This window comes from Chelmon rostratus, chromosome 8 (assembly GCF_017976325.1).
Source record: "Chelmon rostratus isolate fCheRos1 chromosome 8, fCheRos1.pri, whole genome shotgun sequence".
NCBI classification, from domain to species: domain Eukaryota; kingdom Metazoa; phylum Chordata; class Actinopteri; order Chaetodontiformes; family Chaetodontidae; genus Chelmon; species Chelmon rostratus.
In genome coordinates this window covers 18,101,838-18,390,195 of record NC_055665.1, presented here as the reverse complement: position 1 = coordinate 18,390,195, position 288,358 = coordinate 18,101,838, and the positions used below count along the sequence as shown (strand labels likewise).

At 43.6% G+C, this 288,358-nt stretch overlaps 4 protein-coding genes across 6 annotated transcripts; 3 read left to right on the top strand and 1 right to left on the bottom strand.

The window, feature by feature from the left end:
* The first annotated feature begins 76,475 nt into the window (after positions 1-76,475).
* On the top strand, positions 76,476-141,297 carry LOC121609859 (plectin-like). 2 transcript variants are annotated; one of them, XM_041941575.1, is made up of 35 exons: positions 76,476-79,852; positions 102,065-102,126; positions 105,541-105,555; positions 106,679-106,768; positions 108,210-108,287; positions 108,405-108,509; positions 109,782-109,948; positions 113,334-113,449; positions 113,605-113,708; positions 114,447-114,566; positions 115,280-115,375; positions 115,476-115,603; positions 116,944-117,037; positions 117,488-117,642; positions 117,741-118,050; positions 118,151-118,228; positions 118,368-118,529; positions 118,654-118,758; positions 118,867-118,962; positions 119,069-119,194; positions 119,372-119,524; positions 119,644-119,798; positions 120,088-120,214; positions 120,549-120,732; positions 121,484-121,641; positions 122,601-122,779; positions 122,888-123,026; positions 123,250-123,606; positions 123,700-123,783; positions 123,908-124,012; positions 124,138-124,236; positions 126,208-129,561; positions 132,904-139,982; positions 140,182-140,298; positions 140,470-141,297. In XM_041941575.1, exons 1-33 carry the CDS (start codon positions 76,495-76,497, stop codon positions 139,069-139,071), a joined length of 16,827 nt encoding a protein of 5,608 aa, XP_041797509.1. In that variant the 5' UTR covers positions 76,476-76,494; the 3' UTR covers positions 139,072-139,982; positions 140,182-140,298; positions 140,470-141,297. The 2 variants fall into 2 exon arrangements, with proteins under 2 accessions (XP_041797509.1, XP_041797510.1); XM_041941576.1 differs by lacking the exon at positions 126,208-129,561 and having other exon boundaries at positions 76,480-79,852.
* A 13,717-nt stretch (positions 141,298-155,014) lies between these two features.
* On the top strand, positions 155,015-169,628 carry macf1b (microtubule actin crosslinking factor 1b). Its single transcript, XM_041942369.1, is given in 38 exon segments — positions 155,015-155,632; positions 156,071-156,241; positions 156,854-157,020; positions 157,135-157,294; positions 157,403-157,487; positions 157,847-158,034; positions 158,547-158,666; positions 158,801-158,908; positions 159,010-159,228; positions 159,602-159,805; positions 159,907-160,117; positions 160,194-160,459; positions 160,557-160,679; positions 160,766-160,867; positions 161,361-161,462; positions 161,651-161,815; positions 161,995-162,150; positions 162,564-162,761; positions 163,188-163,316; positions 163,432-163,602; positions 163,694-163,849; positions 163,942-164,148; positions 164,230-164,349; positions 164,435-164,604; positions 164,695-164,854; positions 165,131-165,325; positions 165,433-165,558; positions 165,934-166,077; positions 166,292-166,480; positions 166,709-166,823; positions 166,984-167,150; positions 167,268-167,430; positions 167,571-167,725; positions 167,859-167,933; positions 168,059-168,076; positions 168,124-168,241; positions 168,708-168,853; positions 169,587-169,628. Coding segments are annotated over 38 exon segments (6,129 nt in total).
* Positions 169,629-176,515: 6,887 nt separating this feature from the next.
* Positions 176,516-181,687, top strand: LOC121610717 (riboflavin transporter 2-like). Its single transcript, XM_041942957.1, has 4 exons — positions 176,516-176,640; positions 178,105-179,182; positions 179,381-179,504; positions 180,504-181,687. Exons 2-4 carry the CDS (start codon positions 178,146-178,148, stop codon positions 180,714-180,716), a joined length of 1,374 nt encoding a protein of 457 aa, XP_041798891.1. The 5' UTR covers positions 176,516-176,640; positions 178,105-178,145; the 3' UTR covers positions 180,717-181,687.
* A 9,169-nt stretch (positions 181,688-190,856) lies between these two features.
* LOC121610298 (nuclear factor of activated T-cells, cytoplasmic 1-like) lies at positions 190,857-246,806 on the bottom strand. 2 transcript variants are annotated; one of them, XM_041942331.1, is made up of 10 exons: positions 246,534-246,806; positions 242,172-243,270; positions 240,107-240,266; positions 230,964-231,166; positions 227,801-227,973; positions 226,651-226,791; positions 218,046-218,101; positions 215,972-216,104; positions 208,995-209,639; positions 190,857-191,002 (listed from the first exon to the last, which is right to left on the bottom strand). In XM_041942331.1, the coding sequence occupies exons 1-10, from the start codon at positions 246,646-246,648 to the stop codon at positions 190,947-190,949; spliced, it is 2,781 nt and encodes a 926-aa protein (XP_041798265.1). In that variant the 5' UTR covers positions 246,649-246,806; the 3' UTR covers positions 190,857-190,946. The 2 variants fall into 2 exon arrangements, with proteins under 2 accessions (XP_041798265.1, XP_041798266.1); XM_041942332.1 differs by lacking the exon at positions 246,534-246,806 and adding an exon at positions 244,491-244,628.
* Positions 246,807-288,358: the final 41,552 nt, after the last annotated feature.

Here is a 288,358-nt window from a genome sequence, read left to right as displayed (position 1 = left end):
TTTAACAGACCAGCTCAACATATACGACGGTCTAATTGCTACCAAACCCACCACATAAAATTTCCCGTCTGCTATACTCGCACCCCACACACCACAGGTAGATTGATGCTCTGCATCTTTACATCGTCCCTCAGAACCAGGCCATGGCTGAAAGAGAGGCAGTGTTGGTACTTCATCTGCATTTTTCTGTGACAACAAAGATAAAATTTGATTATGGCCTCTGACCATAAATGGTACACAACAGCCGCAGCGTTGTCCGAATGTGATGTCACTTTAATGTGGCGTTCAGGTCATCGGTTTGCTGCTTTTTAAAATTTTGTTAACACCCGCAACTTTTCCCCTCTCAGAAAAGACACTCAGAGAATCTACTGTTCATAGTTTGTTCCTACGGTGCTTTTCCCTCCCTCCTCGGCTCTCCATGCGTGGCAGTTAGTGCCACAGTCATGAGTAGTGAGACGTTTTGACACAATACTGGGAACTTTGCCAAAGCATGTGTAACACAGGAAGAAAATCCAATGGGAGACCGTTGTAATTAGTCCAATAAATGTTTTCACTTGGATGTATTCGAAACAAAGCGGGGCTTATTACGCCGTGCATGGGTTTTATTGTGAGAGCTTGTCAGCGGATGATGTCTTCTGCACAAAGTCAAAGGCCACTGCTTTTCTGTGGCAATGAAACAATTTAACAGGAGCCCTTGCACTATCAAAATGTGTGGATGCAAAAAAAAAAAGCTAAACTGCTACTCTATTTCCTAATATGAGGATGTAATAAATGCTTTAATTTAAGTTTTTTTTTATCCTTTTCCACTAATGCTGATTAAAGGTAGAACAGATAACATGGATGCTTATGACTTTTTATCCAATAGAGACATAGCACTGATGCGCGGTAAGGCTGTTTAAACAGGATTATTGAGCTTCTGAGACTTTCACATGTGTTAAATACTGTAGAGTAAACTGCCATGCTCATTACAGAGCAGGCTAGCTGGGTCACATTCATGCCCAGAACAGCATTTTGTAACTTGACATATCTCCGATTAGAAGATGCAGACACACACAATCCCGACAGGCCTGCTTTAATGGGCTGGGGCTGCCAGTAAGGGCCCTGAAGGCTCCTGTGATAGATGTGGCTCTCCAGTGGGTGTCTTGGGGGGGGGGCTTGAGGGGGCAGAAAGGGGGTCAGGCACATTCACCACTGGGTGTTGGCTGGCCCAAATTGCTGCCAGATGAATGGACTTGTGATTAAGGAAATAAAGCGACAGAGGTGTAGAGGATGGTTTCTAAGTAATCCGGATAGGTAGGAGTGTTAAGTTAAATAGCAAACAGAGAGTAAACATGGGTATGTGGAGCGGGGTGACTCGGTGTACAGTATGGCATTGATGAGTGATAAGAGAGGCCATTTGCACTGTGGTCGCCATGTGGTAAAGCCTACAAAGCATCCAGTCAAAGATCTTCCACTGGCCTATAATTTGCTGTGACTGTGTCCTGTGTTAGTTAATTAAGCCACAAGATAGCCGGTCAGACTCGACAGTTTCTTTTTTGTTTTGCTTCCTGGGAGGCGGTATATTTAGCCGTCTCGTGTGGCCCTGCGGGGTGGTTGTTTTGAGGTGACAGAGCTGTCTGTTGCGGCCTGCTCGGTCGCAGCCTGTCACGCCTGTAAAAATGTTTGTGAAGTGAAAAACCCAGAAAGCTGTGGTCTCGTGCCAAAAAAGGGTCTTCGCTCACTCTCGGCGTGTAATGACAGAGCAACACATAGGCTGCATTCGGCGACAGTGTGTGTGTGTGTGACGGTCTACCGTGAAGTCACTCAGTTTTTGCCTCTGAGCAGTAAACAAGCTTCTTTTTGTTCTTTTATCAAGCATTAGTGCAGAGAGTAAACATGTTGGGGAAGGAACTTATTTGTGGAATACCCATCCTCTGTCTCGATCTCATTAAACATACCTAGACTACAATTAGCATGGAATCTTAATTTCCCTGGAAAGTTAATTAATCCATATAACTTTCAAGGCAGGCTCGTAAAGACTTACACTCATATGGCTGTAGTACGTTATTGGAGACGTTTGCAATGGAAATGCTTAGTCTTCCAGCCACCCAGGAGTATTTAGTAAGCAAAATGGCCTTTTCAACACCGCATCTCGTCCCCTTTTCAAATTCTTAACACCCACCACTTATTCCGAGCAGGCGGTCAAAATGAGGCACACTAGAAATCACTCCTGTTTTATCCATGTCGCTTTACACCCAGCTTTTATAACGTAACGTGGCAAGCATTACACGATGAGGGACTAATGATATATTTTCTCAGCTGGAACGTGGGAATTGTACCGCGGACCCAAAACAGTGTAGAGTCTCAGTAAATTAGTGCGTGCCGTTAAGTGAAAAGTGAACAGCTTGCCCAGAGCTCTGCTGGCTGGGGAATCATAGGGAACCCGCTATACCGCACAGTGGGAGGGGGAGCCACAGGAGATATTGAACCTATGGGGAAAGGAAGCCCACTGTCAGCGAGAAGTCAGCGAGAGTCTCTGAAAACCCAGACTTCACCCTCTGACAGCTCGGAAATATCCATTTTAATAAGGGGGAAAAGTGGATTTGGCCAGACATCTTCGTTCCTCCCATGGAAACTCATCCGTCCTGGTGTGAGGCGACACCCTCAGTGACTTTTAACTAAAGGGTTGAGCATAGCAGATTTCTGCAGACCAGCAGGCCCCACAGAATGTATCCGCAATTTGGCCCTCTGGTTTCTGTGCAAATGAATTCACCTCAGATCCACTTTGTATGATCTCCTCTGACTACTACAGGTTGGTTAAGTATGTCAGCTTTGTCAGTGGAGTGTATTTTGTGTTTCTCGTGTTCTTACTGACTCTATTGGGTTTGTTTTCACCGTTCTCCAAGGAGGTTCTGCTAGGTCAAAGTCCTGCTGATTCACATGTAAGTTGCTCTGAATAAGACCACCAGCCTGCAATGTAAACACCTTTGAGAAGTGGGAAGAGGAAAGTGACGGGAAGTATGCTTAGAGTGGGTTTGTTGGACATGACAACCTACCACACACACATTCTCAGCGGGCTGCACCTGGTTGTATCAGTCTATATGCTTTGTAAACTCTTTCTCACAGTCTTGCATAAGACAGGCCTTTCCCTCGATCGTCTGGTCAAAAGGGCGCACAGAACATGTTTGGAAAAATAGCACCAGCGACTGCATGTACTCTATCTTTGAATACCTTCAACAGAGCAATATATTTGTTACAAATAATGACTTCTTTGATGCTCGCTTAATCTGTTTCTTCCAAAGATTCATTCAATTAGGGACTACAAAAACGCTCACAAAGGCTTGAACTCGACATTGGTTAGCTTAAATTTAAATGTTTAAGAGGGCCACATTACCTTTTTTATGATTTTGATTATAATGGGGTCTTATTTAAAACACATGGATGTAGTAATATTCAGCAGCTGCGCAGCTCTGCCTCTGGGGCATTCTTTGTTCAGCTAGGAGGAAGGGGAAAAAAAGGGAAAAGGAAAAGAAAAACTTCCACATGCTAACATTTACACAGTGATTTCTTTTAATTGCACTCTACTTTTTAATTTGCCCAGGACTAATGCTTTTAAAAGCAGGACTGGAGGTATTTTATTGAAGTCATGCCTAGTGCCGGACAAAGTTTTCCTGATTGCTGTGGCCTCGCAGCCTGGCTCTTTCCTACCTGACAACCTGCGTTATTCCTTTCATTCGCTACGTCAAACATGCCACACAGCATTTGGACTTGGAAAGGCGAAGGGAACACACTGACTGGGCGAGCTTCCTCCAGGTCCCCTTTTCAAAGGATTACGATAAATTAACGTTTCTTGTACTGGGTGAGCGGCAAAGTCAAAAAGAATCACGTTTAAAAGTGGAGCTGAACTGGAAACGCAGATGGTCTAATAGATATATGTTGCTTTTTAAAGGGAAAGAAAAGAATGTTAAACAGATCTTAATCTAAGCAGCCAGAGGGCAGGCGTAATATTTAGTTAAAGACTTCCAGTCATAATAAAGCATCTGTCAAACCAGAGAAAATACATCCAGAGCTGCTGAACTGCTTATAATTTCTGGGCTTTGTGACATTTTAGGTGCTGTGATATTGCGGAGGGAGGACACATCTCATTAAACCATGTCAGACACCTGACACTTGATCCAAACATCTCCCAGGTTAACGTCCTAATAGAACAACCTGTGACTTTTTCTTCGCTGATGAAAAACACCCTCACCCTGATGAGAATTTCCCCCCCTTATATTTACGGTTATGAGCTGCCAGTTAGTTTGACCTTATATCTCTTCTGTCTGACACGCTGCATTACAGCAGTCACTGCCAGAGAGAGCCTGGCAGGCAGAGCCCAGATCAGCAGTAAAACAAGCCTGTGTCTGGACCGCGTGACAGCTCTGTCCTCCAGTGTTATGTACCTTCATAAAGACATGACGAGGGGCGACCAAACAGAGTTACATTTGCAAGGTTAATTGCAGACAAATAGATGAAAAATTACTGTTAAGCTAAGAATGAGGTCTGAGCCTTTCTGGCCCCTTTAGCTTTAGTTTTAGGGACGCTGCACTTTCTGCACTGCTGTGAATGTGTTTTGTGTGTGTGTAGATATACTCTTTTTTTCTTTCTGTCAAGGGGTTTCAAAGGTGGCCGTAAAACCTGCGATTAAAACCAACTTCATCCTGCCAAAAAGAATTATGCTTAATGCTTTCCTGTGATTAAATGTACGTTTCTATTGCCAGTTCCTACAACAGTGATTCAACAATTTACCAATTTTTTATTTTATTTTATTTTTTTTTTGCGGTTGTACCGAGCATTGCTCTATGCTGATAGGGCTCTCCTGAGAGAAAATAGTTATATCTTTCAAGTTTATTTGGAATAAACAGAGGAAGAACTCGGGTAAACAGTGATTCTCGTCATGGTTGAACAGATGGCCAAAAGAGCACCACACAGCTATCACTGAGGACAGTGAGGTCAGTTACACATCTTATTCATTTTATGTAGAGATTCCAATATTTAGACATTTATGAGGCTGAAAAGCAGATGACAACATCAGATCTGTGCAGAGTGATATGGGGACATGACCTTCCTCAAAGAAATATGTGAAACCAACATGTTTTCTACTTGGTTTTCATTCTTTTGAGGTTTGACTGCTGACCCCTTCTTCTGCACTGGTTTAACGGCACCCGACAGGAGAAATAGCTCCACCGCTTGAGTTTCTCAATATGATCAAAGTTGTAGTAGTGAATGCATTAATTCATTTTCTTTTTCCGATTTTCTGGGAATGCATTTGCAGTTTGTGCTAAATTTGGACGGGCATTTGGCTTGTATTACTGCTTCAGCAGCAGCAGCACAATAATATTGGTATAATCTCAACCCTTGAAAGCCAGTGCACCTATTGTAAGTGTGTTTACGCTGCATCCTGTACACTCTGTATTTGTTGACATCCTTCATCAAGGCGACGCCATAATATAAGCAGATCTGAAGTGGGTTAAACAGTCAGACGAGCTCGGAGTGGATGCTGCCATTCTGATGAGCCGGCTGCTCAGAATAAACAGGAACGCTTCATTAGAGGGGTAAATGGAAAAGTGAGTGTTTATGATCCCAATTACCACCTTTGCTTTAGTGCCTACTTTAATCATAGCCATATCCTTTTCTCTCACTCAACACTACAAAGCCTCCCACTACAGCACCACACACAGGCACACGTTCACACACAAATAAAACTGAGCTCAACTTAAGCAGCTCATTTGTTTCCAACTGCCATGCGATGTGGACAAGAAAACAGCTTTGTTACGCTTTTACAGATTTTGCGTCTTTGAGTTCTGGCCATTTGTTGGGTAAATGTGACTCAAGTTTATTTGCTGACTGTAAATCCTCTTGCTGCTAGAATGTCGCTCCACGCGCGATGGTCTTCACAAACGGTAACAGTTTTTAAGGGCTTCCCTTTTTAGGCCTACTCGACGCAGACCAGCTCACGCAGTCAAATAACCTGTGGCACAAAACCTTTCACCATGATGATCATCATTATAGTTAATCACCATTCATTTCCAGTTTCACAAGAGCCCACAAGATCAAACATGGAGTATTTTGAGCATTTTCCTATGGCATGGTCTGGAACAACAGTTTGGAGTAATTGAAACAATATGCAGCATATCAACACTCGCAGTAACTGAACCATCACCACAGTTTGCAGATATCGTGAAAATGATGTGAGCTTGTTTTCTCTTTGTTGCTGCCACAATAACTGGCGCTGCACCTCCGTCAGTTATACGGCACATCAGCGACACCATCTTGTGGACATGGCGGGTAAACTCACCCGCCAGCAACTAGAAAGCAAACAGGGTCAATCCCAGCGCTGTGGAACCTGTGGCAAACAACAGTGTTTCCCTGAAACCCTCAGAAATAAATCAACGAGCAACTACAGTCTGCACTAACACGTTGGCTGCAGTCTAGTTCTGAGGTTGCTTCAAACCTGACATGAAGACAACTGTGGCAGGGAACTCAAAAACACTTGCCTGGGCACAACATGAACAGGGCTGCCCCAGTCACTTGAAACCTCCACAATGCTCTACCCAACGACGTTTCCCTCCGTTATGGCCAAAATTTGATTTGTGGTCTTTGTCTCGGAGACAGCATTTCCTGGATTTGATACATCTTCAGCATGAACATGTTTCTTATTTCACTGCCTCTTCCTTTTCATGTAGTGCACGCCAGCAATGAGGGCTGGTCGGCTGTATGGTGAGATGCGACAGTTCAAACACACTGTGGTTCATTAAAGACATCCTGTTGGCTTCGAGAGGGAAAAAGATCCCGAACCAGCCTACTGTTGCTCCGGTCTGCCCTCTAAACCCGCACTGGCCAGACCACATCAGCGCTGAAGCTGGAAATCACAGGACGGCCGTGGTCAACCATACACACAATACCATTTCCATTTGTCATTTCTTTCCTGCGCAGTGTTCAATAGCTGGTACGGTATGGAGTGTTGCTCCAGGATGCCGGTAAGCTGCGCAGATGGCGTCCTGTGATGTTTAATGTCACGTTTTGTAGTGGCAGGACTGTCACAGCGGCCTCGGCTTCTGACAAATTAAACCCTGACTTGACTGTACTTCACACAATGCTGAATTTTCATTTAATGAGACAGATTGTGCTCCAAGTGAACGTAATAAGAGGGAACAACCACTGGCTGTAACTAATGGCATTCAGACAGAGGAAACATGCATTTCAGGCATTAGAGGGAGAGCTTTGGTTTCAATAAGTCATGTTGTAATGAGCTGAAGGAGTCGCCACCTCAGCTGACTCATAGGAAGAAAGTTGATAGTTGAGGTTGGATCGGCAATTGCTGGGTTCAGGGAGGAAACACAAAGAAAGAAAGAGAATCCGGAACGATCAACAGCATCCACTGCCCTCATTGTGGACGGTTAACTTGACGTCTATTTAGGGAACCGTGGTCACAGTTGTGTGAGAAAACAAAACGTCTAAAGATGTTCATTTCACATCCCTTTTTGTTTTGCGTACCGTCATTCTCTACATGTTACGTTCAAAAGTGGCATTTCAACATACACACCTGCTGTCTAACACCACTTATAACAACTGCAATACTAGGTTTAGGCTCAACCAGCTCCTGGAGGAATTATCTGACTTTTTAGCTGCTAAATGCTCCATGTTCACCAGCTAGTCCCTGACCTTGCCTGCTGTTTGGCTTTTTTTGGGCGGTTTGTTTCAGAGATTTTGGCTGAAAACTGCTGCCTGCTGCTGGATGCCAGGCCGATGAGAGCGATGAGAGTGAACCAAAATGAGCTGAAAGTTGCTAAAACTCTCCACAGATCTGAGGGGAAGTACAGAGTGATAACTCCCCCTTTCACATTACACACAGTCAGTTTGGCCAATTGTTAATATGAAAATATTGATAAGAGCAGCTTTAATACTCGTTCTTCGGCCTGTGAACCACAGACATTAGCAGACACTTCCCTGGTGGGGGTCTACCACGCCTGTGGTGCAGCAGTCTTTACTTTTTGCCTCTTCTGGGGGCTTCCATCAACAAATGAAACACATCAGACAGTGGGGTGACTGGCTCGGCCATTCAAGAGCGTTCCACATTTTGGCCTCTTTGGTTTCCTGGAATCGTTCCTACAGTGTTGAATATGGATGTGAACACATTCAAAGTCAGCACTTTAACCTCATAGTTATTCTTTCATTTCTTCGGTTCTGTTCTTAAAGTGGGCTTATGTAGGTAGAGAGCTAAAACAATGTCCCCGTGCAAACATTTACAGACTGCACGGCATTTACTATTTAAAGTTGCTCTGTGGAGCAATTTAACATCAGTAAATTTGGAGTCATTTGTGGTAACTGCTTTTGAATTTCAAAGATGATCTCACGTCTACAGTCATCAAACAGATCACTAATAACATATTACCTGTAAATACTGCGTGAGTAAATACTAGACGCAGTATAGGCATGGGCGCAGTTTAATAACTTGAATAAATGAGTTTGTGTTCATGCATACGTGTGTGTGTGTGTGTGTGTGGGTTGCAATACAGTAGCTGTGTACCCGGGGCTCTCTTCCAAACAGCTGGTACCCATCTGTTTCTTCTTCTACTCCTGCGGCCTGCGGCTCAGGGAGCGAGGTGCACTGGCATGCGGTGTCTGGGTCTGGACCAATAGTGGGGAGGTATGCACTGCAGGAGTGTGCGTGTGTGTATGAATGTGGTTTATGGCCAGTGAGTGCTCCTGTGTGTATATGTGGTTTCGCACTCGACCCGTGTATGTCTGCGTGTGTGTGTGTCTGTGTGTGTGTGTGTGTGTGTGGACTCATGGATGTACAGCCGTGTCTGTGGATTACGCATGTTTGTGTGTACATCTGGCCGGCGTAGCATCCTGCATGCCTGCGCGGTGTGACTGTGTGTGTGCCAGTGTGTTTGGTGGTTAGTAATAATCACACTATATTTCCTCTTTAATATTGTTGATACACGGTCACATGTTACAGCAAACATATCTCAAAGCGCTCTGCTGCCCTCTTATTGCCTGCACAAACTCTCCCATGATACAGTCTGCTCCAAAAATGACTCATTGCGGAGAAGCGTTCAGTCTTTCCATTTATTGTTTATGTAAATCATATATGCTGAACATAACGTTTGGTTTAGCATTCCAGGTTTCCATCATTACTTTATGGCTTTATTGGCACGATCGCTCTCTGAAAATACGCACCTTCCATCACACGAACAGATAAAAAACTAGGCCTCATGATGCCTTAAACAGAAAAAGGCTCACGGTGGCGAAGGTGGTATTTCCGTTGGGTAAGGCAGTAGATGCCTGGAGAATGTTAAGTGCTTGAGGAGTAGGATGAGCTTTACTGATGTGGTGTGTGTGGTGAATGTTATGTCTGAGGCTTTGTGGATAAAACAAAGTTTCTTCCAATTGGTTTAATAAGACTGTTCTCATGAGGAATTGGTCAAATAATCCATGACCTGCCTTGAACTCAATCCCACTTTTAATAGCATTTCAGGAGCTATATTTTTCTAACTACACTGGAGGGCAGTGTTGGACTTGGAATCATTCCTGGCTGCTGCAGCTGACCATGTTTCTAGGTGTGTGTACGTGTCAGTGGACGCACAGACAATATCACCATAACTGAAGTCGACTGATGCAGACTCTTTTGTTCCCCCCAGTATGCACCCATATTTAAGTAAGTCTTCCAAATCTGCCACAGCGAGCAACAAAAAGTAGATCTGTGCATTCATAGGGGGGTCAAGCATGTTTGAATGGGGTGGTGGGAGGTCAGGCCGGACCAATCAGCTGTTTTGGGGTTAGTTAGCTGGAGCACAGCTGCGGGGTGAGGTGCGTATGTCCAGACTAGTGTTGTAGATCAACACATCTGGCCAGTTTTAGACTGGAAAATTTGCATCTTTGGAGGATTAAATATTTTGAGTCCATAAATAAACACGTGGCAATAAAATGAACCAAAACAAAGTAAGTAACAAAACTGCTGATGCATCACAGCCCTCAAATAATATTTAAAGTGAAAGATAATAAACTGTAAAACCGACCAAACAAACAAAAAATGTTGTGTATATGTTAGCCGAAGCTTTAGTCTGTGGATGTCGGCCTTTAAATGCTTTTGTTGGCCAACGTCAGTCCACACAGGCACAGAACAGTAAATACAGGACTAATTAATGCAGAGACACAAACAGTAAACTAGTAGAAGGCAAAACATTTGGTTCTGTTGTTGCTTTGGCAAGACCTGAAAGCTGCAGACCAAATGAAGACTGGACAGAGGGAGCAAGGAGATCTAAAAGGTAGCTAGGAGACCCCGAAACAGGGGAGGGAGAAATGTTAATGGATCACAGAGACATAGAGACATTCCTAACAGAGGACATTACTGAAGGTTAGAGCTGCAACTAATGATTATTTTCATTGTCAATTAATCTGTCATTTATTTTCTTGACTAATTGATGAGTATAAAACGTCATTATATGTGAAACATGACTATCAGTGTCTCCCAAAGCCCAAGATGACCTCCTCAAATGTCTGGTTTTGTCCACAATCCACAAGATATTCAGTTTACTGTCATGGAAGAGTAAAGAAAAGAACATTCCTATTTAAGAAGCTGGAATCTGGAAATTTTGACTCGTTTTTTCTTTTAAAATGACTCAAACTGATGAATTGATTACAAACAATTGATGATTAATTTAAAAGCTAACAACTAATTACCGTTGCAGCTCCACTAAAGTTTTTAATAACTGGTGTTACAAATGTCCAAAATGTATTCAGTCTTAAGATATATTGCAGCTCATTACATTATCTATGAAAATTCATTCATTCATTTAAAAAAAAAGTTCCAAAAAGTTTCTTTTTAATGTGGTCAGCTGTGACGTGTGAGTTAACAAGACATGCAGCCTTGATGCTGCCAGCTGTGAGTTTACACAGGATGTTGGCTTGCTACATTCATACTAACACAGCCAGACAGCAGACAATGTTAAGCGCAGATACTGCATTGGAAAGTAGGCCATCATTTCATTCATAAGCACTGTGAGACTGGCACCACACCAAGTTCAGCTTGTCAGGCAAGCCTCAGCCTCTGTCTAACAATGGAAACGTCTCAGGTGTGTTTATCTCTGCCGTCTTTGAGATGAAAACTATAGCAGGTTTTTATTGAGCACGTCTGCTGTGAGCAAGTCAAGGTCATCTTTTGAGAAAGACAGGAAACTTCTTTCCATCACTAAAGTGCACTTTGTGTTTAATGTCTACCCTTATCTTCTCATTATTGTCATAATCTATTTTCTTTTTCCAGATCTGTATCGCTTCTGTCTCCAGAATTAAAACCTCTCATTTATACCTATAATGTAAATGTGCATGGCCTCAATGAACCTGGACTGTTAGTCACATTGAAGATGTCAAATGAAGACACCTTGTTGAAATGTCCCGTAATTTAGTACAGGCATGTTAGTGTCAAGTATCTAGATAGTTAACACTAATATAGTTTATCCCATTCATTGCACTGTGTCACACAAAGGGACCTACGCCCGTTCCAGGTCACTGAATGTGCCACACTATGCTGTGCACATGTGGATGTGAGGGAATAGTGAGACATTCATCACTGACGAGATAACTGAGTTCTCCTTGACAAGCAGGGATGAACATGCACACCAACAATGTGTCTCGAGAGCAGCAGGGGTAGAAGAAGTACTCGGATCCAGTACCAGTTAAAAGTGTAAAAATACTCCATTACTACAAAATTATTATCGTCAAATATACTTAAAAGTATCAGAAGTAAATGTACTATACTGCAAAAGAATGGCCCCTGTGGCTGATTATTATTATACTGATATCTTTTACTGATGCATTTATGTGAAAGCAGTATTTACTGCTGGAGCTGGTTGTAGTCCAGTGGTTCCCAACTACGACTCGCCTGCCTCAAAGGCTCACACATTTTTCTTCTCAAAATTGTGTTCTTTGGCCTGAATCTTTACCGTTTTTGTGAAATATTGGAAATTTTTTACCTCTCTGGGCCTAAAACATATATTTAAATGAAACCATGTGAGAGGTTTAGAGAGGAAATGTCTCTTTGGTGGAACTACTAACACTTGAAATGTGGTAAGAGGCCCAAACCAGACACTGCACTGCTTTTTGTAAAGGGTCACAAGCCAAAGAGGTTTGGTATCACTGGTTTAATCTTTAACAATGGAATTTATCAGCTTGTCACAAGTGTTTTATGTAAAAATGTAACTTGAAAAGTAACTACTAACAACAGCTAAAACTCTCTGATGCCCTAGGTCACAGATACTGAATTACTGAATCACTATTAAATCAGTGATTCAGTAATTCTACATACTTGAGTAATTTTCTACCACATCAGCCAAATGGATGAAGCAAAGTTAAAAGTACAATATATTTCCTCTGAAATAGGGAAGTGAGGCAGTGACATCCCACCGAGCATTTTTGGAATAAAAGACGTCTAATAGACGTCTACTGATCCTTAGATGTCTGGGCTAAAATCGGTCTGCCAGTGGTCTAAAAATGAAATTTTTTTAGTCATCTTAGCTTAGACTTGCCGTCCAATAGACGTCTAAAAGACAACTACGTCTATATGCCTCGTCTAATCTTAGACATTTAAATAGCCGCTAATATATGTCTATTTCTAGACGTCTAAAGTTAGACTTTTTCCAGATGTTTATTTTTATACCAAATGTATACGCCTTGTCTAATCTTAGACGCTTAAATGTTATTTTAATAAATCCAGCCAATAGAATCTATTAAATTATTCAAAACAAACCTATATTAAAGGAAATTAAAGTTGTCAAAACTGAATGTCCAAGGCAAGCCTGAGCCAGCCCTAAATGTAAGCTTTATCAAAAAGGAAAGTTTTGAGCCTGCTCTTAGTGTAGAGAGGGTGTCTGCCTCCTGGACAATAGCTGGAAGATGGCTCCATAGGAGAGGAGCTTGATAACTAAAGGCTCTGGCTCCCATTCTGGTTTTAGAGACTTTAGGAACCACTAGTAAGCCTGCATTCTGGCATCGCAATGCTCTACTGGAGTAATAGGGTACTATACTTCTTTAAGATAAGATGGTGCCTGACCATTTAATGCTCTGTTGGGAAGGAGAAGGATTTTAAATTCTATGCGAGATTTTACAGGCAGCCAGTGCAGCGCGGCTAATATCTGAGAAATATGGTCTCTTTTCCTGGTTTTTGTCAGAACATGTGCCGCAGCATTCTTGATTAGTTGGAGAGTATTTAGCAGAGAGATCCAAAGCCAAAAGCATCAAAAACTTCAGATGTCAATGTATGCCAGAAATGAGGAGTTGCAGGAACAGTGTCAGACCCGACAACCTGCTGATCCACAAAAGACAGGCAGGTCAACAAGAAAGGCGAAGCTGGTAGAATAAGGAAGACAACAGCAAGATAGAAGGCAGTGAAGACCTGAACCCCTCCTGAACTTCTCTCCCAGCTAACCACACCAGCCAGCAGTGGACAGAGAGGAGAAGACTTGGCTGTTCAAAGATTTAAATGAAGGTGGACTCTGCTTGGAAACATCTTCAAGAGTGAACAAAGTGGTAAGTCATCCTTTACAACCAATCTAAAAGTATTTCTGGTGGAGTAGCCCCTTCTAAATACCACAGTACGGAACAATAAAGCCATGAATTGGTAATTTGTGAGAGTGAATGAACCCAATGAAGACATATAAGCTGTAATGCAATCCAGGAACCAGGCAACATCAAAGGCGAAAACAAAGGTAACAAAGAAAAAGCAGAGGAGTCCCAATGTGACCAGGAGACAGTATACATTGTGAGAGAGGAAATGAAACAACATGAACATACATATATTTGGGATATCATTATGAGAATTTCTATATGGATCAATAGTTCTTCTTTTGACCTCATTTTGATGAAATTGTTAACTGTTTTTGCACCTTATCTGTCATTTGTCCTTCAGAAAAGGGGAATCCAGACAAGACGCACACCTGTGCTGCAGTGTTCTCCTGTACCAGAGCTGCAGCTGTCTCTAGTTCCTGTGCTGCAGCGATCCCCTGAGCCAGGGTTCCAGCCAACTCCTCAGCCAGAGCTGCAGCCAGCTCTGGCTCTGGATATGGCTGCAGCTCTGGCTTCGGAGATGGCTGCAGTTTTGGTTTAAGAGATGGCTACAGCTCTGGCTCAGGAGGTGCCAGACGTTTACTTTTTTTATACCAAATGTATCAACCTTGTCTAGTCTTGTCATATAGACATCTATTAAACATATAATTATATGAATATTCTAATAAATCCAGCCATTAGAATCTATTAAATTATTCACAACAAACCCATATTTAAGGGAATTAAAGTTGTCAAAATTGAATATTAAATCAGGTTTTCTAAAAAAAAAGGGACCAAATTTAACCTGTGATCCTTACCTTGATGTATTTCCAGGATGTTGTAATAATTTATTTACATTACATGTTTTTTTGGATCCTTTGAATAGGTTTCAGTAACACTAATGTCATGCTTATTTTACCACTGGATACAAGTACATCTCTTGATGTAAAAGAGAAAAACAAACAAAAAAAAAAAAACCAGAAACTCTACCTGCCTGGGATGCATCAACCAAAACGCCAATAAATAAATAAATAAATAAATAAATAAAAACACCAATAGTGTCCTGGGCCTCTTATAGCCCCCTCCACCACTTGGAGCTGGGGCCTGTTTAAAAAGTACGGCCATAGCTGAGCTGATCATGTCATCCATAGCCTCTTTGAACAGCAAACAAAGCAATAGAATAAATGAAGAAAATTGTAAGTGTGGTTGCCTATTGTTATAGGTGATGTCACCGAGATATTATCCAATAAGAAAAGGTACATGGTTTCAAAGGACTTGACTCAATGGACATTGGGCACCACCTATTTGAATCTTTGGGGTTCCTCTGTAAAGAATAATGAATAAATAAAGTATGACTATAACTGTAGTACTCTTGCTGAGCTGACACTACACCATGAAACTACACCAATTAAGTTTCATAGTTGTCAATATTACAGAGATTACCTTGTACAGTCCAGACAAATTGTTGTTTGTTCATGTATGTCATGTCAGTCACACATTTCTAACATGAAGAAGAAATCGCCAAAGAACTAGCAGACAGTTTTTCTATACCAGTGATAACAGAGAAGGGAGTCTTCCTGAAGGCCCTCTTTCCATGTGGCCCACCACCTTGCATATTGAATTTTCGCATTACGTAATGTGTGAAGAGTCTGCAACAGATGAAAAATGAAGACAATTGTCAACTGTAAACTTATATAACTTGTATTACACTAGCACAGTGTAACCACCCACTGTTATGCCGTCTCTTCTACAGTATACATATTAAACTTCTATGTGTAATCATACCTGTCCATGGTCTTGGTGCACGTCTTCACATCCTTCCCCCCGACATGAGAGAGCTTTGCAATCTGTATGATATTACAAATTATCAACAGTGTCAAAAGCGTGGAATTACTTAAGGAAGCGCTTTTCAAAGTTGAAAAAAAGTTGTTCCTTTAGGTACGGCGAAAGTGACCCTTACAAGTCTGTAACTCTGATAATATATAAATGAAACCAAATAGGCCCTACCGGTTCCATGTGGTTCCATTTGTAAGCTGTCAGAGTAATGAGGAAACCCTAACATCCAAAATTTTGAGAAACACTGACTTAAAGCTTCATCATTCTGATTTACCATTGACTGTCGTATGTCCTGTTTCTCTTCAGTTTCCCTGGATATCATGTCAAAAGTCTCCAGAGTTTTTATGGGCAACTGTCCACTCTCAGCTTCGATTTCTCCCCTAGAGTTGAGGCTCTTCCAGGATGGCCATTAGGGTCTCCACAGCTACCTTCTAAAACTCTGAGAAAAACAGAAATAAAAACAACATCACTTTCTTTAATTACTACAGATATGACCATTTCTATTAAATTATACGTCTAATAATACTTCCTTCCTTACTTTTCTCCTTAATGGGATAGTTGTATACCCACTTCTTAGCTGTTAAATTAAAGAATGAACCAATAAATGTTAGCTGAAAGTTTTAAATGAACTATTTTCCAATTACAATCAACTTTGTCTTGTTTGAAAAAGTATGTGGCACTCTGCCTGTGCTTTGGGATATGTTATACTTTAATTTTGTTGTTGTACATATCAATAAATAACATTGCTTTTGTAAAGTTTAAAATAGTTCTGTATATAAATGAAATTACATGTTCTACAAGTCGTCCTCAAAATGATGAAAATGTACCTGGAATACTTGGGTTTTTTGGCTTTTGACTTCCCCCCAGTTTCCTGAGACTGAAAGGCAAGGCAATTACATGTCATAAATGCAACATCACTACTGGAGATTGCAAATACAATATAGGTATTTCACACATGCTCTTAATTGACAGGGGCTTAAATTAAGCAAACACAAGTAAATTCAAACAATCAATAAAATATCAATGTGAAAGATAACACAAGGTAGTTGTGATTACCTCTATAATCTCTTCTTTTACTCTGAGGGGTAGGAGTCTCTGTTGGGGGAGGGGGAAAAGAACATACTCATCTCACTTAACAAGTCACCTGTTATCACTGTTAAATTCATTACACAATACATGATTAACTTGTGAAGTGCTTTGCCTTCAAGTTCGATGCCCTGTTGGGCAAATCTCTGACAGTGGACAAATCTATATACATGGTATACATCATCACATTTCTTGACCAATAAACATTCATGGCTGGCTAAATTGCACTTATTTTGTGACAGGGCACCTTTCCTGCTGCAGGGCCTATGATATATCAGCTGGGTGACATGTTACCTCGTAGTAGACCCCGGCATGAGATCACAGTGCTTGAGTCTGTGTTTACAGCATATGTGTCACGTGATATCTGTTCACACGTGAATGTTTAATTAGGATAGCCTCATGCAAAGATCGCCACAGCCAAAACGCTTAATTTTCTTTAACTCCTCTCACTCGGAGCTCTGTTGTCTGCAATAACCCGCAGACACAACAATGCTCATCCCGGGACGACCAGGCTAACTAATCGAACAGTGAGTCAATCAGCCTTTCGCCGCAGCGCAGCACCGCGCTGCTGGAGAAACGCCGCTAATTGCTGTGGATCGCTGGAGTGGCACCACGGCAGGTCCGTCCCAGCAAGGACGCCTGCTTCCTCCTCTCTCCGCAATTATGAAGGTCAGAAGCAGCGTTTGGCAGCTTTCGGGTGTCAGCAAACGAACGCATGACTGATGTCCGACCTTTAAATTCCGAGGTGTCGCCGGGGAGGGACGTTGGGTGAGAGACAAAAGCGAGCCGAGGCGAGAGAAGACATCACAGATGACTGCGGATTCCGCAGCGCGGCTCGTCTCTCCAGCCTCCCCCAGCCCTGCCTCCTGTGAAAGGAGTGGCTATCTGAACATTACCGGGACACACATGCCACCGCGCTGCCGCGCACACACGGGCTGTCAGGGACTTCACTTGTTTTGGGAGGCGATAACCTGCAGGACGCAGACTGAGGCGGCGGCGCATGCATTCATGGCAGTTTGACAGGTTTTTACGCACTGATCCGGCACAGCAGCAAGGTAAGACAACACATTGTCCCGCTGCTGATGTGTGTGTGCAGCTGTGCGTGGGTAAACAGCTCAGGTAAAACTGTTAAGCTGTAGTTGTGACAGGAGAGTAGTCGGCTGTTAACTTGCCTTACTGAGTCATCCCGGTCTTCACATTGGGCTGCGCTGGGATCAGTTGGTTGCAGGTGCATCAGGCCGGTATTTAGGAATTTCAGGTTCATGGAGGTGCCCGGCAAAATCCTGCATAGTTTAATTGCACCACAGCCCTAAATAAATTCCCCTCATTAGATAATACCATAGCTGACAGGCGCATCACAAGACATGTATTTGGGACTGAATCTTATCAATGGAGGGCTTGGTTTGGGCCTACAGGGCTGTTAATAATGAGATCTCAGACTCTACAATTCGAAAATTTATGAGCTAGTTAGTAGACTGGCTTTTACTGTAATCCGGCCAAACTGGCCATTAATTTCTGTATGTCTTGACTGTGTGGTCTATGATGCAGTGAGGAGAGTAGGGAAAGTGTTGCACACTCTGCCTCCACATGTATTTCTCTTTTATTCTGATGAGGCAGGATCTTGATCACTTCCTTCATTTTCTCACGTTTGCTTCCAGTGATTGGCACCTCACCACAGCCCAAAAGTAAGGACACACACATCACAGGTGAGCTTTGAAGTAGGCCAAAAACACACATTCCTGGGATGATATCACAAACATGTGCAGTGACATCACTGTAAGCTGACTGTTACTTATCACTGACAAGTCTCTCTAGAAATATTGTGCATCTTTTCCAGTAAGGAGCATATTGTGCACTCCCTTATGGCATTTCACAATTATTATTTTCATTATATTTATTTTATACGAGCCTGTTTCGTGTTGCCTGGCCCAGTGCTGGCTGGACTGCCAGGACATTTACATGAACAGTGTGATAACTTCACAAAGGAGTGGACGCTGAACTCAGCCTCAGCTGTGACAACATTAAGGCAGGTTACAATAGTCAATCACCCACTGTAACAGTGCAGGTCCTTGAACACTGGGTTATCTCTCACAGCGGGTGTGCCACTGTCATCATCATTTTCAAGTCAGTGTTGTTATAGTTTAAATTAAAGCATACCTCCAAAGCTCCCTTGGAATATTAATGCCGACAGAAAGTTAAACGATCGTGTCGTGATGTGACAGAAAGTGGCAGGAGGTGTCACATCAGAGAGCCTCTCAGGAAACACAGCTTCAGTCTTTGGCACGTACAGTATACTTGCCTTGATATCAGCCACTGTTGGGTTTTCACTGCAAAGAAGAACAATTTTATGGGAGATTCATTTCCCCTTGGCAGTACACACGATGTACTGAGCAAAACATTAATGTGGAATAAGATGAGTGTGATGTCATGCATGCCATAGGGAGTTATGATATTTCACAGTGACACAGATATTCGCTCTGCTCTGTCACTATTTATGACTGATGCTGCACATTACTGGTAAATAGTTAACCTAAAGGCAAAGGTCAGAGACTGAGCAAATACTCTAAAGAAAACCCAGAGTGAGTGATTGTCAGTCAAGTCGAGTGGTTTAACAATGACATCCAGTGATGCATACTTCACTTCCTGCCATTTTACTTTTGGCTAATCACAAATTCATTAGATTGCTTGTTAAATTACATATTGCCTTTTCTTATGTTTCTAAATTCTAGAGTCAGTGAACAGTCTGCAATATGCAGTGTCGACTTAAAGGGGAACTTAAAGGGGAAAGTTTTCAGCCGTTAAGGAGTAGTGCTGCATACAGTATGTGGAAGATGTTGTAAAGAGCCTGTGTGGCTCCAGAGAGAGCTGCGCAAAGTCTGATGAATTGCCTTAAGTGATGTCATTCTTCATCTCTGCTTGAGGCTAGCTGCTCAAGGCTACATAAGCCCCTATAGGCTTTCCTGAATCTCTAAACTGTTGGTGGTTGAGTTGCATTGTGGGTATTGTAGGTACCATGCTTTGACACGAATGTCTGATATCTCTGCTTCTGCTGCATCCATTTGATCATTTTAAAAGGAAAAACAGTTCTTTCATCTAACCCTTAGCAATTTTCTAAGGAGTACGATGCTAAATCACTGGAGAAATCCTTCAATAAAGTCCACATGAGAAGAGCAAAATAAGCCACGGAGCTGCAATGTGACATCAGTTTTGCATGGGACAAGTTGAAGGTCCATATATGCTGTTATCATGGTCATGGAGCCTCACCCTCTAGACATCTCCACATGCCTCTGCTCATATTTCACAAAGTACATTCTGTGTCTCACCCTGCATTTTGCATTTTATTGCACTCTAACATTAAGTGTTTTGAGTTTTATCTTGTAATGCATTTCAATGGTAGTTAAACATTAGAGGGGGTGTGGTCACAGCATGCAGGAGAAAGCCTGACACAGCAGTCACTGCTTTACTGAAGCTTGAGTGTCTCTGTTTTACCACTTGGCTCCAGCTATTACATTAACGAGTCAGTGGTTTAATGATTAGCCTGATACATGGTGAGAGATTTTGGCTAGAAGTTGTTGAGTGTTTACTTTTAGAGGCCTTGGACACCTAATGGTCAGTGTTTGCTGGGCTTAAAATACTGTACCTGGTGATAATCAGTAAAATAAGCCTGCTGCATCTTCCTTGTATCATGCATGTTTTAACTTTTAATAGACAAAGCATAAAAATGTAGCCAACCAGTCTGACGTGTCCAAGTAACCGTCAAATCAGTAATCGTTGTTTATATACATTTGTATCATATACTGCAAGAGTCAAGTCTGAGGTGCTTTTGTGTTGGCAATCTGAAAATGCTCAATATAGTTTGTGCCTGTAGGGTATGGAAGCCCACAGGAGACTTTATTAAAAGTTCTTTTAATCTCTCCAGAAGGTAAGAGATGGCATCGCGTAAAGACAGACGCAGAGATCGAGTCCCCCTGGAGGAAAGCTATGGAGAGAAGAGCAGTGTCCCCTGTCCTGGAGACACCCTGCCCTGGAACCTGTCCAAACACCAGAGGGTCAAACGCTCTAAGTCGGCCTCCGGGGAGGTCCTGGATCCAGCAGAGAGGGCTGTGATCCGCATCGCAGGTACGATGACCACAGCTACCGCATGGTATATAGTGTGTATTTCCGTGTCACCACGCCTCTAAGAGCACAAGTTCAACTGAATGTGGCAACACGTGCACCAGCCTTGAGACATTAAACCTAAAGAAGTCAGTGAAACAAGGATTTGAATCGCAGCATAAAGGTGGGAAATGTGAGCACGTGTCTTTTGAAGAAAAAAGGGAAATGTGTGACTTTACAAGAATGTATTGTGTATTTTAAGACTCGTCTCACACATGCAGCAGTGGGTGTTGTGTCGCCCACCTGTAGTGGAAACCGGACTGTTCACCCCTTTGAAAATCAACAAAGATGAACAAAGAATAAAGGACATTATTCAGAATGTTGACTCTTCTACTTATGAAAAGCAATTGAAAGCTCACATATTAATTACGTCAGGGCCATTGTTGGCTGTGGGAATGTCCATGTTTGCATTCTGGGTTGAACTTGTCAGACAACATGACATCAATTTGTGGAGAGCTAATAATGAGATACTGACCGCTGAATTCTAGAGGTCACAAATTCATACTGGCATGTGTTCATTTTTTGGTGTAAATGTGTTTAAAGGTGTTTTGAAATAGCAGCAAGGCACCTGGACTTTGTGGACTTGGGATGTTGATAATTTACTGAGTCCTAAACGTATTTGTCATTTTGTCTGGTAGTGGCAGGAGCTGAGAACAGGATCATTCTCTGTTAGTGGTATGGCAGGATGCTTCCCTCTGTTGTAGCCCTACAATGGATTTTAAGCTGCTTTGACCTGCCCACTGCAACTTAAAATGTCAGGTCGCTAAGGAGCAGTTAGCATTGTACAGTATGTGACACTGTAAGCAAAGCGGAAACCTCACAGGACTTTATACATGCACACAGTATGTCTGGTATGTATTTCCCCTGCAGACTGATGATGGGTTTTGCAAGATGAACAGGATATCACTTTATACTTTTGAGGTGAGGAAGCCAGAGAGGGACACTAGTTTTCCAAGTGTGAGGTGTGGCTCTTTTTTTGCTCAAATAATAGGCTGGGATCCTGTCCAGTTCAACTGTCAGGATGTTGGAAACACATTATTTATTTACGCTGCGGGTTAGCAGTGCCATTGCTGTGCCGTGCTGATTGCCTGAGGCCAAGTGTTAGATGCATTTTCACAGCTCATGGTCAGTGAAGGCATCATGTAAAACTGGCTGCAGCAATTAATCAAAGACGTGGTTTCATAAGAAAGACAGGTAGTAGTCATTCCTCATTACATGTATTTAACAGTACACCTCGAGAATATGACATGACTGATATTAATAATATAACAATCCAGATGTAATTTCATATCGAATTCACCGCTGAGTGATAAAACTGTTATGACTTGGTAAATTAAAACACCTCATCACATTGCAATGCAGTGCCTAAGGCAGAGCTCAATGTAGCACGATAATGCTATCAGACACTTGGGTTTTCATAGATATATAGCATCAGTGTTGGCAGATATGCGAAGAGAAAATGTGTGAGACTGTTGAGTCAGTAATGGCAACACCATTTGCGAATTACCTCACTGTAGACAGGCAGGATAACCCTACACCTGCACTGAGCTGATGAAGAGATGACTGGAAAATTCTGATGGCCATAATGGACATTATCAGTCGCTGAGACAAACAGTATGGCAGGTGTATTTGTTCGACTTCTTCACCGCTGCAGTGCAGACACGAGATGGTCAGTACTCCCCGTCCGCCTTGTAATTTTAGCACAATAAGCTTTGATCGTGTTTGTTTTGGAGTGCTGTGCTCCTGCCGAGCTAAGTTTGGGGAAGGGGAAGTTTGGATAACTTCAGCGCCTACAATAGGCCTGCGTCCTGTACTGCTCTTCTCCTATGCATCAGAAGGCCAGGTCAAGCTGTGTCAGCACCCATGGGTGAGGCTGAATCTTTGTTGTGGGCTCTGCTGACTGACTGGCTAACTAACTGGCTGCTGCGGAATCACTGACTGTATACAGATGAGCATATGCTAGAAGGGCATCAGAAGTGGACTATGTGCAGTTCTTGTCATCATGCTTTTAACACCATGAAACAATTCCTAGACTAATGGCTGGAGATTTGACAGCAACAGAGAGAAGATTGATACTACTTTCATATCCACATATTCAATATTATTTTAAAGCCTTCAGCCAGTTATCTTAGCTTAGCATAAAGTCTAGGAATAGGGATAAACAACTGGCCTGGCTCCATCTGAACAGAGGTAACAAAAACTCATCTGCACCACCTCAGTAACAGATTATATCTATTTTGTTTAATCTGTGCAAAAAAGAAACATAAAAAGGACGGTTATGTCGGGGCTATGTGCTGGACCGTTTCCTTCCTTCCTGAAGTCTTGTTGGAGCTTGCTAGGCAAGACAGATTCCACACAGCCAAGAAATAGTACCATAAATAGTCGTTTTACACCTTGGTTTTTGTGCTCTCGGCGAGAAAGTGAATAAGCATTTTCCCAAAACGTCAAACAGTTCCTTTAAGACCAAATAACATTATTCTATGTAACCAAACCAGTCACTGCAGCAAAGCTTTGTTTGGCAGATTGTGTTTGGAAAAACTCAAGGTGTGCATTAGTAGTATAATAGTAGCAAATACTTTCCCAAGATGCACCCGCCACTCAGAATAGTGGAAGTCATTGGTTGCTGCAAGTCAAAAGTGATGAGACATATCACATGTGGGAATGGGCCTTGAAAATTGAGATCGAGAGTAGGTGTTAAGTGAGGGCCTCAATGAAATAAATACCATCAGATCTTCTTACCAAGCCGTGACATTAGGAAGTTGTAATGGGAATTAGGAGACTCCATTGGGGTTGACATGAGGACCTGATGTGACCATCCTGTCAAGAGATGTAGCCATTATTGAAGTCTGTTTCATGAACACTGCTCCATAGAAATTCATGCCTTCTTTCTTTAGAGAGTAGATGATGTAAATCTGGTCTGTTGCATTTTGTTTTAGCAACCTGGCTCCTGTATTTTTAATGACTGTTGTAGATTGTGTTTTTTTATCCTGCATCCTTGTACTGTTTGTTGACCCTCAGTGCTCACTCATTCACAAATCACTGATTGATTGAGTTGAAAGTTCTCCAGCCAGTCAGCTGTCAGACCAGTCACAGGGAGGATTTACTGTCCAAAGTGTGGCTCTGGGAGGACAGAGAGAGAGAGGTCAGAGGTCATCCCTAATGCTGGCAGGAGAATGTGTAGAATCCTCAATGCATGCATGAGAACTGCGCTCAAAGCCGTCGAAATGTCGATGTCTGACCTTCACTTGAGAGGCACATTACAAGGAATGGGACAAGTCATTGGTGGGCTGTTCACCCATTTTAGAACCCCCCCCAAGCATATGGAATAGAATAAAAAGAACATTCACATCACGCTCCCAGTGATAACCAGGCTATGTAGTATGTAGGGAATGTATGGGAGGTTCCATCATCAGTCACAGTTTGTAAGTGCGACAAGCATCAAACAGCAGCATATCAATCAATCTCAATCTCAATTATGACTTATATTGATATTAATACAAACGACATCACTCATGAAATGCAAGACAAACAAAGCAGCTGTGGTGGCTATGGTTACAGTCATAGACTCAAATGATTTTAGATGTTAGTAGGGATTGTGGAATTGTTAGCGTACAATAATATAAAGCAACTGCAGCCCCAGATTAATCATTCATGCCATTAATGTAACATACTGAGATTTAGGTGTAATGTTGCCTCATCATTATGGTTAATTACATTTTTTTTTAAGAAGGCTACTCTGTGGATATAGCACCCATAACACTGTCGGACTGAAAACAGACAGTTTAACACAGCCGAATAATAGATGCAACAGAAGCAGAAATTGTCCCTTCTTCCTTGTCAAAACCTGTAATGCAACTCAAAGGCTGACACGTCATTCCAAGTAGGTCTATCTGCAGACACATAGTAGCTACAGGAAACACTTACTCCATGATACACGCTCGAATGGTCAGGTTTAGGTGCCATGACTACCTGGTTAGGTTTAGGAAAAGATCTCAGGGGGTGTCTTGTGTAGTCTTAAAGACTGCAGCTATACCCGTCTCTCTCTCTAAAGAATTGGTGTTTTATGCTACAAGCATGGAGCCGCTAGCCTCCAGCAGACAGCGGGCCAGAGGGGTCCTGTAAGTCCACTTGTTTGTTACTCAACACCCCCAGATTGTTTTTCATTTTCACACTTGCAGTCTTCAGCCTTTCTCACATATGCAGTAAACAGACTTTTGATTTGAAAAACTTATATTTGTTGGATGGTGTCCCTGGAGTTCTAATGGACTCTGCATAATGAATATATGCACACTTTACAATCTACAATAAATAATATGAAACATGTCACAGGTTGTTGTTCTGTAATCATCATGGTGATCGTCAGGCTTTAGCCATAGCAGTTATAGAGGCAGTTGTGTAAAATCTCATACTGTGTGCTTTTTGGGTAAATTGTTGCAATAATTTGAATAGAACAAGTGTGTTTACACTAATTGAACTTTATTTGCTGAATGCAGACTACCCTCACCGTCATAGTGTGTGTGTTCCAGTGTCGGCCTTGAGAGTCCAAGCTGTACTTAAAACAGCAAACATCCCTGCAGAGTGCTCCTCAATTATTTATATTGGGGAGGCTATGATCTGATACTGAGATGATGCCACACAGACTCTCTCTCTCTCTCTCTCTCTCTCTCTCTTTGTAACACACACACACACACACACACACACACACTTAGCGGTAGAGATTTACTGTGGAAATGATCAGTGTAAATGAACAGAGCCCTAAGTATCTACATAGCTTGTATATTACAAGCTGTATGGGGAATTCTGTGAGTCATCCACTGTCTGCTCCTCATGGTATCAGTTTGTACCAAGACAGGACCAGAGAAAAGACGCCCCTGCAGACGTGTAAATCTACACAAACCCAGTGATGCTAACACCGGCATTCACTGCACAGACATAGACTCTTACCTCAGACAGCTTTTATAATAGAGCAATAAAAGAAATTCAATGGAAGCATTAGAGCTGAATACAAGGGCATTTTATGCATATTATGCAGTCGTTCTGATTCACCTATGAAAGCTGCTTTGTATTTCTAATCATATTCCTCAACGTCTTGTGTAAACTAACTTTTGGGATTGTGACTACGAATGCTGGGCTCTGCCTCTTCCTCTGCACTTTAAGAGGCATGACAACAGCTTCTTAAATGCCACCTTATCAAGCTCAGCGTTGGTAAGTGACACAGCCACTGGTCCTCCTTCACACAGCAATAAGCTATTTGCCCACTAGGTGGCACTTTCTATCAAAGGGGCTGGTAGCCTGGAAGCGTTCATCCTGGAGAGTCATCGCTGCTTCTGGAAAATGTGTCTCATCTCCCACACCCGTCTCAAATAGCATTGACTACAGTACATAGTGTATTCCTTGTGGCCCTGCTGCTACAGAGCTTCCCCTTATTTCAGCAGACAACAAGTTTTATGCTCATTGCAGGAACCTATCGGACAGAACAGCTTTATTCCTGCCCTTTTTTATTACAGGTTTGACCTTTATGCCTTTTCCCATTTCATGCTGCATCAGGGAAGGAATGCTGGACCTCGCCATCAGTTTGAAACTCCCTAAATGAGCCGTGACGAAATGGACGGCTCCAGGCAAGACAGGGGAAAAAAAACAGACAGTAACTTCTCACTACTGTGCATTAGAGGGTTTCAGTTAGACACTGATATCCAGAAGAGGGAGCCAGGCCTGTCTCTGTAATCGCCTTTCTGTTAGTTTACTGTCATTACAGCAGCATTGCAGCATCATTGCACTATGCTATCCAGTCTGCCCCCAGCCCTGGCTAATTGACAGAGAAATGTGTCCAGCTCTGGATTGGTGATGATCAGCTGATACACTGACAAAGGTAGTGTTAGACAGAAGAGAGAAGGGTGAGGAGATACCTTAGATTAGGCCCTTTTAGTGCTGAGACACTCGCTGGAACGTCACAAGCAACATTCATATGTCTTGCTTTTGCTTTTGAGGAGAGGTTTCCGGACTTTCGGCACAACTGCTATTAATCATAGTCTATTGTCTGTTTCCGATAATGACATAGATTACATTTTGGCCCAAATACATCTAATTCAGAGAAAGGAGAGGGTTAGCTGAAAAAAACAAAGAAGGAAAGAATTACAGAGCTATCACTTTGACTTTCAAACAACGTCTCCACTGCCAAAAGAATTTCCATTCAATCAAAATCCAGCAGAGGATAAGTCCTATTTTAGTTCGAGCCGGCCATAAATTCTCCCATAAAAACAGCCGTCACACTGTTGTTGAGAGGTTTGTCATCTTCCAAAGCCAGACTATCAGTCTAGCTGTTGGCCAGTATTAAACTCCTGCCTGTGTGTGTGTGTCTGTGTGTCTACACACAGTTTTGTTTGTTTCCCCAATGGCTTTTTCCATCAGCGGTGAGCTGTGCCTCACTAATCCCCTTGACGCTTGAGTATAAAAGATGTGCTGTGATTTGTTGAAGACTGGCATCTGATTCTCAGGACAGGCTGGTGTGAAAAAAGCATTAATAATATTAACAGCGCAGCTTCACTTGTCCTGTGAGTCAGCCCCACTGGAATATATAAAATATATAACAGAAGGAAACTTACCAGGGAGAAACAGAGGCAGGCCAGCTGTATGCTGTAGCTTCTTTCACCACTGGAGAATGCAATAAATGGTGTGAATGTTTCAAAATGTTCCTGTTTATAGATGCAAATTGTAATGATATCTTCTGATAGTGCATATTAGCCAGAGAAATTGTGTTTCATATTTTACAACCTTGAAAAGACAAGTAAACTCGACAAGAAAGACTTTATGACAACGTTATTACGACGTTAGCCTGCCAGCAGCAGGGGAAGCTCGGACAAACAACCCTATTTTCACCCGTGTGACGATGCATTTTACAGCTAATCCATCAGGGTTTTTAAATGTTTTATATAGCTTTAGAAGTAGGACAGTTGTATCAGCCTATGAAGGAACACTTAATCCTTCAGTTTATCAGAAAAATTCTGAATGACTAAATTTGGAGATACATGGTTTCCTTTGGACAGGGAGGGAATGAAAAATTGTAATCTGTGAAATCACTCGTAACTAAAGCTGTCAGACAAATGTGGCAGAGTTAAAAATACAATTCTTGCCTCCGAGTACGAGAATTGAGAGTGAAGTTGCAAGTAAAGTACAAATACCTTTGTATTTGTAATTAAGTACAGTACTGTAGTAGATGTACTTAGTTACATTCCACCACTGCCTGTTAAAGTATAAAGAGGAAGCAGAGGAAGTCTTTAATTTCACAGCGTTCTTTGTTGTGTTTCATTCATCCCCTGGCACCAGTCACAGGCAAAGTATCACATGCAGTACAAATGTACACACACATACTACTGTATACATACAGTACATAAACAAGTGTGCACACACACATGGGCTCACACATAGGAACATGCACCCACACATTCAGATCCTCTAATGTGGAAAGCTTGCGAGTCAGCTGAAGAATATGTGCAAGAGTGTGGAGCCCCTGCATGCACCTGTTGAGTATTGTTGAATGCGATCTGGGAAACAAACCCTCAGCTCCACACGCACCCACGCACAAACACACACACACACACGCACACGCACGCTCACACACGCGCACACACTCTCACATACTCATTCGGGTCATGGGATCGTGAGCCTTTTAAAGTCGCAGCTTAACTAAATAAACAGATGTCCTGAAGCCAGATTTGGTCGTCCAGCCCTCTGGGCGTAGACACCCAGTGCCCTGCCAGAGGCTGAAGCATCTCTTCAGTGTCACCACTATGTGTGTGTAAGAAAATGACGTCGTAAGATCCAGTGTCAGCGAGCGTTAATAGTGGGTGAGGTGCTAAACGTGTAGTGTTAGACACCTCCTTGTAGCTTCCGCTTAGTTCCCATACGTCAGGCAGCAGTTTGATGCTGACTGTCACTGGCTTCCCCTCACAGTTCTGTGCAGTTTTATCTGTCAGAAGCCAGAGTCAACATGCTGACGTCATGCTTCTGTCGTGCCGCTCCCTATTTCTAGGCGTACGTAAGCATTTAGCTGGTAATGCTGCCTCAGGAGGAGGTTGTGTTGACTGCGTATGAATCCGTCCGTGTGTTCTGGGAAATTGTGTCACCACTGCTTGTTAAATTGCATATATAATATAATACATCCTAAGGTACCATGTGTCTGTAAAATCTGCAGTAAAATGGATAGCTGCCATATGATTGTGATCAAGAAAAGATAAGAAAACATGCTGATTCAGTGTGTACCTAACTGTGTCTCTGCTACTTAAACTTCCTGTTGAAGTGAGTGTAAAGATATATACACACACACACACTCACTCCCTTCTGCAGCAGCAGCAACAACAGGGAGTTTGGAGCGGACTTATCGTGTTTCCTCTCAGGAAAGTGTCCTGGCTGATGTCATTTCGGCCTTGGCCAGAGAAATGTCTGATAGTCAGGCTGAGCTGCAGGGATTTTCCTTTTCCTGTATCAGATCTCCACTGTTGTGCTTCAGCGGACTCCTATGCAAAAAGGCAGGGAGACAGTGCAGGGAGATATCGTCTTTACTCTGCTCATCGTTTTTATGAGCTGGGCCGTCCTAAAGCTCCTCATCAAAACGTAGTTTTTAGACTCCAGGACGGAGTAGCTGGCTGGATCCATTATACACAGCCTGTCTCTGTTAGTTGACAGGAACACATCTTTGTTTGGCAGCATCATTGTTATAAATCATTCTTAATGCTCCAGCTTGCACTGATATTAGTCAAAGCACCTTGTGAATTTATCACGTATTGGCACAACAATCAAGCAGCTAAATTTAATCGAAATGACCGGTGACGGCTGAACACGTGAAGCCGACTCATAGCCGTTTTTTAATCCATCGTTTATTTTGGTCTGGACTGTCATCAGCCCGGCCTGTCCAGTCACCTGTTGAATATTCAGTGGCTGCCCCAACAGTTGATGTTCCTGCTGGAGATCAAGGGCATATGTGCGCTGCAGCTGCCTTTGAATGTATTCATTGCGCTGCAGGCACCGACTTTCTCAGCGGCCAGCCGGAACGTAAGAGCTTATAGCTGAAGTGTGTTACTGCGGCACAAACAGGGCGGACATCTCCTTTGTTATGAGATTATGTCCTGTAGCGACTGGCTGCTTCCTTCTCAGATGTGATAAAATGAAGGAATTACAAAATAATGTCGAAGGAATAATAAGGAATGACTGAGTGCTCGCCCTGATCTCATCGTAGGAGACTTATGAAAGTTGTGCAGCTAGTTTGGTGATATTTATTTATTTACCAGAAACAATGTGGTAGTTTTCAATGAATGTTGATGAAGAAACAGACAAGCAATTGGACAAGGATGGTAAAAAAAAGATCTCATACAATGTCACGGTAGCATATATATCTTCACTTTTTAGAAACAAAGCAACCTGTTGAGAGGTATTTGTATGCGGCCCTCTGGTCATATGGAGTGCCAGTGAGAAATGGAAGCTAGCATTGATGATGATAACCCAGACTTCACAAAGTCTTCACGACAGGAAGGGAGGCATTAACTGTTTCTCTGTCCCAAACCTTTGATGGGCGGCAAGCCTAAGAAGCGCAGAACTACGGCGACGTTGGCACATGTGAAACTCCGGCTGTTTGCCATCATAATCTGTCAGACACCAGATATACCACTCTATGCTGTTACCTTAGTGCTAAATATAAAAATAGATGACTGCCCCAAATTGCTGCAATACACGATTGTATCATTTATTAGCCACACAGGATCAGGACTCTGCTCACGTGTTCAGATGTAGTCAAACTGATCAGCAAAGCACCGATTAAAGAGCCTGATTCATGTCTGCAATATACTTTCCTTAATCGAGGCACTTCTTCCTCCTCCTGGTGCCAAACTGTTCATGCCCTTATTAAATGGTTGGATGGAAATGTAAGAGCAACAGCAACAATGACGATGATACACGTTTGGAAATAACTGAATACCGAGCTGCTGTCATTTCACCTGACTCTCATGTTTTTATGCAGATCTGTGATCAGAGGTTGAAATAACAAACACAGTGAGCAAAAGATTTCAGTCTGGAGTATTTAATGGGGTTACACACAAGAATTGAATTTGTTACCATTTGTCTGACAGTGAGAGAAGTGTATCTGCGCTTCGGTGGTCTCCAGCAATCTGTTTGCCATCCATCACCGTCTAATTCAGTTGAAGTGTTGCAGGAGAGCGTTACGCTGCCGCTCGGCTCTCCTTGCTGCTGTGCTCGTGCTTGGCTGCGAGTGTGTGTGTGTGCCTGCTCATCCAGTCTGTGTTTCTTTAAGAGGAGGGGCCTGACATTTATATTAGTGTCTCTGAGCCAGGCTATGGGAGGGTATGGAAGAGATGAGGAGGAGGGGTGGGATTTGGGGGGGGGGGGGGGGGTTTGGGCTGTGGAATGAAGTTGGGAGCTGTGGAGGGTTCACACACAGCTGAGAGAGCAGACAGAGGACAGCACAGGCTGCCTGACACACATCCCGAACGCACAGAGACAGAGAGGAAGAAGCTGACCTAAAAGGGGAGAGGAAGAAGAGAAGAGAGGAGGAGGAGGAGGAGAAGAAGAAGAGGGTGAGAGCGCCGGCATGGCCATGTACGAGCCCGCCTACCTGCCTCCGAACGCCGAGGAGCAGGACTTCATCCAGGCTTATGAAAACGTCAGGGAGAAGTATAAAGGTTGGTGCCTGCACTCACATTACAGCGGTGACAGCTACATGACTCCATGATGATGGAAGAGATGTCTGCATGTGTGTTTGTAGAGAGGAGGGTCGTATTCATTTGTCTGTTGCTGGTATTTCTGACTCTGCACAGGTGCAAACACGTGACTGTTTGCATACGCACCTTGGTGGGCCTTTGATCATGCCGGCTGCTGCTGCTGTGTGTTTGCGTATGTGTGTGTGTGTGTGTATGTGTGTGTATGTGGAGCAGAGCGGCAGGCAATGCACTCTGCATCTCTTGACTGCTGAGTGTTTTATTGATTGGCGCACATGTTGGCTGTCACTCCTCCACGCTGCCTCTCTTACTGTGTGCCGCGAGAGTCCTTTGGATTTACAGCAGTGCCTCACTTTGATATGTGACCGCGGCAGCAAGCCCACTCCGCTGACCCCTGACCTCGATGAGACTGAGAGAGGGGTTCGGTTGAAGTCGGAGCGCTCTGCTGATTGTTCTCCTGTGTCCTGTCACAACAGAGGACATTAACAGGTGCTGCTGAGCCAAAAGTGAAATTAATTAATCCACAGCAGGGAGCTAATGCTTTTCCTCTCAAAGTCTTCATCTCATTTTATCCCTTTATCTCCTCAAGCGTGCCTTCGCCGGATTGTCTTACATAGTTTCCTTTTTTTGGAAATCTTCATGCGCTGCAGGAATGCATCAGAGAAGGATGGCGGTGTGAGGGATGACGTCGAGCTAGTCTCGACAGGTGAAAGCAAAACCACATCCACAGCAGAGCCGCTCTGTCGTGATGCGTCTCCGTACCCGCTTTTCACTTTCCCCCTGTCAGGGATGGTCAGCAGCATCCTCCAGGTGCTTTCATTTCAAAGTTTTGTTTGGGCTTCATTCCTGCTCATGTCTCATGCCCTAATATTCCTTCACTTTTCCTCCTGCTGGATGTTTTTCCCCTTGCATGTATCATCTGTTCCGTTCCAACAGATCACCAGGAAGTGGGAGAGCTCCTCTATAAATATTGTCCCAGTTTTTTTTTTTTTTTTTTTTTGGTAATCTCTCTCTGGTTGTGAGAAGCTGGGGACTGGGCTTGTGCTGAATCACTGTCGCTTAGTTTTTGTGCATCAGCGTGTTTGCACATTTTTTTTTTGTCAGTGGGTCTATTTGTGTGGACGTCTCATACCTTTCTTTAAAAAATGCTGCGCTGCGTTAAATTTTTAGCATCTGTGAACCGTGAGTGCCTCGATTTTAGACGTCTGTTTAATTACTGTAAACAAACAGCACCATTGCCAAATAGCTGGCCTCCTCTGGCTCCTCCATTGTGTGCTGTTGGGTTGGATTTGGTTAGAAATTAAAGGACAAAGGGTAGATTGTGACACAAGAGAGACGGCGCCGATATCAAGTGCAAATAGAGCCAGAGTTTTAAAGGTTTTTAGCAACAGCACTGTGAAAAGAGTGGAGTGGACTGATAGAACAGGGAACTTTTAATGTGTATGAAGAAGTATAGAACATTGGGAAAGGGCAACAACTGGTCTTATCAACAATGTTATCAAATTTAATTTATTAGAAACAACGTCAGAATGCATTCAGAATTATGCACTGTACTGTTTGCCAGTGTGTGTGTGTGTGTGTCAGATCTTGCTGTTGTCTGTCTGTGCTGTCTCTCTAACTGGAGCTAAAGGGAAGCAGGAGCTCTGTGGCAGGTGTTTATGTTCCAGGCGTTCCTCTGTTTTCCCTCTTCGACAGCGCCTGTGCTCCACCGAGGACCTGCTCTCCTTATTAAGGCACACTGATGACACAGCCAATCAGGGAGTTTGTTACATTCCCTCTCTCTTCCTTAAAAATATGTTTCTGGATGTTTTTGCTTCATACTGCAGAAGCCCACCAAAGTATGATGCGTATAGTAGTAGCAGGGTCAAAACCCTACAGGAAGACTTGTAAACCTTTGAACCTTGTTCTTACTGCTGGTACTCTGAAGGTCTCAGTATACATCATAATAGGCTACATGCAGGGTGGTTGTATAGATTTGTGTGTACATAAACCTACTGATGCTTGGCAATGGAAAGTATTTGGTTCGTAAACATTCTCAAGGTACCCAGCAGTACGAATGTGTCATCTGCACAGTATAAGCACACCGTCCTCCATACCTGACCTTCTTCATATTCTCCATATACTGCCCTGCCCCAAGATATATGTCATCCAAGACCTACATACTGCATCACGATATGTTAGGGCGGATATTTGTAATAGTGCAAAGACTGAAGTAGTCCACTTTATAATGAACACTATTGTTAAATGTTAGGTTGGCTACACCTCTAGACGGCTACAACCACAAGTTGATATTATGTAAAACCTTTACTGGACGACAGAAAGCTGCTTCATGCTATCTTCAACATGCTGCCATGTAAGGAAATAATTTGCCTGTGTAATCACTGATGCCTTCTAGATCTAGATCTTCTAGAATGTGGCTTCCAGGTGTGGGTGTTTGCCTATCAGGGAGCTGTCAGCCTATTCTAACTTGCAGGGAGAGGTACTGTCACCTCATTGGCATAATTGGTGTTTCCATGCTTCCTTTAAATGCTATTGTTGAACAGCAGCAAAGAGGATGTTCGTATTTGTTCATCCTCACACTCGGTGGTGTCACTGTATGTGTGCTTGTCTCTTTTTGTGCACTGAAACGAACAATTTTAAATTGATATGAATAACCGGATAATTTTCTAACCCTTTTTGACGTATACTGAATTGGAAACAGTACAAAGACAATATATTTAATGTTTGACCTCAACAGCTACATTGATTTTTGTAAATATCTGCTTATTCTAAATTTGATGGCAGCAACATGTTTCAAACAAGTTGGGACAGGAGCAAAAACAGACTGGGAAAGTTGTGGAACGCTCCAAAAACACCTGTTTGGATCATTCCACAGGTAAACAGGTTGATTGGTAACAGGTGATAGTATAGATTGTCACTGTGGTCGTGTTAGCATGCTGACATTACCATTTAGCTCAAAGTGTCATGTGCCAAAGCAATTTTAAGACTTAAAAACAGCCGAAACTAGAACATATATGTCGAGTTGGATTTGCTATCAAGAATATTTTCCAAGTGGAACAAAATACAATTAAAATCAATCAGTCTGTCTGCCGTTTCTAATGTTACTCACTGCTGTCTCACTGCCTCCTCTAAATTGTAGCCGGCTGGGCGGTAAATGCCTGGCTGTCTTCCCACTGTCCTCTAATGCAATTTGTGCTAGCAGCTGATGCCGATGTTACTGGGCGGCCTGAGCGGGGGATTGCCCTGTTCATGTCGGGTGGACTGCTGAGGGTGCACAGACACGGCTGGAATCCATATTTTGCCCCAGTGTGTGTCCTGCAAAGCCCCGTCCTATGCCCCGCAGGGCTTAAAATAACCCCTAAATTTAGCCGCGGCCATGTTCAGCTGGCCAATTAAACGGTTATTTTTGGCGAGCTTGATTGTCTGCTAAGGGTAATTTGAATTCCAGTTTCTTCTTGGCTGGAAAAAAAATTCAACATTTGTGAATTATTAAGCTAAGCCCGGCTTTGATGTTCATGAAAGAAACTGCAGTGCCTGACAAGAATAGAACTATAATGATCAAGCTTTGTTTTCCCTCTATAGTAATAAGCGTTTTAATGATTTTGAGAGCGTCTATCATGACCATACCTTTTAGCCTAATATAGACATACAGCGCAGCTATCTTTATGAATGACTGCAGTGGATTGTGTTTACAGTATGTGTCCTTGTGTGAGGTAAGAAGTGGTGTGTGGAGTGATTTGTCAAACAGATTTGTGAATGAATGAACCCTTTAGGAAGGCGGGAGGCAAGTGAGCATGTATGTGTGCTGGCATGCTTAAGTAACGTATATTTTAAAACCCACTGGTGGTGGTGTGTCTCTTTAAAGCTGCTGAGCGCAGGCTGGGTTTCCCCATCACACAGACTTTTCCTGTCCCGTCATGCCGTGAAAAAGTGACATCAATTAGAGACCTTACGTTCGCTTCCTAAGCAGTGACAGATGTCTTAGAATTGGGGATGACATGTTTTCGTCTTTTCTCATGCGAGTCTTATGTTGGCCACAGGTTGACGAGAGTTAAAAAAGAGGTCAGCAAGAACAACTGCTGAGTGGCTTTGAGAAAAGCACCTATGTGGCTCGTGTGGCTGTGTTGCCTCCACCTGCAGAGTGGGGTTATCTCTGCCTCTTCTATGGTGGATTTGCATCTCCACTAACTGTCAGGTAATGTCCATGCTAGAATTACTTCTGTTTGAGCAGCACAGGCTAATGGGAATGCAATCGGTTCTGAAGGTATTTGGTCATATACGCTTCATGAAAAGTTAAGGGATCACCAGAGTTGTTTCAATCCAACTCCGTAAAGTTACTGAGATGATTTGGTCCGACTGACCGACTTGCTGCCAGCTTAGCTAAAAGGTAATGTGCCATCTAATGCACATGACACAACCTTAAGAAACTTGAGTAAATATGATGACGGTTAGACATGGTCTCATGTGCCAGTAAAATCAATAAATGTGTGCAGTTTATTTTCCTTCCTCCACCGCAGTAAAGCTGCTCTTTTGCTGGATCCCGCTTTGGCCACCGCTACTCCAAACACAGTGCTGAATTCACATTGAGGTCAGCCACGCACAGACGTCATTGCCAGGTGAAACGCTCATGGAAAGTAGGCCGTTGGTAGAAACTCTGTGGATTTGGTGTGCACGTCTATGTACTGTCGCGTGACATTTTAGGACATTTCCCCTGCAGCCAATCGCTGCCCTTTTTAAAGCTAAATCTGCCAGTTGCTCACTATGCAAACCAAACAGGAAAATCCCAGTAATGGAACTTTTCTGCTTTGTTTCTGTTAAAACTGAAATGAGGCGCTACATTAAACTCATGCAGGGTGTGTCCCTGTGTGTGTGTGTGTGTGTGTGTGTGAGGATCAGAAAGTGCTTAGCTGTGTGCCCTTCAGCCATGCTGCTTTGCTGAAAGTCAGTTTTCTGCAGCCAAAAAGACGGTGGGTTGTTCCTTTTTTTTTTCCTTGTCATTTTGTTTCTTTCACGTGTGTCAGCATCCTGCTGCCTGGGACAGATCAGCGCGACACACAGCTCGAGTCAAAGGTTACCCTGGGGCAGAGCTTGATAAGCGCGACTATGCTGGGATTCCTATCGAGCCTTATATGGGAGAGAGAAAAGCTCCGGAGGGATGCTCACGATTCTGTCGGCCTTCCTGTCAAGCACTCGGCAGTTTCGGAGAACAGAAGCTCGCTGTTCTCTTATGCCTGAATCTCTGGTGTTTTATGGCTGTTAGTGTGTTAGTGAGGGAATGTGAGGGAGAGAGAGGAGGTGAACAAAAGGAAGGCATAAAGAATTTTTACAAGAGACAGGAAGTCAGGCTGGATGCTGAGGTGTACTGAGATGCATAAAACAGTACAACCAGAGGCGCCACATCACTCAACCTGGTTTTTATTCCATTTGAGTTCATGTTAATGCCTCTCAATGGGATATTTGGTTCTTCGCGAATTGGTGACTGTGTTTCCAGTGATTGGAAGTGAATAATCAATTAAAGAGTAATCCCTCTTTCAAACAGCTTCGGCAGTGTTTTTGTAGTCCCCCCTGTGGGTAATATTCACATTCCACACTCCAAGTTAATTGCTGAAGTCTGGGAATGCAGGCAAATCGCTCCAAAAAGAAATCAGATGGGGCAGAAACATGAGCAGTAAGACGACCATTCAGGCTTTAAACAAACTGCTTGGTTAGCCCAAATTTCTCCTCTGAGGAGAAAAGAAAGACGTATTCCCTAAACTGTCTCCTCTGTAGCTTACACACCTACAGTATGGCCTGGGTCAACTGGGACTTCCTGTGCTTTTCCTGTGCAACATTTTGGGTCTGTTCATTTTTGGTTTATGTAATTTGGCTGAACTATTGGTTTGTTTTCAACCTGTCTGATCATCTGACCACTTTTCTTCTAAAAGGGAAAAGAAGGACTAGTTGAAGCCTGAGAAATAGCTTGAAGGTTAAACCGTTGCATCAATTCTGCATTTTGGGAGCTTGGAAATTTTAGTTCACTGACCTCCTTTCTTTTTCCTGTGTGTGCTGTCTTTTGTCCTGCACCTGTATCCAGCTGAGGTTAAATGTGCAAACTAGCCACTATCTTTCCCTTTGTTTCCTGCTCCATACAAGGTATTTATAACAGCAGGAAATAATGAAGCTAGAAAATAAAAGCCCAACTTTGTTATAAGATGACATTTTGAATCAGCATTTCCCTGATTACAATATGTTACAGGATTTCTTGGCATTGACGTTGAAACTGTTTGCAGACTGGTTTCAGACCAGAATCTTTCCCTCCTAACTAGAAACACTGTCGTGTCTCACACAGCCTCGAGGACATGATCTGATGAACAGTATGAGGTCTGCTAAATGTATGCTTCTTCACCTCTTTAGGGTGTTACAACTCTAAAAGTTAACCTTCACAAGATAATATGATGCTAATATATACAGACGTCACAAACATACAGTTAAACCCATTTAAACTCCGAATCCACTCGTCAAAGTCAAGCTCCCGCCTGAATGTATGACATTGCTGAGTCAGACAGATGGGTATCTGCTGTCTCACTGTGTAGTGCTGCACAGCGGCCCTGTAGACGATGATGTCTGCCCCCGACTCTACTGATGATCCTATTTAATCTGACATCTTGTTTGCATTCAAACTGCAAAAGAACTGCTTAACCAGCAGATTGAGTGGCAGCTGTCGGTTCGTTGTACCTCCATGCATCACGCTGGAACACCAGACCTTTCGGATTGCAGCTTGCCGGGGTTGGACTTGTGCCTCGAGCCTCACCGCTGCTCTCTTCACACGAGCCGGGAGCCCCGTCGTATTAAAGCGTTTAGAGTTTCTCCCTGAATTTTTACAAGGGCTGAAACACATGGCTTTGTGGTTTAAGAGGAAAAAAAGAGTGTGGAAAACACATTTGTGTGGAAAATACTGAGCTTCTAACACCTGGGTTGTGCCTGACACAAAGGCTTTCTGTGTCTCCACTGCTTTGTACTGCAGGGCAGGGCTTTGATGCTCTATTAAGATGAATGTTAGTCTGGCATTGTAGCTTCCAGGCTCTGATGAGCTATGAAAAAGTTAACAAGGAAAACAAAAACATACACACACACACACTCACATGCACACCACTGCTGCATCATACTACTGTAGATGGAAAGGCTTTTTAAAAAGCACCACCTCCGAAGCTCGGAGAACATTCCCTCCCCCTCATTTCCCAACCCTCCCCTCTCAATTGATCCTTAAAACTGGAGTGAGCTGCCTGAGTGTGTCGAATGAATGAAATGAAACTGTGTGTGCGTGTGAGAGAAACGGAGGTAGATGAGGGGATGAGGCCACATGTATATTATGTGTCAACCAAAAAGGGCAAACAAATGCATTTGTTTGTCAAAAAATGTGCAACTTTTCCTTTAAGAGAAAGTCCATGCAGTCCTTGCTATGATGCACACAGAGTTAATCTTTACATCATTTACATTTAGCTGATGAGTTTAAACACGTCTTTCTTCTCTCTAAAGCATCATTTTTTTTCTAAATTTAAGCATCGGAATGTCTTAAACCTCCTCACTGCAGGTGTGATATTCACTGCACAGTGACAGGTGATCAGCATTTTCCTGAGACTTGGTGTTCGGGACTGAAAAGGCATGTTTGACCTTAAACAAAAGCTGTTTAGCTTTTTTCTTCATTCAAAAGCGTTCACACTGACCTTGAATTTGGTTCCGTCCAGTATCCTTATTTTGGAAATGGTGACACAGTGTAGGGCATGGTGGGAGACGGTGAATCCGTCTTCCCACTGTAAACACAGATCGATTTCCATAGGCAGCGTGAAAGAAAGCAGACAACTGAGGACAGAATTCTGTGAAAGCTGACAGCGTACGAGCTGTTTGACATGCTTTGTCAGTAATTGAAGTACCATCTGTTCCACTGTGGCTTGAATTAATAGAAATCTCTGTGTGCACTGTGAAGGACCACTCTGTTGAGGGAAGACAACAACTTTTTGATAGCGGGGGTAATTTTATTCACGTTGAGTACTTTTCAGATTCTGGAAGCCAGAGCAAGTGGAAACATTTCCGCTTCATCGCCAACGGGATTTAATTAGACTTTGGGCTTGCTACATTGTGGGCTAATAATGGAAATACCTCTTCGCACACGATCTGAGGCGCGGTAATGTGTATTACCAGGTACTGATGAGAGTGTCAGCCTATTTCTTAGTCAGCCGTGTCATTTCCTGACACTGAAAAGCAATGAGTTTATTGCTGGTCACTGGTATTTAGGGCAACTGGTGCCGGCCGGTGTGACAGTCACCACGCGGGCCAAGAATGTCACAGCAGGTCACCCCACACAGCTGACAACATGGGGGGATGTGCACACACACACACACACACACACACACACACACACACACACACACACACAGACTGACATTCTACATGAAGTTTCTCACTACTCTTTCCACACACACACACACACCCTTGGGGACTACAAACATGCCACAAGGAATAACTTGTTACATTCTCCTCCGTTAGCAGATCACTTAATCTCTTTTGGTCTGAGGTACCAAAGATGGAGGAGTAAATCTCGTTAGCTGCTCCACATACCTTCCACAGACACATTCTCTTCAGCTTTGACAGAAGATGCAGTTAGTTAAAAACTGCCCTAAATGGTGTGGCTGGCTCCACCGTTTCACCAAAAAGGGTTACACAAGCCGGCGTTACATAAAAGGCATGATTTGGTTTGCAGATAAACCGGCTTCTGAGATGATAGGCTGCTGTAAAACTAAACAGGCACTCTCGTGCGACCGTGTGTCCATCTCTGAGGGGTGCGCCCGCTCCCCCCCCGGCAACAACCCTGGAAAAAACTGCCTGTTGTTTGTTTTCTTATCGCAAAGTTCAAATCACTGCTAATTCTGGCCTTCCTGTGCTACTGTCGCTGCACTTTGACACAGTTGAACTCCGTTGTGTCGGGAAATACAGCGTGGCCGGGCTCCAGTCGCTCTCCAGCAACCTTTCATCTGCTCTGCTGTTTGAAATGTTTGAGTGGTGCATTTGTGTGGAATGAACCAGCTCGTAATATTTTACCTGTCTCTCACGAAGTTATTACAGCTGTTATCACGGTTGAGGCTGGACACACATGCACTTGATGTGGAGCAGAACCGCGGAGGCTTACGTGGGGGGTTGGAAAGTCACGACCTCCGGTATACATCCCTCATCTTTGGCCTTTACTTTCATGCCATGAATTCACAGCTGAAGGGCAGGAGTGATGATCATGAATATGATATGTGCATTTATTAACTCAGTTGATGTGTGTTCTTTGAGCCAAGGACAATGCTGCACTGCAGAACTGCTACAACAGCTGTACCGTATATCACATTTAGGCAGATTAGAGCTTCTTATAATCTAGAGTTTACTGTTTTACACAACTCCTTCAAGGTCAAACAAATTCAAACTGCCTCAGAGTTTGTTCAAATTTCTTCGAGCACATACGTAATCTTCGATTATGTTGTAGAAGCCCGTCCTCATCAGGAAAACAGCCTCTAGTGCCCCGAGTGGCCGTAATTTTGACAGGAGCAAAGTGAGGTGACGTAGTTTAAAGAGCAAGAAAGTCCGCACATGGAGGAAAATGGGGTGGATGGATGGGTCAAACAAACGCAGGACTTTTCCCCAGGAGATTGCGCTACATGTCCTGTGTGACACCTAAAGACAGTCAACAGTTTTATATTGAACCATGGCCTTTTTCCTAAACTTGACCAAGTCGTTTTCATGCCAACACCCAATCAAGCTGCAGCCATTCCACTTTCTGCTTATTGCTAGTACACTCCAACTGTAATATATGTTCTTTTGGGAGTGATTTGCAATTGATCCATTTAGCTACGAGGACGTGTTGGGTGTAGAAATAGCGCCCTTTCATTTTCATCTCTCTCCTCGCTGACAGCTCCACCTTTATCCATGTTTTCTTTCCATCTATGGTGTCGAATCCGAACCACTTCCACAAATCGCTTCTCAGATGGTTTGATGTCACGATTATCTGTTCAGCATGGATGGCTTGATTCTTTTTCCTAAATTGCTTTAGCCAAGAGATTAGCAGGGTTAGGAAACAGCACATGCAATAAGAGAGAGCATGCATGTGTTAAAGAGAACTGGCTGCTGACTGCGTTCAAAGATGGCGTCCTATCATCCTTGCCAAAGTTGCTCAATCAGAGCATCTGCCCAAAAAAAAGCTTCCGCAGATTTGCTCATGTTGTCGTAATTTGGGGCTCATAGAGCACACGCACTGGAGCTTTACTCCAGCAGAGCTAGTTGAGAGCGTGCATGTCTGAGATTTCCTCTCCAGCTAGCTGACTTGTAAAGGTCATTGGACTGAATGGATCAAATTCTGACATTTTGGGTTGTTTGTGATTGTTGAAAATAATGACTCACCATCATACAGACACTGCTTTTCCAACAACTGTAATGGGAAATTGCTCGTCATGCGACAGAAGTTGCAGCACCGAGCGTGACCAATCAATTTTGGGAAATCTGAAAGCTCTCGATCGATGTAAATCTGTCTGTCATGTAGGACAAGTCCCAGCACCCATCCTGGGAGCGGAGCCTAACGGCCAGTAGCCGGTGTGGCGTCATGGAGCGGAAACTCCCTGTCCTGCATAGTAGAGACAGAAAAAGATGATGAGGCACTCAGAGGGTGAGGGAGAGAAGACAGGAAGGGGAAAGATAGAGGGCTGAAATGAAACAAGTAAGAGATTACAAGCAGGAATGAAAGAGGAAGAAAAGGCAGAGCATGGAGGAGAAAGGCGGGGTTCAGTGTTTCATTTAGCGTTGATCGGATATGTGGTTGAGTTCGATGGGTTGCGATGGGTGAAAAACTGTCCACGCCAATTCAGTGACATGAATCCTGAAGGACGCAGTGCAGAGTGAATCATGCTCATACTATTACAAACACATAGAGGTTATAAAACGTACATATTAGAGCTGAAACAATTAGTCAATTAAGAGTCAGAAAATTAATATTAACTATACTTACCATTAATCAGTCATTTAAGTAATTTTCTGATTCAGAAACTTCCCAAACAGCTTCTGAAATGGAAAAATTTTCTTTTTTTCTTAGCCCTCTTTGCTAGTAAAGTGAGTCAAAGCTACAAATAACACTTTGTCATTATCTGCCATTTTCTCGATTAGAATGAAATGCCAAAAAGTACTGAAAGATGCTCATCACGAGTCCAGTGACTCCTTCGAATTGCTTGTTGTCTGACCAACAGTCCAAAACCCAAAGTCTTCTTCTGCTTGTCCTTTATTCAACTATTCCATTAATCAGCTGATTGAGCTGAATTTCTTTGAGTTTTGAAGTAGTGGTCGGACTCGTCATGGCCACTGAACTAGCATTCTGTAGACCAAACAATAGATCAGCTGTTTAAGAAAGTAGATTTATTGATAATGATAATAATCAGTAGTTGCAGCTGAAATATTTGTTGGTTAAACTCACATATTATTACTTTGTCAATATAATAACTGAAGATTTTGATGTAAGAGTATGCGATAAGTATCTAAGTTCCTCATGTGTGTCATTTGACTGACCTTTACTTTGGCCAAAGTTGTCATTCAGATGGAAGATTAAATGAAGGATGGAACACAGTCACACTCTGTTTTATTTATGCTCATGACGCACTTCTCGTTTGGTTCTCCTCCCAGAAACAGTATGACACGTTTCAGTGTCTTCTCCTCAGCTAATTGTGACATCTTCCCTGTTGTCCCTACAAAGGCGCGCCCCGCCAGTAAAATCTGACTGGTTTGAGTGGTGATGAGAGCCCACAGCAGTGCCACGCTTTTCCATTCGGCTGTTGGGTTAGCTTTACACACACACACACACACACTCACACTCACTGCCAGCTCCACGTACGTTCCCTTAAGGCCCACGGGAGGCTTTGCTTGGCAAAGACAGTGTTTCCAGCGTTATGTGAGCATCCAGCTCGCAGTCCCCTGGAGGTTTCTGCGTCTCCCTGCAGAAGCACAGTGATGCTTAGTGAGTATGAACGGAAATGCGCTCCATTTATTAAGTATGCATATTACTAAGTGTACTATCCATAATTGATGAATTTTCCTCCGTCGGTGTTCAGCCACACTTATCGGTGCTTTGAGAGTGCAGCGATTTGAATAAGGCATTATTAAGCATTCAGTTTTCATATATTGTTAATGATCTTTTTTCACTGTATGTTGCAGCACAGCACGGATCATAATGTTTAGTTTGCTGTCAACTCCTCTGTCTTCTCCTCATGCTGGTTGGGCTTATTTTGGCCTCACAGGGTAAGCACAGCCCCTAGTGGATCATTGTCCTCATAACAACAGACCTTCCAGTCAAAAAAAGCGGAGGAATGGACTTAAAAGGAAAATCTTAGGGGATAAAAAGCTTTGAACTGATTTCCAGGGCATCAAGAATGGTAGCAGAGAGAAACGACTCTTACAGCGCATTCCATAGCAGGTCTGTTTTAGGGCAGTTTGGGGATGCTAAGATCATCTTTAAGTCAGAGCGGGGATCAGCCTGCCCGCTTTCAGTAGCTGATGGTCAAGTCTAAATAAAGCTTAAATGACAGCATCTCTCCAGTGATGGTCCATCTGAATCTGAGTCAAAGCCGGTGAGTCAGAGCGTGGGTTGGGGGACCTTGGGGGCCCCAGACCACTCCTTGTCAACTAAAGAGAACTTGAACTGCTCTTCTTCTTCAAATAGGATGTGACTTAGAGCAGAACCTTCCCGTGCCCACCCCTCTGCTGTAATTTATCCAAATCTCAGAACAGGGGGCTCTTTATAGAGAGCGACCTCACACGGCTTGAAGGCCCCCACGGGACCAGGTCTTAAAGGGTGGAGCATGGGAGGAAACCTGCAGGGGTCATTTGCTCCATGCCTTCTTTCCCCTCTGTCCTGATTCCCAGAATTCCTCACCAGTCGTGCGTATATCAGTGTGGTCGGAAATCAGCTCCCTCTTGAGGTTTTAACAGCTGCACGATGTTTGCCTGCCAACACGGACGCATTCTCTTTCAGCTTTGTATACATATGGAAATCCAAGCGAGACATGGATCATTTGATAAACTATGAGAGACAATGAGATATTGCTCAAGCTGTGAATTCCCTGACTCGTGTAGAAAACCTTCCAAAATCGCACTATTATGACTTCCCCTCACAGTGCACCACACACCTGACTGACAGGCTCTGATCTGCTGCATTCAGTCCTTCGGCTCAACTATTTTATCGTAGGCTAACACAGAGGCTGTGTCTCTCGTCGGGGAGGCTGGTCTCCCGCTGACTGCTGCCCAGGGCTCTAAGCCGGTACATTGGGCCGGAGATTTGAGTGGCTGGGTGACCTCAGACAGAAGGAATGTTTTGTCTGGATGTCCACAGCAGGGCTACCAGCCTGATGTGGACAGAGCAGAGGGGCCGTGAGCCAACGGGACTATGAAACACCCCTCAGTGAAAAGTATCAAACAGAAGAGTTAATATGGGAGTTTTGTGCGGAACAACGCTGAAAGAAAACGGACATAATTGGAAATGTTGCATTTCTGGTTCCAAACCCTTCATCACCCTTGTTTTTGCCAGTTTACATCCTTTCACACAGGGTCCCTCCCACCTCTGTTGCCAAGAAACACAAGGCATGCAATCATTTGTTTACACTGATCAGCTGTGAATTTTCAACAGCAATCGCAAACAAGGCCAAATACTGTGATGACTGCTTATATTTTATGTTTTAGGCACGTACCAACGTGCTTTATAAAAAGTGTTTCCCTCCATGTCTAAGTTTTTAACACACTTAACAGCCGGCTTAATTTCTAAGAGTGAAAGGGAGGCGTGAGGCAAAGATTTGAGTGAGACGGAGAAGTACGAATTTTCCCGCTAAAAAACACAACATGAGTCGTGTCCCGCTGGCTGTAGTTTTTCAATGCTTTATAGGCAGCTTTTAACAGCGGTATGAAAGTTTTATATATTTTATATGTGAATCTGATACCTTTTTCTGTTCGCAACTGTGCAAAGTGTCATGGTCTTCATCAGCCGTTGGAGTTTTTGCTGGCATCTGCATTCACTGTTTCCAACCAAAGCTGTTTGTCAGATAGCTAAGCTGCTGAAGTTTGTGTGTTTGATGAGCAGAGTCGAAGCTGTAGGCCGGTGGTGGAGGGACGGGTGGAGATACTTAAGTATGTAGCTTTTCTTGATAAATATAGCACCTAATTTCAAATAACTGCTCAAAAAGTTAATGAAGTGAGGGACAGGACTCTGGCAGAAGACGTAATCTAGCGGTTTTTGGCTGTCAGTAAGAGGTTGAGGAAAGATTCCCGTAGCAAGCCTTCACAAATAAACCTCAGCAATTTACAGGCTGTCTGGCTGCTAATAAAGCCCTTGTGTAGATTGGCAGGATCCAGCTATAAGTCTGCACTGTACTTGCAAACTGCACAGAAGCAAATAGCTCCAGTTTAGCCCAGGCTAACATGACAAAAGCCCTGCTCCTCATAACTCGCATTCCCCCCAAGACCCAGTTACGAAACGCCGCTAGTGGCTGAGAGATCGGCGCCCGTAACCTCGAGCAGCTGACGAGTCGGTGTTTGACACTGTAAGCTGTGTTTGTTGCAGCACGTAACCGCATGAGCATCTGCAGGCCTATGGTTTGTTTTACTTTGCTGTAAAACATTTGAAAAGGAAAGCAGAGGACACAATCCAAATGTCAAGGGCAGGGTCAGAGTGAAAGACAAGTATATACTGTTGTTATACACTGAGCCATGTGCTGCCATGTTGGGTTTAGATTAGTGTTAGCCAAAATCAAGTATTCTTTTAGACAATGACATTATTTCTCAACATCTTCTTCATACTTTTCACACATTATGTAATAAAACTTCAAAAAATGCAGACAATCTGGAAAAATGTGTTCAAATCTCCTACCAGAGCTCCTTCTGGTTCTACATCACACACAGCTCACTGACGGCTTTTTATTGCATCCAGCAATTAACTCCCGCTATTAGATTTCCATTCCTCCCTCTGACCGAGCAATTTACTCCCACATTAGAGGCGTTATGTGTGATTGGTTATCCAGCTGCGGGCAATGTATTAATGCGTAGGCCTTCGGTGTTAACAAATCTGCACAACAAAATCAGTTTAATTGCCAAACAAATAAACGTGAGTCATGTCTGCAAGTGAAGCCCGCAAACACACATCGCTCATTTCCTGGCGCGATCGGAGAGCAGGTTTCTCCTGTCAGATGATTTAATGTTTGCTGAGATTTTCAGTATATTTGGGCTGAAGCACACAGAAGGTGGTGATGATTGTCTCACACTTGTACTTTATATTTCAGTCATTTCATTTGCGTTTGCTCTTGTTTGATGATAGTCAACAAAAACGAAGTTCCATTGTGTTTTCATCAGAGTAAATTCATGCACTTTCAATTGTTATGTCATTTAGGCCTTCGTCATTTTATTGTTATGAGAGTTGTTCTTGTCTCAGACCAGGTTAATGGCAGCCATGTCTCTCTTGCTCCCCTCGTCTCTGACATTATCATTCCCAAACTGGCTGTTCAGCCTAACTTGCTGTAATGAGCAGAAGCTGCATTTACTCACATGTTCATTAAGATAACCGTTCGCTGTCTGAATGTTGTTTAATGTCAGATGACATTAATGCAGAACTTTCCATTAGCGAACATTTGGATCTCACCCAAGGACACTTTGACTTGCGGACTGGAGGAGCAGAGGATCGAACCACCGATTGGTGGTGATTGGTGGACGACCCCTGAGCTATAGCTGCTTAATGTCCAGTAACACGGGCTAACAATCGCTGAATATCAGTGTGCTGCCCCGCCTGTTTTTGTCATTTGCCCCAGCTGTTTTGTCGCCTGTCTTATTTCATTTTTAGTGAGTATTTTTATTAGTCAGGAGCAGAAACTCTGTGATTCTGCAGACATGTGCAGGTTGTTGACTGATTAAAACTGTAATTGTTCATATTTCTGTTTGTCTTTGACATTATCATTTAGTTTTTATTTATTGATCAGAATTGTAAGAATATGTCATGTCAGATGTAGTTTTCATAGTTTTCCTTAAGTGTTGTATTCATTGTTGAAATAAACATTGTTTCTACATGTAACAATGCATGATTTAGTCATTACTGCTTACCTGAGAAACACGACTCCCTAATTTACAATCATCAGTCTAAATAAAGGCACTTGTACTGTCTCTTGGTAACTAATTATGTATAAACTTCCTTGGTTGCGTTGTCTTGTCATCTTTAATGGAACATGTCACAGAGACAAGAGCTGGGCATGGAAAGAGAGAGACGGGCACAGGTCCAGAGGGCTGATGTCAGCCAAAGCAAGCAGTCAAACACTTAAACACACACAAAGCACACAGCTGGGTCCATCTGTAAGTTTGCATGCTTGTGTGTGTGTGTGTGTGTGTGTGTGTGTGTGTGTGTGCGCGTGTGTCATTCTGTTGTATAAGTCTGGTATAAAAACAATTTCTCAAAGAAGCACTCGGCTGCCACAACCGCTTCCACAGGCCGTACACTTCAAAACACATGCACGCCTGCGCACACACACACACACACACACAAACACACACACACACACGCACACACACGATTAAATTCTCCTCGACTGTGCAGAACAGCTAGACTTCCATTTCCCCCCGCTGCCAAAAATGTGTCAGTCATTTCCTCCAGACGGCCTTTTTTTTTTTTATGTACAAGAGGCCGTGCAGGAGCTGAATCAAATAATGGCTCTGCGACAAGACCGCCTGTTGTCTGAGCCGAGGCGGAGGCTAACCAATTATTAGAGGATGGATAGATCTGGATCATTTATTTTGTTTCATTTGGTGCGTTCTAGTCCACTTCCTGTGGCTTTGACCACAGCCTCTGCCGCTGGGTACAAGCGGGGCTTACTTGGTGATGATGAGGCCTGATGAGCGGTGGCCGTTAATGCCTCACATGTAAGCCAGCCGGCCTGTCAGTACAAAGGAAGGCGCTTTGGATTGGCTCGCACCGGGCCCAGATTGTTTGTTGACAGAGCCAAGTCTCTCATTGGAGTATCATGCTCGCATCAAAAGCTTTTCAGCAGATTTGAGGGAATAATTATTGCTTTCAGTACATCACATCAGGGACGTAGTAACCTCAGTAGATTTGTGATTTGGCCAACAAGCCACATATGAAGATGATTCTGATCCAGGATTTTTAGTCATCTGGTGCAGTTCTACATTTTCTCACTGAGTGCATTTAATTGGCGAGAAATGACAGCAGGTATCAAGGATGTCGCCTTTCTTTCAAGGTGTACATGAAGTTGATGACGCACTGCATTCTTTGATACATTGTTAGCATGCCTGCAGATATGAGACTGTGAAGCCAGGTATCACCCACCTTCTTATATGGGTATGATACTTTAAGATATGCACTAGCTCGTTATTAAAGCAGCATATCTGAAATGCCTTCTCCCAGTCATGCGTGGTTCCACTCAGAGACTTATTTTCAAGTAAACGCATACTTTTTTGCATTATAGGTGCTATTAAACATTTACCTTCATGCCATAACAATCCTTGATTTGCATTGTATTGCACTTTAATGAGCATTTTAATACATGATTTCACCCAAGACTGTGAGCTTTCACTCATTCACTGTTTAATATCAGTTTCACAGTGCTATCGCTGAATTGATTTGTCCTCGGATCGGTTACTGTTTCAGAAAAACCCTTGTTGCTTGGTGTAATGTGGTGAGATGCTAACAACTGCTAAATGTGTAATTAGCGCTAAGATAGTTTGGTCAGGGATTAGAGGGAGAGTTGTTATATCCCCCCGTATGTTTGTGGTCGGTCTGTGTAAGCAGCAGGCTCATCCTGGGAATTACTGCAGGGATCTGGGTGTGGCGCTGGGATTCTGTTTCTCTGCATGAACACACACACACACACACACACACAGACATACTACATTATCTTTTTGTGTCTTTTGTTCAACACATTAACAGACCTTGCTTTGACCCTCTGCCTCATATTTATCCACTTCCTCTACAGACTCCCTCCTAATGTAATCATCATAGTGTAGAGGGATTAATAGGTCATCTACCCTATAACCTGATTGGCTGGTTTGTGGAAAGGCAGGTAGCTGTTGGACTTCGTGACTGGCTGGGTTTGTGATGCACCGACTGACTGAAAAAGCCTGTTTTAAGTGAAAGAGAAGGAAGAGGAGGGGACAAGGGAGGAGCTTTGCATTGTGCAGATTCCTGTACACACACAATTGTTTGTGTGTGAGACACACAATTGTTTGTGTGTGTGTGTGTGTGTGTGTGAGAGAGAGACTGTAAGTGAGTGTGTGTGTGTGCACATGGTGAACCAAAACAGAGCAGCGTCCCGGTCAGCAGACCTGCAGTGGCAGAGAGAGGAAAGTGACCCAAAGAGAGACAGAAAAGACTAAGACTTCGGACACAGGAGTCACTCCAGCTAGGCAGGAAGGAGGCAACACTGTTGAAGCTTCAGCATCAACATTTACATTCATTCTTCACAAGGAGGCCAGAAAGTGACCATGGACAACCCCAGGTCTATCCAAAATGAGATCACTTCTCTCAAAGGTATTTCCATATTCTGATTTTGATTCTCAGAATCAAAGATTTGGGTATGTGACTGCGTAATGTGGGATTAAGAATGAGGCAGACTTTTTATTGTGTTACTGTGTCTTTATAGGAAGGCAGGCAGGGAGGGGTGTCCGACACAAGCATTGTTTGAGAAGCAGCGGAAGTGCCGAGTATCCCCTCGCTCAGACACTTTTAACTTTCGCAATTACAATATTTGAAACTCAAAAACTGAATTCAGGTGGACAGCGGCCGAGGATAAAATTGAGAGTGAGCTGCTCTTGCCCTGTGCGCTTGATTTCTGGCTGTTAGCTTTGTACCGTTGACACAGAGTGTCACTGTATCTCAGCCTGTGTAAACAGACACACACTGAAAGAATAAAGCGTGCTGGCATTTGAGTGACATACGCTCCGACCTTGCATTTGCCATGCAAACCGCCATGCAAAGCTGAGCATCATCTCGTCTCGCCTAGAATTAGCAGAGAAAATGTGTTCAGTGATTAGGCAGCTCTACAGCCGCTCATCTGTTTCTCTGTGTCAGTGTGTGTGTTAACGGCAGTGCACAAGATTTTAAGTTATCACATAGAACAGGCAATGGGAGGAATTACTGACTGAAAGATGCTTGAACTTTTTGTTTTTGCATCAGTTGTCCCCATTTGTTTTGTTTTCTGTTCCCATCACTCTGCACGTTTTGTCTTGTCAACATGTCACCTGTCAGGTTTTACCTCTCAGGACAAGTTATGCGCACGTGTTGCTCCAGTTTCTCCTCTACCTGGAGAATGCTAGATTGCTGCTAGAAACTGCGAATGGCCTTTTGCGTTGTTACACTGATACTAAAGATGTAGAGGAAGATGATGACCAAAATGATAAGATGGAGTTGATAATAAAGCCAGTAGTTGAGTGTCATGGGTGTAACCTGCGTGAACTGGTGCATTGCAGCCTTTAAACGAGCAGTCATATGTGCATACATGTGTGGATTATACAGACGAGCGGCAGACAAATGGGTAGAGCAAGTCAAGTCATGTGTATTTGTGCAGAACAGTTAAACCCCCCTATGAAGACATGAACACGTTTTTCAAAAGCGTGTAATGTAAAAGAAAAACAGAAAAGCTCAGTAGGTCCAAAGCAAGAAGAAATGTGATCTGATGATGCCATGATGCCACTCCCCAGCTCTAAGGGCTGTGGTGGTGGAGGTGGTAGCCGTCAGGGTGAAATAATGGTGGAGGATGGAGGTGGTCGTATTGATTTCCTGTTGATAAATGAATGTCATGCTGACACACAGTCCCCAGACATCACCCACCATCTTGTTTTTCCAAGGATGTGTGTTCAAGCCCCGATTTTGATATTGAGTCGCGGAATCAATTCGTTACCTGACACCAGGAGGACCCAGACAGGATCTCTGATGAAATCCCCCAGACTGCATTGAGCAAGCTTCAGGTTCATCAGTGGCCCAGAATAAATCTTCTATAGCTACAGTGTGTCACTGTCTGACACTTGGGTTCTTTCTATAGACGGTGTGTGTGAGTCTTCACACAGTCACACTAATAGGAAACTATTTATTGGATCTCACCATGGTGCAAAAGTTAAACCAGGGCCTGATGTGTGTGACTTATGTAGCAAAGCACGTCAGCGTCTGATGCTCATTCATCAGATCTTTTCATCTGCAGCGTCACGACAGTGCGAGTATGGCGTGATATCGCTCCAGAAAACAGGCCTGTTCATGTGGAGCGTCGGTAGTTAATGCAGTGCAAAAAGAGGGTATGATTCCAGGAAGCTGTCACATGCACAGTGTGTGTAATTAATGTGACCTCTCCCGCAGTCTCTCTCTCTGTCTGTGCCTCATCCTTGGATCGATTTCAGCCTCAGTTGCACTTCCTGAGTGGAGACATGCAGCCATATAAAATCCCCGTGGCCTTTCTCTGTTCTACCTTACGACACATGTTCACAGACAGCTACTGTACGCATTAGGATGAGAGCTATAGCACCCTGCTGTCACCCTGCTGCACCTGATCTATGGCAGATAGAGCCTGACTTGCATATGTAGAAGGGAGGAAATAGTCTTTCTGTATTCATTTCTGCTCTTTCTGTTCTGTCATGGGCATGGAGTTGATGTATTATTTCTTTCCGAAAGGGTCAGCTCTTGCAAGCATGTGGATGTAACCTCTACAATTTGAGGTAAACTGTCTTTCAGGATTAAATTCATTGATAAACAAAAATTAATTTTCTTTTGGATGTACTGTAACTAGGTATGTGCCTACCTGTCTGTTCTGCTACATCACAAATGCTTACCTGCTTCAAGTATACATCCACCTTCACCAGTCATTAATGCTGCTGCAAGAACACCCTCTCTTTTTCAGAGTACCAGACACCAGGTACTAAGTTAGCAAATGTAAAAACATATAAAAAAGTGTGTATAATGATAATGATAATAGATATGAATGCCAAAAGTTTATTTGTACAGTATGATTCATACATAACGATGCAATACAGTGTGCTTCTCAAAAGAAAGATGCAAGAAATAGGCTGTATCACCATTTTATTTTAGCGGAAGACAGAAAAATGTGACAAAAATAATAATCAGTGTGACAAACCGCAACATACACTTCAGTGGTGCATGATAGGCATCATGAGCGACCTGAAGCTAAGTCACTGTTTAGAATCTAAATTCAGTTTATAAACGGCCTTTGAGAATTGGCCTTTTCAAATGTGCAGCATTGTGACATGAGGAAGAGGATGAGGCACTGACGCCACCCTGTGTCTCTACTATTGTCTGAAAGAAATCACTTTTATTATGCAGGAAATGTTGTTAGCGTTGTGAAGGCATCTGTGTTGCAGTCTCTGGGGAAAAAAAATGACAGTGAGACTTTTATTTGATCATTTGCACACCAGCCTGCCAAAACACTGTATGTGCAATAAATTCACTACATTTGCTCTGAGATGAAATATTTATTTTATTGTGCTCCTGATAAGAAAACATGATTAAAAAAGGAGTAATAATGATAATATTAATAAGATTTACCCATTAACCACACAGTAAAAAAGTAAAAGCTTGCAGAAAATCTGTGTATTTAGTCATTCAGCATGGCTTAAACTGTACACACACTAATCAGAGTCAGAGGGAATTCCCTGACCTGTTTGTAGGTATTCATGGAGTCACTTCTCGTACAGAACCCTGACTTCCCGTCTCCTTTTCCCTGTTTCTGTGCCACGGCCAAAGAATTCCAGCTGCTGACCCGCCCGACAGACAGAATCCCCTTTTCAGACCTGTAGCGCACACTCACGTAGACTTTGTTTCCTTCTGTCATACTTCACTGCACCTCTGTTTCCTCACTAGAACAATCTGTGGCAAAGGTGGCATTCTGTGCTGTTTGTCATGTCTGATGTGAGGTAAGGCGAACAGGGGGTGGGTGCAGCTACTGGACGTCCCGTTTTCCAGCTTTCCTCTGGTTGTTTACTGCAAACCTCTGAAAGATAACTTTTGGATTTGTCACATCACCCTGAAATTGCTGCCGGTGTTTCTCAAAAGAAGATGTGTGAGGGAACACAAGGTGTTATCATTGGTCTTTTGGGATGTGATTTTCCCATAATCACATGTTGTCGTGTCAGCGTTTACAGGTCTGCGTGAGCACTCTTTTGAAGCGTGTCTCCGTGCTGCCGCCACGGTGCGTTCATGTGAAGGGTGAGCAGCGCCACTAACAAACTGGCCGGTCACATTATCGCCAGTTTGCTGATTACAGACAACACTGTTTGTATTCAGGCTAGTTTCAGGCCCGTGTTTGCTGCCAGACGTGAGGAGGCGCCACAGCCGCGGATAGTGATGAGCGCATACTCATCTGACAACAGGGTGAGATGCATCAGTCGACTGTGTGTGTTTACCTCGCACTTTTGGCACTTCGTGATGGCGTGACCGGTGTGTGAGAGAGACGTGAACAACGTTTCTGCCAAAGTCTGATGTGAACATGTGCATGTTAGTCATGCGAACGGTGAGAATATACCATTTTCCATCCTTGCAGTGGTATTTTCCGTCGACTCATCACAAAGGCATGGTCCTGGTTCTGAGCAGCATCAAGGATCCTGCTGGTGGAACAACACTAAGTGGCCTCTCCGTACACCTGCACGAATATGACTTGGACATCACTAATCAGCCGGTGGCCAAGCAGCTGGTGGAGCATGAATGAGGCAGCTGATGCTAATCAGTTTATGCATGCATCACTTCGGTGTTTTTCCGGAGTAACACAACATCCCATATCATTAACTGTCATTTAGCTTAATGCGTGTTGGCAGGACAGTTCCCTCTTCCTGTTTTGTGCTGGACAGCAAGCTACCAGAATGAATCTGGAGCACTGGAAATGCTGCCAGTTTACAGTGTTTGTATGTTTCTGAATGAATGCAGCAGTAATTAAATGATGGTGCTGCAAATTACAAAGCTTGTTAGATTTGTTGATCTGTTGCTATTTTGGATCCATGTCTCATGTATTGGATCTTGCTGGTAGGACTAAAGAAACAGAAAGCACAAAGAGAGGAAGGAAAAGTAGCAAGAGGCTTTTGAAGACTCTGGAAGTTGTAGCTGTGTTAATATGATAAGAAAACGTGCTCCACACCCTGTCACTGACGTGCTGCTGTACAGCCGTGCTGCTTTGCAGAAGTACTCAGTGAGAGTACATAAAAGTAGCAATAGTACAGTGTAGAAATACTCTGTCAGAAGTCAAAGTCCTGCATTCATTATTGTTTTAGCTGCTACAAGTGGGCCTAACTTGAGGTACTTCATATACTGCCGGGTAGTTCAAAGACGTAGACATAGTAGCCATATAAAAGTCAATGTGATCCTGGTTGGCTGCAGTTCTAAAGTTCAACATGATATTACCGCTGGTCATAAACAGCACGACAGCCAACTGCCAAAAATGCCAGAAACAAGCTGCTGGACAAAAGCTGTGTGTGTCAGAGGAATAGAATGAGACTGAGGTTAATTAAAGCCTTGGTTAGATGACGAGATAAGAGTTTTTGGAGGACAGTTTAGGATTCGCTCCAGTTTTGATCGCCAGTACACACCTAGACCCTAAAGTGTGAAGGTAAGTCGTTACACAGCTCGGTTGTGTGCTTCTCCCCAATCTGCATCCAATCCAGTGTTTGATTTTCCCACGGCTGACTGATAGCAGAGACGGAGGACGAAACGGCAGCTTCTGAAACTAGATATTAGTCCAGACAGGAAATGACTCACTGACCGACCTCCAATAGTTACTGCCTGACTGTGTTTATTCATTTGAATTTATTTACCAAGAAACACGCCTGATCAGCGAGTGATTCAAAGTATGGTAACCCACATTTCTGTCCACAAGCAAGTCACTGAAGACTGCACATTGATTGGCAGCTTCAATTTAATTCGCAGTTTATTAAAACAAATTTGGCTGGAACTTGCTCCTCTTTGGCGAGGCGTCTGATGGTGGTGATGATGATGATGATGATGTTGATTTGGGTCAGTCCATCTTGAGCAGAACTTTGAGTCTTTGCTGAGTCAGTTTTGAGGAGAGCTGCTCTCAGTAGCAGGTCGTCTCAAACAGAGATGCAAACGTCAGCGCCTGTCTCATCGGAGAGTCCTCAGGAATGACCTGCAGCGTACAGGACGGGAGCTTCGCAGCTCAGTGGTTTCGTGTTGAACGCTGTTGGAACATCAGCTGCTTTAAACGGTGCAACAAATATGTTCGCTTCCCTTTGTTGACTTTTCATTTCCCGAAACCTCTCACCGGGTGCCTGAAGGAGTTTACAGACTCGGCAGCATATTCAGATGTCGCAGGAGGCTTTTGTTCTTGCAGAGTAGGAAAATGCTCAGTGTTTCCTCTTTCCAGTTGCACACGGCTCCACAGCTTTCATTTCACTTCAAATGACTTCACATTTGAAAATAGACCTGGGACCTTGGAGCTCCGGGAGATTCCACAGCAGGGTTTCCCTTCATCTCCGTGAATTCCTTGAAACAAACTGACACTTTGGAACGATTTTACTCCGTCTGCTGCTGGCAGCTCCTCAGCAGCAACAAGGCTCTCCTTCACAAAGTCTCCTTCTGAATGAGGTTTCAGCTTCTCAGCTGTTAGCTCGCTCAGCACAAAAACCTGCCTGCAGAACACTGTCTCTGTCAGAACGTGGTCTTGTGAAAGCTGCTTGCTGGCCACCTCTCTCATTGAAGTCCTCACATGATACATTTTATTATAGACATAGTCACTGTAGTCACTTTAACAAAACAAAACAGAAACACACATCGACTTCACAAAGTCGAGTTTCCTTCCTTGTAGTAGTGGCATCATATTTACCCAAAATGAGACTCCTGAATTGGGTATAACTTGTAAGAAATCCTCTTACACAAAAAGTGATCATCTGAAGTTGGGGGCGTTATAAAGATGGAAACCCCAGCAAACACTAAAAACAAGCTGCAGTGATGCAGATGAGCAGAGGGACGGCGGATTTAAGTTGACAGATAAGGAATTCATCTTCATTCCACTGTCCTCTCAGAGCTTCACAGAAGGTCTGACCTTCCAGACATTTACAAGTCTTTAGTGAGAGTGCGAGTTCAGATCAGGCAGGGGAGGAAAGTCCGATCGTTATCAAACAGTGTAGGTCACTTGGCTTCTGTGTGGTCTGCTCTGTGTGGTCTATTTTAGAAGATAGCACAGGACAATGGATTGTGTGACTCTTGTTACTGTTGACTTTTGGAATAGCTCTTCCATCCTTTCCTCCTATTTTTCCTTGTAATCAGCCACATGGGAATCACATCAAATTCCTCGGTTGTTTGTTGTGTGTCTGACTTTCTCTAGCATGTTGCAGCTGTGGTGCAACAGCGCTGTGTCCTGGATCTCTCCTACCAAGCGGCACACAGCACATTCTCACATATTTGAACCACAGAATTTACACATTGTTATTGTCACTTATGTAACCTGGCACATAAACAAGGCACTCTACGCATCTGGTTTCACACCCTTGTCCCTCAAGCAATTTGTACACAATTCAGGACATTCCTCTGACATAGTTATCCCTGCATCCCCTCTAGGAAATGCATCATGGGTAGTTTCCCCTCTCTGTTCTTGAGCTATTTTTGGTGACCTGGGGAAAAGACCTTACAGCGTAGCTGGGCTAATACTCATCTCCGCTGCTGCAATCTCCCTCATCATCGTCAGCACCGGTCACTTCCTCACATTTATGGCTTTTACTCAGGAGTTGAAAGCTGTGTGTGTGTGTGTGTGTGTGTGTGTGTGTGTCTGTGTCAGTGTGGGAGGTTGTAGCTTTGGGTCCTGAGTGGGTGATGCCGTTAGAGTGGGTGGTGTGCATAATTATTTTTATGATTTATGGTTTCAAGCACAGAATCAGTTCATGAAGTCCTAGCTAAGGAAGCGCAAAGCTGTGTCGTTTTATTGGTGTCAAAAATCGTTATTTTTTTATTATTGTTTTTTTTTCAACCTGTAATCGTTAATTGATTTGTTTGGCCACTTGGGGACAGCACAACAAGCTGTAAACAACAACATTTAAATATTATTAGCAAACACTTGCCTATTTCTGCATCCAGCAGACACACCAATAGTTTCATTTCTGGCCACCTGGCATGTAATTCCAATTTTCTTTCTCCTTTTCTTTGCACATCAGTGTGTATTACTACCTAATTTTTTAAGGCCTGAAGTAATATTAGTAGTTTTTGATGTTTGTTAGGCGTCTACATCTGCACCAAGCAGCTCAGCAGGCACAACCATTAGAGTTAATGAACCATCAGTCCACATGGGGGCGACATAGAGCTAATTTCCATGACCCTAACCCTAACCCTAACCCTAACCCATGTACATTTTCAATACTTTTTCACTGATGATAAACAGTAAAGACGTGACAAAGTGTCATAGATTTGGCTATGCATGTGGTTCTCCTCCATGATGTGGACCATGTTGAGCTTTGTCAAACTGGTCGGCCATGGTTCTTCTGAGCAGAAGTGAACGGCAGCGGTCCACTTTCTCTCATCATCTCACGCTATTGTGCCCCGACCCACAATACTCAGCCTCCCCTCATTTAAAGCGGGTGTCTTGGGCCGTCCAGCAGACACAGGTTATTTGACCTTTGGGACTCCAATTTCGTGAATGGATACAACAGTTAGGAAATGTACTCAATGACTTCACCACATAGCGCCATATTTTATGAAAAAATAGAACATCCCTGAAGTTTCTTAACATCTGAAGGAACATTCACACAGTCGATTCTGGCACTTGGATTTTTAGCTCCAGTGTCTTTTGAGCACCATCAGGGCTGCTAAGAAGGACTTCTGAAAATATGTGATTACTGGGATTATTATTAGTATTAGTTGAACAAGTCCAGCAATATCAACACATATAAGATACAGATACAATGAAGTAGTAACAAGAAACATCTACTTAACACTATATACTAACACTTGATATATAAAATACTATGTAAACACAACTGGCTGTTAAAGGAAATACATTAGAGATAATGGCATTTTCTTTTATGCAGTAGGTTGCTGCACTGTTTGACTCTACTCAAAGAACAAGAACAACAAATGAACCTCTGGCTTAGAGAGGAGGATTAGTGGGCTGTTCACAGAGGACTTACACTACAAAGAAAGGCTTCATCATCTTAAAACTAAACTCCCATGTCCAGTTGACATAGCACTACTCCTTAAATAGCTACCTGCCATTGACCATCTTTGATAAAGTGGTTATTATGTTAGTCACACTTCTCTCCCCTGGGTCCACTTGATATCTCGAGGTTGGGTTAATGTGTGTGGTGCTATGCTGTAATTTAAGAATAAGTGTTAATCATTGACCGTTTCCACAGAACACAGTCAGGTAAACACTTGCTTGACTGGAGCGCCTTTACACCACCCCACCATATACTGTAGCTACAGTTATTTACACTGCATGCAGGGTTTAGAATTTATTGCACCCACCTGCCTCAACTTTAACATTGCAAGCCTGATGCATTTTAATAGACCGAGTTACATGGATGCATTCACTCTGTATAACTTTGACACTCTTTTAACTCGCTGACATACACGCCCTCTTTTTCCAGTGTATCACACAATGCATGTACGCTCGCTCCTCTTTGGCTTCAGAAGTGCTGGCTCAGAGCCGTGTCACTGAGACTATAGTATGTGGCACTGGTCCAGTGCATTTAAATGCTGCAGCCCCCTGCTTCTGCGTAGTCTGTCTCCTTAATCAGAGAAGTCTTCTGTCTCTGACTGTCTTTTTTTCTGCATGTCTGCAGAGCAAGAGCCCTCTGACACGCTATCACGATGCATTATGGTGAAAACGTCTTTTGTCCCTCACAGCGCTGCATGGAAACCTCACATTTAGCACCATGAATAACCTAATGTGACTGCAATTATTGAATCAAGCATCTCATCTGTCTAGCAGGAACACAGAGTGCTTATACCAGATTTAATTTGATCCTTTCACTCACGCTCTTTGTTGCCTTTCAACTTTACGCCCTTGTTTGCCTTTGTTGCTGCTCTGAAATTTTAGCTCTTTCTCAAACACTTTGGCGCTATACACACACACACACACACACACACACACACACACACTCGTGCTAACACATACACACGAACAGAGGTATTATTATGGAGGGCGGCTCTGACCTGTGAAGGAGGCGGGGGGTGGGGGGGGACTCCCATTCTGTTGATCTACACAGTGTGACGTGTTTGAAAGAGAGAGCGGAGAAAGAACGTAGATAGAAAGAGGAAAGTCAAAGATCCGGCGTGATACACTGAGATCAAACAGGAGAGAGGGAGCTAAGAGGGAGCTAAGAGGGAGAGCTGTCGGGGAAAAGCCGCTGCAGCGACTCTTGAAGTTCCAAAGTCCTAAATGTTCAGCATGGAGTCCTTCTCCTCGACTAAAGGTGAGTCACGCTGTTGTGTGCAGTGTGAGTGAGCGGCTGAAAGGAGAGAAAGGAGACAGGTAATGAAGCCAGGAGGTAAAGTGATACAGGTGGGGAGCAAATGGAGAGAGAATTTCTGGGCTGTGGGTGGGACTGCACATGGGTCAGACTATAAAGCAGCGGCAAACGCACAACAGGTGTCTGTTTGAATTTATGAGTAGACTTGGGTAATATAACACTGACATGCAGGACACCCTGAGATGACGGACATTTATCGGTTGTCAGATTTCACCATACTGTTGAAGGGTAGCTGTCCCTCATGAGTCTGGTTGTGTTGAACCAGGTAGTGTCGTGAATCAGTGAGCACTTGATGAAAAGGATTTTTGCATCAGTGTGCCGCACTAACTGAATTTGTCAGGTGTTTATATTACTGACTCACACTTACACTTAATGGATATCGTGACATAAAATTTTACATACTTCCTTTTTATAAAGACACAAACATAAGAATACAATGCATACAGTGCATGCAATTGAGAATTTCTGAGAAGCCACTTGTTCTGTCCAATGGGGATTCATATGGTTGCAAATGTAACTTGGTCAGCGCATTAATAAGTTGGCATACATTAGATAATCGATCATTGAGAATATGTGGAATTTGATCATTCCAGTAGATCATCCAGCAGCTTTGACATGCAATTATGCAACAATGAAATCATTATGATGCTGCTGGCCATGTGTATAGCCAGAGGGGCTGCATGTTGTGAGTGTGCTGCTGTTCTGTCAGATCTTGATTGATTGATTCCTTTATTTCGAACATGTAATGAAAAAAAAACAAAGAAAAACAAAGCAAACAGACAAAAAGTGATCTCAGATGTAAGGGAGCACGAAGAAGTGTTAACTTATTAAACCCTATCCCTTAAGTACTATTACATTTTTATCAAAAAAACTCATGACTGAAACATCCTGATTCATCCTCAACCTATAGATTTTAGAATAATTAGAATAAATAGAATAATTAGAGTTAAAAAAAAATATTATCAATAATTTATCAAGGCAAAAAGCCAACGTATTTCCTAGTTCGAGCTCCTTAAATGCGAGGATTTTATATATCATTCATGTACCGTTTAAATATCATATATCATCATATGTATTCATATATTATTAGAAATGACAAACAAGTACTTTGACAATGTTATCTTGCACTCTGAGAGCAAGTTATGGTCATTTTCCAAAACTTTTACGACAAATTAATCAGCAAATATTAGTCAACAAAATAATAATCTACAGATTAACTGATAATGTAAAATATATCGCTGTGGCTCTAAATATATGGGAATTCACCAAGATTGTTGCACCATGTTTGCATGAGTAGTGAGGTCCCAGCCAATCAAAAGCAGCTAATGCACTTCTGCTAAACTGAACTGAAACATCAAAGCGTGTAGCCCATTGTGGCCTATTTGCTTTTCCTGTCTGTGCTTGTAGGGAACACAGGACGACATGCTTTAAAGCTGGTAATGATTGTGTGTACCATAGTATAGGAAACTGTAGTTTATTTTCCTCACAGCGAACCTCAAAACACCTTATTTTCCTAACATTGTCCAGGGTTTGTTTTATTCCTCTGGAGTAGAGGTGACATTCACCACAAACTTTAATGGACAGAACATACAGCTATAACTTTATGTTTTGTTTCAAATGGTTTATTATGCTATCACATATTAAGATAGATAGACCGCACAGCTTTGATAAAAACAATAATCAAATCCAATGTGAGTGTGCAATTCTGGGATGCACGGCTATGAATAAATTGCAACAGTCTCAGTAGAGCAAATGAATAGTCATATTACTGCACTGGCTGCTTGGCTGATAAGCTATCTTCTGTAAGTGCAGCGCTCAAACAGCACAGACATAACCACTTGTAAATGACACACTACCACTTTACTGGCAGGAACGGTTCAGCATTAACCTCTGATCTCATAATGCTGCATCAAAGATGGATTAAACCTCTTGAGGTGTGACTGGGAACGGATGCTGACTATGGCCATCTAGCCCTACAGAAATTTACTGTCTTGTCTTCACTTGCGGCTCCCTAATTTGCCAGTTTTTGCCCCTGTTTCAGCAGCCCGAGCCGTTTGTTACCCCCTGAATGCTGAGTGCAATGTGTCCGTGCTGCTGACTCTCCAGAGCCCACAGAGGGGGGATTTTTCTCTCGCTCAAGGGCCTTTTGCTGTCACACTCCCTGGGATTACCGAGGAAAAAGTTCCCACTGAGCTCCCATCAGGCTGCAGCATGATTCAAAGACCTCCCACGGAGCGAGAAGAAGTGGTGCTCTGTGTGTTTTGCTCTGAGCGTTTGGCTGGTGGAGGTTTGTCTGTCTGGCAGTGACCAGCGTTCCCGTCACGGCAGCAGAACAGAGAGGAAAAGACGGGGCCACATTTCTGAGGCCGTATTCACTGGTGGAAATGTGTGTGAGGTTGTTGTTTTTATTGGACAGGGGTAGCCTGCAGTCTCCACCCCCTAATGGGCTACCAGCGAATCTTGCAACAGTACCAAAACTGCTGCTGTGGACCCATTAGGATCCACATCACTGCTTAATCCCTCGCCAATCATATTTTAATACACCACAATGATTCACTCTCATCTGACAGACCCTCTGAAAAGTGAAAAGTTGCCTTAAAATAAATAAAATATCTTGATTTCATCTTCCTTTTGATACTGGCTGGATGACATTCCATGACAAATACGGCTGGGAAACAGTCTCTTCATAAAATATTGCCTCCTCTGCAATTTTTAATGTGTCACTATCCGGCATCAGGCTGTCCATCCAGGAAATGTGACTATGGGATGTTCCAGAGGAGAGTCTGACTGCTCTTCAGGATGCTTCCTCTCGCATCCTGTTGTCCTGTGTTGGATACATGTTTGATGAGTTCACACGCTGAAAACATGACATGCGATTCTGTCAGCAGTCGTTGTCACATGTCAGTTTTCTGCAGAGCGACACACGCCAGCTTTGTCCTTTGCCTCACCAAGTGGCAGGTGAGCATTCAAGCGATCTGTTATCAAGTAAGTTAACAGGTAATCTGAAGACGTCACCTCAGGCTCTGCGATGGACAATTTCCCCATCTTTTGACATCTAGACCAATGAATCAATGAATCGATAAACTAATCCTCTACTTAATTGATATTCATATATTATGTCTGCAATAAGTTGGATGTTAGTTGGATTCGTGTTTTTTGGGGTGTAAAGTCCGGAAAAGAAGATGTAACCATTAAACTCGAGCTGCAGATTGTGAAGCATGTCAGTGTGGGACAAAAATAATGTCAATCCATAAAAGCTTAAAACCTGCCCGCTGAAGGTTATTAAACTGGCCATAACCTAATAATTCACAAGGTGAAGAGTATTTACCGTAAATATTCACCATAAACACTTAGGCAGGGACAGTCAGCTGTTGAAAACCATACCAAAAGTTAGACAGGTCCTTTTTTAGAGCGGGATATTTCCCGGATCGCAGATGTCATAAGGCGATGATTTAACACAGTGTAGGTTACACATGAGGAACACTAGCAGGGCTGATGGTTGGTGGCTGGTAGACATTTGTAACTGACATGCACAGGAAACGTACAGTACGTGGGGTATGTCCTACACAGTAGCAGAGCGATGTGGGTGGCAAGTGTTGGGGGCAGCGTGGACTGACCCTGGTTGTAAAATTTGAGCCTTTCAACTGAAATAGTCGCCTCAGTGAGGAGGTTTTGGAGCAGCAGCCCATTTTTCTGTCTTGTTTACTGTGAGGAACTTCTAGTTATTTCCTTATTGAGTGTTGTTAATGTTAAAGATATGAACTTCTAATTTATTAGGCCATTGCCTCATTTTGTCCATATAAATTATTGCATATACCATAAATTAGTGTGGAAGATGTGGTGGCAAGTTCTACACTATAAATAGTGTAGAACATGGTGACTGATACTGCTTCTGGTCCTTAGCAGTTTGCTGTTTTGCTTAGAAACACCAAACCTGCTTTTACTCCTTCTGTCCAGTAGATGGTGATATTAGCCAGTTCACATGAGTTTGCCTCCTGGACGTGTTATTCATATGCAGTTATTTGTCTTGCTTAATCCTCTGTGCAACGGGATTTACAAGATCAAGATCTCTTCTTTCTTCAGTGCGAAACTCACTCGAGTGGCTATAAACCTAACCTGAGGGTTTGAGCACAATAATGAAAGTATTTAATAAAGTCTAATAAAGCAAGTGTCAGAGGCCCTCTTCATTCTTCAGAGCTGTGCCCTTTTCATGCAGCACACTTGGAAAGACCAGTTTATCCTGCTGATTACAGTTTAACCGATGTGTTTATAAGAGATATAACAGAGAATATACGTTAATGTTATCACTGTTAAGTGATGTCTAATATAATGCTTCTTATTTGTATGTACGTACAGCTCTAATTATGCTTATACTTTGTCTTCCTGTCTCTTTTTCAGGTGAGTGCTCCTTCTTCTGTGCTTTCACTGTTGCTGGAGGATGACCCCGAACATCTGAACCAATAAGTACTCTGATTTCTTCATCGCGAGCCACAGAAAAACGTGTGATGTTTGGTCCTTGGCTGACTTAGTGAGGCAGTTTTCTACGGATGCATGAATGAAAGCCTTTGTGTCTCATGGGGTTAGATGGACTTTGATTTCACAACTGTGCAGATTTAGTTCATGATGCACTCAGTGTTTGAGCTTGAAGGCAAACCCACTTTTGTCTCAATGACACGGTGCATTAAGGTGCAAAGATATTGCAGATATTGTGCTCACTTCGGGGCCAGTCTTACGCCGTCTTGAAACAGTCCTAGTTCTCATGATTCAGAAGGGTTGGGTCAAGACCTGCCCTTACAGGCCATCAGGTTCCTCTGAAGTACATCTGGAATGTTTTTCTTCCAGCATGATAAACCAGTGGAGGGGGTGTAACACCTGGGTGTGGCCTGGCCCCTGTTAAGAGAGCAGGTCACTTCACTGCTTTGCTTCAAGGTGTGTCTTGGAAAGGAGGACCAGCAGCTGTCCCATTCTATTCTGTCCTCTTACAGCGACTCACTGACGCTCTGTTGGTGGGCTGCTAATGATAATATCTGCCGGACAGTAAATGCAGAGTGAAAGCGGTTGATGAGAGATACCATCGAATGTTGCTGAAATAAGTGTGTGGGTGTGTGAACGAGTGCTGCGGTTGGGACAAACAATGCTAGTTCAGTTACTTTGAACTTTACTCATAAAGCAAAAATGCCAAGAACGTGTGTGTGTGTGTGTGTGTGTGCATCAACACCGTAGCAATCTGGTGTTTCCACACATCACAACTTCTTAGTGAAGGTGTTTGAACAAGGGGCGACCATGTGATAGTACACATCTCTCTGCCTAGCCTTTGCGTGAGCTCTGGTGCACACTGCTTCACATTTCATCACCTCGGGGTGAGTAATTACTCTTGCTTAGACCTGGTCACACCTCACATGGGCAATCTGGCAGCTTCATAAAGCGAGATGGATCCGTAAAAGCGATCCAACCGGGTTGCTTTTCCCTTCAAAGGACATGCCGCCGACAAATTCTTTTGATGCTCCTTTGTGTCTAATCCCCCTGCAGTACGTGTGTTTCTAGGGAAGCAGCATTCACTGGCAAGGTTCAGGTTTGCCACAAGAGTGTACTGTTCATGCAATTTTCTGCTGTGCGACTGGCCCCACACCTTTTATCAGTACATTCACTCATGGATTCATTACTGTAAACTCTTTAAAAGCTCATAGTGTGGTTCTGTCTCTAATATTGCACCATGAGAGGAGGAATACAGTTCTCAAAGTTGTCAGGCAAGTAACCTGATAGGTTGCTGGCTGCAGATACTCTGCTGTTTTGTCCCCACAGGGGCCACACGCCCTGTTGGACAAACTGTTAATATACTCTGACCGTTTTGGGCTTTCATTCGAGAGCTCTTCTCGGCTGTTTTCGTGCCAGTGGTGGTAAATGACTCCACTGTATTGTTCAGTGTTGGGGTAGCGCCCGCTCGCTGCAGTTTATTGCAGTTTGGAAGGGGAAGCTGCCCATTGTTCGGGCTGTTATTCTTTCTTTAAGGTAGGAGTTTGTAGTTGTAGGTGTCACGGTGGAAAACAGGATGTGGAGCCAATCCAGCCATGTTGATAAGAACGAGCAGAGAGGAAAGTAAAATGCCATCTCCTGCAGCAGTGAGGACGGTTTAATTATGGGTGGGGTTGTGACCTGGCCCAAAAACAGCCTGTTACATAAGATTAGCTGCATAGGATAAATTTATGAAGAGCTAAGTACAAAGGTGTGTATAATTGCTTGCAGTGTATTGTACTTTGAATGTGTACCTCAACAGTTAAAACCTGATATTTTATTAATCTAGCAGCAGTGTAGCTCTGGGTGTGGTGTATTATTTCCCCAGCATGTCCAGGACTGTGTGGAAAAAAAAACAGCAACCCTATGGGCATAATTAGAACTTAATATAAGGGAGTAATTCTAGGTGATCATTTCTTACTCCACCCATTGGATGAGGTTCTTTACCTGGATAATACATGATCTCTTGTTATTGTGGTTTAGTCCCAAGCACAGACGTACACGCAGAACTTATTTCTGTGACATGGTTGCTTGGCTGTCAATTGCATATTTTCGTCACTGCGTAGCATGAAAGGACACGTTGGGTACATTTTGTAGTGTTTTTTTATTCTCCAGTAATTATACTCTACCGCAGAGGGGCCGTGATTCCTACAATCAGAGCATTCCTGGAGTTCATGGAGTACGTAGCAGTAAGAGAGAGAGTGAAAAACAGAACCTGTAAAGGGAATGTATTGAGCGCTTCATGAAGTGTTATTTCTGCAGATAGTTTGTTCATTTCTGTCTCTGAGATTTAAGAGAAAAAAAAACATAAATACACTGAAATGATGTCATGCGCTTACAAAGCTAATTAACATACAATAGAAATATGCAGGAAATCTCTTTACTTGTAGTCTTTGTTAATTTGGGTCAACTTTTTCAGCACAACAAGCACGAGGAGGCATTGATGCATGCAGTGTGTGTGTGTGTGTGTGTGCAAATATCTCCCATCTTATAATAATCAAAACAAACTAAAACTGAAGCAGATGAAAATGAAACAAAAACTCAACATTTTTTAACAATAAGAATGAATGTGAGTAAACTCGCTCTGGAACCAAAACTAAAAATAAAAGCTCATAAAAAGTACAGCACTGTAATAACTCTGGGTCAGGTTGACGTCATACCTGTCTGTTATGCTGCTGGGGCGGCGCTCTGCCCTCGCCTCCCAGCGCTGGAATGACAGGATTTCAGGCAGCGAGGTGATCAGACAAAACACCTTTCAGACTCGACAAGGGCGCTTTGAGGCCAAGTCTTGAAACTCTTTCTGCAAATAGGACATCTTTCAGAACTTACGCTCGAAAGAGCAGCAGCCTGAGTTTGGAAAATGTCACATTGTTCCTACAGGATGCAGCTACAGGAGCCCTCTTGTGGGTCGTTCGGCTCAGTGAAGGCCAGTTTATGAAAGTTACAGAGATTATAATGATGGTGAGTCACTGCTGTCTGAAACTGTCTGGCTGTGAAGCTGTGGGAGAATAGGCCTTTTCTTTCCCCAGCCACAAACACACTGAGCACATTTACTGCGAGTCTTTCTTTTGTGAAAGCAGCAGCTCCTGCAGTCATTTTTTTTCTCTCTGTGCTCTGAGGAGAGGAAGAATGCAACTGATTCATTCTCTCCAGATGGAGGGTTTTATGGCAGCGAGGACAATAAATCACCTTTCTGTGTGCATTTGTAGCTGCGTGTGTGTGTGCATGCATGAGGAGGCACCTGCATTGTGTTTGTCTATATTTTATTAGAGGCTGATCGTCAGGGTGCCTGTCTATAAATAAAGCTCGGCCTCTTCAGGTTACAATGCAAATGTGCACATTGTGGCAGCCAGTCAGGAAGGCCAGAGTCCGGCTCCTGTGTCAGGCTTTGCTGTTTGGTAGCCGGTCGCTCGTGGCAGCGGCAGCAGACCCACGTTCCTCAGGACCTCAGCCGTGGACGACACATGGTATTTGCCTAACCTGTGGGCTGTGTTGCTATGGCGACAAAACTCAGCACGACCACACCCATGTGCGGTTTGCAGACGCTGACTCATCCTGCAAATATTCAGATTTCTTTTTTTTTCTTCTTTTTATTCCTTAAAATGCGACTGTTTCCATATTCATTCAGATATTTCCTCTGTTGCTCATTCATCGCATTAGTCCATGTCTACGTGTGGCCCGAACAGGCTGTTCCCTGCTGGCACTGCCTGACCTGGTGCTCCACACAGCCATTTTATGCCCTCCTCACCAAACAGACCAGCTCCATTTTGTGAGGGTCAACTTCCATTTAAACATGATTCCAAATCACTCGTACTGAAAGGGAAGCTTCACTAGTTTTCATTTCAGACACTCACATGTCTGTATGTACATTCAAATATTTTTTTCTTTTCGTCTCTGCATAATTCCTAGCATGAAAAAAAAAATCCTTCAAAGCGCAATTTCAATGTAAGACGTGTGCTACAAAATCCACAGTCCTCATTCTGCACAAAGAGACAGTTTTAAATCTGAGTCCGAGTTAGCCAACTTTAGTAGATATCCAAAGTTTCAGCCTTTTTGTACAAAATTTCTCTTTCAGTTTTCTGGACAGTGTTTCATTGCTGAGTCTCCTGGAGAGACAAAGACAACGAAGCAAGATCATTTTGGGAGCTATCTGGTCACGCAGGTATCGCATTAGGAATTAGACTTGGAAAAATGTGGACCTGTCGTGTTAGACACAAGCGGGTGTGAACTCATGCCCCAACGGTGAAAACCCTGATCCTCTTATCATGCGTGACAGGACTCCTTTAGTCAAGGATCGAGGAAGGAGCCACAGAGTAATTTTGACACTCAAAAAGTATTGAAAGGAGGATTGTGTTTTGATTGGTTCGCAGATTGGCCTGAACAATGTGCTGCAGTCTGAACCTTATCTCTGTGTTTCACCCTTCAGGGCCAACCGCACTCATTGGAAACGAGCCAGGACTGATAGGGACTCAGTAGTAATAGCTGCTGCCTGTTGTTCACAGCTCTTGAAATATGGTTCCATTAGTTTCACATTGAAAGGACATTTGCATTGGAGCTCTGCATGGTGGGCCCGCTGTCTCTTGGTTCGCTAATGCTTGTCTCCAGTTCTAAGATTAACTTGCAACTTACAAAAAGCTTAATTGCTCCCCATAAACCAAGGAATGAGTACGCAAGAGAAAAAGCCAGAGTTGTTGTGGGGTTTGGTTTGGATGCCTTGGTGGTGCCTTTTACAGACTGGCTCTTGGTTCCTTGTTTTCTCTACAGTGTCTAGTTCTCCTGTCCTCCCTTTTTCCCTGTGTCCACCCTTCTTAATCTCTTGGGCAGTAATTTGCGAGGTTTCTAGAACAAGGCGCCCAGTGTGTATCTCCCAGTTAGCTGCTGCTGCTGGAACAAAGCGTGGACGCCCTCAGATGTATGGGGCATGGGGCAGCGTATCCGGGGCAGCGGAGAGGACGTGTCCAGCCTGGCCAGGCCCTCAGATTTATGGTGTAGATGTTCCTCTGCATTTATGTGCCAGAGATGAAAAGATTCCCTTGTTCTTTTCACACAAACACCCTCCCCACCCTGAATGTTCCCCTCCGCTCCCGTTCCATCTCTCATTTAGACCCATCTTGCTTGCCATGTTGTTCCGCGGGACGGGCATCGGGTCTCACAGGGGTGAAAAGAAGGAGTAGCAGAGTGGTTGTGACCGGGCGGTTAGAGCAGCAAGAAGGTGTTGCGCGTTGTTGGAGCCACTGAGGCCTTTGTATGATATGTCAGATCAAAGCAGCATGGACAGAGGAGATCCCCTTGGGGATCGGTTCTGGCTCAGCCCAAAGAAAGGTAAGTGGCGAGCCTGGAATGATTATAAAACTATACTGGAAGAGGAGGCAGGGAGCAGCGAGTGAATGGTTGTCAGCATTGGTCCGATGAAAGTTTTTGTCATGAAGAGGTGTGGCCACACGCAGACGGCAGCTCGTTTTTCACATTATGGAATCTGGACAGTTGAATAGGGAGCCGAGCACATCGTGGGTTCGTCTTATGCAACATTACTTAAGCCTTTTCCCGCTCCTAAGTGCTGTAATACATCTCCCGCATGCTGATTCTGATCCCTGGCTGCTGCTCAGTTGAGCTGGCAGACAGCTCTCGCAGGAGAAAGAACAAGAGAGTCGAGGACTGGTTCAAATTTTCTGTCCCGATCTCACTGCTGGAACTTGTTTGCAGCACAAAGCGTTTTTTGTAGTCTCTGGATGTTTGCAGAATTTACCACCAAGAGCTGATTTTTATTACTCTAGTCAGAATGGCAGGAGACATATTCTGGTTTTTGGACTGCAGGAGGAATATATATACCCCTTTCCCACAGTGCTACACAACACCGTAGATGTAAAATGTTGGAGTGAAGCATACTTTGGCATCCTCTGCATCAATCATAGGGAATATTATCCACTATTATTCTTGGCCAAAGCTGTCATACACATGGCAAACCTGTCTGCTCCTGCTTTCAGTGCGCTCTCCTTTACCCCAGAATGGGTGGGCCCCCGTCCAAGTCTGAGAGGCTGTAGGGGACGTTCTAAGGTTGGACACACAGGGACCCCACCGCCAACCCATGACAGACAGCCTGTTGGAGAGAGCGAGTAAGAATGAAAAGGACTCGTCAGTCTTTTTGGGTGCTCCTGCTTATTTTTGGACAGCAAGGAGGGTGAAGGGAGCCATAATCTGTGACTTCATTTCTTTCCACTCTGGAAAAGGAGAAGTCAGAGTGATCCGTGACTGGTGGAGTTAAGAACATAAGCAAGGCCATTTTTACCTCATGCACACATCAGTTTATGGACTTTCCATGTGCATTTATGTGTATATTGGTGAGACAAAAGCCAAGAGTTGGCTCTTTTCCTCCGCTCACACAGTAGGTTCTTCTACTAGTGACGCCAGTGCAGTTTTATATTACTTAGCATAAGCTGTCCCACAAAAATTAGCCTTTGCTGAAATCTCCTTTCACTTTTACACACACTTTATTTTGGAAAACAAAGACGTCTTACTCCACAGTTGCTTTTAACAAGCCTTATGCAACTCCAGAGATATTTATGGGGCAAGAAAAGTTGAGGTTGGCAAAGCAACAAGAACAGTTCCTATAGTTACTCGACTGATTTCAGAACATTTGTCTATTGTTCCTCCCCTTCAGCTCTGAGCAGAGTAAAGCATTTCTTTCCGTATACTGTAATTTGCCATTTGTTTTAACCTCTGTTGTCCAAGAACAGTTAATTATTTATTTTTGCAGCAGGGTGAGGAATGCCAAAGACACCTCTCAGTCTCCTTCCATGCACACACACTGCCCCTTTGTCTGCCTCCAATCTGTGGTTTAACACACTTCTGTGGGTTTGTGTTTGGTGGGAATGTATATAGGCCTACAGCATTTTTCTGCTGGCAACCCCTCAAATCTGCAGTCTCTTTGGCTATGCAGGTGACACACAGTTCCCTTCAAGTCATGTCTGTCTTTAACCCCTCTGTATCATCCCACTTACACCCAGAGTGGACCAGTCAGTGCCGGGGGTTAATCCTTGCAGCTTCGCCCTTCTTGCATTTCAAAGGCCACTTTCTCTGCCTGTGCAAGCACTAATTGACACGTTGTTCACGCTGCCGCATACAAATATCAGTCAAGGTTGTCTTACCTCATACACCCCGTATGAGGTTAGGATTAAGGCTGCACATGTTGACTGTTGACAGTCAGTCAACATGTTACAATTGTGAAGTCAACAACTCAAGTTTATATTTAGTCCAAAATTGCAAACTTTAAGGGGCTTTACAAACTGTACAATATACCATACTATATCTTTAGGACGTGGACAACTATAAGTTTGAAACTACTACAGGAAGATAATGTTAAAACATGAAATAATATGACAAATCTTGTGCACTCACATGTGTTAGCACCTTTCTACACACATGTGCTGGCTAGGCTTGACTGAGTTTGACTTGGCACATCAGCCCAACATGGCGTTTATTACAGCAGGGCTACCTGCTCGAAAGTGATGACACCAAGCTGACAAGCTTATGATGTGCTTTTTTTGACTTGACATTTAAAAGAAGCGTCCTCTTTAGCGCTGTTTATTGTTTGTATTGCGCCATGCGATAGTTGTTGGTAGCCAGCTCATGGATTTTGGGCAATTGAGAGTGATAAAGTATTTTGCTATGTAGGCAATAGCAGCGGAGGCTGTTTAAACATATTGCTGAAACGACCCATTATGATGATGAAGCCCATGATTCTGGGTCACTCTTTGACCCGACTCCAGAGGTGGTACCTCTTGTCATGTTTAAACTGGTGATAGAATTGCAAAATCAAAGCAGCATGGTTTGACTTGGAGCAAAAGTTGAGCAAGAGTGCCAATGGAAAACCCCTATAAGAGGCTACAATTTCACACTATCCTATTGATCAACAGGTGGCACATGTCAAGATATGCTGCAATGGCCAACAAAGGCAGACAAGAAAAAGACTGCAAGCTCACAAACAAGTCTGGATTTGAAAAACGTACAAAATCAACTCACTGCTGTCCGGTCTTACACACAGTCTCACAGGCCACAGTCCGTGTTTTACCTGTTGTCTTTACTCCTCCAGACCAGAACCTACAAATCTGTGTCAGTAAAACTTGATTTATGTTTTTTATTACTTTATAATTTGTTAAAGCATCATCTCATGAATCAAATAAAATTGCCAACTTGGAAAGCCTGTGACAACCCTTGCCTCCATTTAAAGCTGCTTACAACAATCTCTAACTTTAGCAGGTTCCTGGGTCAGAGGTGTTTGTGCTCTAAACATGCGGCAGCTCTGTCAGGGGGCACAGCTGTCCCCGACTGAGGGGTCACTCACCTAACTATACCCAGCCAAGGTCCTAGAATGAAAGTGGGCTTGTAGTCCAGATAAAAAAAGGAGCCTTCATGCATTGCAGTATGATTCGTCATAGCTGCAAAACTGCATGTCATGACTCAGAGCCTCTCCATTAAAATCCCTCTCTGTGTCTGTTTTATCCACTGCACGTGCTTTCACAATAGCTGCCTTACTTTTTCAAGGCAGCATTGTTGCAAACTAAGAATATTAGTTCCAGTTACTACTGCTGAGCTAGACAGCTACAGTACTCGCTGGTCAGTAGCTGACAGATTGCAGAATAATTTTATTTATCCCTTCTTTAAAACCTGCTGCTAAATTCAACTTCTCTGTAAATCTTTGTAGCTTGATAATCAGGTGTCAAGCTAGCCGGTACATTAGAATTACGCATGTCATTAGGAGAGCCCATCATTCCGCCATTTGTTCTTTAATCTCAGCATCACACTTGACTCCTTGTAATGCAAGCACATGCGATAGTGGGTAAGAAAGGCTCTGCTGACCTTTGCTTTCCCTGGAAGTGGCTGGAGTGGCTTGGATCTGATATCAGAATGGAGAGCACGTGTGCAGGACCAACAAACCAGAGCAGGCGGTCTTTACAGCGGGCCAATCGCCAGCCACCACGAATTGGCGATGACAAGTCTATTCTGGGACTTGTGGAGGTCTGAAACATCGAAGCTGAAGTGGACTCCTAACCAGGAAACTATTCAGACACCCTTCATAGAAGTCTTATTACTCCTTTATCTGCTTCAATCAATCACATCATGCCTCTACTTGCTGCTGTCTGCTGCTGCTGTTTGTAGGATTGAATAAAATTAGAGGCCAGTTCTATAGTCAACCTAAGTCCTAATCCCTTTTTAAGAGGCTATTTCTAACCATTTATTAAGTTGCTAATACCACCTCAAACCTGCGCACAGCTATTGCGGGCACCAAAGCACTGTGAAGCATGTTCACTGCCAGCGTCTGTCAGGCGTGGCGATACAGTTTTTCTGTTGAAGCGGGCATATTTGATATTTGGATGGCTGAAGGGACCGGGCCTCAAGCCAGAACAAGGGTCACTGTGGGAAGTTTGAAGTTCACTGAGCACTTTGTGCATAAACAGTGCATGAAATCACACTGATATGCGGCCTGGAGAGCAGGGCGCCATGCATGGTGATGCAGATCACCCCAAATGAGATAGCTGTAGGCTCCAATTTTAACATAGAGTGTGCTGCCCTGTTGTTGGAGCTGATGTGTGTTGTTTTGCAATGTGCGTGTTTTTTTTTTTTTTTCTCTTTGGATAAGTTCCTTATATGTTGTCTTACATGACATCTTAACTGCCAACTAGAGTTTCAGCAGTGGACCACAAAATACCAAACGGGTTGAGCAATAAAATGCTTCAGAACCAGCTTCGTGCGACTTAAACAGCCGGACTTAAGCCCAAGCTCGCAGATTCACACACACACTTCCATATCCAGCTTTTACCATCATCAACGCTTCTGCTTCAATGCCAGGCAAACCGCAGCATGTCACTGATACACACATTTCTTTCGTAATACAGAGGAATGCCTTTCTTGTACAACGAACTTGAGGATCCTTTGCCACTCCACTGAAAGCCCCTCCCAGCCTTCAGTCTGAATCATTAACTTTACTTGCACCACAAAGGAAGATGTAACATCACAAGAGATGACTCAGAGCTTATCTAGTAGAGGTGGAGTACAAACATGGCCCGAGGCACCATCACCTGGTCTGACTAGATAGATGTCAATGAACTGTTGAGGGGCAGAAATTGCTTTTATGACGGCTTTATTCTCTCCAAAAACTCTCCCTGCTATCACTGGGAGACTTATTTTCTTTAATATTACTGCTTTATTTTTTAATGTGTTCGTATTTAATGTTTGTCTGTGGTTTTACGCACATGCTGTATGTAAGACTATGATTTTGCCCTCAGATTAATTTCTTGATTGCTGATGAAAACTTGACAATGTGCTAATGGTTTGTCTCAGATCACATCAGTGTCTTTGCAAATAGCGGTCTGATAAATGACCATGTAGTCCAGCTGTCCAGGACAGCAGATTTATGGCCTTCTGCTCCACTGCAGCCCTGAAAGCGGATATACGGCTTACTCAGAACTGGCTCACTTCATTTGACTGTTGCCATGGCAAATGAAATGAAAACAGTTCTCCGCCAGTGTTTGGATGCGTAATAGTGTGTGTGGTTTCAAACTGCAGGGTAAATGCATCATTTCATAGCCGCTGTAATTTGGCGACTGGATCGCTGTGTTCCAGCGCAGAGCCGTCTCCTTACTCTACTCTTTAGTGTATCCGTTTTCTTTTCAATGGGGCGAGCGGACACGCTCTATCCAACAATGGTCAGCTTTCCTTCCAGTCTGGTTTTCACTGGACGCTGGCCATGACAGGACACTCACACTGACACAGAGAGACGAACGGGAGACAGATGTACAGAAGAGAGCAGTGATCTAGGGAAAGAAATCTGATATCATGTTCCTGGGAGTGCTGAAAAGGTTAGCTATAATGCGCAGTTCTTTATATAGCTGTGAAAGGCAGATCCTTGGTTCCCTGCTAAATGGAGGCATGAAGCCCTAATGTTAGCTGCCTGATGCACCAACACAACTTTAGGGTGCTTTGCTGCCTGTTGCATCACTTTAATGAACTGCAATGGGAAATACTGATTGGTCTATGTGGTTTCCTGCACTTTGTGACTTGGTAACCCTCCAAACAAACGCAGATATGAATAGAATTGAACTTAATGTGAGTTAGTTAGGTCTCTTATCAATCGGTCTGTAAAATATTTGCAAAATGTCAGCAGCCTTTACTTTACACATCCAAAGACTGTGACGTGAGAAAACCACACCTTGTGTGTGTGGAGTAAAAGCTTCTCAGTGACACTCGATCAGGAAACGTGTAAAACTAGACACCCTGTACTTGATAACCTACATGGGCGCCCAGCAGCTCTCTCCAGGGCAGGACAGATGTATACCAACAGGTTGACTCTCTTTCGTCTAAACTAATCCCTGTTGAGAACAGCCCATTCATTGGCCCGATGTGTGTGTGTGTGTCGCGCCAAAGGGTGTGTTTTTAGAGGTGTGTGTCTGAGAGAGCGTGTACATTAAATAGGAGGCGTGTGCTTTCGTGTCTGGGTGGGTGTCTCTGTAAAAGTCACAGAGCTACAGAACATGTGCTCAGACACACTTCATAGGTGTGTTGCTCCATTCATTTGACTTTGCTCTTCCTTTATTTCGAATCGACTCATTGCAGACTTTCTTTTTTCTTTGCTTCTGTACTTCCAGCTGCACTATTTACTTTAGTGAGAATTTTTTTCCATGCCAGTTTTTTCCTAAGGAATAGAGAAGGTGGGAGGAGCCGGACTGAGAAGTGTGCCTCACTCTCTCTCTCTCACACACACGCTGCCTCTCTTCCATTCTGTCATTGCCATCTCGGCAGAACGGAGACTGTTCATTCCCAGCCACGCTGAAAGTAGGGGAACAGCACACTTTTGACTTTGTTTAAGTCTGATTTCACAGAGGAATTATCTTTTTTCTTCACAATATCCAAAGGATCAGCAAGACCAAGAGGGAAACAAAGTAAGAAAAAAGATCACATGGATTTCCTCGTTCGTTTTTTCTAATTGAATTGAGAAGCACGTGACAGCTGGTTTTGCCACTGGATTCTTTCACACAACAAGACGTGAGATTGTCTTTTTTGTCTTTCTTTTATGTTGCTATTTTCAGTTTTACTGTAAGAGAGTTTAGTGACACAAAGCACAATGGTTGCTGGAATGCTGATGCCCCTGCGGGACCTGAGGGCCATCTATGAGGTCCTGTTTCGAGATGGTGTCATGGTGGCCAAGAAGGACAAGAGGCCACAGACGAAGCACCCTGAGATAGAAGGTGTGAGTAACCTACAAGTAATCCGTGCCATGGGGTCTCTTAAGTCTCGGGGCTTTGTGAAGGAGACATTTGCCTGGAGACATTTCTACTGGTACCTGACCAACGAAGGCATTGTTTACCTGCGTGACTACCTCCGCCTGCCACCTGAAATTGTCCCTGCCTCCCTGCAGAGGGTTAGGAAACCTGCTGCCACCTTGGCCGTTGCCCACCGGGCTGCACGGGTCCAATCTGTGGAAGGTCCTACATCTTATGTTCCTAAGCCAGGACGCAGGGGTGAAGCAGAGAGCCAAGAGGCTTTGGCCGAGCGTCAAGGCTACCGCCATAAGATGATGGGTCCCGGAGAAAGAGAGAGCTTCTCTGATAGGACCCCCAGGTTTAGGGGTCGTCCGCTGGCTACAGAACCAGTCAGGCCAAAAGCATCATGGGAAGTGGAGGACCAGTCTCAGTCTCTGTTTAGGCAGGGGAAGAGCTTCAGAAGTGAAGCAGCTGTGATGGAGGAGAACAGGGGAAAAAGAGCTTCTCATCAGCAGCGTGATGTTAGCAGCGAGAAGCCAGTAACAACGTCACAGGAGAGAAAAGTGCCTGAAGTCCAAAAGGAGAGCGCTCCAGTTTCTGTCCAGGTTCAGAGCGCAGCTCTGAAACAGGATGTGTCACAGACTCTGACATCAGTGTCCTCCAAAACAGCCCTACCATTAACTGTGGCTGCTGTCGCTGAGGCTGCAGGTGCTGCAACATCAAAGATTCCAGCTGAACCCTCTACTGCTAAAACAAATAAAGAGAAGCTTAAGCTTACTGATGAAACAGCATCCACAAAGTCTCAGAAAATGGTAACAAGCAATTCAACTATCACAACACCTCCTTATACAGAGGTGCAAGAGGAGAGGATGAAAAAGGTAACTGTGGATCCAGTTAAATCTGCAGAGGTCAAGGCTACACCTGAAATGGCAACTAAAGCGAAGGCTCAGGAGACCTCCAAACGCCTTAATAACACTGCCACACCAGTCATCTCAAAACCTGTCAATAAAGATGTCAAGGAAGAGAAGCCTGAGAGAGCAAAGGTTAATGAGGAATTAGTTAAACCTGCAGAAGTGAAGACCCCAGTTGAATCAAAAATACAACATGAGAGGGCCAAGAAAACTGCCAAAGTCCCTACCACTCAGGAGACCACCAAACCCACACCTGATTGTACCACCAGCAAGCCAGTATTGCCCACTGCTGCAGTAAAGGAGATCTCTAAAGTTACAGTGACTCAGGAGCCAATTGATGCTAAAGTGACCTCAGTAAATCTCTCAGTAAGTAAAGTGCCGCAGAAAACTACTGTGGTGGCTGAGTCCTCAATACTTGAAGTTAAAACTACAACGACTCGCTCAGCACCTGTGGCCAGTGCTGCAGACGCAAAACCGGCCAAGGGGGATGCTACAGTGACAGAGATGATTACAAAACAGGAGAAAACTGACATAAAGGTGATGCCCCATGTCAAGAAAGATGAAAAAACAGTGCCAGACGAGGCCTTTAAAGTCTCAGTTCAAGGCCCTGCATCAGCACTAAAAGAATCCTCTTCACCTGAGCGCAGTCAAAATGCTGCCAACACAGAGGAGCTTGTGGAAACCAGACAAGTGGTCGAGGGAAGCTCTAAATCAAAAAGGAAGAAAAAGAAATCTCCAGGTGAGATATCCAAGAGTATCAAAGCTGAGGAGCTGCCTGACGAGAAGGAAAAAACCTCTACTGACAAGCCCCCTGAGGAGGTGGGTGAAAATACCCTCCAACCCACACCAGTGATTACCTCAGAGCCACTGTCTGTGTATACCGGCATAAAGACTGTGGAGGAAAATAAGACTCAGGTTGAAATAGGTATTCATGGAGGGAAAATACAGAAAGTCCTTCAACAAACTGATGGGAAGCCAAAAATGGAAGTCCCTAAACAAACTGTGGACCAGAGTATTTCAAAAGTAGCATCACTACCATTAGATCAGACCCCTCCACTGCCCCCGGTGGAGCTTCCAGGTGATGCACAAGTAAAAGAGAAGGTTGAGGGAAGCAGTGCCAGCGAAATAGCACAGGGAGCGCTATGCTCCAAAGACAAGTTAAACTCTAAATTGCCCCACATGGAACCGGTGAAACCTGAGGAAATCACTAAAGTGGAAACAGTGACTGTGCAGAAAACAACTGAAGTGGAGCTTATAGAAGGAAGCCCTAAACCTGAAGAGAAAAGCCCTGCACCGCCGCCAGAATCTCAGAAAGCCACGGTTGAGAGTAAATCCCTAATAAGCACAGAGAGAGGTGCAGAGGAATCTTCAAAGGGCAGGAAGAAAGGAAAAGGGAAAAAGCAGGTTCAGGCACCAGTATCAGACACCATAAACACAAAGCCTGTCTGTTCGCCTGAAGCCGAAGCATTGCTGTCCACTAACATTACATCATTGCCCAAGGCCGCTGTTAAAGACAGCCCTGTCACGGCCTCTGAACTGACAGAAGTGAGTGCTCCTCCAAAGATGACTCCTGAAAGAATGTGCAGTGAGGAAACAAGGCAGGCAGCAGCTGTGCTCTCTGAGGCCCCGGCAGACAAAGGGGAGGTGGAGCCAGCACTGCCCTTTGCAGAAAAAATCAAGCGGGAGGTTCCGAAACCAAAAACATCCTCCACTGCGAGGGAAGCACACGCAGCCGGAGAATTAGCGTCAGCAGCACCAGCGGTAACAGCAGAGGCAGCTGCAGCTCAGGCACAGGCCAGCCCCCTCGCCGAGCAAGAGGAGCCTCCCAAAGTTGCACAACGTTCAGCCAGTCAGGCAGCAGAGCGCAGCACAGAGAAAAGGCTCCCTGTCTCCGAGGCCTCGAGAAAGGAGGGAGAGAAGAAGAGGGACTTGGAGGACACACCCTCTGCCACTGCCACACCCGCAGCTGCCCGGCCCGACAAGCCTCACCTGGGGGACACCTGTGAATCCGCTAGCCCTGACACAGACGAGGCCGCCATGAAGAGGAAAATTGTAGTGGTCGAAGAGATAGTTGAGGTGAAGCAGATTGTCAGTCCTCAGGCGACTGGCGAGCAGTCACCTCCTCCACCTGTGCAAACTGAGGTGGAAGGAGAAGAACTGGACCTGGATGTTCTGGAAGCAATTGCCATAGAGCGGGCACTTTTGTCAGGGGCGGCGGGGGCCAGGGTGCAAGGGGCCTCACCTGAGGAAGAGTGGGACCACTCGCTGGGGGAGCCGGAGGAGAAGACGTGGCCCAACTTCATTGAAGGTTTGTTTCAGTGTGTGCCTGCGTCCTGCCTTGCCCTGCTCTCTCTGTGCATGTGATGTAGCTGCTCTTGCTCGTAGACTTCCACCTTGCTTTGAAGTGTGGGAGGTCTTAGGTAGGATATTTGATGATGGCTCTATTGTTGGTCTTGCACATTGTCATGTACTTGAAGTATTTCATTCATCGCCGTAGAACATCCCCATACTGTAATTGTCTGTCTCTAACTTCTCTTCCAAAGTATTACTTGGGGTGATTTGATTACAGTTTATGGCTTAAAGTTACATATTACAGAGCCCAGCCTTTGCTTTGTGATGTGGACTAGGAGGCAGTCTCTCTTTAGGAATAGTTTCAGTGAGCTGGTGAGAATAGTCCAGTGAGATGTTGCTGTGAGTTAATTATGTGTGTGTTAAAATAGATCAAGTATCAGTAACACTGTTATATCTGAGACACTGTCAGATTTCACACAGACACTAGGGCATGGGTTCCTCCTCCACATATAATCACAGGCGAAGGTTACACATGAAAACTATATATAAAACTTTAGCATGCAGTGTCAGTTAAATCTTACCTGTAATTTACCACTCTGTTCACATGCAGAGCATGTGGCAGTGGCAATTATCAGTCTATCAATTCCAAAAAATAACACTTTTTTAGGTGGGGAATTCCAATTTTCTTTGGTCATAAACTGAGCTCTGCACATGTTTCAGTGGATACAGTAATCTCTGGAGCCATCTCTGAGTGTTTGCCAAATGAGATTATGCAGACCTGCTCTCATTCCAACAAGGTGGGGCTGTTTGCAAAGATTCAGCCTCGCCTGTTCCCTGCAGAGATAGTTGCGCGTGAGTTAAAGCCAGACTGACTGAGAGAAGGAGGTGTGGTGCTTTTGGGTGCATTTCTCCTCCTTGCTCCAGTGAGACTATGTTCTTGGCACTGTTTTATGTTCTGTGGTTGTTTTCTTGGTTCTCTTTTCAGCCTGTGTTGTGTAGGAGATAAGCATGCCCCTTGCATTCCATTATGCAATGCTATGCGTAGGATATGGGAGTTATGTAGGCAGTGTGATAACTGTGGCATATCCTGGCCTCCTTTGCTGGATTTGGAAAATAGCAGTTGTAGAAAGTCCAGAAAAAGGTGCCAGTTGATGCTGTGGTTGGTGCTGCTGAAGTGAAACTTGAAAAGCTCGTCTTAACTCATGATGCCAAGCATATTCACGTGACTACAGAATGTGCCCAGAATGTCTGATATTTCACAACTTTCAAAATGAAAATATGTTATTTTCACTAATGTGTGCATTTTGGTGGCCCTAAGAGGAGCACAGACTTCACATGGGCGTTGTCTGTTGTGGGTGTGATCAACGGACAAAGAGCCAGGAAGTTGGAACAGCTTGCTCACGGCTCTAAGGGTGTGTTTGTTTGGTTCCACACGTGACAGCCGATCTGGATTCAATTAGCAGCCTAGTTCCTTTAGTCAATCTGTGGTACTAATCAGGAAAATAAGTCCCTTTTGCAGTTGGATAAAACTATATTTATGACTCACATATACAGTAAACAGCATATGGAACTCATCATAAACTTGATTAATTGCAGTGCACTTCATCATCTTAAACATCCTTGAACTCTGCTTAGCACTGATCATTGTAATTGTGAACTTTTTAAGATTTGATTTTCATTCTTAATTGTGGGCTTCTGTCTGATGTGCACCATGATCTGATATGGTCCCAGCAGTTCCAGCCTATCAGCTGACCACAGTGTTTGCTGACCCACTGCTGACATCTGCTGTCCATTAATAACCATTGTCATCCGTTTCACAGACCAAATGCTTCAACTGTAGTCAGAGGTGCATTGCTAAAACACACATAAATAACCCGTATTTCTCACTAAATAATGGACAAACCTTGTTTTGTTTTTGCTTATCAAGCTTAGCGTTCCCCAGATTGTGGATTTGATGAGTAGTGCTAGATTGGGCAGTGCTTTAGGGACATGCAGGCTTTAGTGTTGGGATCCTACCGAGTGCGGTATCCTTGGTATGTCAGCTAATGCAATAGCTGTCAGCAGACTCAGTTACACCCCAGGAGATAGCTGCAGTGAGGTATTATGACATTTGTCCTGCCACTGTTTCTATTTCTCTTTCATTGCATCAGTGATGTGGAAACCAGGAAGAAGGAAGGTATTGGAGAAACTGAGTGCTGCCACAAAAATGTCGCTCTCAAAACAAGGTCTCCTTGCGCTGGTTTAGAATTCTTAGGAACACATTGCGTGAGGCACTTTTGATTTCTGTTGAATGGAGGGTGGTGTGTGTGCTGAAACAAAAGCTGTGCAGTGAGCGCTTTTGTATGAAAAGACCATGCCGGAGAGGCTGTTTAAAGTCTGCCCACACATGGCACCAGGGGCAATTAGGCTAAGTCATATCCCAGACATGTCACTGAGGTCCTCCATGTTTTCATCTCTGAAATCATGCCCAGTGCATACTTGTGTGATTGGTTAAGTGAATCGCTGCAGTGTGCTGCGGCTCTGCGCCTTTCATTATGGTGGCACATCATTTTGATGTTATGACTCACCCAGCCCATTCTCAAATCTGAGCGCTCGAATTATGAGCCTGACCTTTTTGAGGAGAAAAAGAAGAAAAAAAAAGTCGGGGGATGTGATGAATGTTCAATCTCCTGCCGTCTATCAGTATCCAGTGTTGTGAGTTGGCAGCTTAAGTAGAAGCCGCTGCTTCTGTTTCTGCTGTTGGCCGCCAGTAATGTTTTGCTCAAAACAAAGTAAATGACCTTAGCTGCAGCGCCCTATCGTTTACAGCTGTCTCCACCTGTGAAAACACATCTTATATTTTACTGGACCGGTCACGCGTGTCAGAACATATCGGCCGGCCTTTCATAAATTGAGACACAAGCGCAGCAGCAAACATTTTGACGAGGAAGAGATGTTGATACAACAGTCTGTGCCAGTGCTGTAAATACTGAGTCAGAATGAAACTTGAGAAGACGAATAAAGCTGCTGTTATATCTGAACGATTATGATTTAGATATCAACCAAGAGTCAGTAACCATGCTTAAAACTGTGAAATATTATAGGCAGGAAGAAGCAAATAATGCAAAGTGTGTGAAAATGATTGCACAGTGTAATCAGCAACCAAAACATAATCCTCTCCCACGTCCCAGTTGTGTGCGAATGTCCAGCACAGGAGTTTAAGTTGCCGGTTTGAAGTACCGCGTTGGCGAGCACAAAGTGTTTGATATCGAATTTAATAGCAGTCTGCTGCAACATAACGACTAGATGCTGGACAGCGATGCAGAGCCATTAATCTGCTGTAGCAATGCAACAGTTAACTCACCGTAGGCCAGCTCCTGGAAACAGAGAGATCGATGACATGTGGGATACATCGAGGGTTTGGCCTGGATGGTTATGCCGTTAGTCATTTCCCAGGGTACATGTTCAGCTTTATTGCAGGAGCTGACTGACTCAGCTTCACTTTTGTGACTGAGTTGGAGGAATAGTTAAAGTTTGTACATGTTCAGTATTCTGTAGGGTTTTTACAGCCTTTACAGTTAAATTTCACCCAAGGCTTTGACCTTTATGTTTTAAATCTTACACTAAGCAGTATTTTCTCACCACCTGCTTAGTCAACATTAATTGTCCATCAGGGGAGAACAGTGTTTACAAAATGGAGCGTCTGCACTATATAAGTGTAGATTGAGACAAGAGGCATTTCCCTCTGGACACGAGCTTAGAATACCTGTCAGCTATGTGTCCTGACATGAATAATATGTTCTTGGGGCTCGGGCGCCTGTGAAGTTCAGGAGTTCACGAAAGCTCGTGAGGATGTTCATGGAGGAATTCCCTGTGGTCCTCGGTGAAGCCCCTACTTGGTTTCTCAGTATAGCTGCCTTCATTTTACACAGGACCTCCATCTACAGTGTCCGTGTGTCATGAGAGGAGACAATCCCGGCTCCACTCCCCAGACACTGGGTGGGATGGCTTTTAGCATTATGGCGAAATGAGGCCAGTTGTCAGCGCTAGAACTGACAAAGCCATATGCATATATTAGAAGCTGCTATATTTAGAGAATGTTGTGCATTGCTGTGATCCCAAAAGCAAATAGGGGATGAACACTGAGAGCTCTGGTTATGCTAAACTCTCTGAAAATCTGCCCATCACTAAACTCTACGTGATCCTGTTTGGTAAATATATCATCAGTCTTAGCTCTCAGTTTTCATATTTACTGACTTTGTTGCCTTTTTTGTCTGTTTAATGTAACTGACAGGGCTTTTTCCCACAATGACACTGAGCATTTTAGAGCATTTTGAGCAGTTTAGCCCCCTCAATCACAGCTTCAGACTTTGAGTAAACACTCTTATTGTGAGTGATGCATCATAAGAGGAACAGTAAAGTTGAAATTTCTAGATCACCAAAAATTATAAGTATGATATTATCCTTGAATGGACTGTATGGAATCAACACTTTTTGTGGTATAATCGTGATGGGTCTACTTTTCTATGTGCTGACAATATTATGTTCAAATGATGACTCTAGCATATGTTAATTATGTTTTACCCCGGGGGGCCCACACATGAGATCTTTTTTCTGGCCGACTTAATATCACAGAATAAATCTGCCACCATCGTCATCAAAGAGAGCAATGGGAAGGGCGGTTGGGTCGGGGGGGGTATGCTTATGTTTGCGGGGGGTGTCTCTAGGGGGTGAGCGTAGCCAAGTGTCCCGCCAGAGCTCTTCCATCAGTTTCTAACTGTGACACTGTGTGATCACCCAGCTCTGGTGGATATTTATAACACTCAGTCAGCTCCAGCCCTCTCTCCCTGGCCACCTACCCCCCCACCCCCCCTCAGCCCTCTAAGCCCCTCGCCCCTGCCCCCTTCCCTGAGCTTGGCGTGTCGTCCCTCCTCTCTTGGCCACGGGAGAGCAGGCTGACAGATCCCAGCAGCAGGCACAGCCTGTCAAAATTCAACACAAGGGAGAAACAAGCCAGTTCAGAGCAAACAAACAGGAGCCTCTCCTGTCCTCTTCACTCCCCCTCTGTCCAGCTCCGCTTTTCTTCGCCCTCGTCCTCCTCTTCCTCTCTGTACTGTAGATGAAGATCATACCTGGTAGGTCCGCAGAGTGGGGTTGCTTTGGCGTGTCTGTCTGTGTCTAACTGCGTCTGTCTGTCTGGCTGCTGACCGTCGGTGAGTTTTTGGCAAGCGCGCAGTGTAAAGTCTTGTTGTGTTCCTGATTCTCACGACACGGACGCAAACGTTCACATCTAACAAAGAGCTGCCTTCAGCGACCGCTGCGCAGATTGTGTTCCATATTTAAACCTGTCCACAGCTGAATTATGACTGAGGTTGGCTGCCTTCCGTTTTTTCCTTTATTTCATGGTATGTGGATAGAAGTGGGTGAGGGCAGGGGTTGAGGCAGGCAATGACCCCCACCCCCCGACCCCCCTCCCTTTAGGATGTGTTTTTCCTGTCAGTGCGACATCTGAGGGACGTCAACAAGCAGGGGGGGCACTTATACAGACTGTATTTTATTCAAAACTTTTTTAGTTTTGCGTGTGTGAGAGAGACGGCCGTGTGTGTCTGTCGGGCCACAACCACCTGTTATCGTATCCCAGCGCTTCTGCCGAAGCACTTTGTTATTGTTGTGTCAAAAATAAATATAAATATAGGACTTTTCGAAATTTGTAGATTTTATAACCTTATCGCTATGTCACCTATACAGTTTATTAGTTTTTGTGTTTTAATACAGACCATCTGAACACAGTAATAATTCACTTTAGATAGACTGTATCAAAGAAAAACAAGCTGGGCTGGCTTGAGGATATTAAAGCTTGCCATTGCTTCCTTTGATTTGACCCTGTTCTCCTGAATCAGCTAAGCATGCAGATAGCGAGGCCATCCTGCGTGATAACATGGAGGAGTTGTTCCAATAAGATGGAGCGACTAGCAGAGGTGCATCAGATAAGGAATAAAAACACAATACAGTTATTTTTTCCTCCTGTAGCAGCTGATACAGAAAGATGCCAAATGGAATAGAGATATGTATAACACAGTTTAACATCTGTGCTTGGGTAAAGTACTAAAGAAATAAATACTGACACTGCACTTTTAGCACTGAAAAAGAGGCCACGTATTTTAAAATGCTCCTCTTCAATGGGTAGAACTTGCTGTGTGGAATGCATCTGTTCGACCGGTGTCTGAAAACAGCTGAACAATCAGGAGAGGCAGACCAGAAGAAGACTTTCAGCTATAGCCTCGGGGTGGGGAAAACAGCAGGGATTCCTGCTCGGGATGTCCTATTTTTTAAAATGTCCCTGCCACACCCACATCGCCCTGCTCCCCCTCTTAGCGAGGACCCACCTGTCACCACAGCCCAGGCCTGTCCCCCTCATCCCCTCCGTCGTCTCTCTATCCGGCCCCACAAATGCCTCCATGCCCCCCAGGACCCACTCTCCCCGCCCTGGTGGTTTTGGGGCACTTAGTCACCCTGATTGTATTCTGGCGCTTGAGAAAACACAAGAGGCAAGGTAAGGCAGCTGCATGTTGCAGGATATTGACACAGTGGTTTGCTGCAGGTTAAAAAAAGCAATGAGAGTAACATCAAAGTCTCAACGTAGCTGGATGCTAGAGGAGTGTTAGCTTTATCTCTTCCTAACTGCCTAAATGCTGGTTTTGGTGCTAGGACTGTGTAAGCACTTCTAGTTATGGAGGGTATTTTTGCATATTTTTCACTTTCGTAGGTCTTATTTATTCTGTTTGCGCCTGTGTTTATTATTCTTGACACTTTGATTCACACAGCTCGTATTACAAACCCTGCGCGCTGCTTCACGTGCGGTATGTTTACCCTGTGCATTAGTCACGTTCATGTGTAACCTTGAAACCTGTCAGCCGTTGTCCGCTGCCATCAGTCAAAGGTGCCACCAGGCCTCTCTGTGCCAGTTTCATAAAGTGTCTGGTCTTAGTTGCAGCTGCAAAGGGATTAGCCCTCATTACGCTCAGACGGCGTGGGAGGCCTTCTATTTGGCTCGTGTTGCAGCGGCCGGTCCGAGATGACACAGTTGCATAGATGCAAACGAGTCCAGGTTCCACCGAGCCGAACTTATCTGATTTTCTTTTGTTGTGCTGCAGGACGACTGATGAGTGCTGTGAACCAGGAACGCCTTACTAGGTCTCACCCAAACCTGTCTAGTCAAGTTTGGTTATGGATCAAAGGCCTGTGTGTGAGCGCATGGATGTTCTGGGGTCTCTTTACTTAGAATGGCTTTTTCTTAGCACTGGTTTGGTCCCCAGTCCCCACCCGACTGCCCGCCTTTTAACCGGCAAACAGTATTACAAATAGTGTTACCTGTCGCAACGCTTTGATGACTTTATCATGGAAAAATACAATTTGTATGCACAGAGCTCCCTCCAGACCATGCTCTCTGATCCTGAAGATCAACAATAAGCTGTTTGATCCTATGACTGCACATGAGTCTTTGTTTGTCACAGGCTTTGGTGTATTATTCTCAAGGTTCACAGTTGCTCGCTGTGAGTTTTTTAGCCATGCCAGTGGCATGATACTGTCACGCCACTGGCCACTCATTGTTGAGAGGGAGGTGACTGTAGTATTGGACTAAGTGTGGAGAAACTGTGCAGTTAATGAGTAATTCAGCTTCCATCGTGTGTTGGAATGTGACAGCAACAGAAGCAAAACTATGTGTGATGAGTAAACAGACATTTAGCCGTCTGTGTGTTACAGTGAAGACGATAATATGACTAGTATTGACTGAGGAAAGAAAGATATTACTGTAGGTGCATTTTGATCCAGCGGAAAATACGAAAGGCCACTTTTCAATCAAGAATATACGTCATAATAAGATCAACTGTTAATATCTGCAATTAATTTACTGTTGTTTACCTAACCCTGACGTTCGAATTCTGCATCTGTGAATGTGAGATACTGAGGTTAAATGCAGCTGCTGTCCCTGCTGATCTGTGCTCCTCAGTCCAAGCCTGTCATGGGGCTTTCTGGTCTTAGCTGTCCCCTTTTCACTGGCGTCCACTCTGCACGATGACAGCTCTGCACTCGATCCACTCACTAGCCCCTCAGCCCGAGCTATCACTTACTACAGCAGCGAGCTGCCTCGGCTTCCAGTCAGATGCGCGACACCGTGCTGTGCGTGCAGAGGTGGGAACACGGATATTAACATGCTCCAGCGACCATGTTGGAATGAGGTCAGCTGAAAGGTCGGGAGGGAGGGGGGCGTGGCCGAGCTGGACTCTAAATACTTTGCGTCAAACACAAGGTGCATCACTCGGCATTCTCTCGCCGAACTTTCACCTCTCATCTGTGTTTGTTTTCCCTTTCTCAGACTGCTAAAACTGGCCAGTCAACCCCGGGGGCCCAGGAGGATATGCCACAGCTTAAACTCACGCTTTGACTTCAGATTTTACAGCGACATCACATCTGACTTAAGATTCATACAGTATTGAGTGAGGGATTTTTTAGAACACAGGCTGTTAATGGGACATTACGTTGCTTTGCATAATACTTTGGTAAAGGATGTTTTCATCCATAACAGGTCGAACAGGTGGCTCTTTAACCTCACACTCCCTCTTACACAGGAGTTGAGAATGTGTCAAGTCATTTTTTTACAATGCCAGTAAAGTATAACATCCTGTTTGACATGCTAAGAGCCCAAGTGGCATTCAGTCGCACGCGCTGCCAAACAAACGCTCTTTTAGAGATGAATGTCAGGCGCACACGAAGCTGTGTGGGCCGCTGTGGCTGAGCCCTGGCTCTGGCTTTGGCCTGGTTTGTGGAAAAGCCAGCATTCTTCCTGGAAGCAGCCGCAACTCCTACTCTGGAGCAATCCAGCTACCACTTACTGTATACCAGTGTGTGCACTTTTTCCAGGGGCTCATGCCTAGATGGCTCATACCACTGTGACTGCTGCTGGTGAACCAGTGGGCATGAGTCATAACATAAACAGTGAACTTATGTCTCAGGGGCTCAAAGAAACCCAAAAGGGGCTTTGGATACAGTTTTCATGTCCTGTGGGAATAGCAAAGGAACCCTGATGAGACAGAAAGACACTTGGAGCACATACATTCATTCATTTAGAGCTGAGTTTATTTATGAGCACCACTGGGACCATGGAACCACATCCGGTCCTGTACTGAGAGTTTATTTATACCCCTTGTGACCTCTATTCAGGCTTTCTCTGCACTACCTATAGTGTACAGTGACATCAGCAGTTTCCCTAAAGAAACGTATGTTATGCAAGACTGTGGTCTTTGTATGCATTTAGTCATACTGCAGAAAACATCAGTTCTAAGTCAAACAAACCTAATGTGATTTCAGTGACTTGTTTAAAGTTTCTCATTATTCATGACAGGCTGTTCTTCAGTCAGGTTTTCCTTTCTCTAGAGCACTAATCTGTCAGTTCTGTCCAGTTAGTGCTGCCATAAAACCAAAACTCTGACTTCATTATAGCTTTATAAAAAAAAATATATATATATATATATATATATATATATATATATAAAAACTTTAACACATGCATCTGCATTTTAAGCAGTATCGTTGGTCAGAGTTAGAGATTAGTAGAAGACTGATTGTCACTCTCGTATCTGCCCATTCATGATGAAGCTACGGCCAGTTAGCTTATCTTAGCATAAGGACTGGAAACAGGGTGAAACAGCTAGTGTGGCTGTCTAAAGGACACCAGGCACGGTGATTTACCGTCACCATGAGGCTGCAACCAGCAGAGACTCTGCTGAGGGAGTCACAGCACAGCCAAGAAATAGTCTGGCACATGACCCCCTGTAAAACCACCAATTGCCAATTGTGGACTTTTTTCTAAGGATTAAACAAACTAGATGTAAAGGTTTAATTAGTGAGGCCTGCTGTTTTCTCCTGTCTTTACACTAATCTAAGCTTCATATTGAATGGGCAAATACAGGAGTGGTATCAGTATATAAATGTACGTTAACTTGGGGTGACTGAAAGCAGGTCACCCAGAAACGTTGCTCTGTGAGTGATCGTACTCAGTGCAACATATGAGGAAATCAGAGCACACCCCCTACAGTCCTGGGTTAGAGGTCAGTGTCCTATAAGAAGAGAGCACGGCATATTTAGATCACTCTCCCTTTTAAATGGGACATAGGAACAGTTCAGCTGTGCCCCGTCATAAATTGTCACATCCTAAAGTTGACTGGCGACAGTAGGTGCGTGTCAGCCAGAGTAGACCGCTCCTTTGACCAGACATGAAATCACGACTCAGTGATCTTAACGCAGTCAGGCTCTAGAGTTTGTGGCTTTATTGCATTCAAACATACCATTCCTCATGCAAGTTGTAGATGTTCAGCTTGGCTCTTGAAAGCCCAGAGGACATTGAAAAACTGGTAATTATAATATTATAGGAAACATACCTCTGTTGAAACGCAGTCACATGCCCCTGCAAAGCCCGAGGCTCTCAAACACATACCCTTCATACCACTTGTGTTCACAAAAGCTGAAACACAAACACTGATGGGGCAACAGTCAGATACAGGTACAGTAGACTGATGAAGAGATTAATTAGGGAAGCACCTTTTAAATATCATTATAATGTTGAATTAACTGTTATCTTCCATTTTGCCCATCGGTGAGGGGGGCAGGGCCAACTGTCCGCCTTTCATCTGTTAGAAAGCGGTTCCTCACACCAGCTGGCACAGTGTGTCTGGGACACAGAGGGCCACAGGGGGATCTCACTTCAGGCTCGTAATGGCTGCACCCTGGAACCTTAAAGGAGGGAGTTATCTGAATGAGATGAGTTCATACGGAGAAAGAAGCAGATATTTGTACAGTAAGATGTGTTGCGCAGGTGAGTGCAGAAACCTGTGGATGGGCGAGGAGGAGGTAGTTCATTGGCCTGTAGTGTTTTCAGCATGGTGAAACCACATGTTTGTCACTGCCAGAGCCATTCACAGAGAGACTGGACAGAAGTTTCAGACTTTATTATATTCTAGTATTTTTGCTATTTCTAATATTTTCTGGTATTTCAGAATGTCCCATATACACATTTTATATATGATGATGATGATAAGGGTGATATTTGTTATAGTAATAAGCATTATTTCAATAACAACAGCAATAGTAATAATTATAGTTTAATAATAATAATTTGAAACATTTGAACTTGGCTTGTTTTATGAGGAAGGAAAAGCTCTAATCACGCTTTGGTAAGAATCTGTGAATGTAAACATAACTTGTTCATTTACTTTAATTTGAGTTTTTGACAATACCTTACATCAACACCAAGTCAAAATTTGAGTGTTTTTAGACTGCACAAAGACTACTCTGAGTATATTTTTTGTCACTTTCCTACTGTGAGCACAAGCTCAGAATATGCCACAAATTGGAGTGTACTCTGTTTTAGACACCTCAAAGGTTAGAGCAGGCTGTAAGTAGCCTGAGACGTGAAATCCAGGGTAAAGAAAGTCCACAGTACAGTCACTGCTGCTCAACAAGCACACTGCTGTGAGCAAGTTAAATAGACAAATATCTGAAATATTAAAGCTAATTATATGAATGTGTAATCTGGTATACTTCACAATTGATAAATTTATGATATCCTCAACTTGGTGAATTAATTAGCTACCTGAGTAAAATCAGCATAATTTCACTTTGAGTAAACATGCAGTGAATCATGAGAAACGCAAAACACAGAAATTTAAACAATTGTATTAAACCTGAACTGAAACTGAACACCCAGCCCATGGCACTCTAGTGCTGGCTAAAGGGTGGCCCTGAGAACTCCATTCCCGCCTCACATCCAGGTAACTTCCTGCTCCAGGTAGCCTGGATGAGGGGCTGGACCTCAGCTCTCCATTGCATTCACAAAGCATCTGGAGGAAAACCTGAGAAAGTTGCCAGAGGACTGTTTTCCTGAGGAGCAAATTGTTACCTTGAAGGTGAAGAGACATTTAACAGACTTTTGCACACAAACACACGCACACGTAAACTCACATGGAGAGAGATGCCACTTGTTTTGTGCTTTGCATTTTGTAGTATAAAGAGATGCACAGAGATTTGCCTCTGGCTGCTGCTGCTGCAACAAATCCCACAATGAAATCATACATTGCACCTCTTACAACCATCAACAAGCACTTTGGCACCCCTGCGTTATGATCGGGGGGAGGTGGCGTACCTCTGGGAAGTCAAGCTTTGAGGTGTGGTCACATGTGTTTGAAGATCATAAAAAAAGCAGGTGTAACTTCAAATAAAAGCAAAACAGTGCTTTAGATTGGCTGAGGTTGCAGTCTTTGTAGGTTAAAGCCAGTCATGGCTGTATAAAAATACAGCCATGACTCACTACAGTAGATATGAAGGGGTTGTTATGGTCCACTCTGGCCACCATTATCTTTACTAACTGGTTCAAAGGCAGCATGTCCTCCCTGATAACGCCAGGTCTTATCTCAGAAAAGATAGGGTAAGATATACATTAGAACAATGACTTGCATCAATTCATCTACTACATAACCTACAATCTGATCATGATAACCTATGCATTATTGATCTTTTTTACAATCTATTTCCTAATTCTATGCTATTACTATAGAGAGTGATAAGACATGAATGTGTTAATAATGGCTTCCTCTTTTTTTTAAACTATGATAGTAGTTTGAATAGTTTCACAGTTTCATAGGAGGAAGTTGGGTGTGGTTGTGCTCTGGTGCCATCTAGTGGCGATAACAATTTATTGCCTTCTTGCCGGGAGGCAGAGCCCGGCCTACTGGGTGGAGGATGGTGTTTTCCTTTCCTCATCAGATCGGTTACGGGACACTCCTCTGTCTCTGTGTATAAAAATACAGCCGTGTGTAAGAGTCAGTCACCCTCGCCACTGCACATGGTGCTGTGTGTTTACAGCCGTTGTCATGGAAACGCCACTCCAGTTCCCCTTTTTTCCACATACTTTGGCGGTTGGAAACCACCAAAGGTACGACAGCGTATGGAAATACCACATGTCATGAGAATGGATTAATAGAACACAAGAGAAAAGGGGAACCTACAATATCTGCTTTCAGTTTAGAAATTAGGCAGTTTGTCTGTTAACAAGGTTAAAAGCAACCAATGACTCACTCCTGTGACAGAAGTACTTCAAGTCTTTTTTTCTCCTTTTTAAATCAGTGTTTAAATTTTAATCCACAATATTTTCATGGAGAAAAGAACATTTTGATGCACTTTGTCACTGATTAATTGATTCACTCTATTCAGATTGTAGCCAAAACTCTTAGCTGATTCATTGATAAGTCAGTTTACAAAAAAATTGCAGCTATTTTGCTGAATGAGTGAGGTGAATTGAATATCTTTTGGTTCTGAACTGTTGGTCAGACAAACACAAACTGATGGTCTGAATGGCTGAACAGCGGTATGGAAACTGCACAGCAATGAGCAGAGAAGAATCACAAAGTCAGCATGAATGTTTTCTGTCTTTATTGAGGCGCGATGCAGGGTTTCACGATGGAGTGGAGAAAACTAGGCAGGCAAACGCTGGTGGTTATAATCACATCCCAAACCTCAGTCACAGCCTTTTCAGATTTACAGCTCTGAAAACGTCATTTTGAGTATGATAATTAAAGACACAGTGATCTGGTCACAAGACACCACTAATATAGCTCTAAATATGTGCTTACTGAGACTATATTTAGGGACTTACATTTGGCAAAGATGTCATTTTAAGTCTCCACTGTTAGGTGGTGAGGTAACACATTTCGTTGCTCTCACCTGCAGAGGGAGGCACATGCTATTTTAAATCTTCTGTCAATACCTCAGCTATTTCACCAGCTGCCCTGTTGCATTTCAGTTCGCCAGTTTTGAAACATTAGCGACTGACACAGTCCAAGATGTGGGGGCTTTCCACACAGGCTTCTTAAACTCAGCGCCGGGCTATTTTAAAACTCAGCTGCCACAGCTAATCCCGAGTCTCGTTCAGTCTGAGTTAAACTGAGGCCACGGCTTCATCATTAGATCAGACCCTGACAACATTATCTAAAGTCTGCTGACAGGTCGGAGATCCTAACCGGACAATGCATGGTGGCACAGTTATGAAGTTGGACTCTTCTATCAGCTCAGCCCCGTCTCCTTGGAAAAGTCGTCTATAGAAAACTAATTTGCATTGATAATGGAGTTGTGCTGGCAAACATAATTGCTGCCTGGCCGTTTCTTTGGGTGAATGAGACATGCGTTTGTGTACCGCGCTGGAGTTGCAGGAAGGTGGTCGGGGTGGATGGTGGGTGTACAAAGTGCAGCACTGTGACACCGGATTCCAGGGCTCGCATCCAGGCTGTGGTTGGGTTTAGGCAGCAGAAGCACTTTGGTTAGAGTTATGGAAAAATCCTGATTTCAGTTAAATGTTAATAAAAAAAACCTTATGTTCCAAGTCTCTGCTGACTTTTTCTCCATTAAAACAGACCATAATCTGTCCTGCCAGTGCCTAAACACAGCCATAAAAAAATAACAGTAACAAATTAAATACACTGTCAATAAAACGTGCGCTCATTATCGACATTGTTGAGACTTGCCGGGTACTTTAATTAACAACATTATCAACAACATGATGTTATTAGAAAATGGAATTTGGATTAATTTGCATTACGTTTCCCTTCACAGGACAGGATTAGCATCCAGCACATCTCACCTGATGTATTAAACACAGTTAATGGCTAATTTAAAACAATTGTATTTAATACTGTAGCCTCATTGCTCTCATTAGCTTTGCTTGACTGAAAGACGGGCTGCCTTTGGCAGTGTATTTCCAGGCAGTCTGTGTTTTGTTTTAGTTTCTAAGTGGATTTTCAGACGAATCATTCATCCAGGTCGCATTAAAAAAAGGCTTAAATGTTTTTCATTTGGCGTGCTCCGTGCCAGATAGTGTGCGTCATGTACTGCTCATCACAGCAGATCCTTACCTTCAGACGGACAGTTGCATTACCAAGCATCTCTCTCTACATGGCGTGGGGTTGTTTTATTGCTCAACTGGATTTGTACGCTAAGCACAGTAGAAATATGATCCAGCGTGCGCCGTGATTCAGGTTGCTGCTGCCCTGCCTCCTCTTCCCCTCCTTACTCCCCCTGCTCCTTCATCCCCTCCTCCTCTTTACAGAATAACAGAGGTGAGGATCCAGGGTGTGTTTAGGCTGCTCCTAGTTTTATCAGCATTCCCTTGAGGGGTGTGGCAGCCAGATATTGCAGTAGAAGCTTACGCTTTCACCTGAATTGACCATCAGAGACGAGGGTTTAAAGGGAGGGAGGGCAAATCCTTTCTGCAGCTTTTTCAGGCTCTCCATTGAAAGGTGTTATCCAGCCTCCCTCTGTCTAAACCTCTGAATTTGTCTGCACTTCAGCTCTTTCAAAAACCATAATGGCACATTGTGAGAATTCTTTTCTCCTCTAATGTGTTTGCTTTGTTTGGGAATAGAGCCCCAAGTGCTTAAATACAGGTTGTTCTAGCCCAGAATGGTTGCAAGCTCCACCATGTGTTTGTCAGTTTCCATTAGAAGCATAGCTCATCTAGTTTATGAGCAGATGTACGACACCTGCTCAGCTTTATGCAGATGCAGTTTTATTTAAACAGATTGATGTTAAAGCTATAGCTTATATTACTGCCAGGTCCATATTCTCTTCCAATGAAAGAACAGCTTCATGTGTTCTGTAATGTTACATAGTCGCTGGAAATCATGTCACAGGCAGGAATGAGTGATTAGAAATGCAGTTTTCATGGATAGTGCCACTTTTTAGCTCGAGAGATTTATTCTTGATTTCTTTTTGGCATGAAACAAACAAAAAAAAAGTGAGGACAGCAAAATGGTTTATGGGAAATGCGGTTTTCAGAACCACAAGCATTGGTGTGGGATAGAACCAACCCATGACGTCGGTGGTCAGATCTGTTTATGGTAATTATAGCAAACAATTTTCACAATGATACACTGTGTTCTTTGATAGCAAGAGTCTGCAGCCACGCTAGCAGCTCCGTAAGGCTGTGTTTACGCTTCCATACTCACAAAGGCTATGCTAATATGCTAATCTGCAGATGTTTAGCAGGTATCATGTTTACCATGTTACGGTGTGCAGCTGCGGCTGATTTGTGGCTGGAATGTCTTTAGTTTTAATGAAAATCACCCAAACCCAACTTTCCCTGAATGTACCCAGCAAGCATTCAGCATGTACATATACAGTGATGCACATTGCATCAGTTAATGCAGTCCATTGTGAAAGAAAACTCAGAATTTTAGTGTGGGAAGAGGACGACGGATTTCTCTGTCACCCCCATCACAAAAAAGTGATCAAGCCTCAGACTTGTCATTTAGAAAGAAACCGCTTTCTCCTCTTATTTTCACTAAGCGCTCTCCGCTCATATAAAAAGCCCAAGTGGTCCATCTGGTTTTGATGAAGCCAGATGAGCGAGCAGTGTAATGAGCATGTTGAGACCTTAATGATATGTCTCCTTTTTGGTGAGAAGATCTCATGACTAAGATGTTCCACACTTTCTGCATCCTCGCCTCCTCGCATCTGGGTCCCCTGCTTGTGTTTCCCATGAGGTTTAGAAACCCGGTAGGTGTCGGTGCATGCTCCGCTGCCAGATCGCCACCAAGCTCTCAGTTACTGTCTACTGTAGCTTCTGCATCCCAGATAACCTGGAGCATCCCACTCTGTTCTACACTTTACATCTTTAATGAAGACTCTTTATAGACATGTTGCTGTTCTCATTCTTTAAAGCTCAACATGTTCCAACTATTTGAATCAAATTACTGCATGCATTGTTTCAGGCAGTGTGGATTAAAGCACTTTACAGTGAAATCCTGTCAGTCCTTCAAAGTAAATTCTGTATTTGGTATGGTTCCTTTCCTTTTTCTCATTTAATCACCTGCCCACATGCCACTCCTTAATTCCTCAGCTTGCCTAGACATTGTATGGAACTACAAAGGTGTGTCTTCAGATTTGCTAACGTGGCTCGAAATGAGTCAAGGCGCGGACACACACACACACGCACACACACTCTCTTACAAACACACACAGACACACTTACACTGACACATTAAGTACCTTCATGTTCATACAGGTCACGCTGAGAACACAACGCTGTTAAAGAATAAGTGGTTTTAGACACCTGATGAAGTGATGTCAGCCAGGGTGGGATATATACCCACCTTAAGGCTAGTGAGGCAGGATTTAGCAGAGGTAGGACACACCCTGCCCTCCAGTTCAGCTGTCAGCACATATGAGCCATATAGGGGACCATTATTAGACTGTGTGTAAATAAGCCCCAAACTCTTTTGACAAACTCTGAGTAAATACTTTTTAGAACTCCAGAACTTGAGAAGAAACTTGAAAGCAAGACTATACAACTTTTAAATTGAGAACTAACACAATTTTCCTTTTGCAAAAGAAAAGTTAAATTCATAAGCGATGACATGCACCATTGCTCAACTCAATACACTCAGTCATGTCGATGCTACAGCTTCTCTTGGTCTGGTATGACCAGTAGCTTACAGTGATTAATTTGAGCTAATATTAGCAAAACATGACATAGATATTGCTGCTTACCTGACAATACTGTGTCACTTATCTGACTGTATGGCTCCTTTTTACTTGTGTTGCTTTCATGCTGCATTAAAGCATTAATCATTTTCCAGTCCTTGTAACTTGTTGCTGCAGGTGCCACTGTTAAGCAGAAGGTATATGGGATTGATTTAGCAGAAATCTGGCTGATGAAACTGCCAGAAATTCCTACTCGTCGTATTGGATTTAATGACTGACTGAACAGTGCAAAGTTCATTTTTGGTTTTTTGTTTCCGTGGATAAACCTGTGACGGAAAATGCCTTAATATCCAGGGTGCGATCCTAGAAATATTATAGAGTTTCCATAAAGAAAACAGTGTTTAAGTAATGCCCATTTTATTACATTTGCTGTTAAAAACACCGTCTGCCTGCACCTCCTTGCCAAAATCCTCTGGTTAACAGGAAATGGTGCATTTGATGTTCTGTGATTTGTTTGGACTAGATACAAATGAGCCCAAAATGCATTGTTCTGGCTACGCTAAGATAAACTTCATCAAGTGAAAGGCAGGAGATCTTACAGAACTGGACATGCGCTTTCATTAAGAAGTGAGAGAGGCATTGCAGCGCTGACCATTCAGACACTCGAAACATGTGAGTGTATTTTCCAGCTGAGTCTTGATGCTTTGACACTCTTTAAACTCACATTCATGCTCAAACTCCGAGTTATAAGCTGCCGTGTATCTCAGTAAATCAGAGATGTTCAGGGTGTGGTCATTCATCACTGCCTGGAATCCACAGCAGCCCTTCCCAAACTATCTCATCCCCCCATCTCTTCTCCTTTGTCGTCACAGTGAGTAACTGCTGATGTGAAATGTCGGAGGAATGCTGTGAGCAAGTAATGATTGACCAAGAGGTCTGTGTTTGTGTGCATGTGTGTGTGAGTGACTGGGAAGACTGAAACTTTTTACCTTTTCAGGCTCTTGGTGGATATCTGTGTTACGGTTGTATATGGGTCATTAGAGGTCTATTCAGTGCAATATAAAGTGTAAAAAATTATCAGCGCAGCCTTTTACAACCTTTTATTATTCCTAGTAACTCAGTTTGTGTGTGTATTGTCTTGCGCAAACGAAGCCATTATATTATAGCACATGCAGGTTGCCACACCTCGTCCTTCCCCGCCTCGCCTTCTTCTTCCTCGCCTCAGCGAAACACGGCGCCCTGCAAGAGGAAGGGGTGTGTTTAGAGCCCCACCCACCACGTCCTGCACACACTAGTGCCACTAAATGCGCACTCACACATCACACAAGGACAGGCCCAGACTTCATAGCCCACAGGCACCGTTTTCCTATGCGAGGAATAAAGTGAGCCGGAGAAAAAGGAAAAGAGAGAGAAAAAAAAAAAAACAGGGAAGAAGGGCAGAGCCGAACTCAGTGAGGGAGTGAGAGGGTTGAGAGGCAAGAAGGGGAGAGACATTATAGGTTTGTGAAGTGCTGGGTGGATTGTCGCCACCAGACTGCACACTCTGGGACGATCCGGGGGCCAGAGGGACAGATAGAAGCAAGAAAAGCAGAAGTTGCCATCAAGGGGAAACCTGTCAAGGATACTTCATCATTAGGATTATTATTCTGCGCGCTGACAATCGGTGACAATGACCTCTCAGCAGCAGAGGTACAGGAATGTCTCCTCTGACAGCATGGGCAGAGAGAGGATGCCCTCAGACGAAGGCTATTACCAGCGGATGCTGAAGGCTACGGACGGCAGGAAAGGTACCAGTATGGTGGCAGTTAATGGAAAATAGCTTAATTGCGAGTCTTGATCTTGATCCAGTATGTGTTCCATATGTGTGAGACGCCACTGGGCAAGAGTTAAGTGTTTTTGCAGTTAGAGGTGACACAAGAGTATTTAATGGAATTACAGATTTGGACGGCATTCAAATTGGGGGCTTTTCAGCCTGTGAGAGCTTCAAGAGGTTAATGGGCTGAGGCTTGATTGGTTAGAGTGTTGTATAACGCGCAATTCTGTTCATCAGTAAGCTCTTCTGCCGCACTCGAAGGAGGATGGATGCATCTGATCTGCAGCAACGTTCTTTTAAAATGACAGACATGCAGTTTTTCTGATTGGACTGTACCGTCCAGTGGTTGTCCACACTAGGACTTAAAGGAGGATACTCCCCTTTTCTAATGCATCAGCAGCTTCCTCACTTCGTATTGGTCAGCAAAGCCCATTCACAGTTTGTTGTGCGGCATGCATGTGTCTGGGTGAATGAGTCACTGTAGCTGCAGTCTGTTTACCTTCGATGAATGGTGTTATATTGTCTCCCTTTTTTCAGTTAGTTCATTCTTCCCTTAAAAGTCTGTGAACTCAGGGCATTGCCACAGGTCTAACATGCGCATTACATGAATTGATTTTGGTGTCATCATGCGGTGATATACACGAGTGGACTTCAACATCAACACTTTGACTCTGCCGTTTGTGCGTTTGTTTTTCTCTCATGTCACATACCAGTGGCACCAGCCTGAAAAACTAAAGAATAGCGGTGGACAAAGTCTTCTTTTATTCTAATTAATCTTAATCTTTCTTAAGTGAAGGTAGCAGTTAAACAATGTAAAATTACTACAAGTAAAAATTCTGCATTCAAAATTTCACTCATAAGTATTAAATTTTCTTTGAAATATTAAAAGTCAAAGCACTCATCGTGCAGGAAAAACGATCAGCCTGTTATGTTATTCATGACATTATTAGACTAGTATTGCTTGTGCAAGTGCCTGATTAAGGTGGAGCTTATTTGAATTAGACTGTTTGACCCTTTCATCTGTAACTCTGGATCATATTTTATAAGGGAATCATATGTTTTACGTGTACAATCTTAATCCTCAAAGTAATCAGCAACCATACCTGTCAGTTAAATGCAGTGGAATAAAGTATAAAGTAGATTGAAATGGGAATACTCAAATGAAGTACAAACACCTTAAAACTACTTGAGTACTTAGTTACAGTACTTGTACTACTGCTGTCGACTTTGTTTTGGGCTATAAACCGCACACTTCACTGAATTTTGTTTGTGTCTGGTGACATTTGAAACCTGGAAGCTGACGCAGCCCATATCCACTCTCTTACCCTTCACTTATAAAGAGCAATAGAGTCGTGGTTGCTGAAACAGGATTAGGTAACACAGTGTGAACAGACCCAACAGGTCAAGGTGCGTCTCCTCTGGGAAACTGCTTTGTCTCCAGCAGCCTCTGTTTGTGTGTGTGTGTGTGTGTGTGTGTGTGTGTGTGTGTGTGTGTGTGTGTGTGTGTGTGAGTCACCCATCATCACCCGCTTCCACTCCAGGTGACATTTTGCCCTCTTGGCAGTGAGCAAAACCACGGAGGTCGCATGCTAAAGCTTAGTCCCCCATTGGTTCGAATGATAAATGAGGAGGTTAAAGGTTTATAGTGTCTATATGAGGTTTCCATGGAAACGTAGCTCCACAACACACTTGTAGATGCCGTCGCTGACGCCCTCCAGAGAAAACAAATGTAGCCTGCGGGCAGCTATTTTGAATCACAGCCCTTTTGCTTTTCATTGCTGGGTGTGTCACTACGCAGTAGACAGTCGGATCACTCCCTTAAAACTGATAACACAGAGGACTTTGGGTTGTCCGGCGTTCATTCTGGCACAATGTGAATGGAACTAATTGCTGCGTGAGTCACGGCATAAAAACATGAAGTGGCAGTAAAGAAATTCCTAAACCTGCCCGATAGATCAAGTGGGCTCTCACTAGATGCACGCTGGGAGTGAGGTAGCTTTATCTGTCTGACCATGGATGCGAGGGCACTGGTTTCTTTAGACTAATTTTACCTGGCTTGAAGCGAGTAACTAGCTGGAGCTGACTGGTGAGGGATGGTGGCGAGACATCGTGGTGGCATTTGTTGACAGGAACTCCCTGTAGCATGTCCTTTACCATGGCTACACATACGAAAGATCTACTACCCACAACACCCGATTAACTACGTCACTCCCACACAGGTTAAAAACCTTAGAAATTAATGACTCTTCAAGAAGTCCAAACTCATGACCCATCCCTAAAACAGACCGATCGATCCGCTGTGTCCAGAACAAATGCTGCAGTGACACACCTTGTGGTTTTTGCCACAACTCAACAGGAACATGGGTGGGTGCATGCAGGTCTGTTGTCTTAGTGGGTGTGTTCCTTGTTAAGATCTTGCTGTTTCTTGTTGGAAGATTGCGCTCTCTAATCTCCAGTTATGCCGTGTCTTGTTGGAATCATGCGGAGTGCCCTCACACTTCAAGAGCCTTTGGCCTTTGTGATGGAATCCTTTTTCTGAATGCTTCTGTCCAAGAGCACAGCTGGCAGCGGTGTCATTGGGCAACACGCAGCATTTCTTAGACAATAGGAGCACATCTGCCGACTATGAATGCGCTCTGATGCAGTCTGACTCAGATGCAGGCAGGCACAGTCAAGAGGCCTTTTTCCACCTAGTGATAAGTCTGTTTGTTCTACAGAAATCAAACAAGTCTGGTATCTTGGTGATTTCCTCTTTTGTTTACCGCTTTGATGTAAAATGAATGAATGAGTAAAAGAACTACTATATACACATCAGTTATTTTTAAATGTTTGCATTTGCAGGAATTGTTTTAAAATTTTCCTCTTCATACGTGCCTGATATCTAACTGGGGTTTCTCTATTTTGCAGATGAACGAGATCGAGTACAGAAAAAGACCTTCACAAAATGGGTCAACAAACACTTGATGAAGGTAAGGGCGTGCCCTTGACTTCCACTCTTTCTTGATGCACTTTAAAGGCACACTAGCGCTCATATTCCTGCTCGCACATGCCTGCGATGTCATGTTCCATATCCATTTTCGCACGAACAAAGTACACTTGTGCAGTATAAATGGAACTTCACCAAAAAGCGTACACGAATTTCACTTTCTCTGAGCCTCATGAACATGTGGTTGACTGCTTACATAACAACCACAGTAGATATCAAAGGGTAAAACCTCCTGTGTGTGGTCCAGCTTAAATAATACATACAAGCGTTCTCTCAGTGAGTCAACATGAATCAAGAGATTATCTACAGACGCAGAGAAGGCTGCATTTTCAAGAGGATGAGCTTTGTTATCTGGAGATGACAAGATAATCAACCCGTTATCATGAGAAAACAGAAGGTTGCTTTTTCTTACTACTTTTAATGTTCAGAGACCAGGAGTGTCATGTATATGTAGATGCCGTCTTGACAGCTGTAGCAACTGATTTAGGATAAAATTTTCAGATCAATCTATATCCATTACTGATCAACGCATCAGCAACAGCGAGCACGACTGCTCTTGGCTTCCATAATTATCGACCTCCAGCTAGAATTAAGATTAGATTTTGATTTAAACCCGTGTGCTATAATTACAGGCGCAAATAGCTTGTTTAGGTTTGTGTTGGCAAGAACCTTGATGTAGCTTTAATGTTTGACACTGTGCATAATGAGAGGTGATTAAAACAATAAGCATGAGGGATAATGTCTATATGAGGAAGATAATATGTTGGTTTGCAGGAGGTTTTATGAGATAATGTCAGTGTATTGAGTCTATGTGAGAAAGCTGCGGCGGCAAAGCTTTATGACAGCAGAAAAGTCTCATTGGACTCAGATGCAGTAATAATAATAATAATACATTTAATTTCTAGTGCACTTTTCATCGGCAGGATCTCAAAGTGCTACAAAGTTAAAAAGTTAAACAAAAAAAAAAAAGTTAAAGCAATGCTCAGTGAAAACAATAAACATGTTAAAATCAGTTCATCGTCATTCACCATCGTTATCTAAAATGCAATCCACCCCTCACCTGTGCACTCTATATGACTCTTTGGAAATTATTCTGACACGCCACCCCCGCCGCTCACTGAAGTGCACGTTGGCTCGTCAGTTATTGTCTCACCCTCAGGCTCTGAGATCGCTCACCGGAGGTCCAGCCTGTCATCAGCTGGGAGGCTGTGTAAACCATCCACCAGCACTCGTCCGCTCTCACCTACCTCACTCTCTATTCTCAAACTGCAGCCTGAAAGCCCTCCAATGCATCACATATTCAGAGAGGCAAACAGGCCCGAATGGGGGTAAAGTCAAACAGGCCATGCTCCTCACTCTGGAGTTTCTCATTAGGAGTGAAAAATTACCCCCCCGTAACACAATACCCCTCCCACAGAGCAGTAAAAATATTCCTGCTTGCGCCACTTTTCTTCCAGGAAACTGCCGTTAGGACCAATACATTTACAGCCTCATGACATTAAGTGCTTCCACATTATTTGTATATCCACTCAACAGACACAGGGCCATTCATTTTTTTTAGAAATGGAACAAGAGGGGGAAAAAATAAGCACTAAGAGAGTGTTTTCCTTTCCATGAATGTGCAGTGCTAACTTATTCTGCTACCACATGATGAGAACGCAGTGGAGTAACTCCCTCTAGTTTCTCTTAAGTGTTCGCTGTGAATTTCAGAGGGTGAGTCACAGACATCTGGACTCACTTAGCTCCTTCTGAAAAGGCAAATTCTGGTCTCGGCCCGGAGCCCGCGGTGGTTTAGGCCCAACGGTAGCACATGCGCCACACAGGCTTCTCGGTCTGGGAGGCTACCTGCGTTCATGCTGCATAAGTTCACCCACACTGATATTGTTGGTTTCATGAAGTTCTAAATGAAAAGTGCTCTATTTTCTCTCAAAAAGTTTGAAATTTTCCAAATCGCATAATGTGATGCAGTTACTCACTGATTTTAAAAGAAGTTGTCCTATTTTCATTTGAAATAAGTGCAATTTTTTACTTGGAGCATCATCTCCACCTACAGTCGGCAAGTGAAAATCTCATTGACGAGAAGGGCTCATTTGGTGGGGAAAGTGTTAACTCTGTGGCTGAACGTGCTCCTTTAAGGTTAAACTGATTTAAGGGCTTAATGGTTGGCTTGACGAGGGCAGACTATAGGTTGCATGCAGCCACAAGAAGCTGTAAAGGGCCACTGAGCGGTTTCCTGCGCTCCGTAAATCTTTTTATGTTGTGCGAGACATCGCACCAGCTGCAGAATGAAAGTCTCTCTTCTAGCTGACTCCTGCAAACTGCATGTGATTAGATTAAAAGCCGCAATTGTTGCAGATTGAGTCCAGACTGCGCCCGGCTGTTAGTGAGAGGATCACAAAGAGCTGGAAGGAATCGCCCAAGGTGATGTGAACATGATGTCAAACCTGAGGCATGTTAAGTGTTTTGCTTCCAGACAGCTTATGGCAGTCATGCAGAGGGACCAGGAAGAGGGGCTTGTCAGCCATGTGTGCTAATGATTTTCATCCTTGAAAAGTTTACAGAGCAACTCTTAGACTCTGAGGGGGCAATTTGTAGCGTAACGCCTACCTCACATCAGACACAAGGTGGCTGAGCAGAGGCTGCGAGACAGCAGCCTGCTCAGTACAAAGTAATTGAGGGGTGTTGACAGATGCCTCTAGAGTTGACTCTAAGGAGATCGACTGCTATATCATCACAAAATTCATTGTTTTTCAAAAATGATCATCGTTATATCTTTGATTAGGATGGTCAGCTTTTTATATATTTTGTGCAACTCAAGAATACAGATATTCTTCAGATAGAAGGGCTGTTATAGGCTGTTAAAGTAAAACAATGCAAGTTTATCACACAACGCAACACACTGCCTGAAGAGGTTTTAACATGTGTGGACAGTGAACCCTAGTGGTCGCCGTGTAGGTTCCCATCTCTCTACTCAGATCCACACCGTGCCATCATCTCCACTGTGCAGGCAGGGAGGAGCGTATCTAAGGTTGGATACATGTGTTGAAATTCTTGCCAAGATAAATCAGCCGCTGTTGTAACTTGCAAGGAAAATGTGCCTTCATTCCATTTTAGGGCCGAGGCCTCCTTCGCCCGGCAGACACACTCAGATGAAAGATGCACATACTAGGGCTAAAGAAATTAATTGTTTTCATTATCCTGTGTTTCGTCTTTCTGTCTCGTGTACCGTCACGTCCACAATCAAATCGTCCAAATTTCCACTCCCGATCATTGCTCTTCATTTCATGTCCATTGATTTCTGCTCTCATCCTCTCTCTCCCTTGTTTCCATTCTTTCCATTTCTCCATTACTCATCCATCTGCTCTCATTCCTCCATCTTTCATCCCTCTTCGCCCAGCATTGGAAGGCAGAGGTAGGTACTGGCACACTGGAGGAGGACTGTAGTAAAAATCTCATTCCAAAAAAGTTGGGATGGCGTGTCAACGTAATTCAAAGCAGAATGTAATCATTAGCACAGGAACTGTTTTACAGAGTGTTCTAGAGTCCATGTAGTTACATCCTTGATACAATCATGTGTTCACAAAGTGGTGAACCTCACTGCATCCTCGCTTGTGAACGACTGAGTCTTTCCAGGATGCTCCTTTCATACCAAATCATGATACTATCACCTGTTACCAATCAACCTGTTTACCTGTGGAATGTTCCAAACAGGTGTTTTTGAAGCAGAAATCAATAAAGTTGATGAGATAAAATGTCAAATATATTCTTTAGTCTTTCCACTGTTTTCAATTGCATATATATGTCAAAACATAAAAAAAAACCATTCTGTTTTATTTGTGTTTTAAACAGTGTCCCAACTTTTGGGGAATTTGGGAAATGTGTGTCTGGTCATGGAGACTGACTCCTTCCTTACTTGTTTTTCTAAAGTTGCTCCCTCCACCCAATCTTCTGTTTTCTGGCACCGTCACATATTTCCTCACCTCTCCCACTTGGGCGCAGTTACACCACACTTCATTTGTACAGTGAATGCAGTTTTATTGAGTTTTATGGTCACCAGCACACCTTTTTTTTTTTTTACCTGACTGATCTGGTTTTTATTCTCATCTATCACTTGTCAGGAATGACAGCTGCCATTTGGCATTTGGAGTAGGAGTCAGGCTTGGCTGCTCACGGCTATGCATTCCAGACCTGTGTAGAACTGTACAGGAGGAGAGGACGCTGTGAGCGCCGCAGAAAACTGAAAAATGTTTTAACTCTGAATATTTTCCCTCATATTTGACACATCATTAGGACTGGAGAGTCATCAGCGTTTGCAATATTATAACAAAGTCAGAAAAGAAGCGCTGTATGCTGTTGCCATTAATTTTAGTCAGATACCTCTGAGACCTTATGTCACATTGCAGCTGTCAGCAACAACTTATGCACATTGAGGGAACCAGCATGGTGATTGGATGGAAAACAATTCAAATGGGCCGTCGTTCCTGGAGCTTGTATCTTCAATCCATGTAACACGTCCTTTCTCTTTGTCCTGGCAGACGCAGCGTCATGTGACAGACCTGTATGAAGACCTTCGAGATGGACATAACCTGATTTCGCTGTTGGAGGTCCTCTCTGGGGAAACACTGGTGAGCATTGGCATGATGTTGGGTTTTTGATGTTGACAAATGTGCCTACGCTCTGCATCTTTTACCTCAGCCATCCTTCAAACCAAACCCTAATCAGGACTAATTGCATGAGATGTACGTATCTTAAATCAACCAGGAATATCGTCCCTGTGGCAAGAAACTGTAACCGCTCGCAGCCAAGTTGTCAGTCAAAGGCTTAACCTGAGCTGAACTGCGCTAAACAAAAGCATCTTTTCTTTTCTTTTTTCTTTTTTTTTTTTAGCTTTTAACTTTATTCAGATGGGACTTCTCACGCACTCTTTCTATCTCTGTAGCTACAATCTTCAGGCTTACACACCACGCTCATTTCAAAGCTAGCGCCGGGGCTCTGTGTGTTTGCCCTGCAGTTCAGATCTGTACAGAGGCTTCTCTGCTGCTGTACTTCATCGCTCCCTCCACCAGCTCCAGCTCTGCTCATTTGAATGCCTCCATAGCCTGAACACATTAACTTTGGCCTGTGCGTGCGCGTGTGAACTATTCTCCTATCTGATCTACGGTTCTCCTCCTCTTCCTCCTCTCCGTCGCCTCTTCTTGTTTGCCGTCCTCTAACCTTCCTCTGGGTGTGCTGATCTTTGCTGTTTGGCCTTGGCCTCCTCTCTTTGCACTGCTCTTGCTGGGGCTAGCCGAGGGAGAGAGACGTGGTCAGGAGCGTTCGGTTGGTGAGTGGGTCGATAACTTACAGTGGACATCCATTTTTTTTATTATTCATCCGCTTTATGTGCAGTTTGGCTGTGCATGGTATCCAGACCTCCATGGCGAATCAAGTGCTTTTGTTGCTTTTACCTTTTTCCTTTTTTCCTCGTTGACAGGCCTGCTGTAAGCACATAGCTGCAGGGAATAAACAAAAACATCCAGTTATCAATAGTTGTTTCTGATATTTTCAGGACTCATTGATTAACTCGGCAGTTTTTGGTGGACGTATTACTTTGTTTTGCACAGCAGTATGAACTTTTAGGAACTATGTGCTTTTTTTCAGCTTCATTTTTTTTTCTTTATTTGGAATTCAAAAGAGAAACTAATCACAGTGCAACATGACCTAATCTCATGCTGTCAGATGACTTAAATAATACAAAACCTTGTTACTGGCTCAGCCAAAGAACATGCACTTATGCATTGTAAAGGGTTTCCATCAACAAGAGGACAAGAATCCAGCACAGCATCTCTACAGACATGCTGTAAATGACAGTATTTACGCACTAGAATTGTTAAAAAACATACACGATTCGCCAGTTATTCCCGCATTTATTCTTTCTGTTGTCTTTTCATCTGATTTCCTGTTTTCCTTCCCTTTAATTTCTCCATTTTGACTGTATGATTTCCACTCTGCTGTACCTCGAGTATAGACTTAGTGTCTATAGTGTGCCTAAACACCTTTATTTTTTTTCTTTTCTCTCCTTCCCAGCCCAGAGAGAAAGGCCGCATGCGATTCCACAAACTGCAGAATGTACAGATAGCACTGGACTTCCTCAAACACCGGCAGGTAAGACACATAACTTGAACCTTGAAAACCTTGAAAACTTGGCACTGTCTTGTCACAAGACACCTCATTGTGTCTTTGTTTGCACTGACTGATAATACTGATGTTTTTTGTTCTCAGGTCAAGCTGGTGAACATCAGAAACGATGACATAGCGGACGGGAACCCCAAGCTGACCCTGGGGTTAATATGGACCATCATCCTCCACTTCCAGGTCTCCTCCTCTGTCAGTGTTGTGTTCCATTATATTATCGCTCTATACCTCCTGTCTCTGGGATCTGTCAGCTGCTGTTTCCCATCTCCCTGGAGCCAGAATCACAATGGATTCAGATCTTCAAAATTCCTCTCATAAAAGGCATTTCTTAATCAAATCGTTCCATGGTTCTTGGAGCGCTGACAACTCTTATAACATACTAACTCTGCCATTAAGTATTTAGTGTGCAATCGCTAATTTATGAACAGTATAAAGAAATCAAACACCATCGGGGTGTGTGAGTGTGAGTCACTCTCTCCCTGACTCCCAGGGGGAGGGTGCGTCGGGCCAAGTGTACGACTTCTTGTCATGCTACACTCCAAACCACATCCCATGTAGCCAGGCCTTTTCCTGCTTTCCTGGTGTATGCCAAGAGCTGCCAGGCAGAAATCCCTGGGTGTCGGCCCAGCAGGCAGGGCCCCACCCTTTAATATCACATGATTCAGGTTCAGGTTGCAATAAGCTGAAGCTCAGCTTGGGAAATAAAGGAGACACAGGTATTGAAAGTCATTTTTGGTGATGTGATCCAGTGAAGGCACCATTGTGCCCTGTAGATACATACAATGTTCCTTTATGCTTTTATAGAAGGGGTGAAAAAGCTGGGTTGTGGTTGCTGGTGAGTCATAGAGATGAAAGAGGAGAGTTAAACCGCCTTTATCATATAATGTAGCGTCAAATCTAACTATCCTTAATTAACTGAGAACAGAATATTCAAGAGGAGTGAAGTTTTTTCAATTAAAGATTTTTCTTTGCAACCTTTTTTACAGGCTTGCAGGGTAGAGCTATGAGAGGAGGCATTTATACACAAACACACAAAATGGAAAACCCAGTGGCTATGACTCATCTTTCCCATCCCCAAATTCCCCAAATGAAAAGTTATCTGGATGCCACAGCCACAACGGCGTTTCCCAGACTAGACCAGACAGAAACCCTGCTGCATCCTGTGAGCCAAATCAGAGGCATCAACACTTCACTCCGCTGATATGCTAAATATTTAATATGCTATAAACCGCACAACCAGGGATGATGTTAAGTAAAGGAATGATACAGGTGTTCATTTATCTTCAACATAACGATATGACGTTTCCTTGAAAACAGGTCAGGGGTATCCACTGATTCTGTTCAAATTGCATCTTTTGGTTTCCACTAATAACTAATTGCCTTCACATCTCTTCAGTATTTATCATTAACATAATCTGCACATCAGTCACCTTCCTAACATTTTTTTTGTACATGCTGTCTCAGATCTCAGATATTCAGGTCAACGGCCAGTCGGAGGACATGACGGCCAAGGAGAAGCTGCTGCTTTGGTCGCAGAGGATGACGGACGGCTACCAGGGCATCCGCTGTGACAACTTCACCACCAGCTGGAGGGACGGCAAGCTCTTCAACGCTGTCATACACAAACACTAGTGAGTGCTGGATTCATTGCTGATTAACTGTGTGATTGTAAAACGATAACAGCACTACGAGCTGCTGCTTATTGTACCACTGTGCCCACCCTCTTTACATATAGAGAATCATATAGCAGAGAGCTTAAAGACAGATATTACAGTGCATTAAGAGCCTTCAAAATATGAAGAGGACTAATATATCAGCTCATAAATAATGCCAGATGTAAACAATTTTGATCAGCAATATGCAATATGAGCGGAGATGCTAGATCTTGTCCTCACACATCATCATCCATGACTTTTATTGAATATCGAGTTCACTGGAGCAAGAGTGGGACCTTGGCACACCTTCAAATGTCAAATTACACTTCATCGTGCCAGATTAAACCTGCTCTGCAATTAGATCCCACTCTCAGCATTGACAAGTATCCATTCCTGAAACAATTTAAGACATGAGAGCTATGATGTGCACTGTGATGCAGATTTCATAGTGCAGAGCTTCATGTAGCTGCACTCACAGTGCTCAGATTAATTCATGCACCCTTTTCTGTTTAATCAGGTTTGAAACCTATATTATTATTTGCTCTGCCCATTAAAATGTCGTCTTTTGACCTGTTTTATAGTTTTTACACCTGCCAGTACTGTTGTCACGCTAAAATCTGTAAAATCTGCCTCTCCATAAGCATATCAGGCCTTGCGGCTAGGAATTCCACTGGCAGGCGTCGGCCATGAGTAATGCTCTGTTACCTTAAGATGATAATTCCTCTATTAAATATGATTAGCTTATTAAATAGTTGGGAACCTAGTATTCAAAAGTAAAATCTGAGCTCCTTGTTGTTGAACACTAAATATGCAAATTCTCCTAATGTTGTCATGTGTCTTTATAGCAGAATTAGTGGTTAAAGATCGCTTTGTGTAGTGGCATCCTGGGAAATGAATGCTCATTTATTTCTCAGGAAGATTTGTCATTACACTTTGCCATTGGTTGTTTTCCTTTTAAATGTTTTAACAAAGGGACTCAGGCGGAGTCCAGAGAGCAAACAGAAGAAAAAGTGGTATTAGATGAGAGAAAGTTGTAGTTCTTCAGAGCCATTATGTATTGAAGAAAGTGATGCCTGCAGGGGCAAGTTTTCTCAGACTCGAACGTGTACCTGCAACCATTTTCTCTCCCTTTTTTTTTTCTTCTTTTTTTGGAGGCACCTGAGGCTGGATTAGTGTTGCCTTTCATAAAGGGGAGGGATGTGGTGTGAGGGCGTGACTGTAGCACTCTGTGTCTGCTACATGAAAACTGTGGCGTTACTTCATGCCGAGGCATAATTCAGGTTATCCTTGTGCAGAATAACCGATCATACAGAAAATTCAAGATTGCCCAGGGTTTATGGAGTGAACTTACGAAGCCGCAGTTGAATTTAGGTTTCATCTTGAAAAGCCTGATGAAGGAGCCGTGAGTTGTCTTTGCACCAAGAGGCTTTTTAATCTCAACAACCCCGCAGAAGGATTAAGAGGATCTTCACATGATGATGGACACGTGAGACAGTGCACAGGATGGATTTGCATGCAACCTTCAAGTCATCAAAAGATGTGTTAGCATGATGAACGGAGCTGTAAGGCCAGCCACTAAAGCATAAACGTTTTCCTTACCACTGGACAAGGAGCGTCTGGCACATTTTAAGATGCTCAGTGTACGGAAGAAGCCTAAGCGTAAGAAACGAAGCCAAGGCTTCATTGGCGGCGCGTCTGGATCTGTCAGCGACATGGACGACCGGGTGGTCATGTTGTGTGAGGACATCCCGTCAGAGGGATCCTCCTTGGACTCGGGCCGGGGTTCCCACTGTTCAGGGGCCCGCTCGATCAGTGACGATCTGGGCAACGAATGGAGGTCCCGTAGCTTTCATGGAAGAGAGGGACAGGGCATGAGCAGCTCCGCTAAACCAACAAAGCAGTACTCTGTTCGAGAAATCCGCCTTGTGGAGACTTCTCCAGTCTGTGGACAGAATACGGACCGTTCCATTCTGAAAATCAGAGAGATGTATGAATCTGCTCCTACTGTTGACTGTTCTTACTGCATATCATAATCAGTACTGCAGAGATATACATTGCACATTTAAATGTGTGGTAATGCATTTAGAACTGCTATAGTTTATGATATTATGAGTGAAAGTTGAGTAATAGTATGATAGTATAGTATAGCATGTATGCATGATAGCTGAAATTCAGTGATGCATTCAATCATGCTGTTTTGCACTCTGAAAACATGAACCTCTGTTCTGGGAGTCAAGCGGTCGTTGGCTGCCAATTTAAAATGTATCACCTTTGATTACATTAGCTGCTCTATAAATTACATTCCACTCATGGACGCTCTGACATCTGCCAGAGAGAGTCAAACACCCAGAGGAGAAAAAGGCAGATGCTCGTACAGGTTTGTCAAAAGCGAACAGGCAGGCTTTTCGCAGCATATAGCCATTGGCAGAAGGTAAAAGTGCAGCCACTGCTAATATATTCAGTGTCATACCTTATCAGTGAGCAGACCTGTACAGACCAGCACTCATTTTGACAAGAATTACACTTTTAGTCTTAGACGGTTATTGAAAATTGTAGTTGGTATAAAGTCACATTTTAGTATTTTTTGTTGTTGTTGTTCTGTTTTAGTCAAGATTTAGTCAGTGGAATAATTTTCGTAATGATTCAGTCATAATTTTCTCAGTTTTCCCAAGTTGATAAATCAGCAGTTACGATTATCTGGGAAATATGACGTTTATTCACGTTACATGGAGTTGAAATTAATACAGAAGTATGTTAAATGTTTGCCAAATGAGTTGGTGTCTGTTTATGAGCGGTAATAAATCATAAATGATCTTTTAGAAGCTGTAGTTGTGTAGCATATACTCGGACCCATTAAATTTAACACCCATCTTAAATCCACACAGCGCTCCATCCTCATTAGGAATGATAACCATACACTCAGTCTGTCTTTGAATGTAGGAGAAATGTGTCCACGTCCCCCCTTTTTTTTTCCCCGGTGAGGATAAGGCGCTCGCTGTTTTAGAGGCCAGCTGCCAGCAGCAGCTAATGGCTTCGCCCTGCTTTTAAGACAGCTTGATTTATTATTAGTAGGCTATAATAAGGTTAGCTTGTTCACATTAGTTCACAACATATGCAGAAAGTATACTGTTCTCTACACACTACAATCGCCCTGTCAATCTGAACACTTATACCACATGAAATGTGTAATGGTAGTGTTCAAAATGGATTGTTTGTTAATTAATCTCAAAATTTACTTCCTCACTCTGCTGATTATAGTCATACATACCACCACTACATTTTACTTTACATATTTACTTTAACTTACACCTCTCGCCTGGACCCTGATGGTGATTAATTGTTCATTTTTGTGTTCCCCTAGTCCCAGACTCATCGACATGGGCAAAGTGTACAGGCAGTCCAATTTGGAGAACCTGGAACACGCCTTCGGTGTGGCAGAGAGAGACCTGGGAGTGACACGCCTGCTGGACCCCGAGGGTAAGTTTAATCAGAAACAGAGTTGTTTGTTCGTACAGGTAATAGTTTTATTGTGCATTTGTTGTTGTGTAATGATACAGTACAAGTAATTAACCAGTAACTAGCATGAACATGAAATAATGAGATGGAGTATAATTTTGACCTTATCCTTTCAGATGTTGATGTCCCACACCCTGATGAGAAGTCCATCATCACCTACGTATCATCTTTGTACGATGCCATGCCCCGTGCCGACGTCCACGATGGCATCAGAGCTAACGTGAGCAGAACTCCTTTCATACTATCAGTGTTGTTTGAATCACACCTCCAAAATATTTGAGATGTGCTAAAAATAAGTGTGCTTCAGGGAAATGCAAATATTTGCTTTAATTTGATCTGGGTGAGTGCCTGATCAGATTTAATCAAAACCAAACAAGGCTCGTGACCCATCCTGACAAATGAGCTTTTGTTAGCAGTGATTTCCAACGCTTCAGCAAGTTCAAGAGAAATAGAAGTCTTGTGAAACCAAGTTGCTGGAAATTAGAAGCCTGTGGTGTTTACACTGCAGAAGTATGTATTATCTTACATCATCTGTTCACATAATAGTAGTGTATACAAGCTCACTCAGTAGACTATTGCTATGCTGGTGCATTTAATGTCCTCATCTTAAACTTGGCAAATGTTAAGGTGAAAAATGAGCTCACAACTTTTCTGATGAATGTCATAAACATGGGTACAGCTGCACACTGAATGTGGGAGAATTGTAGGAATATGCCTCTGTCTGTCTGCTTCCCACCATTGTTGTCCATCTCCCACTGTCTCCTCCACCACCGCCCCCTCATCAACCCCTTCTCCACTCTCTGCCTCCCTGTACACTCACACAAGACCTGGATTGTTGGTGCCTAATTGAGTTTAGTGTGGCGTGTGAGTGGTTGAACGTGGAGACGCAGGGGAAGAAGAGCCCTCCTGTCTGTTGTTGTTAACCTCCCAACTACCTTTTCTGCTGTGCTGGCTGCAGGAGCTGGAGCTGCGCTGGCAGGAGTACTACGAGCTGGTGACTGTCCTGCTCCAGTGGATCCGCCACCATGTCATGATCTTTGAGGAGAGGAAGTTCCCCGCCAGCTATGAGGAGATAGAGGTGAGATGATATGCTGATGCTACGCTTCTATCCGAGAGATTTGTCTTTGTTATGGGTATGTTTGCAGTTGAGCAACACTGATTTGGAATAAGCAGAAATGCACCATATATAAAAAGGGAGTTTACCTTAATGCTCTCCATGAAAAGTTCTTTTTATGTAATTAAAAGAAGATCACTTAAAATGCTGTACATAATACTTTTTGTACAGCGCAGTATTATGAAAAAGAGCTTTTGGCAGCCATCCATTGTTAGATGAAAGGATACGCTTACATAATGTCTGGCTGTGGGCAGATAGAGGCAACTGTATTCCCAGACATTGTTGTACTGTCGGTGGGACAGTGCCAGTGCTGAGAAAACTCAGGCAGATCATGCTAGACCTAATCCTCAGAAGAATCAGCAGAGGGACACTCCCCGTCAGCACTGCAGAACAAAAGCATAGCGTGACTTTAGTGTTTTTCTTAATTTGCTTAGAAGTCAAATTATCGGCAGCACAGCATTGTGAAAAGTAGAGGTTTGGATGTGCGTCTTTGCAACCACTAAGCCTGGTTAGACATTTTTCAGTATAGGCAGTCAAGTTATTTGACTCAGTATGACTTCAACTTGCACGTAAAGTCAAAGTTTCACCATTTGTTCCTTAAAGGCTCTTTTTTTCAGATGTTTTGGAACAGAGATAAATGTTAAAAATGTACGTCTTTGCGTGTCCTTTTTCTTTAGCTTCTTTGGCGTCAGTTCTTGAAGTTCAAAGAGACAGAGCTGCCAGTGAAAGAGTCCGACAAGAACCGGTCCAAACACATCTACCAGTCCTTTGAGGCAAGCTAACTCTCCTTTTCTATTCTTTTGGATTTTTATTGTATTCTTTTCGACTGAGGAATGACTTAAGCATTATTATTTTACCCCCACCTGCCAACAGAGTGCCGTACATGCTGGTCAGGTGAAGGTCCCTCCAGGCTACCATCCCATTGACGTGGAGAAGGAATGGGGTCGGCTTCACGTGGCCATCCTTGAAAGAGAGCGACTGCTCAGGATTGAGTTTGAGAGGTTAGAACAGCGGCGTATACAAATGTACTAGTTTTTTCTAACCAAGGAGTGTAGTGGACACAAGACAGAACAGTCTAGAAGAGAGGACTAGATATTGCTGACCTAGCTTGTTTTAGTAGGAGCTAAGAAAATCCCTGTCATAACACTATTTACTTTGGGAGTATGAATACGCTGATAAGGTACTAAATTGAGTTTAGTCAAAAAAAAAAAAAAAAAAAAAAAATCAGGCCAAATTGGATAAGAAGAGACATTAAAAACTATCAAGTGCTCTTGCCAGCTGAAAAATGAAAACTGCTAGTAGCCTAGTTTTAGCTTCAATGTCATTGAATTCCCTGGTAAACAAGCTAGTAGCTTAGCCTTAGCTTCAATGTTATTGAATTCCCTGGTAGGCTAGCTAGAAGAATAGCTTTGGCTTCAATGTTATTGAATTCCCTGGTAAACAAGCTAGTAGCTTAGCTTTAGCTTCAATGTTATTGAATTCCCTGGTAAGCTAGCTAGAAGAATAGCTTTAGCCTCAATGTTATTGAATTCCCTATGTTACTAACCCTTGGACCAAAGATATGCTCACAAAGCTGTGGCAACAATATTTTATTGCCAATTTATTTACCCTTGACCACAGTTGCTTTTATGAAACATCTTGTTATTTCATCATTTTCAGTTGCAGACTTATTGCATAATTTTTACTGCTGCGGTAGAAGAAAGCCAGACATTCTGGTGAAAGGCTCTTTTTCATGTTTTGTGTGTTGGCTTGTATCAGAATGAGAGAGGTGAGTTACTCATAATTGGATACATAAAAAGATACAATTGAGGTTGATGAAAACGGGAGAGACGTTGTAAATGCTCTGTGTAGTTAGATTAGTGTTGCATCATGCTTCGAAAATGGGATGGTTTCATGTCATGAGCTTGTGCAGTCATCTCGCAGTCTGATAGCCTTGTTTATGGTTGCGAGACGTGGAATGACTGAATGAGCAGACTGGATGCCTTTGTCAGAAAACGAAGATGATTGTGTCTTACCCTGTGCTGCTACGTGGCAGAGTGTCCTCCTAAGACACAATGGGAGTGCGATAGGAACCATTTTTCTTGTATCTGGAACTCTAGTCTTTCTAAAAGAGTTGAGGAATGGCATTCGTGAGTGACCCTCATAAACTGGAGTTTTTGCTGCAACACAGGAGGCCGTAAGTTGTGAGCTTTAGCCTCTGGTGGTCTAATGTGATTGTCTAACAAAGGTATTTAGTTCAGGAAATGCCAACATCGGAGTTGATACTGTGGAAGCTGCGGGATGAGGATTATTGCAGAGTTTATCACAACCATATTCATTTTATTGATTCTTTCTAATCCAGACTCGAGAGGTTCCAGAGAATTGTCAGTAAAGTCCAGATGGAGTCGGGGTTGTGTGATGACCAACTCAGCCACCTGGAGACCCTGCTGCAGACGGTGAGTCCTATTTAGGTCTAATGTGAGAAATGCTATACTGTGATATGATTTCACAAAGAAGAAAGAGTCCAAAGGATCAAGACGATGATCAGACAGTGGTTGTTTAGCCATGCGTCTTGTTCATTTAATTGTGACTTTTTAAATGCTAAATTCATCTTTAAAACAAATTCAGCTGTACAGTTGCAGCTGTCAGGAGGAGATTTGTTTTTGGCATAATGAGTCATATGGTCATATTAAATCCAAAGTACAGCCTATTTCATTTAACCCTGTGAAGGTTACATGCCATATACGTAGTGCTAAAATCACAGAGATCTCTAGTATCCTTCAAGCTGAGTAAGGGCTGATCTGTCAATCACTGTCACAAGTGTTTGTTTTCCTTTCTAATTTGGGTGGCATTTGAAAAAAAGATTAAACATTGATATTAATATTTATTGGCTTCCATCCCTTCAGGACATCCGTCTGCTGAATGCAGGGAAACCAGCTCAGCACACAGCAGAAGTGGAGAAGGAGTTGGACAAGGCAGACAACATGATTCGCCTGCTCTTCAATGATGTGCAGATACTGAAGGATGGGCGCCACCCACAGGCTGAACAGATGTATCGCAGGTGCGTGCCTGTTCAAGTACACAACCTCGATAGACTGTTCAAATAGAATGTAAAGGAGTCTTTCAACCAATAGCTGACTGTGTTTCTCACCTCTACAGGGTTTACCGCCTCCATGAGCGTCTGGTGAACTTGCGCAGCGATTACAACCTTCGCCTGAAGTCTGCTGTGACCACCGTCCAGGCTCCCATGACGCAGACCACTGTGAGGGTGCGACCCGAGTTGGATGATGTGACCCTTCGCTATGTCCAAGACCTCCTGGCCTGGGTGGAGGAGAACCAGCATCGCATAGATGAAGCCCAGTGGGGCTCTGATCTTCCCTCTGTGGAGTCCCAGCTGGGCAGCCACAGAGGCCTGCACCAGACTGTGGAGGACTTCCGATCCAAGATTGAACGGGCCAGGTCTGACGAGGTAGTACCCTTATCAGAACCACTGGAAATGATTTGATACCGTCCAACGTTGTGCTGTTGATTTTAAAAGTAACCTCTGTTGCATCTGTCTTGCTCTTCAGACCCAGCTCTCTCCTGTCAGCAAGGGCACGTACAGAGAATACCTGGGTAAACTGGACCTTCAGTATGGCAAACTACTGGTAATTCTTTTCATATTTAAACATTTTTCCGGGGATAATACTTTTTTGCACAGAATGTAAAGGCTTTATGTTGTAGGTATTTCATTGCTGATTTTTTTAATCAACACTTTGTATTTTTATTTGTTTTTTTTTCTTTCAGAACTCTTCCAAGTCCCGCCTAAAGAACTTGGATTCACTCCACGCCTTCGTCAGCGCTGCCACTAAGGAACTGATGTGGTTAAATGACAAAGAAGAGGAGGAGGTCAACTTTGACTGGAGTGACAGGAACACCAACATGACGGCTAAGAAAGACAACTACTCGGTGCGTATAGGAAGTAGAATAACCCCTCAAAGTCTGTCCTCACCACATTTAATGGATTCATTAAATGAAAAGACATGTTTTTTCACCCAAGATTGTCATTAACTGTCGTATTTGGGTTGTTTAGGGTCTCATGCGAGAGCTGGAGCTGAGGGAGAAGAAGGTCAATGATATACAGGCCATGGGAGACAAATTTGTCAACGATGGACATCCTGGCAAGAAGACAGTTGAGGTACTTATCCTAGTAAACCCATCTGAACAGTCAAAATCCACATATAATATTGAAGCTAGTGAGGCCTCAACTAATCCACTGTCATCATGTCTTCTCTGTCTCCTGCAGGCCTTCACAGCTGCCCTGCAGACTCAGTGGAGCTGGATCCTCCAGCTGTGCTGCTGTATTGAGGCTCATCTCAAAGAAAACACAGCCTACTACCAGGTATGGAACAGTTACTTTCCAGTTCCAGTAACCCTACCATAAGAAGCTATCAATATTTAGAGAGCAAAGGGTCAAACTTTCTCTCCCCCATGATGTCCTTTCCCAGTTCTTTGCCGATGTGAAAGAGGCTCAGGACAAGATGAAGAAAATACAAGAGAACATGAAAAAGAAATACAGCTGTGATCGCTCCACCACAGCCACGCGGCTGGAGGACCTGCTTCAGGATGCTGTGGTGAGTGATGACTGCTTACACTGATATATCGTGTCTATATGTACATGCACATGGTCTTGCCAGATGAGCCTCTTATGAACACGTAGAAGGAATAAGAAAGTATGTCATGATGATGACAATTTTGACTCAAAAGTGTCCATTAAACATTTCACTCTAATCTCATGTTTTAACCACCAGGAGGAGAGAGAACAGCTGAATGAATTCAAGACCCTTGTGACTGGCCTGAACAAGAGAGCCAAGTCCATCATCCAGCTGAAACCACGCAACCCCACCACCGCCATCAAAGGCAAACTGCCTATCCAGGCTGTCTGTGACTTCAAGCAACAGGAGGTTAGGACTACCTGCTTACCAGCTCATAGTGATGTGTAATCCTTCACAGCTCAGAGTGGTCGCAGAACCTCAGCATGCCCTCTTTAATGTATGCTCATCAATCATGGATTGTGTTTCAGATCACTGTCCATAAGGGAGATGAGTGTGCGCTCCTCAACAACTCTCAGCCCTTCAAGTGGAAGGTCCTGAACCGCTCTGGACACGAGGCGGTGGTGCCCTCCGTCTGCTTCATGGTACCCCCAGTCAACAAGGAGGCTATGGACAGTGTGTCCAGGTGAGAACACAGTAAAACTAACCTAAACGAGTCACCTGCATATGACAGCTGTCTGTATAAAGTGAGTGATATAGCTAGTCAGCCTCACTCTGCTTGGGGGGTTGTTACGTAATGCTACAGATAATTTTTAACTCATAGCTGATGAACTGTTTCTGTAAACTAATCCGGTCTCTGACACATTACACCAAATCCTTAGTGGGTTTAATACCCTGGAACTGTCAAGGTATAATCTCTGAAGTACTGTCTGTTTCTTAATAATTGAACTATACTTGTTCCTGTCCTACTCCAGTCTGGATGGAGGTCATCAGGAGATGGTGTCTATGTGGCAGAGGTTCCATATAGACATGAAGAGCTTGCTGTCATGGCAGTACCTGATGAGAGACTTCACACAGATTCGCTCCTGGAACATCACCATGGTTAGTATGGACACATTTATGCAACAAGCCCCCCCAGAAACATTAACAGGTGTCGTATTTGGGATAGTTGTAAACTTTCATCTGAAACTTTAACACATCACAACAAAATGTATTAGTATTAAACAATATACAGTCTTTACTTGAGTCAACTGTACTGTTCTGGAAATAAATAAATGAATAGTTCAATTTAAGTTACTCCAGGCTCTGGAAAGAGTGCATTAACCTTGATAAAAATTAACAAGGACACTGTTTAGGCTTTGTTTGTGCTTTAATGATTCTGTATTTCGGTCCATGAAATAAGCCTGACACCCCAATTCCTCTCAATCCTGTGCAGTTAAAGACCATGAAACCAGAGGAATATAGGCTGCTGATGAGGAACCTGGAGATCCACTACCAGGACTACATGCGGGACAGCCAGGACTCGCAGCTCTTTGGCCCTGATGACCGCATGCAGATCGAGGAGGACTACACCAAGTCAACCCAGCATTTTGAGAGCCTTCTTCGCTCCATGGAGAAAGGTAGCATTTCTATCCATAAACAACAAATTAGCTTTTGATTCTTCATGGATGTGTAAAGGGAATATGCAGGAAGTATTAAGTGTGAAGCAAACTTCACAGTATATAATTGTCATTCACTTTTCAGCAGGACCAAGGGTTAGGCTCAGAGGTGAGTCATGTCGAGCCAGTCAAAGCTGCAGCTCACCAAGCTAGTGTGTGTACACGCTTATAAGGCTTGGATGAGGTGTTGAGAAATAACCAGTGCTGTCAGAATAGAGTTCTGAATGACTGCATGTTGTTTTGTTTCCTAAGTTGCTTTTGTTTTCTTTTTTTGAAGCTCTGTACAAAGTAGAATCCATGTTTTGTAGGTTAACCTACAGAATGTTAAGCTTTTTGTAATGCAGCCATATAACCTAATAGTGTGATTACTACTACTAGGTAGAAAATAGCTGCTATAGTTTATACTATATGCTGTGACTGGAGTTTATATGTAACACAGCACGTGGAGAACTGCATGAATGATTGTGCTAAAGGCACTGCAAATATGTGGTCGAATATGAGGTCATTTGAAGAGAAAATGTTTAGAAAGCTGTGGACAGGACCTCCAGTACATTCACATCAGCAATATCAAATCATAAACATGGCATAATCTATTCAGTATTTCAATATTCTTTATATATCAAGAAGTTTGTTTTTCCCACAACCTCACCTTTTTAAATAAATGGTTTGTTCGATGCTGCCGTACTAAACCAATGCAAATGGTGCCACACAGGTCAACAGGATGAGTCTCTGTGTAAGAACTACATCTCTGAGCTCAAGGACCTGCGCCTGCGTATAGAGGACTGTGAAGCTGGGACTGTGGCTCGCATACGCAAACCTTTGGAGAAGGAACCTCTGAAAGAATGTGTCCAGAAGACAACGCAGCAAAAGGTGCATATTAATTTTGGAGACTGCTACTACCAACCTCTATGTCGTGTGCCACTCGGCTTGAATGTGCTGAATTGCCTGGAGGATTATCTCAAGGGCTAATTTACATTAGCTCTTTATGTATTCCTATCAGCTTACTTGTGAGGATGAAACAGAAATGAATAGAATATATTTGTTGCAAAGAGGAAACGTGTCTTAATTTAGAGAGCTACAGAATGCTCTGTCTATCGCATTATGTAATATGGTCATTTTCTCTGTGTCTGCAGCATTTGCATTTAATGACCCTAATGGGACTAGCTTTCGTTTAAGCCTAAAGACCCAACATTCGAAGCATGGTTCTTAGCAGCCAACTTGACTTAGAGGCAAAATATGGTGAATTTAAAATTAGATAATTAGACAGTTCTGTAATTGACTGAAAATGCTTAATGCTGTTTAATCGTATTGCACCAGAATCCATGCAGTATGGTGAGTATGGTGAAAGTAAGGACAGTGATTGGTGGACTTCTAAATTGGTGGAAAGGAGAATGGGAAATTAAATTTCATGGTCTCTCTGCTCCCTCTCTTAAATCACTGGGCGCAGTGTAAAAATGGAATGAGGGCCGCAATAGCTGCTGCTTTGAAGTGTGAAAACACAGCAAAGAATTGCTTTTGCTTTGAGATTTTGAGTTCATATCCAGTTCTGAGGGAGCTACAGAGATCGCAGGCCTCGTGGCTACCCTCATACTACAGCTGTTCAGGTCCTTTCTGATCTCAGAATGTGTGCAGTGCCTCTCGACAATCTTTGCATGGACAAACCCAGCACAGGTTAAATTTTAAAGATGCCTGATAGCGCATTTTCGGAATCTGTTCCTCATAACAGGCTAGTTGGGATTTCTATGTCAGTTGATGGTGTTTTTTTTTTTACCATGTTTAACTTCAGTCATGTTTTGACTCTTTACATGTTGTCTTCTGCTGTTGTACAGAAAGTCCAGGTGGAGCTTGAGGGTCTGAAGAAGGACCTTAACAAGGTGTCTGCCAAGACACAAGAGGTCTTGGCCTCCCCTCAGCAGTCTGCCTCAGCTCCTGTCCTGCGTTCAGAGCTTGACCTCACTGTGCAAAAGATGGACCATGCCCACATGCTCTCCTCCGTTTATCTCGACAAGTGAGTCCCCACTTGTCCCCACTAACTCTTGAGAGTTAAGAGAAACTGCACTGTTTCCTAATGTCCCTGTGCCTTGCTACTTTGTTCACTTATTGTTTCTTACACCAGGCTGAAGACTGTGGAAATGGTCATCCGTAACACACAAGGTGCTGAGGGAGTTCTCAAGCAGTATGAGGACTGTCTGCGTGAGGTTCACACCGTGCCAAGTGATGTAAAGGAAGTAGAGACTTACAGAACAAAGCTTAAGGTAAACAGCATATTCATTTACTAGGTGCCTGGGTTCAGATATACAGTATAACATCTGTTAGAGAACCTCGCCAATTGATTGTACATTTTCATACACAAAATAAATAATCCTCTCAACCAATTGAGAACGGATTCCATTAAGTTGTTCAGCTTAGTCTCAGCTGATGATTTTGACCTTGTTTGGTCATTGCTGACTGGCCTTTCTTTTTGGGTGAAATTTGCAGAAAATGCGAGCTGAGGCTGAGGGTGAACAGCCAGTGTTTGATTCTCTGGAAGAAGAGCTGAAGAAGGCCACCGCAGTGAGCGACAAGATGTCGCGTGTGCACAACGAGCGTGATGCCGAGCTGGACCACTATCGGCAGCTCCTGTCTAGTCTGCAGGATCGCTGGAAGGCCGTGTTCACACAGATTGACCTCCGCCAGAGAGAGCTAGAGCAGCTTGGCCGCCAGCTAGGCTACTATCGTGAGAGTTACGACTGGCTGATCCGCTGGATTGCCGACGCCAAGCAAAGGCAGGAAAAGATCCAGGGGGTGCCAATCACTGACAGCAAAACTCTGAAAGAACAACTGTCCCAGGAGAAGGTATGTTGTGTACTGCCTGATTTTACCAGTATTCTTTTAATGGTCTTCACGTGAAGCGAGTGAGATCAGCTCTTTTTCGCTTTTCCAAAACAGAAACTGCTGGAGGAGATTGAACAGAACAAAGACAAAGTTGATGAGTGTCAAAAATATGCTAAAGCATACATTGATACTATCAAGGTGAGCATTAAACACCACCACTTTCAATATTGTCAATATTCTGATTATTTGCAATAATTGTTGTATTTAGAGAAAGTGCCTGTGGCATAGCTGATGTGTGGAGAATGTCCTTTTTTTCAAATAGGACTATGAACTCCAGTTGGTTGCCTACAAAGCTCAGGTGGAGCCTCTTGCTTCTCCCTTGAAGAAAAGCAAACTGGATTCGGCTTCTGACAACATCATTCAGGAGGTGGGGTTCTTAGAAGCCATGTAGGATACAGGACAACTTAACCGTTGCCTTATTTCACCGTGAAAGAAATGCATGAAGCTGAAAATTACACATTTCTAAGTGTTGTTTGTTTCTCCTTGTATTAGTATGTAACACTGAGGACGCGATACAGTGAACTGATGACTCTGACTAGTCAGTACATCAAGTTCATCACTGACTCGCAACGCCGCTTGGAGGACGAGGAGGTGCGTGACAACTGGCTGTGGATCCCAAACAAACTAAATTCTAACATTAACCTAACCAACCAAATAATTAACCCACCAACAAACGAGATGACCCGCCGAGCACCAAAACGCATGCATTCACCCACTTTTCTCTGTGTGTCACACAGACACACACACAGACACACACACACATACCTTCCATTAATGTACGGGTGACAAATAGTTCCTTTGCACTGGTTACGCATGAAACATTGGCATGCTGTAGCTGATCTACAGTATTAGCTAGAGAAGCACAGGTTTGTTAGAGCATATTATACACTTTCAGTAGTGACAACGGATTAGTAAGAGTCACAAAATAATAGCCAAAACAATAATTCTAAGCAAATAAGATGCATGAGGTTTGAGTGTGTTTACATTCAAGTCAATACTGTATTTAAATTGATATATAGTTGGAAGCCACATTGAGATCATAATTCCCAATGTCAGTTGAAAACTAGACTGAATAAACACATCATACTGTGTGTTTGCATTAGCTGTTCCATCCCCATTCATTGTGTGTATTGTGCCATAGTAGATTGAGAGTGAGGGGTTCTTTCTTTCACTATGATTTTCCTTTCCTTTCTTATCCCCCTGGCCACTCCCCCCCCCCCCCCCCCCCCAAGGTTAAGATTAAATACTCTATGGTTCAGCCTGGTTATCGGGGTCTTCAGATCTCCTTTTTTTCAGATTAACACAAGTTTAAAGTTTTACATTATTTTCTAACCCTAATGTTTCTTTGCTTCTCTTAACTGCTTGCCAGTGCTTTGCCATGATGAATGCTTAACTTGTTTGAGCATTAAAGAGGTAAATTATTCACAGTGTTTTAAGTACCTACTGTGCTGTATAACTTCTATTCCCCATCATCCTAACATCTGTGTCTCTCTGAAACTGTATTTTGGCTTTCCATGGCATTTTTTTCTTGCTTTCACTGCTGCCTTTTATAGATTTTCATCTATTCACACTGCCTTAGATTTACAATTATCCCTACTTACACAATGTGCTCAGTATTCTTTTTAACCCATTTAACAGTGCTTCTTATACTTCCTGGAGTCACAAACTAGTTGTAACATCACCTGAACCAGTTATCCTTGACTTCTCCATTCCATTTTGTGGCAAATAGTGACTTAAAGAACCCCCAGTGCATGGGATGAGATTAAAACCAGTCTAAATGAATGGTGTGAATAATACTCTAACATGTAGCATTTAGTATTTATTTAAAAAAAAAAATGTCATGTGTTCCCACACTTTGCACACAGACAATACGCATAAAAATTCGTTCAACAGAAACCCACTTTAAAAACTGTGTATTGAACACATTTACATTAAACATATGAATATTTGAATAGTGTTTTTTTTGTATATATATTGGGGATATACTCTATTACATACATGAAAATAAGAATATTCTTGCCACTTATGCCATAAACTTTGAAATAAATATTGCAGCAAAGTATGTTCAACAATTTGACAATAAATAAAGCTTAATTAGACTTAGTCTAGTGCACTATAGTATTTTGCAAACACAGTTATAATGCTTTGAAAGTTAGTGTTACAGCTACAGTTGCATGCCATATGATTTTCTTGCTGTGTTGTGAAGTGATATTTTGTTTCCATACATTAATTACTACATCACCATCAACTTTTTTTCTCTGAATTGTCTTGACATGAGTTGTTTTAATTGCATCGTGAATTTAACATAACTTGATGAATGTGCATCTAATTTGCATCTAGTGATTGATCTTTGACTTGACCTTTGAGCTAACTTTAACATTAACATTGCTGGGTAATACAGTACATTAAGTTGCTCTTATTCCAGTGTGACTAGCCTGTGAATACTGCAGTAGTTACAATTTTAAACCACACTGTTTTGAGCTGGTTAATGTAAAGTGTTACCTTTTAACATGTCATGCTTGATTATAATCCTTTCTTTACCATTTGCTTCCACTAATGCAGAAAGCTGCAGAGAAACTCAAAGCGGAAGAGCAGAAAAAAATGGCCAAGATGCAGGCTGAGTTAGACAAACAGAAGCAGTTAGCTGAAGCTCACGCAAAGGCCATTGCCAAAGCTGAGAAAGAGGCTCAAGAGCTGAAGCTCAGAATGCAGGAAGAAGTAAGCAGGAGAGAAATTGTTGCTGTAGATGCAGAAAAGCAAAAGCACAACGTCCAGCAGGAACTGCATGAGCTGAAAAAACTCTCGGAGCAGCAGATCAAGGACAAAAGTCAACAGGTGGATGAGGCTCTTCAAAGCAGGGTCAAGATTGAGGAGGAAATCCGCCTCATCAGGCTCCAACTTGAGACAACAGTAAAACAAAAGTCTACTGCTGAATCTGAGCTAAAGCAACTTCGTGACAGAGCAGCTGATGCTGAGAAACTCCGAAAGGCCGCCCAGGAAGAAGCTGAGAAGCTCCGCAAACAAGTCAATGAAGAGACCCAGAAAAAGCGCTTGGCAGAAGAGGAACTCAAACGTAAAGCCGAGGCGGAGAAGGAAGCTTCCAGGCAAAAGCAAAAAGCTCTGGAAGACCTTGAAAACCTCAAGATGCAGGCCGAGGAGGCTGAAAGGCAAGTAAAGCAAGCAGAGATTGAAAAGGAGAGACAAATCAAAGTTGCTCAATCAGCAGCCCAGAAGAGTGCTGCAGCTGAGCTCCAGAGCAAACACATGTCCTTTGTTGAAAAGACGTCTAAGTTGGAAGAATCGCTGAAACAAGAGCATGGTGCTGTCCTTCAGCTGCAACAAGAAGCAGCATATCTCAAGAAACAACAGGAGGATGCTGAAAATGCCAGAGAAGAGGCAGAAAAAGAGCTTGAGAAATGGAGGCAAAAAGCTAATGAGGCCCTTCGTCTAAGACTCCAGGCTGAGGAAGAAGCTCACAAAAAGAGTCTCGCTCAAGAAGAAGCTGAGAAACAAAAGGAGGAGGCTGAGCGTGAGGCCAAAAAGAGGGGCAAAGCAGAAGACTCGGCCCTGAAGCAGAAAGATATGGCTGAGAAAGAACTTGAGAGGCAGAGGAAGGTGGCTGAAAGCACAGCTCAGCAGAAACTTGTTGCGGAACAGGAGCTGATTCGACTTAGGGCAGACTTTGACAATGCAGAGCAGCAGAGATCCCTCCTTGAAGACGAACTTTACCGCCTGAAGAATGAAGTTGTTGCAGCTCAACAGCAAAGGAAGCAGCTGGAGGATGAACTTGCCAAAGTGAGGAGTGAAATGGATGTACTCATTCAGCTCAAGTCTAAGGCAGAAAAGGAGACAATGTCCAACACAGAGAAGAGTAAACAACTTCTTGAAGCTGAAGCTGCCAAGATGAGAGACCTAGCTGAGGAGGCAAGCAAGCTTAGAGCCATTGCAGAGGAGGCCAAGCATCAGAGGCAAATTGCAGAGGAAGAGGCAGCTCGTCAGAGAGCAGAGGCTGAAAGGATTCTCAAAGAGAAGCTGGCTGCAATCAGTGACGCAACTCGTTTAAAAACAGAGGCTGAAATTGCCCTGAAAGAGAAGGAGGCAGAAAATGAAAGACTCCGGCGGCAAGCTGAGGATGAGTCTTACCAGAGGAAAGCTCTTGAAGACCAGGCCAACCAGCACAAGCAAGAGATTGAGGAAAAGATAGTCCAACTCAAAAAATCATCTGAGGCTGAAATGGAAAGACAAAAGGCCATAGTGGATGATACGCTCAAACAGAGGCGAGTCGTTGAAGAAGAAATACGAATTCTGAAGCTTAACTTTGAGAAGGCTTCATCTGGAAAACTCGATCTGGAGTTAGAACTGAACAAATTGAAAAATGTTGCAGAGGAAACTCAACAAAGCAAACTCAGAGCAGAGGAGGAGGCGGAGAAACTGAGGAAGCTCGCCCTTGAGGAGGAGAAGAGGAGGAGGGAGGCAGAAGAAAAGGTTAAGAAGATCGCTGCTGCAGAGGAAGAGGCAGCCAGACAACGCAAGGCAGCCCAAGAGGAGCTTGATCGTCTGAAAAAGAAAGCAGAGGAAGCCAGAAAGCAGAAAGACGAGGCTGACAAAGAAGCAGAAAAACAGATTGTTGCAGCCCAACAAGCTGCCCTGAAATGCAGTGCAGCTGAAGAGCAAGTCCAAAGTGTTCTTGCTCAACAGAAGGAAGACACCATCACGCAGAAGAAACTTAAGGGTGAGTACGAAAAAGCCAAGAAGCTTGCCAAAGAGGCGGAGGCTGCTAAAGAGAAGGCAGAAAGGGAGGCAGCTCTCCTTCGTCAACAAGCAGAGGAGGCTGAACGACAAAGGGCAGCTGCTGAGCAAGAGGCTGCAAACCAAGCCAAAGCTCAAGAGGATGCAGAGAGACTGAGGAAGGATGCTGAATTCGAAGCTGCTAAACGAGCACAAGCAGAAGCTGCAGCACTCAAGCAGAAGCAACAAGCTGATGCTGAAATGGTTAAGCACAAAAAACTGGCAGAGCAAACATTAAAGCAGAAGTTCCAAGTCGAGCAAGAACTCACAAAGGTCAAACTTAAGCTTGATGAAACTGATAAGCAGAAATCTGTACTTGATGATGAGCTGCACCGCTTGAAGGATGAGGTTGACGATGCTGTCAGACAAAGGGCCCAGGTGGAGGAGGAGCTGCTCAAAGTCAAGGTTCAGATGGAGGAACTACTCAAACTGAAAATCAGAATTGAGGAGGAAAATCAGCGCCTCATCAAGAAAGACAAAGATAACACGCAAAAATTCCTCGCCAAGGAGGCTGACAATATGAAAAAGCTTGCAGAGGATGCTGCTAGACTTAGTGTAGAAGCCCAAGAGGCTGCACGTTTGAGGCAGATTGCAGAAGAAGACCTCAATCAACAACGAGCTCTTGCAGATAAAATGCTCAAAGAGAAAATGCAGGCCATACAAGAGGCATCTAGACTTAGAGCTGAGGCAGAGATGCTCCAGAGGCAGAAGGACTTGGCTCAGGAACAGGCACAAAAGCTGCTGGAGGATAAACAATTGATGCAACAGCGTCTGGAGGAGGAAACAGAGGAATACCAGAAATCACTTGAAGCAGAGAGGAAAAGGCAATTGGAGATTATGGCTGAGGCTGAGAAACTGAAACTTCAGGTTTCTCGGCTCAGTGAAGCCCAGACCAAAGCTGAAGAGGAGGCTAAAAAATTCAAGAAACAAGCTGATACGATTGCATCACGTCTTCATGAGACTGAAATAGCCACCAAAGAAAAAATGACTGTAGTGGAAAAACTGGAAGTCGCCAGACTAAATTCCAGCAAAGAGGCTGACGATTTACGCAAAGCTATCGCAGACCTAGAGAAGGAGAAGGCTAGACTGAAAATGGAGGCTGAAGACCTTCAAAATAAGTCAAAAGAGGTATTGTGTCAAAAATGGCATAACAAAGCAGCTTATGTCATTGTTAACTATCTGAAAACTAACACACTTCTCTCTTAGATTTCCTCTATTCCTTTCTTTGATTATACTAATCATGAAACCATATCTTTAATTTGAAATATGATTTTAATTCTACTTCTTTTACAGTGCACTGTGCTCATGCAGGTCACGTCCTGAATGTCCCATCATATTCTGGAATGTTGCTTCATTTTTAAAACACGCTTGACATTTCTTTCAGTTTTGAAACTCTGCTCCAAATAAATTAAAACTGTATCATTTAAAGTCAGACTGAAATTATTAAAATATGAGATTCCATTGTCAATTTAGTCAAAAAGTTCAATTTAAGTGTGAGTCAGCAATTAAAGAGATCATACTATTACTAGTATTACAGTACATGCACCCACAGATTTAGCAGAACCCCTAATCAATAGGAAAATGTATTCCAATGCTCAGTGAGTTTTAAAGGAATATTCCACTTCATTTGTCATGGATGGTAGCCACATCTTGAATTTGAACTGTATTTGCAGGATAAACATAACATTTAACCATACTCATTAGAGGCCAAGAAAAATATATTTGTCACCTGTAGTCAAGCTCCCATTTGTTACAATGTTCAGTATTCATTGTGAATGCCCCATCAGATGAACATGTTTTTGTCAGACAAGCACAACCCAGCCACCAGAGTTAACATGCTAAAACATTTGCCAGATAGGTCATTATACCAATTAAGCCTGTTCATCCAACATCTGACATGATCATGACATGAACAGGTGAACATCAACTGACATAAAACACATTCACACTTCCTTGTTGACAAACGTATATGGCCTTCATCCATAACCCCCATTCCTAGGTTTGCCGTAGTATATACCATGCACTGAATTGGGACCATTGTTGGTATGATCATTCGTGGCATGAGGCACTCGCCTCTATAGCTAGACACTATTGCAATCTCTCACGTTTTCTTTCTTCTTATTTTTCATATTCCGCCAGAATTTCGGCGCGTTACTTGTCCCGCAGCTTTGAGAAAACCCTTGCAAACTATATATCAAAACGTGCGGCTCGATCGGGAATGGTGTGCTATGTACTTATGACAGGATTCGTTAATAATTTGCAAAGTTATTCGCAAAAACTGCGAAGAAATTCCCATAAGAAATGAATGGGAAATTTCCTCAAATTTCAGCCTTTTTCAAGTTTCCGCTGCCTTGCCATACTTTCTCCTAGAGACTTCATTCAAACTTTAAAACGTAGATAATTTTGTTGGCTCAAAATGAACCTTGGCTCACTTTTTGATATCTCTTACGGTTTTCGATCCCTGACCATCTGAAATCTGATAAAGTTTCTCAAAAAATGCAGAATTTCTGCCCCTAGAGTGGGAGATGTCATCAGCTAGAGTGCGAGAGGCAGTGAGAAATCGCCTGAAACTTTTTTGCTCAACTCGTTACTGGGCTCTGCTGAGGCCTGATAGCGAGCCATTCATTTGAATCAGGTGTGCTGGAGCAGGGATACATCTAAAACATGCAGGGCAGTGGCACTCCAGGACCAGGCTTGAGAAACACTGATCTATACTAAATCTCCCAAACAACTTGTGATTGTGAGAAAATGGTAGCTGCTATCAAAAAAACGATTAGACTGTGAGAAGCGTAGAAGTCTGGGCCAGATGTACGTGTGTTTGGTGTTGAGATATTTTTTAGAAAAATTAGTAAATGGTCGATTTAAAAAGACAGACTGCGGCAGGCTGCGAGACACAAAAATGGAGAGTGTATTGGCTTACATGGAGCAGCAGAGCAGGGCAGCTGTTGTAAAATCCCTCTTTATTTAAATTTGGTGGGGGCTAACCCTTTAAACTTGAAATCAGAGGTGAGAAGAGACGTTTGTCTACAAAAGGATCCAAAAATTATGTGTCTCTTATTCACCTTTTGGAGTTTATGGCAATTTTAAAAAAAAAAATCAGGCGATTTCTCATTGCCTCTAACACTCTAGCTGATGACATCACCCACTCTAGGGGCAGAAAGTCTGAGCATTTTTTGAGAAACTTTATGGTCTTCAGATGGTCAGGGATCGAAAACCGTAAGAGATATCAAAAAGTGAGCCAAGGTTCATTTTGAGCCGACTTAATTATCTACGTTTTAAAGTTTGAATGAAGTCTCTAGGAGAAAGTATGGCGAGGCAGCGGACACTTGAAAAAGGCTGAAATTTGAGGAAACAGTGGTATAGATAACACCAGCAGCCCCCTCGTGCCACTGTCAAAGTTTCGGCGCCAGAATTGTCTAGTTCTGCTTACTATTACAATACACAGTTGAAAAACAGTGGAGTATTCCTTTAATGTTTACCCATTTGAAAGGGTGCCTTCCAAGAGTCCATTCAAACTGTTTATCATACAGCTCTGATGGTATTAAACAGTGTGTCTTCTCTGTTCCTTGACATTTCAAATAAGAAAATATCAGGTGTAGACCTATCTGTTGGAACATTTTAAATTTGAACTAACACGTGAAATACAGTTACTGGTATCCAATAGTGAACACTGAATTCTTATGCAACAAAGTAGCAACACTTGAAATGACACAGAAGTGTGCTATCCTAAAGAAGTGAGAGCCAGCAAAGTAACATTACGGAAAAGCATTTGTCATAGTGAGCAGTACAGTATGATTCATTTATTATTGCACAATCTTGCAGAGTTTATTCTGTCACGACACTTGGCATGCATAGTACATAGTCCCCTAATTTTTACAAATGTTCACCACGAATAAGTTCTTACAAATAGGAGTTTATTATTTTGGACTCACTAAGTTTTGCAGATACATTATATGAGGTTTGGCTGTCCGGTCCAAGTAATGGTAGTACATTACCTGGAGTATTCTTGATTATAATTTTGTAATTTGGACTGAACATGTACATGACATTATGTATCTTAAAATAGAATGAGACTAATGTAATTATAGTCAATTAAATTTTTCCCATTTTTGTTAGTTAAGGAAAGTCATGCTCATGGCTGTTCGAAACCTTATAATATAGACAGAAATACTAAAATAATTTACACAAAACAATTATTTTTTTTACATGGTGCATATTTATTTGATAAATATAACAATCATCCTCTAAAAACAAAAATTGCAGAAAAGCACATTTATAACTTCACTAGGGGACTTTTTTTTATTTCCACACAGTATGCATAAGCAGAGTGCATTGTACAAATTGTATTTATTACAAGCAAATATAATAAACAATTTATATATAAAACATAACATTGTTATAAAAGCAAAATATGTAAGAATATGTGCCTCATCTATATTGTAACTTATGTTTTCTATTTTTTTCTATCAGATGGCTGATGCACAGCAGAAACAAATTGAACATGAGAAGACAGTCCTCCAGCAGACATTCCAGACAGAAAAAGAGATGCTGTTGAAGAAAGAGAAGCTAATTGAAGATGAGAAAAAGAGACTGGAAAGCCAGTTTGAAGAGGAAGTCAAAAAAGCCAAAGCTCTCAAAGATGAACAGGAACGCCAGAGACAGCAGATGGAGGATGAGAAGAAGAAACTCCAGGCTACCATGGATGCAGCCCTCAACAAACAAAAGGAGGCTGAGAAAGAAATGCATAACAAGCAAAAAGAAATGAATGAACTGGAGATGAAGAGACTAGAGCAAGAAAGGATCCTTGCAGAAGAGAACCAAAAATTGCGTGAGAAGCTGCAACAGCTTGAGGAAGCACAGAAAGACCAACACACAGACAAAGAGCTCATCCATGTAACAATGGTTGAGACAACAAAGAAAGTTTACAATGGCCAAAATGCCAGTGATATTGTAGACAGTGTCGAGAAGAGACCAGACCCCTTGGCTTTTGATGGCATCCGTGATAAGGTACCTGCAAGCAGACTTCATGACCTCGGTCTTTTACCCAAGAAGGAGTTTGACAAGCTGAAAAATGGCAAAACCACGGTGCATGAGCTTGGTGAGACTGAAAATCTAAGAAGAATTCTTAAAGGAAAGAACTGCATTGCTGGAGTTTTGACACCATCTAATCAAAAAATGTCAATGTATCAAGCATTGAAAGAGAAGAAGATTACTCCAGGCACAGCCATGATCCTTCTTGAAGCCCAGGCAGCCACAGGTTACATTTTAGACCCTATTAAGAACCAGAAACTTTCTGTTAATGAGGCTGTCAAGGAAGGCTTAATTGGACCTGAACTGCACAACAAAATGCTTTCAGCTGAAAGAGCAGTTACTGGCTACAAAGATCCATACACTGGTGGGAAGATCTCTGTCTTTGAAGCTATGAAGAAGGGTCTGATTGAACATGATCATGCCATCAGAATACTTGAGGCTCAGCGTGCAACTGGTGGCATCATTGACCCTATCAATAGTCACCGTGTACCCAATGAAATAGCCTATAAACAGGGACAATATGACGTTGAAATGAACAAGATTATGGAGAACCCTTCAGATGACACAAAGGGATACTTTGACCCCAGCACTCAGGAATCTTTAACGTATTCTGAGCTAATGAAGAGATGCACCACTGACCCTGACACCAGTCTGCTACTCCTGCCAATCACAGACAAAGCTGCGCAGTGCTCAAGTATATACACAGAGGAGGAGACCAAGGATGTGTTCAGCAAGACAACTGTGTCTGTGCCATTTGGAAGATTCAAGGGAAAGACTGTCACCATTTGGGAAATAATCAATTCTGAGTACTTCACTGAGGACCAGAAGAAGGACCTTCTCCGTCAATACAAGACAGGCAAAATCACAATTGAAAAAATCATTAAGATTGTGATTACTGTGGCAGAAGAGAAAGAGAAAAAGAATGAAATTACCTTTGATGGCCTGAGAACACCTGTCACTGCCACTGAGCTCCTGGAATCCAAAATTATTGATAAAGACCTGTTCAACAAATTGCACAAAGGCAATAAGACGGTCAAAGAAGTGTCTGAAATGGAGCCTGTCCACAAAGCATTGAAGGGTACAAACTGCATTGCAGGTGTAATTATTGACTCATCCAAGGAGACAATGTCCTTTTACCAAGCTATGAAGAAAGACATGATGAGAGCAGCGCCTGCCTTGAATATGCTTGAAGCCCAAGCAGGAACAGGCTACTTGGTAGACCCGATTCATAATCAGAAGTACACTGTTGATGAAGCTGTCAAAGCAGGTGTTGTTGGTCCTGAACTGCATGAAAAACTCCTTTCTGCAGAGCGAGCTGTAACAGGTTACAAAGATCCTTACACCGGAAAGACTGTATCTCTGTTCCAGGCAATGAAAAAAGATCTCATACCTAAAGAACAAGGAATCCGACTGCTCGATGCTCAACTGATCACCGGTGGCATTATTGATCCGGTAAAGAGCCATCACATTCCTCATGATGTGGCCTGCAAAAGAAATTATTTTGATGATGAAATGAAACAGATTCTTAGCAACCCCACTGAGGAAACTAAATGCTTCTTTGACCCCAACACAAAAGAAAATGTCACATACGCAGAGCTCTTCAAGAGATGTGTCACTGACAAGAAAACTGGTCTCCAGCTTCTGCCTCTTTCGGATGAAGCAGTCAATGCAAAGGAGGAGTTAACGTACACTGAAGTCCAGACAAAAGAGGCTATGACTCAAGCAACTGTGGAGCTTGACTCTGGACCATTTAAGGGCAGGAAAATGACCATCTGGGAAATCATCAACTCTGAGTATCTCACAGAGGAACAAAGGCATGACCTGCTCAGACAGTTTAGGTCAGGAAAGGTTACAATTGAAAAGATAATCAAGATTCTTATCACAATTGTAGATGAAAAAGAAGCCAAGAAACAAGAACAGACCTGCTTCAAGGGACTCAGAGCTCCTGTGCCAGCAAGCTCTCTGTATGATTCCAAAATTATTGATAAACCAACCTTTGACCTCCTTCAACAAGGAAAAACAACACCTAAACAAGTCAGTGAGAATCCCAATGTCAATAAATACCTCCAGGGCTCTGAGTGCATTGCTGGCATCTACCTGGGACCAACAAAAGAGAAAATAAGCATATATCAGGCTATGAAGAAAAAGCTCCTCAGACACAACACAGGTCTTTCACTTCTTGAGGCCCAGGCTGCTACAGGGTTCATTGTAGATCCAGTGAGGAACCAGTGTGTGTCAGTAGATGATGCAGTCAAGTCAGGCCTTGTCGGTCCAGAGCTACATGAAAAACTCCTCTCTGCAGAAAAAGCTGTCACTGGCTATAAAGATCCATTCACAGGCAACAAAATATCCCTCTTTGAAGCAATGCAAAAAGATCTCATCTTGAAAGAGCATGCTATGCCACTGTTAGAAACACAAATGGTTAGTGGAGGAATCATTGATCCTGTAAACAGCCACCGTGTCCCAACAGATGTAGCATATCAAAAGAACATTTTCAGCAAAGAAACTGCCAAGACCCTATCTGAACCATCTGATGATAACAAGGCTTTCTCAGATCCAGAAACTGATGAAAATGTTACCTACAGGCAGCTTAAAGACAAGTGCCAAAGAGATCCAGAGACAGGCCTGCACATCCTCCCGCTGTCTAAGCCTCAGTCTCCAACTGTTGTGGAGAAGACATACCTCTACACAGAGGAACAAACACAGAGTGATCTGACCAACACCCAAATTGACATACCAATCGAGGGCCTTGCTGATAAACCAATGAACCTCTGGGATGTCATGAACTCAAACTTGCTTCCAGAGCAGGAGAGGCAGAAGCTCATGGATGAATATCGCTCTGGTAAAATCAGTAAAGAGCGTATGATCATCATAATTATTGAGATCATGGAGCAGAGGGAAATCATCAGAAATGACAGTCCGCTGTCATATAAGACTATAAGGAGAAGGATAACTATTGAGGAGCTCTACAATGCCCGCATCATTGACTTGGAGACATACAACCTCCTTAAAGAGGGCAAGAGGGACATCCGTGACATAATGGAGCTGACCAGTGTGAAACAGTATCTCTATGGCACAGGCTGTGTTGCTGGGGTCACAACTGACTCAAGCTCCAAGATAAGCATATACCAAGCTATGAAGAGAGGTTTTATTAAACCAGAAGTAGCCCTCAGCCTCCTAGAGGCACAAGCTGCTACAGGATTCATTGTTGATCCAGTTAAAAATGAAACGCTCACGGTTGACGAAGCTGTTCGTAAGGGTGTTGTCGGCCCTGAGATCCATGACAAACTTCTTTCAGCTGAGAGAGCAGTCACAGGATACAAAGATCCATACAGTGGAAAAATCATATCTCTTTTCCAGGCCATGAAAAAAGACCTTGTTCCAGAGGACTATGCTCTCAAAATGTTAGAGGCACAAACTGCCACTGGTGGTATTATTGATCCTGAATTCCAATTCCATCTGCCAGCAGACATTGCCATGCAAAGAGGTTATATCAACAAGGAAACCAATGAAAGGCTGACTGAAAGCGTTAAAGGATTTGTTGACCCTGTCACTGAAGAGAACCTGTCATATGCACAGCTGCTTAAGAGATGCAAGTTAGATGGTGGGTTGCGCCTACTGTCATTGGGAGACAAGAGGCTGATGTTCAAGGGTCTGCGGAAACAGATCACAATGGAGGAGCTGCTCCGCTCGCAAATTATTGACCAGCAGACTGTCACTGAACTGAATGAAGGTCGTGTTTCAGTGGAAGAGGTTAGCAGTAGACTATCAAGGTACCTTGAGGGCACAAGCTGTATTGCTGGTGTATATTTAGAGTCCACAAAGGAACGCCTATCAATTTACCAGGCCATGAAGAAGAACATGATTAGGCCAGGCACTGCGTTTGAACTCCTTGAGGCCCAGGCATCCACAGGGTATGTCATTGATCCAATCAAAAACCTCAAACTGACTGTCAATGAAGCAGTTAGAATGGGAATTGTAGGACCTGAATTCAAAGATAAGCTGCTTTCAGCTGAGCGGGCAGTGACAGGATATAGAGATCCTTATTCAGGCAAAACGATCTCCCTTTTCCAAGCCATGAAAAAGGGCCTTATCCTGAAAGATCATGGTATCCGTCTCCTGGAAGCCCAGATTGCCACTGGTGGAATCATTGACCCAGAGGAAAGCCACCGTCTGCCAGTTGAGGTGGCCTACAAACGTGGCTTCTTTGATGAGGAAATGAATGAAATCCTGACAGATCCATCTGATGACACCAAGGGCTTTTTTGATCCCAACACTGAGGAAAACCTAACCTACCTCCAGCTCATGGAGAGGTGCATCACTGATCCCGACACTGGCCTGGTGCTCCTGCTACTGAAAGAAAAGAAACGAGAAAGGAAGACCTCCTCCAAATCCTCAGTTCGTAAACGCAGAGTTGTGATTGTAGACCCAGAGACAGGCAAAGAAATGACAGTGTACGAGGCCTACAGGAAGGGGCTCATTGACCACCAAACCTACCTGGAGCTTGCTGAGCAGGAGTGCGAATGGGAAGAGATCACAATGACCTCCTCTGATGGTACTGTCAAATCCATTATTATTGACAGGAGGTCAGGGAGACAGTATGATGTTGATGATGCTCTTTCACGTGGCCTAATTGACCAGAATGCTCTGGATACATACAGAGGTGGAAACCTGTCCATCACAGAATTTGCTGACATGCTCTCTGGAAACATGGGAGGCTTCCGCTCTCGCTCATCCTCCTTTGGTTCCACCACTGGTTCCACTTACTCTTCTCCTATGAGCCCCATACCCTCCATTAAACCACCTGCGGTCATATGGAATGACCCCACAGAGGAGACTTGCCCCATAGCTGGAATCTTAGACATAGACACACTGGAGAAGGTGTCTATCACTGAGGCCATACACAGAAACCTGGTAGACAACATTACTGGTCAAAGATTGTTGGAGGCCCAAGCCTGCACAGGAGGAATAATTGACCCCACAACTGGGGAGAGATTCTCAGTCACTGATGCTACAGAAAAGGGCCTTGTGGATAAGGTCATGGTTGATCGCCTCAACCTGGCTCAAAAAGCATTCAATGGATTTGAAGACCCCAGAACTAAAGTAAAGATGTCTGCCTCTCAGGCTCTAAAGAAAGGCTGGTTATATTATGAGGCTGGGCAGCGTTTCCTTGAGGTCCAATATCTGACTGGTGGTCTTATTGAGCCTGATGTTGAAAGCAGAGTGTCACTAGATGAATCCATCAGGAAGGGTACAATCGATGCCCGCACTGCCCAGAAACTGAGAGATGTCAGTGCTTATTCTAAATATCTAACATGTCCAAAAACCAAGCTGAAAATCTCCTTCAGAGATGCCATGGACAAAAGCATGGTTGAGGAAGGATCTGGCCTAAGGCTTCTGGAAGCCTCTTCACAGTCCAGCAAAGGTCTCTACAGTCCCTACAATGCCAGTGGCCCTGGATCTGCCTATGGCTCCCGAACTGGCTCAAGGACCGGATCCAGAACAGGCTCCAGGAGAGGCAGCTTTGATGCTGGCTCTGGCTTCACCATGAACTTCTCATCCTCCTCCTTCACATCCTCTTCAACTGGCTATAGCCGCAGATTCTGATCAGCTAGTTCTGTTCCTAAACAGTACTAATGCACTTTACAGTTGCATTTCACACAGGAAAAAAAGTTACAGTAACAAAGAAAATATAATTTATTTATTCTTTCTTCCATATGGTCACATCAAGAATTGCCTAGGCTATTCTTTTTTCTTCATATATAGCAGATGTCTAAATATGTGCCTCATATATGGAGACATAACTCAGCATTGCTAGATATATAAGAAATTAATTTTCTTTCCTAAGTCACTTTATATTTTTCAAAGCAAAGCATGACATTTCTGCTGTTTTTTTAAGTGACTTTATAGTTTTCATTTTACACCTGTTAAAAAAGTGTATACTTGTGCTTTCTGAAACTAATATATACTGTATGTATGGTATGTCAAACAGAAATATTTTTCCAGTATTCCTCGTTCCTTTTGAAATTTAAGAATATTTGTCTATTTTTTATCTTTTTCGACAGTACAACTTAAAGAGATACTGTATGTCAACTTAGATCTAATGTTTTTAACAGATTCTAAAATACATAGATGCCTTCAAATCTCTGAATGTTTGCATAGAGTATGGACAGATTTCTTTTCATGTTAAATGTTGCCTAACTAAGTGATATACACAGTAAGAATACACCTGTGAAACACTACAAAATGAGACACAATAGGAGTACAACACTGAAAAGAAGTGCCAGGATTAAAATTATGCAGACTGTTCTGAAACCGGTCATTACCTTGTGCATATACCCATTCATATTCAGTGGACTTTAACATCCTTTGATTTCATCACACCATTGTTTTACACACTCCAAGTGTTGGATTCTTATGTTCACCATCATTCAAGTGTTCCTGGTAAATCCCAAGATGATGTCAGACTTGATCCTGCTCTCCCATTCACCATCCTGCCTCCTGTTATTTTGGTTCTTGTAAGTTGAAATGAGTATTTGTTATTTTTATTTTTGTTCTCCTTTTTGTTGTCTGTCTTCTTCATTTGATTTTGGTCTCAGAGCTTAGATTACGCCATTTATTTATGTCATCTCATAAACTGTCATGGTGATATCACCAGTCAATTATTTCTTTTCAAAATTCTCATTATTGCTTTTATTTATCCTCTTGTTTTGACAGCTGCCTCAGTTCCTCAGAATCCAGCATATGAGCACAGATACTCAGTTGGCCAGCGCATACGATCCCCTCAACTTGGATGGATTTGTGAGTCTATGTCATCCTCACACAGTTACACAGGTGCAGTATATAAATGTTTTTGAATAAACATTATATCATTTCCATTTCATTTGCAAAAGATGACGTTTCATCAAGATTTGTTTTGCAATTTTGATTTAATTTGTATTCTTTCTTGCTGCATGGTTTGATTTATTTTCATTTCAATTCATAGTTATTTTCTTTTGTTTCTAGATTTGCCATTGAGTATGTCCCTTCTTCCATTGCACATCACATTTGAAGAAAGCTGAGGCAGAGTCAACCTGACACCATCTTGGGATACCTTTCTAGGAACACTCTTCATTCATTACCTTTTTTCATGTATTTATTACTTGAATGCTCATACTGATATTCATGTTGTCATGTCCGGATTTTTTCTAGAGAACACTCCCGAAGCATACACGCATGTGCGTGTGTATTTTTTCATCTACATTTGAATTAACTGTAGTGGTAAAACAGCACGCTCTCATTTAGCAGTGCTTAAGTCCACTGAGTATATTTTTGTATGATCTCTCTCTGTAAATTCAATCCAACCAAAGTGCTAATAAGATACATCTGGAGAATTGACATATTTGATACAGCAGCACATTGCATGAATGTATGTATTATATGAAATTAACTCATTTCAGTTGACAGTTTGCCACAGATTTCCTTTGCAAACTGAAAAACAGCTTGAAGCTTTATTTTGCTTAGAGTTATTTTTCCACAGCAAGTGTTTTCTGTTATGTATCGTGTTTTCCTCTGTAAATCCTTTTATTTTGTTTTCATCAAGTTTTGATATGTTATGAATTTGCCTTGCATGTTTTACTAACTATACCAAGGATATTTGGGGAAAATGTTAGTGTAAAATAACTGCAGATGTAACTGCTGGTTTTAATTTTAGCATTATATAAATTCACACACTAACACTAACTGGTTAGTTTTGCTTATGGGACAGATTTTGCTTTGAATGATATGGTGAGTGGATTCTGTTGTATGTTCTGAACATAACACTATGTTGTAAATAAATATGCTCTGAAGAGGCCCTGTTGTCATTCATACCTGAAGCTATTTATAAAGCAGAGGTTGTTTTTCAGTGCAGTTACATTGGAAGACTAAAGACACTCTAGAAAATCAAAAATAAGACACTTGGCATAATGCCAAATTTCCATCCCTTCGTTTTAAGCACAACAATGTTAGAGCAGTGAATTAGATATGTTAATATTTGAGAAATATACAAAGAAAACTGAAAGCTTGATGTCTTGCACCTAATGTATATGAAGGATAACGTGAATATTGTAAACATAGTGTAGCAATTGCATTAAAATAAAATAGAAACACCATCGACCACACGAGGGCAGTGTTAGACTGACCTACGCTCACTCTGACGGAAGCGCCCCTTCATCAGGTGAAACACAACTACTTAGTCCACCTGCTCTACAAGTGGCCATCTTATAAGCCCACTAAAGTCTTTGTTTACTGTATGTTAGGTATGTGTTAGATTAATGAGGGTCTGACTAGGTGACTAAGCCAATGACTATACAATACCACCTATACAATACCTGTTGTAGCTTCTACCAAAATGACACGTTTTAATTCACCCCCTAGAAATGTGTTTTGATGAGGTCGTAAAAGACCCCAAAACCGCATTAAGATGCACTGCAAATCACCTCACCACTGGACCTTACTGGTATGCATGTGGATTTACACCAAAGCCCTTCATACCAGATGTGAACATATTTTGCTCTGTGTGCCGACATTAGCCACTGGCTTTGATGGAGGAGCCTGCCAACAGAAGAAACGGGGCATTCACCTCCCAGAATTCTTCACTCAGCTCCCTTGACTACTCTGATCTGACCCTGTCCCTCCCAGCTCTCCCTGCATCAGACACCGGAGGCAGGGAGGTAAGAACACAGTGTAAAAACACTCACGTCGTCTTATCCTGTTAACAGTAGTGAAGTGTTGAAATGAAGCATGTCAGCTCAAACTGCTGGAAATGCTACAAAAGTCAGCTGAACACAACAACTGGACCATTTGTACATATGTATGTATTTTATCCCCAATGGTCTCTTGCAGGAAGAAGGAAGTGCTTTGTTTGGATCACCAACACCCACATCACAGGATCAGAGATATGGGTATGCTAATGTAAAAGATTCATTCATTCTACTCAACACAGTGCCACAATAATAGCACTAATGGTTCATCACATATGGAGATACTTGTTCTAGATTTGAAGCAAATATTGTGATCCAACTCAGACCTGCTAGACCGACAGTGGCCACCAACAGTCTGATTAAAAAAAAAAAAACAACAAAAAAAGTCAGTGACGACAGTTGGTCATTGTACCAGCTTTGTAGACCGGTGAGTCTGCATTTGCAGCAACACAAAGACACTGTGAACTGTGAAGTGAGCCACAGTGTAAAACAGTTGATTGAAACAGGAAGAGTGAGGTTCCAGCCCAGCAGACAGAGAGAGAGCAGAAGCCTCTCTCCCTAATGAGATATTTTTCTCAGCCCTGGTTATGTTATCCTTTGATCAGAGTAATAATACTTGAAGGGTTTGTTTTACCTCTTCCTGCTGTAGTAAAGGTCGTGACTTTGCTATTGTGTTTGCTCTCCCAGTTTTCTGCCTCCTGTCATCAGTCACATCACAGAGCCCCACAGCTACTCCACAAATGCAAGCAAATGTGTCATTATGAATGCAATATGAATAACAAACCAAGTGCTTCAGACAATACAAAACACATCCATACAAACCAATGAATAAAAAGGCTATTATTATCATCTATTTGGTTCCATTTCCCTGATTCTATGTTTAAGATATTTGATTGTAAAATATGATCAGTATAGCTTCTTACACTTTGTATTGCTCCTCTCCATTTTAGGAGGGACGAGGAGGACTTGAGTCAATGGCAGTGTGAGTTTAGGGGTCAAATCAGAGCACTGAGACAGTGGCTGAAGAGCATGGAGATGAGGCTGCCCCCTCTGGACCGCAGGGTTAGTTGGGTTTACTGTCTGTCAGCCTTCTGTTGTCTCTTACCTCTCACTCCTTTTTCTATTTTCACCATATCCCATGTTCAAATTGTCAGAAAAGCACCTGTACATGTGTTCATCTCATCCTCTATCTGATCTTGCCAAGCTACATGTAAAGAAACCCACCCGTCATGTCTATGCTCACTCTCCTCATTGCGTGTGTCCAAAAACTGCGGTTGTTCTGAAGGCTACAAAGACACCTGTGGAGCCCTGTGTTCTCATCACACTGGGAAACAATGCAACGACACTGCATTATCACCAAGTAACGGGACTCTACAGCAGTGCTCGTGGCTATGCAGTATGGCAGTGGTGTGCTCAGCTGAATGCTAGTGTCAGCGTGCTAACATGTTGACAATGACAATGCTAACATGCTGATGTTAAGCAGGTGTTGTTTATTCAACGTCTTAATTTAGTTATGTCTACTTTAGTCTTAGCATGCCAATATTTGGTAATAAGCATTAAACAAATGTACATTTTTACTCTAAGATGGTTTAGATATTGCACTCAAAACTGAAATTGTCGGCCTCATGGTGGCGGCGCAATTATAAATGTCAAAGGTTTACTAAATTCAGTGGGCTTCATTCTCTGAGGACCATGGGTGTCTAGAACAAATTCTATACCAAACTCATTCTATAGTTGTTCAGATATTCTCATCTGGACCAAAGTGGTGAACCAACTGACAGACAGGCCATCGCCGTGCCTACAGCCATGTGTTGTTATGGCCTTTTTCCCAGATGACTGACTCAGGTCAATGAGTTGTCATTCATATAATCCACTGCCCTGAATCTCGTGCAGGCCAAGTTGTTTTATACTAATGTATGTTTTGTTTCTATTACTTGTAATTACTGCTTCTATGAATATGTTTATTAACCATGATATTTTAATTGTTGTTTGTTTGTTTTCTTTTTCTTAAATTTCCTGTTTTCCTTCCCGTTTTGCAGATGAAGCAATCTGTAATTGTACAGTCTCATTGCATTACCTACTGCAACATCCTACTTTCCCTATGGGGACCAGTGCAGGCTGTTCATATCTAGCTTCAACAAGAGTAAAACTGCCACCTGTAAAGAATATCACGGAAGATATTGGCAAGAGAGCTAAAAAAAAAAAAAAAAAGCAAGAAAGGGGAGGAAAATGAACCAATGAGTCATGCTGGTCAGTACACCAACACTGAAGTTAATTGAGCATTACAAAAAGAGGAAAGGGACTGTGGATGTTTTTTAAAGTCTGACATACTCAGACGGGTACTGAGGTGGTCCTCCTCCACTCCTGCAGGGAGACTTCTTTAGGCCACAGGGGGACAGAGGGGCTAGGGAACCAGGCTCCATTGTGCCTGGCCTGGACAGCCAGGCTAGAGAAGTGCTTGGCATTGGAGGCCCTCTGCACACATGAGCGCACACACTGAAAAGACATTAGACTCAGATGGGAGGAAGAGGCAACAGGGCAGAAAAAAAGAAAAGCACCATCTTTATGGTAAGAGCAGTCTGATATGACTCATGAGGCATTGATCGAATGCCGACTGTAGATTTTGTCATACAACCATTTATACCAATATTTGCATTCGTATTGTCAGTCAAGGCTGCAGCCAGGAGTTGTTACTGGTTGGGTTAAATGTCCCTGAAGCAGTGCTATTGCTAAATAACAAGCTTGAATGGCAAAGAAAGGACTTTGATCAAATATTTATCTATTTGTAGTCATGGCCAGCAGGTTTGCTTACAAGCTAACCTTAGCACTAGCTTTGCTTGTATTATCTACCTTTTCTTCTCTTGCCTCTTTTTCTGTCAATCTAATTGGCCATAAAACCTGTCGCCCCATTGGTTCCTCCTCCGGTCTATCTCAACCAATCAGATTATGTCTATTGCCAAAGCAGCTCTGTTTCTGTCTGATTCTCTTCATTGCTTGTTGCTAATTCGTACAATGGAACAGCAAAACATTAACATCATGTCTTATCATATGGGGGGATTTAAAGAATAAATTCAGCCTTTAGATAAGAAACGTTTTCATTGAGCTTAATTTGTTGTGCAGCACCAGCTGAAGCCTTTCCAGCACAAAACATTAACATGATTTGGCTCCGTAGTGCAGCAAGAGGGTGAGATTATCATCTATTTGATTATCCTTAGTGAAGGGTGACTGCAACTTCTTCAATAAGCTGTGAATCAGGTACACAAAAGAATCAAGAGTGTCTGATGTTTTTATTGTTAAAGTAAAAATTGGGTTTGGTTGATTTAGTTATATGGTGCATTGAGGTAAATGTGTTCCATTGTCCTGACTGAATGTTTGAGCCATTAATTGATTGTATGGTTAAAAAAGGCCAAGGGACAAAATACGAGCTGTGTCTGAACCCATGTGACCTTTGTCCAAACTCATTGATTACCATCTCAAGAAGAGCTTTTCTAAAAGCATTCTTCAACAGAAGACGTCCTTCTTACTTAAAAATTCCTTTTACATGTTACATTTTGTCTCCGTTCCCCCGGGGACAGACGTGCAAGATGAACAGGCATGTCTTATCGCGTCATGAAAGCTCCAACGCTTTGGAGAGCTTTGGTCTGACCTCCAGTGAGAGTGTGTGAAATAAGGGGGTGTCTTTTTATCTCTACCATGCCTCTATCATACTGCATCCGACCACGGGCCTTTGTCATGGTAATGCTGTTAGTCTGCTGCACTGCTGGTTTCAGTCTGGGCCTGAGGGACTCGTTAGTTAGCGGGATGAATGAGGACATCCCTCAGCAGCCCCCCGTATACAGACCCTTCTACAATACACAGGAGAGAGACACACACCTGCTCCTTAACACAAGGCATGCGCTGGCACATCTTAAACTGTTTTTCCCATGAACACTGGATATGAGCCTCAAATGGGAGGTAGTCAAGCATGAATGCTATGAGCATTTCAGATGTAAATAACATTCATACCTTATGGACCAGGACAGCTTATCTTATACCAACACAATTTTAAAAATCAGGCCTGCGTGATACAACATTTTACATTTTATCACAGTAGCAATTCCACAAGGTCCATTAAGGGGCTGCTGTTTATAGATGAAATAAGCAGGCAAATTTTTTTCGTGAATCCTGCAAATGAAATTTGAACTAAATATCTGACAAATCAGCGTACTTTGTATTTATTCAAATGTTCTCTAAATATTTCCAATATTATTGCCAATATTGCCATAAAGCAGCCTTCAGAGGTGATTTACAAACTGGCCATAATGGCCTATTTTCAACGAGAGATGAAAATTGCTAGAAGTAAGTGACTGAAATGTCCAACTTTTGTCTTATCAAGTGGTGGTGCATAATCAATTGCCAGATCACTATGTCTATATGCAATATCATAAAAATACCAACTTTCATTGATTTACTAAATGCGCTATCTGACACACAATTAATGATACTGTTATGAAAAAAGAATTATTACTGAGCGTTATCAGTAATAATTCTTCTTCTAATCTTAGCTCTCACTTTTTATACTGTGTCTGAACATCATGTCACTGTCAAGTCAAAAGAACTCTCCTCACTTTGACAGTCAGGTTGAGGTCAGCAGTTCTTCTTTCTGCTTCCTCTGCCCCCCCCCTGCTGATGAGGCTCCTCTGGATAAAGGCTCTCTGTGTCTTAAAGGTCTCTGGTTTCCCTGGGCCTGTGGCAGATGCTGACTCCCAAATAAGCCTTGTACACACAACTTACAAACAGGCCCAGGAAGAGGGGTGAGAGATCACAGCTTATTATGCTCTCCTCTCTGCTTCTGACAGCCAGCAAACAGCATCCCTGCTCTCTGACGCTGTCATAACCTTTCGGGAAAAAAAAGGGAGGGGGCTTGTTTTCATTGCTGTGAATCACAGATGAATAATGAGGATGGCAGTAAAGCAAACGTGTTTATTCTACAGACTCAAGTTGAGATTAAATGTTACATCCAGTCGGCTGTTTTTCTCTTGCTTGGCGTGTCAAATTGATTTTCATCGTATACGACTATAGGTAATCTTTTTTGATTCACACACTTCATCAGTGTTAATGGCGGCGTGGGGCCTCTTTGCTTTATTGCCCGTGCCTTCCTGTGCTCAATGGAAGACGTGGACTTATGGCCGTAAATTCTCCCGTCCCTGGGAGCAGCTGAATCAAACGTGGAGCTGATGATGAAGTTGAACTCCTCTGTCCCAGAGTTGCTAAATCCTTGTGTCGCCCGTGACTGTGATCCAGCATCCAGGCATCCCAGCATGGCCCGGGCAACCCAGTAGGGAAGCCCGTCAGCCTTTCAGACGCATTTCTTGGAAGCCACCTCTTTTAGTGATAAATGACAGTGTGCATGCTGAATGGTGCTTTGGGTTTGACCCTGAAAAGGGACCCACTCTTTTTTTTTTCATGTCTCATGAAGAGGCCTAATTACCATGTTCTGTAGAGGAGCCATTGAGGTCTTATTTAATTTGAAGGCAGCAGAGAGGTTGAGATAGGAGAGGAGGGGGAAAACAAGCCTGGAAAATGAATCTTTTTTCTCTGGCCCTTTGGCACATGGGATCTGTGATCAAATTTAGGCTCCCGTTGGATGCTCATTTGGAATCACATTAATTTGGAAACTCACTTTATTCTATTTCCCAACCTGTGTCCACTCCATTATCACATGCATTTTGGAAGGGTAATGAGGTCTGCTGACAATGGAAAGATGAGGGTTTTTCTTTCTCTCAGCAGCAGCTTATTGAACCACTGCATAGCTCTGCGTGCCAGTCGCTCTTCAATCACATCAGCTCTTGTCTTTTTAAGAACTGTGTGCAGGCTCTGGGTGAAATGGAGAGCAGAGAATTTTGGCAAAATCATTTAATTAGTACAGAGGGGGCTGCAGGGAGCTGAAAGCTGGGATCAGGTGTCATGGTTTTACAACAATGTCTTCCTGGCAAAGTGGTGCCTCATCACCGCCAGTTCCTTTCAGATAAAGAAAGGGGGGACGGGGGATGTGGGCCTTACTTGCTCATTAAACAGCTAAAGACATTAGCTCTCCGAGTGACCCAAAGAAACAGCTATCTGTGGGTGCTCAACTGTCTGAGCTGCATCTTGTCAGCTAAAGGTCTTAAGGTTTTTAAAGGTTTTCATACCACTGTACATGACAAGATTGTGAGATACAGGATATCTTTTGATGTCCAGAGAGACTGGGAGCTCTTGCATGAGCACTGGAGTACTCAGGGGTTAAATAACTTGACCCTGCAGGGGTCATTCTATTCAATCCACTCCCTCTCTCATCGGCCACAGTGACAGGCATTTTCAGTTTTCTTTTTTCTCCCCCTTTGTTTTTATCACCATTTGCATAAATTGAGGCTGGAAGAGAGTGCGGGGGTCAGAAATGGGGCAGTAACGTTGTGAAAACCTGAAGCAGCTTCAGAGCAGAATTAACAGCCTGTTTTTACCACCACCAGCGTCTTTAGTGCTCATTCATTAAGTCATAATGCTATTTATGTGGAGAATAACATGATAGACTGTTTAACAAGAGGACTGTACTCGTAAATATTTACATGCAAGAGTTTAAGTTGCAAAGTGAAGCTTACCTGCCACAGATGTCAGCAGTTTCCAATATTGATTTGTCCATCCACCACTTTGGCTCAGACTGAGACTGAGAACGGGTTGGAGGTTTCCATCTTTTTAGTGAAATATAATGACAATTATTGGGTGGATTGTCATGAAAGTTCTACAGATATTTAAGTTCCTTTGAGAAAATATTCCAATGACTTTGACTTTGGCTCCAGTTTGGTCTGACTTGTAATTTATCCATTAGGCCTACCTTGTTTTATGCCTAAATACATTACCTGGGAAACTAATGACATTCTCATTTGCTGTACTTTATCTGTAGTGCTAAATAGCAAGTGTTAGCATGCTAACTTAAGGTTAAACCAAGATAGTGAACATGGTACGGGCCACATGAGGCCAACAGAAGCATATGATGCAGCCCACAGACTCTTAATTGATTCAGAAGATGTGCACCTCTAACTTTATTCATGAGTGGAAGATGCCCAGACAGTAAAGAGAAGAGAAAGATTATCAATCAGCTTGCCAACCCCAGGCAATGAGCCAAAAGGTCAGTTTTATTCATTATTTATAGTTTACCTGTTATGCAGAATATGATTATCATTTTTACTAATTATTGAATCTCAGACTAAGTGTTTTCTTTTGCTTCCTGGAATTCTGAAGAGGAGGTCTTTCTTGAGATTAGGTCTCATTCATCGGTAGTTGAACTGTGGGTTTTTATTGAGCGCTGACTGACTCCTTCGTGGCAGTCTGAACGGATGGAAGTCGGATTTTCTCTCTTTCTTCCTCCTTCCTTCACACTGATACAGGGCCATAAAAATAAAAATTATTTAGTAAGAAAGTGACGATATAAACAATAATAGGGTCATTTGGCCTAGATAAATGCAATATTTTTCATTTGAATGTTCAGACACCACAGTGTCTGCTTAGAAGAATTCTGGCCCTTGGAAATTGAGGACCGTTGCTGTAAACTCTTCATCTTGTTTAGTGACGCGGCCTTCAAAACCCATTTTTTTTTAGCGAATACGACAATCTGACAGTAAATTGATCAAACTTTGATTTTTGATCGTGTTTAATTCGCACCCTGCATGAAGCCCCTGCAGAATATACTGGACTCAAGTCTTGTTAATGGACATCGTGATCCTGTGACCCACAACGAACAAATCAGGACCGCACACATCTCGTGCTGAAGAAATCACATTTGCATTGACAGGTTCAACGACATTTCCACTCACGTGTAACACAGAAGGCACTTTACACTGGAGTGAGTGGTATTGATAATATGATATTTTAAGAGGTGATATATGTACTTTTGCAGTGAAATGCAAGCAGGGAAGCACATGAACATTCATTCATACTATATTCATTGTCATTTCCGGTTGCACTAGCTGAGAGATCGAATGCAGGCAAATTATATCTTTGTAAGGAATTACAGCATAAAATTTCTCCCTAAAAAGTCAACAGTTTGTCCTCCTTCAGTTGTGTTAACTCATCCTCACACTCAAATGCGTGACCTTGCGGATTAGGGAGGACTCTGAGCGGCTGGTATTCGCATGCCTGCGTGCGTGTGTGTACGTTTTACTGGCGAGGCGGAGTGTGAGAGAGTGTGTGGGTGTGTGTACTGTACATGCATGCACGCATTTGGTGGATCAGTCAATTCATTGATTATTTGCTTGGCTGGAGACAGACAGAGAGAAATTGAAGAGGGCAGGCTTGGGAGCGTAAACGCTCTTTAGACAGTCACCTGCATGCACGCTTCTGTTGGGCTTTAGTGAACCTCCACATGACGTCATTTCCAGAGGTATTCCTGCTGTATTAAAAGAAGTGTTAACCCCACAGCTCATATCTGCATAAACTCCTGCAATATATTGAACAGAAAAAGCTCATATGGTTGAGCTCAAACCACAGAAAATGGGAGTAAATGTTGCTGTAATGGTGTTTGCATACAGTATGCCTTGTGTTCTGCATTTCTGAGGCAAATATTGTGACTTATTGAAATGGAGAATGATAGAATTTCACCATAGGGGTCCTTCCTTTGCTTTCCCATGCCAAAAGCAGAGAAAATAGTATGTATTATCTTCCCATTGCCGTCTATTTTGTGTGTGTTTGTGTTTGCTTCCAGCTTCTTTGTTTACGGGCTGGGGTTGCAATGGCTGGAAGTGAGTTGAAAAGTAATCTGAGATGTTTTACAGTAATTAGTCGTCTTTGTTGCTGCTGTGGAGACTGCTGCACTGACTCTGAATGGGGATGGGGGGACTGCAAGGGGGCCGGGGGTGAATGTGTGAGTGGGTGGGTAGCAGGGTGGGTGTGGGTCCTCTCTTTTGTAGCCTGCACTTCTCTCTCTCGCCATCGAGAGAGGGAATGGGCCGAGGCAGCTGTCACTTAACATGTGAATGTTCCGAGGGCGGCCCAGGGGTCTTTAGAAAGCTCTTCTTTTTTTGCCCCCCCCCCCCCCCCCAAACCCATCCCATTTTTCAAGCAGAAGCAGCATGGAGTTTCTGAGCCCCAGTCAGACCCAGAGGAGGGGCTTTGTTGGATGAGAAGGGGGAGAGAGTGAGAGAAAAAGCCTGGGGAAGGTATCGGGGGCACTTTGCCGCCTAGCTGCCTGGTACAGGAGTAACCTGAACAGCAGCGGCAGCGCTGGCGAGAATGCCACCGCCTCGTCCTTATATGGAACTGGCACGGTCTGACCTCCATGTGAAAACTGCTCTTGGCTGAGGACTGTGGGAGTTCAACTGAGCCGTTGGAATACATTGTCTCCATCTGGGCGCACTATCCCATCGGCGGCGTTAACAAGGAAGGAATTCCTCTATCACAGCTCCCACAACAAAGAAGAAAGGGAGAGGAGCAGGGCTGGTGGGAGGAGAAGTGAAGTGAGGGGAGGGGAGGGGTGCACTGTGAGGGGAGAGGAGGACATTGTTTGCCTGTGACTGTGGGCAACGGAAAAGCATGAGTTATCAGGGCATGTGTGAGTGTGTTTAGAAAGTGTGTTTGTATGTGGGCATGTGTGAATGAGTGGACTTGATTGAGTGTGCGTTGGAGGGGGAGTATGCGTGTGTATGTGTGTGTGAGGAGCCTTCAGTTTGGGATGTCGGAGCTGGGAGGCCGTTCAAAGGATGCTCAAACAAAGCTGGATTTTTTTACCCCCCCCTTTCTCTCCTTTTTGAATGGTGATTGAGGACTGGCCGGATTCCTTTACTCATGCTGTTTGGCTGAACTGTGCTTCAGGGTAAGTGTGGTTCACGTACGCTTCAAACCGCCAAAACTGCCAGTAACCCAGGATTGGCTGAGGGAGAGTTTGCTTTTGGACCTTGCTGGTCAGTGATTGAGAGAGCCATGTGACAGAGTTGTGACTGCTACTTTACTTATTCTAAGCAAGTGAAAAATGCAGGAGAAGGAGGCAATGAAAATTCCCTCAGTGTGAATGGATCATTCTAATGTAAGTATATTTGATTTGGTTCAACAGTCTGTTCTTTGTAAACAGCACCTTACCTGCTTGTATTTAATGATTCACAGATGCGATTAAGACATGTCAGTAGGCTTTTTCAGTAACTATTCATTTGTCCAAAGCCATGCTGCTGTATGATTATGTACAGCAGCTTTGTGCCACATGTTTAGAGAACTGTCTTTGAGGTGAACATATGACCTTGTACAATATCCACCCGAAAATGTTATGAGTCTCATGGGTGGAAGCACAGCTGCCATCCTTGATTAGGGACCACTACCATGATTGCTACTTCAGGACCTCCCTTAACAGGGTCAGACATTCAGCAGTGACACAACATTATGGGGCTCTACTGTTGTGATTGATGATTATTGTTCTGCTGCTAATTACAAACCCACCCATACAGTGCTTCTTGAAACATGTAAATGGGTCAATTGATACAATATATAAAATGAAGATTGCATGTTTCGTGTAGTATTTTGATAGGAGAGATGAGGCTGAAACCGCTTGAATATATACACCGACACGTGTCTCCCACATTGAGATTTTAAATATGAATTAGACAGGAAATGCAAAGACTTGCTTTCTTCCAAAAAATAATAAAAAAAATAATACATTTTTATTCATATTTATTTTGCAATACTGTGGAGAAGCCCCTTTACTATGTTTGTAATCAGATTCATCAGGAAATGGGTTGCGGTCATGTATCATAAATCACTGTTGAGAGCAGAGAAAGGGTTGGGCTGACTTACGGGCTGTTTTAAAATTATGCTAGAAAGTGAGAGGTGCATATCAGATACGGGTTTGAGGCATTTTGAGAGGGTTTTCCTGGCTTCCTTTGATTTTAGAGTAACGTAGGTCATGGCATTGTTATTATCTTCCATGTGAGGGCTGATAGCTGCCTATAAGGTGATTAGATTGCCTTTTTTTTAAGTATGTTGTCAGCATCTGAGTGGCCCAGACTTAATAAAACAATATATTTGCTTTTTTTATTTTTAATAACATTTCCCTGGTAGCTCTCTAATGGGACTACTCAGCATATCCTCACATACATTGCTGTGAGATCACTGTAGAGGCAACCGTGTAATTTAGCAAACGACCACACATGTGGTGCAGTAACCAGACACGGCACACCCTCTCTCTTGAATTGTTAACCCATGTGAACACGGCCACAGGCACTCTCTCTGCCCTCCTCAGGAGACCGCTGGGCAGTGATCTGAGCTAACTGGGTAATCATTGATTGAGGGGCTGGGGCTTTGTCTGGGCACCACTCTCTGATCCGAGTGTGTCCTCCCCTGTGGATCCCTTGACTGCATCATCTGCTCTGCAGAGAGGGCCATGATGTAGGTAATTACTAGCCTAATGCACATGGAGGCATCGTATTAAACTAGTTCCTTTTTGCTGTAGATTCTCATTTAGTTACAGGCTGTGATATATCTTAATTAGAATGAGTTTCATATTTTGGAGATGCACAAATAAGATTTGATTCAGACATGGGAGGAAAAATTGACAGTAGCAAAATGCAAAATTCTCCATGGCTGCAGAGTTTCTTTGTGTCTAACTGCTGGCAAAGACAAGAGAGCTGCACATTCAGCATCACTTTGTCTGCCTGCAGCATGACTCTTGCATGTTACTGTACCCATGTGGCATCTTATCTGCATTTTCAAGCCAGAAAAAAAAAATTCTCAACAGTCTGTGGAGCCAACATCCCAACTTCCCCTTTGTTGACCCATATTGGCCCACCAACAGATCTTTAGTCACCAAGCATGACCTGAAGTGACCTGTATAATTCTGAATTGCCTGGTCCGACCCCGCCTCAGAGGGAGGACCTGGCCTCGACAGGAACCCTCCCTGTGATCTCCTGATGGGCTCACCTCAGCTCCTCTAGACCAAGATAATTACATTCACCTTTAACCCTTCTGTCAAAACAATGAAGGCACTCAGCTGAGGGGGGAACAGACAGGCTGACACAGTTTGAAATTGAGTCTTTCCAGTAAGATACTAATTTTGGAACAAGAGGGTGATAGTAGTAAGATAACAACCTGGCATTCTCCAAGCTCCACTTGGTGATGATTATTTCTGCTTCTTTTCAATAAAAACACTTGTACCCACACAAAGGTATACTGTTGATTGCTGATTATCAACTATCCCCCAATGCCCCCATGCCACTCTGTGTTCCTACCCCCCTCTCTGACTGTCACCCGAGAGAAATGGGACGATGCCTGCGCTTTTATGGTTGTCATATTTGATCAGATCCTTAACGGGTTTCCCAGGACTGGTCCAGGCTGAGTTAGAGAAAGAGCTGGCTGTTTGCCACCGCTTCTCTGTGCCAGGCTCAACAGTGGGATCCTTGACAAGCCTGTCACATTGATTTCTAAGCCTAGAATATTTCAGTTGGTGATGTGAGATAGATGGGGAGCATGTGTGTATGTGGTATAAAGAAAGACAAAGGGATGGGGAATATCCAGGCCAAGTATCTCTGCTGTAGCCCCCTCTGCTCTTTCAGTGCCAGGGCATTGTTGGCACAGCAATTTAGCAATTTAAGGATGTGGGAGACTGGTTTCACTTTGTCTCATCGGAGTGTTTTGGAGATGTAAGCTGTGGAAAGCAGTGCTTAGTGGGAAGTTGTGCTTTTAAAGAAAGGTTGGTTTACACAATGAGCACTTGTTCACTGCATGATGACCCAGAGCTCCCTTGTCTTGTTTTAGGTAGCTGAAGGATCTTCCGCATGCATGGCCGAGGGGCCTTACCTCACCTATTACCTCACTAGCCTCTGGGCTGAAGGATTATGGGTAACCTCATCAGCCGGCCCAGCTGCCTGGGCCAGAAGTCCAAGCATGTGAGATCAGACGAGGACTTCCTGAAGGAGTGCTACCAACGACGAAGAGAGTGGCAGCCTCCGGAGCAACATGGAGAGGCCAAACCAGAAGTGGCTGCCAAAGACAAAGCAAGGGAGAATGCAAACAAGGAAAGAGAGGTGGAGGCCAGCAAGGAGGCAGAGGAAATTGATTATAAGAGGGAGGAGAGGGCTCATACTCCTGTTTCGGACAAACCCCTCCGCAGTTCTCCTGCCTCCACAATCAGGAGCACCAGTACTCTGGATAACGCCTGGCACAGCAGCCCTTCTCCAATAAAAACATCCCGAAATGGGACACTAACAAGGAGAACAGTGCCTCCGGAGTTTGCCAGATCCCCCCTGGCTCACCCGGACAAGAGCACCACGGAGAGGAGGGCCAGCTTCCAGAGGAGAGACTCCAGAGAAGGAAGCCCCTGGTCCTGGAAGACTTTGGCATCACGAGAGGTCACAGAGGTGACGGAGGTGACGGAGACAATCGTCACCGAAATTGTGGAAGTGACAGAGTATCCATCTGGGGATAAGGGAAAAGACCCGATAGTCACCAGAACTGTTAGAGTCCTGAATGGCGTCGCTGAGGAACTCGCTGAGGTTGATAAAAACACCAACCGTCAAACACGACAAATCTCATCTTCTTCCTCCTCGTCTTCCATTTCTTTCTTCTTCTCATCTGAACTCAAAGTTCTCACCCATTCTCACCTCGACTCTTTTTTTTTAATGTTTTAACTCTGTGACATTATGGTTGGTGTGACAGTGATTTTTTTAACTGAAACAACATGTGGGTTGTCTTTACTTCACAGCTCCAAAGTGATGGACACTCAAGCTCAGACCAGGATTCCAGCCTGGATAGATGGAGGGTACTGTTTGCTTTTACCCCTGACTCATTTCTGCTTGTGTTGCGACAGTAAAACTGATCGTGTTTCAACTAAAAACACAGTACAGAGGTTTTTTCATTCATTCAGCTAATACTATATCATGGTCTTTCTCAAGGGAACAAGATCTGCTTTGGCACTAAGGGATGTGTCGACAGATTCTGAGACATTTCTCCAAAACCTGGAAGCTTTGCTCACATGGGTCTGTGAGATAGAGGAGCTGAGGGCCAATCAGAAGCCGCCATCCTCTGAGGTCAAAGTGGTGAAAGCCCAGCTCCAAGAACAAAAGGTGTGTTATCACCAAAATCACATCACCTAATTTCCTTTGCAGTAGAGGGGATCCACCTGAAAGGTTTACCTAGAAAGGTGTGCTGAGGTCATGGAAAATACTCAACTGCTTCCTTTATAATATAAATTCAGTTGTATTCAGTGGTGAATGGGTGGCGTTCACAGCCACAATGGGCCTCAGTAAGTCTTTGTGAACATTTCCTGTGGGTATGAAAAAAGCAGGGAAGTCTCTCACCTTTCAGCTGTAATCACATCCATTGTGAGCTCTTTGGATGAGGTGAAACCTGCCTGACTCCTAACAATGTAAGCTTGACACACGAGACAGCAATTCTGTCACAAAGGCAGAAAAAGCAAGAAAGGGTGTTTGGTTAATGTCAGTTCCTACTGCAAGCAATGCCACCTCTCCAAAATTAAACTTCAAATATAAGGCAAACATTTTCTCTGGTCATAATGAGAAATTTTGATTTAATACTAGAGTGTCTTTGAGGCCTTTTAGTCTTTACCACCTGTCCTTTTTTCTTGAAGCCTCTGTCTTTCTACAAAAAGTGGTAGAATTTTTATAGACTCCACCATCTATAAACCTCTAATATCATGAAGAATGGCTCTTTTACAGCTCTTGCAGCGTCTCCTGACAGACCGAAGGCGTAGTATGGACTCCATGATGCTGGAGGGCCCTCGGTTGGTGGAGGCCCACCCAGGGGAGGAGGGGGAGCAGGCAAAGGTCAGGCTCTCCACTCTCAAACTGAAGTGGGAGGCCTTACAGCTGGAGGCAGAGCAAAGGTCAGCTACTTTTACTGGCAATGCCACACTTTTACTTGGCAAGGCTCAGCGTACTGCACAATACAAATCTTACTTACTAATGGTTATAATCAGTGGCCGTGTTGTTGTTGGTAGGAGAGCGAGTCTGGAGCTCATCCTACCCAGGGCCCAGGTCTTCCAGGAGGGAGTAGACAGCTTGCAGCAATGGCTCATATCAGTGGAACAGACCCTTGCTGAGCTACGCAATGCAGAGAGAGTGATGCTGCATCTGTCAGAGGCCACAGACAGGGCCAAGGTTGGAAATCTACCACCTATGATAAAACTGCATGTACAGTAGAGTGAATAAACATTTTGCTGTTTGACTGGGTAGTTATTTTTTTGACACGCTGTCATTTTATTTTAGGCTGTTGTCGAAGAGATTCAAGTCAGAACTGCTGATCTAGGGAAAATACAGAAGTCAGGACATGATGTGATGGAGGCAGTTTCAGGTAAGGCTCACTTCATACGGTGAAAGCTAATGGGCATGGTATGGTTGTTGTTAGCTAGTTTTAATTTATCTCTAATTAATTTACCAGTACTAATATTGTTCTAAATCTGCCAGTGCCAATAGCAGGTCTTAGCACAGTAAAATGTTAAATCTGATATTAATAATCACTACATGTAGTTTTGTGAGGAATCTGACCAAAATTTCAAGACAGTATAATTCAGATGAATGTTTCCAACATATATGTGGTATAGTAAGGTTAGGGTTATTGATTTTGAATATTGTCAATATCTGCAAAAAATACTGGTCTCACTGTGTGGCTTCCGATATGCTCAGCGCTTGTGATTTCTCCTTTTGTTTTAGAGGAGGAAGCCCAGCAGGTGCAGGAGAAGATGGATGCTCTGCGGATCCGTTGCTCCGTGCTAAGTCTGAGCAGCCTGGATGTGCTGCAGAGGCTGGAGCAGGCCCTGGAGGCCTCCAGTCGCTGTACCTCCAGCCAGGAGGACCTCCACCTGTGGCTGGGCCGCATTGAGAGGGAGCTCCTGGGGGCAGTAGGAGCGCAGACACATGCTGGAGATGCAGTACTATGCGCAGCTGAGAGACAGAGGGTAATGTTTCCACACAATCGTACGAATCAGTCAGACACTCCAGTTTCAAAGGCTATTTGAAAATCTGCATGCAAATTTGCATATTTGTGACTTCATCATGTACCTATTTACATGATGCAAGTTTTTATGAAAAGAAAAAATAGCTAAACGTGAGGCTGACTCTTACTAGCTTTTTAAATCGTGTTGTAATGACTTTTTTAATTGCTATCATCTCATCAATATGCACCTAAATTAACCTCCAATTTCAACCACAGCACTGTCTCTGAGCATTAAACCACTATTTGTATGTCCAATTTCTAGAAGAATCTTTAATTTTACTGCCGATGATTTATAACTCTGAATGAAAATACTGCCAGTATGTGCTGCCAAGTGGTGTTCAATTTTAGAAATAATAGTGTCATGTTTCAGTTATGCTGTTGATGATGCTATGCTAACACGCAGTATGTTCTCATCAGCTGGAGCAGGCAGTGGTGAAGGAGATGGCTTGGTTCAGAGACACAGCGCTGAGTCTTGAAAAGCTGAAAACCATTAATCTGGAGCCAGAGCTCATAGCAGAACAACTCTATGAGCAGAAGGTAAGGGCACTGTCTAAATATAAGTGAGTGATGATTAAAATAAAAAAATATTATAATATTATTTTTAATTTCTGAAGTTTTAGATATTCACTTTGAAGATATTTGTTGAAGCTCATTTCACATATTCTGAACAGATTTTGGCAGTGGAGATTCTGCAACACAGGTTCAACATTGAGAAGATGGTGAAGATCGCTGAAATCTTGCTGACATACAGTGACGAAGGAGAAACAGGCGATTTGCGGGTATTCTCCACATTTCATTTGATGCAACCACTTTACTGACAAAGCAAACAAACCCAAAACATTTAATGTTAAAAGTTGAATTTCTTCACCTCTCAATGCAGACCCCATTAGAGGCCTTACAGGAACAATGCAACACCACCTCAGCCACCAACTCCCATGTGGTCTTGCAGCTCGAGCATGCTCAGTCGCTTCTTCTGCAGTTCTCAGAGGGCCTTGCTGAGGTTTCACCCTGGCTCGAAGAAACTCAAACCCTAATTGGCCAGCTCTCCCTGAGCACAATTAGCTATGAGGCATTTCGGGAACAACAGGACCTTTTACAGGTATAAGAAACCTGCCTCTCTACATTTGAGTGCCAGCTTTCCTCTTTTTTTTATCATCCCCTTTTTGTCCACTTTAACAAAGAAGTCCTTTTATACTTTATAGCCTGCCACCATTTTCTTCTGGGTAAACGAGCTGCTCTGCTCATGTACAGTTCATTAATGCAATCTACTTCCTGACAGGGTTACTTTTCCACCAGTGTCCTATAATGGCATATCAGTTTTGTCAGGTATGCCATGAAAACTGAGACAGTGTGATTTATTTCAACCCTCCCCATTCATTTTCAGGGATTAGAAAAAAAAAACAGGTTATACTGAAAAACGTCTGCTCTCCACATTGTTATCAATCCTTTCTTTTTATCTGTCTTTGGTGCAGGGTCTGAGGGAGTCCATAGCAGAACACCGACCCTTGATTGCACGCTTATGCTCGCTGGCAAAACGCTTGTCAGAACTAAACCCCATTCAGGGGGACGAGTTCTGTCGAAAGGCTACAGAGGCCGAGGAGCAGCACAGAGCCATCAGAGACCGGGTCAGAGAGACTGCTAATCTCCTCGAGGAGTCCTTGCCTCGATTCACGCAGGTAGGGAGGCTTGGATAATGCAGAAAATGTTATAAACAGCCCTCCAACCTATCACAAATACTAATAAGTACACAACGTCATATCTTTTCTTGTACCTGTAGCTGAATGAGAGGATGACCCTTATTAGAGAGAGTCTTGACCGCCTGCGCGGTCACATACAGACTCCCAGCTCTCTTCAAGGCCTCACCCCAAGGATCCAGGAGCAGCTGCAGGACAACAAGCACACCCTGGCCGAGCTGTCCAAGCTGGAGCTGAGCCTTGGCAGTGTTAAGACACAGGCAGATGAGCTGTTGGCTAACACCCAGGCAGCCGGTGATGGATCAGTCGGCACAGGTAGTGTGATCTTCTTTCTATACAGAAAGGATACTGTGCTGTACTGAAAAGGCAGATCCTGACCAATGTCAATGTTATATCCTTGTGATGTTAGCAATCCAGGAGCGAGTGTCCAGTCTGTCCCAGATGTGGGATGAGACGCATACTCAGGCCCAGGAGAGGGAGAGCTGGCTGCTCAAACTCTTGGATCTGGCCTTGAAGTTCTGGAGTGATGTCAGCGATGTCACCGCAGCGCTCAGTGATGCTCAGCAGGCAGTTCTGGATCTCAATGCTAGTCGGACAGACTCTGAGACAATCCGGCAGAGCCTTGAAACCATGCAGGTTTGTCTGGAAGCTCCTAAAGGAATCGTGCATAAGAATCCCATGTTGTTTTGTTTAAGACATTATGTAACTTTTTCCATCCTTTGGAAACCTACAGACTCTCAGGGAGGATATTGACAGTTTACAGGGAGATCTGGACACCCTTGGTGTTTTGGGAATGGATCTGATGTCAGCATGTGGGGATACAGACAAACCAGATGTCACAAAGAGCCTGGATGAAGTAAGAAGTACATTTAAATCAAATCATTTTCAACCCATGATGTTGTGACAGCTAACTCGAAACCTTGCCTTTTTGCTGTCTTAAAGCTCTATTGCACATGGAACAACCTGAGCAAACTGTGGAGCGAATGTCACAAAAAGCTGGAGGAGTCCTTGCAGATGGCACTACATTATCAAGACACTATGCAGGTGTGTGTATACAGTATATACTTGTATTATGTGTATATGCATACCCATGTACAAACAAATAGTTCTTGGTTAGTATCAGAACATATCAACATGTCAAACGGGACACTTTCACCACCACTGCCTGATTCAAGCAGAGTTATGGCATCCTGCCACTGACAAAGCTGGTCTTTTATTTAGTTGCAATGGTTGAGTTCAGACTGTTACTCCCTGTAGCTTCACTTGTGAGGGACTGACAGATTGTGTGGTCCTCTGCCAAAGGCAAATGAGCTTAGTGGTGCAGACTGTGTCAGACAGTATCAAAAGAAAACTCTGAAATGTCTCCAGCTGTATATAGCAACAGGGTTACATGTTTGGCTGTTGAGAACAAAATTTCTTCTATGTTGGAATCAACAACATGGCAAGAATTCAGGGCTATGTGGAACACGGCTGAGTGATTGCACAGTATGTGATTTTTCGTGCCTTAACGCACACTCTGTTATTGTTTTGTTAATAGGGTCTTTTTGAGTGGTTGAAGTCTGCTGAGCTGAGGTCCACTGAAGAGTTCATGGTAGGAACTGACCTGGAATCAGTCAAAGAGCAGCTATGTGATCTCAAGGTGAGTTCATACGCTGGAGTACACCCATGACCGATAGCGATCAAAGTTATGTAGGTGTCATATCATAAAGACAACAGACAACAGTGCTTTTGGATATGTGTGTTGGTATGTAGAAAACACATCAGCCACGACTAGCTAACTTGATATGAGTCTAAACATATGCTCTGTCTTTCTTTGTTTCCTTTCAGGAATTTAAGCGAGAACTTTACCAGAAGAAAATAGAGATAGAGAGCCTGAACCATCGCTTCGTGTGCCGGCTGTCTCCGGGCTCGGAGCGTCCAGGCTCCGTCTCACCGCTGTGTGACTTCAGACAGCGCTGGGACAGCTTGGAATCAGAGACTGTTGGCAGACAGGTGAGGATCTGCGAATATCATTACGTAATATTGATAGTAGTATGCCACTGTGATCCACTATATGCACAATGTTATCAATTTTTTTGTTTTTATTATTTGCTGTTGCTTCAACCACAGACACTACAGAAAAGTGTTGCAAAAACAAAAAATATATATTTAACATTTTTTCTTCCCACCAGCATCAGCTGGAGTGTGCTCTGCTGGGTCTGGGTCAGTTCCAAAACACGCTGGATGAGGTGCACACATGGCTGTCCCGGACGGCTGAACAGCTGCAGGGCAGCCAGCCAATCAGCATCGACCTGCAGGCCTGTGAAATAGAACTGGCCAAACACAAGGTTGGTGGTCGCCTAAATACAATCCTATATGATGACGAGCATTTCAAAATAAACACTTCATTATACGGCTGCATTGTCAGGGGCCGGCTGAAGTGTGATGGAGCTCTTTCAGACATTGAAACACTCTCGTAGAGATGTGGCTTTATCTGCTAGATAACAGGGAACACAGCCTTGAATGAATAACACACTTCTGTCTCCTGGTGTTCACCATTATGTCCACCAGCATCTGTACTTTTCGGAGTGTTTCTGTTCATTTATACTTTACCAACAATACACACTGCTAGGATCATCTGACAATGATGTCAGAAGACACAGCGACTGAGCTTCTAACACCTCCAAACGACACATTTGAATTCCACAGTTGCTGATACCAGGATGTATCTCTAACCTCTACGTCCTCTTCCATCTCCAAGGTCTTGCGTAATGATGTCATGTCCCATGTTCGCACGATGGAGTCCCTGAACCAGGCAGGCAGGGGGCTGCTGGAGGTTGGGTCCGGGGACAGCCCGCATGGTCTGCAGTCTCGTCTGGAGCAGCTCAATGAAAGCTGGGAGTTTGTCCGCTGTGAGACTGAACGCCGGCAGCTGGAATTAGAGAACAGACTGAGTCAGGTGAAGAGGAAAAAAAAGCTTATTTTGCTACAGTTGCATCAAAAATAGTATAGAAAAACTGCTAGCTGTATATATAGTGCATCATTATGCCGTATATTAGAATGCCACATGTTCTCACCAATGCTGGACTTTCATTATGTTTCATTATGAGTGTATCATGCGCCCCCTTGTGGTGAGTGTCCAAATTTATAGTCATGCCTTTTATTGTTGTAAAGGATGGCAAAGTTTAAAATTAAATAATAATTTGTTATTACAACCACATAAAATTTTTTCAGTTGGCAGTCATTATTCTGCTTATGCTTAAATAAAAACATGACACAAAGGTTGAGCAATAGCCAAGATGAAACCTTTACCATAACTAAGGTTGTAGTGAACTGAGAGTCACCTTAGGAGGCCTTTGCATTCATTGTGTTGTTTTTACTGCAGGTACAAGATGTTACAATGGAGATTCAGGATCTTCTGCAGTGGCTGGAGAACACAGACCTGAGGCTGTCCTCTTCTAAAACCATGTGGAGTATGCCGGACTCGGCCAGTGAAAGGCTCAATGCGCACTTGGTAAAACGGACCAGACTTTTAGCAGTCAAAACAAAGAGAAATGCATGAAACTACCCAATAAAAAATAGTTCTTACATAAAAACTGACCCCCTTTTCTTCTTCTCGCCCACAAAAGGAGCTGTGCAATGAGATGGAGTCAAAGCTCCATGCCTACACAGATGTGAAGAATGCCATCCACAGGATGCTGGAGAGCAGCAATGTTGTCCGGGGATCGAGCACCGAACACAGCTTGTCTATTCTCGACCAGAAATGGGCTTCTGTTTACAGCAAAGTTCAGGAGCGAAAGGTTATTTAACTCTTCATATTCATGTCTCATCCTGGTGATTCATCCATAGATTAATGCATAATTATATCTGAGCCTCATGCTGTTCCCACAGGCAAAGCTTACAGAAGGACTGAGTCTGGCCAAAGAGTTCCACAGTAACGTCCAGGAGCTTCTCACTAAGATGAGCCAGTGTGAAGAGTCTATTGGGGTTCTCCCTGCTCCCAGCTTTGTTCTGGACACAGTTTGTACACAACTGCAGGCTCACAGAGTAGGTCCTTTAATGCTGTCTGTTTGCTTCACACCTACAGTTACATACACATTTGGAAGTATTCATTTGTGGTTCATGAAATCTGTATACAGGCACTGGTGAATGAGGTGAACGGTCTCGGTGAGAAGAAGAGCACAGTGGAGAACACAGCGCATAGGCTAACAGAGCTGAGTAGGAAGGAAGACTGTGATGTCATTCATAACCTAATCATGACCATCCAGGACCGCTACAAAAAGCTACAGCAGCGTGCTGCAGAAAGAGGCAGGACGCTGGAGGAGGTCAAAAAGAATGCCAAACAGGTATACCACTATATTATCTCCAGTATAAATGAATAACCACAAGCTTTTGCATAATATCTGTCTTTACTTTTCGTGTTTCAGTTTAACGAATCATGGCGCCTGCTGGTGGACTGGATGACAGAGGTAGAACAGACGTTGGACACACATAAAGAGATTGCTGTGTCCCATGAGGAGATCAAACAACAACTGGCAGAACAGAAGGTGCAGTGGGCATCACAATCAATACAGCTTGGTTTATACGCTATATGTATATGAATGCCTTCACTGATTGATGCTTTGCAACTAGGAGTTCCAGAAACTGCTGAGGTCAAAGAGGCCCATGTACGAAGCTACGTCGAAAAATGGACGCAGCCTTCATGAAAGAGCTCAAACCAGCCACGACAGGCAGCATCTGGAGAATCTACTGGCCGAACTCAAGGACACGTGGGACACCATCAGCGGCAAGTCTATGGAGAGGTACGATGCAGCCGATACGGACATATTCTAATTGCTACCAAGCATCTGCATCTTGGAAATTCACCCAATGCTCTGGTTCCCCTCTCCCAGGCAACACAAGCTGGAGGAAGCACTGCTGTTCTCAGGGAGATTCACCGATGCTCTGCAGGCCCTGAATGACTGGCTGTACAGAGCGGAGCCCCAGCTAGCTGAGGATGTTCCTGTTGGTGGAGACAAGGACATGGTGCACAACCTGATAGACAAACACAAGGTACGACACCTGTCATGCATTTTAAACACAGGATTCATGTTAATTTGTCTAGAGTTTTTGTGCATCTGTAAACCTAAGTATTACGCATACCTTCTTATAACTGCTGTAGAAAAACGAGCTGAAATGATCGGTAAAGTCACTCTCACAATTGAGGGTGCATTGAGTCTTCAGTGACTTCGTTTAATAGTTCCTTGATATTAAGTTGCTACATGTCTACTTTGTGTTACATATTCTTCACAGTTCTCGTAGTTCTTCAGCAAATTCTCTTTCTGTTAGGCCTTTCAGAAGGAGTTAGGGAAGCGAGCGGGATGCATTAGGACCCTGAAGCGCTCTGTGAGGGACCTGACCAGGAGCAGCACAGCTGATGCTCACTGGCTGCAGGAGCAGATGGACGAGCTGGAGGGCCGCTGGGAGGCTGTGTGCAGACTGTCAGTCAGCAAGCAAGACAGACTGGAGGCTGCGCTTCAGCAGGTACTTGTAGTACAGATGAAGGGTAAATGAACTGGTGCTTTACTTTTTGATATCATATGATAAGTTGGGGCTGCTCTTATCTTAATCTTTGTCTTCGTTGTCGTTAGGCTGAAAAGTTTGACGGCCTTGTCCACTCTTTCATGGAATGCCTCACTGAGGCGGAGAGGATACTGAAATATGGGGTGATACCAGAGGAGGAGGAAGGTTTGCTCGCTTTCCGCGAACAACACAAGGTCAGTATAACGTGATACTCTGTCACTCCCCAGAGGGAGATACATTTCCCCCTCCTTTTTTTTTTTTTTTTTTTTACTTCTGGGGATGTCAAAGGTCAAGGTTTGCTACAAAACAACAAGCAGGTGCTGATAAACATTGATAATCAAGGGTAGTCAAGCAGGGTGGATATTCACACTCATGCTTGAACCCATTCAACAGGTTGAAGGACAGATACTACTGTGAGCACCTTGTTGTTTAACCACAAACCTCTAAAAAGAAAAAAAAAGCCCATATCTGAAATGAAGGGAATGTTATTTGAATGCCGAGATAATGACTCATCCAGAATGTGTTTTACTGGATGAAATGCTGAATAAATCCTTTTTGCTCCTGTAAAGGAATCGATGGGTGCCTTGCAGGCTCAGGCAGTGGACTTACAGAACATCCATTGCCTGGGTGAGGAGATCCTGGCCTCCTGTCACCCAGACTCCATAATCACCCTGAAATCTTGGATCAGTGTCACCAAGACCCGCTATGAGGAGGTGCGTGCCATGATGAGCAAAATGTATTTTCCCTAGGGACTAAATACATAATAAATAACTCATTATTTAGGAAACCATTAGCTGCTATCAGTTAGGCGCCTTGAGTACAGAGGGACATGTTTCAACATTAGCAGTGTCTCAACTGTAACACAATGTCAACATTAGAGAGCATGTGAACGTGACATTTCCTCCCCCTCCCTCTTTCCTGAGTCAGGTTCAGACCTGGGCTCAGCAGCAGGGCCAGAAGATCCAGGCCAGCTTGGCAGCACTGGAGGCAGAGAGAGAGGAAATCCAGAGGCTACTGGACTGGATCTCCTCAGCGGAAGAAGCCCTCAGCCTCAGAGACCAAGAACCTCCGGCTGAGACCACAGAGCAGAACCAAGAACTGATCGCACAGCACACAGTACGGCTTGTCCCTCTGTTCTATGATCTGCTACATTATCTTACGAACCTATCTGTCAAATAGAGACTGCCTTCTTCTCCACTGACCACTCTAATATCAAACAGATGTGGTTTCTACATTTCAGTATAATATACTTTACCAAGGTTACGACGTGACTGGACAATTAACCGCTTAGAGAATATTAAGAAGCATCAGCCATGTGGTCATTGATCGTTCCACTCTCTGCAGGTATTCATGGAAGAGTTGAATAAAAAGTTTCCAGAGATTGAACATGCCACAAAGTCCTGCAAACACAAGAGCATCTCTAAACAGCAAGTTTCCCCCAGCAAACGGCCTCTCACAAGTAAGCCACCATGAAAACAGCTTACTTTACATTCTATTAACACAATGCAGAAAAGTCATTTTTGGTTGACATGTTGATTGTCTCTCTGCTATTGATGTGTAACGCAAAATTAGTTTGCTCAGCTGATTCCAGAGTCCTGTGTTACTGTTTCTCCATCCAGAGAGGAGGAGCACTCTGAAGATGCAGCCTGCTGCACCGGTTCCCTTGGAGCACCTGGACCCCCAGACCCCAGAGCTCATCCAGCTGGTCAGCCAGTGGCAGAAACTGTGGCTCCTGGCTGTGGCGCGACAAAAACATCTGGAACAACACCAGCAAGCCCTCAAAGAGGTTATTGTGCTTTTAATAATACGAAATGATAATAATAAAAATGTTTTTGTAAGAAATGTAGCCCTCCAATACTTGATGTAGTTGTGTGATGTAGTGATATTTTGCATTTCTGGACAGATGGAAGAATTTGCAAACTTCGACTTCAATATCTGGCGAAAGCGTTACATACAGTGGATCAGCCACTTAAAGTCACGGATCTTAGACGTGTTCCGCAGCATCGACCGGGACCAGGATGGGCGCATCAGCCAGAAGGAGTTTGTCGATTATGTCCTTGCTTCCAGTAAGACCCACTTGTCACAAGTGTTCAAGTTCAGTGTTTTTAGACCCATTGATGATTCATTTTTAGTCGCCATGAAATTCAAAAAGCCTGAAATTGGCATGTTGAAACATAAATTCCAATTCTACACCTCTCTGCTGTAGAATTTCCCACCAACTCTCTGGAGATGGCTGCAGTGGCGAACATCTTCGACATGAACAGCGACGGCTTCATCGACTACTACGAGTTTGTGAGCGCGCTTCACCCCAGCCGGGATCCCTACAGGAAAACGCTGGATGCAGATCAAATCAACGAAGAGGTGCGAACAGTGCCTGAGCAGTGCACAAGGGAACACGCAGATCTACCCAATGATGCATTAGAGAGGGTGATTTGCTGCGACGCTTACTGTAACACTCACTGAGGCTCCTGTCTCATTGCTTTGCTGTCTTTAGGTGAGTCGACAAGTATCACAGTGCAACTGTCCCAAGAGGTTCCAAGTGGAGCAAATAAGTGCCAATAGATACAGGGTGAGTCATTTTGAAGACTAAAAAATATGAACTGACTTCCAAGGGGAAGCGATGTGGTTTACATTTCCTGTTTGTTTGGAATTAACACATGCTACCTGGTCAATTGGAAAGAACATGGCCTACAGTGATATCTTGGAAATGAGGCAACATGTGCATCAAAAACTATAACCATTTTGTGTGTTTGCTGCAGTTTGGAGATTCCCAGCAGTTGCGGATGGTTCGTATCCTGCGCAGCACGCTGATGGTCAGGGTGGGAGGGGGCTGGACTGCTCTGGATGAGTTCCTGGTCAAGAATGACCCCTGCAGAGGTCAGTACAGTACAGTAACTTCCAAGGAGCAAACTAACTGCTGCAAACTATATTTTCTCAACACGTTTTTGTAAGACAAGCAATTGTTCACTGTCGTATGACAAGTTCACAGCGCGTTGCATGTCTAGTTTTTCTTTGGTGCCATACTGTCTTACAGTATAGCTGTGGGATATTGTATGTGTACATTTAGCATTATCAATGACTGAGCATGCCTGTATCTATAAAAACTAGTCAAACATGTCAGCGTGTTCCACTTAATATCTGCCTCCGGTAAAGTTTGGATATTTTAGTAACTATCCTGTGAATATTATCAACCATTTGAATATATATATTTTTTAATTCTGACTTATATATGTTGCATCAATTATTTATGTAGATGGTGCTTGCTGCTGATTATTAGAGGAGCGGCAACTATAAATTCCACTTTTTTACAGTATTCTGTTAAATTCTGCTATGTCACCGACAGTGAAAGGCAGGACCAACCTGAAGATCAAGGAGAAGTACCTGTCCCCTGCAGGAAGCTCTTCTAAGGGTTTGACTGTCAGCAGGTCCAACTCAAGCCTCAGCCTGTACAGCAGTGCCTCCGCCCCCACCAGCCCCATGACACGCAAGGCAAGACAAAAGCTGTATGCAGTAACAACTAGCTGCAGCTGCTTCTTTATGAAAATCCATATATCTGGGTGGCTACAGTTAGCATTTCAATATTCAAATACCATGACCAGACACTGTAAACATGCTAAACCGTTTCCGAGAAGACTTTATTGCTGCATTTGCATTGTGTGCTGCTGTGTCCTTTAGTCAGTAAGTGTAGCCATACCATGTTTACCTTTTTTAATTTACATGTAAGGCAACCTGCCTTATCCAGTTCATCCAGTCTTTTAACTGCAAAGTCTTAACTTAACATTGACTTCTCACAATGCAGAAGCTGATCTCATATAAAATGAGTTTTCTTTAATGCGCTTTGAAGGGACATAAAATGCTACATGTAGCAACTCTCCATGCACACTTTGTCATATTTTACATTCTACCATTGAGACGTCTTAATCTAATTATTCTAACATGTCTTGCTTTAGGCATTACTCCGCAGAAGTTTCTCAGGTGACCGCTGCATTCGTCCCAGGAGCTCTATCGCTGCTTTGGGATCTGATCTACAGTTTATCACGACAGGGGAGGACAACTCTCCCTCGCCATCAGGTCAGCCGAACACTTCGGTTACTTTGAAGGAAATTTGCCTTGTCATGCATCCTGCAGAATTGTATTTTTCATAAACATACATGAAAAGGACTTACAACTTGAGATGTTGAGTTAACCCTCCACCCTGTTTTCATTCCTGTGCACTTTCTAGAAGAAGCTGAGAGGTTACCCACATGATTACATCGTCCCCTGAGCGCTACGTGTATGCTGCAGTGCTGAACCCAAACACAGCCTTGGCGCACCAAAACAGAGTGATATTCAGAAGTGACCTGATAGAAGGGCCAAAAAAAACAACGCTTCTGTCACATCTGACAAGCCGGCACTGACAGGAAAGTACAGCGAAGGCCAAGCGAGGTGATGCTACAGGGTCTTTAACTCTGAGAAATCTGTGTGAAGATCGCACGTTCTCTGCGTGGACATTTAGGAGGTCAATCCAGATGCAGTGACAAAGATTTTGTTGCCCCTTGTTGCATTTCATACAGTAGTATCTGATTGCGTAGAGATTAGGAATCAAAAAGTTCTGCATGGATGCTAATTGCATGATAGCCAGAGCCTTGCTAAAATCTGTTTTTTTTTTTTTTTCCAGCTCGTTATTCTTTTTTGGTTGTAAAGATGAGCAAAATGAGATGGTATCAGAAACCAAGTATAATGCTCTGTCACGGGCAGTAATGTGACATACAGCAAGAAAACATTTGTACATGGTATGTAAAGGTGTTGTACTCTTTCACTGCTCCAACTAGCATCCAAAAAAATACATATACCAAAACCTTAAGTATGTGAATGGTACGGTAAACTGTCATTCAACTTTGAGAGATTTTTGTTTTTATTTCATCCCGTGAAGATGACATTGTTGGCAGGGCCACACTGTTTTTGTCTTTTACCTTTTTCTTGGCACCATGTTTTCAGATTATTATGTATTTTTATTGTTCTTTATTGTAAGGATGTTTTAAACACTGGAGATTGTGTACTGAACAATGCACTGATGTATGAGCGGTCATTGTTGATTTGTAGAGATTATTTTCTCAGGATTGGTTTTGCCTTTGGATGTTTGTATTTCTATGGAACATTACTGTGAAAATGTAGATGTTTTGCTTTGTTTATAACGCTGTGCTTCCTGGGAAAGTTTCGTTTAGCACATTCTTTTCATAAAAATGCACTTTTCTGTGTCCCACTACTGTAAATACTTGGGAAATTTGCCAGTTGTCATGAGTACGAGAATTCATTTTTCATGAGGATGCACTGGAGGTGACGTCTGGTTGAGCAGTGTAGTTTTTTTTCAGTGAAATCTACCGTTCAGTTTACTTGTTTTCATTTTCCAACCTCTTTTACCAAAAGAAGTCTATTTTTTAATTTTCAGTATTTCTGCTCTCAGACCTCTAATCCATTCAGAATTTCCATTCCTCATTTTATTATTCTACTTTCAAAGGTGGTTAAGAAACATGTAAGACACTACATGCTTTTTCATCAGGGTTTATTCATGAGCCTGAAGATACAAATATGCATCGTTTTGGCAAAAAACACTGAAATCCATGTTCCCTGAGAGACGAGCTCCTGCAGCTCCCCCATCAGTCTGCTGCACAGGCTGTTCAGCGTTGCACTGAGCCTGCCTTCACTCTGGTTTCTTACAGAGCAGTTCATACTTCATAATATGTTATCAGCAGTGTGAAATAACTGTATTTGTAAGCGTACGTTTGTACTAGATCTACCTGAGACTGAAGACAGTAGCTTATGTACCTAATTGCATTTGGTCTATGCAGTTGTCAAAAGGATTTTTTTAAAGTCAAAAAAATGTTTTTACATGATGAACTACTTTTTCCTCTTGGACTCAATGTGTTGATGTTGGAGAAGGCTGACAATTTACTGTACTGTAAAAAAAATACAGAGGCCAGATTTCACTTCTATTGCTATGCACCCTAATCTTTCTGTACTGTAAATGTTTCTATACCCAGCACTCAGTCTGATGTCTAATTTAGAGGAACTGTAGATGAATATCACTAATAATTTTACGTCCACTTGTATAAAAAATAAATCTTTTTGTAATAAAAATAAAACTATTTGTCATGATCCTTAGTAATACACAGAGCTGTGTTCATGTGCTGTTTTGCCAGTTCTCTGTGAGTCCATCACACACACACACACACACACACACACACACACTGACATATGATCCATTGTTATTATAAAGACATTTAATAGCAGCTTTAACCACTAACTAACAAACACAATGTTGCTGCTTTGTTGAGAAGGGAAAGATTGCCATCCAAATAATCAAAGCATTTTCTCTGCTATTAAATACTTTTTGTTTAATTAGCATAAAGGTGAATCTGTCCCAGACATTGCGGCACACATTCTGATAAATAAGCATCCAAATATTGAGTTAAAATAATGCGCCATCACTCACCATAGCAACAGAATAAGGATAAAGGTCAGGTGTACTTGGTCTTGTGTTTGGTATCTTATTCAATGATAAATTCTCAATGACAGAAATCCCATCTGTGGACGCCCAGCTCCAGCTGCCCTCCTGTTGATGTCTAACAAGTGAACCTTTTAGACTCGCTTTCACGGCACACGCAGTACCAAAAACACAGACATGTTTGTTTAAACACAGAGCCCAGCAGTTTTGAGAAAGAAAGCAGCGTATTGTAGTTCGGCACAAACATTCACCCCGACTCCAGGTCACAAGAGTGCCTCCACAGTCCTCAGGTCTGATCAAAATAACAGTGTCCTGTGACTGGACATCCGTGTCTTTTGCTCCAGAGCACACACTCTTATGATGAAGTGATATCTTTGAGGGCAGCAGAGCAAAGGGGTCATGCACTCAGCAGATATTATTTGAACTGAAGCGGTAGACAAGTCTTTGGTGATCTGGATCTTCTCATCCTGTGATGTACTGTATTTTTTGCTCTCTGACTGGGCTGCGGCGTGCTACAGCCAGACAACACACATGTTCAATAACCCTTGGCAAAACTTTTCCAAACCTGTTGAACTCCGCTGGAGGGATCAACATCATTCTTCCAATCTTAAGATCTCATGTTTCTTCATGCAGTAAAGGTGATAACTTTATAATGATTTGCAGCGACTCTTCCCTTTAAAGAATTAGTCCTCTATTCAACAAATTGTCTCACGCTCAGCCATGACTGACCAAAACAACCTAGAGCACATCTGCTCCGCAAAAACACTCAACTCCAGGCAAGTCAGATGGGCTCTTTTCTTGAACCGAGTCAACTTCTCCATCTCTTATCGCCCACTAAACTGAATAGCTGTCATGGAGTGAGTATGCACATAACTCCCTACCTGTTTTCGCCACATGTTCATCACGCTTTGATGTTGTCCTCCATGCTGCTCTGCTTGCAGCGGCATGGATCATGCTCAGCCACTCCAATGCGCGTCAGTCACTCTGGGTTTGACGTTGTTATCGCGTGTCGGGTTGCAAGCGATGTAAAAGACACTCTGCAATCTGATTTGAGCGACCAGAGCTTTCAGACTGAGATGCATCTGTAGAAATGGATCCAATGTAAAAATCCCATTCATGAGTTGTTTTTTGTTTTTTGTTTTTTTTTTAAATTTTGCTGTCCGTCAACGTGGATATAACAAATCCTGAACAGATTTGGATTGCCAGGCTGAATAAGGCCTAAGTCTCATGCTTTGCGTACTTTTGACCTTTGTATTCAGTCTTTTTGATGGCTCTTTGTCTGCTTTGTTTGCCCCACTGACTGCCTGTGTTTGTAATGACTTCAAGCTCTTGGGTAAACATTGGAACTTTAGTCAGTGTCTTTGTGTGATCCTTGTATTTGAATCTTGAGTTCTGGCCATCACACTGATATTTCATTTCTACCATCTGTATAAAGACTGTTATTTCAAGATCAGGTTTCTTTCACAACAATGCAGATAGCCCGTCGGTAGAGTTGATGCTCACTATGCATCTCACTCGAGTGACTGATCTCACACACACAGTTGATGTCAAGGCCAACTGGCAAACAACTAAACGGAATGAAAGAAATAATTATTTTCTTGCAGAATTTAGTTAAGTTGAACAGAAATATTTTTTTGGGACAGGCGAGGACAGAGACTTAATTGACATTTGTTTGCAACAACCAGTCCACGGTGTTATTTGTTAATAAAGCCTTAATCCCACATGCTGCAGAGCTCAAATCATTTTAATTGACTGCATCAAAAGTAATTTACTTTACTGTCACAAGCCTAAAATAATTGCCATTGTTCTGGAAGGGAACACGTCGTACAAGTCAGTGCAGAGGTGGGTGCAAGGGCAGGCAAGTGGCATACCGTGAAGTTAATGCTCAGCAGGAGTCAGTCATTTGAGCTGGAATTCATGCTGAACAAAGCCAGACTGACCCCAACCAAACACTCACTCAGAAAGCTGTCCAAAGCCATCTTCTGGTTGGCTAAGCCGCCCGCCCTACAAAACCATCATGTTCATGTAACAGACGCATCAGCTTCATTCTGTTGCCTTTTCCTACCTTCTTGGCAACATTTTCTAAGCTCCCTTCCCTCCATCCATCCTCTATCGTTTTCTTTCCTCCCTCCACCCTCATTCCTTTTCTCTACCCACCCCTGCTGCTGAGAACTTTGGTCCACAAACGGGACCTCTGGCTCAGCCCTCTGCTGTCACATGACGCAGATTCAGGGATCCAGAGTTGTAAAGTACAAAGCGTTCAACTCAGTGTGCATGCATACTCAGACAGAAACACACAAGGCCGCCAGGGTGTTATGCATCTGAACAGAGCAACCCTCAGCTTACACGCTGCACTTGTTTAACCTCTCACCAGAACTGACTCTGCGCTTGCATTCCCACGAGCAGGTAGGTGGTATCTTGTCTAATTTAGAATGATGAATAGAGGTAATTTAAAATGCTGAAAGGGGTTTGTAGTGTTTACGCAAAGTTGTGTAATCTTATAATGAGGAAAACGCTCTAGTTTAGAGTTTGGAAAAATGAACATTTTTAACAAGCGTAAGGTCTGTCAGGTTTTCCCCTGGACTGTCTGATTAGCAACTGTCCTCATCTAACCCAACTCAACAAACCCAACTCTACGAGATTCTCTCTGTACAAAATGCATTGTAAAATATGTTTTGTTTTTTTTTATTGATTAGAGATAGATAGATAGATCTATCCTACATTATCAACCCTGTCCAGACTTATAAAAATCCTCCTATTTGTGGGCCTTGAATGTCTGTACAAAGTTTCATGGCAACCATCTAATAGTTTCTGAGATATCTCAGTCTGAACCAAAGTGATGCGCCAACTGTCTACCCTCTAACAACATCCTGTTGAAAACTTTTTTATTCTTTTTTTTGAAGATGCTTTAGCTCATCATTTTTATTTTATTTTTTTTTTTAATTAATGTTGCTCACATTGACAACAGAGAAAAACTAGGGAGTGAGAGGGTTACATGCGCAAATGAGGAAGGATGTTACATGAAATCAAAAAGTGCAGGAGAAGAAAACAGAATATACAGTATATCTTTTACAGGCCAATAGAAAATCAGTAATAAGAGTCCTTATGGCTTTCTTGTTTTCTCATTGTTCCCTGTGTCATCCAGCAGTGCAGTGCTGACTGCTCAGATGACACCAAACGCAGCATCACCTCCCTCTCTCATGCTGCAGCCTGTGTGTTTAAATGAGGGCAAGCCACAAGGTCGTATACCGGCTGTGGGACTGAAAAGGAAGAGGAGGAGCTTGTCTCACTCTTTTTTTTTTCAATAAAACTTTATTGAATGCTCAACAGAACAATACAGTCCAACAGAAAAGGGTTTTGCCAGGGGGCCACATACAAGTAAAGACAGTCTACAGAAAAATATTAAGAAGATTACACAAATGCACAGTCTTAACAGCCTTGGTGTTGGTTGAGTACTTAAGGGTCTGAATATGTTTGGTTTCATTCTTAAAAAAAAATAATAAAACATGGATTTTTATTTATATATCTGCATTTGTGAATATGATATTTAGATAATAAAATGATAAGGTTGATTATATAATACTGTTTGCTTTTGGAAGGAATAAAAGAAGTGAAACCAAACAGTACATTTTCAAAACAAAGAGTAAAACTATTCTCAATAAATGTAGAAATAAAATGACAAACATCTTTCCAGAAATTATTTGAAACAGGGCAAGACCAAAATAAATGAAAATTATCTTCAGGGCATTGTGAACAGAAAGAGCAGTTGGCATCAATGTGTTTTCTAAAACGCTGTAAAAGAAATATTTTAGAAGGATAAATTTTATGAATTAATTTAAAAGATATTTCTTTTATTTTGTTGTTAATCATATATTTGGTTGGTAAGATCCAGATTTTTTTTTCCAGTCAAGGTTAGGAAATAAATTTTTCCAATAAAATGTTATATAAGGAAGAGACACTATGCCCTTTGAAACAAAATACGTACAACACGATTGCTGTTCCTTGTCTTCGAGAAACAAATCCTGCCTACCTCGCTCTTTGATGGATCCAGAGGCAAAGGGGCTGGCATCTGGTTCACTGAGCTTCTAAATAATAAAGAGACTCCAACAGGAATTGCCTTAATGATTATGTTAAATTCCTCAGCAGGGATTGAGATGTTGTATTTTAAAATAAAATCTTCGTAAGTAAGTAATAAACCGTTGGAATCAAACAGCTGGTGAACCAGCAGTATATTATGAGAAAACCAGGCAGGGTAAAATAAGGATTTGTTTCTGTGTGTTATGTCTTTGTTGTTCCATATGTAATATCTATGTGGAGAGAAGTTGTGTTTATATATTAGGGACCATGAAAGAAGCATCTGTTTATGGAAATCTGATAATTTCGATGGGATTTTTTCAATTTTATAGTTACACAGTAAAAGGAAATGTAGGCCGCCTACTTTAGAGAAAATAAAATTTGGTATAAAATTCCAAATTGAGGAAGGGTTTTGGAGCTTGTCTCACTCAGACCTTCTCCCTTCACACTTCACTCCCCCCCCCGCCCATCGCTATGCTCCCGGGAAGCAGAGAGCACATGGCTCTCTGAGTTTGACATGCGCAGTTCCCTCCCACATCAACTGCACAGACGCGGAGCTTTAGCGGAAGCCTGTGGGCCACAGTCTGTGTGAACGAGGACAGGGGGGGATCGCACACAGTTGAGGGCTGATGTAATAGATAAACACAATGGAGTGAAGTTTTTTCAAAGCAAAGGGGGAAGAGGACAGCAGTCTCTTCCTGGCTATGTTCTGATCAAGGTGAGATGATATATAGAACTGTGGAGTGTTTATATGTGAAGGAGGTAGGGATTATAGGATTTCGTGGTTATCCTGGAACCTCAACGCTCAAGCCTTGGTCCTTTTGGTTCCCTCACAATGTGAAGGGATGAAAGCGGACCAGGATGTGTGCGCCGTTTTAGATTTGGTAACAGGAACAGGAAGTTTTATCATCTTTACTTCATTCAGTCAGCATATATTAAGCAATACTTTCTCGTTTCTAAATATTACTGTTTTCTTTGAGTTTGGTACAGGATATTATTTTTAATCTTTATTACTTTTATTTTATTGGTCATCCTCATGGGTTTCTAAATTACCACCAAAAGATTTGAATTAAATCTTTGGAGTTCATGTGTTCTTTCCAGGCGGGGAGCTTTGAGCCTTTCAAAGAGACAATTGTGATGTAGCCCGGTTTCATGACACAGCTTCACAGCACAGTGCGTTTATGCCACGACTGTGTGGTGCTTTTTATGGGAGCAGTGTGTCAGTATGTGAAGGGTCAAGCATCCCACGTGAGAGAGGGGTAGGAGGCAGAATGAAGGGAGACTGGGAAGGTCAATCCGAGCCACATGGGCACATACTTTGAGCTCAGAAAAAAATATGTGACATTCATATTGCTATAATGTGCTTATTTGATGAAACTGTGCACAATGCTTATTTATTCAAGCTTTTGTCTTGGTATTTTCGCTATTTTTTAGTTTAATTTAGTTTTTAATTTAGTAAACGTCACCCTCAAAACACTCTTCTTTTTAGCCGTGCGAGCAGCAGTATTGAACATTCAATACTGGATGGATTGTCCTAAAATTTTATTAATGCCCCCCCAGGATGAAATCTCGTCAGGATCTCGTCTAGCGCCATCATCATGTCAAAATTTTAATTTAATGGCTAAATACCTGCAAAACTAAAGTTAATGACATTCCCAGCAGCCTCAGCTAAACTTTGTGTTTTGTGCTAATGTTAGCATGTCAACATATATGATAGATAGATAGATAGATAGATAGATAGATGAACTGCCTTTCAGTATTGTTATTTTGATTACCATGTTAGCATGCTGACATTAGTGGTTAGTTGACAGCGCAGCTGTGCATAAGGCCTCACAGAGCTGCTAGCATGATGTGGACTCTTTGTCTTGGATGCAAGTAATTATGTTAATGATAATCATGTTTCCTTTCCTCCAGGGTATAACATCTCAGAGACAGAATTTACATTTGTTCAACACTAAAACTCTTCAAGGAAATAAGCACAGCCAGTTCATCCTAGACAGCTAGTTTACTACTAAGCAAAAACACACAGAATGTTAATGCTGTCACGTGTACTTCATAGAGTTGGATCAAGACTGGTATTACATTTTCATTACATTTTTTGACTGTGGTGAAGATTCAGTAAAGGTTTTGCATTCTCCTGATAAAACCATCCGATGTTGTGTCTGTGTTTGGGATTGTTTAGATCTCCGTTTCCTGATTTACCTCATTCATCCTCGCTCTGTCATGTCGCTGCTGACTCACGTGCTGGCGTGCCTGTTCGGCATGGGCTCCTGGGTGGCGATCAACGGGATGTGGGTGGAGCTCCCCCTGATCGTTCCGGAGATCCCAGAGGGCTGGTATCTGCCGTCCTACCTCACAGTCCTCATCCAGATGGCCAACATAGGTCCTCTCTTTGTCACTCTGATGCACCGCTTCCGCCCGGGGTTGCTAGATGAACGGCCAGTCATCTACTGCATCGTAGGGCTGGGGATCGTCGTTACATTCCTGCTGGCTTTCTTCTGGCGGCACACAGTGACGATAGGGGGGTCTTTGCGCAGTGTGCCCCTGCTGTTGCTCAGCTTCCTGCTCTCTGTGGTGGACTGCACCTCCTCTGTAACCTTTCTGCCTTTCATGATGCGGCTGCGTCCACAGTACCTCACCACGTACTTCGCCGGTGAAGGCCTCAGCGGTCTGGTGCCTGCGCTGGTGGCTCTGATTCAAGGTGTTGCCGTCGTCCACTGTCAGAACGCCACACTGGCTGGCGCGGCCAACAAAACTGCTGATAATGCCACTTTGGTTGGCAGTGGAGCTCTAGAAGCCGTCTATCAGCCAGCAAAATTCTCTGCCCAGGTCTTCTTCCTGTTCCTCGGTGTCATGATGATTGTGTGCTTGGTAGCCTTCATCCTGCTCAACTATCACCCAGCTGTGGCTCGCGAGAGAAAGAGTGACCTGTACTTCAGTGGCGATATGGCCCCTGGGCAGAGAGAGCAAGGTCTGTCTCTGCACGCCCAGACACCAGAGCAGAGGCCCATGATCAACCCCCTGGAAGCCGCCAGGAAGGAACCCAGAAGCTCTTTTTGGAGGGGCACGTATAGCAGTGTTGAGGTGTTGTTCATCTTTATCTCACTGGCTTGGGTCAATGCTCTGACCAACGCAGTGCTGCCTTCGGTCCAGTCTTACTCCTGTCTGCCTTACGGGAACAAGGCCTACCATCTAGCTGCCACCATGGCAGCCGTTGCTAACCCACTAGCCTGCTTCATCGCCATGTTTATGCCCATTAGGTAAGAATGATTAGTGGAACCATCCCTTGACATGAAATGATCATTTTAAAATATTTTTTCTGTCTTTGCAAGAAGGGGTGGGCTCAGTCATAACTGCACTACAGTTCAAACTAACACATTAATGTGTTTTATGAAGCAAAGTGGTTAAGTGTAACTTCAGTGCTCAGTTTTACTATTTGCATCATTTTTTGCTTCCAGGTCCCTCATCTTCATGGGTTTCTTGACCATGACTGGGACTGGATTTGGAGCCTACATCATGGCCATGGCTGCTCTTAGTCCATGCCCCCTGCTGGTGCACAGTGCCTCCGGAACTGCAGTCATAGTAAGGCTCTTTCTTCTAATGACTTGATAATTAAAATGAAGATATTTTATTTAGACTGCAAAATATATAGGAGATAATTTTGGATCTAATGTTCTGTCTTGTTGTCAACCCACCTGTCACAGTCACGTACGTTCAGATTTCTTATGATTTGGGAGTGTGGTGTGATTGGCAGCTTTTAAAATCATGTCACTTCGACTCAGTTCTGCCTGACACGATTAAGACATTACTGTCAAATCATGTTTGTCCTACAGTTATGAACACATGAGTTTTCCCAGACGTGTTGAATCAAGTGTATATCAGCTGGGGCTCTTGTATAGAGCTGCATTATACTGTTAGCCCCTGTATTTGCTAGGAATGACTTTTGTAATAGCATAGTGACACTTGCCACCATACTGGTATAAAAAATCAATGGGCTCACACACTCTTTGCAAATAAAGGTTTATATCCTAATAGCAAGCGAGCAGGGATCAGTTAGCAAGTTTTGAGAGTCTACTTCTCGTTGGTTGGGTTCATTTTTCCCTTATGAATGTATTTAATTCTCTGTTTCTTCATTGTTGATGCATGCAGTTTTTGAAGAATCACAAATATCAACTTTATTTATGTAGTTTTTTTCTACACAGAGTTTTAAAGTGCTTAATAATAAAGCAGAGTAAACAATAAATAATGCCAAAACAATGAAATTGATTTTAAAATTAGTAGCAGTGAGTGGCGCGCAAAAAGTCCTAACGAATAGTTGAAATGTAATGCAATAAGATGTTTTAAGCACAAAACTGTTGATTGGTGTGTCAGTTATCATGATCTGATGACTGCAGCCAAACACAGCAGCAGCTTTTTTTTATTAACTGGTAGCACTTCCACCAGGGAGTAGGAACTAACTCGGTGAATTAATTCAGTTTTTGACTGCAGTGAAAACCTCCTGCAGCCACTGAGCCAGCAGTTTGACAAGAACTGCACCTCAGATCATTGCAATGGATAATACTCACCTCTGCTGTGTTGCAGGTGCTGACCTGGATCCTGTTTGTCCTGTCCCTGTCCTATGTGAAGGTCATCATCGGGGTCATTCTGAGGGATGAGGGCCACAGTGCCCTCGTGTGGTGTGGCGCTGTAGTGCAGTTGGGCTCTATGGTGGGCGCCATATCCATGTTCCCATTGGTCAGTGTTTATGGACTTTTCAAGTCAGGTGATGCTTGCAACACCATGTGTCCACTGTAGTGAACATGTTCAAGTTAAATCAACGCTGAAATGTCATATTTCTTTATTTTAGTAACACTGAACTCATTGCAGTCATGAGCTTTACAGTATTACAGTATTTGTTTCAACAGAGCTGAGAGGTCACAGCTGTGTACCTACAGCAGTATCACTCCCTGATGTTGTTGGTTTGCTCTTGGTACAATCAGATTGTAGATTTATGTTTTATGTACTGTATTTATTGACTTATTGAGTGATTATTAATTTGTGCGCAAGACCACACCAGACCATTTTCTTGCTGAGCATATTACACTTCCTTCTAAATTTAGGTCAAAGCCAGTTTACTTGAACTGTTAACGTTAATGTGAAAGTATAATTTATTTATTACTTTTTAAATGTGCCTTAATTTGAGACACTGAAAGATTTGTGCTTTTTTGATGTACATGGTTGTTTAGCGTCATGATTTGTAACACTAAATAAATTTGTTTTATTGTTGCCTATAAGTGCATTTCACTGCAAATCCTCTTGATCATTCCCCTTTATTCTAACCCAGCTGGGGTAGAAAGCTTTATCCTGAGGATGGAGGCAGAGAGTGTCAGCGCAAGGGTTGACACAAAATGCATGAACCTGTCTTGATATCTTGTGTTGTGTATTTTGGTTAATGTGGTACGACTGAGAAAGAAGAAGCTGCAAAGAGCACTTTAAATGAAACAAAAGCACCACACACAGTTTATCACAGTTGGGGCGGAGCGTCTGGCTGTCTGGTGATATGCTGCACCCAATAGATATCTCTTCCATACAGACTCTATGTATATACCAGCACATTACCTATTTTTATAGGTATAAGATGAAAGGTGATTTGAACTAGCCATATGTTGACAGTGGGTGATTTCAAGGCACTTAATTAGTTGGTGTGGCAGTATAACTGTAAATAGAAAATGAAAAGACAGATAAATTCTGCTTCAGTTATAAAATAATATTTTTCTTTTTCTATCTGAAAGGTAATTTACTCCTCTGGTTTGCCATTGAAAGCAGTGGATTTCTTTATTTGCAATATACTATTGGTATGCTGTAAATATTGCTTATCAATAAAATCTATACACACTGTCTTTATGTGATGTGACATTGAACAATTAATTAGCATTGGTAGCCTGCATGTCTTTGAATCAACACTAGATGTCACTGTATGATCAAAAGCTCGTCATGAGGACCTGAGGCTGCTGCACGGCTGAGCTGCAGTCAGGCTTCAAGGTTCAGGTAATGCTTTATTCTAGAGGGTTAAATTATATTTCTATATTTAGATCATTCTGAAAAATAACATTTGTTTGAAGAAATCGTGCTTGTTAAATGAGTCAACATCAACAGAGTTAACTTCACAGCCAGGTCAGTTGAAAAACTGAACATAAACAGAAACTTCTCAGCCCTCAGTTGGACTTTTCCAAATTTGTAGAGAAATTGCTCAACCTCAGTTTAGGTGGGGGAGTGATGCACGTCTCTGGGGTGTTTGCCCAGGTCATGTCTGCATCACATCCTCCTCACACTAAATCAGAGAGAGGGTGTCTTATCCCTGTGTGTGCGTGTGTGTGTGTGCATGTGTGTGTGTGTGTTTATCCTTCCTCCGGTCCATCGGGACAAATAGGAATGAGGAACTCATGGCTAGTCAGAGTCTGATTCAGATCCCAGCGGTTCCTCAGAGAACATCTGGGGTCATCATCTCCTGGTGTCTCATACTTCACCTATTCGCCTTATCTCTCCCCGTAGTTTCTATGACTTATGGCGTGCTGAGTTTAAAAGCTGCAGGCCTGTTTGGAATGACTATAGCAACAGGTAACTATCTGAGTATGGGGAAACATTCAAGTTTAGGTCCATTTTAATATGTTTCTCTGAAATTGTCTAATAAAATATTTGAATGGATCCCTTTTAGCATTATGAAATGATCCAAGTGCACTGACAGACAGGTGGACATGCTGCCCAGTATGTGGGTGGCAGGATGACACAAGTAACACAATGAGAGAAGGGGGGCTGCATTGTTCCTTGTCTCCTTGAAATGCCTTTGTCTTTCTTTTTTCAAGTCTAACTATTTTGATATCACCTTCTCCCCAAGCTCCTTGTCTTCCTCGATTCATGCACATGGCAGACTTTGTGACCGTAATTTCAATTTAAAACACATGAGGGGAAATCCTAGCCCGCGCTGCTCTTTAATGGGCCGTCATGGGATTGGAGTATGCAGAGAATGATTGAATTTTGCGAGAAGGCCAGGAACGATCAAGTCTCGCCTTCCGTTATGCAATCGACCATTCCCCTCTCACAACGCGACGTCTGGTAAAGCCTCGAGGAGCAGGCGGGGGGCTAAGGGCTGGAAACCTCAGCGTCTAGACCAAACGAGAGAAAAATATTTTTTCTTCTGAATGACTCACGACGATATAAAAGGGAAAACTGGGCTATCATATATAAAAAGAGCCAAATGAGATGTGATCCACCACATCAAATGCAGAGATGTTAAACTGGGCTGCTTTTAATGGTTGTAAATGAGTCTTTTTACACTGTAATGCATGACATCCTATATTTCCTCACAGACGTAAAAACATATGGATCCTATACAAAGCCTGCCACACTCTTTCATTTATATGATTGTGTCATGTCTGTTTTTTTCCCTCGACTCGCTCCACCTGCTTGGCCCCTTTTTCGACAACGTCAGGATAAAACCTCCGCCACTCCGGGGCACTGAAATGACCACTTTGTGCAAACTTTTTCACACCCACTGTGCTGGATTACACCGCCGCGATGTATCGTTTCAATGAAGCAAGAGAGACTGGCTTTCCCGTTAAGTCCATTATATTCAAATGGGCCGTGTCTTTTTCTTTTTTTCTTCTTCGCAACAAGACATAAAGTAATCAAAAGTTAAAAGCAAACACTCAAGGAGGCACTTAGCAAAAAAGAAAAGCTTTTATGATAAAACATTCATATACAGTGCAGGAGACAGGTAATCTTTGAGGATGATAGGGTTGTCTTGTGGTCAGTTTCAGTATAGTATGGCTTGGGGAGCCTTGTAGATGAATGCTCCTAATAACATCCCCGCCCACCCATCATCCAGCGGACCATCCAGGCAAAACAACTAATACCTGAGTGTATTTCTTCAGTGGTGTGAAGTATGCCTTAAAGAGCTGTTGGAGGCTGCAGTAAAGTAGGGTTCATTACCTTGACAGACTGATGACAGCTAAGACTCGCTGAGATGCACACGCACACATGCATAAATAGTAAAGTAATGGCTAAATAATTTGACATCAGCGCTCGTTGTGATGTGTGCACACAGCAGGATCTTTTATATAAATCAGAACTCCTGAGCTACAGTCAGAGAAGAAAATACATCTGTGCTTACTGGAGCTCTGAAACGTAAGATCGCTTTCCTGAAACTCTCCTGAAACTGAAAATAATGTGATAGTGGTAAGTTGGGTGCTGGTAGGCGGTATTTTTGTTACCCTTGTACAGAGCCACACTAGCTGTTTCCAGTCTGAATGCTAAGCTAAGCTAACTGGCTGCCGGCTGATGCCTCACGGTGACCTCACAGAAACGAGAGTGGTATCGATCTTTTTATCTAACTCTCGGCAGGAGAGCAAATAAACTGCTTTCCCAAAATGCCAGACTATTGCTTTGATAATCTGAGTTCAAGTGAGTGCATAATGACTGCAACGTCTTGTTTTAAAGTCAATATTTATAGACCGTGTGGAATTTGTGGTTAGACATTTTTGATTTTGAAACAACTCTATCTTCTGTTTGGACGAATCATGACCAAAGCAGTGAACTCCCGCTCCTTCATGTCGGGAAGTCAGTTCGCATGGGTTGCGCGTGGGGTCAGCTTTAGGTCACGCTGGGCATCCATTAGTGGCCTTATTTAGAGTCTTATTCCTTTAAGAGGAGTGATTGGCCAGCAAAGACAAAGAATCATTACCTTTGCCCGCCCCCTCCCTGCCAGCAGTCAATAATGAGGGATCATTAAAATGAATAGATGGACATTCCCCTTTTCTCCGGATCCTTATTGCAAAATCAGTGTCAGGGGAAATGAAGATTGAGCTTGGAGAAGGCGTCTAAAAGCCTCACAGTGATTGTCGTGAACTCATCTCCAGTGCCAGGCTCCTTTATCTACTGTAAGAGTCTGCACCTGCCTGAACTCTTGACTAGCAAGGGCTTTTACTGTAGCCCATTAAGAGCATCCCTAATGTGCGCTACAATGTACTTCAACATAAACATTCTGCATATGTACCGAATCATTTACAGCAAACAGTGGAAGAATGAGTGCTTGGGATGTCTTGGAGTCTTTTTTTTTTTTGATGAAGAAATAGAGCTCTCGGAATGAGCTAGAAAGGGCTCTTGAATGCATCAACTTTGATGTGGAGAACAGAGGACTCACGTGTTGTGATCATATAAACAGACCCTTAAAGATAATTCTCACTTTTCACATTTCTTAAGCGCAAACATCTGCCACGCCGCTAAATTTTATAAATCCTTGCACAACATTTCACGCATCACAAAAGAGAGAGCGAATCAAGCTGAATGATTGCAGATGGAGAATAAAAGACGGCCCAGGATTTTCCAGGCCCCATCTGGTTGCCTTTCTGAGGGTCTCTTAAAGTGTCTTTTAAAACGGTGATTTGTCTGTGGGTCCGCAACGATGCGACCATGTCAGCGGGTCATCTGCTGGTCCTGTCACATGTGAAACGGTCCCATGAAAGGGCTCCGCGTACACCTGTGGAGCCCCAAAACCCCACCCTAAACAGATTAAAAAAACACCTGTAAACACATGCTCAAATCGCAGATGGCCCTCGTCTTCTTTCTTTATCATCCTAAAGGTAATTGATAAGACGGTCTTTTTATAGGCATTTGCAAAAGAAAATCACACAAAAACTGCCTCGAGGGACCAAAAAGATCAAATGCTGAACTGGCTTATGGGACAAAACTATCAAAGGTCCTTCAGCATGGTCAAGCAATTATCTCTTAAAGCATCTCTTAAAGCCACCCCCATGGTTCTCTCAACATGCCCTTCATAACAGAGGTATATTGAGGATTTATTGCCTGCAGATGGCCGATGAGAGACGAGGACAGGAGCTCCAGCGCTGTGCCTATGCACTCACTTTATAAAAGCTCAAATCAAGGGCTCTGTGGGAATACAATGGGGGAGGAAGCGGGACTGTAAAGACACTATAAATCAGTACAATGAAACTTCTAAGTCGTGCCCTCCGCCAGGTGCTGTGTGCATGTGGGCCCTGGGGAGAAAATGGCACGCGCTGCAATCATTATGATCAGAGATTGTTTCTTGCTCCTCTGTACTGTTGTCTCCACTGCAGGGATGCTGTGGTCTGAGCCTGGCAGTCGGCCTGTCCGTCAGCAAGTCATCTGATCATCTGGTGAGGCAACCAGAGGAATCGTCACCTGAGTTCAGTCACGACTGCTGCGTGCGTGAAACAACTGTGTTTTTATGCAAACATATATATTTTCAGTAAAACGTCAGTTTAGATTTTTCCAGTTTTTTCCTGGCAAGATCATTGAAAACATGGAAAAAGGAAGTTTTACACATGCATCAAATTTCCAGCAGGAAAATATTTGTTTGTTTAAAGTTCAGAGAAGAACATGAATCCTGCAAACCTTGACATCATTGGTACGTGACCTCAGTGACTAAAGCCAAAGGCCATAGTTACCTACAAATTTCTGATGCCAAATAAGAAAAGGAAGCATGACTGTTCTGAAAATGTCGGGTCAATATTAGATAAGAAGTGCAATAAAACCTTTGCTGTCACACTGGAATACAAATGCTCCTGTGGAGCTATTCTGTGACTAAATGAAAACAGTATATGCAGGCATATGTGATGCACTGGAGCCATCTATTCTAGCACAACTCGTGTGAGCCACACCACGCGTTATTTGAACCTGTGCTGTCAGTGTATTTATCCAGCTCTCAAACATTCAAGCTCTTATTTATACAGTGCCTTGAAAAGAATAGGATGACATTTTGGAGAACACACTACTTCACTTTCTTGCCAAAAGTGAGATGATAAGATCATTACCACTCTGTTACTTGTCTGCTCTGTGTGAAGCTACAGGCGGGAGAAAGTTAGCTGAGCTTAGCATAATACAAACAGAGGGGATCAGCTGGCCTGGCTCTCTCCAAAATGTAACAAAATATGCCTGCACCTCTAAAGATCATTGATTAGCATGTTGTATCTCATTCTAAAGCAAAAACAAGTGTGTTTCAAATGCTTTGTTGATAGTATTTATTATTAAAAGAAAGGAAATAATGTTTGGGAAAATATCAGACATGTTCCTTTTAATATGAGCCAGCGTCAGGGCCCTGTGTCTGACTGGCACTATCTAACAAAACGGCAGGCAAAGTAAACAGACTCGCTGTGTGGCGTGCATATGACGGGCAGACAGCGTGTTGTTCAGGTCCACAGCAGCATCTGACCGGGCGCGTTTACATGCTGTTTAACGTGCTGCAGCTGAGCAGCTCATAAGCTATCTAGCCTGTAAACTTATATTAGCAGTGCACTTCTCCTGGTGAATGCTTGAGTGCTTCGTGCACGATTTGATTGGCAGAATTGGAACAAGGTACGAGATATTCCGCTGAACTAATGAAAAGCTATGGAGCGTCATCATGAAACCAAAAAAAAAAAAAAGTTTCTCCATTATGATTTCTGAACACAGGGCAGGTGATTTAAAAAGCAGATGCTGTAGCAGACAAAAAAAGGTTTAAGTTGAGTTGGGCTTTAACAGTCAAGCACAGACACACTTCAGTCTTGGTATGACTCCACATAGAAAGTGTTTGTTGGTGACCTTTAGAGGTGTAAGCATACAAGAAATGCAGCCCAGAGTGCATTACAAAACATGTAAAATGTGCAAATGTTGGCCTATATACTACAAAGTTGAATGTGATAAGTCATAGTTTAACCAGTTAAGCTGTTGGAACTGAAAGACTGGCTAGTATTTTAAAAAAATGCATTGCTGTGTAAAGGTTCTGTACATGTAATCATGAAAAAACTACATGCATCTTTGAGCAAATGTCAGTAGATTTATAGACTGATAGCAGCTCCATTTGTTTTCATGGATATTCCACTGCTTTGGTTAAGTCTCCCTACTTGACTGCTGCTTCGGTGGAAACTATGGCCCGCAGTCGTGTCTCCACTGTGTCAAAGGGTACTGCGCTGTCAGAGGAAGACTAAGGTAAGAAGAACAGGGTGCCAGGAAAAAGGGGCGTGACTGCATCTGTAAATAGTGGGCCTATTTTGGGCTTACCACGCTCGTACAGGGGAGCACCGCCTAGACCTGCCTTCTGTCACTATGGGGATGGGCGCTTCATAACTTTGCTGGATGGAAAAAGTCTGGAGGACTGGCAGGTGGTACACAGGAGCGTGGCACAGCTCCCATGGCGAGGAGCTGTTTCACTCATAACTAGCCACCACTGACATACACACCGGAAAACACACAGGCCTCTGCTTGCACTTGGCATATCAGCACCTTGTTGGATTTTATCCTGCTGAAGTACGGAGCAGGTTTGTTTGTATTTCTGTTTGAAAAAAAAAACGTGACAGACCAAAGATCAAATGCCAAGTGCACTCTTTGCTGGCAATCGCACAGAAAGGTAATCTAAGATCTAAGACCTGGAAACTACAAGTGTTGTGTAGCAATTATTTGGTAAATGAGTAAAACTAGACTACACTGTAGGTAAAATGAATGAAGGTAAAAAATGAATCAACAATCGGAGTTGACACACTCTTGTTTTGTGTGCCAAAAAAAGTGGGGAATGAAAAACAATATTTTTGTCCTCTCTTGTCAATGTCAAACTGTCTCCTTTGCAGGTTTTATGAGGGGTATACGCACAGGTTGGAACAATCTGAGGTTTATTAAGGTCAAGCTGTATAACAAAAGCAAATCACTCAGCCAAGCTTCAGCAAAGGCCTTAAAACTAAAGCACAGTCTTATGGGCTGTGCAGCTAAGAGTCAAAGAATGCTTTTAGCATAAATTGAGGGAAAAAATGAGAAAATTGACTGAATCCATTACCAGCTGATTCAATATTTTTTCAATACAAAGTGTATTATTTCACATGAATAGAACTGAGTGTCTGAAAAACTACCAGGCTTAAAAATGGTTAGTTTCACTTTTAAAAAGGTGACATGAAAAAGCTGCTATGATCCACAATACAGGGATCAAAGTGATGCACACATTTCAGTGTTCCAGGGGGAGAAATATAAGTTTGTTAGAAGTTTGTCCTGCAGATGACCATGAAATAGTTTAGATACCATATCAGGAGTTAATAGTAAAGTACTTTACTTTGGCTATATGAAAAGGCTTAAAAAAATCAGTAATGTATTCATTCAAACTTAAATATAGCACCATAATAACTGAGAACTTAGGTTACGTATGGTCACCATTATGCCATTTATTAATCCATTGTTTGAACACATTAAATGCACTTAAAACACATTTCATTTTTCATAAATATTTCATATTAAAGAGAAATATATTTCACCTTGTGCCTACACAGAAAAGCATTATAGAGTTGCAATGATCTTGTAGCCAAGAAAGAGAGTAAGGCACAAAATAGAAACCTTATTCATACAGTTTAGTCATGCTATTATACTATAAGTCCAAAAATGTATTAGGAAGCTATATTGTAAGCTAGTCTCAGCTAAATGATCCCCAACATTGTTACGAGGTGCATGCTCCAAAAGACAGATAACATGGGAAAGACTGCAGCTGTGTGGAAGAAGAGCGGATGTAGGTCAGTTTGTGACACGACAGTGGAAATCAATCTGCAACATTTGGTCTGGAAGCAAGAAAATCTGCTCCGTTTCTGCGGTAAAGTGCATCATGTTTTTGTTTTGTTTTGTTTTGTTTTTTTTGTACGGGGAGCCGCTCTACACTAAAGCCTCCGACAGAAAAAGGAAACTTGGACAATAATTTCACCAAAGATAAAATCCTTTGGTTTGCTCAGATCAATTATTGCCAACAGTAAGTAACAGTCCTGCCAACTCCTCAGTGGAATCACCCAAATGACGAGTAAAACTGAGCCGGTGGCGTACTTAGATTATCCCTGTGCCTATTTACAAGCGAACCTGCAGTGCAAGAAGTAACAGACAAATACATATTGTGCAGGAGTATTCTCATTTCAGTTCAGCAGGTAAGCATACCATTGTTCAACTATCTTATAGCTGGGGGAGAAGAAAACTCTGATACCTGCCTTTATAAGTTCCTGCAACCAGGAACTGTTGTCATAGGATATGTTCTATATACTTCTCTGATTGTCTGCGCATCATTTTGTCATGGTTTGGATGGGAGAACTGGAAGACCGGGGCGGGATGATAAAAAAAAACATAGGCACTAAGGTGAAAAGCATAATGCAGGGTTGCAGAAATGGTACAAATCATATCAGGGGGAAAAGGGGAAAGCTAAATAGCAAACTGCATGATATAAGCATAAGGCATACATAAGTACATTTTCAAATACATGTTTATACAAAAGAATATCATACAATAACATTCAGTATAAATGAACGATGAGATAATAATGAGGAAGCAAGAAAAAATACAATTCTAATCTATTCACATACTCCCTATATATTTTCCAGCCTTTTATTCTGTTTCCCTGTAAACAAATCATTGAACTGATACAAAAAGGTCATATAAAAACTTCCACTTTGGGTTACAATGAACCATTTTGCATTTGTGTGACTGCTGCTGTTGTTTGCCGTCAGTATCACTGCTGTAAGGCACCAATTCGGTTGTCGCGGACTGACTGCACAAACAAAAAGAGCCAAAGTGATGAAGTGTGACACTTGCTGTCCCATTAGCTTGTCCATGCATTAACATACAGATCACACTCGAAATGAAGATTTGTCAACGACAGAAGTGCTTCAGTCTCATTGAGCTGTTTGGTCCACTAAAGAACATCTGCTGCGAGTTAAGGCAAGTGTCGTCGTGTACTCTGCCCCTGATATCACTTCCCTTTTTGTAAATATAACATTCATCTGTTTATTCAAATGGAGCTTGCCAGTGATCAATGTGAGTCTGCGGCGAGTCTCTGAGCGAGGAGGAGCTGATGGCAACGACGGCCAGGTGGGAGATCCGGGTCAAAGCTCTACTCTTCATCGTCTGGGTCTCTGGGTTTCATTTGTCCTCGTTCTGTTGACTGCGTGAGTGTGTGTGTGTGTGTGTGTGTGTGTGTGTGTGTGTGTGTGTGTGCTGCTGCAGAGGACCTCTGGACGTCTATGCATGAGTGTGCACGGAGATGCTGGAGAGGTCGTTCCTGATGATCTCGTTGACTGTGGAAAGAAAACAGAAGTTGTGGCTCATTATGAGCGAGTCACACTGAATAGCAATTCAGCTCATTAAAACACACTTAATAAAGACGAGTGCTTCAATTTTCACCATTAATTTTTAAACCTCTCTTTTTAGTCTACACAAGATATTAAATCACTTTCATTTAATTTGTTTTAGGAATATGCGCCACAAAAGCACAATAAAGGCCCTCTGATTATTTCCTAATCTTGACAATATTTGACAGGTTATGGGAATATTTGGGAAGGAGGCAACAGTGGGAACAGCTGATCAGTCACGCGAGCTAAATTTCGCTGCATCAGAACTTATTCAGGAAAAGTGTTTCCATCTCCGATCTTTCTCGAAAAAGACAAAAACCCCTTAAACAAGCAAAAATCTTTTTTTTTCTTCGAAATTAAGGACGTTTTTAGAATTTTGCAGACTCCATCCACTCATTTCTAATGCGGTATATTCCCAAATGCACATTCAAATAAGCTGATGGACACAAATTTGAATTTATTCAACACTTCACACTTTGAAGATGATACAACTCTTTATTGTTGTAGACTGCAATGAATCATGTCACATGAGGCAACGCCACACTGAATAGTTGGCACAGATGTGGCGAAGTTGAAAAATACTGGATATCAGTCACCGCAATCCAAACATTTCATTGTCGTTACCAGCCTCTAAAACTCCTATCATCCCCGTACACACATCTCTGTTTTCAAGTCACCGTCTTGTCTTTCCTGCTCCAGTTCCTGTGCCCGCGCCTTTCCCACAGTCGGGCAGACACGGATCACTCCCCTGCCTTTATCTGCTCTGTGTTCTTTGGCAAAACAGAGGGAAGTGACTGCGAAGATGGCGAGGACCCTGAGCCCCGTGGCTCGACAAAAACAAAAAGCTCCTCCGTCGTGGAGCTTGCTGTGATAAAGTGGGCCGACGCAGACGGAGAGAGTGTGGTGAAGCCACCATCCGCAGCAAGGAGCTGAGGCAGGAAGTCCACCCACTCTGAGGCCCAGAGTAGGCCTGCCGTTTGTTATCGCTAGATACTGTTTGGCGAATGGCGCATCGGCGCTGATCAAGACGAAAACATCAAGAGGGAACAAGATGGAGTCCTTTAAACAACACACTATTTCAGTGCTGCGAGTTGTTATCAGTGCACTGCCGTATTTAACGGCTACGGTGCTGATGAAATGTGAAAAAATCCAGCTTTTTATTACCAATGATGGAGACAAAAATAGATACAGGAAAAAATAAATTTCATTGTGATTACAGTAATAACATAAATTTAATAAGAAGGCCACACACCTATAATACCATGCCCTGCTCTCAGTATCAGCCAAACACCCACCTCTTCACACACACAAACACACACACACAAACAGGTTGGTTGGGACTCACCTCCCTAAACAGGAGGAACTCCCATTGGAAAAATCCAACCTGTGCCAACACTGCTGCCTGTTTTCAACTCTGTTCCACTCCGGGCTAAACAGGCATTTACACGCTGAGGTTATTTTTAGCTCTGGACACAGAGGAAGTGCAAGAACATGTAACAATTAAACGATCAAGTTTTACCGTCGCTGCTCGTGTCTGTTAGCCGAGGTGAGAAAACAGCTCCAGGTAATTTTGAAGAAGGAAAGGGAAAACCCAACAGCGCAGTGGCAAAAAGCCACAAATTTACCCTTTATTTTTCTGAGAGGAAAGCAGTGGCTTCCTTTCTTCTTTTCAGTCACTGTAAAAAAAAAAAAAAAATAGTGACGTCTCCTCCGCCCACAATTTAACTGCGGTGCTTTTTTTTTTCTGCCCTATATCAACTGATATTTTCCATTGGCATGCCCGACGATGTTCCATTCTGAAGAAACAAGTGATAAAAGAGAAGAAAGGTAACACACTGGCCCCTCTGTTTTCATCTATGTACTCTGTCGGCAATGTGAGAATCTCAGAAACAGGATGTGGCCAACTGTTAAACCACAAGACAACCAAGCTGCTATTTATAGCTGTTTAATGGGCCATCATCATTATTTAGGTGCAACAACTTCTGGGAAACGAAGAAATTTGAAAGAACAGTTGATGAAACCTCAGTAACACATGATGACACATGCACAGGTAGTGACTCCATATGAATATGTGTGCATGTATATTTTAAATGGTAATGGTTTAAAGGTTGGTTTTGGCCATTAAATGCATTTAATGTAATCTGATTTATTAAAAATATCAAATTTAGTTAAAAAGTATTTTCTTTATTTAATGGAAGTTTTTTTTTTGGATGGGGGGAATGACAAAAAGGACTGATCATGATCAGGTGTCACAGTTCTGCATATTTTTCTGTTTTCCTTTAAGTCAAACCGTGACAGTTCTGCATTTTTGAGTCTGTCTCACCTTCAGTGAAGTGACTAGATAACCACAACCATGCAGAATAAGGGAAGGCGGTCTGACACGCTGGGGAACATTTTGTTCAGAGAGGAATTTGGCTCCAATAATTCAGCCCCTTGCATAATATCGATGGGCATGGATACAGGCCTCCTCTGTAAATTAGGCCTTGTAAAGCTAGTTGTAGTGTTTTACAAAACATGCCACAGGGCTAGTTTCCATTTTCATGATGCGTATGTGCTATTGCATAAAACACTGCCATGTTATGTTTCACAATAAAGATGCAAAGCTATATGTTTATAGTCAGAAATGTACACTCCCCACGGCCTGACATCCCTGTCTGCAGCACTGGAAACTTGCTCTGTTTTTTCTTTTTTCAGTTGCTCAGGTTAATAACGGAAAGTTGTAACTGGGAGGATACCCTCTCATGAATAAACAAAAACAGCGGAAAGCTGCACTCCAAATACTCCCCTGCCGAAAAAAACTAACACACCAGAAAAAAAAAAAAAAAAACGTGCCCTGCTAGTCTTAGTTAAACAGAGTGACATCCTTTATGAGCTGTAGTGACGGCGCAATCAGTAAACCGCAGCCCGGACCTGTCAGGACTTATACTTAGGGCCGGGCGGCTGGGAGATCTATTTCAGGCAGGTGTGAGAGTGGCATGAAAATATGACTGTGATGCCAGCTGTGTTGAACAGTTCAATGGTCAATTCAGCTCCTTTGTGAAGCCCTACCGCTGTTCCTTGGCAGCGGCTTGCAGCTCAACCCCCGTCTCCATCGGGCGCGGCCGCCGGCTGAATGAATGTTGACCTCGCTAAAATAATCTGTCTGTATCAACTATGATGGAGAGTGATTTGTTTCTGCTAGACGGGGTGGTGGAGAGCCTCCACATGCTGCCTGAGTACTGCATACATAAACAACACAGCACAGGTCAACATTTAGAAACGGCACCATTTCAGTCATTATAGTAACTAAGGAAGACGCACAGGTTTGCTCATGTGTAACAGGTTGTCTGAGAGCGACCATAACAGAAGGCCCAGCGGGCTTTCAGGACTAAAATAGCACAGCTTTAAAAAACACAAGGGGCTGCGTAGGTGTGGGCATGTTGCTACAGGTACTGCTGAGAAGATACAACCTCAGCCAGGAAGTCCAGTTTGAGTAACATATCCATGATTCTGAAGGTTTAACTGGCGCCAAAACACTGCACAGCAGTTTATGATACTATGAGCCAAGATTTCACAACTACGGAGCGCATCCATGTTCCCAGGGTCCTACGTTCCCCGGCTCAATATTCTGTTACTGTGTTTGGGTCAAACCTAACCCTAACCCTGGCAACATAGGACCCTTCATCATCTTGCTGTGCCATGTGCCATGTAAACCTGGGGAGCACAGGGTGCTGGAAACATAGAAATGACTGCTTGCAACTGTGGACTACCTTCCACAGGAAGTTGATGTGCTCAAAAGTTTGCACCCACCAAAAATCTGTCAATTTGCAACAAAACAAACAAACAAAGAAGAATCAGTGCAAAAACCAACCATGCACCAATCTAAACAAATAAGGTACGTTGTGTCTTCTATCATAAGCTGACAAACTGGAAATAGCTCAGTGTTTTCGACTGGTGTTGATGAAAATATGGTGCTGCTGTTTTTTCATTCAGTAATCCAAGCCTGGCCGCGATGACTCCATCTGGCTACCCTGAGAGTCCAGCGTGAACCTGACCTGCGCTGGTGATTTAGTTAGCACTGTTAGACGAGAGCGCTGTGCATCGGGGTTCGATAACAGCCAGGCTTCCTCAGAGAACAGAGGATGCCCGATGGTCTGGTGAGGCGCAGAGCCTTAAGGATCGGGAGTCAGTCGGAGGTTCCTGCCGTCGTAACGTGATCGTCCTCGGCCAAATCGGGCCTGACTGGCAGTGACCTGGCAGAGAGTGACTTCACGTCCCCTGGCTTCCCTCAGCTGACTCTCCAAAACACAACCTCTGAACTAACGGAGGCTTCCTGCGAGGGACTTCTGTTCTCACTCGGAGTCTCTTCATGCCAAAAGACCTGGAGGGCACGTTCACTTTCACTACATGAATAACTGCAGCTGTGTTCGGGTCAAGGACCTTCACGCTGTAGCAAAGGGGGGTGTTTCCTATGCTTCCTCGTACCGCCTGTAGTAGCACATCAGGTTTGTGAGAAAGACGAGGTAGCTTCCTTCTATTGTGGCACTCTCAGCAGCGTTTGAGGAAGCAAGTCTGAGTCACACGAGCTCCTTTGTACAAACACAGATAAACACTGGCATCAGATCTGTGCAGGCGCTCACAGGGAGCGAATGGAGACTGGCTGCAAGACAGACTCAAAGTTAAACCTCATCTGAACTGCTCTCATGTGAAATTGATTTGGTGGGGAAGCCAAACTAAAGCCCAAACTTGCTGGAGAGAGACAATTGAATTTCCTGGTACATATTACTTTTGTTTCCCCACTATATCAAATCTTCTCTCGGCCTCAGCAGAAACACTTAATGGACAATTTGCTGCCTCCCACACACATCTCAAACGGCTGGACGGAGAGGCTCGGACGACGTCACTTATCTTGTGCTGATAACTGGCAGCGTCAGAAATAGGGAGGGGTCAAAGGTCAGAGCACACACATCAATGACACGAGGAGGGGAATAAAGACGGAGAGACTGAAAGAGAAGGAGCGAAACGGAGAGAGACACAATCATTATTCCCACAGATAAACACAAATGGAAAGAGACAAAGTGTTCCACTAATGCTTCATCATGATAAAGTGCTTCATAAATTCATCCGAGCCTCGCAGGTAGACGGCTTCTAATCCATCGCAGGGATCCCTTTGGGCCTAATGATGTGATGATATGTACAGACAGCATATTTCATCCCCACAGCTAGGCTGATGTGTGAAGCCCTGGGCTTTCCCATGTGGAACCACTCAGTCTCCACAACTGACAGAGGAGATAGAGGAAAGAAAAAAGAAGAGAGATAGTGCTGCAGAGCGAAGGTTTGTGTTTTAAAACAAAGCTGAGTTTACCCCGAGAGCTGAGGTTTTACAACTGCCCCGCAGCAGCAGCTGTGTGGCACTGTGAAAGCACTGCTGTGCTCTCCTCACACAGCTGAGGTGAACAGTGATGAGTTAAGGGCATGATTTCTGCTGAGGGGCTCGCTCAGTTTTGCTCTTACTGTCCAGCTGCCACAGTCCAGATCAGAGAAGTTCAGAGCTGATAACAATGACTCACTTATTACAATTATTACTGTCCGCACAAAGCAACGACCTTAATGAGCAGCAAAAAGAGCTTTGCTTTCCCTGGGTTTTGCCTCTCAGGCAACATACACGCTGCACTACCTTATTGCTGGATGTTGTTGGGACAGTATGCAGCCTGAAGATAATACTTGCAGGCACAACTCAGGGCATCAGTCAAAAATAATATAGGAAAGCGCAGTTCTCTCTGTAGTAAAAATGCAGATATAAAACAGTTATTTATCATAAAATATTAGATATCTGTGAAGAAAACTGAAACTGATTACAATGCATTTACATTTCTGTTTTTTGTTATACTAACATTATGCAAAACTTGTCAGTCTTAGCATAATTTGTTGCTTGCTTAATTAATTAATAACACAAATAACACTTCTGAAACCAAACTTGTGCCCCTGCGTGAGTGAAAAGTGAGATTGGAGAAATAGTTGATGAGAGAGCAAAAGAAAAAGCAAGAAGTGGGACAGACAGAACACAGAGGGACTATGAGACTGATAAAAAGAGAGTGTGTTTGTGCATGTGTGTGTGCACATTGATTCAACAGCACGTATAGGGGGCCGGAGCAGGGATGCCACAAGAGGAGTGATACAGTCCCTCTTTTGGAGAGCTGAGGAGAAAATAAGAAGTAGGGAGTGTAAACAGTAAGTGCTCTGATGTCACTGAAGAGATTTACAATCAATATGTCTGCTGCTGTTTTTAGACAAGGGCTCCAGGCTCAGTTGGATAAGAGAGAGCTGGAGCAGCCTTGAGAAATAACGATGGCATACTCTCCGTGCTTCACGTGGAGAGACAAAGTGGAGCTGGGCTCTATTCTCCACCTGTGCGTCTCTGATGTGCCTCATTCTTCAGAGGACATGCTTTATGGCTGCCTGCAGTCAGCTGAATCTGATGTGTTGCCAGAGCAAACGACATGACCAGGGAGAATTCAGGTGTCTGCCTAGTCCAGATCATAATCACGTGGAAATGGCCAAATGAACCAAAAGTGCTGTGATCCAGGCTCGAGAACAATAAAACAGCAGCACCCCAAATTAGAAATCTAAAGAAAACAACTTTTACTCAAAGCCCCGCCACTGCTGTGCTTATTTTGGCTGCAGCGGTGCATAACCTTTGTCTTTGATCTTGCATGGTGTGCTGTGCCTCTCCCTATCTCACCTCGCTCTGTCTCTCTTTGCGAGCCTGCCACTTCCCTCTCCTCCTCCTCCTCTCATTTCCTCCCGGGCCCAGGAGGCCGCGGGTGTGCTCGCTCGAGGTCGGTCTCCTGGGAGGATGAGGGGGAGGTGTTTACACGGTTGGAGCTGCTCTCCTGTGCCCTCATCACTGACTCCTCTGGAATCGGCTCAGACCGCATTGCAAACAATAACAAAATAAAATGTATACTGCTGTAGTGATAGCAGATCTGAATATACATTACACAGTATGTTAACAATGCAAACACCACAGATACAAAATCTGGTCTCTTTTTGAAGGGACTAATGAACAATATTATCTAAATATGCAGTTCATGATAAAAATTAACTTTGTTTTCACATCTGGACTGAAGTTAAGATGGATCTCAGAAATTGAACTAAAAAAAATCTTAACTTAAAACAAAATTCATCATCTATCAAGCACTGTTTATTGATATGCAATGTAGGTTACTGCCTTATTGTGGACATGATGGGTGAGGGATTTTTTCGCAGATTGTTTCACTTGAATGATTTTTATTGACCCAAAGAGGTGAAAGTATCCACTATTTTACAATTTTCATTTTTTGTTTAATCACTTCAATCAACCAGACCGGGAGCCAGTGATCTAATTCACTAACTGCCGTAAGTGCACTTGCACAGGAAGTAAGAGCGTGCAGTTTTTCAGCATAAAAAGAAAAGGCTGCCACAGTACCGCCCACACTGTTTGACTGACAGGCGATGTCAACAAGGGAAGCGCAGATGCTCAAACGCTAAGCAGCAAAACGGTGCTTTCGGTTATTTTGATTACGCAGTTCAGTTTGATTGTGTTGAGCTGTGAACTATTTATTCAGCTGGGGTGGAAGAACACCACAACACAAAGTGTTTATCAAAAGCAAACATAAAAGTAGGAAGCTTGAGAGCTCCTGACATCGAGTGTGTATGGATGACTCAAGACTGTGAGAAATCAAAAGCTCAGTTTCGCACAACCGGTGAAGCAGAACCGCAAAAAAGCAAACACCCAGGCCTGAAAATCCACCGAAGTGAGCGCAACACACACATCTTTGCGATTGAGATATGAAAGGAGACAGATTAAACTCTTTGCATGGCTCATTACCAATGGGTTTATGGTAAAATAACTCAGCCATCTGATAAACTCCTTGTGACTGATTCGGAATTAGAAACGTATGCTGCCACGGACGCTGATGCAGACGGCTTGAGATTTTGAAAATGGCACACGGTGAAAAAAGCCTGAGCATATTGAAGCAATCATACTTCAGTAGGTCGCAGCCGTCTGAGAGAGAATTTGGCTGTGCACCTGCGTACAATGCGATTTATGACTCCATTTGTATTGTGCTTCTTTAAATCACCTGTCGCCTGTCAGTTGTTATGCGGGATGTCAGAATTGTTTTTCTTTTATTTATACATAGAGAATCTGTGTTCTCTGTGTCCAAAAAGGCTTAACTCAGTGCAAGCCTTACTGTTCGCTATCCATCACAGATAGATGGCTCAGTGAGGCTCCTTCCTGTTTTTTAAGGTGAACGTCTGCTTGTTAGTGTGTATCTGCACGTCATGGCCTTCGGTTAACCCGTCTGGTTTGCACTCTGCCAGCAAGAGTTTTGCTGTGTAAGGATGCCAAAACCCGCACTCTGTTGGTCAGTTGTTTCAAACCAAACTGGTCCAATTTGGTGTGAGGAGCAGCCAGACCTCTAGGGGACGCTAGCATGGCTTTTAGACTCTTCTTTCTATGTAGACACTCCAGTCCTCCTGCTCAAACCGGCACTCTTAGTCTCTTACGGGTTGTTTTACAGCTTTGGAGTGCACGCACGCTCTGGTGAAAGTAACATTTCCACTGATCCAGAATCTCGGTGAGCTGGACAGGGGGTTCCTGCACGCCTCGTCCCGAAGTCACAGAAAAGGCTGTGAACGGTATACTAAAGGTAACTCAATCTGAAAAAGCTCCCGCTGCACACAGGAACATGGCTCTCTCTTTTCAACATCCCGCTGAGCTCTAGTGATCTGACTCTGTACTGAAGCTGAGTGTGATCTGATTAACACTCTGTCTGCTGACCCCGAGAGCCGCCTCACAACTTTAAATCCTCAGCGCCTGCAGGGATTCAAAGAGACCGAGGAGGAGGTCACCTCAGGGCACATCGTGGACTTATTCACGTACACTTGGCAAATGTTCCACTTATCTCCTTTCCAACACCCTCGACCTCGCTTTGATTTTCATAGACAGACAAAGTTTCATCCATCTGGAGACGGTGTAGTTTTCAGAGTGTCAGAGACAGTAAAAGAGACAGAGACTTTCGCTGCCACCTGTAAATCATAGCGCCGCATTTTCACCTGCTTCTGTTCGTGCTGCTTCAAATCGCATAGATTTAACAGTTGCTGGGGCTTAGGGAGTGAACCTGCCACTTAAAGACCTTAACAGAAACAGGAGCCTGCTACTTTACTCTATGATGCAGTAAATCTGACTGATTTAATTAAAATGTACGTGACATTTTCACTCACACTGTGTTTGGGAGCCGAGCTTTCCAACTCGAGCTCCCTGCAGATTTGACATGGCGGATTTACAACATGAGCAGACAGAACTGTCTTGTCCTCAAGTACCAGAAAGTCCAATGGACTTGAGGAGTCTAACAGAAGAGCACGAAAACAGGACATAAAAACAATGGCACCACTTTTTCTCTTCTTTTCCAGCGATTTGTTGTCATTGTAATGGCTAATGAATAATTTTTAAATGCTTTTTTGATCACTTATAAGCTATTAATTAATACCAAACAGAAGAACTTTTCACATCTTGAAAGCTAATGCTATTAATGCTTCATACCTTATCTATAAAGCATTAGTAATAATAGTAAAATCAATAATTAATTCCAACATATAAATACTATATAAAGGGTGTCAACCCTTGCATGGGAACAATTGACTTAAACCTCCTGTGTTTAGCATTAATAATCAGAATCAGTACTTAATAAACGTTTATAGCAAACTATAATGTCGTTACATATGCAGATAGAAGGACACTGTCATTTATGTGCTTGCAACCAATTCCTCCAATTAAGTATTTGTAACAGTTAAATGCACAGAATGTAGTTTCTGCTGCCATGAGTCTCTCAATCTAAATGATGAAAGCATAGTAAGTAGTCTCATGATGTTTTGAAGCGGCATGGGATCATGGGAGCTGAACAACCACCATTGTCAATGAAAATCTATCTGACGTAATGAAATGTTTACTAAGGAAGTAATGTATTAAAGTTTTATTCATGTTGTGTTTAATAACTTTGTGTTGTGTTCACTGGCTTCCTTCCTCACTCTGAAGTATTTCTTTTTTGTCTAAATCTAATTTATGTGATATGCATGTCACTAATAAACATGAGATTTATATTTATATTGTGATGTGTATTGTCTCATTGGAGGAACTACTCTGTTGACAAATACATTAATAAGCACTTAAAATTCCCTAATTTCTGCATTTCATACCACTATATTAAGGTGTGTTCGAAACAGTTTATTCTGTTTTTATATAGTGCTTAGAACCGCAAAATAGGGGACGTGTGGGGGGTGGTTAAAATGAAGTGTTCCCTTGATTTAATTTGAAGGCACATAAACGTTTGAAAGCTGGGATATGTCAGCAATTAGTTTGAAGCACCTTGACCTTTCTCAAGCTAAAGAACTTAATTTTGAGGTTTGTGTAACGCCGCTGTGGCCTTTCATCATGTAATCTCTCAACGCTTCACACAGTAATAAAGGCTTACTGAGCGTGAAAGGATTTCCCTGTTTGTTAGCATGTTGTTTTGCGAGGAACCCAGCTCAGCTGAGTACAATCAGGAGAGTCCGGGGACCCGTTGAGGTTTATAACTGCCGTGGGTCACATGTCAACAGTAGGACGCTTACAGTTCAGTGGTTATGATCATTCCCTCCCCTGAAGTAAACCTATTCACCCACTGCTTGGTAAGCCTCTGCACTGTGAGCGGCCACTGGTGGGAAAGGAAGAAAATGTGATCTTTAACTTCGACAGTGTTTGTCTTTCTTTTTAGTGTTTTGGTTTTAACAGTTTTAGCTGTGAAAGGAGCACGTACTGTGTGTGTGTGTGAGAGTGTGTGTGTGTGTGTGTGTGAGTGTGAAGAACAGGGGCAGTGGGAGAAGCTGCCAGGGAAAATCACCAAGATTGCATGCTACTTTCTTCCACCTCAGATTTTCCCCTCTTTCCCCTTTTCTCTTTCGTCTGTCTGCCTGTGTCAGTGTCTCCTTCATTTCTATGGCTGACCTGCTTCTTCTCATGCTCGCTGAATATTCCTGGATGTGAGGACATGATGAGATGTCCTGACCCCAAAATCTCAAAACACAAGAAATGCATCTACGTCCCTCCATTTTAGGCCCGTGAGAGATGAATTGAGGATGGCGTGATTCCTATCCTTTGAGGCAAACTATTTTGACAGTTGCAGTTTACGTTAACCTGCCTGCAAAACTAAAACAGGCGACGTGTGTGTTTGGTTTATAGTCATGTGACAGATTCTACTGGGACCCTTTCAAAGTTTGTATCAGCCTTCATGCTCCCTCCTCCTCCTCTCTCTCTGCAGCTCTCTCTCTATGACCATCTCTCCCACCCTCTTCATTCTGAGGTATCTGCACACGGAGGAGACGGCAAACTCTGCCAAGAGTTGCAAAACCCAACGGCTTTCCCCATCCCTCCTGGCTGGATCAGACTTCTCTGTTGACATCCGTCACTGCAGGATACTATTTCACTGAGCTAACACATTTCAGATGGGGAGCTGTTATTAAGTGGTCAGGGATGGAGACCTGCTCCTGTTTACCGATGCCGCAGGTATTCACATCCCCTAAACACCAACCAAAAACACTGCAGCTGCTCGTGGCAAGTATCATGCGAGTGTGGTTATTGTGTTCGAGTGGAGGAGCTCATCTTTGGACGGCATTCAGCTGTCTGTGACTGCTTGTGTATCCTTGAGCGAGAAACCCCGCTAGCTTCGGGGATGCTGTCCAGAAGCCGATCCTGACCCCAGAGAGTCGAAAAGGGAAAATGTGCCTTTCTGCGAATCGATTGCGCTTGTTTGTGTGTTTAGTATGTTCCTGGACTGGATGAGTTTTCCATGCGCTCATAGTTTCAATGCCAGCAGGAAATATCATAGATTCGAGGCAAATTTATGGTTTCTGAGACTGTGCAGTTTTTGTGTTGTTTGCATCAATATCAATTGTCTCCACAGAGGAAGTGATTTACAGTAAATGCAGTAGTGGTGTGTTGTTTGCGAGGATTACAGGCTGTTCTTTTTAGAACAAACCTTTTGAAAATCTGATGCAGAAGCAGTGAATAAAATATAGCTTTAAATAAAAAAAAGCCATACAGTAGCAGATAGCAGGCTGCTTATATCACAGCTTCAACACAACCTTCGGCAAGGCCGAGATAATGACTTGTGGGAGAGAGAGACTCTCTCAGATCATCCTGTCAGAGCAGTCAACCACACTGACATTTGTCATATTATGATTCAGTAATGAGAGTGTCTGGCGTGAGGTGGTAGCTCCATGATCACAGATGTACACAGGAAGACTGCAGCCAAGCCACAGGCCCTGTCTGAGTCCTGACCCGCTGTGATCCGTGTGGCTCGGCGGCTTTGCAACGCGTGTTTCCTAAACCTCAGAATGTGAGCCACACAAACCGAGCCTCTAAACCGCTGTGTCAGGAGAAACTAAGAAATGCATGACGTATGGTGAACTGAAGGAGTATAGCTCTTATGGTGAATAGGCTTTAAGCTTGTGCTTGTACCTTGTCACCAGGTAATTCACTTCCATACAGAGCCCACATAGTTTGTCCACTTTTCACACAGCTTGGAATAATGGAAGAAAATAAGACACAAATCTTTGAAGTAGCAAACCTGCATCACACATCTCTGACGTTTGGGCAAAATAAACACTAAACCCACTCAAAGTCTCTCATCTAAATGTGTTCGCGTATCAGATCCCAGACACAAAAGAAACCCAATTTGTTTAGATAATTTAGCTGCAGTTTTTCAGCAGACACATTCTTTCTCAGTGACTGTGGATATTATGACGGAGCGACTGAAACCAGACCAGATCCTCTGGCTCTCACACACACAAGCATAAAAGCCAGGGTGCTGCGGTAATGAACGGATTGAATTCTTACAGATTCATCTTGCTGCATTTATCAAAACTAATAATATTCCCAATGGTTTTACAAAAGGCTAAAAATCAAAGCACTAATACAGTGACCCCATTGCCACTGTCATATGTAACCACTTAGATCCAATTATTTGCTAAACTGCAAGCAATCTTGGACAATGGCGTCTGTTATTGAGTGGGTTTCATAATATGTGTTGCAAAAAGAAAAAAAAAAATCTGATCACAACCAGGAATCTAAAGGCTCTCATGTTCAGCCAATGGGACAGAGATAAAAGAGACGTAAGAGGAAACAGAGGGTGCTAAGGTAATCCAGAGGACTTCGACTCAACTGCAAAGGTGTTCCTCTTCTGTTGCGAAGACACCATGGGATCCTCTGGGTTCCATCTCTGTACTTCCTTTGCAACTTTTAACACTTCAAATTGCAAACTAACGTTCTGTTGAAGCAGACTGTTATCTGCTTTACGAGCGTGACTTCAAGTTTCCGACTGCTACGGGGTATAAAGATTTCTTTTTTCACCACCAATTTTGGCTGTGCTCCTCTTTTCGAGGTTATATGACAGCGATTAACACGTTTATAAGATCAAGCAATAAGTTGGTGCCTTTTAGTAAAACTTTCGCAGCTAATTGATCAATTAATATCGCACCCAAGCTCCACCACAACCAGATCAATACACATCTTCACGTTTGCTACTGAGCGCACCCCATCAAGCACTCTGTGAGGTCTGTAATAAGAGCCATAGCTGCTCAGTTTGCATAGTAAAAGTAATGATTTTTGATCCAAATGAGAAGAAATTGAATCAAATATATCGCTGATCCCAAAAGTGCAGCTGTTGATCCATAGCTTAGGCTCAATGACTCTAAAAGGCCAGTCATAGAGCGCAGCCGCCTATTAATTTTTCCTATGACTATAAAACTTCTCCAGCAAACCAAACTTTTACTTATACTCCAGCATGTCAAGAGCTGCCAGGAAAACAGGATTTCTAATGTGAGAACGCACCAATGACCAACAATAGTGAGAAATCCACATCCTCTCTGTTGTCATGAATAATAAAAAAGCCATCACCCTTCTTCTTGCACCCGTCAATATCGCAGTGTGTAGAAGGCGACTGTTCTCTTAGCCGTCCACTTAACCACAAGCCAGCCTTTCTTTCCGTGCGCTATTAGCTGGAGCTTGACCTGCTCCCAAAAGGCCAGAGGGTGAGAGGTGGAGTGTTGTGAAAGCACAGGCTGTCACTGGCTCTTACAGTGAAGAGACACACACACACACACACACACACTCAAACACTCAAACACATACTAAACATACAGGAGCTTCTCCTGCTTTAGTGAGTCCCATTAGACACTTCAACCTCCACTTTAATGAACCCACCCCCACCCCCCTCCAAAATCCTCTCGCTTCTGACCCCCTCCGATCCCAGAGCCAGCCTTGCGGCGGCACTCCAATGTTAGCGACTCAGCATGTTTTCAGCGAGGTGCGGACGCGCTCTCAATCATCATTAGGGGTTTTGCGGAGTCCTGGGGTCTGGGCAACGTGCCAGGATGTGTAAAAGTTTCCATGAGGAAAGCCTCGAGTTGCCTTCAGAAGCTTCCGTGGTGGACGGAGATCCTCAGGAAGGTTAGAATGCCTTTTTTGTTGGCGGAGGGAGGGTGGGAGGAAAGGAGGGCCTACAACAATTCTGTTTCCAGTTTGAGAAAACAAGCCCAGTAGTTTCAAATGCACAAACTCTGAATTGAGGAGGAAACAATCACAAGGAAAACTACCCTGTAACACGAGGCAATCAGAGCACATATGTCAAATGTCAGAAATCGGCAGCGGCTGCGTTGCACTCTGTGTTTTTCTTATTTTGGGGAATAAGGGCCCTCTGTTTCCCAGAGAGGCAGCTGGTAGAAATCTGGGCCTCTGATTAGCACTAGTTCCTTTGCTGGGTGCTGCATTCAGCTGCATTTCATGATATCACCCATCACAGCAGCAGCTAATGAGACAGGACACACGGCAGCAGCCTCGCTGGAACAAACGTCTAGCCCAGCCTGCACACAAATCCTGCTGCACACACACACACAGTGCACAGCCACGCCAAAACACCTATGAACACCAGGAATAGGGGTCAAAGTGAAGGTTTTGCAATAAGTAATGTGGGCTAGATTTTCCCACATTAAAAAAAGTCTGTGTTTGTGTGTGTGGATGGACATGTGTGTCAGTGGTAGTTTGAGACAAGAGGGGTATGATGTCACCAGAACAGCTCCCTCAGACGTGTGACAAAGCATGCCATCATTTTAGCATTTCTTTTTTTGGCCTAATTAGCCCGGCTAACAAGGCTACCGTAAACGCTGCAGGCCGACTTTTTTCACCATTTCTATTGTCGTGCACGCTGATGTCATTGGACTGGTGTTTTTCTCACAGCCGTGTGCCTTGTAAAGTACAGATAGTGGGCTGTGAGTAAGTACGAAATGTCTGCAAACTCCGGTTTTATGTGAGCCCCACCACGCGTTGTTTACGACGGTGAGTCAACAATGCAGCGGGGCAGTCGTCCAGCTGCACGGGGTGTTTTCATCCTCCTCTCGCTTCCACTCTCCGAACCACGCTGATCCGCCGCTTCGTTCCAGGCACGGCAAGTGAGACTGAAGCAGGTGAGAGCCGACGCGCCGCTGAGTGAAAATGGCCGCTCCGACGCAGATCTGACTGCCAACTGGATTCTTCCCATAAAACCTTGCTGCAGACACCAGAATCAACGCCTCATGTCTGGAGCTGTAGTTAGTAAGCTTCTATCGCAGCAGAGGGAAGAGTTTAGCAGATTACAACGGAGACCGTGTACGGCAGTCAGGGGGGTTTACATCTCAGACTCCCTCCATACTAACCAAGCTCCTTGCGGTACAGTAGCTCACCGCTGATAAGTTGAGTGATTTCTCAGGGGCTGCGTAAAATTTGGGCCTGGCCAGCGAGACACATTTCCTCTGGCTGATGAGAGCCGGAGGCCTCAGCGCTCAAGCGTGGGAGGTGCTCCACTCTTGGGGAAGATCAAGTGTGCTCCTGCAGACTCCAAATCACTGGCCCCCAATTGCTGGGGAGGAACGCTACTCTACATGGCTGGCGTTAAATCACCGCTGCTGTGGTGAGGTCATCCGCTTGTCTTCCCTCTCTAATGGAGCGCTCAAGCTCGCTAACATACGGTGGTAATGCTTGCGGACGGGGAGCGGGACGCCCTGCGAGCTGCCTTCCGATCTTATTTATTTTAGCTTAGGGCTCATTTGAGGGGTTTGGGATAGGGCCGGGCCTGGGAGCAGGAGATGCCTTTGGAGTGTGCTGTTACCACCACACACTTACAAGGACTTCAGGAGTTCACCGCAGATGCTTGCACAGACGTTAGGTGATGCACAGCAGCTGCATATTGAGGTTTTTCAAGGGGCTGCCTCACTGTCCTTGGTCAATCAATACACATTCCTGCGCGTCCCTAATGCAACTGTAATCACTGGCTGAATACATTTGGCACCGGGTCGGGAGGAAGACCGAGCCTGCTAAAGTGACAGTGGATGGAGTAGTGGGGAGGATAAACAAGGTTACATGATTTCACCTTCGCACTGTTATGTACATTCGGTGTATCTTCATACTGTTGGTGTAAAAGGACCCCTTGCCAACCTTATTACAAAATGCAAAATAAAGCTAGAGTTTCACTTTATTCACTTAATGCTGAAATGAAAGCCTCTGCCTGCCATGGCTATTAAAAACAGTCCCGAAGAATTTCAAATGAGCAGTTTTGTTTCAAATTAGATTTCCAGAGCATCCGGCGCTGCTCAGAGAAAAGAAAAGAAAAGAAAAAAGGAAATGAAAAAGTTGGAAATCAGTTTATATATGTAGCTGATAACAGGCAGACATCCCTCCTGTCTCTGTATTGTCTGTTTATGAGGTGAGGACTAATGGGACTCATCAGGACTGACAGATATGCTGACAACCGCATTTCAACTCAATTACAGTTCCACAGCACAACTCCCCTGGTCTCCTCATGCCTATCACCCCTCTACTCCCAGAGCTGTTGAGTGAAATGCGCACACACACACACACACACACACACACACATGGACACGCATGCACCACACACACACACAAACACAAACACACACACTACACAGTTTACTGAACAAAAGGTACACAGGAAGGGTGATATTTCTGAGTTCAGTGTGGACTTGTCTTCCCCCCACCTCCATTAGGCTGCAGGGGGATTTTAACATTTCAACCTGGCACAGTGCCATTGATGTGTTCCATGAATATATGGAATAACAACACGCGGAGCCTCTGATAACACAGATAACAGGTTGGTGACCTGAGAGACATAATGTGGCATGGACACAGGAGGCAATAAACTGGGCCATATGGTCCCTTGGGTGTGACTGGTTTCATTGCCAGAGGGAGACCAGTGACCCCACAGCCTCCCCTGATGACGACAGCCGCATGGTGTCGACTCCACGGGGAAAAGACGGGAAAACAAAGCCTCGCCTCCTGCCTCCCGCCATCCCTCCCAGAAAGATGGGGGGAAAAATGGCTCAGTTCAGGAAACCCCTACCCATTGTTTTGCTTCCTTCATTAGTCGTTGTGTCAACAGTTTGGTTCGCTACGCGTGTGCCACTGTTTTTGTTCTGCTGCACCCCGGCTGACCTCGGCGCTCTGATGTTTTGACAGATTGTTTCAAAATCCCATCAAGGCAATCCACTGTTTTAAAGTAAAGCAGCCACTTGGACAACATAAGCCGGACGGCACGTTGCGCCAAAAGCAAATAAATCTGCCAAGTCTAAAATTACACAAATCTGACGTAAATCTGCCGCCACAATTTCATCAGGAAATACTGAGAGGTGCGGCAGGGTGTGGCTATGTGTGTGAGCTTGCAGATAAGCAAAAGGTGTTAAATAAATGTAATGTGCTACGTAAACAGCCACTTTTGGCATGACAGGGAGCTCATAAAGAGAAGCTTTCATCTAGAAAAACAAAATCCCTCGCATTATTCAAAAGATTATCAAATGGAAACAGTGCATGTACACCTTGTTTCTTGTAACTCACCATCATCTAGGTACATCTGGTCCAGTTCCTGGGGCTCCTGTTTGACGGTGATGGCCATTGAAGGGGGGCTGGCATCCTCAGGTAACAGGCTGGGTGAGCTGGCTGCCGCCTGAGCCTGACTGGGGCTGTAGGCCTGAACGAACGGGCTCTCCGCAGTCCCACCGGGAGTGGAAGGGTGGGATACCGGGGAGGATGAGGGACTGCTGTTGGCATAGATAGGGTGGTAAACATGCGGCCCGGGGCTGTTGAGGTGGTTGGGGCTGCCCTGGGAATGGAGCAACCCTAGGGAGGAGCTGTGGTCTGGCGATGCTGGGTGGGCGAGGCTGGGGCAGCCAGGGGTCTCCTGGATGGGGGGCACCAGGGGGCCTAGTGGCGCTGCATGGCCGGGGCTGTTGGGGATGCACTTGCTGTATGCGACGGGGGACAGGTCATGCAGCGTGGGGCTGGAGCTGGGGGACGTCGATGGCATGGCAGCATGGCGAGGTGGGCAGGGAGGGTAGCCACCAACCAGGCAGGCATCAGGATCGGCTACAGGCATGATGGGAGTCAGCCTGGGCTGGCTGTAATAGGGCTTTGAATGCATGGGCAGTCTCGCAGTCCCCAGAGAATCATATTCATCACTGGGTTCTGTCTTTATAATCGGCACTGGGGGGAAAAAAAGTAGAAAGAAAGGTGGAGATATTAAAAAACGTGCAGGGAATCCACGTGGCGCACTGAGTGCACGAGTGAGTCTGAGCAAAGCAGTGAGCAGGCACAATTGCGGCCGCGATACCCTCCATTATCCAAACAAACAACCACCAGTGGATATGGGCTCGGTGTCAACTTGGCTGAGCTCTCTAACAGAGAAACCCTCACGCCTCCCAACCGCCACCCCTCTTTACCACACCGTGAAAAAAAGCAAAAGAATAGGGGGGAAAGAAAAATGGATGAGTCATCAGTGTGGAAAGCCACAGCTGGCTCTAATCATGAATAAGACCTATTTTCTTTGGACTCTCCTCCAGCTCTGATATCCAATAAAAGACTACTTTAAAGCACTGGGCTTCTGCTGTTGCTGCTGCTGCTGCTGCTGCTCAAGAAGCTCGGGACCCCTTGGTTTCCTCCTCCGCTGTAGCAGTAATTGTTTCTCTCAGGACCAAAAGATAGAGGGAGAGAGGGGAGGAAAAAGGAGATGATTTGATTTTGATTAGGCCGCCTGAGCTCCTTAAGATGCTGTAGAGCTGCGCCTGTGGTTTCAGGAGCTTCAGGCCTCAGCTAATGCAGCGCAGCGCAGTGACCCCACTTGATCATCCTGCCTCCTCGCAGCTAATTTCTAATCCAGTGCAGACGGTCTGCACTGTTTCCTGATTAGTTCTGACTGACAGGTCTCACATGCTTCCAGTTCACTTATTGAAAACATCTTTCTATTAATTAAAAATTTCGAAACGGAGCTATATGGGCCTGGGTTGAGAGATGGAGGCCACATTAAAAAGCTCACTGGTGAGTTCTTATGTAAGTACACATGCACAGACTGCGCCAGCACAAAACTAATAGGCCAGTGTTAAGATACCCAGATGCATAGCAAAGGCTTCTGAGTCACAATGGGCACACTGTTTCTATTTCTACACATTGTTAAAATGTGTTAATGGGTGTGGTGAGCGTTTGATGCCAACCATTAAGAGTTTTTGGCTGAACTTGCTCCAAGTGACATTTACTCAAAGGCGAGCAGATGTCAATATGAATAAGATGTCTGTCTAAACTTTGTGTTTGCGCTTGTACACAATAGAACCTTTGACAGAGCAAAAGCAAAGGGTGCAGATGCAATGCATGAAGCGCTCGGTCTCATTTGAAAAGCAGGCTGTTTTTCAACGTCTTATTATTTTTGTGGGAGTTGGATTTGAAAGGACGTGAATCGCGCCTGCAGCCTCTGGGGCGCTGAGCTGCGATGTGGTGATAATGCAGAGCAGGGAGCGCATTTGCGTCAGCCCCGTCTGCTCTCAGAGCCCAGGGAGCAGGCCCGGTGGCTCGGGGAGCATCGTAAGGCGAGTCCCATGATGCGCGGGCCTCCTCTCCGCAGCCTGGGGAATAACAGGGCGTCAAACGGCGTACACTAAAGCCACAGCCACTTCCCTCAGCGATTCTCTCCCTCCTCGATGCCTTCTCTTCAGTGTGAATGGGTGGCAGGGTGCCACTGAGCCAAGAGTGTGATGTCAGAGTTGTCATGTGAACAAGTCATAATCTGATTTGATCATTTTTTTCGTTTTAGCTGAAATTTAAGAACTGGGTCTGTGAGTTGAAACATATGGTGACCTGTTAAATAAATCATTTATCATCAAGCTTGATGGATCCTGTCCGCTGATTTGTGTGCAGATACATGAGCGACAATACTTCTTTTACATTTTTTAAGGAAGTTGTGGTTTTGAGGTTGCACTTGAAATGTTCTAAAGGAAGTAAGAAGATGAGTTCGAACAGTGTAAACAAAGCATACTGACGACTGTTAATTCATACCGAAGAAAAGCAGAGCAATGAGAAAAGCAAATGGTCTACATGTTTGTGTTTGCGGCTTTATCTGGATGCCCTTCTTAAGATTAAACAAATCTTAGTCACAAGAGTTCCTGCCTGTGACTGTAACCAACACGAGAATTGAATTTAAGGAAACAGGATGGCTCAGCAGTAGCTCAGAAGCGAGGGGATGCTGTTGTCCTCTGCGGTCACACTTTGGGATCCTGCTGGATGAATGACAGGTGTATTTTTGAAAGAGGAGTTGGGCTTATTGCATCTCAAGGTATTCATTCCCAGTGAGGTAATTTGTCAACATTATTTTCCTGTATGCCTTTTGACTATGAGCAAGACTGGCAAAACAGGAAATCAAATCATGCTGGACTAATGGCCTTTCTTTAAAGTTCTTTAACCCCCCCCCCCCCCCCCCGAGCTTCTCCCTCCTCTGCCTCAGACACAAACAGCGCTCTCCCTCCGGATTGATCCATCTGTGCGTCTCCTTTCCACTTTGCATGTGCGCTGAGAAAACAGATTCACCAGGCGAGTCCCAGCTTCAGCTGGCTTTTATTTCCTCCCAACCTGTGGGTTATGGCCCACAGACAGTTGATGTTCTGCACATGGTTTTCTCTCCATCTCTGGCATTTTCCCCTCCGCTCGTATTAAAATGATCAGGCCTGATCTGGGTATTTTATTGAGCGCTCGTTTCCTCTGAGGGGAATGGGAGTCGAGACGTAGATGTGTGCTGTCTGTGCCTGTATTAGTGCATTTTATTAGGAAGGGCAAGCAAACACGGATTATCTAGATTTGTAAATTATCTTCCAAAGGAGACCCTCTCTACTTGTAGCCATCAGGCAAAGGGAATTTGGACATATAAGAGCTTCTCATTCTCATTTATGATGCTTTTTGGCTGGGATGCGAAATAATCAGGGATAGTGTTGTCGCAGAAATGCTGAACTCATCTTGTTCTAGCGGCATGAATCTCCAGTGACATTTAACATGGAGCAGGTGGTAGTTCATTAACTCAAAGGTACCTGGTGCACCACGTCCCACTGTGTAGGCAATCTGGTCACCCAGTGTACTGTGGGCCTTGGTGTACTGTAGGTGAGTCTGACAAAGCCCAAAGCTGTAGACATGACAGAAACAGTTCAGGCTTTGTCCGATTTTCGGAAAAAACATGACTGTGCAAATATTTACGAAAAAAAAAAAAAAGAACAATGTGTGGTTCATCAACTTTTCCTCTGTGTCACAGAACATGCTTCTGACTTTCCCCTCTCCAACTCCAACCACAAACCCACGCGGCAGGGGGAGTCGGCACCCGTTTGCGTTAAGAATAGAACTTGATATTACAGAGGAATCTCCAAACGGCCTGTAAAAATAAAGGGGTTCCGAGAAGTTCTTCGCTCCAGCTTCGGCCGCTGCCAGCACTTTTTTGGCGTTTGTTGTTTAATGTGGTTGGTGAAAAACTGTTTCTTATTTGAAGAGCAGCACGTCACGACCCCTTACTCACGCGAGAATGATTGGAAGGGAGCTCGGAAAAGGGAGGCTCATTCCAGGAGCCAGACAAGGACATCTGTACCGTTTCTACATGTCGACATCACAGACCGGCACTGCTGACGGCTCATCTCCACATCATGTGTCGTCTTGATGCAGCGGAGGCAGCTTTACCTAATATTCAATAACTCACGAGCAGCAAAAATGTCATATAATTGGCTTAACTGTTGTGTGCAGTATTTAACTTTAACACATTCTTTAAAATCAGGTGTTTGTGGAACACCAAGAGTAAACTTCTGAAGCCCAGCTGAAGGATTGCTTTGCTCACACAGACACTCAACCTACACGCTCCCTGCCATACTCCACAGTGCTAATGACAAATCACAAAGGGGGTGTTTCTGATTGGCTTGAATTCCTGTTTTAAATGGGCTGAGGCTTATCTTCATCAGTCAGCTGTAAGAGTGAGGACAGCTATGATTCCACGACAGACTGCAGCAGTTAATGTTAAAATTTCATGTTGGATGCAGGACATTAAAAATCCATTTACACGTCTGAAACTATACAGCGACATGATGTGTGTGATTGGAGCTGAGAGGCACGTACAGCACGTCAGTTTAGTTCTTCAACTGCAGGCATCGGTGTTCAGCAACAGTAGGTGACAACCGCATTTGCATCAGGCCGAAGAATAACAGGATGGTCACGTGACCCGAGTGGAAAATAAAAGTGGTTTTCACTAGCATCTGTGTCCCAGAGAGTGTTTGCTTCATCCTTCCGCTGTTTCAAACAAGTCAGGCTATTTTCGGGGTCGGGTTTGCCTTTTTATAGACGAGCAGACACCAGAGTGTGAAAGAAATGTTCTCTCTAAACAACGTCAGTGACCACAACTGTGCTTGAAGTGGGACAGCAGGCCGGAAGAGTCTTTTCATACAAGCGAGCGCAAAAGTGTTGACAGCAGCTCGTGTGTGTTTGCGCGCGTGTGTGTGTGGGTGTCCTCCTCCCCAGCCCACCCCGAGTACCTGGCCACAGTGTTGGTTGTTTCTCTCAGTGTTGACACACACACTGAAACCCTCAAAAAGCAAACAGCGGCTGGATTTCCTCATTCTTTGTTGCTGTATTGAAACCATGAATGTATTACAATCATCATTGGCACAGAGGGTCTGTTTACGCTGATTATAACCTTTATACGGCGTTCTTTATGAATGCGGCGAGCGCTGATTAGTCTCTAGGCCAGCTAGCATCATGGAGAAGAAATCAAAAACATACATTTTCGGCACTGCATTTCTATTTTTTCTGCATTTCTAATTACAGCTATGGTAGTTGAGCCCTGCAATTATACATTAGGCTATAATACAGCCTTCATGTATAGCAAGTTGCAGCTCTGCTTGTGACTGCACAGGCCCACATACGATATTGTAATATGACAACACATGTGCTCCCTCTTCGATTTAAACGCTGAATGTCGGTTTTCTAGAAACGTGCTATGTTGTGAGGTTTAATGTGCACCTTCAAAAGTGTGGTAAATCTCTAAATAGAACTCAATAGCTGGTGATTTATGGTCTCTTTGACTTTAACACTTGTTAGTTAATTATGCTCCTTTGAGCAGACACTGGCCCTGCCTGTGTGGTCCACACTGTACTTGTGGTTTACTTGGCAGCGAAAGAGAGAACACAACAAGTCATCTTTTAATTAGAGCAGTGTTTATGCTCAGGGAAATGACTTAGAGATGCATGGCGGAGGCTGAGAGGCCTCTATGTCTCATCATCTCTCTTTCTCGGTGGAAGTACAGCATATTGAAATGGATATGCTATATAAGGCCACAGTTTGTCTGCCCCACACTGGTCCAGTTACCCATGAAGCACTCGTTCATCGTACAATCAGGCATCTCCAAATAGGGTCCTGCTCCACTTTCTCTCAGAGTCTCATCCAAAATCCCAATCACTTGTATCTCCTGCGTCCATAAATACATCCGCTGATAATCTAAATGTCACATCTTATTAACAGCTGTAGACTCAGAGCACAAAGCATACCATCCCAGCCGCATTAGACCCATTAGACATAATCAATGAAAACAAGATACCAGCGTTTTGATCTAATGGATTTCACTGCTTATCATGAGAGGGAGGTGGGTCTTTAAATGGAGGGTTGCTGGTGGGAATCCCGACACCGGCTGGGACAATGTGTGGGGGGAATATGCGGCAGATGGAGCATCACTAAACCCGCCTTCATCAGCTATTGTTCAGGTGGCGGAAAAGCTGTTTAGTGCCTCACAAAAGGTACAAAACTCCCGCCTGCTTCAGTGAAGCTGCCCAACAGCCAACAGCAAAGGACTTTGGCTTCTTGTTTAGCGAGAAGAAGAGCAAACATGCTTAGTCAACTTTCTCTGGCTACATAAAGATAATAACAGCATTCTGGGCGGATGGTTGAAAGTGATACCGAAGCTGATATTTCACCTGTGGCCATAGTGAAAAGTCAATAGCTCACAATGTCATTTTGAGTGTGAACTCTTCTCTAAACTCTCAGCAATACATTCTCCAAATTCCAACGTGAAAGCCATCTATAAACACTGAGGCCAGGGACACATGATGAACACAGAGAGAGGTATTCCTGGGTTTTCAGGTTGCTACATGAATGACAGGGCAAAGCACTGCCTGGTGGATGCATGTGTGTGTGTGTGCGTATCTGTGAGCGCGTTGATGTGTTGGTGAAGCAGGAGGGCATTGTGTGAGGCGGGGTATGAAAGTCAGGTCACCAGGGGATTGACTCCTCTACATCAACAGTGCTCGGAGGCTCTGTCACTCAGCAGGTACACCTCATCGCTGGGGAACGCGCTCTCACTACAGAATAAACACACCTCACATCTTCTGCTCTTACTCACAGGTTGCGGCCAAGCGACAGACCAAAAGCTGCCCACAAATTTCAAATGGCACGTGCTAAACTAGTGGACGGGTGTCCTGGAGAATTTCGCTGGCAGTAAAAAGGTGGGAAATGTGTGATGCATGTATGATCATTACCATTAGGAGGCAGGTAGGTGAAGCGCTGGTACTGGCTCCTCTTCCTCTTGCCATTGCAGACATAGAAGTTAACCTGCACCGGGCTGGATATTCTCTGGTTCCTGTAGGGCGGGACCTCCACAACAATAGTGCTCTACAATACAAATAAGATACAATAAGATATTCCACATTTATGAGAGGAGACTGCCATAAAAAAAATAGTTGTATTTACTTATCGGATTTAATTTCATTTCACTCTCCAAATGTAACTGTGTCGTGTGACTTCCTGCAGCTTATCAATCAACAGCTATGTTTATTTTGCATCTGGCCTTCATTTAGCACAGCAGCTCCAACAGGCCGGACTGGGAACTGGTCTAAATGAGCTTGTGTGGACTGTGTAGGTGCAGTAGTGGAGCCCACGAGGTTGGTCCAGTGCCCGTGTTTGTCTCTGAGGAAAACCCCAGGGCTTTAGCTTTGTCTCTATACAGCGCGAGAGGAGGGAGGTGGCGGGCTTATTTGTTTGCACAGCCATGCCTCCCTGTGGAGAGGCTCGCATGTTGCCCCCCCCCCAGGCCACAACCTCTGCAAGTCTGGACGGATGTGTACTTTCGACTGCTTTCTTTCTGACAAGGGAACATGGAGAGAATTTGTCTGAGCGTTTGTGTCTAATTCATGGGATGGCTGTCAGCCTCGCGGGGGCCTGAGCAGGCCAGAATGGGGGAACTCAGGGAAACAGGTTTTTGTTGGTCATCACCGTGGATGGAGGGAGCCGTAGGGTGGGGCGAGGGGTCTGCATCCCCAGCCCCGGTCTGCCCTCCAGATGACGACAAAGAAAACCTGCAGGTGGCTGAGTGAGTGTGTGCACATGGCTTTCCCTCTCCGTCCTAACCAATGAAAGTTAGCACGCTCTGGATGGCAATAAAAACACAGTCAGCCAGGCCGGCTGGAGCAATTTAAGGTAGTCTGGAGGCAGCTGACATAAGAAGAAGGCCAGCGTTCTCTTGCTGTCTCTCTTTACTTGTTTGTTAGATCTACAAATAAACACACTGCTGTATTTGCCTTTCATCGACCTCGCCTCCCCACACCGCCGCCCCCGGCCGAGCCTTGCACGCCCGCTAATTTTCCAGCATGTGGGGCTCCAGCCATAGCGCATCAGGCAGCCCTACAGGCCAATTAGACACCAGAGTCCATATTTACCCTCCTGATGCAACCAAGTCATTTACCTGAGTGAAATAACAACAATAACGAGGACAAAAACACCCTCAAGTTGCAGCTTTTACATGCGTGTGGTTTATTTCAGAGCCTGTGCAAGCGTAAATTGCCTCGGTTAGTTTACACAAAAAGGGGGAAGGGGGGAAAGGGGGGGTGAGACGCCGCTGATGAAAGGCATCAGCAATTCAAAACATACTGTCATCAGGCACAAGCAAACAGGTTTTCACAGATCCTGTACTTGACTCTCCGCACTGAAAGCAGATCTGACGAACCTCAGTGAAATCTTAATTAACTCCAGAGCTCGACTAGCTTTCTGTGACACGAACAACGTCTGCTTCATTCCCTCTCCTGACGATCGCTTTCGCTCCGTTTTATATTAACACGATCTGAACGTGTGACTGAGCGTCAGTATTTTCTCATTATGGCTCTCATAAAAAAGCAGCAGGTAAAAGCAGGGGTGTAATCCGCTCTTGGCTGCGTGATCCCAGGCACAGACGAGGTGTTGAGGTCCAATTCACCACACCATAACACTCTGCTGTGAACTAAATGTCTGGCTATGCTGGGAGGGCTGTGGTGTGAGTGCGTGTGAGTGTGTGTGTGTGTGTGTGTGCGTGTTTCTGTGTGTTTTTGAGATGCAAAAACAATGCGACAGCCCCTGTTTACTCCGAGAGGGTACAGAGATTTTGTGAAAATTCCATTCAGGATTGCATGGGCTAATCATCATTGTCTATGTCGCAAATCGCAACGTCTTAGCAAAGGTTACATCATTACATGGGACAGATGAGGAGGAGACAGCGAGAGGAAAGGAGGAAGTGTCAAGGGAGGGTGGGACTGAAGGCAGCAGGAGCATTTGCAGTGAGTCGTGTTGGTGAGGTGCACTTACAGATTTGACAGAGTTCTTGTCAACTTTGGCTTCCGTCTCCCACAGATGATGCCCATCTATTGACAAAAGAATAAAATACAACGTTAAGCGTGGCTCATTATGAACTGCATTAGTATACAAACAAGACAGACTTTAAATGGAGGGTGGCCGTGCTCTGCAGATGATCCTCATATCAGTAAAGGAGAAGAGGTGTGTGCTCCTGGGGTGGGTTAGGGTATCATCATTATAAACAATTTATCAATTAGCCATTGCAGAACTGCCAAGCATTTAGGAAGTGAAAGTGAAAACCTTTAGTTTCTGGACTAAAAATGCTAAACAACACAAAGGGAAGATATTACTATAAGTTTTAGAGCATTATGGTGAGTATTTGGCTCAATTGCATGATATTTTATGCAATATTAAGTTACAAATGCAGCCTTAGGTCAGGTCAAGTTTGTTTAATCTTCCTCTGGGACTGCACACTATATTTTATTCATCTCAATTAAGTTATTTTGGCCCTTCCTTAAACCTTAATTAGATACTTTTTTCTCCCTTACTCTATTCTGAACTCTGCTCTGTGAAACGACAAAAAAAGCAGCTTTTGTTTGTTCTCTTTTTCCTGTCATCTCCATCTTGTTGTGGTAAGGAGGTTTCCCTCGCTGCCATGCAATAAAAGGCCCGTGAGCTACTGCAGCTGCTGAGAGCCTGCAGAAGCTCAGCTCGCATTCTTTAGGCTTTCTCTGTGATTTCATGCCACACCTTAGCGAGCAGACGCTCTGGGCTCTGCTAGGGCAATCAGCACCGACCACAGTGCCACTTTTTTTCTTTTTTTTTTCTTTTTTTTCAAAACCGATGACTCATTAGGGCTGTCAGAAATAGAAGTGACACAGAACAGCCTTTGTGTCAGTGGCACAGCATGCGAGGGAATAGCATGGGCACCGTGCTACTGTGTGTTAGCAGGGGAAGGTGGCAGCTGTGCCTTTATGGATACAGCAGTGCAGCCGCTGCTGAAACGCTGCGCTTTGCCTCTGGGACAGGAAGCCATCAGATAAGATAATCAAACTCAGTTTCCAAATAACTGATAGCAGAAGTCTAGCAGCTCTGGAAGATGTAAAACCCTTACTTTTTTCCAAAGCATGATGTTTTTCACATCATGCAGCGAGCGAAAGAATAAAGGATCCCAGTCACGGTTGGCTTATTATTGGTGAGCTGTGGTAGTGGGGGCGGGTGGTCAGCTTTATTATTCAGAGAGTGAACATCAGTAGATATCTCTTTCCAAAATGGCCATATTAAAACTGAGCGAAAGAGAAAAACAGACGGCGAACAGATCAGATAAGGATTTTCTATTTGAACTGGGGGAAATAAGAGTTGCATATGGAGAAATGGGCCTCGATGTAATGGAGATGATGTGGATGAGCGGGGAGCAGAAGCAGGCTGGCACACCGGGACTGCCACGGGGCACGGCAGCGATACTGTGCATGTGGCAGGCGATTGAGATGCTCAAAGGAACGAGGCACACGTAATGCTGTGAAGTGGCTAAGAGCATGGAAGGGCAATTAGAGTGAGCACAGACAGAGAGAAGGTCAGAGAGAGGGAGAGAGACAGAGACAAACAGAGATGAGCGTTCCTCATGTTACGTCTAGGGGAACCAAGAGGGAATCTCACCCGCCTCCGCTCTGGGAGACACTCCAAGAGGGAAACCTTAGACTACGACGTCAACCCCAGCCTCCACGAGTAAACATGTTTTTCAAACTTTTCTCCTTCTCCTTCCCTCCCTACCTTCCTCTTCGTCTTTTCTCTCACCTTTTCTCAGCCACTTTGTTCCACCAAACGTTTCAACGATTACTCCATCAGGCTTAGCAAACCTAAAACTGAGAGTGAACCGGGACGGGGGCCACATGTGGCATACCTTTGCGAGTCAGAGAGTGCTGTACGACTGATAACCACAGAACTTTCCATTCACTCCTTCTTCCCTGCAACATCTGCAAAATGCTTCTGTTCCCGACAACACCTCCTCCTTCGCGCAGCCTCCACCCACGCGCAATGCACACACGCAGATGCAGACACACGCACACACGGTATCCTCCACCTTTGCTCTGGCCTTCAACTTGAGCGGTCAGAGGGGGAGGCACGAAACAATACGCTTGCCTGGAGAAGTCTTGGTACAATCCCGTCATATTTTAACAGAGCAATGAATGGACGCACGCAAACAGAAATAGAAACACACACTTATTCTCTCATCTTGAAGGTAAACCAGCCATCCGCCTGTTGCTCTACATGACTCACTTGTGCAAATGGGATCCACAAAGACAAACACCGACACAGACAACCAGGACAACACGCTCATTCATCAGGCAATTAGAGCACATGTAGGGTGAGGCTTCTTGGAGTCATCGCTGCTTCAGCTCCCGACAGCACATAATGTTGTGAACGTGACAGCACGGCAACAGTGTTGCTGTTGGAGTAAACCTCACGCATACAAAGCCTCTCATTTGTTGTTGACTTTGGTTCATGATTAAGATGTAGAGACTGTGTCCTCCTCTTGGTGTACACTTGTTGGGACCATCAAAAGGCAAGCAACCACTGCAGATACCAACTATATACTTCTAACATGCATTGGGTTTAATATCTTGCACATTCCAGATAAGACTGTTTTTTTTTTTTTTTTACAAAGCCACAGATAGCTGAGTAATGACATTTTTGTCCTCACATTGACCTTCCAGGTTTTGGCTTTCCAGATGTGACTTTTCCTTCAAAAAAGTGTTGTGTGGTGCACAACAACCTCCACTGACCAAAGAAAGTTCTCTTCAGTATTTTTGAGAATGGAAAATATGATTCACGTGTTTAATTGCGGGGGTTGTCTTGTGAAACAACCCAGACGTATTTTGCAGCAATGTCTCTTTTCCAGAGATGAAGTTCAGGAGTATTTTTTACTCTCCTTCCTGTTTACATATGTCAAGGTTATTTTCCGTTTTAGTACCACTCCGCTTGTGCTGCTGCTGCCTGGCCTCAAAATGCTTCTGAAATTTTACACATATTTTCACAGCAATTATCTTGTTGTCCAATGAGCAGCAAAGGCAAAAAGGGCCGAACGGTTTCCCCCATGACTGATCGCAGAGGTGCAGCTGCTCTCCTCTCTGAAGCACCTGACCTCTGCCAATCCCAGGACTGGTGAAATTGGAGAAAGGTGGGTCTGCTTCAGATTGAGAGGCTTCCGTATAAATTATGACCTGAGGGTGGATTTCTGATGGTTTTATAGTCAGGAAGTGAGTTATTCGTGGTGTTTGACAGGCAAAGCGTGAGCTGACTTGACCTATAGGCGCAGGCTGAGGAGGACGGTCAGATCTGATCCTTTTATCAAGACTCCAGCTGTGTGGCATTGTGTCTGAAAATGATCTAAAGACAGAGAGGGGTGGTAGATCATCCCGACATTTACAGTTGTATAATAGGCCTGTTTGTCTACGGAGGGTCACAGCAAGACCCTTGCTTATGGACCCTCAAACCAAATGTAGGGTGAGTAGCGTTTCAAGGTATATCAGTATTCTTATTGATGGAGGGGATATTCCTTAAGATTTGCCCCATAATGGACAATGGAAGCAAATGTCTCTGTCTGAAATGAACCATCTGGTTATAACATGTTCATACGTGTCTGAAGAATGGGTGGAGGCCAGAGGACAATCTAGACATCTTTCTGTTTTGATAGTGATAAGCTCTAACGAATGACTTTGATGAACAGACGTGCCCAAAGCGGAGGCATTCCAGCATGGTGCACCAGCCTGTTGCTGATGCATCTTGACATCATAAAAGATATACGTTTTAATGAGCCGGAGGCTCTGTGGGCGAGAGGCAAACTTTCAGTTCTGTTTCACATAAGCCTCACCTTAAAGCAGGAGCCTATAGGTTTAACTCTGCGTCCTTGCAGATTAACACATTGAAAGTACAGGCTCAGCAGGCAGAAATTAATCTCATTACAGGCTGCAGTGACATCTCGCCCTTCAGTACTCTATGATTCACTCTTTGCTCATTAACTCCCTCAGGTACACCCCCAGACATGCTTCATTTTAAGGAGGGTGGCATGAGAGGCTAAGCCCTCGCAGCTGTGTTAGAGGGCTTCTCCAAGAACTACAATTATTATACATAATCATTGATTTTGGGGCAGTATACCATCCTAATTAGACAGGATACTGTAAGTCATACCTCTCTGATCTCTAGCCTGAAGCAGGGGTGGAGGTCGACCTCACACTGCCAGAGTGCCAAAACTATGAGCCAAGATTATGGAGGTTATCCTTGCCTGAAGCCAAAGGGCAGTCTAGACATTGTGCTAGAAGTACAATACATCGACCGATTTGTCTGGTGTTTAGACTTGCCCAAGGTAGAAGTGTTTAGCGGAGTATAAATAGCCTCTGAGTGAACTCAATCCCAGTCTGTAAGGCCTGCGCTCCTTGAATTATGAAGGTATGAGAACCCAAATACTTCAGCCTGTTGCTGAGGAGTTTCCACATGACAAGAGTAATAGCCTAGGGGTATTGTCGTGGACTACGCTGTCCTAATGTTACAGATTATACTGTAGCTCACAATTCTCTTAGTCTTGGCTGTGAGCTCGACCGGCCTGAAGCAGAGGTGGAGAAGCTGCAGCCCAAGCTGCGTGGTGCTGCCGAGCTCCAGGCAACGCTCCAATCCCACCAGATGTAAAAACTATCCAGCTCACCAGGGAATTCCCTTACCTCCCCTTTGAGTCAGAGTGTAGGCTTTCCCCAGCTCTCTCTCTCTCTCTCTCTGTTTGTCTGTCTGTCTGTCTGTCTGTCTCTCTATTTTCCCTGCCTCTAGCACTCATTCCATCCGCAGAAAGCGGGGCAAGCCAGAACACACACTGCAATAGGTGCGCCAGGTATGTCCTCCGACTCTCGTGCCAAAAGAGCGGTTTGGGCAAACCAAAACACTGGCACGACCGCAACGCACACAAATAATAAAATAACAGCAAAATCGAACCAAGCAGAACAATGCGAAAGAAGACGGAAAGTTTCATAAAAAGTCCACATTGCAGCTGCGTGAAGGCTACAACTCTCTGCGGCAGAAGAAAAAAAAAAGATTAAAAAGATTAAAAATACATGTCAACAGTAATTACCGTTAAAAGGAATGTTTACATTACAGCAGAAACAAAAATTTGGACTGAGGTTCTTGAGTCTATCATTATCTAGTTTCAGTCTGATTACTTTGCTCTCCCTGCTATGTGTGGTCTGTGACCGACGAAAAAAAAAAGCACAGCAGGAAAAGCAGTCGTATTGATTTCTTTTAGAAACTGACTCTACGCTTGGCATTCATGAACTAAACAAGAGTCAACGTCAGGGAAGGATGCGATCACTCCTATGCTCCGATGTCTCAGCGCGCAAGGTCACAAGAAGGATTTCTAAGGAAGTCCTGTCTTTTTCTGCCTCCCCTCTTCCTCCCCTCTTTATTCCTACCCTCTGAGGGTCTCGTCTTTTCCGTTTCCGCTCTACAGGGAATCCCTCGCGGATGACTCACTGAAAACACTTCCTACCGAACGCAAACAGGCCCGCGGGCTGGCAGCAACAGTGCGCACACACGTACACAACAACAAACACACCGGCGCATGCAGTGGATGTGCAGAGTTTGCATCAGTTATCCTGTGGGTGACGGAGGGGAGGACGCGCCATTTGAAAAGTGAACGTAATTATTTTTCACGGCGCGTTAAGGTCTCCCGCAGTGGCAACGGCTATAAGCTCTGCTCATTTGATACGGAGGACATCTCAGGGGGTGCAGACAGACAATCCAAACAATACAGAGAGGAGGAGAGGAAGATTAAAGTGGCAGCGAGAGACAGACAGAGGGAAGCTATGATTTAACAGTATAATAGGTTGAAAAAATTAAAATAGTTAATTAATAATTAAAAATTAAAGCATATGCTCTCACTAGCAATACTAATATAAGGCAGATTTATGAAGTAGATCATGTTTTTTGACTTTAGAGGTACTCAACTTTCTACTTTACTTCATGTTTATTGAATTGAGTACTCATTTTGTCCCTTTTCAGATAATGGCCACGGTCCCTAAAACAAGTGTAAACTTAAGTGGTGACACGGAGCACCAGTGTCATTGACTTGCCAAGGACTAGTGGATGCTTCTGGTGTCTCCGTTCTCAAACGTAACCAGAAACTGTTAATGGGACAATCGCTCAAATATCGATGTCACCCATTATTTAAGAGTTCAGTAATGAATTGTAATCTGCAGGCAATTCCAAAACAGGCATCTGGGTATGTTTACGCTAAAAGCAGCAACGTTGTAGACTTTGCAAAAGAAAATGGAAACGGTTGAAGAAATACATGTATTTATGATTTACAGCTGTCTCATTTGTGCTAATAGGCTTTTGTGCTGTGTGTGATCTCCCTCTGACTCAACTTGGATGAGCTGGACTGTGTATAATTATTCACACAAGTTGGATTGCGACACTCAAAAACCGTCTGTTGCTCCTCAGGATTTGTGGAATTTTCTGGAAGGTGTTTATTGGAGTCAATTTTGGAAAGTGAGCAGCCGTCCTGACCTTTGATGGCAGCGACAGTAATGGCTGTCACCACAGTGGCAAAAGCGGTGATTGGTGTCGTGCTGTACAAAGAGCTCGGCTGTACATACGCATGTGTGTGCCCCACTGTGTGTGTGCGAGCACATGTCTGCGAGTGGTAATTATTGCGGTGGGATGCTCTGTATTTCATGGGTGCATTTAGTCATGAACTTTTCCAGAGGAAAATAAAACCAAAGTTATAGAATAAATCTGTAATATAATTATAATTTTATTGGTTTCTTTTTTTTCCTCATCCCAGTTTGGGCCTTCTAAATCAACAATCAGAGAAATTGTAAGTCTGAGAACCTTCATGAAACAGCAGGATTCTATGATTAAAATGCCAAAATACAATATTTTGCAGTGTATTTGGGACATGAGTACTTTTCCACACTCATACTTGCTCATAGATAGTTGCCATTAGTGAGTGATGTATGTGTTCCTGTGTGTGCATGTGTGTGTGGAGTGTGCGGGTCTGTCTGTAATGGGCTTTTTGACTTAGGAGACCCTGGAAGTGGTGGGTCATTAAAGTTTACATAAAAGCAGACTAAGTAGTAGACAGACAACCTCTCTTTCGATCTCTCTCTCTCTCTCTCTCTCTCGCGCTCTCTTCTTCTCGACACCACAGAGACGGAAAACAAACCGCTGAAATGTCGATGGCAGGCACGAGCGCGGGGATCCCGCTAGCGCGGAGCTCCACGCCGGCTAATGTCTTTAACGGGTATCCAGGAGAGAGGTAAGAAGAATTGAGAATGAGGGAATGAAACGAGAGAAAAGGAGGAAATAGAGAACCCAAGGTAGACGGAGAGGAAGGGGTGAAGAAAAGGGAAATTCAACCTAGAAGGGGTCGTGAGTGTCCAATTTCAGGGAGCGGAGAGGTGAAGGTGTTGTGCATGTATGGGCTTTCCTCTCCAGGGGATCCCCCTCCGTGACTAAGTAAAGCCAGGAGGAGGGGGGTCCCCATATTACCAAGTTCATCCTCCTCCCCTCACCCCACCTGAGCCTAACCCCGAAGAGAACTCACAGGGGACACGAGCGTAGAGAACAGTAAGACATCCTTTGGCCTTTTCTTTTACCTTGTCTTCGTTTTCAATCAATTTTTAATAACATTTTATACATTTTGGGGGGCAGCGAGCAATGACTCAAGCCTCTACTCTCCCTCCCAGCAATGAGACTCAAGTTTGAGTGAGCGCTGCTGTGGCAGTGATGAAGGGTTCAAGTATTTTCTACTGATTCAGACTATGAATTCAGCACCGGCTGATCCACAAAGGACTGTCGGTGCATTTAAGCACAAACAGCTGACAAGGAAATTATTTAAATTTGATTTGGGAGAAGTGGGAAGCGGTTTTGTTTTCAACCGTACAGGCTACACTGTTTATTTAAGAGTGGCGTTTTTTGGATTTTACCACAGCTCTGTCATCCATCCTGCCTTGTTGCTCATCGTTCGCAGCGACATCGTGTTTCAGCAGAGGTATCGCGGAGCTTGACCTTGATTCAGTGGGTGCAATCACGGAAATGACCACTCGCAAACTTGATCAGTGGTCTTTTTACCACTGCTCCCTCCCACACAGGGAGGAAACGGCGAAAAAGCTGGACAACAACAAATAAAGGGAAACGGCCTCTTCGCCGTGACTCAGTGACATGCAGCTTGGGTGAGTGTCTGCTGGAATGGGTGGGAGAGGGAGCCACAGCGGTGAAAGTAAGCGAGAGGGTTAAATGGTAAAAGCGAAGGAGCGAAGGGGGGAGAGGCAGCGAGGGAAAGTGAGAGAGAGAGAGAGACGTTGCACATGCCCTGGTTGTGATTCATTCCTTAACTTGTGGCGAGCACCAGTGAACAGGCAATGGAAACTTCAGCAAATGTAAATACGCTTTGGTTAAAAATATAGTGGCTTAATGCACACCACATGTGGCTCTCTGGCATGGCCTGCTCTATTTTGACGGGAGGAGAGACTGAGGAAACGCGACGGAGGCGGAGAGGGAGAGAGCCGTTTGAAAGAGATATTAAGAGGGGAAATTGAGAGGCAGTAAACATGGTCCGGCGACGGCAGCTTACCCTGCGCCTTCTCCACAAACACCACCTTGGAGTCAGGGAGGAAGTTGAGGCCAGACAGGAGCATCATTTTGCCCCCGGTGGCAGGGTAGCTATCCATGCTCTGCTTCTCCACCAAGGGAAGCTCCTGAGCCGAGCGCTGGGCTGTTGGAGGGAGACGCACACACATTTCAATGCAGTGTGTGAGCCCACATGAGCTCACTGGCGGAGCTCCATCAGCTCCAAGAAGCACGAGCCCAGCACACAGCCAGTAAAACAGCAGTTGTTGGTTAGGGAAACAGGCTTATCAACTTTATTATAATGATTTCATGACCCCTAGCTAAGAGGTTTTCAGCCAACAGCTGCTCCTTAAATGACACCGAAGAAGGCGGTCAACTGATCAAAACAATATTTTCATGGTCAGGTCCTTAGTCATTATTTTCCATCAAGTAGCTCACAGCCAACCACCTGTCTTTGCTTTCTATAAACGTGGCTAGCTAGTCACCTTTAGCCTTCTGGGATTCAGTGACCAGATTTACAGCCAGAAACACTTATATTTATTATGACATAGCTATGCATTTCACCCATTAGCCCATTGCATAGTTCTGGAATAGAAGCTCCCTAAAATAAAGCACTGAAGAAATCACTTAAAAAAAACTTTTTCTGGAATGATGAACCAACTCGGATTAACATCCACCATAAACTATAACGCCAGCTCTGTCTCACCATCTAACTTTAATTGGCTTCGTTGGTTGCAAATAACATCACACCTATATACACAGATGAATAACAAAGAAACAGAGGTTTCTTTCAATGGGCTCACTCGGCCATGCCAAAACCAGGGCTGGCAAATGACCTTTGTGGAACCTGTGCTAATGGGGTAGTCCTACCACAATAACTTGTGCATTCAGTCATAAAATGGGAATTGAGATAGATAACACGTGTGTCTGGCATCATATACAATGCATCCATTGCACTGGCAAATAGCTTTGATCATATAAAGCTTATTGGGTGCAGGGGCACTGGATTTGCTCCAGCAGGTAATAAAATAGCAGCTCAGTTTATTGGATTACAACAATAGATGCCACCTTTTGCTAAAGTGGGAAGCCAAGAGAAAAGGCACGCCAGTTTGCGAGTCTATTTCTGTGTGTCGGTGTATGTGTGTGTGACTTACAGCATTCGATGGGGTTGGAAGTAGTCTGGAGGGACACCGTCCTGCCGTTGGGCTGGTTGATGTGCACTCGAAACACCAGTCTTACGCGGGTGTTTTTACGTCCGATGTCGGTTTCCCCTTTGCGGAGCTCAATGTCCGAATTGCGCAGCTTCAGGATCCCTGCACAATCGATTCTGGGACAGACAAAATTTAACACCCTATTATAAAGACGATAACAGTAAAGTGGCCTGTAGTGTGTTAGATGTTTTGGTTTCAAGGTAGACCTGTATGCTAATACAAAGAAAACATCAATCTCTTCATTCTCTACTGGTATATAAAGTAGAATGACACAGGATGCTCCCTATAGAATATTTTCTTCACACAGTACTGTATGGACAAGACTGAAATGAGAGCCAGAGTCAAACCCTTGACTTTGGCTGTTAAAACCGAGACACTGAGCACAGTTACTGCGCATTAAGACCAGCAGTGAAGTCTCCGTCGGCGTTGCAGATCATGCACTGGAAGTCCACTGGAGCATGACCGTGTCATTATTAATCCAGCATGTCACCAAAGACAGAGCTGGACATTAATGACTTCACATCAGGGTTTTAAAGGGTCACGGTGGTCCAAGAATTAGCAGTTCTCTGGAGGAGTCCCCTGGACCGAGCAGACCGGGTCCCGTCAGCTGCGCTCAGCGTACACAAAGTAGCTTTACTGCTATCTGAGCCTCTCCAGTCCCCTCACGCCGTTCAAGCCCTACACTTCGTGCATTTCGGGTTTAAACTTCTGCTAATCACTGCCACGTGTCGCAGCAGACCCTTTACTGAGCTGTCTGTCTTTTTTTTATTTTATTTCACAATTTGGGAGGTAAAGGGGTGAATTTTCTTTCCCTTTTCTTTGTGGAAAAAGGCGTTCATTTTCAGACGTGGCCCTTCATGAATTTACATAAAACTAGTGTGGCTGGTAAAAAAATAAAATAAAATCAAGGGAACACGAATGGGATATGGTTTGGCATTTCAATTATTTTACATGGTAGCTTTTGGGCACTATTCCTGGAACATGGTAAATGTCAGGTTTTATACCATTTCTCCCCTTGACTTTGGTTTGGACAGTTTGAATAAATAAGAGAAAATAATATGCTATGCTGACCACCCACTCCTTATCAGCCTCGCACGAGGTAAGTGTTCCGTCGTGCATACAGCTTCGAAACAAACACAAGACGATGGACGTCACCGGTGAGTTTTCACAGCCTATATAACCTGAGATGTGGGACAGGTCAATCTTCAGCAAGGAAATGTTTAGACTGGATGAAAGTGATTCTCTGCCAGCAATGTAATAAGGCATGCTCAATATGACTACGACTCTGTCATAGTAACTGTAGTGATAACAGTCAAAATCTTACCTTGCATTACATCACCTTGCTGATTAGGTTGCATGTATTTATGACCATGCATTATGTTGTACTTCTGCAGAATTCGCAGAAGGGAATGTTCTTTAAATTAAGCTGCTTTGTGTGTGTGAGATGAATTTTCCTAGGACAGGAAAGAAAGACAGATTGAAACTGTCTGAAGGTTTGACTGCAGCTCTCGACTGTCTGCATCCCACACAGCGAGCGAATGATTGCTGGCACGAGAGCAGAGAGATAGATGCAGCGTTATCAAGGCGACTGTTAAACAGCTCAGCGGAAAGAGGCAGTTAAAGGCTTTTCTTCGCGTTTGACCTTTTCTGACAGTCGGCGGAGAAAGAGAGAACTTTCACTCCTCTTCCTTTAGCATGTGTGCTGACGACAAAGGGGAAAAGAAACTTCCTCTTGCATATTTTTTAGAATATCATATTCATCCTAAGGGACACATTAAGTCAAGTCAATTTAAGGTCGCCCCTAAATATGATACAATATAAGGGATTTTGCGGTATTGTTGGAAATGATATTGTAAGGCAGTACGAATGTTAAAATCATCGAACCAAAGAAGGCCACCGTCCAGTCAGGAAACTCTTCTGTCCTATAAATATCTTCACATCCTGCATTTAAACAAACATGGAAATGTGTCCTATCAAAATAAAGGTGCATTAAATCATTACCCATTCTTTTTACTAAAAATCTGAGTACTTTAAAAGAACAAGAAGAAACTTTAGGTGCAGTAAGAGGTAACGGCCTTATGTAACCTATGTTCAGATACAGTGGTTTTATCCATAACACAGAGTTCTGGGCCCCCGTCCAAAAAATTCAGTGCCGCCTAGTCTGAATGGAGCCCCAGGACAGGAGCTATTGCCTGGACACACTGCAGAGCACAGCCCCTTGGATTACTGCAAGTCTGGAGGGAGGATGAAAGAGACCAAGGCTGACTTACCTCAGCTTAGCAAACAGATGCTCGTGTTTTTAAAGGTAAACCTACATCATATTTAGGGGAGCGCTTCGTGTGATTCTAACCGCACTTTTACAAAGTCTATTCCTGATTGAGCTCGGCAACCACCAGAACTCATAATGAGCAGTCAGCTCACCGTAATTGGCAGAGAAAATTAGCTTGCTAGCTAGCTAATCTTGTGGTAAACACTGAAGTTAGCTCACACATACGTGCGATTACATACATGATTGAGCTGAGCGGCGCCATCGTTAATGCAATTAACCTAACACCAGTGCTTTTCCTGCTATGACAAGTCAAAATGTCTGCTGTGAAAAATGCTTCTATTTATGTGGTTTTCACTAATCATATAAGTGCATTAAGCCCTAAATTACACTGAAAATATACTGTTCTTCATTAGTGCAAAGCTTTTGATAGCACATTGCAGGCTATACGGGTGTGAGTACATCATACTGGTAGGTCATGGCACTCTCGGATGTATATATTGTTTCCTTTGCCTCTAGCCTCCAGACTCCCTGCACACCTTGGCCAGCATCAAGTCGCCCGTGAAGTGTGTCGACACTGAGTACTTATCTCCCTTTCTTAGAAATCGTGCGTCTCTTGGGGCGAAAGCACAGATCTCAGTTTTGAAGGCCTATTCAGAAGTGTGTGCTGTGCAGTACCCATCATCAGGCATTCTGTCTGTAGCGCTGAAGCAAAGAGGAAGGTGCAGAGAGAGTGAAGCGCGTGTGTTTTGTGGGTGTGTTTTAAAGCAGGCCTTACCAGTGGAACATGTGGAAAGAAAAAGATGGATAGGTGACTTATGAAAGGCTGAGCGCACTCACATGGCTCTCATGTTTTTTTCAGGCAGCAGAGGGATCTCCAGAATTTTGGTGTTGGATTGCATGACTTCATGGCTGGCGGTGGAGACGGTTTTGCCGGTGATGCGGTGGACCTGGTAGAAGGCATGTGGTCGCAGGAGGCGGTCGTCTGCGGTCCCTATGAACAGCTGCAGGGTGAGCGGCTCGCTTTCCATGTAGCCATAAAGCTGGCGGGAGAACAAAGGCATCCAGGTGAGAGGCAACATCAGGTTTTAAGACCCCCATCTCAGGCAACCCCTCATTTAGGAAATAGAGATTGAATGCACATCGGCTACTGATAGTTAACGGGGGCTTTAATGATAGCTCTGACATGGTAGAGGGGCTGCGAAAATAAGCCCCCTTTCTTTGTTTGTTTTTGGTTGGGTTGGAGACCCCTTTTTCAGGTCTTTGCTGTTCTTTTTTTTTTTTTTTTTTAGCTAATTCTACATTCCTTTAGGGGAGGGTGAAAGAAAGTTTTCTGATGTTTCTGATGTCTGTCTGTGGTAGAGATCTCCTGGGGACAGAGGCATGGGGGCTGACGGAGGGGCTGGCTTCCCAACACCTCACTGTTCATTAAAATCTCACTGCTGCTATTAAAAAGTGCCTACAGAGAGGCGAGCAGTCGACAGCGACTCTCCGGAAAGTGACCCTTACAGAGACAAAATAAGAAATCAGGGCAATCATCTCAGGTCTGCCTCAAGATGTGATGCTCACAGTCTGTAAAGTTTAGAAAACTGATGATTGGGCTAACACCAATTTCCCTTTATAAATATGAACTGCATCAATGACATGAAATCAAAACTCCTCTATAAAATCATGAATGTAATTAAAATGGCATGATTTTGTTTTTATTGTCTAACTTCTGCTTTTTTCTTTTTTCTATCATTTAGAGTGTAATACATGCCCCTATACACAGAAAGTAGCTGTCAAATTCAGCAAACTTTGCACCTAAATACAAAAACAGCAAAAAAACTTCATGGAGTTTGGCATGCAGACGGGTTGCAGCCCCTTTGCCTCTGGCCAGTTATGAACATGTATTATGATTTCCATTAAAGCTCAGAGACTGTGTCCCACTGTGATGAAAGAGACTCCTGTATCAGAACCACCACTTCAAACAACTACCACTTCCTCTAGAAGACTTACATTAGCAGCTACTGCTCAAGTAATAAAAAGATCAAATCTTTTTGGAAAAAAGAGAAGAAAAACTCCATAGCCATGCATAGTTTGAAAATGACTGTTGACTTTGGGGTCAACGACACTTCAAATATAAACTGTAGCTGCCAGTTTACATTCAGCGCCCCTGGATCGTTTTCTGACAGTGTCTAAAGTAACAGTATTTGATGATTTAACCAAGTGTGTAATGGCTCAAAATATGAACACACAGGCCGGGTTGCAAATTCCAAAGTGTGGTGAAGGACAACTGATACTTTGTGAGTGATTTCTCACCAGAATCATTTGCCAGCCAAATGTGGATTTCTGGTGGAACTGAGCGCTACGCTGCAGACCTCCCAGGATACGCCTGCTCTTTGCAGCGCGAAGCGGTCATACGGTATGATCCAACGGGCGGATGTCGGTGTGGACTTGGCTATCTCTCCGTTAACCGTCAGAAAAAGCAGAACCCATCTGGTTCGAACCAAGAGAAAACTGAGAGGACTAACTTCTCACCGAGCGGACCTCCGAGGATCCACCCAGGTGGCTACTTGACCGCATGTGACATTTACTGCTAGGGATCACTTACTGCGGACCGGCGCTCACCAAGCCACGGCCATCTGAAAAATCCCGCAAATTGGTCAATTACCCCATTTTTCTTTGAGCTCCGTGAAAACAGTGGTACCGTCGAATGGAATAAAAGACCCCTGTTGTTTATCTAACAGCCTGAGTCATATAGCAAAATATAGACCACATGTAACCTATGACATAATCTGATTAATGGGTTTATAATTACCTTTCTGAGGGCAGTCTGGGATGGGGGTGCGAGGAAGAAGAAGGAGAGCTACGTCACCAGGAGTCCGTGGAAATTAGCGCTACAGTGTCACGGACGCCTAATGTTTTTGATTCAAGAACAAATTTGTCTGGACACCGTGTTAAAAGTTGTCTGGCCTGATAATAAAGCCGGCGATTAAAAGCCTCTGGCCTGAACTTGAAGACAGATCTTTGGGACAAGGCAGAGGAGGTGTTCTTTCTCTTCCCAGCTTAAGAATCCACAGCATTAATTACGGCGAGCAAAAATAGAACATGACTCGACACCGGGGCAGAGCTTATATCCATATGTTTCAATAATCTCAGCGCCAGTGGTTATCTGGCTTTGCTCTTTGATATCAAGGGAGTGCAAAGGGAGTGGTAACGCTATGGCTGTCATTCATCTCCAGTTCCAGCCGTTCTCTTTTCCTCTTGAGCTCCACATAGTGTCTCCAGCAGCTGTCTTGACCTGTGAGCTAGTCACACATGCTAGTCATCAGCGAGTTAGGCCGAGGTCAGGAGCTTCTTGAAGTTTTGGCATCCCAAGGGACCACTTCATCTATGCGGTGATCTCACCAGCAGACCCCGCTCTGCTTGTTATATTTTACTTATGGTGTCACCAGAGGTAATTATCCATAGCCACACATGCTACCAGTTACTTGTGTATTGACTCGTGAGAGCACTATGGTGGAGCATGAGGTACAAATCTGAAACACCGGAGCGTTAAATTGCATGACATCCCCTGCATGATTTAATAGAACGCAGGCAGCCGCGCTACAAAGCCGTGTCGTCTGTCACTTGTGCCTCGGTAGACTTCTTTGGATTTCTCTCTGACCTCCAACCATTACCTCAGCCGCCACGTGGCTGTAAGGAGGCCCGCAAGAGAGGCAGGAGGGAGGAATGGGGGGGGGGTCTTTATCCCTTCACTCTTCTTGCGGTAGCGCACAGTGATGGTGGCGTCCACACGCAGAGCCGTAGTGACCTCATGGAGGAGAGGAAGTGATTAATGAGGTCAGGTAGTCCGTTCGGTGACGCTGGTCTTCCCAGCAGCAAAGGAAGGCGGTCTAGTCCCCCCTGGGCGACCTCCCCTGATTCCTTTGCCATATGTGCTCCCTGACCCCCTCCCTTAGCTTCTGCGTAACTCCTGTGACGCTCACTCGAATGCACGCCACAAGCACGCAGCAAAGCCTACTTCTTCATTTAATTCTCTGAGGTAGAATAAGACCGGGGGGAAAAGACGTGAACTCGAAGCGTGGGCTGACGACAGAGGGTCCACACACACACACACACACACCTGTGACCTCAGCTCTGTATTCGCGTCTACCGCAGCCTGTGAGGTTGGACCAGAGGGCGGCTAATTTTGAGCAGATGAGCTTTTCTGGCACACGTACTGTATATTTATTTTGAGATAATCTAAACTGGGTTTGAATCCAGGCTTGATTTGCAGCTGTTTCGGGGTGCCAACTTCTGCCACCGCGTCAGCTAGATCCATTTACACCTCCCACCACAAGCCACCGTTGCCACGAGCCATTTTTGATAGCTGGGGCTCAAGTAAAACATTGTGGATATGGCAGCTGATGCATTAATTGTGTAATTGTGTGCAGCTGTATTGTCTGGGTCAGTTGTGATGATGTGGAGGGGCTAAAAAGGGAGAGGAGGGTGCATCTCCACTTTCCACCATTCATCCCCCAGTGGACCATGACAGATCCATCATCAGTATAGAAAGTTTCAGCTCTTGGGATACAGCCCCAAAAGTTGTCTCTCCTTTTTTTTCTTAATTTTCTTTGCTTCACTCAATGAAAATCATTTGTAATAAAATAATAACGGAGGGTGTTTTCTTCAAATGATTCTTTTTTTTTTCTTCATGGCGCATTTTATTCCCCAATTTCTTTAGTAATAGTGACATTCTCTGTGCTGCCTGCATCTGGCCTCAATAGCTCAAAGAAAGGATTTGAGCATGTAATGTTTAATAATGACTTGCTGGTAAATTAGATGTGTCTGGCCCTGGCTGGAGATTGAGTGTGAATACACTCTACAGGCCTGCAGTGGGCTGCCTTCTATCCCTCTGCAGTGATTTCATCACCGCCTGGAGAAATGTCATGACTCGTAGAGGTCCACGTGGCGCGGAGAATTGGGGAGAGGAGAGGGAGAAGACGACTGGAAGCAGCCGAGGAGGAGGGGGGGTGGGGGGGACGGCTGAAGCAGGGGAGGAGAAATACAACAGCAGATTCAGGCTTTTCCCCATTATCACGCTCCCCTCTCTCTGTCAAGTGCTGACAGTCACACAGCCAGCCTCTGCTGTACCCAATTAAATGTACACTCATCCAAGTTGTCTCTCCTTCCAGACTTTACTCCATCACCCTCCTGCCCTGCGAATGTCTCCAGTGCCTCATATTGAATGCATAAGGCAACATATGCAATCCTTTAATGCGCTGCGTTCCCATAGCTCCAAAAGCCGCTCCTTTTATAAGCAACCAAACAGCTATATCCCTCAAAGTTTTTGTTGAACCGAGTGCTTTAGTGTTATGTCATTGAGGGCACGGTTTCAGGCACTAGCCCATGTCTAGACCAGCGAGGGTCCAAATTCCATATAAAAAGAATGACTTTGTTAGCAGCATGGCCTGCCATAAGAAATATCATCCAAACCTACAGAGAATTTGAGCAAGACAGCACGGACAACTGCTGTGGCCCCCAATAGCACGACTACCCACCAGTGTCTTTCCTCATAAATCTGCGGGCTGTCTGGTTGTCACCTCAAACCAGTGAAAACGATGCAAATTTCGCTCCATTTTTTCCACTTGCTATTAACTGGTAATTAGTGGTAGCCCAATACCAGTGTAAGGGAAGCCCCGCAGATGGAGAACCACAATTTAAGAGTGGCATAAATACCCCTTTGGGCAACGAATAACAGCCCTGACTAAGCTCTAACAGCACTACAGGGTACACCAAGCCTTTTGAATATCAAACAAGAGGCGGCAGTAGATTTAATGAGCAATTAGCAGCTACAGTATAGGGTGCCGTGGATCAGGGTTTTCTTTTGAGACATTACGCAGCCAGCACCGGATCCCAAGGTGAAACCGCACATGCGAAGAGCCCGAACACATGTTTGCCAAGGTCTTTCATGTCGTCGTGGCGGAAACATACTGCAAATTTGATGTGCATTACATACAGTTGCAGAGGAAGGGAGATGGGTATTAAGTCACGCACACGTTAATAGGGATGATGGCCACATCCTGCTGAAATTACACCATGTCTGTTGCTGCTTTAGACTTAATGAGAGACTGAGTGAAAGAGTGTGCGTATGCGTGAGTGGGAAAGCCCTATAGGCCAGTCATTATCCTATACAAACTAGCCATATGCAGGACTGCGCTGCTTACTGCGCGATGGGTTTAATACTCCACAGGTGTTCCTGTCTGCTGTTACTAAGGGCCTGGCGGATGTCTGTTTATTTCCTGACTGAGGCTGAAAGCCTTTGCAACATCTCCTACTGAAGCAAACATTTTAGATAAGAGCCAGGTCATGCCCTTGGTCACTATATGCTCAATGAAAATAATTTGGCACAATTCCACTTCTTTCCCACTGTTCTCCTCTGGAAAAAGCCATCAGTCAATGCCACGGTGGTATTCTGAGTGAAGGTAGACCAGGTTGTTTTTTTTTTTTTTCCCCCCTGAGCACGGCTCATCATCAGCCTGTAGACATTTGGCATAGCTGTGGTGAGAGAGGGGAGTGTCTGGAACAGTGTGAGAGGAGCCGATAGAGTACCCTAGATCCCCTTAATGGCGTTGTGGTCTGCTGCAGTAAATAAAGTGGAAAAGCAGTCACGGGGGTCACAAAGTGGACCAATCTGGAGAGAGGAGGTTAAAAGGCTGCGGATGTGGAGGATGTGAGGGAAGGACGGAGAGCGAGTCCAGAATAAATGACTGAGATTTGCAACCGGGAAGCCCAGAGAGCTGGTGCAAACAGCAGAGGTAATGACTCGAGGTAACCCATAATCTAGAGGTTTTCATCGGTGCGCGGCTGGAGTACAGACACTCCATTCTCTCCACCCACCCGTGCCACAAGCTCTCCATCCTGTGTGGCGAACAGCACTGAATGCGGTGTGGCTGATCTGCAGCAGTTTAGGATGATGTCAGAGCTTACTGATGCTAAACTTTCCTGTGCGTTCGTCAGGAAAACACCTCTGATTGTTTCTGAGTAACGAGAAAACAACAGCAAATGAGCAGCTGAGTATCTCGGCTTGGCTACCTGTCGGTCGCCATCGTCCCAGAGGACATCGTAAAGTCGAGAAACAGCGTATCCCTTCATGTTTTTCATCTCGCTGATTTTTCATCCAGCATTGCTTTCCAACACACATGTCACCATCACTCAGAGCGCGTGCGTCTGATCATGCATGAGCTAAAAAAACAATAGAGCAGAGGATGGCTGGGCTTCAACCGAGGGAGGCCTGCTGGTGTGGGTTTGGGAGATGGTTGAAGGATGAACGGTTCACGAGGAGTGACATCCTCAGGCCCCCCAGGGAGGGAGGGAGGCACCGGTGCATGGAAAGGGGAGGTGTCGTCCGATGGGTTCTGGGATTCTGACTCCTATCCACCACTCCGCCACCACATCACCCCCACCAGCGCCATGCTCAGGCAACCTCAGGCCACCCAGGCCCTAATCAGCAGGATACAGAGCATCTCCAGGGGCAGCCAAGCCCCAGCTGCATGGTGACTCCCTCTGCCCCTTCTCTCTTTTTCTCTCTACTCGCTCCAGTCCATGCACACACACACACACGCACACACACACACACACACACTTTCTTTCCTTGTGAGGACACTGATTGACATAATGCATTCCCTAGCCAGTTGCCCGAACCTTAACTATCACAACTAAATGCCCAATCCCAACCCTAGCCCTAAACCTAGGTCAAGCCTAACCCTTGAAACCAAGTCTGAACCCTCAAATTGCCCTTTGAAGGTCTGTCCGAAAGTAACGCCAAAAGTTCTCTTTCCAAAAACGTCCTCACTCCCAAGGTCTAAAACTCAAATTTGTTCTCACAAAGATAGCTGTACAAGTGCACACACACACACAAATACACACACACACACACACACACACACACACACACACACTTCCTCAGCTGCTTCCTACACCCGCATCCCTGTGTCATTATTGACTCATTCTCCTTGGCTGCACCTCACCCATCCAGCGCCTGCCACTCATTACCACAGGGCACAGGGGACGACACCATGCCCTATCCTCCAAGACTACAACAACACCATTTCACACAATAAAGACTGAGAGATGGTGAGACAGTCAGTTTTATGGGAGATTTTATACTCCAATCTGTGCAAAAACTCCCTGAAGGTACAGTCCATGCTCTCCTTCTGTATTTTACCCTCTAGCATGTACACATGGTTGCGTAATCCTTATAGATTTATCTTTCTGCCAGCTGCCATGCTTGCAGTGGTTTCCACTGTTTTGAGATATCCAAATTGGCTGCACATGCATTATCAGAGGCATAAATCACCCCTTGCCGAAAAGTAAGAGTAAAGTGTGAGCTATGCGAGTTGTGGAGAGGTGTGATAGTAAAGCAGCTGTCATCATATTTTCTCCATGACTACTACTTAGTAATAATTGCTCGACATACACCGTAAAACTTGAAGACATCCTCGCAAAGCTGGCAATGAATTGGTGCCTGTGTAGTTCGAAGTAAACAACTGAAGTCATCAGTCTATATGCGGACAAAAAAGTGCGCAAAGACACACAGGATGCTTACTCATGACTTTTTTGCTCTGGCCCCTGGAGTGAGTCAGAAAGTGGCATAAACTATATCAAAACCAGTCTCACCTGCCAGCCACAGCTGTGCACGGCCAGGCTCACGTGGAGGCGCGAGGATGAAAAGTTGAATTCACCCGCATGTTGATATACAAAGGTTTGTAATGAAGGGGAATGATTACCTGTATTTACAGAGAAAACCTGAAGGTTGACAGGCCTGTTTATAACGCCACCGTGGCCAACAGCTGTCAACTGTGTTTGACATTGAGCAGACCAGGATGTGCTGACAACATCTATTTACAAAACAGCTGTGGCGCTAGCGGCGACGAATGCCACGCGTGTGACAAGGATGGACCACCGGCTTGAAACTGTACTGGTCCAAAAAGTGTTTTCTCAGGGTGCAGCGTTTGCTTTGGCCACGTGAAAAGCAGAATATCAACCATGTGAAACCCCTTAACCCAGTCTGTAACTAAAGCGTCATCAGCAAACGCCCCCTGTAATTATTAGGTTAGTTTCATTTTGAACATTAAAGTCAAATTGACCCTCAACACTAAGGACGCGCACACGCCGCTGGATCCCCACCCTGAGCAAACTGAGATGTCAGCACCGTGTTATGACAGTGTGGCAGAGAAAGGAGCTCTGTGCTGTGCTTCTGGTGAGACTGACGTGTGCTCTTTAAGTGGTCGCCAAGTACAATAGTGAGAGGCGATGGTTCTGCTCTATACTAATTGAGTCAGCATGCACTGCTGCTCGTCAGGGCGAACTTTTGGAGCAGCAGATTGACTTCCAGCTTCAGGGAGCATTAATAACCCGGCATACGAGCGCATACAGAAACCTGCAGACTGTGGGGTGTATACACTGCCACACTGCCGTCAGAAAAGTCACAGAAAAGGCTTGAGGGCTTTTGAAGTTTGCAACGATAATGTCATGACACATTGAATAGTTTAAAGTTTAAGATAACTGACTGGTAGTTTGTTTTTGCAATAGTTTCTGATTTTCAGTTAAGCTGTATGATTGTTGCGGATAATAATGGCTTGAAAGGAAATCACACAGTTTAGAATTAAACTAAGCTTTTTTTTGGATAAAAAAAATAATAAATAGGAAGAGAATGTCAGAGTCCAGACCAATGGAGAGAAGAAATGACATGGCTGTTCTGACTTTGCTCTGCGACTACATGCTGTCATAAAGTCAGCTACAGCCAAACGGCCATGTCACTGGCTTGCCGTTGGACAGAAAAGGTGCCATTAATCAGCACGCACTTGTCTGTGCGTTACCGCTCATGCTGTAATGACAGCAAATTATTACACAGTTTAAACACACAAAGCTGACCTTGTCTCCGGTAAAACAGCAGCGTGCACGGTTGAAAAGATCTAATTCAAAAACATTGCTGGCGAACAGCGTTGGTGACATACCTGTACTACCGGGTGGCCTCCAGACAGCGCCTTCACCGCCCCTCGGCTGCCTTCGGTCTCATAGTGGGCCCTGTGGTGGGACTTCGGCTGCACCTCGATCTGTAGGTTGTACTGGCCGGAGCAGGATGGGAGCTGCCAGTCGAGAGCTGGCATAGATGGGCTGCGGTGGCATGATACATTTTTATTAGGATAAAATAACAATACAAAACAGCTTCTTATTCTTTTTTAATTCTACTGCTGATTGATAAAACATAACAGTGAAATAACTTTTATCTAGTCAGTGAAAGATCTACACTTTCTGTGATAAACCCGCAGTGTCTGGTCATTCTTTCCTGAAAAACAGGAAGTGCTGTGTTTTACATTTCTAGGTTTCTTGGAATAAAAACATACAAAAAAACCCCCCAAATCTTTGCACGCTTTTTTCTCTTCTCTTCTTTTCTATTCTAAAAACTGTAGTGACATTTGATTTTCCAAGGGGGGGACTGCAAGGGTTGCATTTTTTTCCATGGTCACATCTCTGCCAAGGAAGTCTGAATCAAAAAGTTCTGAACTTGCTTTAAATTAGCCTCAAATTAGGACACTTTAGTGTAATCCAACTGGCTTGATCCCTCTTCATTTCATCATGGTCTCCAATCTAATCAGTTGAAGTCATTTGTTTACGACCATAATTCCTTGGCCTGGGTAATGATCAGTGGTCCTTTTTATGAAAAATACAAGAGTGGTGAATGTGCCCTGGTTAAAGAGCAGTGTGTTTTTTATATTGGTGTAACAGGTGGAAACAGACACAAGGAATTACGAAAGTGACAGTGGGAGGACAGATATTTCTAGGGCAAGAAAAAACAGTCCTTTCATACAATTATTTTCCATCCCAATTTGCTAACTGTAAGATTCTAAAGCATGGCCCACTACACTTGTATTAAATACAATGGAGTCATACAATGGATAAGGTCAGCAGTGCACCCTGCCTTGGAGCTTGATATCTCTTTCTCAGAGCTACAGCTGGCCTCTCTTAACATCATTGTTCTCGAGATGGAGAGTCAGAGCTTCCCATGTGAACACCGTGGAGATATCTAAACCAAAACAAACACGTGCAAGACAATATTTCTGCATGCCGGATGCCTGGCAAACGCAAACCCCTGACCCTGAAGGGTGGCTCAACTGAAACCAATCTATGGCATCTCCGTGGAACTTACAGGCTGTTTGTTGACCCAAAATGAACTGATTTCCCCCCGCAGGGCTTTATCTGCCCAGTCAGTGCATGACATCAGGGCTAGCTACACTGAGAGAGATGGGCTGACGGCGCGACAGACCAGAGCAGCAAGCCGGCTGATTAACCCACAGACTGCTTCCCCTTCAGCCAGGCCTGTCACCATTACTTCCTGTTGCTCACTATCTAAATCAAACACTTGATTTCCGACAGGAAAGTGCGTTATTGGCTTGGAAAAAAAATGCCACGAGGGACACAACTTAAGGCTGAAAAAGCTTACCTTGATACAGTTAAGTGCACGTGTAATTTTGTGAATGCGTGCACGTCATTGTGTCTGTACGCGTTGTTCTATTTGTATGTGGGTTGCTAGGGTAACAGTGACACACACACGCCGAGCAACTCCTCCCTGTGAAATATCATTTATGAAATAGTTTTGATCTTTAAATATAACTATTTGGGAAGTGCAGAGCATGTCACTTTTGGATTTCTGCCTTTTGATATGGCCTTTGAAGATTAAAAACTACCACAACCTTGCCCTTGCAATAAATAAACACTTAACATGGAAACAAAAAGACAACGGGGTAAAGTAATGGCATTATTGGAAGAATTCTTTTTCCATTGCACTGTCTTAAAATCTTTATAGCAATCCTTAGGCAGAATGTTGGAAAACATAAATCTGCCTAAATAAGTAAATACATGTGTGCTTCATTGTCTTCTCAAGGCAATTTAGAGGCAAGACTGATGGGTTGGTTTCACATTGAATGGTTCAATCAATTGAATTCACAAGGGTTTCATCTGGTGGACTTGTATGCCCAACTTTTTACAGCAGTGTTGAGTTGCTGGAGCTGCTCCACCCACCTGAGGTAAGGCTTGGGTTTAGACCAGGAGTACGGGTGCTGGGGCACATCCAGGAACCCTCCGCAGTAGTTCTCCTTCTTGACGGCCATGCGGGAGGGGTAGTCCTCATGGCAGAGCTCTCCGTCAGGACCTAGCACTTCGCCACCAGGCTCCAACTTTAGGCTCATGGTGGGTGAGTGATCCAGCATGGTCTTGCGTGTCTTGATTGGGATTCCCTCCCCCATGTCCACCACTCCATCTGTGGTTAGAGCGTTGATGGCAGCCACGATGGCAGAGTTGGTGTACTGGTTGGTGTTGGCGAGCCAGTTCTCATCTGTGATGCTGACCCTGGGGGAGCCATGCGGAGATGGGGTGGGCGACTGGACGGGTGAGCAGGATGTCTGACGGTAGGGGGTGCCATTGAAGCTGTACTTTCTCTTCCCCATACCGCCGCCATTGGCTCCACTGCCTCCACCGCAGGAAGGGGAGTTAGGCCTGGAGCCGCGAGGTTGCGCCGGCCAGCCTTCCTCTGCCACGGCTCCTATCTGAGGGGAGGTGGAGGGCGAGTGGTGAGGGGAGGCTGCAGGGCCGCTGGCATGTGGGCAGGACAGGAGCGAGGATGAGCCTCTGGGGGAGACGCAGGGAGACTGCCAGGGGGAGTTCTGCGGGGAGTTGTCGTAGTTGTAGAAGCTGGACTCGTAGGAGGACGCCTCGGAGTTACAGCTACGTGAGGATATGCTGCTCGCGGGGCTGAGGCAGCTGGGGTCACGGTAGCCATCTGCGTTGGGCAGTGTCAGCGTCACAATGGAGTTAACGCCTCGTTTGATGACGTGGTCCTCACTGCTGCTCTCTTCCACCTCATCCTCTGGATACTGGCTGTAGGCAGTGATCTCAATACGGGGGCTCTCCAGGGCCGGGGCCCCATTGGGCCTCAGGCCGTGGGGCAGGTAGTAGCCTGATGCTGCATGGTTGTCATTCTGGAGGCCGTACCCTGTCTGGTGGCAGGAGGAAACTGAGATGACTGGGCTGGACTGTAAAGTGTGGTACTGGGTGGCCAGACAGGGGTTCCCCATGCCCAGTGGAAGGGACAAGCTGACATTCGGTGTGTAGCTGTATGCATCTGAAAAGAAAAAAGTATATCTTAAGTATTTTGTATGGCAACATGCCACTGCAGTGGTTCACAACGATTACATTATGACGATAATTAACTGATTGGATTTATAAAAAATGCCTCGACACAAACCTTACCAATATGTCTTGCAGCGAATGACAGACTCCCTTTTTTTTTAATAAACATCTGGAGGAGCTTAGCAATCATCTCCAAGCAGTAACTGTGTGCGGTTGCTGTGTAGTCGTGAGCTGCACAGCCACTCTGTTTGTTTGATCAGTTCATCTAAGGCTCTATTTGGCACTCCCTGCTGTCATATGTACTCTACAGGAATTCCTCCAGCAGCGCTGATGGATGCTTTATTTGATTGATTGCATCACTCACTGAGTGAATTAGGCCCTCCCCTGTGGAAAACTGACAGCACTCTCGCATCGCTCTGAGCTTGTGATTAAGTCAAAGGGAGTTTGCTGCAGCGTTACACTCAGACGCGCCGCGATGCACACACAAACAAAGGGCACGCACAAGCAAGCAGGCAAGGGAATCACACGCAGACAAGCGCAATGACATACAAACTCAGTCAGCGGGGGCACATGTAGCCTCGCAGATATGCCTCTTCAGTTAGCCCTTGTAGCGGCTGACTGCTGTGTCAACAGTTGTAAACCTCATGTCTGCCGTTTATTGATAATGCCAACGAGGGTAAAAGTGGTCAAAGAATGAATAGCATTTGGTCTGAAACCCAGTGAAGGGCATTCCCCTCGATGCAGCGCGCTATATTTGTTAACCACAATGCAGCGTATCACATGAAATGATGAATCTGTCACACACTGCATAATATGTGGGTGGGCAGTCTAAAATTAGTTTATGAGAGTCTATTTTCAGAGGTGATTATGAGATGTGCAACAGACAAGTTCAATATACCACAAGTTCAGTGAAGCGTAGGACACCTTTCGCAGGTGGCCAGTGCCAATCACTGAACACAATAGCCAAGCATATTAGAGAAAGTCATTTCTGAAAACATTTTGGAGCATATTAGTCACAAAACAGAGACTTAAAAGATGCCGAAAATAATCATATTTGTTTGGTCAGCACAATGCTAAATGGCAGACACTTTTACAGGCAAACAGACTGAATTCTGAAGTCTTTTTCCCTTTGATCGCAGCACACAGCGGTGCCCTCACACTGTGCAACACACAGGACGCACAACATAGAGAAGGAGCCCTCCAATGGCCTACCTGTCTCAGGTTCATTCTGGACATCTTGGCTGTACTCAAACACATAGCTGAAGTCAAACTCTTGCTCCTCATGCTGGAAACTCATCTCCGCCCCAGTGGTTACACACTAAGTTTCAGCATAGAAACTAGTGCGTCTTCAGCTCAGTCTCTTCTGATGCTTCTCCTCTCTGGTTTGCCCTCTTCTAGTGCTGAACAGATAATGATCTCCTGCCCACTCCACGCGGTGCGACACACCTCCTTACTTCAGGCCTGACTGACTTTGCTCAGGGTTGCAGCTGTTTTTTTTTTTGTTTTTTTTTTCCTTTGAATGTGCCCGCGATCAGCACACTGTGCTACAACATACTTGACTTCTTCTAACACCCACTCAAACACACTGGGGCTTTCACTCTTGTGTGCTGCATGAGCTTAAAACGCGGCTTTTCCGGGTCACATGCGTCACGTCTGCTGAACTAACAAAATTACACCGCATCATAATTTGTGGGGTGAATCAAATCAAAGAAAAAAGTGACTCACTCTTTCACTCAAGGCAAAACCTCTACAATTGTTTGCAGTGCATTCAGAATGCGGTGTAAGCAGAGTTAATTTGAAAACACTGACTATCACACAGATTATAGCGTGCTCTTTCTGTCCTCCGCAATTTTTCTCAATTATGCTATCACGATCAAAACGCTCTCTCCCCACAACCAAACCAGCGTGACTAAAGAATGGATGGTTTTATCCACGGGGATTGCGGTCTAGGCCGGGCTCAGACTGACGGGACCTCAGGGAGAGATAGGTGGTCGCCCACAGAAGTCATCTGCAGCCTCTGGAACTAAGAACCCTGGGGCCACTTATCGCACATGGCTAACTGTGGGCTATGGCAAAACACCAGTAGTGTGCGTGTGTGTGTGTGTGTGTGCTTGCATCCGCATGTCTGTTCCTCTGAGTTTATGTATATGTGTGGTAATAAAGCAGCCCTCGGCATACTGCTGTAGCTGTGTGTGGTTAAGCATGTCTCCTTGTCAAGCAAACTACTCAGCATCCCTGAATGCACTGATCGCAGCTCTCTCACTCACACACACACACACACACACACGTCTGTTACCAATTACAAGGCCTAGGACTGAGCGACTGAAATGAATAATAATACAGCCCGCACCCGTCCGTCTGAAACCTCAAAGACAAAATGAAATTCCCAAAATCCACAAAAAGCCAGTGACATCAGCAGTGGAAGACTCTGTAAATGAACAGAGACAGAATATCGCTGACTTCTGATGGAGCAAATCAAATTTCGCTACCATAAATGCTGAATCAAAGAGCTTCTAAAAACCAAGACTTCCCTTTGAATGGTAAACCCAAGCTGAATCACACTGAAGTATCTCTAAACGAGCCACACAATCTCAGTCTACCCCATGACGTCGCCGCTGGCTGACCTCTGACCTCGCCGCGAGACTGGGAGGACAGACAGACCATGTGCACGCTTTTTAACTTTAGAAACCAGCATTTGACGTTGATCTCATCAAGAGGCAGCGCGGGTGACGGCAACAGTGCAACACAGTCCACATTTTTTTCTCAGGAGGAGAAGCACCTGCACAGACAGCTGGGGACACCTAATGGCGTGGATGTAAAATGGGTGCAAAGATCAGGCAAAAGGCGTCTGGCATTTATATGGTGACATCTTTAGAAAAACACCACAAGTAATTAAAACATTTTTGCTCCAAATGAATAGTTTCAACTTGTTATACTGATTTACTAAAGTGAGCAAATAACAATATATTGTCAGTCACTCACCAGTTGCTCAAGTTTGGACCAAGATACCTGCAGGTGGAATAATTTATTTCTTTAATTTTATTTTTTCCATCTGTGCAAACAAATCGGCTCATATTGCAGTTCACCAAACCCGGCTGCTCCTTCCAAACGCTTGACCCAGACTCTGCAGGAGCGCACGAAGTCCCTGTGAGTTTGCATGAAAGCCGCGGCTGGTGTCGACACGTATTAAAATCAGAGCTAAAACAGCAAATTCGTGTTTGAGCAGAAGCGTGAAATCAAAATAATACGTTTTACCTTCCTCTGCAGACTTCATATCGACGGCGAGAGAGGTGAGAAGTCCCCGCTCCTTACCGGCTGTTGCTCCAAAGCTGAACTTGGAATTGACGCTGAGGCAGAAGGTATCCTGCATTCAACAAGCGATGCGCAACTTTCGGCTGTGAGACTGTAACGAGCGACGGCGATGGTAGTAATGCGAGCGCTAGACTACTTCATACACCATCAAATAAAAGCATAATTCGCAGTGAAGTTAAAGCAGCGGCAACTTGGAACCACAACGCGGTGGACTGCGCGCACCACGCGAACCGGGTAAATCTGGTGCTGCTGAATCTGGAGACCGGCGCAGGTAGGGCTTGGTGAGGGGACCGTGGCTGAGGTGAGTTTGGCTCTCTTCAGCCCAGCGAAGGTTTTCAAGAGTCTCCCCAGGTAGATGACGCAGAGCGGTTTGTCAGAGGGGCCGGCTCCGGTGCTTTTAAAGCTGGAAAACACCCTCCGTCCTCCCGTCAGCGCGCCGCCCATTCGGGGATGACGCGACCGGCTCCTGCAACGTCCTGGACCGCCTGATGATGTCTTCCACCCAGGGATCCCATCGATGGAGGTGGGTGGTGTGTGTTTGTGTGTGTGTGTGTGTGTGTGTGTGTGTGTGTGTGTGTGTGTGTGTTTGTGTCTGCGTGTGTGTGTGTGAGAGAGAGCGAGAGAGACAGAGAGAGAGACCCTAACTCTATTTAGTTTATTTTTCCAAGCACGATTTTTGTTATTTTTACATCATCCATCTAGTGGCATAACATTAAAAAAAAAAAAAAAAAAATTACTACCATCAAAAAGTGTCCATAACATCTGGTAATAATATCCAGTCTCAAATTCTACAATAATTTATAGATTTATCACAACTGATGCAAAATGGCCCTAAATTACCAGTTAAACATTTCTCTCTTGAGTTATTTGAAATAATTGCCAATTTTTATTTTTTTCTGGAAGAGTGATCGGTTTTGTGGCCAAAATTCTTATGAAAATATATTTAAGAAAACACAACACACACGGCACAAGCTCTGTGCTGTCGGGCGCTTCTGACCAGGCAAACGTCTCCCCATTCCTCCTCCTGTTTTAAATTTTCCACCACGGTTGGTTAAATTAACGCTGACTTTTATGAATGAAATTATATGGTTGAATGTTTTCCCTCACTTGTTTCTCTGGATTCTCTTTGGATTATTAGAAACCTGATGAATATGATGCATTATTGTTAGTTTGCTTGGCATATAAACTTGTCATAATTCAGTGGCAGCTACCAGTAAGGTACGTGCAATGAATATCATTTATTCCCCCATGTTTTTATGTAGTTGACCCTGACCTTTGACTTGCCTGTAAATGATGCTAGGAAGTTGGGGGTCTCCTGCATAAACAACAGAGTATCATATTGCAGTAAACCTACTGATATGCCCATAATGGCCTTCCTCGTTAATGCTGGCAGTCGTGTTATTATATGACCATTAACATTATTCAAACATTCAGCGTATCCCCATGATTGGAATCAAAACCCAAATCCTATCAAGTTTCATTTCCAAATGTGTTTTCCTCATGTTTGAGGGAAATACGATTTCACAGATTCGCCCGAAATAACTATCCTGAACCTCTGACAGCAGAAAACACGCCGCGTTCCTCATCTCTGCTTTCCGCTACTCTGTATCGAGTGCGTCCCCAGTGAATCTGCAGGCACAAAGCCTTATGCCTCGCCTTTGTTAAAGGAAAATACTGAAGATCCCTTTTCAGCCTATTTCCTTAATTGCATTCCTACTGCCATTCATCAAAGTGATTGTTCCCAATATGTGACTGTGTTATCATAAACTGCTCTAGCTGATGGTTAGATTTGGCTGACACGTGTTATAGAATTTAAATAACATGTTGCGTATGTACTGTATGCATTTAAACGTATGTGACTGAGCATTAAAATGCCACTTAACTGAAGGCATTACCCAACACTGAAGCAGCAGGCAGATTAATGGACACTGTGCGCTGACACTGATTGATCAAGTTTTAATTTGTAATGATGTGCGTCATGATGATACTTGATGGGGCATTTAAAATGAACAAAGTCTGATGAGTGAAAACCATTCTTTTGGCAATTGCAAAGCGCTAAAAAAAGAGTCTCCGTTATGTGGGTTACAAATAGTAAGGAAATGATAATGACAAGTTAAAAACTCCATCTAACAAGTGGAGCAGGGATGTTGTTGAGTGCTGGTAGCTGCCATGAGTGCAATTAACAATGGCTTAGACAAGCTACAGTGTAATTCCTCTTGAATGGGGGCCAGAATAGAAGAAAAAAATAATAAAATGACTCCCGTGAGTCTGAGATGTAGCTGGCAAGCTCGAGGATGATCGCACATAATCAGAAGCAGACTGCCTTTTGGGGGCAGGCCGGCTGTGGGGCGAGCGTAAGCAGACTGCACGGGGGGAAAGTAATGGTACGCTCTGTTTTCTTTGCCTACAGTAGCTCGCTGGCGTCAGCTGCGGCTCGGCCGATGTGCACGTGTGAGCTCGAAGATGAAAACGCAGCATCACATACTTTGGGAGACGAATTATGATACGGGCCAGCGGTAGGAAAAAAGTGGCCGCACAACTGATCGGCGCTGTCAGTGGGATGGGCTTACGCTAGTTGTTGAACAGCTCTAAAACCCTGTGGTGTGGCTTATCTTGATGGATTCTGTGCTACTGAGTGGAGTACCATTAACTACAGCGTCTGTCAACAACAGTCAGAGCACTTCAGGCCGTCTCTACAGCGACAGATTTTGTAGCCATCAGGCCACTAAACAGTCTATTCCTCAGTGAAAACACGGGTGTAAACCAAAGACCTGATGCTGTCATGTAAAGTCACCTTTCCTCGGGATCAGCTCTGGCTGTGTCTTTCTAGGCAGCAAGATTCAGGGTCAGGTCCAACCTCTACTGCAGTATAACTATACATGAGGTAAGATTTTTGTGTAAAAAAACAACCATACTGAGACTGTGCTGACCTGCCAAAGTAAGCCCTACAGTGTTGGACGCTTCTGGGCTCGCAGGAAGGGCCAAATAATAACTTAACGGATGTTCAGATCTATCCAACTTTTAGAAAGAAATTATCGCTCAGTGGCATTCGGAGCCACCGAGTTCTAATGTTTCTTAGTGCAGCTTTGATTTATGCAACATGCTGCTGTATAATGTGCCACTCATGCTATTACTGCTAGTTCACGTCTTTTGATGTTTTATCGTGTTCTTCGACTGTTGCCGTGTGTCTATCCGACTTGGTTCAATACTGTGAAATTGAAATTGTCAGTAAAGTTTGAGCTCATTTGCAAAAACCCATCCTAAAAATGAAGAAACCAACACCAGCTTGAGTGATGAAGATATCTGTTTTTGCAAATGAACCCTGCGTCTGTGCTGTCTGGAAGAATTTGCCTTCGCTTTACGTCTTCCCTGCAAATGCAGCATTATAATTTATGGCGCTACTACATCTGGCCCTGTGACATTGCGACATTGCACGTACTGAGCAGCCACAACATGTCTGCGGAGAGCATTAGAGACACACTATGTCTTGCGCTCAGATTTACGAGCGGCCTGCTCCTCGCTCGTGTGTTCCACAGAAAAATGATCGTTGCTTGTGTCTTGTAAACAGACGCATGCTGCTTTTACATTGGTTCAAATTGAGTTGTTACTGCCGCGTTTTGCTCTTTTTTTCCTCATTGTCATCCCGCGAACCAGGGCCATTTGTGATGCACGCATGCATCGACGATTGTTCAATATGGAGCTTGCACCTCACTCCTGTTTCCCAAAGGTTCTCCTCCTGTTTTCTGCTCTTGGTATGGTGCTTCAGTGCGATGCATTGCTGTCAAGGCACTGGAAATGCTTGCCAGCAGTGCTGATGATATAATAAATGACAAGAGCATGTTTTTCAGTATGAGTGCTGTACTTAATGCCAGTCCCTACGATGTTTACTACCAGTGGTTTGGCCCGGGAGTCAGGCTACATCTCAGCATGGCCAGAGCCTGTTTCTTAGAACTCTCCATAAAAGATTTACATGTAAAAAACAGACCAAAAGTTGACAGGTATAAATTTTCACATCTAAGGCTCTCCAAGCTGTGGGCTTAGTCTTGTCATATCTGTTTGTCTAGACATCAGGAGTGCTACCAGTGAGAAAAAAATGAAGCCCAGGCAGATGTTAATATGCACATGGATACTAACAAGACATGTAAAGAAGAGCCATGCAGCTATCTGAATCTCTGTGATATGTAAAATTCAAGGCTGCAAACCCATGCTCTTCCCTCAGAGCTGCACAGTTAATCCTCTCCTTTTACAACATATAATTCATGTTTGACATATCCGGAGAAATGTGCACACTGGCATCTTGAGTTCCCTACACTATTATTATGTATTTTCTGAGTTTTTCTATGAGCCATAACTTGAATCAGGCAGCTTTTAATAGCTGTAAACACTCATTTGTGTGCACTCTGTTGATACAAGTTTATTACTCAGCCGCGTTTAACCCTGCAGCATCGGCGGCAGCGACTGCGGCAGCAGACGTGATTACTAGTCATCGCATTTGATTGCAGTCGCGTATGAGCGATGAATGAAGAAGTCTGCGGTCGATGAAGGTAAGTTGTGAGCGGCCGCGGTCAGCCAGTCGTACGCTCGTACCCACTTCTCCTTTTCCTTCGTTAGTATTTAGATGCATACTTCAGCGCTCGCAATGGAGAACTGCTTGGAGCTATCTTAGGCATGTCTGGACACTGCTGTATGTTTAGCTACTGGCTTTTTTCAGAGATTCCTCTTATGAACAGGAAGTAACGTACATGTCTGGCTTGTAAAGCGAAGGAGCCGGGCTGTCATTGTCACACGGCCATTGACTAAGATTCTGTGCTGGCAGAAAAAAGGGAAGGAACAGTGTGAGGCTGGTACTTTGTCATAGTTGTTTACATGATATTCTGCAGATAGAGCTTTTGTTTAACATTCGTCTGGGGTCTGGTCCCATTATTGCAGGTTTGGTGCAACAAGTGAGATTAATATGACACTTACAACTATTGCTAACCACTTAGAGCTGATATCCCACAACTGTGCTTTATTATAAAGTCAATTCAAGAGGGGATGTAACTTTTTAAAATCCATACGATGACAAAAGAGGACAAAAAACATCCAGGATTCGAAGCCCCGAACAAGCCAGCAGTGACTGTGAGAGAAAACAACATCATAAAAGTATGATAATGCTTGTTTGTTATTGTCTAGATTAAATACAGCTCCACAGAGATGAAATATCTGCACATTGTTTTTTTTTGTTTGTTTTTTTTTTTAACTAATGACCTATTACTGCACTCTGTCAGTGTTGTTTTTGCTACGACTGCTTTTGCTGACAGTGTGAGACATGATAAGAGCTCCACCATGGGCACTGTATCTTACCCACATGTGTAGCTAATTCAAAACCTGTGGCCAATAACAGTTTCTGTAGGTCAAAGACATATGACCTATGAGACAATTTTCCTACATCGCTTCTTACACAGATAATTACTCAGGCCAGACATCTGAGGAGGGCCATATTGTCAGTTTCAAACAAAACAGTATGATATGAGCTTCATTTTTTTTGTCTTCTTCACTGAAATGGGTATCCATTCAGTTTTGTTGCAATCCCAGTAATGGTTATGGGATTATGAGGGCGGATGGTTTTTATTTTTCGAGCCTATGACTGTCACATCCAGGTCCATTACAGTGATTTAAACCCAAGCATATATGCCAAGGCCATTTTTACTGCAGGGCTCTCCAGCTTGGCTGCTCTACATTAAAACACATTTATATAGTCCAGCACAGCCAGGGTCCTGGTTGTGCGAAAGGGTCACTCACAAATCTGAGCTCAATCTCCCCGCGTCTTGAATCATTTTGTCGACTAAATACTGAGAGGTGATTTGTCACAGGCCCTCATTGTTTCCATCACTATTTTATTTAATTGGAAGATGACAGGACAGCAGGTTTAGTGATATATATTTTGTTTGAAGAAAAACAAGGCACTCAGAGAATTTCTAATGCATACACGCTTACAATTAGCTAAGAGAATTTCTACTAAGGTGCATTATATTGCATATATAGTATTGAATAGCAGGCTGCATTGAATAATGAGCCAGCATTAGTACATCTTCTTTATGCCGATTTTCAGGTGTGTCATTCATGCTGCGGTTGCAGGAGAGCATCAAACATTCCCTCTGCTGCCAACTCTGCTCCTGCTCATTTCTTAATGACATCACCAGGTCATTAATTGGACAGATTTCATGTCAGTCAAGCAGCCTATTAGGCTCGAGCTAAGAGACAGTTAGCTTAGCATGAAGCGTAGAAGCTGGGGAAAACAGCTAGCCTGGCCCTGTCCAAAGGTTAAAACAAACTCTGCCTACCAGCCCGTCTAAAGCGTCCTATTGTCTTTACTGGCTGCTCTGCAACATTACGGCAACACAACTTCAGGAAGTCAAAGCTCCCAGCCAAGAAATATTCTGGCACATAACTCTCGATAAAACCGCAAATTGTTCTTTTTTCACTTTGGTTATGGTATGGGTATTATTTTCTTTGGATTTAGCAATTATACTGTTTCCAGTCTTTATGATAGTGATAACATATCATTTGCAAATAATAGTGACAGCTTTCAGTCTTTATGCTAAGCTAACAGTCTTCTGGCTCATATTTAATAGACAGCTACGAGAGTGGTGTCCGTCTTCTCAGGTAACTCTCTGCAGGAAAGTGGTTATGTGGAACAGTGGGTGTAATAAGTCTCAAATAACCAGTGAAATCTTGCATGATAAAAGTAGAAGCTAGCTTTACCTCACATTTCACATTTTTCTCTGCAGCCATATATTCCCCAATAAGACTTTTTCATATTTCACTGTTATTATGACTTAGGTCAAGATGCTGAGGTAAATCTGTGGCCTCAAATAAAATTTCCCATCATTATTGACCTGATTGGCATGCAATTTGCTGCATGCACTCAATATCCGAGGGGAAAAAAAAAAGAAAGAGGCAATTTTGGTGACTCCATGACCTTTCTTTTATTGGCCCCATATCAAGCCAACCTTTCAATTTACAGATGACTCTATATCTCCTGAGTGTTTGGTCATAAAACAAACAATATTTGCTGTGTGCTTTACCACTCCCAATAGGAGGAAACGTATTGATTTTGGTGACCTTTTTCCTCACCCTGCCAATAGGCCAAACTTTGGTTACTCTGAAATAGGCCTTGTTGGAGGCCTGTGACCTGTGGGAAATAGAACACCACTGTAAATCACACTATATGTTTCCTCTTAATATGGGATCTACTAAAAAGATGAATACATAATAATCCATTCCAATAAATGATTGGTTCCTGTAAATGATTCGTGTGCCTCAAGGTGTCAAACTGCATTTCCTCCTGATTGGCTTAGAAGGGCTTCGTCATTCACAGAGGACAGAGTACTCACTCCGATGGTGTTTAACTGATGCTTCTGTCCAATCAGCTTTGGATTCCTCTAAAACTCTTTCTCACAGTAGCACAGTTGTGTTTGCGCCGCCTCTAACTTTGTCCTAAAGCAACCAAGCGGCGCACTCAGAGAGCACCAGATTTCAGATCAGGGACAGGTTGAAACAAGATCCCATCCATCAGGCGATTGTGCTGCATTCTTTACCACTTTCAAGTCTGACATGAGCAACGTAAGTATATCATTTCTGGAATCTAAAAGTGTGACAATGGATTGAGAAGAGGAAGATGCTAATTGAAGTTAGTATCCTTCAGTGTTGTCGCAGAGGTATGATTTATGGGGCCTTTCATGTACAGGCCCATAGAAAGCTCAAGGCAGGTCACTCATAGTGCTGTGGCAGTGATTCTATGACCTGCCCTTGGTGTTGGTATTGACATGTCATAAAAAGATTAAAAATAGCTTGATCCTGGCTTACAGTGCTGCGGCAAGTCACACTAGTCTAAGATCGGCTGACAGTCATTCTGACTGAGGAGTCGAGAAAAATAACCCCTGCTGGACAGTTATGTGGAGGGGGGTCAACTGAAGGACCAACCCCCGTCTTCTTCCTCTTTTTTTCTCTCCTTTTCCTTTTCCTAGTCAATGCCTTCCTTTTTCACGGCCCCTCTGATGGGATCCCCTCTTCTGTTTCCTGCTGTTTGTGTGAGTTGCCTGGAAACCATGGCAGCTGTCCAGTTGGGAGGGATTTTTTTCTTTTTACTGGTGTGGCTGGGGGTCGGGGGGTGGGTGTTGGAAGGTTACGAGGTCAGCATATGGGTGGGATGCTTTACAGTTTTTATGCTGGCATTTTGATATATGGCCAAAAGTAATTTGGCTTGTCCTCCTCTTTAACCTAAAAATAATGTGCAAACAACAGTATTTAACTGTAATACACACGATCAAAATGATTCAACTAACTAACTTTTTATTTTTGTTCATATTTGTTTTTATTACGGTTATTATTATCAAGTGTTCCTATTTTGCCCAGGTTTTATGTGCCCCTGCCCATATTCTGCCTTAAAGCTGGACCAATTTTTACCAAAGGAAAAAAGTTACCACACAAGGTGTCAGTCGTAGTGATGAACACACTCCTCAGGTCCCATCACCTGGCACATTTTAGTGTTTTTCAGCTCACTGTTTTAGTTTTATGACCAGAAACTTTAATGAACAGGTTCACTCTCGCTGCCCTCGTTTCTATTCACTGAAAGCAGCTGTTTTCAACAAAACAGCTCCGACAACCTGCTGCATGCTGCTCAGCAGACAGACACAGTTAGCAACTAGTCATTGAACGAAGTGCAGCATTTAGCTGCTAAAGAGCAGATTTGAGTTGGTCGAGACCAAAACAGAGCTAAAAGGAAAGTGAATATTGGACTTACATTTGCCTGGTTGCCAGTAGCATGTCTCTGTCCGTCTGTTGGATGTGTAAATAGGCAACTGTTCGCTAACACGTTTGCCATCTGATCTTTTTGGAAAGCTTAAGTCCTGACATTAGCTTCGAGCTAGCCTCACTAGCCTCTGTGAATCAATGCAATCTCTCACTGAGCATTTCTTAAATGCCCACTAAAGCACTTGCCACTAGAATTAGATTAGAATGAACAACATTAACTAGAGCTCCCGGTCATCGTGACTTGGTTTGGTCAGTATCTGTTTTGTTGTGCTTTTTTGTTGCGTCGCCCCCAAGTGGTCAAAAAATCAATTGACGTCGCCTTGATTGTGAAGTGCTGAAACGTGAGCTGCTGTCTATGTCAATGATCCTCCTTCTGCTTCGTAGCATGCATTGTTTAACAGCTGCACACAGCGACGGCACACACAAACCCTTGTAAATAATGCTGTGATTCACTCTGTTATTAGTCAGCCCTCTCCTTTGATTCACCCCCATCTGGCTCTGATACGACTGGGGCGAGAATGTATCACATGAGGAATAAGCCGCATAGTGTGACGCTGAACGGTTGGACGACTCCGCGGAGGCCGAGGCTTGACCTTCACACCCGTCACATCACCTGTGCGCTGATACCTCGGATAGACGTCAGGTTTACATCAGGCTGTGTTCTGCTTTTTAAGGTCTTTACAAGGTTTAACAGCAACCACACATGCATCTGAAAGCACGTGTTAAGTGTGCAGAGCAGACACAGTCCGAACCGGAATGTGTGTGTGTGTGCGTCCGGACGAAAAACTCATCAGGTCAGAATGACTCATGTGTGGCTGAATTGATCCAACATATTCATACACGCACCAGCTCGAGAGGGGTAACAGTTTTCCTTCTCTCTCAGTCCATTTTACGCCATTAAAGCGCTGTTGAGATGAAACCAGACATAATAAAGTGCTGCTCCTCAGGGAGAGAACATGCTGCCCTGCTGTGGATCCATCTGAAGTCATTCCCTTCAACCCTGCAGCCATAAGCGTCTCCACAGTCTCTCGAAACCTGAGCTGGTGGTGTGTTTTTCACTTGAATCCTACAGCGGTGTTCCCGACCTCAGACAGTGATCCCAATCAGGAGGAATACCCTGATGCTGCAGTTTGGACCCTCTGAGCTGAAACCAAATAGTATAATCGTGTAATGAGGGATCCCTCTCCAGGAAACATACTCGAGTAGGAAAACTGGCTGCTGCTTCTGCTGATAACTTGCATGGTTTATTATTAAAGCGCAATTTCAGTAAGTAATAGTCTCAATTTACAAATTACCATTTTGTATTCAATGACTGTTGGGATCTGGGATTCATTTTTTAGTTGTTTCTTAGTCAGGGTTGCCAATGCTACAGTCGCATTTGCTACCCACAGTACAAATCAGCATTTTTCAGTTAAAACATTGTCATATTTTCTTGCAGAGTGACTCAAAAAGTGATGAATCGTGAACTCTAATTCCTTTCCGACAAGTAAACACAGACCAGCATCTGAAAATCAAGAGACAGATGTGGATTGTACTGCGGCTGGGTGGATGTTGTGTAATTAATAAAACATTCGGGGAGGCGCTGAGGTGAACGGCAGCGTGCATTTCAGACAATAAACAGGATACTCTCCTCCTGTCCTGTGTAAGCAAGCGACTGTATCCAGGATTAGCCTCAACTGCACTGACTTTGAATGGGCAGGGCGGGATTACGTGCCCACCTTCCTGGCGCTGGGCCTTTTTATTGACAGCCAGAAGTTGTGTGTGTGTGCGTGTATGAAGTTGTGCTGTGTATACTGTGGTGTTTTCTAACAGGGCATGGCTGCTGTCATTTTTGTGTACATAAAGATCATTAATTACACAGTGTGCTGCTTGTTTAATTCACCCAAGGCCTCAGTGGGGACATGCAGTTTATTGCATTTGTTTTGTTGTGGAATGTGGATTAATCAGTCCTGCGAATCATTTCATATTTGCCAGAGCATCTGGTGTAATGATGACTTGTAGGGAACCTACATGGAAGATGGACTTCGGGATTATGACACACACCCTCCGTACACTCACCCCCCGCATACGTGAAGGATGTGAGATGCCTGCATGCCTTCATGGTTTGTTAGCTTGTCTGTTCTGGCAGCAGGAGGCAGTGTTACTCAGCAGCTCCCATGTGTCACAACCTTGCCACTATCTGCGTAACTGCCGCGGCTTCTGGGAACCCGTCTGGGGCCATAATCATCCTCCAGTAAAGGGAGATCAGGACGCTGCCAAAGAAAAATACACAAGCGTTCCGAGAAATGCACAAAAAGCGTGTATGTCAGGCTATGCATGCTACACGCAGGTGTGCGCACATGTCAGGGATGGTTTGTTGCCAAATATAATGGCTCTCTCTACCCCTTCAAATGTGGCTGTATGTATAAATACATCTGGACAATATAATTTCACACATCGTCACCTTCAGACGCCCACCTTCTCCGGTCCCCCCTTCCCTCCATAAGAAAATAACTCGGGTCTTGTCAGAGGGAATCCCTGCTACCCCAGCTGAGAATACACACTCCATAATGGCCCCGCCGACATAATTCTCTTCCAGCCGTCTGAAACCACCCTGACCCGTCGTCTAGAGTGACTCAATCCCTCGGCTTCCCGCACTTCCCAGAAAGCCATGCCAGGCCATGAGCTTGGAGACCTCCAGACGAATGAGATTTCCCACTTTTGCATCGTCGGGGCTCTAGATTGCTCGAACGTCGGAACACATTAGCCCAGTGTCTCTGCATGTGTGTGTTCCGTCTTGCGGGCTTTACGGAGCTCCAAGATCCTTAAGGTGGAAAATTAGCCCCGAAAGTATTTACATATCATCACATGAACCAGATCTGTGTCCTTACTTCACATTAGGTACAGAGTGCAGACTGGCTGCCATGGTGGCTTTTTTAAAAGCAACCAGACGGTTACGAAACTCACGGAGCAAATAGGTTATTATGTCTCAGTTATGGTTCCATGATGTGGTTTCAGAGGGATACGGCTCCTGAAGTCCCATGTTGAGCGGGGAGTTTCTCCTGGGCCCTCCAGCGCAGGCAAACCAAAAACGACCACATCACTTTAAAAGTTGTTTTTGTCTGTGTAAACTATTTACTTAGCTACAACAGCAATTGTTAAGCCTCCTATAACTATAGCACAGAGTGGGGTTGACCAACAGTCACTGCTTCCTTCCCCCATACAGTAAATCAATGTTGGTCATGTGACAAAGATAGAGAAGAGACGATTTACCATCTATCTTTCTAACTTCAGAATCTGCCAAAAAGGATTAGAACTGATGCCCTTTAAGGCAGAAGGAGGCTTCCTGTACATCAGACCTTGAATAACTAAGCCAACTGTGGACCGGTTGAGTTTGCCCACAGGATGCTGGCAGTTGACTGGGCGGGTCGTCAGGATAATCAGGTCATATTTTGATTTGGTGTCAGTCCGCAAATAGCGACCGATCTGGCAGAGTGTGAGCTATGAGGGATGAGTCAGAGAAGAACACAGTACCTGTTTGTAATAGACTCATTCGACTGTAACCCAGTTGTTGGGAATGCAGATGAAATATAACACACTGATGTTTGTCTCTTGACAAAAAGGAACAACCTATAGTGGCACATTATTAACAGCATACTGTAGAAATGCTTCATATGATTGGAATGAAATTTGCTAAGATTAAAAGATGAGAAGACAAGATCAACGTGTATGAAAATCACCATGTGAAGAAAAGTCACAGAGCTATATTTTCTACACTCAGTGGCTTTAATGGTGTCAGCAACCTAAATCTCAACATCCTTTATTCCCCTCAACACATCCTTCAGACCTCCATGAAATCAGTTTGGTCAACTACAACCAAATCTGTCATATGACATCCATCATAAATCACCCGTTAGAAATAAAGTATCTGCAATGGCGAACTTGCTTTCCTGAAATTTGATCTGATACTAATTTCGGCAAAACGTGACAAGTTGTCAGTCTTTGGGTAATATGAGTTTGAATTAATGTACCCTGGTCTTTATATTATATTACATTATATTATATTATATTATATTATATTATATTATATTATATTATATTATATTATATTATATTATATTATATTATATTATATTATAGAGGGGGAGTCAGTGATGGGTCGTGGGTGTCTACAGAGCTTTTTTTATTTATACAAATGGTGGATTCTAGTTCATGTGTTGTTGCTGCCATCTGCTGGGCTGCTGATGTACTACATTAGATTTGTTCTATACTTAGCAGGCTATTTTGTACATATTGGCAAATTACAAACCAGCCACCAAACCAGAAAATAAAAAAATTAAAAATTTGAAATCACCTAATGTTTATTAAATAACAGCTTACTTAATGTTTGTTGACATTCCTTTGAGAGCCTGCAAAAATATTGAAGAAATAAAATAAAATGTGTGATATAGTGAACATATCAACAGTGTGAGTACTAAATTTTTTTATTATAATAGTATAGGAGTATCAGAGCACTATTATGTGATGTTTTTTTAACCGTTGAGGGTAAGAAAAGATGACTTTGCCTCAAAAATGTCTGCTGAGTGTATGGAGAAAAGAAGAGTTAAAAAGAAGAGCACAGTCACTGATGGCTGATCAGTTTATGGAGCCTTGCACCATCTGCTGGGGAACACAGTCAGTATTACCTGTCACTTTGATATTATCAATAAATGAATATAGTTTGAATTAACATCACCAAGCTTTTGCTGACAAAAGAAAATCTTGCTTTGCTACAACCTCGTTGTTCTTCGTGCTTCCATTTCACATTTCACCCCTGCTGGTATGTTGTAGAGGCTCCAAGAGGCATCAAGTGAAAACGTCAGCATCACTGAATTCTGAGACCTCTCATATAAAAAGCTGCTACAGACCGACTGTACTGCATTTCTTCACTCCCTGCATGAAGTGGACGGCCCTCTCTGCGCTCTGCTCCCAGGCCTAACGCTCACTGGCTGATCTCATCACTGGACATGCGGCAGTATGGCACATTCCTCGGATGCAGCGTGTGTGAAATGGGGGAAACGTAATCGTGATAGAAATTCAAATATTTTGCTCATATTTCCTGCACTGCCATTTCATGTCTTTTAATTAAAAGCAGACATGGTGATGTCATGCATGGCAGGCAGGAGAGGGAGCAGGTCTGCCTCTGGGGCCTGTGTGTGTCACACTGCACTACTGCCAAAATATCAGATATCTCGATATCGAGAGAGACAAAAAAAGGATGTGTGCTACTTATGCAGATGTATGGTAACCTAACCTACTGAGGAAATACCTGGAGAGGCAGGTGAAAGAAAGGACAGGGACACTATGAGTTAAAACTCTCATGGGAACATTCTGCACTACTGCACAATATCCCTATTATACTGCATGCACACATTTCTTCTGCCAGTGAATGCTGCCTTTTCAGTCAGTTAAATATAATGCGCAACATTTCCTATTCAGGTTCAACTTATGCCTGTGTCACTCCTGTTTGCCTCTGAGTGATGACCCTCACGGGGCACAGATTGGTCTCTTCTGAAGCAACACTAACTGGTAATGAGCATTCGTGTCTATCAGCTGCTTGTCTGATACATGACTAATAAACATGCAGCAGGCTACGTGGGGTTATTTAAAGGCCCAGAAATGGAGGCGTCGGAGAGAAGAGGGTCTTTTTCTTGTCCTGGTGTCACTCTGTGTCAGCCGCGTTGGCAGCATTCATTAGCATGGGTCAGATCGGCGCCGTCAAACGAGTGATGGTATAGACGTGTGCATACGCATCCAAACGCGCATGCACACGCACACACAGGGACACACGGAATGTATGTGAAGACATGCAAATGTTCTCACATCTATTACTTTGCTGCCACCATGTGGATAAGGCATGACATATCTGCCTCTGTAAGCAACAATGAGACGTTGATGGTGTGTATCCTGCACACATAACCCAGGGAATTTAAGCTCCATTTATACACTCATCTGCGTTGTGGAAGGTGTAACAACTTTTGTTAGAGCTGGAAATACAAAGATCAGGGCTCTTTATTTCTTTTATCTTATCTTATGCAGGCAATAAATTAATTATTATTTGCAGTGAGACATAAGAAAATATTTGTTAGTTGTTAATCCTGTTAGTTTTGTTGCAGGTCAGATTACAATATATTGTTCTTACGTGATTGCATGATGACCTCAGGTGAATCCCAGGAGAGCTTGGAACAGCTCCAACCTGAGCAAGTCTAATGAGCCACAGTGACTGAAAACACCTGTGACGGTGTGCAGAGCCTTTCATTTCTAATAATGCATGCTAATGGGATAAGTGGACCATATGTTTTGCATGTAAATATAAAGTAACTAGAGATCAGCAATCAAATAAATCTAGTGGTTTAATCATTTTTTCGTCTAAACCGTAGTGGAGAAGTATAAAGTGGCATAAATTTAATATGCTTAAAGAACAAGCACCTCAAAATTGTGCAGAAGTACACTATTGAGTTATTGTATTTTGTTACTTTTCACCTCTAATTATGACAGTAATCAGTTGTAATGTACCATATATTGCATTATTAGCACCACCACAAAGCATAATGTTACCCAAATGTCCTGTAATGTTACATATGAAGGAAAATAAACCATGAGAATCTGAACGGGAACAGACAACGTGAAATTTCAACTGAGGCCCAAACACTCTCTGAATGATGAAAGGTCAAGAAGAAATTGTTCTTCAATATAATCACCATGTTTAACATTTTAATTGTAAATTTTAGTCTTGAGGGTGTCATTTATCATTGTGGTGTATGTGTATTATTTATTTATTTTAATACAAAACACATTTATATGTAAATTATGTCTAAATAACATTACCAAATTAATTATGTTGCTTTGTGACAGGTGCTAGGTTTGGGGTGTAATCCTTAATTTAAAACAAAGACAACACAAACACCAAACCTTTGTCATTTATTTATTTGCGTATTTTAAGAAAATGACTTAATGTCAAGTTTGCTTTGATTGGGATAGTTCATTAAATTGTTGAGCTTTCTTTCTTTCTTTTTTTTTTTTTTTTTCCCAGCATGCTTCCAGGAGATATGAATATCTGAGCTCCAGGGTCATTTAAGCACGTTTGGATTTACTGTCACGTATCATAAATCAACATAGGGTTTCCACTCATTTTTAATTAAAAAGAGCAGCAGAGAAATTAAAATATATATATACCAAGTTGAAAGTGGTTAAAGGTGTTTTTTCCGCTTTAATGTTCAGGTTACAAACTGGCGTCATTTTTCATTCTCTCTTTACAGTTTGTCAAAACCCAATAAAATCAACACCGCAGGCACAGCATGAATACACATCAACACACACTCATTTACCAGAATGATTAGCAATGACAAACCACAAAAGGATATTACTTTGACCTGTTCATAATTTGCACCATTGTTATGATCATGACATATAGTCTGTACTTACTCCAGGGAAAGCAGTCTAATCAGGCCACAGTGTAATTAAATCAACCTGCCCTGGGCTCTTATTGACTCGATAATATGGCCGATACAATATGACTGTTATGACCTGCCGCTCTCAGACAACCATCCATACATGTTAGCCAGGCAATGATTGCCTCAGTTGAATTAGACCTTAATGTATGAAGCAGCCTGATAATGATGAACCAGGGGTTGCAAGGGAGTTATATGTGCACACACGCAGACACACACATATGTTGTCATACATACAGTAATTAAATGGATTAAAGGGAAACACTGAATGCATCACCTGTGTTTAGCATCAGAAAAGAAGACAGCAATTACAGCTTTTTTTTTTTTTTTTGCATGCACAGTGTGTAATTTCAACCAGACATTTCGGTGTCACAATGATGATGAAAACTCATAATCCTTTTTGCAGCTTCTTACACTCGCACATGCTGCAAGTGTGCTGTTGAGAAAAGGCTGCAGAGGCATGGCACGTGAAAACATTTCAGCGCCACTCTATGTGATTTATGTTTGCACGATTTCTGCAGGATTTATGAAAATGTTTTGAAAAACAGCAATTATTTCTGCCTCAGCTGACTATATGTGAAAAACACACAGCGCTCTTGCACACAGTGACGCACCACAGGGAGGGAATGAAACGGGATGTTACTGTAAAGGAGCACAGATGAACAGAATCCACACCATTTTACATGTTCCTTACTGCACTGCGACTGGCGACTTTGCTATAGCCCATCATTAAGGCTAAGTAACACTGAGGCTCTTATTTCACACACAGACACACTGTATGCTGTTACGGATATCTGCTGGACAAGACAATAGTCGTTATTCTGTGCGTCTCTAACTGGATATGGAGCGAGGGGTTGATGGTGCTGTGGAGCTCAATAGCTGCTGTGTAGCCTGGTGCTGCAGCAACAACTGCAAATATTTTCAGAAAAGTTGTCCCTCCTTTGGCATTTTTTGTCCTAAAGATTTACAGTAATGTAACAGGCATGCCATGGGTGAAGTAAAGGTTGGAGGTGTGTATATGTATTCGATTGATTGTTACCATTCTACAGGTTTCTGTCATGCTTTTCTCTTTAAGATCTGAAGTTATGCTGTTGGACAAACGTCAGCCCCTACAATTAAAGTCTGCACTGCTTACTGTTTTTAGCATGTATTTAGAATATAATGCAATACATTTAGTCCCAGTATTTACTGTACTTACAGTACGGGATCATTAAATGAGGATTTTGTTGAAGTGAAATTTTGCTTGAGTGTCGAAATTTGAAGCCACTGTACAAAAAAGCCCTTTTTCCTCCTCTTTTTTTCTGGATTATCTCTCAGTGAACGCATCACAGCTGGTCTTGATCATGATTGGCTCCCATCACTACAGAATCAGGACAGCACTTCATCTGAGAAACCTAAATTACCTCATTTGAAAGCAGGCACAGCTGGTCCAATCGGGATGGACTGCCACCTTATCTCAAAATAAATGAATCAACAGCTTTTGAAATAAAATAAGGTTATATGTAAATCCTAATGATTTCAGATGGGAAATAAAGAACACGCACACATGATCCTCAGCTGCGATGATACTTCTAAGGAGCGCGCCCTCGCTCTTGTTTTGCACAATAGCCTCTCACAACTGTAAAAGAGCCGTCTGTGTGGCGAACGGCGCACTTCTCTCCCTCATCACTGAGAGGATGACTGTGTGCCTGTGTGTCTTTAGTGTGTGTGTGTGTGTGTGTGAGCGGGAGAGAGAAAACGCTTGTACGAGACAGATGGAAAGCAAAAGTGACAAAAAGAAAAGAGGCAGGAGAGAGGAGAGACAAGGGAGAGACACCTCCTCCTTGTCCTGCACCCCCCCTCCTCATTTTCTCTCCTGAACCTCCTCGACATGAGACATACAGCACGGTGCACTGCGTATTCATGTATTCAAAGCTAATCCCCAAATGATTTAATCTGTAGCATGATTAACCGTGGAGCAATATACAAATAATCTGTTAGCATTCAGACATAACACCACGGTCTTAATCATCATGGGAAAGAAAGTGGGGGCTGTGTTCCTGAGCCCTGCTGCAATCATGACGTCAGTTTTTCTTCTCTTTCTGAGCTCCTGACCGCATCGGACCTTTATGTGACTGGACCTCCGAGAGGCCACAGCTGGGGGTCAGATGTCAAACTGCAATTGATGTCACGATGCTCACATGGCTATGGCTGATGCATGATTAGTTAGATATGTACATTTAGATAATGTGCTTGTCCTCTAATCTATTAGGAGCTGCTCTGCTCTTCGCCCCAGGACCCTAATGCACTCCAATGTATTTATGGTCAATAATTAAAAGGGAAAAGCATGCATTAAAACCGGTCTCTACTTAACAGATCTTAACTAATGAGATTAGGATAATGAATAGGCCACTTTACCAGCTTGGCCCGGTACAGTGGACATTTTGCTGACAGCTGCTGAATATGACAAGGTTAGCATCATAAGCCTTTTCTTGCAAGAGGGGGTTTAGGGCATGGATTAATGCCCGAGGAACAGTGAAAAGAGGCCGGCCTATTTGTATAAATACATTAATCCAGGAGAAAAATACACTGGACCTTGACTCATTTGTTTTGGGATTTCATAATTCTATGAAAAATGAGTGGCATTTTGTTTTGCAAACATGATCATCAGGAAATGTAGCCCCCATACCTTAAAGCCACACAGAAAAGGGCTCATTTCCAATCAGCGGGCCACAGAGCAGCCTTTTTTTTTAAATGATATGCAGTGGAAATAAAATGTGAGAACAGGACAGCCACAGGACTCAAAGGCAGTGCACTTGCTGCTCTCTCAGTGGCCCCATCTCATTCCTGATTTTCTTGGCCGCAGTAAGTCCTGGAGAGGGGAGACAAATGAGAGAAAAACCCCAGAGTCATAAATATAATCCGACTTCATCACCACCGATTTCCCCTTTTCCCCCTACAGCTTTTTCTGCCACAGCAGAAACGCCTGCTGTACACGTACGACATCAGCTGTGAATAATTCAGTGCCGCCGAAGGTTAATTTTCAATTTGCACAGTAAAAGGTTACCGTTACATTTTGACCTGCAAATTGTGCCTCCCCTTTAATACCCTATCATTTCATTTCGGGGTCCCTTTGTAGTTTGAACTGGGGATGGCTATATTTGGTGGTGACCATCTGTTTATTATTTAGCTGGTACTTGGATGTGCAGCCTGACTGCATTAGGGAGGGAGAGGGGTAGCAGGAGAACGGCACTACCTGGCCCTGGTAGGGTCTTTACCAGTCTCCCCGGACCCATTAAAATCCTGTTAACTTTGATAATCCCTGGCAAGAACTTGGCCTCCGTGGACCAGTGAGCAGGAGAGGAATACTTTAAAGTGCCACTGTTTAAGAGGTCATAACATCTTGTAAAGCTGTGTGCGGTGGCTGCTGAGGGTCACATAACGAAGTCTGAGAAAGGAGACAAAAGGCAGGTCGTCGAGAACAGAATATGAATTGATCTACCTTTTCCCAACAGGTGGAATTCTCCCTTCCCTGTGTGGTTGGTCGTGGGTCAGCTGTGTCAGATTTCTCCCATTCGCCCTCACCCTTGACCCTTTCATCTCCTAATGGTGTGTTAGGTAAAGCATGGTGCTGTCCCAGTTCATCACTTCACTCTGTTATCTTCTGATCATGTCTACACTGCCACTGTTTCTCCACTAGCTCTCTTTTTGCAGGGTTTGTCCAAACTGAGGGCAACTTGTACAAAGTGTCTTGTGTCACGGCACAGACACTACAGGTGCCTTTGGTTGCCAACGTCAGAGAACGTCAACGTCACTACCTGAGCGGCAGTGAAGCTTGGACTCACCCGACGTGTTTGGCCATTTCAAGTGTCCCCTTCCTCTTCCTCTCTCTGTCTTTCTGTTCCCCCAGATGATTGCCCTCTGAAAGGTTCATATTAGATCAGACCTGCCCTTCTTGTCATTCGGCAACCGATCAATAGGACAAACGATAACCTGTGACCATGACGCTTGCTAAACGCCGGTTTACGGCAGGAGGATCGAGCAAGACTTCTTGACTAGAAACAACAGCATTGGGTACTTGTTTAAATGCATAAAAAGACATTATGTCGTTTCCCATAAAACCAACCTCTTGTGGTCACACAAATAATGAAACCACTGCGTTTTTAACCAACGCGACTGTTTTCTAATGAAGGCAATCTTGTTTGATTCCCCTGCCCATTTCCTCAAATGCTTAACACAACATATATTTTCATGATGAACGGCCTCTTGTGGTCGAACAAATATCGACTGCTCTCTCTCAAAAGCAGAGGTGGAAGTAGTGCTGTGTTACGATACCATCACGAATCCCCTGCAGGTCTTCTAACTTCCCTCCTTTTTGCTGTTGTCTCTGTATACTCATATTTTATCAAAGCCAAGAGACAAGTTTAAATGTCCTTCTCAAACAGAATGAGACCCATCTCCACATCAACATGAGTGGTGCAAGCTAGAGCAAATCTGTGTCCGTATGCGCCAAATCGTATCTGTGCATTGACCTGGTGTGGAGTCGCATCATGTCTTGAACTTGCTTTACGTTGGTTTTGAACAGACCTCTGGGGAGGAGGTTGCTGGAAAATGTTTGGGTGACTTTGACACTTTTTAAGACTCTTGATCACGCAACATCTCCAGCCGCAATCATTCCCCAAAGATAATAACAAATGATCCACTTTTATGTATATGAGGACTCAAATGTTCTGAAGGAACAAAGCGTGGCCTTCAGGTAGGGAGGAAGCAGAACTAACCAGTCGGCTGTCACGACATTTAATATCGCTGAGTCTAATCTTTTTTTTTTTTAATTCCAAGCAAAGAAATGAAATGAACCACTCATGTTGCTGAGAGGAAATGAAACCATGTGATAGTAATTATGACGGAATGTCAGTGCCTTCCCACCAGATTTAATAAACAAATGTTTTCAGCTGGCTGTGTGGCTACCTTTGCAGTGATTTGTGGATTGCTAAAGTTCTCAGCGAGAGTAAGTCAGGTTGGTTAAGCAGGGTTAACAGAGCGGACGTCTGTATGGATGCCGAAGCTGGCCCTAACAGGTGTTGTGAGGGCTCCGGCATTAACACCAACACCTGGCCTGAAGCCCCAGAGACCACATGCTGCACAACACTATTAGTCAGCTATGTGGATCACAGATAGACGGAGTTAAAACTGGCTGCTGCCACTTCACAGAGAGTGAAAGACCTATAAAAGACAAGCTCTCCCTCTATTTTTGCTCTCCTGATAACATTTTATCACCCGATTTCAAAGCCTTTAGCGGGGATATTTCAAAGCGAGCCAGACATTCTGCGACAGGAACGACTTTGTGAGAGCACTCTCTCCTCGCTGTGTATGAAAATTTAAATTCCTCACCGCTCAATGGGAAGCAGAGGTTGAAACGAGCCAGAAACCACCAGCATGTGCTGAGAAATTCCTGCACCCTTCTGGTGGCGATTACCAAGAGGGGCAAAGGGAAGGGGGGGGGGGGGTATAATGAGAGCCGCGGTGGCACTGCCCTCTATCTAGAGAGAGGCTGAATGGCCTGCAGTCAAAACTATCAGCTGCCTTTCATGATCATCTACTGTACAGCAGCGCCGATAACGGAAGGAGCAAAACGGGGATGCTTCGTCTTTTCTTTTTTTTTTTTTTTTAAGTGACTGCAAGAATGTGATCAATCCACAGCGAGCCATTTAACATTCCTCTGTAAAATGGCATCCGAGAGAAAAAAAAAATACCGGTCTTTTCTGCAACACGTGTGCGTGACTTTGATGCCTGAAGCGAGCTTAGACTCCGATTTGTATCAAAACATTTAAAGCCACTTAACGTAAACAGAGATCTTTGAGACTTTCCAGCGTGCACGTCCAAAACAAGAGAGAGCGCACGAAAGATCCCGTCGGTATTTAAATCAAACGTATGGGTTAATTAAACAGGGCTCAAGGGTCAAGACAATAATGGTTTTGTCACTGATGACAATTCGCTCGCTTCAAATACATCGACAAAAAGACATGATTAGTTGAACCTGACTAAGCAGTTGTCTCAAGGCTTTATTGGCAGGGCCAGGCTTCCGATTTCTCATTTTCAAACCGCAGCACTGCAGTGCTTTTGCTCTGTCACTGCTCATCCTTTATTTTGACAGATTTAACTTCCGCTTCAAGGCACTGCGAAGCGGCTGTGGCACGTCAGAGTGTCTCCGTCTTCTAGGAGCGCCACCAGATAGAGATGAAGACTTAGAAAATGACTATTTAACATGCACGCCTTTATTTCTGCCTCTTTTCCGTTGGGCTCTCCTCCTCTGCTTATGGCGCAAGGCCGTACCTTCTAGTCTCCACAGTGAAAAATGATCCATTGATTAGACTGCTCGCTCATTAAAGGGCACATCCAAGCGCTGGGCAATGACCATATGGAGTCAAAGGTCACCAAAGGGCCCTGTTCATGGCAAGGCCTTCCTGCAAGAGCTCCTTTTATGATCCTTCATTACATTAGAGGTTAACCTCAGCCCTTTTTCTATCAGGGGGGCGCTCAGGACTAACGGGCGCTTTTGTTCAGCTTGGAGAAACAGTGGTTAACAGAGTAACAGGAAGAAGGTGTGAAAGAGAAGATGTCAGGGAGATGGAGGAATGGGATGAGACAAGAGATGAGGGAAGGATGAGGAAGGGAGAGGATGTGAGAGTGAAGCCGGCATGTGGAGGAAGATTTCCTGAGTGTCACTGCAGCACTGATTCCTCCCCACTCCTTCTCCCAGAAAATTAAATATTGATCAATCTCACAGGCCTTCTAACAATGAAGGAGATAAAGAAGAGTATTAAAGGAAATAAATAAATATACACTTGTATCACCTGTCCAAGCTGGGGAGAGGGGCTTGGCTGGGGGGGTGTGGGGCTGAGGGGGGGGGGTCGAGCAAGGATAGGGGGGATGGGTGTGTGTTTATGGAGGGTGATTCCCTAGCTTGGGAAAGGCAGGCCCATCCATCAGCCACACCCTGAACGCAGGAGAAGGTCTAAAGGCAGGCAGACGCACCGCTGGGGTCTTCTTTATCACGGTTCTTCCCTGACAGTGAGCAAACAACCCCTCATCTCTGATCGGCGCTATCAGTACAGCTTCTGAGCCTGCGCAGCCTTTTAAATAATTAACAAGGCGTACATTTCTATAGCTCTGCTGCTGAGGGATCTGCATCTCAGCGCTGTCCTTCAGACCCAGAGCTGTTGTTTATGCCCTTGTTCCGGTCCTCCCAGGAAGAGGGGCATAAACAACAGGCCTTAATAAGTGTGCGGCTTCAGCCGGCCCTCACATGACTTTTGCACAGGAACATCACACTGTTTCAAAATGAATGCTTAGATTATAAGTTAGACTGTTTCACCCCTGAATAATAATAATAGTAATAATCATAATAATAAGCAAGAATTAAGTTTATAGCATGTGATATCAGCACAAACAGGAGAAAAGTTTTCATCAAATCAATCTTCTATATACAGTATATTTCATAAATATAACTTCTGTGGTTGTGATGTGAAAAAAATGGCACTTTGGTAACACTTTACTTTAAATCCCCCTGTTTCATATTTATAAGCAAATGACTTGATGTATAAGTGGTTCATAACACACTTTAATGTAGTTGTAAGCACATTTGAAGTTCTGTTCATTAAGGCTCAATATTCGTCAGCAGTTAGAGCAAATGTTGTAGTAGTCATGAGTAGACATGAATATCTGCTTATACTAATGGACTCTTTCCTTCCCTTCTGATACAGAGAAGCAGATATGTATGAGTTTTATCCAAACATCATCTATTCATGACCACAGAAAAAGAAACCCTGTTTGCATCTTTGTGACGAGTAATGTTTCAGATAATCAAATGAGTTTTTGAATGGTCGCTGAGCTGGAGAAGCAGAACCCATATGGGAACACCTCATCCTTTAGCTCATCTGGAAATTTAAAAATCGCCAAATTCAGAGATGTTGTTTTAACTGGTTGTTAATATGTATTGTGAGAGAGACGCAAAGAAAATATGGCTTCAGCTTCCACCTTTTCAACCTCTCTGGACAATGATTCTTCATTCTTTGGCTTTTTTTGAGCTCTGGGGTACACCTCTGTTTTCAGTTTTCATGACTACTTTACTTTACTCTACTAAGGAAAGACAAAGATCAAAAATCAAAGTCATGTTTTATGTATAATTCCTGACCTCCAGTCAGTCGTCAGAAACCATTGGATTTTTACGTGCACGACCTAAACTTGAAGCTTTATTTCACCAAGTCAAAAGCTGGACGATGCTGAGTTTATGAGTTTGCCCTCCATAATTAGTTTTCACTGTATGTAATAAGATAAACATCGGCAATCATCACAAACGCGGCGCTCTGGGACTTTCCTTTACCCGGTTTATATGGCAGCGTCACTGCGATGCTCTTACGGCTGTCACTGATCTAAACAAAAGCCCATTTCACTTCACCAAATAATGAACTGTTTGCATTAACCCCCTCCCCCAAGCACAACACATGCGTGCACACACATCGACAGACCCCCAAACATCTATTGGATGCAGGTCCTTAAACAAATTATGACAGGGGATCTTCCTCGCCGGGCGACCTTTGCTGACCTCTTATATTGCTGATATTTATTACTGTCCTTCCTCCAGATAACACTGCGGCTGCATTGCGAGTTAAGTGTGTGTGTGTGTGTGTGCGTGCGTGTGTGTGTGTGTGTGAGGGGGTTTGTAAATCCTGGAGTGGAAGCAGCCAGGCAGCTGGTCATAAATGCCAGCACTATAGGATTTCCACATAAAGAAAAGAGGTGCAACAGCCTCGCTATCCTCTCCCACCTCCCCTGTTGCTCCGCTCCAAGACCCCCACCCCTCCTCTTCTTCCTCCACCCTCCTCTACTCCCCCCACCCCCCCGCTGCCGTTCCACTCATGATCCGGAGAGATGTTATCGCTCCATTTAAGAAAGGAACAAACAAGATTATACTGTAAGTTATCCACGATTATGGCCACAAATCTGGTGCAGGGGCGAGGGCAGGGAGGGGGGAGGGCGGGTGGGAGAGTGAAAGATGATGAAGTAAACTGAGTTGCTTTTCTTTTCCTCTCAGTCTATCTCCTTTTATCCGCCACACAAACAGATTTATTGGATAAAGAAGAAGAGGCTTTTGTGGACAGTATATCTTTCAAAAACAGTCAGACCTTCTGGGAGGGGGAGAAAAAAATGTGACAATGACATATGTCTTCAACAGCTTGCGCCTTTTTCTGTCTTATTGTGTGTGTGTGTGCCTGACTATGACATAATCCCTCACGCAGAGTCAACACTGTGGCGAGCATTTCTTAAATACACACAGCCTGACTGAAAGGAGAAGAAATAATGAATAAAAGTGTCACCCTCTCAGATTGTAAACTGAAAGGCCGCTGTAAAGCCTGTCTGTCGGTTCAGCTGGAGCGCGCTCCCACGTCTCGGGCGACACACACTTTACATCTGCGCCTCCCGGCTTCTGACTGCGGCTCATCACAAGGACGACAGAGCAGAAAAAAAAAAAAAAACGACACCTAGAAGTCTATTCATGAGTGTCATACAGTAGAGCGAGGGGGCTTTTTTCCCCGTCTCCTCCGCAGCTACAACCATCAATTTAGCTCCGTGGTGGCCAGTCAGCCTCGCTCTGTCCCAGCTGTGTTTGACACTATTTATCTGCTCTAGTGAAGCAGATCATTTTTGATTATTAACCTCCCGCCCAAAAAAAGAAAAGCTCCCCCGAAAAGGTTAAGACGCAAAATGACAACCTCACACGATTCCCGCCCGGGCAATCAAACACTTGACTGTTACAGCTGCAGAGCCTCTCCATCAAATCTTCCTTTCAAAGCACACACACACACACACACACTTCAGCCCTTCCCTTCGCACCCTGTCCCTCAATATGTTTTCACCCCAGCACTGTCAACCGTTTTTTCCCCCTTTTCCGTCTGGCTCCCTCTCCATCTCCATTGCTTTCTTGCTATCTCTTCTTTTGTTTCTCAATCTATTCTTTGTCTCTCTCTCCCTCCCTCCCTCCCTCTGCCTTCATCTCTCGCTCGCCTCTCTCAGTCCATGTGTGCACCCTGCCCATTAAATTACAGTCCTCTCTAATAAAAGGTTGAACTTTCTTTACCCACTCATGTGGATGAAGAATCTGCCAGTTTCCTGCTGTTCCAAATTCCTGCCTCAGAATATTGAACGCATGCACGCAAGCACGCACACACACACACACACACACACACACACACACACAAAACAGTGAATTTAGAAGAATTTAGAAGAACAGTGAAGACCCTGGTCTGCCATCGTTAACATTTATCTTTCTCACTTAAAGTGTCATATATGCTAACACACACACAGACATGTGCACATATACACACTGATCATGCATTTGTCAGCCTTCTTTCCCCCCACTGTTTCAAACCTGTCTCCCTGACGTCTTCATTCTACACACACCGGTGCCATTACGCCTGCCCATCCAATAAATTAAGCCCATTTACTCTTCTGAATTATGTTATGTTTATTGATGCTCGTATAATTTAATTTCACACAAATTCCATTAAAGATTATGCTCTCTGTCACAGAGCAGCACTTCCAGGAGAGGGGAATCTAATCGGGTTATAATGGATCTGAGACATGCATTACAGTTGGGACCCACGCGGAGCACGCCCACGCACACAATTGTCATCTTAATAATGCAGAGTCAAGCAAACGGATCGATGGCCGCCGTGATGATGCTGTCAAACTGCACTAAGTGACAGGAAGCTTTCAGAGCACGCTATCAAAAGGAAGTCATCTCTGGGGGATTATACTGTCTTCTAGCCCTGTGGGGAATGAGGAATATCACCTCAGTTGCACAGCTGTGTCAAAAACGACACACAAGTCCATCTGAAATACCACATGATGGAACTCTGTTTGACCCTCTGCAATATTAGGTGCAGATATTTCTACTGTAAGGCTAGCGCCTGGATAAAATGCCATCACGGTTGCTAATCCGGTTTTAATGAAGTCACCTTTTAGACTTCTGTACTAATCTGCTAGAATTTGGCCTTTTTGGTTGAACCAAATATTTACTTCGGTCACCTGTCAAACTAACATTTAAAAACAAATACAATCAGTTATAAAAACCACGATATGACTGGGAATTTGTAAACTGCTAGATTTGCCTCCTGACTTAAGATCGCTATCTACAGACATGCTAATGACTGCTTGCTACAGAATTTTGTATTTGTTTTGATGACTACATCACACAAAAATGTTTGGTAGTTGATAGTTTGGTGCCCCAAGTGGAAATCCAAGATGAACATAGAGCCTCTGAATGTTTTAATTAAATAACCTGAAATAAAGTGACTTCTGTACAGAAAAGTGGTAAAAACTCGATGTATGTCTTTTTGAATGGGTCAGACTCGAGTCAGACTCGGAAAAATGAAAATTGAAGTCCTCCAATTATCGAACGATAGATGCACAATTGCTCACTGGGAATCAGGAGGAGACACACTGTAGCCACTGCAGCAGAAATGGGGAAAGATGATTTATTAATTTGAGATGCTACAGTTTTACATGCCGGTATTTAAATTATCCGCTAGGAGAGGTTATAATAGTCTTGTGCCGGTGGGTTTGTTGGGTTCGGGTCTCAAGTTCGGCAGTACGGGGCCGGTTCATTAGGGTCGGGTCTGAAAGTTGCCACCCGGGCTCGGCATTCGATTTCAGGCCCATGGAGAATTCTAGTTTGTCCGAACGCTCACTGGCTGCTGCTCAGAGAAAATTTGGCATTTAAATAAGATGGATTTAGTATCTACTAGAGGGGACTAGTGTAAAACATTTGCCTGCCAATGGTAAACTTTATTAACAACAACAAAAACCCAGTTTAGAGGATAGTATACATGAGGTTCCTTCTTGTTTCAATGCCCACTGAACTAAAATCACATATACAGTCACATTTTTACTCTCTGCGACTATCTTACTCTGATAGTCGCTTAAAAGCTTTTCTTGAAGGTGCAGCTGTTTTGACCTCATTGATGAGAAAATACATCTGAAACCTTCTCTTTGTTTGTTGTAGCATAAAATGTGGGTTGCACATCCCTTATTAGAGAACGAACCGCTGATCCCCATCATGCGACAATTAAAACTGAATAATAACTGCAATTAAGAACCAGATGAGAAATCTGACGTCCTGGAGCTTCGTGTCAGCCAGTCCTGAGTCCTTGCACCGAGACCATAATCTACCACAACACTTCTTTGTCATGACAATGAGTAAGAGCTTAGTCACGGTGAGAGCAGAGACAAATAATGAGGATTTATGTTGGTATTATTTAGAGGGCTAAGTGGAAAATTATTGAAGCCCATTGGCACCATTGATGCCTTCTTCATCTGTTCTTGTTTAAACGACCTAACCTGTGGGAAATCTTTCTTCCTGTATGATATTTTAAGTACAAGATTTAGTTCCTCATTTAGTTTGAGAAGATACTGTACAAGAGAAACCAGCAGTATGTGCAGAGACTGTCTTTGTGTCCTTAGCTCCATTTTTCTCTTGCTTACACTTCCCTTGTAAAGTGACAGCCTTATTAAGAATAAGTTTCTCCCACACCTCCCAATAAGCCATTTGTAAGGCTTGAGGTGGAGTTTATCAACGGCCTGTAATAAGAGGCATGTAGCCTAGGTCCACTGTGGCTTTGTCTTCATTTACCTGCCTGTACATGTGTTGTATTCAGGATTAATTTGCTGCTTTGATGTATTAAAAAGAGCCAGAGGATTTCCAGTGGCATGCTCCCCAAGGTGGATGGCTTTAAAAGGAGCTTTTTCTTCATTCCTGCACTTAGGTTTATTACAGATCCCCAGACTGTCCAATTTTAAAGAAATATGCCTCCAAAATAGCAGGATAATTGTTTTTACTTTCAGGCGATTCCTGCAAAGGAAAATCAAACGTGGCACTGGCAACCGAGCGAGATTTTATGAAACCTGAGCAGTGGCGATACATGATGGGAAGAGGATAGAACTAGTTTTTCATGCTGTTCCATTTAACAAATGAGGTCTAATTTTAGAAGGGATTTAAGGATTCAATGGCGCAATATCACACTCAGCTGTCCCACCTCGACTACCGTCATTGTCTACGCTGCACGCGAGCATCCCAGATATACCTCATCATGAAAATGATATTTGCAATTATTGCCTGTCATTACAACGGCAATAACAGACACTAGAATGACTAAACAAGCGGCAATCCAAACATCCACTTATCTGTGTACATCTCTTGCAAAAAAGTTTACACAATTTCAAAACAAAAACAAGGGCAGAAACATCCATAAACCGAATGTGATGACACATCAAACCGTACACCAAACAGAGCTGTTCTGTCATACACTTCCTGTTGTTTTATTTTTCCAGTTCTGTGTTTATAAGAAGCAGACACAAAGACGAGGGGGCTCATAGCGCTCCAGACAATATGTGGATAACCCTGGACTGAAAGGAAGGACTGACCGCTTTGTCTGTTTCTCATAGCTTTTTTCTTCCTCTTCGTCTTCTTCTTCCAGAAATGGGAACATTAAGTGACAAACGCACCACCGAGAAAATCCATGTTTTTTTTCCCACCCGTCCTCATATTAGTCTTGCTAGAAACATTGCCACCTCAAACCTTCAACCCCCCCGTGGGCAGTTAAGCTGAAACGCTCCTACCGGCTAATGCAGTTCCCTGTCCTCCGCTCTCCAGAGGAGCAGCGGGCTGATTTCTCGTCTTTAATGCGTGTGCGTGGACACTTTTTGCTGATACGTGACATCAGGGGCGGCCCTGAAAAAAAAAAACGCCGGTCAGATGTTGCCATGACAGCCATCCTCTGATCCTCTGTCACAGCTATCAGTCTGTACCGCTCAGTGCAGGGGTTACATCTCAGCGTATTATAATTTACTTTGATGAACCCACTTTTCCTCACCCCGCTGTGTTAACGCGTTGCGTTCAGCTGTGGGTTTCATGAGTGGGTGCAGGCAGCAATAATGATGATGATAGTGGAGCAACAGTTTTTCCTGTCAACAACCAAGTCCCGTCACTCGCACAGAATGCAAAGTGCTGTGTCTGGCTGCAATGCATTCTGGTCTGCTGGAGCTACTGTAGAATTTGTGGTATCTTTGACCTTTCAAACAACTGGATTTCTCTGCGTGTGATTGGTCTGTTTAACACTGCCGGCGTAGCTTTTCCTACTGTAAAACTCACTTGTGACATCTTTTTGGCTACACTCTGAATGGGAATAAGAATACACCTTCAAGCTACAGTGCAGGCTGCATGGAAGCAGAATGAAAGGTCTGGGACTTCTTTGTGTCATGCAAGTATTTTGGGATGAATTTGTCATCTTACTGTCTGCTGCTGAATCACCCAAAGGAATCTTGTTAACGTGTGTTCATGGCTAGGCTTATGAAGTGTGTGTGCTTCACTGGAGTATTTTAGTATCCCATTATCGTCTAATAAACTATGGGACAAATAATGATCAGAATGCAGCTACTTTGTTTTTCTGAAACTTTTACTCCAAGATTATCACTGGGATTAAGTATAGATTACACTTTTATATGGGTGTAATTTTTTAACATTGGTCCCATTCATTTGTACAGTTTCACTTTAACTGGTGACGGACCACTTACTTTGCAGCTGCCAAAATGAGATGCAGGTGAGGAGTTTTCACCTGAGATGCCTTCAGTTATTACTATGCCCTCACAGCAGTAAGATTTATGAACAGCAGTGAGTAATTAAAGGATAACTTTCGTTTTTTACAACCTGGACCTTATTTCTAGCATTAAATACGCCCATTTACTCACCCAGACAACTTTGGTGGCATTTGGAGTCGTTTTGAAGAAATTAGCCCCAGAGGAGCGGCGCGTATATCCGTATAATGCGAGTACTCGGGGCATCCATGCGCAGCCTCTAAATATTATATATTTTGTTATGATATGCTGGTGCTATTCCCCTCTGAGCCCATGGTGGCATGTTATCAATATCTGGCGTCTCTAGGCAACTACCTCTGACGTGGATGATGTCATTTCCGAACGCCGCGCGCTGCGTGCAGCCAGCCACAACACGGCTAACTCTGCGGCGGTCGGCTAGTTTAGCTGTAGTTTGGCACAGCTATGGTTCGTTGTTGCGTATTCGTAGCCGACTGCTGCAAAATATTGGAATATGAACGAGTTTCGCCACAGATTATGTGTTATAGAGAGGCTGCACATGGATGCCCCAAGTACTCGCATTATACAGATATACGCGCCGCCCCATTGGGGCTAATTTCTTCAGAACGACTCCAAATGCCACCAAAGTTGTCTGGTGAGTAAATGGTCGTATTTAATGCTAGAAATAAGGTCCAGTTTGTAAAAAACTAAGGTTATCCTTTAAGGGTTTTTGGTTTTGAGTTTCGCCTCTCAGGCAACATACATGCTGCCACATGTTGTTCATGGAGGTTGTTTTTACTGTACACAGCATTACAGGCAGAAAGTAGATTCTGGGCTACATAGCATGATTTTTAATTATTATTATTATTTTTATTAGTGTACTGCCATAAAATTTTAGATCAAATAAAATAAAAGCAATATAGGTTTTTAGAAACCGTTATTACAGCGGCCCCATCCCCAACTCATCAGCCTGCCAGATAAAGGGTTAAACTCAGTAAACATAAACCTGCCATATTTTTACCCAACAGCTCACAGGTGAAACACTGCACATAATCTTTCCAGCAGGTCATCTATAACTGGTGCACATCTGCATTTAGGTGCCATTATCTCATCTATCACAGCGGGTCAGCGTCAATATGCCTGCCATGCTCTCAGTTAACAGATGTTAGGTGTTGTCCTACCTGCCCACGTGCCTTGCTTCATGCTTTACGCACTAGTGGATACAGATGCGCGTCGCTATGGCAACTTCATTCATCTGCAAATCTCACCGGAAACGCATCTGACCCCCGTTTTCCACCACCATCCCAATCAAACCTAATTATACCATATTGCTTTCCTTGTCCAACAATAAGGGAGGTTGCTGGGGGTGGGTGAGAGCGAGAGGTTTAATGTAATTATTGAGACACCTCTCTCTCTGCTCCGCGTGGCAAGAGTGAGATGCGCCGTGATGGACGCTGCTTGTCAAAATGCCTATTGATGAAGCGCAAAAACCCAATTTGCAGTCATAAGGCAACTACCTTCCAATTATGTTAGTGCCAGAGCATTCCTCAAGCCCAGCAACTCCAATCCTTCTCTCTTTTCTGAGTGGCTAGACCATTGCCCTTGGCAGACAGGTACCAAATGGGCTGCTTTCTGCATGCTGCCTTTAATGTTTTATTGATTTGCTTAGCATACGCCCCGATTCAACTCACACACTCCAACACTATTGCCCTTTGTACTCACAGCCTGACCTGCCCCACATGAAAATTACGTTATTGAAATATGTTAAATGTGTCACCCCCCCCTCTCCGCGAGAAAATATCTCACCTATTGATGGATCTTTCAGGGCCTAGCAGATTGGTAATATTAAATCCACACCAGCTTAATGACTTCTATTACTACAATTCCATCACCCCCTCAACCAATCAATCATATGAACTAGGTAACATATCAAAGCCATGAATAAAATCAAAAGGGGATTAGAAGATATATTTTCCAATTTTCATGTCAGATACAAAAAGAAGAAGTATGAAAACTAGGTGAGGTGGAGCACTCCAGAGTAAATCTGCTCGCCACGGAGAGCGAGAAATGGGACAAACATCTGAAAGGAGAGTTGTGAAATTAATGAGCAAAGAAAATATCACCTGCGCAACAAAGAGCATGTAACCACAGCCAGTCTTCAATTTTCCCGTCCCACTTAATAAAAGAGCTCACAATCATCACTCAGTTGACTACAGGGGATCCAATTACCTCGATCAAAAGATGCTATCAGCGACCAACAGAGGCACACAAATATTTCTTTCTAAATCCCATTATAAGTAAGAACAATGATTAAATCTAACTTTTCTTTTGACCTGTGAGCCAAGAAATGTGCAACAATGCCGAGAATTTACACCCATTAAGCAGAGGATGCTTGCATGCATGGGAAAATGCATGTGCATGCTTGTGTGTGTGTGTGTGTGTGTGTGTGTGTGTGTGTGTGCATCCATGCTCGCATGTTAATGATGAATATGCGTCTGCCATGTCCTCAGACTCCCCGAGCAGAGGAAGGGACCCTCAGACAGAATACACAACAGGGACGGACACAGCTTATTCCCAGACAATGTCAATAGCTCAAGGGTAAAATCATTTGTCACCGCAGCGAAATCCCTCTAAATGTATACATTTATTATTGTCGCGCTTTAATTGATCGCAGGGCGCCAAGAGAAATACCAAGGGTCTGTAATACTCGCCTATCTCATTTACAAATCACACTTTGCAAAGCTTCAAGGACATGCGGGGCTCCTCTAAGAGGAAAAGGGAAGAAATATCTGCTTCTAGCCCTCAATATCGTCAAGTTGCACATTAATCTGGCTGTCCTATGTTAAGCAGAGAGATACATTAAGAGGATAGAAGTCTGATGTTTGTTTAATGGAAATATCAACGTGGCGTCCGAGTGGACGTTAGCTTATTACATGATTATATTAAATATGCTTCCTGAACCTGTGCACCATGTTTAGTTTACCTTTACTTTCACTGTGAAATAATTAAATTAAAATAAACAAAGGCCTCCTCTCATGCAGTTTGACATACAGAGATGTTTAAGTGAACGTGTTTTTATGGGCTTCAGTCGTATAACTCTCATGTTACTTCCCTGTGATTCAGGATTTAGGTTGTAGTGATCCAGAGTGCAGAGTGGAGGCTTGCCTGGAGAAATGTTAAAAACTGGCTTAAATACAGGATGCAGTGTAGTGAAGGGGTGTAATTGCATGTGCTGCATTTACTGGAGTTCTACACCAAACTGTAAAAAAAAAAAAAAAAATTGTTAAAAAAAATATTATTTTTATAATTTCATTTTCACGAAAGAAAAAAACTGGGTGGAAATTGCAGCAATTAGAAAAAAAAACGCAACAAAAAAAGTTTTTCCATTTAGCCATGTGAAGACAGAATAACAAAAAGGATAAAAATGGGATTAAGGCTGTTGCAAACACATCTTAATGTTGTGGTATCTACGTCTGGTTCATCTGCAGCAGACAAAGCACAGTGCGTTAAATATTTTCTTGAGGTATACTGACATTATCCCAAATGTTTCCAACAATGTTCAAAACCAGAAAAAAAAACATAATTTTCTTAAGTTAATGGTGGGCTTCATTGAGTGTCAGTGTCATCATATCCTCTTTACCCCCTTTGGTTGATACGCCAGAGTGAGGAAGGAAGTCGGCCAACTTGCTGCTAACCACTCTATTGTTTACTATTGTTTGTATTGCTCACTCGTGATGCACAATTATTCATTTTTCATCAGCAGTGGCAGTTGTTTAACAATGAAGACAACAACTCCCATGATCCCACACTACTTCATGTAATGTAATGCAATGTAATTTTCAGCCAGTGCTGGAAATAACGGTGAGCTACTGTAATTCCACAACAGTAGCTCACAATCAACTACAAACAACTAACTAGTAACATAACTAATTACTTTTTCACATCTAAAAATGCATTTTCAATTACTGTAATTTAAATGGACGTACTTAAGAGGGGACAAAGTCAGTTTAAAACTGCACAAAATGACAATTACCAACATAAAGCATTATGTTCTGCACAGACGCATTACAAACACTAACAAAACAGTTTAGTCTTTCACACAACACGGTAGCAGAAACAAGCATGGAGGAAAGTGAATGTGACACAGAATGGGGTGACTCTGAAGACTCCGACCAGCCAAGACCAAACGAGGAGTTTGTCCCTACTTCTGTTGCATTTATGTAGTTCAAGTGTGAAAAGTCTGACACAGACCAGAAAACCGTACTTGATGCTGCAGATTGGTCCCCACAACAGGCTGAAACACTTGTACCACCTGCACCACAATCATGTCAAACAGTGTGGAGAGAGTCAGCAGACCAGAGCTACAAAGTCCAGACTCAGATGATGGCTTATTTAGTTTGCATCTATGGTTGAAAAGTGTTTTCTTTTTACCTTTTTATATTCACACATTAACACTTCATATTTTGTTCCATATTTAATTGAAAATTTGCGCAAAGGTTCGACATTAGAATATGTGTGAGTGCTTTTTATTTGCTGAGTGTATAATTCAACATATAGTAAGAAATAGACCTGTGTCCCATGTGTTCACTTTATATAAACTAGTTATTCACTGAAGTGACAGTTATTGTCTTGTATCCTCATAGGCTATGTGTCTTTTTCTGGATATGAAATGAACAATATTGGGATATTTTGGTCAGATTGCAAAGCACACTTACTAGCATTCTTACCACACACATCCAAAGAACTTATCTGAATAAATCGTATTACGCTGTTGTTTCATCAGTCCCCATCCAGCCGGTTTATGGTTAGCCACATCACCCAACCAGCAAGCCAACTACTCAGCCACTAATACTCTTCTTTTTCTTCCGATGCCAAAAAGGTATCCCTGGCAGTGGTCTGGCTGTGTGTCTCCTCTGACATTGTTCATATAGTGTGTGGCAGGTACATTGCACATACACAAATTGCTGCACATCTGTTTATGGTAAATATGTGACCTCCCTGTCACCACGGCAGCTGACATTGGGGAGGGAGGCAGCTACAATGTGGTGGTTGACTGATTATGTCATCTTGCTCCTAAATATTGCCTGAACCTCTGTTTAAAAACTGATTTATTCAACACACAGCACTCAGCAATCATTTGTGTACAATAATGAAAATGTGAATTCCCTCAGAGCAATGAACTGGCTTATTCTGGAAATAGAATAGACAACAAATTACTCCAAAAAGGCGACTAAAATCATAATTGCAATAAAAATATTCAGCTGGACATAAATGAAATCATTTTATTAAGCTTAAACCATATTACAGGGAAACAAAAACCAATATTGTCACAATTACTAATCACAATTACTGTCACCGGCTCTCACAATCACCTGCACAACTTCCTGCTCTCCATAAGGGCCCCATTGTAACAGGCTTCCATCCATCCACCCAGCGCTGCAGGGGTTAACTGCTCTAATTTTATATTATCGGACAGCGGCAGTGTTTTTGCTGTTACTATATCTGTCCACATAGGAAGCTATCAATTGTAAAAGGCCGGCACTAACCCGACACCCCACCAACGCGTGCGCATACACACACACATAGACACACACACATGCACTCTATTCTCTTTGGGACCACCCAGGTACAAGAAGCAATTACTTCAACATCTTTGGGTTACATCAACATTCTCAACCTCCAGCGATACATCACCTTCGTAGCGTGGCTTATTAAAGCCTGAGCTTCATATGGTAACCTCCAGCAAATATCTCATCCAATTTTCTGCATGTGCTGATTTATGATTGGCTGACTTGTGTGTTAGCGAGTCCTTCCACGAGCTGTACTCAAGAGCTAACCTGTCTATGTACTTGGAGTCACTGAAACTCGCTTTTTTTCCCCTCTGTCGCCTTCCAAGAAATTATTGTCATATCTAAACGTCGCTGTGATTATCTTGCCCATTTGGCTGCGCTGGTAATGTCTGCACAAAGCAATAATGTGTCTGACATGCAGCATGTATGCCAACATCTGTTCATGATGTTCCGATATTCACGTCCTATTGTGATCATTTTCAATTGATTCTTTATGAGTCATTTCAAAGCTAATGGCTCGTGAGCGGCGCGGTGAAGAGAGGACCTCTGGGAGAAGGTACCCAGACTGACAGAGGGACCAGAGATGAGTCGTATACACTGCGAGACCAAGGGGGCGAGAGCAGAACAAAGTGATCAACAATCTGCTGAAATTTGTGCATAAAAGACCACAATCACACAGCTCTCATCCATGATTATATTCTAAAGTGCCAATTATGCCGCGTCAGAAAACTACAGCAAGGGGTTGACACTCTACAATAAAGCAAATAATTTCCAGTTGGAGGAGCAGAAAAAAAAAAAAAATGTTAATATGAGGGGTGGAAGATGGGGTGAGGAGGATCTCAGTTAAAGGAAGTAGCTAATAAGGTTTAATGGTGCGTGTCAGGAAGCCACAGTGTGCAGGGGAAACACAGCTGGCTTCATTTTGTAAACTATTTGATATACACATCTATCCCGCTCACAATTATCAGCTGCTCTCAGGACACTGGGGACAGTTTAGGAGCTCCAATCAGGGACGTTTTCTCCCCACTCTTCAGCTGTCAAGACGAAGGTATTAACATGATTCAGGAAGAGTGGACAGGTCGTGCTGCACCCTGCGCTCCTTTGGAAGATTTAGAAAAGTAATGTCCAAGACGTTGCCCTGGAAGGCAATCAGGGGTGTGAAACATGATAAAACATTGGTGACGTCAAGGTAATAAAGTGCTTCAAATGAGACAAAAATGTAAAACAACCTTTTTTCCAAACACAAATCAGTAGTCTTTGGCTTTTGTTGTGTTTTAATCAACATAATTACCAAAAACAGGAAACTGCATTCATTTTTGATTTGTGCAATATCTGTGTGAGCGGGACATAAAAATTAGCCGTTGCTCAGTCCGATCTGTGACTTGAACATTACTCTGTGGCTGTGCGATTCAATTCACAGAGCGACGTGCATAGCGCTGAGGTCAGAGGACGACTGTGAACTTCCTGTGTTCGACTGGACCCGTGAAATAGAGACAGCTAGTGCTAACTAGCTCGCTAGCTTTGTGTAATTCTACAAAACTGATGACACATAACAGCACGTGAGAGCTGCTGAAGAGTCAGCAGGCTTTGATAAAACATGAACAAAAAGGTCTGAATCAGATTCAGTGCTGAAGTTAGCAAACTGGGCTAACTAGCTTTTGCTCTTAGCATGATGGTCCTCCCAAATGTGGAATATTATCAAGGAGCAGCATCATGTGTTGCACAAAAAGTGAGAAGTTTAAATTTCAGTTTGACTTCATGAAAAAGAATAAACGTTTGTATTTTCCAGGAAATGGCTGTGCAGTAATACTCTATAATCCCAGTCCACAACATACAGATACATACAAAGAATAGACCAACCACTGCAGACATGCTCTCCTCAATTTCTCTTTATTTCAGTCAACTTCAGTCAACAGCATGTACATCACAGCTAAATAGGGTTGCAAAACAATTAAACATCAATGTTTAAACAAGAAAAACAGTGAGATGAAGTGTTAAGAACAGAACATTTTGCAATAGAGAGTCAGAGAAAGACAGAATTATTGCTCTAAACAAGCGACCTGCCAAATGAAAAACTATTGCAAAATTAACAACAATGTTTTGTCAGGCACAACAGACAATTCAGGTCCTCCAAAAGAGCACGCCTTTACACACAGAATCTTTTTTAAGACCTAAAGGAAGTCTGCACATGTATTTACAACATAAAAAACATAATTGCTTTGCTTCCAAACCTCTGAACCTTTGTGTTTTTAGCGGTTGAGTGTTCAACTTCCTCACAAGGGTCAAATAATTGTCAGTGTCACCGGCAGATTTAGAGACCGAGGCACCGGAGGATAAACCACCAGAGGGGACAACGCTATATTCTCTGGCTGGTAGGATTTACACCATACTGCAGCGAGGATAAGCCCATCATTAAATCATTACGATTGCAACCCTTGACTCCGGAGGTTTTTCTTTTTTCATTTCTTTCTTTCTTCCTTTTTTTTAACCCACCCACCACATCGTGTGAAATGAGAATCTTGAACTTCAAAAATTGGATGTTGTCTAACCAACCACTTGCGTATGATGGGTCTAATTTAAACTATTATGTTCTTGTGGTTTCCTGATCCTATTATAAATATTTGAGGGGAAGTATTTATCATTGAGATACTGTATATCAGCACAGATGGATTTCCTGTGCAAGCAAAGGTCAGTGATTTAGATGTATAAACATGTGGGTGGGAAACCCTCTGTGCCTTGACCTGAAAATCATGGCAGTAACGACAAACAGGGGATGTGGCAAAGTTAGTGTGGCAATAAATCCTGTTAGATATAGTCTGAAATCTAATACACATTTATTCTTTTCACCTGGTGTCGTTGGAGGTTTGTGAAAAGGCACATCATGCTGGCATTAATCCCTTGTATGTTGCATTGAGCCGCCCTCCTCCCTGCGCTTCCAGCTCTCTCCCCCACCAGCTCCGAGGCGGCCTAAACAAGCGTTGCGGTGCCGCGGCTCGCCACTGGTAACGCCAAGTGTTTATCGCAGTGCACAATGTGCAGGTGACAGTAATTATCAGCAGATGACAGTGGCAGTCCCCAATGTGGACCAGATGGCGATGCAAGGCGTCATGCATGTACAGCTGTGGGGGGGGAGAGGGAGGAGGGTGGACCAAGATAAAAGCGAGGGAAGGGGAAAGTAAAGACACGTTAGGGACAAAGCGTGCTCCCTGTGTCGCAGCATAAAACCAAAAAATGGAAGCCTCACTTTGAAGCAGTGAGAGGTCAAAAGAAGGAGAAATTACAGGTAATGCTTGGACCTACGTGATGCAGATCCCGCTGGCTGCTCTGAGAGAGTTCGTTGTGGTAAAATTGCCAGCATCCTGTGCCTCCTGCGCACCCTGTTGAGGACATGTACCCTGCATGCCACGTTAGCTCCCAAAGCCTGTGCACACGGTGTGTAAACTCTATTCTGGGGGTAAACGCTTGCATATACAATCGCTTATGCAAAGCACAGCAGCGACGGCGTCACGGCCACTCAGGCAGACATGTGATCAAAACCACACAAAGTGGCAATCGCCGTTTGAAGTCAATGGGGGGTGCAAGTCAGTGGAAGGAACATTAACAGTTGCTGATATTATGCTGAAGTCACAGATAACAGGATGTGGATTTGCTTTCTGTGCGGAGTCTGTGTGTTTGCCTTGAGCTCTCCAGGACTTCCTTTACAGCTCCAAATTTCCATAAATTTGAACTTAAGTGTTTGCTCTATGTTTGTTAGCCTTGTCACAGACAGGGTGTCTCAGTGAGTTTCCACCTAATGCACGCTGGGATAGACTCAAGCCAACTGCCATCCCAGGAAGATGTACAGAGTTAGGCAAAGTGAAGGTTCTTACTTCTTTAAGGCAAGACTTTTTATGAGGATTAGTGAAAGAATTTCACAACACAAAATGTTGTTTTCTACTTGCGACCAAAATTGCACGTCTGCCACCGCCATGCATGGAACTGTACACTGAAAAAAAATGCTGCAACGGTTCTTTCCATGGGATTGGGTGTCTCGTTAAATGCCACTCGAAAAGCCCCATTAGTTCATTTCCCTCTTGGTTAATTAACAGCTGCCCCTGACCTTTCCAATGCAGAGGGGCATCTTTATCTTGAAAGTCAAGGTTACTAAACTATGTATCAAAGCAGATTGATTACTGATCACTGGACTGAGGGGGGAAGGCTCTGGTTAACTGCTCTGACTCCAGTCACCTAGTGAGTGGAATATGAGAAAACTAATGAGGAAATATCCGTATAACTATCACATCTGAGTCCTTTTGCAGTGTAGGTTGCAGTATATATGGGCAGGAAAATGCACACATCATGGTGGAGCACTGGTTGTACCCTAGGGTGCTCTTGGTCCTGCAGAATGGACTTGTACTCCTCTGCCATTATACTGCCATTATAATGCAGACGAGCACTCATCAGACCTAATGAACACCAGTAGTTCATTAGATTATGTGTCCACTTCCATGCTGAACAGTTAGAGACAGAGAGGTTGAGAGCTTTACATCTGGTGAAGTTGTGCAGCCCTTTAAGACTTTGCTGTTTTCCTGGCCAGTGCACATGCAATGACCAATACTTTGGCTTTGTTGTAGCTCTGTTAGTTGTTTGAAGGGGCAGTGCGCTGATTTTATACCTGGAGATCAGCATCCTTGTTAAGAGACATGTTATTCAGCTTGTGGAAACCAAGTATATTGTCGTATGTGGCTCTGAAGAAGCTTTGTCAAGTCTGACAAAATAACCCTGATGATGTCATCATCTCGCAACAGGCTCGAGATTTTAAATATTCAGCAATAAACGTGCGTGACAAACTGGGGATGCAGCTTGTGAAAGACGTGGAAAGCATTATAGAAGACGTAGGATTGAGTGCTTTTGGAGCTTGACCCATACTGGGCATTAAGAGTCAGGATATCTCAGCCCTATGTTGCTCTGATTTTTATTTGTTTCATTTTTGATCTTTCTTTTAAATCCCTCTACTTTACAGAAGTGCAGCACTGACTCAATAGACTTTAATGTGGTTTCAAAAACTTATTACAAAAGTCATCTTTTAAAGGCAATAGACACACTTTAAAACATGACTTTTGTTCAGTTGTCATGGTGATGTCATGTTTTTATTTCCAATTAATCTCCTTATCATGTGATGTTTCTATTATTTTGTCCGGCTGGCACATGCTAAAAATCCTTTCTTGGGCAGCAAGTCTCTCCCTCTCTCTCTGACCTGGAATAGCCCTCCCGTCCACGAGCTCAACATGAGAACAAACAGTGATGTATGAAGCTCGCCGTGTCT

What these genes read in the sequence shown, in the direction of transcription:
- LOC121609859 (XM_041941575.1), top strand. Translation starts at nt 76,495, where the DNA reads ATGGTTGCTGGAATGCTGATGCCCCTGCGGGACCTGAGGGCCATCTAT. An exon ending in TCCTCTCTGGGGAAACACTG is followed by an intron (nt 106,769 to 108,209) that starts GTGAGCATTGGC and finishes TCTCCTTCCCAG; the next exon opens with CCCAGAGAGAAAGGCCGCAT. An exon ending in AAAACACAGCCTACTACCAG is followed by an intron (nt 118,963 to 119,068) that starts GTATGGAACAGT and finishes GTCCTTTCCCAG; the next exon opens with TTCTTTGCCGATGTGAAAGA.
- LOC121610717 (XM_041942957.1), top strand. Translation starts at nt 178,146, where the DNA reads ATGTCGCTGCTGACTCACGTGCTGGCGTGCCTGTTCGGCATGGGCTCC. An exon ending in GCCATGTTTATGCCCATTAG is followed by an intron (nt 179,183 to 179,380) that starts GTAAGAATGATT and finishes TTTTGCTTCCAG; the next exon opens with GTCCCTCATCTTCATGGGTT. An exon ending in CCTCCGGAACTGCAGTCATA is followed by an intron (nt 179,505 to 180,503) that starts GTAAGGCTCTTT and finishes GCTGTGTTGCAG; the next exon opens with GTGCTGACCTGGATCCTGTT.
- LOC121610298 (XM_041942331.1), bottom strand. Translation starts at nt 246,648, where the DNA reads ATGCAGGATACCTTCTGCCTCAGCGTCAATTCCAAGTTCAGCTTTGGA. An exon ending in GAGGCCACCCGGTAGTACAG is followed by an intron (nt 231,167 to 240,106) that starts GTATGTCACCAA and finishes TTCTCCCGCCAG; the next exon opens with CTTTATGGCTACATGGAAAG. An exon ending in TTCCAACCCCATCGAATGCT is followed by an intron (nt 226,792 to 227,800) that starts GTAAGTCACACA and finishes TCCCTCCAACAG; the next exon opens with CCCAGCGCTCGGCTCAGGAG.